The following is a 288,358-nucleotide window of genomic DNA, read 5'->3' as shown; positions in this document are numbered from 1 at the left end:
CAAGCTCCCGTTGAAGATGTTAACACCGAATTGCATTTTGACATGCACTCGGTTTACGGTGATAAATCTGAAAGATGCGTACTTCTGTCTTGATTTTGCCTCAAGAGAGATTGTTTCTTCGGTTTGCTTTCAAGGGTCAGGCATACCAGTACAAGGTCTTCCTTTTCGGGCTGTCCCTCTCACCTTAAAAGTCGCAGAGGCACTTTTTGCTGTTTGGGGCTTCAGGTCAACTAGGAAAAGAGCAAGCTCTCCCAGTGCAGAGCATCTCTTTTTTTGGGATGGAGTTGGACTCACTATGTCAGAGAAAATCTATCTGCGACACACAGGGAACTCTCTACATCGAGAAATAGCATGAGAGTAACTTGAAGAAACAACTGGACCGGTGTTCTGTTGATTTGTCCTACCTTGTCAGATTTTGCCACCTCCCATTTAAACAGTAGGTAGCTACAACAAAAAATGTTACCTATTAGATTGTGCTATTAGCATCATATTCATGTGGTTTGAAGCTTTATTAACATACACACCTACTCCTACCCTAAACCTACCCTTGAAACAATGCAAATATTAAAAACACTAAGCAAACCGAGAGACCTGCAGGGTTGGAGAAAAGAAAGAATGTTCCGGATGAGAGCACGGGCAAGACAAAGCAACAGAAATTGTTTCTCTCTGTCAGCCATTGCTGTTTGAGATTACCAATGCATGCCATGTTTGTGTCGTGAGCTTGAATGATAAAATAAAATAAAATAATATGAATTAAATTAAATTAAAAGAAAATAGGTTGTGTGTCTTGCCATGTAAGGTTGCATTATAGTGGGCTCTATTGTGTTTGGTATCTCTACCATAATTTACCATACTTTGATCACTTGTCTACTTTTGTAATTCTGACAGTGGCAACAATTACATGCAACCAAATAATCCATTAGTAATCGAATTGACGGTTCAATCGGACCGAAAAGCCTTCATGTAAACACCTTAATCGATCAGATTGAGCTCATTCTTAATTAAATTTCGATCGGATTGAAAGGGGTGCTTTATTCCTTTTATAATCCAATCAAGAGAACATGTAAACAAACGGGAAAGGTCTGTACATTTGCAAAGACGTAGAAATTACATAATGACGTATGACGGAACGAGCTGCGGTTGTTGTTAAAACTTGTGATACATACAGTGCACAGCATAAATGAGTACACCCCCTCTGAAACAACAAATTCAGCAATTACTCTTTACTTAGAAGACATGTTAGAGTTCTTTAGAGATATGTTCCAGGAAGTCTGTTAAGAAATTACCAAAGAAGCAAGAATGTTAAAATTATTCAGGAAAATAAGATTTTCTTATCAAAGTGATAAAATGTTGTGTTGCAAAAATGAGTACACCCTCCTGAAAGTTACTAAATAAAACTAAATATTTTTTTGAGTGTAAGTTTAAGGCAATTTTTGATCAACAGGTAAGTATGTTGAACCAAAACATTTAAAGAGAAGTAATTTCTTGACCATTAAAAATGTTATGTAGCCCACTTAATCATTCTCAGACTTGATGCTAAAAACAATTGAACTTGGGAGCTGTCAGGAGACTTCTTTCTTAGCACAAAAGAGGACAGTGGTACAAGAGGATTACAGAATCATTGTTTTAGGTGTGAAAATATAGCAAAAGTAACAGAAATTCAAAAGCAATGGTCTTGTGACAAGGCCACTGAAATAATCAGGCCTTCGGTTTTTTTGCTAGGCAAAGAGTAAGAGAAATTCCTAGTGATTGTCACTGTCACAGAGCCAGCAAAAGCTATGAAAAGAGTGAGTGTTTATCTCACAGAGTAAGATGCAGCCTGCAGAAGTGACATGCATGGTTGTTTTCCACACTGGAACTACCTACTGTAGCCAAAGCACAATAAAGTCAATTAGCCTTTTCCAAGGACCATATTTACAAAATATAGACTTCTGGGAATCCATACTCTGGTATCATGAGACCAAGACAATAATTTAGGATCTAAAAGCATCTAAAATGTTCTGGTGTTGCTAGAGGAGGAGTATAGTGAAAAGTGCCTGGTACTCACAGTGAAGTTCAGTGATAGTAAAGCTCTTATATAAGGATGTATGAGTGCTCAAGGTGTGAAAGAGAGTTATGCTTTATCAATGCTGTCATGAATTCACACACCACTGTGTGATGTAATACAAAAACTTGAAACAGAAGATGCTACCGTCTCCTCATTCCCTGCGTTGTTGGGTATTTTTTCAATATGACAATGACGATATGCATTCTCCCAAGGTGAAAACCCTTCTCTGGACATGTATTTAACATGTATTTAACCCACTCTTAAGCACCTGTGGGGATTCTGTAGAGACGCGTTGAGCAACACTCCCCATTAAAGATCAGGGCAAGTACTAGAATATTATACATTTGTTGAATGAAATCTAGGGTGTACTAATTTCTGCAATCTTTCATTTAAACACAATCCATAGTATTCACGTGTCGTCACACGCTTATAGGAACGCCCACCTGGAGGGCAAGACAAGGCTCTCCTCCATTGCCCGCTAGTCATTTTTACCAGGTTTGTAGTCAGTATTAATGCGGTAAGACAGTGATATTAAAATACCAAATTCAATATACACCTTATTGATGTTGCATACTTTGTACAGGAAAGCAGACGAACACAGAATATTAGTGCAACACGAGGTTTCTCGTTAGGTGTTTTCCCCATCGAAACCCATTATAAAGAAAACGCGTTGCGTTCATATTCTTGCCTCATCATCGCCTGTATATAGTACGCATCATCAAAAAGGTGTAAACTGAATTTGATCTTTTAATATCCCTGTTTTAGTACATTACAGCACTTTAAGGGTGGGTTGCACTAAGGATTCTTTAGCCTGTTTTCAGTTCACCTCCGTCTGCTGCTTGATCAGCTCTATACGGCTTTACTGCGTAATTTATCTGTGTTTAAAATGAAGTGGTGCAATGACTCGATTTAAAATAAAACCCATATCAACAAATCCTTTAAACTTTGCTTAATTTATTCCTTATTGGTGCAACTCACCCTATAGTGTTTTTCACGTTAAGCGTTTTAAAAACGTGCTGTATATGGATCATAAGTGCCCAAAACGTGCATCTTGTTCACATATTTTTGTTTTAAGATGGAAATTTGACAGGCTTGTGCTGCAGTTCTATGGCGGTTTTGCCCTCCAAGGCTCCGTGACAGTCACGTGACTGAAAACTATGGATTGGCTGATTTACTTATTTTACGGATATTAATGACATATATTTCTCTGGTTTTATTAAGTATATGTTTAATACATTTCAATTTTGCCATCTTTCCAAGAATTGTATTAGTGATCATTACGAAAATACATATTTTGTTTTTGTTCAGAGAGGGTGTACTCATTTATGCTGTGCACTGTAAATGTGCACATCAACCTGATCACTTTATTTATCAATCATACTTTTGGATTTATCAATTGGAATGAATTCATTCCGATTGAAACAAAAAGTGTGCATATAAACATTGCCAGTGATTGTGTATTGTGCCTTGAGCCTTCCTTCACAGTCATTATGCTACACCACATCATCTTCCACATTTTGGAAATAACTGGCCTAACTCTGGAAATATCAGTAGTGTACAATATGTACTGTATTTTTTTTTTTTCAAGCAACATCCAAATCAATTAGCCTGTTGTGAAATAAATAGTTCTGTCACATTTTAGCTGTGTAGTGTTGGACAGGTTAGACAAGTTAATAGGTTTGATTGTTAAATGCATTAAGCAAAGAAAAAGTACAAGAAAGTGTGGAAATAAGCAGTTTCATAAATACTCCCACAACTCTGAATGGCCACTTATGTAAAGCCTACGTTCACTATGCACTATTCAATCATCTGCATTTGAGACTGAGGGTTATTCTCGAGGAAAGATACAGACAGATGGCTCAGTCTGTGAGTATGGTTGGAGGCACGGTGTAGGCAGCCTGACTTCACCCTCTATCCAGATGCTTGTTTAACATCACTCTCTCTCTGTCTGCAGTCTGTGATTTAGATTGATCAGAACAGTATTGTTTGTCAGTCACCACAGGACTCTTTACAGCCGGAAGGCGTGCAATGCTGTCTCTATAGTGTTGAGTGGTACTGCAGCCCTTTGTTTAGTTACAAGTTAGTGTTAATGTCCTTGTTGAAAAATTATATTGCATTGTTTGGTGACATTAAATGTCTATAATTTCATATATCATTAAGGTTTTTTGTGTTGTCAGAAATGGCAGTGAGGTTTTTAGTCATCCAGATTTTGTTCTCTAAAAATTGCACAAATGGTTGATGCATCAGCGGTATAGCTGTGAAATAATGATTCATATTAATGCATATTAGGACACAGCTGTACCAGTTTTGCAGGAATTTATCATAGAAACAAAAAATACTGTAGGCACATAGTCATAAAGCAGACACAAAAAATATGATGGTATAAATGTTATCTAGCCATTCTGTGGTTTTGGGCTCATTTGTCCATGTCGAAGATCATATTGTGTGTATACAAGTCATTCACTACAGCACGCCCATTCTTACAGCAAGAAAGAAAAATAAAGAGAGGTGAGGTTAAAGGTGGAAGTATGTCTGGCCGGTGCTCACACTAAGGTGTTTATCTGATCTTGAGATTCTGGAATGGGTGAACCACTTTATTTGTTCCTCTCATTTCTGCCAACTCCAGCTGTCATGCTGTGGGACAAAGAGGGGTAAGCAGGGGACAACGGAGGGAGGAGTGCAGCTGAAACCAAAGATAAACCGAAGACCCCTCCGCAGCCTTGTCATCTGCATTTGACGGGACCCCACCCCCAGTTCCTCCAGCCCACAGACACACACACAAATACGGCCACTTACACCTCACAGGCACATGTTGTATAGCTCTTACACACTCTCCCTCTCTGAGTGCTTGCATTGCTTTCCCTTTCTCTGTCTCACACACACACACACACACACACACACACAAACACTCAAACACTCCCCCCCACCCCTCTTTTCCTTCTCTCCATTCTCTTCGTTAGACTTGGTAATCCCTCTCTGCTCGCTGCAGCTGTTGCCCTCCTCAACCTTACAATAGTCCCCGAAAATTTAGATTTTTTTATTTTTATTTAGAACAAAATAAGTTCCTCTTTTTGCAATCACTACATGGGCTCAATATCTCTGATCATAAAGTGTTATATTAATATATATATATATATATATATATATATATATATATATATATATATATATATATATATATATATATATATATATATATATATATATATATATATATATATATATATATATATATATATATATATATATATATATATATATATATAAAATATATATATATATATATATATATATAGTTATATATATATTGTTATGGTATAATTGTAATACAATTATGTTCAAAGTATTTTATTTCTGATGTTTATTATAATACCCTGCTGAGCAAATCAAATTCGACTGGAATAAATTATTTCATGTTGAAGAGGAAGGAAAACCTCTTCTGACAAGACAGGGTACATGTATGTGCACATGCCAAATATTATCTAGTGTCTTAGTATTGAGAAATGCATGTGTGCGTTAAAAAATGTAATTATTTAATATTCAAGACACTGTTTGAATTCTAATTGGTTTATATTCTTTGAAGTCAGTGCTAAAACGGCGGGTCGATACACGCAGTGGTCAGTGAAGCGTCCTTTGCTGTCTGGCTCGTACAGTCTGTAGTTGGCGGTAGGCGTTGCAACATTAGTTCGTTTTAATTGCGATATAACGGGTTAAAGACGTGGGAGAAAGCTTAGGGAAAATCCAAGCGCGAGCAATTCAGCAGGCACAGAAATCCCGAATAGTTGAACAAATGAGTGACAAGCTCTCCGTCCTTTCAAGCTGGCCCTCTACCCCGCGCGCGCTGATTAGCGCCCCTCGAGCTGTGGGCAACATGTGGAGGCATCGCTATAGCAACCAGTGGATGTGACATGTGCTACAGACAGCGACTCGAGCCTCGCTGAATATAAGGAGGGGCTCCGTGAAAAAAAAAACCCTGGCTTTTCAGTCGCACATGATCATTCAAAGGACAAGACAACCCACTGCAGCTTCGTATTAGTCTTTAGGAAATGTGGCGGGCGATTTGGCTCTCCTTTTTCTCCCGCTCCCGTCTTTCTCTTTCAAACTCTTTCATTTTTTTTTCTCCGCTTCTGTTTAAAAAACACCGTGAACAGCGACGGTCTTTTGTTGAGGTGGACTCGAACGGGGAGGTGAAAAACTTTTCTTAGCTAGCGGGATTGCAAAAGGAAGCTGCAGTCGCCAAGTCGGACATCTGATGTAGAGAGAGGCGGAATAGGATCTGGAAAAGCATCCATCGCGCGCTGTCAGAAAATGGAACTAGGTAACTATCTATCTGGACTTGCACTTGTCTGTATGTTTGATGCACGTGTATAATGGTCGGATAAATGCATGTAACGAGGCTTTGAACGCGCCATTAAGCGTCACCTAAAACTTATTGCGCATCCGGATGCAGCTGGACTGATAATGAGAGTGACACGGTCCTGCAAAGACTTGGTACGTGGCGGTGCTACAGAATCACACATTTCATTTTAACGCTTCTGCTGATAGAAGCGCGTGCATAGTGTGCAATTTTATGGCCAAGATGGTTTGCAGATCGTTATGTAATTGATATAGGTCGTGAGTCAATATAGAGTGGTGCTGTGCAAATGGTACAGAGTACAAACAGAAGCAACATTCTGTTGATTTTTTTTAGAGGGAGGAAGCTGCGTTTAGCTGGTCGTTTGTGGGAAATCAATCGCATTGAAAGCGGTGTGTTTAGTCTGCATGGGTCTTCGCAAGTTGCATATGACTCGGAGCCAGAAATAAATAAGAAGAAGAAAGAAGCGGTAGATTGGTTGATAAATAAATAATAAGAAGAAATCACAATTCGGGATTATTTATATGGACTAATAATTGTTTTATTTAGCCTATCTCTGATCATTGCATTTTAATAAATGCTCCATAAACGTGCTAAAGAACGAAATGAGTCCTGTGGGGCAACAATGTTTTATATTCTTTAATGGCAAATTAATAGAATTAATCACTAATTCATTCTATGCTTAGGCTATTCCCTATATTCATCTTTAATGTTTGGTATTTTTAACATAAAAATTAAACACTAATCTCTAATTTACATGGAAAGTTAACTTAAGTGAAATGGTTTCTGAAATATAAGATGTTATTAAAATCATAATGCGTTACATATATTCCCTGATTAAAAAAATATTTTTGGATTTTTCCAATAGAATTCCACGTGTATTTATGGGAATGCAATTTAGAATATCTTCTTATAAATGGTGAAACAGAAATATTTTTCTCACTTAATACAAATTATGGTCTAGGTTTTAGTCTAGGTTTGAAAAAAAAAAAGTAAATACACAAAATTATATATCCTATAGAACTAGCATTTCAAAACACAATGACTGTAAAACTGCTTTTCATTTTTCCAATATCGTGTGCATGATGTATATGTTCTTTTTTAAAATAGGTTTTTAGTTTAGTCAATTTATTTATTTTCATCGTATTTTAAAGATATAGACATGGATTGGAGTGGATGAATGATTTTAAGGTTGAGTGATGATTGTGTGTAAAAGTGAAAGGATATCTGGGCGGCCCTTGTCTCAACCTTTCACCCGTCAGTGTCCTCCACCCAACCCTTCCCTCAATGATTTAAATCAGCCAGAGCATCCCAAAATCCAGCTCCCTTTTCCCTCAAATATATAAATCCTTCTGTGTATATTTTCCTCTTGAGAGCAAAAAAAGAGAGAGTGGAAAAACTTTTTGTAAAAATCCATACGTATAGATTGCTTAAAAGAAGTTACATTTCTGTGGGTAAAATTTGTCTGGCCGTGCATTGGGCAGTGGTCTTTGTGTTAGGTGTTAATTTTTTTAGAACAGTAGTCCTGGATTAAAGTGTTATATTATATTGACTGATTCACTGCTTTACAAATGTCAATTTTATCGCTTAATATAAAGAGAAACGTTAAGATTAAAATGTTGTCAGTTTGGCAAAGTTTCAGTCAAGAGATTGATTAGCTGAATCTGTGGATAAGCAATATCTGATGACCCTGGAAACACCCATTAATTCAGGAACACATCTCACCCAGTAACATTTTTCTTCTTTTTGTTTGCTACAGTAGGCTATGTCTTGCTTTCTCTTTTTTGTATTTGTATTTGTTTTTGGTTTATCAGTTATATTATATACTATATTATATAATTATATAATTTTCAACTCTAACCGTTTTTTCTCATATCTCTCATTTAGATTAAAAATGAAAAAGTTCATTACTTTTTTATTTATACTTTTTTATTGTAAATATTTCAATGAAATATTTTTCACTGAAACAAATTTATGAGAGACTTAATAGATTTACATGCCTAGAATTCCTTGTATTTTTAGTTCAGACGAGGATTTGAGGACCTTAGTACTTTTTTTTGAGAGAGAGAGAGCTTGATTTGAACCTGTCTTTCTTTTTTTAGTAGACTGTGAATCAGAAATTTGCAAGTCCAATTTTATTCCCTACAGAAGAACAAAACCATAAAAGCATAAAGGATTCTGTCTCTCCCTCCCTTTCTTTCTCCCCCCACCCCCCTGTCTATTTTCTTCCTCATTTTATTTTTCTCCTCTGCTTTTACATAAAGTGCATATTTGCAGGTTTTCTATGAGACTAGATGTGTTGCAGGAAGAGAAAGGATTTGACACATTATTTCAGTTGAAATAATCAGTAGATTTTTCTTCAAAAGAGATTTCCACATTACAACATACCATGTCGAGTCTGCATTGCATTTTTTCAGTTATGCTGTCCTCATAATAAGAGAAGTTATGTCTTAGCCAGGTTATCATTTTTCTAATAATTCCTCAATGACACTGAATTTTTTTGTTTTTCAGTTATATTGATTAATTGTACGTGTACCAACATAATATATTTAGACCATGCAACATTTTTGCGAAGCAACTACTTTGTACAAGAAATATTTGTTGCCAACCTTGCTTTGGCATAGGGGATTTATACTTATGTGATATATGATATATAAAAAACTACTGCACAAATATACTATAGGATTCATTTTGGTAGTCGTCCTTAATTTCATTTACACTGTAACCTGTATTTAACTTGGGAGTAGACTACCTCAGGACAACATTTTTGGTTTTTCTTTTGTATTTTCTCTCCTTTTTTGATCCATTTTCCAGTCCCTTGCTCAACTGCCTAATGCATGTATTCTATTTAGTTATAATTAATTGCGGACATTATTTAGCCAAGCACAATTTTCTTTTCAGAGTCAGCTTTTCATGTTAGAGATCTTTTCATGTAATTCGATTGAGAGCGCTAAGCCTATAGAGGGATGGAGGGAAGGAGAGAGGGGGTATTCTATTCCAGTTGAATGCGCCCTCCTCTCTACACACTCTCCATGCAATGTTTGATGGGTGGAAAGCAAACCATTTCTGCACCAACAAAAGCTCACAATCACAAAAAGTAGAAACTAATCCTTGGAAACTACTAAACCTCACATTTAGTTGCTATTATTTTCAGCAATGTGTAGCCAGTGTATGGGGGATTTCAGCATGTGATTAAATGGAGTGGCATATGTAATTAGAGCTTGATTTAAATATTTTGTGCTTCATGAATTTGCATTCTCTTATATGCTTTAAGAAAAAATAAAACAGCATTAACAAATATGAAGTAGATTATCAGTATTCAGAAAACAGAAAATAGTCGTAGTTTCTAAAATACTGATCAGAAAAATCAATCATGGGATGGCAGCTCGCATGGCTTATAGTTCTGTGATCAGTCGGTTGGTATGATAGCACTGAATGCGAATAGAGGCAGATTAAAAAAAAAAATCTGAACCCCATTCTAAAGGCCTCAGTCTATTCAGTCTCACAAGGCATTTGGAAACAATACGCCGCCAATCCCCCAGCAGCTTAGCCCCGGCTGTCAGCCCTCCCCCCGAGGGGCTAACAAGCCTGACAACCCCCTCTACAGTGGAACGTTAGTGGGGCTCGGACCTTTTAGGTACTCCCCCTCGGCTTAGCCCCTCTCCCATTTTATTAACTTGGAGGTCTGAGCCAATTCCCCCATCCCGGCCAAACCCAAGACTTGGAGGCTAATTAGCAACAAGCTGGTACAGTGAGGGCCGACCCTAATTGCTCTGTGATGGCATGCTTCAACCTGCCAAAGCAAGAGTGGAGCAGGCCTTCACTTTCCAAGTGTCGGCTTGAGGTGTTTGAATGTCAAAGTGTATAACAAGTAATAATTAAAAGCAATAAGCGTCTTGCAGCCTAATTTAAAGTACCATATCAAAACACCAATCGGACATTGTTATCCTGTGATCACAGTTGAGTGATATAGAACACTCATACAGTAAAAACAGTAATATTGTGAAATATCATCACAATTTAAAGTTAAGTTTTCTATTTTAATTTTAAAATGTAATTTATTCCTGTGATGGCAAAGCTGAATCCTCAGTCTTCAATATCACATGATCCTTGATAAATCATTCTAATATGCTGATTTGGTACTCAAGAAACATTTCTTCTTATTATTGTTGAAAACAGTTGCAATGCTTAATATTTATGTGTGTGTGTGTGTGTGTGTGTGTGTGTGTGTGTGTGTGTGTGTGTGTGTGTGTGTGTGTGTGTGTGTGTGTGTGTGTGTGTGTGTGTGTGTGTGTGTGTGTGTGTGTGTGTGTGTGTGTGTGTGTGTGTGTGTGTGTGTGTGTGTGTGTGTGTGTGTGTGTGTGTGTGTGTGTGTGTGTGTGTGTGTGTATATATATATATATATATATATTAGTTTTCAATCCACAATGCTTATCAGGCTTTCTCTTTCTTGTCTGTTCTAATTTCAGAGGGGCAAACTGAACCACATCCCCCTGGTCAAACACAGTCAAGTGGAGCCAGGCAACTTTTTGATTCTGGTGGTGGTCTCCATGGTTTTTATTGTCATGGTGTTGGGGATGTCGGGTACTCTGTACTGCTTGCGCCACCGCTCCCACCATAAGCTGAAGGAGAAGCTCGCTGGTTTGGGAAATGACACAGGCCACGATGCCACGGCAGCCTATCAGGTAGGAGCAGGCCAATTATTTTCCAGCAAATCGTGTTTTCTCTGACATTCATCAATACATATTAACATGAATAAGCTTTCCTGTTTTTAAGATACACTGAACAAGTTGTCCTCGACCAAGCTTATTTCCGCCTCCAATCCAGCAAGCCCACCCTTCCAGAGTAACACTGTCCATATTTGCCATCATCACCAGGTGTAATGAAGGTTTCGAAATTATTGTAGCTCATTAACAAAACGGCAGTGGAATTCATTTAAAGCTTCTTTTCCTTAATTATGACCCATTGGAGCAGGCGCAGATGTCCTTGCACGACAGTGGTGTTTAATATGAATCCTAATTGAGGCAGAGCCCTTTTTAGCAGGGAAATGAGTTTGTTGTCTGACCTTTCTTTCACGGCTCCTGGAGGGAGGGCTTGCGGTGAAGGCTTATTGATTTTGTGTTGGGCTCAGCTGTACTCATTGAGACTGGATCGCAGGGTGCAAGCGCTTGGCTTCCTCCCCCGCCTTCAATATTTAATAAACCTCTCACACTTTGTCGAGAGGTCCCTTCCTTAAACGTCGGCCCTATCAGTGTGGCAAAATAATCGGCATTTCTCAATATTATTATTATGCAGTCACACATTAAATCCTGACACCTTTGCAATGTTTTCATTTCAGCTTTTAATTACTTTGTATTGATTTTAATTTGTGTGTAATGTTGTTGCGTCGTAGTAAATTGCGAGTGTGCTCGGCCCTTTAGATCTGGCAGGTTTTTTTTTTTTTTAAGCAAATAAGATTAAAGGCGTAGACATGGCTCGTACTGTGTAGTTGTAAGGGATTTCCCAACTGCTGTAGCTGGAATGAATGTAGTCTTGTGCACAGGGACTCTTACAGTGAAACATGCAATTAGAATCAGTTCTGCCGCAATGATTCTGTAGCAGATCAAAGCACACACACACACACACACACCACCATCACCACTGCCACCCACCTACTCACACACACTCTTACAGTTTTATTCTTATTTCTTCATCAAACACTTGCATATTCACACTTGTTTGTTCTCCCTGTTAATGCCTTATTATTCAATAAGTTTATTGTTGTTAAACCTTTAATCTCTATCTTGCCTACCATTAATGCCAAAATGTGGATGTGTTATGAGAAACTCTAGTTTCCAGTGCTTTTAGTGTTTTTTAAATACAGTTCGTGGTCCTCTTTATATCCCTCACATTCTAACCATACTTATAAAATCCAACATTCACAAGGAATTTTTCATTAAAGAAAGTAGTTTTACTCTTCATAAAGGATTTACACTTTGTTAATTTTCTTTTGTCGACATTAAATGTTATGGTTACTTACATTAACAGCTTTAGGTAAAGTAATTTTTTTATTTACTTTTTAGTATATATATTTATAAGGTCAAGTCATACAGTTGTTTGCTTTAACTGTACCTTGATGGAGGGAATGCTCATCCCAACCCTCCCTGAACATATACCTGTCATACCTACCTTCAAGAAACATCTAAAAACACATCTCCTTAATGGGCACTAGTTAATGCACTTTTAACCGTTCTTGCACTTTTCTCTATCTACGTTTTTTTTTTAATTATTTTTCTGGAGGGGGGGGGGGGGGGTTCTTTTGCTAATTGTTTTGTAGTTATATTCTTCTCTTTTGTAAATCACTTTGTATAAATATGGTTGCTAAATTATTAAATGCAAATGTAATTAATTTTGCTAATTAGTGGTTCACTGATTAAGAGGCAAATGAATGCATTGATTTGAGCTGTCTGAAATTAACATGATTTATCAGGAAGTGGGCACTGTTTTAACAGTTGTGACATGTTTTTGCGGTTTTACAGGTGCTCCTAAAGGCAGTGCCTGTAAAAGGATCAGATATTAATGTTAAGGGTGAACTCCATCCTCTAGTCTGTGGCTTTTTTAGAGCTTTGTGGCCTCTGTTTAGCCCACCACCTTCCCTCCTGGTTTCTCTCACTGGGGAGCTCCATTAGTGAGACGCACTAAACTTCCACCTTCAACCCCCACATTCCCTCACTGACCCTCCTGTCAGTCTTTTTTTCTTTCTTTTTTTAACTGTTGGACATTTGATGGGCCCATATTGTTGTGACTAGCAACTGCATCAGAAAGTAATTGTCTGTGCCTGTTTAACCTTTGAGTAAATAAAATGGAAGTAAAGCAAGGAGGGAAAAGTAGAAATAATCACAATGAGCAGAAGGGGGTTCACTCAATAAAATTGGAGCTTTTTGAATGATATTAAAATCACTTTAAACTGTTACAAAAAACAGTTGTTGTTTTATACAAAAACCTATATGGTAATTGCCTGAAAATGCCTGAAAGCTTTCTTGTAAATCGTTTTAACCATTGTAAGGTGCTTGTAGTCAAAATGTGGTTTGTAGTTTTTATGGTGTTGTAAGCTATGTTAGTCATTACACAAACTTCACTTAGACCACCCCCTTCCCCTTTTAAAATCCCTCCCCCCACAGATCAATCCTGATTTCACCTAACCGAATACATAAAATCAATGACAGTCTTCTGATTGACTAAACAATAGCGTCCCACAACCAAATTCATTCTTTCTATTAACAAACATTATATCTCTTCTATTTCAGTGATATATGTAATGTAGTACAGACATTTTCTGCACACTCTTTCATAAATAATTGCTTGCAGCAATTATATGTTGAGCCAGGTTAGAAGGGATATAATGACACATCTGTGAGAGAAATCAGCTTTTACACTGAAACCTTCATCTGATATCCTCATAGAGTCCCTGATCTTTGGGAAGAATCTGCTTTTTTGTTTGATTTCTATGATGTGACAAATTGTAAATAATAGCTTGGAGTTATAATTCCAGAATCAAGCGAGCGACTGAAGTTTAGCTATTAAGGGCAAAGGGGAAGGCCTGTGAAAATAGCAGTAAATGCAATGTTTGCTGGTTGGTTGGCAAATGCAGTGGCTATATCCTGAGACAGAGAATGCAAGCTTGATTTTCAATTCAGTTTTACTGGTTTTGTAAATAGTTTGCTAATTTGTTGCTTTTTATAGCAATTTATTAATTATATATATATATATATATATATATATATATATATATATATATATATATATATACTAGGTGGATGGCTTGTCACATATTGTAAGCAAATATCATGCAAGATTATGGTTTATATATATATATATATATATATATATATATATATATATATGTAAATGTTTTCTATTAGAAAATTAAACCTTATCAATAAACCTTGTGTTTAAATATGGCTGCTAGTAATTATTTGCTCCATTGGTGGATTGGTGAGTTTATGCAGTTTATAGATTTCATCTTGTAGAGCAGACAGTGACGTAATATGTTGTTGGCTGTATCTTGAACCCACTCTGAGATGCAAAATGGAGATAAATGAAATTAGAGTTTATTTGATCCAGAATCCTGATGCAGTATCAGTGCGTTTTTGTATGATTTTCAGTGTGTTTTCATTTGTATGATATAAATAACCAGTATAATATTCTAATCATAATAACCAGTGATTTGTAGTTTGTGTGATAGATCATTTTACTCTTTAGAAGAACTTTATGAGTTGTGAACTTTATGTCTTCACAGATAAGACTAATGTTTGTCCACTTTCTCGATAGGATCTCTGTCGCCAGCGCATGGCGTTGCAGACATCAGAGCGTGGAGAGCGATCAGAGGTGTTCCACCCATCGCACACGTCACGCATTAACAGCGTGTCCTCACAGTTCAGTGACGGACCGATGCAGAGTCCCTCCGCCCGCAGCAGCACATCCTCCTGGAGTGAAGAGCCTACCCAAACCAACATGGACATCTCCACTGGACACATGATACTGGTAAACAGTTTAATAAATGCATGTGAAAACCAGACAGTTATTTAAACAAGAGATTAAACACAATACCTTATACTCTTAACACTCTTCTTACAGAGCCTGTCTTTCCAGTCATAGTCAGGATGAACATATATACACTATATATATATATATATATATAGATATAGATATAGATATATAGATATAGATATATATAACCAAACATGTGCCTCTCCTTCTGTCTCTCTTGTTTTTCCTTTACCTTTGTCTCGCATCAGTCACATATTTTAGACTTTTGGGTTTGTTTTGGCTCTGAAAGGAACTGCAGGGCACTATGGTCTCTGGCTTTTCTGACACAATGGATTGTTTTAATTTCGTCCCAACTTTTGTTTTATTCATCTGAGCACAGCTTCGACAGGAAAGACTGATAGGTGCCTGGTAGCGTTGTGTTCATTACCGAGCAGAGAATCTATCATACATCCAACAGTGGAGCAAAAGACAGCCACTGAGTTGATTGATTTAGCGCATTGTGTTTTGCTGTAATGGATGGCCCATATTGAGATGAAGTTTTTCCTTTAAACAGCTAATAAAACCATGTCCGTTGTTAGGGAGAGATGCATTTGCTAAAGTGTACACCTACAAAGCTATTGTTCAAACATTCAGAAGTTTTCAAAGTGCTGTGGTAATTATTTAATTGATTCTTTATTTAATTATTTAAATTCACTCTGAACAGTGCAAAAATGCTTAAATGCAGTGGTCGACTGATATAACGCAGATGTTTGGCGTTTTTTAATTATCGCCATAAGCCAATATGTTTTTCTGTTTGGCATTTAAGGGTCGGAAGTGCGTCTTTTATTGTGACAGGGCCGAGAACACCCGCGCCTGAGCGCAGACCAAACGGCAACCTTCTTGTCTCTCTCTTGAATCCAACACGGAAGTGACTTAAACTGAAATTGATTGCCTGGCCGCTAGAGACCGGCTTCAAAAGGACCCCCCATATTAAAATGCCCAAATTTATGGCAGAAAAAAATATGTTTACAGCCTGGTACAAAAAGTGGTTTTGTTCTATATAGCTAACTCATCCGTTTAAATTATATTAAGCCTTAAAGTTCTGCATAATTAAGGGCGTGGCCACTTGAGTGACAGGTGGATTGCCGCAACTGTCACTACCATCAAGCTAGGCGGGCGTGGTTTCAGCAACCAGGCACCTCAGCTCCTCCCACGTCCCGCCTCTTTGCCCATTTTCGGTTATCCGGGAATGATGCGCTGCCAAGATGGCGACGGCCGGCTCCACCCACTTTGGGCTTCAAAAATGCTCTTCAGAAACTAACGGGTGATGTCATGGACACTACGTCCATTGTGTTATACAGTCTATGGCACAGACACGTGGGAACTAACATCCTCAGTCTTTGTTCTTTTCGTTTGTAATAATCTATTAGACAGAAATGTGAAACAAAGAAAGTAAATGGTACATGAAAAAACTACTCTTTCTCGAGTTTGTTTGCCCATATAATCTTTAAGCTATTAAGTTTAAACATATTGCTGTCCGCAGTGGAGGGGCTCGAGGAAACCAGCTTCAACTTGAGCTTAGATATACCCCTTAATAGTAATAGAAAGGCAAACTCCATAATGTTTTCTCATATATAATTGGCAATCAGCAAATATGCATTTATATAATTTAAGCAAGTCTCTGCATATCTAGTAGATATTTAATATTTAGTGATTGCTTCCTTTTTAGTCATGTATTTAAATATTTCTTTATTTTTTCAAAAATTTTTTTAATTTAGTAAATATTATTTTAAAAAATACATATTTAACTGCAGCATGTGTTATTTACCATCTTTATTTAATTAAATGGTATGCTTATATATGAACTTTATATCGACGATCAGCCACCCCGCTCTCTAAGATATCGTCATCAACCATGAAAAAAATCCATATTTGTCAATGTGCTACAGAAAATCTCAAAATCACACTCTGTCTCTAAGCAGTGACTGCAGTACCAGCTAGTGCAATGTATCAGAGGTTACCGCTTGTACACTATCCATCTCTCAATGGGTGCAATCAAAGACGGGTTATGAAATAATAACTATTCTGATAGCATAATCTCTCAGTATGTCAGGTTGCTATAAGGCATCTTTTTCATCCCTCCTCAGGTAAGAGCAAAGCTAGAGAATGCATTCTCCATAGCCCAGCCTCATATGGCGCTGCTCAGCAATATAATGGCCCCCTGTTCTGCCATCATATTTTGATTGACAATCCCACTGCTTTGTTTTGTTGTTGTTGTTTTGTTTTGTTTTTTTTTGGGGGGGGGGGTATATTTTTTCAATATATGCTGTGTATTTGATTTTCCATCTACTAGCATGCTGTACGATAAGGTCTATTCGATCTATAAAACTGCTTTTTGTCTTGCACAGTCTTTACATAATTATCATCACATGAAAATGTTAATTATTTATCTCCAAAATATGTTAATTAATTATTTAAATACATTATTACAGATGTTATTTCTGTACAAAAAATGGGTACATGTTTTTGTATGCATACAATGTGAGGCTCAAATTAAATTTTTTAAGAATCTGAGATTTAGCCCAGATATCTGACCTTTTTATTATATATAGCTGCTGCAGGATCATGAAAAACCAATTCAGAACCCTGGACAGCGCCACAGTTCACTGCTGTGTCTCCACTGCACTGTGTGTTTATTACTCAAACGTGCAACATGGGCATAGTGAAAGATGATGGGGGAGAGATACACAGGCTTTGTCTATTTTTTAGGAGGTAGAGCAACAAATATTTGATATGCTCAGTATATGAGGTGTGTGTGTGATCTGGCATATGTGGTTTATGAGGACACAAATGTATATTATGACATATGTATTGCAACGTAAAGGTGGTTTGTGAGGACATTCCCTGTGTCTTTGTAAACCAAATGGCTTAAAAATAATAAACGTAATAAAGGGTGTTTTCTGTGATGTGTAGGTGAACTACTTGTGCCAGTTTGTGTGTGTGTGTGTGTGTGTGTGTGTGTGTGTGTGTGTGTGTGTGTGTGTGTGTGTGTGTGTGTGTGTGTGTGTGTGTGTGTGTGTGTGTGTGTGTGTGTGTGTGTGTGTGTGTGTGTGTGTGTGTGTGTGTGTGTGTGTGTGTTTGTGTGAATTTAAAAGCTACTAATAACCTGCAGTATTTAGTGCTTATTTGACATTGCTTAAAGAATAGATGGAGTGGGGGGATTTTCAGTGTGAACGGAGAGAAAATGGTCTGCTGTCTGTCAGGGAGAAGTACCTCAGTGATTAAATGGTTGGCTAGTTGCCAAATCCCTCTGTCTCTGATTAAATCATGCATCATCTTGCTAATAGAGGTGGTATTAGAGAAGGCAAATAGAGAGAGTTACTGTTACATGTGGTCACAGAAACACACACACATAGGGCAGATGCTGCATCAACCATCTGTGACATAAGAAAAACTAAGGGGGAAAATTTTAAAACTTTTGTCTAGAAGGTCCTCATAACAGCCATATGTGGCCACTAACAGTTGCCGTTTGTCTGCTCACGGCACTCAGGCAGAACTGGGGAAGTAAACTAATTGCTGGGTAATTTGTTTCTCTTGTGATATGTTGCTTGAAGGATGAGAACATTTTGAGTGCAGCTGCCTGTCATGGTTTATGCTGGTAATATGGCAGTGGTTTTGTGGAAATGTGCTTTGGTATTAAGTTGCTAGATGCCAATAGAGATCATGACTTAGGGCGGTTCACACAGAACACGTTTTTCCATAGTTTCAATGTAAGCATGCGCTACATGGACGTGTATGACCGTTAAACTTGCGTCTTTTATGGCGTCTCGTGCATAACACAGTGTTCTAAAAATGTGGTGCTTAAGTTAAAATTAGTTCAACTTTAAAAAAACACATCTCGAGACATTGCGTTTTTTTCCCCCATTCCACTGCCCCGTCTCGTGTTTTTCAAAGCAAACGAGCCATTAGTATGTTTATTGTGTGGGGGATTTTTAATTATTTATTTTATTATGTCCATGTATATCCTGTAAGTTTCAGAACTCAAAACTTTCTTGTTAGTCCAAAAACAGCTTTTATTGAAATCAAGCTCAGAAAATTACTCGTTTTAGATTTTGTCACATCATGAATTAATAGTGTGATGAAAAACCCCCTCTGCAAAAGAAAATCAACGTCTAAGGCCTTGTCCACACGTACACGGCTATTTTTATAAACTACATTTTTCCTCCTCCGTTTAAAAAAAAAAGGGTCCACATGAAAATGCAAAAACACGCTATAAAGAGCATGCCAAACCAACAGGTGAAAAATATACACCTAACCGTAAAGACATGTTGGCCAATCAGAAGCCTGGAAAAAAGGTTATTGCCGGTTCCGGTTCTGACGTAACCAAAATCTCCGCTTTCACTGTCCACACGACAACACTGCAATCAGAGTTTTTCACCCTGGCAGGAATTTTCAAAAAAGTTCAGTTTCAGTGACCGGATACTGCGATTTCGTGTGTACGAACGTCCAAACCGCATAGAAAAAGCCGCATAGCTCATTTCTGTGTTTGTGTGGACAGGGCCTAATTCTACATCATTGCTTCTTTAGCCCCGCCCACTGATTTGTGCATGTCATGTAGTAGTAATTACGAGACAGAGGCAAACACAGCATTACTCCAGCAACAGAACGATAGAGATGCCTCTGAAGATTAGAAGTCTTTTGAAGTGCCAAGTTGTGGAAAAACAGTCATTGCATTGCCTTCCTTGTGATCCTAACATTAAGAAAGTCTGTATGAACTTTATTTGAACAACGTTTCAGTCAGATTGCGTCAGAAAGACAGTTTGTCCGCTTAATTTTACTGCGGATTCATTTAACTAGACTCGACACCGGCTTTTCAGAGAGACTGAAAATAAAAGATGATGCAGTGGTCGACTACATTGGATCCGACATTAATGTCGCACCACACGAGCGTGAAGAACAGGGTTGTTAGCACATGCCACTATTTCTTTGTCTGTTTACAGATTGTTTGATGTGCTGAGTATTTATACTGTAGCACCACAGTCAAACTGAATACTTGTGATAGTTGTGATTTGCTGTTCTTTCCTTTTCTTCTGCATTTATTGGGTTAATGTGTTGGATTATCGGATACGGAAGAAAGTACGTAGAGAATGCTTATTGTAAACAATTGTTATTGTTTTGATCTAAGAAATCTGCTGTAATGCTGAATAAAAGCTTTAGTGAGCGACATCTGTTTTTTAATCAGTAAGACATACATTACACTACATTTAATTTTGATGCAAATGACAATAAATATGTTTTTTACTTTAACGAAAAAGATAAACGATGAATAGCCCATAAGAAAGACAATGCGACAAACAGTGGTACATTCATTCATAATTTCATAAACACCGCAAGTTATTCTTTTGTCAACTATAACTGGTGACAACTAAGACTTATAAAGCATATGTAATACTCATAAATGTTTCACATTGTTGGCAAACGTTTCAACTATGTAACAAACTATGTTTTTTTTTTTAGTATGCAAAACTGTTACCCAATCATAGCTGTGGGTGTTTACTTCCATGTCTTGACATTAAAACTGATCGAAAGAGAGGGTCGTAAACAACAAATGTAATGCTAACTGCTTATTACTTCTAAATTAGAATGTTTTTGATTTAAAAATCTTGGTAACATTATAAGTGGACCCATTATAAAATAAAAAAAATCATTCATGACCCCTTTAAATTGATCAAATGTGACAGTAAAGAGTTGTAACAAAAGATTTTAATAATAGTCAGTTAAATAAATGCTGTGCTTTTGATCTTTCTATTACTCAAAGAATCCTATCACAAACATATTAAGCAGCACAACTGTTTTTAACATTAATAATAAGAAGAAATGTTTCTTGAGCGCAAAAGCATATTAGAATGATTTCTGAAAGATAATGTGACAGGAGTAATAGATACAGAAAATTCAGCTTTGTCATCAAAGGAATAAATTAGACTTTAGAAATATAAAGGAATATATGAAAATATAATACAGTTATTAAATTGTAATAATATACTGTTATTTAATAAATGTATACTGTTATTGATCATAATATTACACGTTTTTACTCTATTTGTTCAAATATGTTAAGTAAAAATATTGATGTATTTGACGGTTTTTGATCAAATACATGCAGCTTAGGCAAGCATAAGAGACTTCTCTCAAAAACATTAAAAATCTGATGTTTGTTGTGGACAATCTGAGTAATACTCTAAAATGATAGCAATGGTATTTAGACAAAATGGAAAGCCTTCTGACACTTAGACTTTCTTGGCCACTGGCCACATTTTTCTCCTCTTTGAGTTAATCTTATTACAGTGGCATTTAATCAAAGTCTTCTTTCCTTCAATAAATCATGAATTCCATATGAACCATAATGTCTTCTATTAAGCGACTTGTCACATGGTTCATCATCTCTTAAAACAAGGTCTCTCACTCACTCACTCACTCACTCACTCACTCACTCACTCACTCACTCACTCACACACTCACACACACACACACACACACACACACACACACACACACACACACACACACACACACACACACACACACACACACACACACACACACACACACACACACACACACACACACACACACACACACAAGACATTGAAATTCTTTGAATTATACATGTAAACATTTATTTTAAATTGTACTTTTGGCATGCAGGAACATTTCAGTGTGTGTCAGAGCCATGTGAAATTACGAATTGCTGTCTGTGTATGAGGCCAAGAGGATTCTTGACATTAGGTTATGAGTGTGTAATTTGTTTTCACACAATAAACTCATAAACACACATTCACATGCCCACATGCACAAGGTAAACCCCTTCTTGTTGGTTAACAATGGGAGGCCAGAAATAAGCAGCCAAAAAACAAGACACCAACCGCCAAACAACACTTACGCTCTTACACTCTGGCCAGCAACACAGTCCTCTGAGCTCTCTCTCTCTCTCTCTCTGTCTCTCCACTCCCTTTTGTCTCAGTTGAATTCAATTTGGGCTTCTTGGGAAGGCGGCTTAAGCACAGACAATCTTATCAGCATTTGTGCAAGCAGTGAAAAGGAGTGATTGAAGCAGGCTGAAGAGGCACTGGCGTGCCCAGGCCTTTCAGGAGTCTTAATTGCATGTGTGATTGTCAGGACAAGCCCCCTCCCTGCAACCCCCCTTTCTCTACCTCTCTCTCTCCTCCTTTGTGGTGCATGTTTAGGATTACTGTCTACGATTCCCGTGCTGAGCGGGTTTGAGCTCTTGTCTGTCTGAAGGTGGATAGGTGAGTGATTGTATTGTTGGGAAGAAAGAAAGCACAGAAAGCGATAGGTTGGCCTTGGAGGTAAAGCTGGATTATAGCAGACGAATGAAAACTTGCTATGGAGCTTTTTTACTCGCCGGATTTAGGGGAGGGAAGGAGACTTAATTCAAAAAAACGTTTACACGGGAAGGCAAATGGGACATGAAACGCATAAGCACGAGAAATATGGTTCATGCTCTTGTTTGCGTTGTATAAACAACAAATGTAATGCTGACTTTAACTGAAATCCTCAGATTTATATGTGCGTCATGCTTTTATATGTTGTCTGGGCTGGAATGCTTATTATTTTTCATTGAGTTATGCATGTTACAGGAAATATTTACCATGTCATCAAAAGGACCCTATGAGCAACTTATGTGTTTGTGTCTTGTGCAGTCGTATATGGAGGATCACCTGCAGAATAAGGATCGTTTGGATAAGGAGTGGGAGGCTCTCTGTAGTTACCAGGCTGAGCCAGCAGCATGTGCGGTGGGTCAGGAGGAACAGAATGTCCATCGCAACCGCCCACACGGCGTCCTTGTGTGTGAGTGCTTCGCAAATTGTATCAGCCTCGAGTGAATTTATATTTGTTTTGCTTGTGCACTATGCCGTAGAACAGCAGCACAGCCTGTCACAGGCTATTGTGTTCTGTTTTGATCAATTAAGAAAGTCAAGGGCCTCTTCTAATCGTACTTTTTTGTTGTTTTGCTTATAAAAAATAAGTGCATTCTTTGCTAAAGAAATAAGCACCTGGTTAAGTGTGTTATGTTATGTTATAAAGATGTTGATGCTCTAGTAGTTGCATCACAACAATCTGTCTCCCTGAATACTGCAGATGATCACTCCAGAGTCATCCTGAAGACTGAGAATAACCAATCCAGATCTGATTACATCAATGCAAGTCCTATTGTAAGTAGCCGGTTTCATTCATTTTTTTACATATTTTACACATCATATCCATTAATGGAAGTAAAACCCCTTTTACAGGTAGTTTGTGTGACTGAAGCACAGGCTCTTTTAGCAACACAGTATTAATGTCCATTTGTGCCAATTGCTTGGACTATGCCAGGTCCGTTTCATCTTTCGTTTGAGGGTTGCTGTTATATTTTATTTATTTGCTCATAGATATTTTCCCCCTTTCACCTCCTCGTCTCTCCGCTGTCAATCAACAGTGACCGTTCTCAGACTGTTAAATATGCTCTTTTATTTATATGTAGAAGCGCAGACACAGAGAGACTGAGAAAACACAAAGGAAAAAATACTCACTACTCGAGTAGGTTTAAATAGTCAGTAATTCATTTCTAGAACAAAAAAAAAACATGGCAGGCATTATGAGTCAAAAGGATGTAGGCTTGTCTATCAATGTGAGCCTTTTTTGTGCATAATATAATACACAGACCACACGAATGCTCTAAAACCAAACACTGTGTGATTTCTTTGTCATCATCACAGACACAATAATTTTTGTTTTGGCCCCTTAATCAGTACATACACATAATGTTAATCAGTGTAATACGTGTGCAGCAACATCACACTGAGAAAGTCAAACTGAGTCATTTTTACATGCTGTTATTTTTGGACTCCAACTTGTCAAAAGAAGAAACAAAAGGCACAAGCAAGTCAGCCCTCCCTCCCCGAGGGTTTCGCACTGCAGTCGGGGTTGGGTGCACTGATCCGCTGGTGCGGAGACAAATGCATGGAGGCGCGGTAATTAAAGCGCAGCAGGGATTTGGCAATGTGCGTTTCAAAAACTGTGATAATTATGTCTGTCAATGTTTGTAGCTTCTTTCTCATTAGCCGCAAGAAAGAAAAAGGCCTCAAAGTAAATCATTCGTGATATTTTTTCACAACCTCCTCACACCAACACCCTCTCCTCCGGTTTTGGTGACTTTTTGGGGTTGAGTTGTGCTCTGGCACTCCAATTCTCTCTCTTTCAAATACATACACGAAAAAAGGTACAGATAAAGCTGATATTATTGCATCTTTCACATAAATGGGCAAACATTTAGTAACATTGAGTAAATTAAAGCAGGAATATTTTTTTGACTCCTAATAATTTTGATTTGCCATATATCAAGGAAATGTATCCTGTAAACACTTTTCTATAATATCATCTTATGCTCAAATCTTCCACTTTAACTGATATTTCTCCCGTATAGAGCATCACAAGATGCTGAATTTACTGATGGAAAAAATCTCAGATCTTTTAAAGTAATTAGACTTTAAGAGCAAGATCATCTCTCTGAGTGTGAAATGACAAATCGACTATAATAACACCCCTTTATAGAGAGCGGGTAGTCAAAAATCAGTTTCATATAGACTGTCGGCATTAGCCAGCTTGTGTATATATAATTGTTCTACCCTTAAATTGCTCTTGCCAACAATTAAGGTTGTGCAAAGCAATTATATCCATTTTCTGCCATGCTAATGGGTGTGCGTGTCATTCACTGTAACCATGGGGTTTGGATCTGTCTCTCTCATGCAGTGGTGTTTGATCTTTTTGTGAAGCTATAGAGAAATTAGTGCAGAAGTACTGAACCATGCAATTACTTTAGCAAAAGTTTTGAAAGGCTTTGTGATCGGCTTTTGTGCTTTAAAGACATACATACTCCCAAACTCACTCACAAAGACAGACATACGTGCTATCAAGCACACACTCGCACAGACGGCTGTAGCATTTGATCAGTGTGGAACAATTCTCATCAAATCAGAGCATTTTGGACATGAAAATGGCCTTTTTAAATTATATAAGCTTGAAACTTCAAGGTCACACACACACACACACACACATGAAAGAGCAGCAGCAACTCAGGAAGTGTTTGGAGCTTGTGTGCTACAGTCTCGTCCACTCTCTAACCCTTCCTTCATTTAATAAGCTCAGGTCTGACACCCCTAACAAGACTGCATACCTTACCTCCTTACAGCAAATACGCTTTTGTTGCAGCTCAAAATGGGCACATTCCAACCTGATGACAGCTTTCCCTTCTTTTTGTAAAGAGACATTTCAGATCAGGAGGATGTTCTCCTGTAATGCATCCAGACAATAATACCTTTCTCTAATATGAGTGTGGACAGGATGTGTTGCAGTCAGTATATATATATATATATATTATTATTATTTTTTGCCTCGCTTTTTCTTTTAGACTTGAATCATGAATTGTGGTTTCCGTTGATGTTCTTTGATAATAGTGGGATGTGTGTACTACTAATGGTCAGAGTGGAAGAGTGGATGCTATACTTCAGACAAATTGTGAATTGTGGTCATCACAGCTTGTCGACATGGATTATTAAATAAGAATTGATCGATAGCATGCCCCATTCTGACCATTCTCCTGTACCGCATAAATCAGTAATCAAGGTTTACATGTACCCCAGAATATTTGTGCTCTTTGGTGAGTTTGTATTGATCAGTATTGAAGTTGAATTTTTTTTACTTTAATAATGTTAATGATAATGCTTAATGAAATCCAGTATAATATTAAAAAATATCATTTTTAAATAATATTAAATATTAAAGTCATGTGAACAGAATCAAATGTCAATTTGCTTCATGTTGTAGCCTTTAAATGGATTGGTTTTATGTGAGTCAAAACATGTGACTGAATTTTACCAGATTTTACCATCAAAACTATAATCAAGAGATGTATGGGTAGAGCCACTTTTAACAGTGAACAAATTCTGGTTTGTGTCATGGAAGAGGTACTTGGGTCTTGGGAAAAAGGTTGAGGATCACTGGCATAATTTGACAGTTTGCAAACCTATTAGATTAAATAAGTTAAAAGAGGTTTACTGCAGTTTGAAATCTACTTTTGCTTGTTATGGTTTTGCTGCTGATTAGCTGAAGTGCTGTAGAAGATCTTGCCTGTCATTATTTAATTGTGGCTAGTGCATTATGAATGTCATAGTCTATATCCATATCAAGTTTTTCTTTTCTTTTCTTTTTTCTCCCATCATTAGCCTTTTTTCCGTTGGGACAGCTTTCACTCAGACAGACACACAATTACACGCAGACACCCTCCTCCAGCCACTGAGCCTCTCATCAATAAATGCGTTTGATTAGAGAGATGCCTTGCTTTACTCCCAGAGCCGGCTTTAATCAGAGGTATTAAAGAATGCACATGCTCAGAGAGGACATGCAGGGGGGAGAGAGGAAGAAGAGGTGACTGGAGATCATAGAACGATATAGAAATGGAAGCGAGAGTGGATGTGGAGTAGATAAAAATGAGAACGAGAAAGATAGGGAGAGAGGGGTCGGGAGAGGGGAGGTGGTCGTGAGAGAGACGACTCTGCTCTCATTAGTGACAGGCCTCTGTGCCTTCTCTTTATTTGATTTGCTTTTCCTTTTCCTTTTTTACTCTCTCAAGCTTTTTAACTCCAAACAGAAATTGTGGACATTCTGTTTCTCTTGGCAGGAAGTTTGTTTACCCCTTCCAAAAAGATCGCAGGGGGCCGAAGAAATGTTCAGAAAGCAAATAAATAAGATAAATGAAACAGTGCAGTTTACATTGAGGATTCGTGTCAGAGGAGAGCTCCATCCTTCCAACATGAACATATCACTTATGTCTTTCTGGGTAACACTTGATGGTCATTAGTTAACATTAGTTAACTACATTAGTTAACATTAACTAATAATGAACTGCACTTATAAAGCATTTATTAATCTTTGTTAATGTTAATTTCAACATTTACTAATGCATTATTAAAATCTTGTTAACATTAGTTAGTGCACTGTGAACTAACATGAACAAACCATGAACAGCTGGATTTATATGAACTAACGTTAACAAAGATGAATAAATACAGTAACAAATGTACTGCTCGTGGTTAGTTCATGTTAGTAAATACATTAACTAATGTTAACTAATGACCATTATTCTAAAGTGTTACCTCTTTCTGTAGAATAGATATCCTTTAAATGTCTATTAACAAACTGCTATGTGTATAATTTTCAAAATTATTTGAAAATGATAATTTCATGGATATTTATTGAATATTTACTGTGACTTTTCACCTTTAAGATGGACCATGACCCCCGAAACCCAGCCTATATTAGCTCTCAAGGTCCTCTTCCCTCCACTGTGGCAGACTTCTGGCAGGTAAGATACTCTATCTTGTCCACATCTATCCCATATGGATAAACATAAGTGCACAAATTAAAATGTGGGTCTACTCTATTAGGTTAATGTTTCATGATTTAAAAACACTATTCCTTCACACCTTTTTACCATATTAGCAAGAATTACTTTTGCTTTCATATCGGAATTAATATCTATCTGTAAAAGTAAAAAACTCACAATATAATGTGAAAGCATCTGTGCACCGTATGGACTCTTGAATAAAAAAAGTCGAACCTATTTTTATAATGTTAAGGTTAGAAACCTTAATTAAGGGGGTCAAAGGTCCCATAAGGTTTGGGATTCCTCACTGGTAAAAGTGTCAGTGCTGAAAAGTTTTTCTTCGACACGTATGCTATGAATGAGAAAGTCACTCAGTATAATCGTTGTGATATTAGAATTGACATTAACTAGGGATGGGCATTTCAAGCAAAAATAATATTCGATGAGCGCTGGAATTATTTGATTATTTTTCAAAAATCGCAAACTCCTCCCCCCGCATTCACGCATGTATTGGCTACACATATAAACAGAGAGAGAGAGGGAGAGAGAGACCATTCCTGCTCTCAATCTGTATGATAACAAACTGTCTCATTCATTAGGGAATAGGCTATATTAACTCAAGCCATATAATTATTGTAACATGCTTAAACATATGACTGTTATTTGACATTTGAGCACTGAGGTACCGAACCCGAGAACCCACAACCTGAGTTCGGTTGCACTCGAACTGTGCCGCGATTCGTGTGAATGTGAAAGCAACACTCGGGTGCGCACTTGCTCAGGAAGAAAAGTAACCAGCGCATGCGTTTTAGCCATTTACAATGTTATTAGTTCAATAACATACATGTAAGGATGATAGTGTTGAGGATTTACTTTAGATGAGAGCGAGCCTGCAGTGTATTTGCGTATAGTTAGTGCAATCAGGGCAGCAAATGAATGGCAATTCACTGTCTCCTCAAAAGAGTCTGTTTGCAAGCAGCAAAAGCCGCCTTCAAGTGACACACATACCGTAAACCCACGTGTAGTTTACTCAGCTGCGCATAATAGCACCAAATTAATAAAAAAATATATATATATATTGACCCGCGTTCTGTTTTCTATCATGCCCGTGCACGTTTGTGATGACATAAGATGAACGCAAAAACACCAGGGTTCAAGTCGAGTGTGAAACCTGACCAACCCTGCGGAGACGCATGGGAGAATCACGCTCGGACCGCTGCAAACGTGCCAGTATAAAACACCCTGAGAGTTAATTGACAGCTTTTAGGTGTGTTATTGGCAGCGCCACCCTCTGGTTATATGAACACCACCACATCAGCACCGAAAACATGGGGATTTTTTTAGACGATAATCGCACAACCTATTCGATACTCTATAATTAAATCAACTAATCGAATATTCGAAAATCGTGACTCATCCCTACTTTGAACATGTTTTCTTTTTGATTCCTCTTTGTGCTTTTTTTTTTAAGGTTAGATAAGCAGTTGGTTTTAAAAACAAACCTGAATCTACATTTGAATAATTGACTCTGGTAATGTGTTGATGTCACTTGACCCTCGATAATCACAAAGCTGTGTTTACTAACAGATGTGGGTGTGCTCTAATTAATGTTATTGGTTGTTTGAATTTGTCATTTAGTCAATTACTGGCAGAAAATGAATGATCTAAATTGATTTAATTTAATTCAGATGAATTATAGACAGTCAGGCCAGTCTGAATGCAAAAAAAACATTAAAAGTTCCATTTAAATTAAACTGAGTGCATTAATCCCTTTCAATTAATGTAGTGATGTCATCGTCTCAGTGTTCCTTCTCATTAATGACAAGGTGATTCATACCAAACAGAGCTTTTAAAGGTTTGCAGAGTTTTAAGTTTTCTCTTTAAGAAAGGGCACAAGTTCATACAAATATCTCATTATAGCCTATACATACAGTGTTCAAAGTTCTGAAGTCATTCATTGAAAATCTGTGAGTATACACCCAAACAAAAACTGATTATTAAAGAGATTAATATAAAAAATGTAGTTAAACAAAACTGTACTTTACCTATTGACCTTTTAGGTAATTTTAGTACTTCTCTGTAGCCATTCATTTCCACTCTTAAAGACAAGCAGTGATGATCCATAATACTGACCCCCTTTAGGTCCACATGTTACAACATAATGCTTGAATGTCAGAATTGGAGATTTGTGCTGTCCACATGCCAAATGTCAAAAGAAAAAGTTGTTTTACCTTTGCATAATATTGTTAAAAGTTTCAAACTTGTTTTCCGTTATCGCTTTGTGCAATTTTTACTCAAAACTCTGACCAAGAATATAGCTCTCAGTTCTGTTCACTGCAGAGGAGGTTTCAGAAACTTGTTTGTTGGTTTTGTTTGACCTTTTCTGCATATTGCACTGCAAAGCTTAAACTCAACAATATTTGATCACCTGGTCTGGAGCATTAGTACAAGCTCCTTCAATGACCTTCTAATACATTCTGTATTACAGAATCAAGCGTTGTGATCTTTGTATATGAGCTCATTGATCAGAATGACTTAAACTATACAACATGTTTTTTTAAAATGCTGAATAACATTTATCTTTTAAAGGGTACATAACACACACCAGATTTCTACCAATCTCATGTTAATCTTGAGTACTTACAGAGTAGTATTGCATCCTTCATGTTTCAAAAGAGTCTTTAGTTTTATCAGATTTATAAGACAGATACGCTGTACGGATTCTTTCCAAAAAAAAGCGGAGCTCGTGGAGGCGTGCAGTGGGCGGAGCTAAAGAGTAACGAGCACACAAACACACACAATGCATCATCGTATTATCCCTGGATATCTTTGATTTACTATACGTTTGTGTTGTTTACATTATATGCGCTTACGCACTGATTGCCAATAAAACAGACATTTGATGCAGTTTTACTTACCGCCTGCATTTCTGACTCATGACAGGGATCTGTTATCGCTGGCACTGCTCCAACTTTCAGTTTCAAACATTCGTCACCGAAATGCCAGGACCAAACTAACACTTGCACAACTCCGTTGCTGCTCCGGAAAAACAAACTGCTTACTGTTCCCTTAACGCTGGGTTCTGAACAAGGTTATCTTTCTCTCACAACCAAAAACACACTTCTTTAGTGACAAAACAAAAATTATTTAAAAACAAAATGACAGTGCTGCTGATGGCTTCCGAAAACTGAATGAAGCTCGATGATGGGCGCATTCTTGCTCTCGCTCTGGTTGATGTGCATACACGCTCATCTGGGAAAAGTGCCCATACAAGGAATTCTGCCCTTTATGGCGTAATACAGGGCCACACTCAAAAAAACAGTCATATGTCCAACTAATTTCTTGAAATTTTGCCCATGTTTAGCATGAGAATCCAACTCACAGTGTAAATGAGTCATAATGCATGAAATAGAATTAGACATCCCCTTTAACATTGTGTACAGTGAAAATGCATCTAAACACATTTCTGTATTCCTTTAGGCGAATAGTTGTACCATAAATTCTGGTTAGATGAAACGTTTGAAACAAAATTAAAACTATTAAATACTACATTCAGTGAAAGCTGATTTGTATTGCCATCATTCTCTCATCAGATAATCATGACTTTAAGACATTTTATTTTTCATCAATTCCATCTCCAGTGTTTTGTGAGATTAAAAATGATAACATATTCATAATAATAACTTTATATTGCTTTTTGAACCACTTTTTACATGGAGTAATGTCTCTACATTCCTCTGATAATGACTCTGTGGGGACGTGTGGCACATGAGTTTGATTATTTTATGAACAGGATCATTGTATTTTATTGCTCCCATAAAAGTCAGTGTTTTCCCTCATTTTCCTAATGGCCGCAGTGGGCCTTTCCGTGATTGAAGGATACAGTAAAAGTGTGATTAGGGGAAATGGAGCAAGGCTGAGGAGGTTCAGTATACAAGGGAAAGGGGAGATTGGGAGATAAAGGGCAAAAGAGGTTGGCTGGAAGACTGAACTAAACCTCAATTACAGTGACGAGTGGGGTTGGGTTATTAAGACCAAATACAAGGTTCTGTCATGAAACTAGATGGTGCAGACTGCTTGCAATCACATCATTCCCTATAGGGCACAGCTGATTGGTTTCTGCTGTATCAGTAGCCAATACGCTCTTGTGCTCAACCTTCAAATAGTTGTTTAGCATTTGCCTTAGCAGTGCAGCGTGCTTTCAGAAATCTGCAGAGCCCAGACCAAATATACCAACACCTTCCCTGTCTTTATTGTAACATTGCTTTTGCATTTTCTGCTCTTATGTGTAGATGGTCTGGGAGAGTGGCTGTGTGGTGATTGTCATGCTGACACCTCTTGCTGAAAACGGCATCAAACAGTGTAATCAGTATTGGCCTGATGAAGGGTCGGACCTCTACCACATATATGAGGTAAAACTACTGTGGAAATTTATTTTTTATTATGATTATTTATTATTTCAGGTTTTAATACCTAAATTCAGATTTTGAAACTTGACAGCCTCAAATGTTTATTACATCACAGATGTCCTTATATTTGGACTAATTTATGTTTAGTCTTTAAAAATGCTTTACGGCTGGTCTCCTTATATTCTTGAAGGTAAATCTGGTCTCTGAGCATATCTGGTGTGATGATTTCCTGGTGCGCAGTTTCTACCTGAAGAACGTCCAGACTAATGAGAGCCGCACAGTCACTCAGTTCCACTTCTTGTCCTGGATGGACCAGAATGTTCCAGAGTCTGCTAGAACCTTGCTGGACTTCCGCAGGTATGTGTCCAGCTATTATAGGGTGTTAATGCCAGAATATCTACCTACTGGTTTTCGTTAAATGTTTTGACTAAAATACTTATGTTCCTCATTAGTTTTTGTTTATTGACCTTCTGCCTAGGGCTGGGCGATATGGCTGAAAACTGTATCACGATATATGTGTTTCATATCGGTCGATATCGATAATTATTTATATTTTTATGACCTATTTAAAATAAGGAGCAGGAGAAAAATATTTTACATTTAAAAAAAATTATTTTAAACGTAACCTTCCTCTGATTATAATCCCCTCAGTTATAAAGGCAGAAATGTCAACACAACCATGGAAAACACTCAAATAATTTAAATATAAACACAAGTCTAAAATCACAATGAACACTTAAAAATTAAGGGCGCTATTTGAGGGGACAGCCATTTGTAGTGGTGTCCAAAACGATAGTGGATGTTATTGAGTGCACTCATTCTATCCCACATTGCACCGCAATAACGAGTGTACAGCCGATGTACACACAGCGGCTGTCCGAATTCGCTCATTGTTTTCATTCACTCCTTCACGTGAACTGTATTAGTGGGCTAAAGTAGGGGAAAGTGATTGAGGGTTTAGGGGGCGATTTCGGATTCAGCCAAAGTCAAGAATAGCACAACGACGAGCGTGTCGAGTATAAACACGTCCCCAAACGAACGAGGTGCGCGCGCGCTGTCAGCGGATGCGAGCGCTGCGAAGCCAGAAGAAAGTATAAACAAGGCTGGTAAAACAAGTTTGTGGTATTACCAGTCTTGGTAGGGATGACTGTCTTGCATAATTTGCAGACGACATTGGTCTGACTACGGTCAGACTAATAAAATCCAAAAAACTGCCATACTGGTGAGCTGACTTGTTTTCCTGTTTTATCAACAATTTCCTCGCTCGCTGCAGCACTCATTTTCCACTTGTCACTCCACGCCGGTTCTGTTACTGAAGAATCCAACACGAGACAACGATATGGCACAACCAAAAGGAGATACAGTTACATGATTGGCTGTTAGCCTGTCACTCCCTACGTTGCTTGGTTACCAGAGAGCGAGTGATTTGTTCATGCAACTAAACTTGCTTCGCAACCTCTGGTTTCTTCCGATGAGGGGAAGAAAAAAAAATCGAACGTTTTATCGAACGCATTTTTTATTGATATCGATTACGTGTCTATCGCGATACATATCGTTATCGTTTTATCGCCCAGCCCTACTTCTGCCTATGTTAGTAAATAGAGAGTATGCTTTTGAAGGAGAACATTTTTTTTATACCAGATCCCTATATGCAGGGCCTCAAACTAACTTTTTGCCACACCTGCCAATGGCCTGTGACTTAAGAAAATGTACCGGCAATACATATTTTTTACCAGCCATGAAACATAAGATTCATTCTTATTAAAGTTAAGCTCAGTCAAGAGCAGTGAGGGATTTTTCTGTGTCTTTTGTTGTTTGATTAACATTAAAAACACAGACAGCTGCAGGAATATTAAGCTACTGTCACTTTAAGAGATAATGCATGGATCTAATAAACTGATACACATGCGTTTTTTTTCTCAACTATTTACGTTCACTTAATTCATAACTGATCATGCTTACGAGGATACTTGACAAGACAGACATATTGACATAATTTAGTTTAAATATCTCTTCAAATGCGAGAAGGCCTTGAAAGAGAGCTCAATGCAGTATTCGCACGCTTTAGACGGCGTGCGAGTGACGAATTGAGTTCCCTTTCGTGTCTTCTTGCGCTTGAATATTTAAATGGGCAATGCTCAAACTTTCGTGTTCACATTTGTTCACGTTCATGTTCTCACGACACTGCATTGTTAGAATTCATAAAAATGTTACCAGCAACTGGTGATTGACCATGTTTCATACACTCGCCAACAGTGTTTTAATCACATTTGGCACTTGGCGAGTGTTCATTTTAGGCCCTGCCTATATGTGTATATGGCTATCATAGTAGCAAACGCATCACAATCCCTCTACAGCACTGTCTTTTAAATCAAACACTCCAATTAAATGTGAAATGTTCAGCAATAAAACACTAGTGAAAGGAAAGCCAATGGCAGCATAAGACTCCCTCATTTTTCACCTGCTGTGAGCTCTCTGAAGAAATGCAATAGGCCTCTGGAGTAAAACCTTAAAGAACTTTAACAACCCCGGCATACAGTAGGTGGATGTATACCTGCAATAGGTTGATCCATTTTGGTCTTCCAGTTTCATTGTTCATACTCAAGCAGAGTTAACAAAGAGTTCTACTTTTCACCATAGAACGTTTGCCACCTTTACAGATACAGGGAGCAGATTTCAAATATCTCTCCAAATAGCTACTAAACGCATTGTTTGCTTTGGAAAAATGTCTTATTCTTTTAAATAGGTAATTCTTAATTCACCTGCCTATCTTATGAGATTGAAATGTATGTGCTGACATTTCTAAAGCATCAGATTTGGAGTGCTGATTCTGTTTTTTGAATCAAGGGAAGAGTGTTGAATCATATGCACAAAACGTTTAGATCTGAAATGCTGATATTGGATCTTGTGCCGCGATAAATAAGATTTTATATGAATAGGGTGGGTCTGATCCTCAATCAGCAGTCTTACTGAAGATTACCGTATGATCCTTGGTTCTGAATTAGCACTCCTATTCTGAGACCCATCTTGAAAAGTGTTCTGAATATTCTTTTCACTTTAGGAATATTCTACCAAAGTTTAAATGGCACCTTGAGCATTGAGGCTTTGGTGAGATGGTTTTAACCCTGGTGCTTCTGCTTGACTTGCTCTGGTTTCTGAAGCCATTCTGAATATCTCCCCAGTCTTGGCTCATACACTGCCATGACTCACACAGAATCTGTCAAACGCTCCTCACTCACCTCTTGTTTTTTCGTTGGCCAGCTAATTAGCGGTTGCCAGTGTCATTTTTGTGATGTTGCAGCTAGTTATATGAGCCCAGTTGCATAGTCACAAAAGTGATCATTGGAAACTGTATCTCCTCTTCCAGGCCCTTGATTTTTCCTTGTCTCCCCACCTGCATCTCTCACTCACCAGATCTCCCTGTTTCTCGCACTCACCCACCCTTTCTCTCTGCCCCTCTATCTTACACAAAAACACACTCTGCTGTCCTAGTGCCCCTAACGCATGACGGTCCCCTCTGCACTCTTTCAGATCTGTGCCATCTCAAACAAAACTGCTCAAAGACTCACCTTGTGTTACACATTTCTTGTGTAGGGAGCATCACACTTTGTTTTATATAAATGTATGGATCTACAATTCAGTTCATTTTTTTAGAAATGTATTTTGCACTATTTTTATTAAAACCCATTGTGATTTTTCCCACTTCATACTTTCATTTGGATGGTTTAATGCAACAAATATTTCATATCTGTATTGGTAAAAGAAAGAAAAAAAACTTTAGGCATCCTTCTGATGCTACTGGAATGTTTTTTTGTTTTTATGTATTTGATTTTAGCCGAGAATGTCACATCAGCGTGGGTCAGATTGCCATTCTTACACTTTTAATTTAAACCATGTAAAATGTTGTAGCTCCTTTTAAAGTTAACGTTAATAAATTCTGTGTTAGAAACTCTCCAAAGCCAATTTTTCTTGCATTTGGCTCTTGGCCAGTTTTTATTTTGGACCCGGTTTTCTTTAAATATCATTATATAAATGTGTGCAGCCTGTGTTTTAGAATTGAAAATAGTCTCATGTGCATTTAGATCTGACCTTAAAAGGTTCACCTTTTTTAGTGTCTTTTGAGAAATCAACCTTGAATTATACACAAAGCAGGGATTTTTTTTTTCTCTTTTTGGATGAGATAAACAATATGAGTTAACGCATTGGGTTTCTATGGCAACGGCACCTATGTGCCTTAAAATCCTGCAAGGCCTTATGGTTTCGGAGGCATTATAATTGTGCAAGGTTAATGTGTTTTGGATTGTGACACCCAACCACACACCATTTCTTAATGGCTTGTCACAATCTGGAGGATTTAAAAACCTCCCTATTTGTTTTAATTGTTTATCATGGACTTTTTTGTTTATTAATGATTTTGATAGACTTGTATAAGAAGGTCCTATTTATTTTCTGGTTGAAAGTAACATGCTTATATTAAGCAATGTCATATGTTTATATATGCCTGTATTTATAGCAATTTCTGAAATGGCAAATTAATATGTCCCTAATTTTGCACTTTTTAATAAAATATTAATGGCCTCTTTTTTCTGTCATTGCAGAAAGGTTAACAAGTGCTACCGGGGCAGATCTTGTCCGATAATTGTTCATTGCAGGCAAGTACCACAATAATATAAAAATGCATTTATAAGCTAGTTGCACCAGTCTAAAAAACTAAGGTGTGTGTGTGTGTGTGTGTGTGTGTGTGTGTGTGTGTGTGTGTGTGTGTGTGTGTGTGTGTGTGTGTGTGTGTGTGTGTGTGTGTGTGTGTGTGTGTGTGTGTGTGTGTGTGTGTGTGTGTGTGTGTGTGTGTGTGTGTGTGTGTGTGTGTGTGTGTGTGTGTGTGTGTGTGTGTGTGTGTGTGTGTGTGTGTGTGTGTGTGTTTCTATCTGAATGCACACTCATGACTCATGGGGACTTAAATTGAGGTCCCCATGAGGAAACGAGCTTATAAATCACTCAGAATTAGGTTTTGTTTTGTTGTGTGTGTGTGTTATTCTTAATGTTAAATTATTGCTTTTTTGCCTTTCTATAAGATGCAAAAGTGAGAGCAGTAATCAGTCCAGTCTGAATCTGAAGTATCTCTCAGGCTCTGGTAGAAATGATCCACGTAAAATAAATGAAGTATTCAGTGAATGGTGTCTGTATGACTGATGGCAAATTTGATGCCCTTTACCATCATTGTGAACTAGAAGAATATGAGAGTCTGTGTAAACTAAAATATTGGTCAAATGATCTTTAACCTCAGGGGTTAATGGCCAACATGGTGTGTGTTTTGGGGAAGACAGGCTTCACAGCTGTCATGCATATTTGAATAATTCAGAATGATATCAGGGGAGAGGGGAGAGTCTCCCTAAATAGTTCTCTCTCATTTCCCAAACCCCTCACTTCAATGTGTTTTTGGTGTGTGTGCTTAAATCTGAGCAGCCTCAGAAAGTGGCATACAAACACATTCATTCAGTTCAGTAATGCACACATGCTATTCAGCTGCATGTCTTGATAAGTAACCTTGATTTCAAATCAAAATGCAGTTTACCATCCAACTGAGCCTGAGTTTGGCTGGTTCTTGCAATTTAGTAGATTGCGTAAAAGAGAAAAACAAGTTTAAATGCTTTTACAAGTCACTTCAAATTCCCAATGTGTTCAGTTTTTGCTCTTAAAAGAGCTGTGGTGTGTTATTTAATTATTATTTTTATTTTTTTGCAAATGCAGTTTAGTTCTGCAAAGAACAGGAAAACAAGACTTTGACAGAATTATTGTGAATGCTGAAGGATGATGCAACAGCCAACAATGCGGCTGAAACACAACAAAGAAACAAACGCTTTGTTTTCATTTTGGCAGGCACACACTGTAATGCTCATTCAGACATGTCTGTTCTTTTCTCAGAAGTGATAACGAGTTTCTGTCTTCATTTGCAGCGATGGCGGTGGAAGGAGTGGTACCTACATCCTGATTGACATGGTTCTAAATAAAATGACCAAAGGTAAGAGCGCACGGCATGATGAGGAGGTGCTGTCATAACATTGTCATAATGTTGTGTTGAATGCAGTGAAGGTCTCGCTGTGCATTAGGGGATGATTACGGCCTTTAATGAAGGCCAATGATCTCAAAAGGCTAATGTGAGTAATAGTGTGTGAAAACGTGAAGGACTGAGAAAAGCGTAGTTTTTGCGGCTTGTGTCATACCGCATATCTCCTGTAAGCAACTGCGAAGGTTTCAGCTTCACATGCTATGATTGACTTTTTCACATGCAAATATTAAACGTTCAGTGCTGCATAGAGTTTAACTAGTCATGTGAATCCAGCCACGGAGACAGGAGGTGCCTTCATAACCTGTCCGAATCATTTCTTCCTGACCCCATCTGGTGAGGTCACCCATGCATTTGCTTCCCCCTATCCTTCTCTATTCTGGTCACCGGTCCATCCCTACTTCTGACCCGACCATGGTCCGTAGCTTTTTCCATAATGGGGGATCAAAGGGCAGATGCAAGGGAGAGAGTCGCCGCATTTGTGCCTCTTTCCCATGCTGTCAGGGACCCGGAGCCTCAGCCCTCAGCGGCCCCCTCCGTCTTCCTTTTGTCTGCTCTCTGGGAAGCAGGAGGGGCTCACAGGTTGCCCACTTTCCAGTGTTCACTTGTGTGATCAAAGCCCTAGAAAGTCCTGAACAACAGAAATCTCCTTCTTCCATTCCCCTTTTCTCTCTCCTGTTCTTCATGTCTTCCTCCTCTCTCTCTCTCTCTCTCGCTCCCTTTTTTTCCTCAAACACCCCGCCGTATTTTTCATTCGCTTTTCTTCATCTCTAGGAATGAATTGTAAATTAGTGAAGAATGCTGTTTTAATTCCAAAGGCTTTTCTTGTTAGATGCCCCCTCCTTTGCTCGCTCTCTGTCTTTCCCCCTAAACTTCGGAATCTTGCACTTCTTAAGACATGAAAGTGTTGGAGCACTTTTGAGGCTGGAACCCCAGCTGCACTCGCTCCCTTTCAGAAAGCATCTATAAGGATTCCCGCTTTTCTCTCTTTCGCCCTCAAACTCTCTCTCTTTCTCTCTCTCTCTCTCTCTCTCTCTCTCTCTATCAATCTGTGCAGAAAGGAGGGGGTAGTCTTTCGTTTCTTTTTGAAGAATGAATGAATGAGAAATAAGGCCTTGTTAGACCTCTCCTGCTCTCCTCTCATTTATGAGGAGAAACAACAATGGACCTGTAGAAAAAGTCATTCAAGCTTAAGGTGAAAGAGAGATTTCTCCTAATCAGCCTTTTCACTCTTCCCGCCATGTGAAAATTTTCATATTCACTTTACAGTTTTGGTTCAATCAGTGGTGCCGTTGTAAATTTGTATGGACAAGAGCAACAGCTCCACATGAGTGCTTTACCTCATGTAAACTGTGTGCAGGTTCAGTATCTGTGTTTTCATGAGCTCTACTGCTATTAAAACCACAGTCTCAGAATCTCCTAATGTACAGTAAGGGATTTATGTGCGTTACAAGAAAAATGCTTTGCAGGCCTTGGTTAAATCTGCTGAATATAAACAAAGCATTAAAGACTAGAAACAGGAAATATTGTCAGGTGACCAACAAATCTAAATGAAATGGTTTTATACAAATAAAAAATATGTTATATGACTGCATCAATCTGACTTAACTCCATTTTTAGACATGACACTATCATCCACACCAGCAGACGATATTGTTCTGTTTATTCTAAGCACGCTGCAGTTTTGTCGTCTACCTCTTTAAATGCTTAAGCTCTTTAAAGTTGGGTGGATATTTATTGGCTGTCAATGTTTTTACCATTCATCAGCTGGAAAAAAAACATGTAACACTTTACAATAAGGTTCATTTTAGTTAACATGAACTAATAATAAACTGCACTTATAAAGCATTTATTTTTATTTGTTCATTTCAACATTTACTAATACTTTATTAAAGTCTTGTTAACATTAGTTAATGCACTGTGAACTAACATGAACAAACCATGAACAGCTGGATATTTATTAAAGTAACGTTAACAAAGATCAACAAATACAGTAACAAATGTATTGCTCATGGTCAGTTAATACATTATGTAACCTCTGTAAAGTGTTAACAAAAAACATTTTGAAAGTGATTCCAACAATATTATTTCTCTGTGCTGTTATCATTATAGTTGTGGTGTGGACTCATGCTAAATCTTTTATATTTCAAACTTTTTCTAGAACTGTATCATTATCATTATTGTCCTTGGTGTGAATGGGTCTTTACTCTTTTTATGCTGTATAGATGTATAGACTTTTATCACTAGTAGTACTGTATTTATTGTTGAAAAAGTTCTTATGCTGTTCTGGAATAAACCGTGAGGTTCTGCTAGATCATTTCCATTTCTTTATTGTGAGCTAAGAACAAGGTAGAGACACAGTTTAGACACCGTTTAGCTTTGTCCAACACTATAAGGAGAATGTAATTGCTCAACAGAATGTAGAGCAAAATGAGCGCTGGAGAGAGTGGAAGATGATCTGTGATTACATGCAGTACTTTGAACTCATGTTATGTGGCTCTGTTGCAGGTGCTAAGGAGATTGATATTGCTGCTACCCTGGAGCACCTGAGAGACCAGAGATCAGGCATGGTACAGACCAAGGTAAGACAGCATGTAAAACTCTCCGCTTACAGAACAGCATAGAGGTGCGAGATGATGGACGTTAGGTGTTAGATGTTGTACTTAAACTAGAATCAAATAAAATTATTGAAATATATTTACATATAACATATTATATATATATATATATTTTTTTTAAAATAATAATAAATTATTATTTCAAATAAAAATATTTCTGTGAGAAAATTAAAGTGTATTTTAAAATCTAAATAGTACTGCTTTAATTTTTTCTCATGGATATTTCTGTCCAAGGCAGATTGGATGTCTCTTTCATATAACAATAATTCAATATTAATGGCAATACTATTATTCAATTTAATATAATGATAACTTCATCATCAGAGAGGAAAGTTCAGTCGGTTGCCCTTTAAGTGCATTTTCACCTGCACATATCGTCCCGAGACGTCCTGTACAATACGACCCTAACCACACTGCTACAATTAACATCGATTTGTATTCTAAAACCGCATAGTCAATAAAGCACCAAAAGCCAGGCTCAGAAAATTAACTTGTAATTGATCACTTCTTCCATGACAAACGCGTCCTTTTGATGCTGCAAACAACAGCGTTTTGAACATCAGCCAGCAGGGCCTAGAATGTCTCACACAGTCTATGATTTTTAACATATATTTATGTGTCAGTCATTGTGTTCAGAGATAGCAAGATGAGCAAATGGCAGCACCTCCGAGCCATACTGAATTACGAAAGATAAAGCCCTTACTATCATACCTGCTTAGCCACTGTAAACTATATATCTAAACTAGATATTGAGCCTCCATGGATTGTGGTGAAAAAGATAGCATTCAGTTTGCAAATCTATTTAGAGGATACTGAAAATGATGAAAGTGGTATTATATAAGTTGTAAATATTAGTAGTATATTCGCTTCCTGTCTGTTAGGTTATTTTTATTCATTTTTTCATGTATTCAGGTTAGTGAATATATATTTTTGGAGCAATCAACCTACTTTACAGAATAATCAGCTACTTTACTGTTTTTTTATTTTATTTAGTTTTTTTGTTCATTTATCATGATATGAAAGCCAGAGCTGTTCCCCAGCAGACAGTCAATTTTGATGGATTTCTAAAGTAACTGCAAGTTAACTAAATGTACCAACAACCATGAGAGTGTACAAGATGTTTTAAAATAGTAATGATTGGATGATAATTAAAAAAAAAACTTCTGCATTTTTTAAGCAAGTCTGCATCCTTATCAGTTGCTATAGTCACACTGTAGATATTCTGTGACTGTATATTTTTGTAATGCCTGACACTAATGTTCTAATCTTCATGTTTGTTTGAAAATCTTTATTAAAAAGAGCAAAAATGATACATTCATTTTTTAATTACTTACTTTAAGCCTAACATAACAGATTTCAAGTTTTCAAGTTCTGTTGCTTGTCAAATCTGCTCATTCCTGGACTGTACAGTACAGTAATTGTGTTTTACTGTACTAGCCTGCTCAGTCAATACTTCATCTCGTTGTTGCACTAAAAGACAACATATGTCCAAAGGATGCCCCCTCGCCCTCCACTTTTAGAACACTCTCAAAGCAGGTACTCGTGTGTGAAATTGGTCTGCCTCCTAAAATCCGTTCTCCCCTCTCCATTCCTGGCTCAGAATAGGAATGTTGTGTGCATTAGCAGCTACATGAGTTCTCCAGCTTTTGTTTTCCTGGGAAGAGAAGCTCATAAACAGCTTGACTGATCAGATAAATATCCACAGCAATACCTCATCATGTCTGGAGAACATTGAGGCATTAATGTGACACCATCTAGTGGCAAGATGGTCACATTTACACTTTCCTGTGCACTTCATTTTCATTCCAAATCACCTTGTATATGACAGCTAATGATATTTGTGAAAATAATCAAATCTTTCTCATGTATTTATGGTCATTTGCATGCATTAGGTGGTATATGTCTCCAGCAGAAGATGCTACAAAGCGAAATAATAAAAAAGTATATTTATTTATGTTGTTTAGCTTTTTACCTTTGCTTTACACTGTTTTTAGAGACTTTTTGTCGGTTCAAAATACTGAAAAGTGCCTGTAAATGTTAATTCAAGAGGGATTTTTATCCGTTTCTTGTTTTGTGAAGCTTTGCATCTAACTTAACGCCCACTTCAGCTTGGTTTATTCCATGGCCTGCGGGGGGAGGCTTCAGTTTCAAACGGTAGATTTGAGGGTCGCTCTTCAGACAATGATCGATGTTCACAGGGTGGCCCTCAGGGAAGAGACAGACTTTGAGTCATAGTTTGAGCAGAACACACCGAGTTCTGCACATTCTCTGCAGTTTTAACACAAATCTACACAAGGAAAATGCACACATTGGTGTTCTTCATCTTCTTCTGACGGTCCTTTTTTTATTATTATTGTTATATTCTCTTAGGTATCCTTTATTCTGCAAAATATGTCACTGGCATCCATTGTGCTTAGTGTAAAATGCTGGTGTTTTTCGAGTACTTAGCTTCCACTTTCTTTCCTTCTGTCTTCAGGAACAGTTTGAGTTTGCATTGACTGCTGTAGCAGAAGAGGTGAACGCCATCCTGAAAGCTCTGCCTCAGTGAAGAAACTTTCACAAGCACTTCCAACCTGTCTTCTTCCTCTCTTCTCTGTGTAACCTGGACGATTATGAAAATTGACACAATCTCGAGCTCTATCCAGATTCAGACGCATTGTATTGCATAAGACATTTCTTTGTACTAAGTGTGTGTAACATTCTATAGCATTGAAATAATTGTTTAGAACGATATTCAACTAGCCAACTAGGCATGCAATCATAGATTGTATTTGCTGCTCGAATTGATGTTTACATATCCACTAGTTGTGCATATGAAATATCTGAAATATAAGTGTTGTGTGAAGCAGATGTGATCTTAGCGGTGTTGTACTACACTGTAATAGTCCACTGCAGTTATGTTCTTATACAGTGAGTTCATGTGACTACACTTTATAGTTATGGATGAGCAATACTAATGCGAAAATGAGAATACTACAGTATATTACAGTGCTACAGTCAACTTTTGTTGTGGTGATATATGTTTCTTGATCGACTAATAAACAGATTTTATTATATATATATAGATTAATTGATTATACATACAGAATGAACCATGTGATTAAATATGGTCTGCCAAAATGTAATTGTACATATTATTTTTGTGTGTGCGCGATATATAAAAGTAACATAATAAATCTCGAAATGCTCAAGCTTGAGTGATAATTGCATTCATGAATCATTTTGTGTATAATGGAGGGAGAAAAACGAGATGAGAGATATTGTACCAACCGTTTTCTTCACATGATATTGTCACTCCTGAATCTGCTCAGGAACGTTTCATTTGGAATATCTGGAGGTAAATGAGGAAAAAAAGGGCCGTTTTCTGTTTTACTCATCCTTGAACAACTACAGACTAATGTATACATAATACAAATGCTTTAGAAAGTTTTCGCCTAGATGCATACAGAAATATTCACACCTCTCTCTTCATTTCCTGTCTGCAGTGCTATTATTGACAGCACTTATGACGTCCATGTGCCTTCCTGCTATTTCTGTGTGTTGATTTGCATGCCATTTGCATATGTATCTGTCGCTTAACCTGCGTCTTATCAGTATGCAGCCAATCGGAATGTAAGGGGGGCATGCTAATCATCTTATGAATAACTATATGGTAACCATAATTGTGCATGTTTAATTGGTCGTCATCAGAGGGATACAAGTTTATTAGAAAAAAATTACGGATGGTAATTGCTTCCTGCAGCAACTAGAGCATTATGCAGGATTGTGATATGCTGTCGTCTCCCGTTCAGGGAATTCATATTTCCTGGTATCGTTCAGCACTGCTAACACGATTAATTATTGCGTTTGGCGACAACTAGTTTAACTTGAGCTGATTTTTTAATTAACTTAGTTTCACTATCATTTATTCTAAAATTCATCCATTGAAATTGTCCTTAATAATTTGCATTCTGATTATTCTCGTCTGTTCCAAGTTGCCTAAATCAGAGTGTCATTATCCATTTTCTTTTCTCTCTCACAGGAAGATATCTCATTTTTACTTCCACAATGCCTGTGTGTCAAAGAAAGGTATTACTATTATTACTATTAGTTCTAAATTATTCAATTTCATTACATTCACTGACACACTTGAACTGCAAATTAGGGCCTGTTTGCATGTTTTCCTTGAAATTGTCAGCTCAAGACCTCAAGTGACCAGAAACGGACAAAATTCTCCAAAACTTAGTTTGCAAGTCATGGGAGTAGATGTTATGTGCCACGAAAAATTCAAAGATTTCAAAGCTTCGTATCCTCAGAATTATATAATTTACATGAATGAATAAATAAAAATACAGATTCAAACTAAAAGATGAGCCTCGCTGATTATCACCAAATCGAGCAAGTAGCATCAGAAATGCTGTTTTAAGGGAAATATTCAGAGCGGAGAGATAAAAACACAAGTTAAATCAGTACATACGCATTCGACTGTTAGTGATCACAAATGACCTTGGGTGTTTCTGTAAGAGCTTTACTTCTACCTGCCACTGCATTAGAGGATAAAAAGGAAACTGGCTAGAAACTGCAGAAAGACCACAGAATGCCCACGTGCACTAACAGATAGAACCATTCAAATGACTAATCAGTTCTTATCTAAAGTACTATTGCAATCTGTAATGCAGGCTGCGACTTGTTAAATATGATTAAAGGCAGAGATACACTTGTGGCACGTACAGGACTCGAAGCAAAGTAAATGTTTTATTACAAATGTTTTTAATACCTTTTAATAATAGAATGCCTTTGTCATGTCTTGATTTGAGATCGTTTTGGGCTTGAATATGTTGTTTTCAGAAGTGACAATGTTCTTAGCAAGTAAATCACGATGTAATCTATCATTTAAAAGTGCAATTATTTACAGCAGCATCCATTGTTATGCCAACACGTTCTAAGGAAAATGTTAGGAAACAACATCATGCTGTTCCATGTATTTTTTATTAATACATAGAACTTATTGGTTCATGCTAGTTTATGTTCAATTATTACATAAACCACAGATTGTGATATGTTGCCCTCAGTTCTCCGTGCTTTGGTCATGTTTTGGACTTTTAGTTTGGAGTTTTGCTTGGTTCCTGACTAGTTGGTCTCTCCTCTAGTTAGCATTGTGTATTTAAACCCTGTGTGTGTTGTCGTCAGTTCTGTTCCTCGGTTTTTGTAGTTGTTATTAAATAGCACTCTGCTCCTGAATCCTGCTCTTCTCCGTCTCTTGAGGTCATCGCCGTTACAGATATTATGAATATGGTCAGTGCATCTCATGTGTAAGGGTTCCCACTATATTCTGATATCACTTACTGATGTGAAACTGAAGTGAGATTTCCCAGCTCAGAATGTTTCACTGTGAAAGGACTAAAAGTTACGATTAGAAGTCCTCAAGAGTATGACTCAATCAGAGCCATGTAGTGAAGCTCACTTAGAAACCCAATTATCTTTCTATATTATTCCCAAGTCCCCTCTGACAATCACTGGCCCAGTATCCCAGCTCTTTAAGAGGACCCTTTTCAATAGGAGATTCCCTTCAATAGTACTTCAAACTCAGTTCCAATCCAGCTCATAATCATGTCTTTGCACCCGTTACCCTCCTTAGAAATAGGCTGAGTCAAACCAAAAAAGGATGACAAAGAGAATCTCATGTTTAAGTGCAGTTTGGTGTATACAAGCTTGCTGTGGAAATGATTACATCACATAACAACATATATATAATAGCTATTTGGCAGTTTGTCCACCTAAGAGATATTCAAAGAGCCGTTCAATTGGGCCTGTCTGAAAAGCTAGGCTGTGATTTTCCTTTTTGCAGACTTTATTTCCAATAAATGTCTTTAGGCATATAGCACGAAAAACATGACATAGTTTGTTGGTCTTAAATCAGAAGGTCTTTAGATCTGGTAAGCACTTCTTGGTTTACCAGCAGCATTTCTGAAAACGGGCTGCTATTAAAAATACCTGTTGGATCAATAGGTGCCTGCACAGGTAGTCAGTTTTAGCCCTAAAAAACAATGGTGAACCCTGGTGCTGTTTGGCTTGGACGACTTCCAGCAGAGGCATGTGGGAAGTGATCCAGGTCTCCTTGAGATGGCTGACTGAAGCTGGGCTTGTTTTCTCCCATCTGAATGTGCAGGGCTGTAATGAGAGGGGAGCAGATTGCAGCAGTAGCGTCTCATGTCTGGCCAGGACCCCTGCTTGCTTTGATCTCCTATAAATCACACAAACAAGCTTTTTAAACATGGTGCTACAAGGCAGGGACTCTCACCATGTTCTCCACTGCAATGGACTTAGTGAATAGAGGAAACATGAATAGGAGTTTGCACACGCACACACACACACGCGCGTTCCCACTCACCCAATGCTTTCATATGCTGGAATATGGATTGAGCTCTTTCTGAAGCATCTTTCGTGCCCTCTCCAGACTCTTTTAGAGACAATGTAATACAAAACAAAAGAGGTTGGTTTTATAATGATTAAAATTAAAAAATAATAAAGTTAACAAAATGTATTACATAGCCAGGTTTATTAACACATACATAACATTTACATAATAACATTACATTCAATTAAAGTTATAAACAATTTTAAAAATCAACACTACCATTCAAAAGTTAAAAAGTTAAATTTTTTTGGACAGAAATTAATACTTTTATTCAGCAAGAATGCATTCAATTGATCAAAAGTGACAGTACAGACATTCTTTGGGCCCTATTTTAACGTTCAGAGCGCGTGGTCTGAAGCGCAGGTGCACTTAAGCCGTGTCCGAATTCACTTTTGCTAATTTAACGACGGAAAAAATGGTCGGCACGCCAGGCATGGTCCAAAAGGGTTGTACCTATTAATGAGTCATGGGTGTGTTTTGGGCGAACATGCAATAAACCAATCAGAGTCTTATCTCCCATTCCCTTTAAAAGCCAGTTGTGCTTGCACCAATTTAACCCAATGGCGGAATTCAGAAAGACCGAATGTTTCTCCAGAGAGGAAACCTTTTATTTTTAATATTTAAAAATGTCTGTGTGCTCCCTGTGTTTGACAATAAGCAGAGTGTATGCGTGTTGTGCACTCGCCTATAGGTGCATATTACTTACGCACCTTTTAAATAACACAAAAAATACTATTCACTTTAATGGTCAATAATGCAGTCATTTTCAGTTGCCTCAAAATAGCAATGCGCCAACAATGCACCTGAACATACCTGAACACACATCGTTTTCAGACCAGCACGCCCATGGGTGAACAGATGGGCGCGAGGGCATTTGCTTTTTAAACAATGTGGTGCTGGACGTGAAAATTATAACTGCGTCAGGCTGAAACTACCATAAAACACTTGCGTCGCGCATAGCGTCACATCACGCAGGGTGAATAATAGGGCCCATAATGTTACAGAAGATTTCTATTTCAAATAAATACTGTTCTTTTGAACTTTTTGAAGTCCTGAAAAATGTTATCTGTTTCCACAAAAAAAATAAGAAGAATCGTTAATATTGGAATGATTTCTGAAAGATCATGTGACACTGAATTTTAGCTTTGTCATCACAGGAATAAATTTCATCTTTTAAAATATATCAAATGTAATTTATATATTAATATTTTACAGTTTCACTGTTTTTCTGTATTTTTGCAGCCTTGGTGAGCACAAGAGACTGTAAAAATGTTTAAAGATAAAAAAAAAAAATGTACAGACCCCAAACTTTTGGACAGTAGAGCATATTGTGTAGGTAATATAACACTGAATTCAATATAACATGAATTCATGCATATGTACAGTATATACATTTGGTTACACCAGATGATTTAACACCCAAGGTTACTTCCTTGGTTAGATAAGGGAAATCTCACGATCTGAATAAGAATCTCCTCTCATTACACCTCATGCTCTCGCACGGTTATTAACCATGGAGGAAGCACAAGGAGGGGCTGACAACACAAACAAGGAGAGAAAAAACAGACTGACATTTCACAAGCTTTCATCCCTGTCCCATCGTGCATCAGGGGACACTTCTGGCATTTTGTCTCCTCTTTTTTCCCCGTTTCCATCAGTGTCGTCGACGGAGGTCAGCTCCGTGACCCCAATATTGCAAACTGTCACTCAGAGTAAGTGAGTTTATCAACACACATCTAATCGGCCAGCCTCTCCGCAGGGACTTTAACCATCTGCATACTGAGATTGGCTTTTCCCTCCCTTTCCTGCTCGGAGTCGAGGAGCCGTCGCCCCGTGCTCGCATAATTATCAACGATAAAGAGCGGCGCTAACAAGAATGTCATGGTATATTAGTGTCACAGACGCATTTAGACACCTAAAGGATATGGATTCTGTAGTTGAAAGTCAGAGGTCAACGATGATACGGAAGCACAAGAGGTTATTTACAATTCTGACACTTAAAGGTGCTGATTGTCATTTTTGGACTGTACTAAAGCATAAAAATGCCATAAACCCTAAGTTCACATGCTTGTTTCTGTGAAAAAACAGTTATTCTACTTCAAAATGTGAGTTCCGTGTCGGAATATCTGTTTTTGGTTTGGTTGGTTGGTGGAAAACAGCTTATTGCAGCCATGAATGCAAATAAATGAACTGGGTCAGATATCGCAGATTTTACCCAACCTGTCCAGAGACATATTACACGCAGATAAATCAACTCATAAACTTAAGCCTTGTGCACACCGGGACGATTATCGTTCGTGCTTATCGCCAGCATTTATCGAGACGTTTTTCGCCGCATCTTTGTGTTCATACCCAATCGATTTTCACTGGCGATGCACAGAGTGAACGTGCAAACTCACTCCCTGACAGTAGTTGCCGCTTTTAATTGAATTGCATAACTCACCATCGAATCCTATTTGATCTGCAATGCCTTTCCATAACAACCCCCTCTTATCGATGTGGTGTTTGTCATAAAGTTCTTTGCGTTCAGACACCAAAGAGACCAGCAGCTCTACATTAATCTTGCCTCGTTGCATCTTCTTCTTCGTCTACTTACTTCGTCTTCTTCTTAGGTATCAATTTGTGCTCGGCCAGACCGTTTTGTGCTTGAGGGCCACCAAGTAATTTTTTTACTGTAACTTCAGCAGCTCCAGGCATTGGAACAAAAGCGGCAATCTCATTTGTCAGCCAGTTTTTAACGTAGCGCGTCAAACCAAAAAAACTAACCCGAAGTGTTTTTTAAAAATGATGCTTTTGCGTCTGCCGTTTTGCGCGTCGGGGTGCACACTCACATTGGCGGCCTTTGTTTAGTCACAAGGCGTTAAACGTCGGTGATAAGTGTGCGTGATAATAGTGTGAACAACGTTTCCATAGTCAATTGCACTCATTCCTGTTGCGTCCTCAATCTGGCAACCCTGCATGTGGGTTGAGTCTGAGGAGGAGGGGCGGGGGAAACAACTCTCTCCAATATTTTGAATTTGGACTGCAGTACCCATTTCAACGACTAGCTGTTAATGTTACATACTGCACCTTTAACAAATGATCATATATGGTAGGATCTGTGACTTTGCAGAAAAGCCAAACAAGCAGCAGTAGATAAGCCTGAAGAACTAAAAACACAATCTGGCTCGAAAATCCTAAAAAAAAAAAGATGTAGAATCAGCAGAAACGTGCTGATGTGTAATTTAGGCAATTATGTTCCTGCTGCCTTTTTCCGCACGTGTCACTATTTGTTTCAATATGGGTCTGTATTCCAGATAATTGCTAGGTTTTACAATACACTGCTGACCTTATTCTCCCCCCTAGTGCTGCAAGTGAGCACTCATTTTTTTTTTTGTAAGCTTTTTTTGAGAGACCATGTGCTTCCACCGTGTACTGTAGGTGTATGTGCATGTGTTTCTGTGTTTGTGACATTGAAACAGCAGGCTCCATATTGTCCTTCATCTGTTTATGGTAATTATGGCTTTTATACCTTCTCAGCACAGGAGGCTAGTCAGCTCGATTCCATACGAAAGCTTCACATGCTTTAGGGGAACAGCTGCACTGGTTAAAAAAAAAACCTTTGTATCAAGCATGCGTGTGTTTTCCTTTTCTTATATAAAGGATGAAATATCATGCGCTTGTCACTGCAAAATCCTTCCCCATGTTCATTGTGCGAAAATTCAATAACGTGTTATTAAAAATGCTCGCAGCCATTGTAAAGACGACCCGCACGTTTAGACCGAGGTGGAGAGCTGATTACGCATTTTAATGAGACTGTGATTCACGGCAAGAAAAAGGTGAATAAAAGACTGAAAAACAAAATGTGTCACGCGGAACAATAAGCTGCAACAACTATATCTGCATTCTGACAAAGTTACATAAACACTGGAAAGTGCTGCTCAGACTCTGTGTGGTCAGACATGCCGTTCATTTCGGCTAAATGTGGAAGGCATGTCTGTGTGTAACTTTGCTCTTCATAAGTTCATATTGACAGCCAAAGTGGTCCAATAAGGGTCTCATCTTATTTCACATATGCTGTTACATAGGCACATCCTTCTCTCTTCATACTTCGGATGTTTTTCCATACTCCTACTCCTCCCCAATTTTCCTCTAGACCTCTCCAATCTGACTGTCCCCTTCTCCCTCCACCCGCTACATCCCTCTCCTTTCCTCTCTCAGTGCCTTGTCACTCATCAGTGGCTAATCTCTTAGGTTAGTGGAGGTCAGGTAAGATCAAGAGGCCAACTCCCTGCTGCTCCTGCTGAACAAATAACAGATAGTGAACTCTGAACCTCGCCTTTGCATAAGAATCAACATCATTTTTCTGCAGCTGGTTACCACAGCAACCAGGACTCTGCCAAACGCCTGCCCTAGGGTTTGAGACACCCCCCTTTTCACCCCCCCCCCCCCCCATTTTCTCACTCCCCTCTCATCTGCATCACAGATGAGTCCTCTCTCTACTCTGCACACAAAAAAAGAGAGAAAAAAATCATTCATCCATAATTCATTGTGTGTGTCCCACCCCCCCTTCCGGCACGACAGCCCATCCTAGTAACAGGAACCTAGCAACAGCAACAACTCTCCACTAGGCTTCCAGCCTATGGGGAACTTTCAAATCATCAAATTCAACCAATAAGGGGAGAGAGAAGAGGAGGGGAGGGAAGGGAAGGGGAGAATAGGGTTTTTCTAGACAACTGCAACACAGTCAGGGTGTGTTCCAATCGTCCAATAGTGGCCTGCGAAGTGAATTTCAAGTGGGATTCATCTTAAGTGAGTATAAATCACATAAGTGTCCATTACAATGAATGACCATGGGTTTCACAAAAGTTCAGAAGACAGCCATATATTTAACCGTGAACATGGGGTACTTTTTATCATTGGATCCTTGGAGTCTTTGGCCACTCAAACTCTCCTCCGTAGACACACATCCTCTTCCAGGCAGATTCATAACATATTTAGTTGATTTGGAACTTCATAATTGTTGCCCTGATGACGGAAATGGCAATTTTCAATGCTTTAGCTATTTTCTTACAGCCACTTTCCATTTTGCGAAGCTCAACAATCTTTTGCTGCACATCAGAACTATATTCTTTGGTTTTACTCATTGTGATGAATGATTAGGGAATTTGGCCTTTGTGTTTCCTCATATTTATACTCCTGTCATGGCTGGACAATTTTATATTCCTAGTCACCCTGGTGTGCTAAAAAGAAAAGTAAATATTAATAGGAATATACTTCAGTGATATTTTACTCAAACAATTCTTGGGGTGGCAATAATTTTGGCCAATGTGTATTTGTTTTTTTTTGTTCAATTTGCAATTTGCAAATTGTAACAAAACCAAAATGACAGCTTAAAATTGTATCTGATATAAGGGAGAGCGGGGCACAACCTGACGCTTTTTGACTCAGTTTGTGTGACTTCACTTGGGGTTCAGAGTATTTATTATTTTCTCACATTAATTCCCCACATGTCTAGTACAACATTTACATTTACATTTATGCATTTGGCAGACGCTTTTATCCAAAGCGACTTACATTGCATTCAAAGTACACATTTTACATTTTGTCAATTCTTGCTTTCCCTGGGAATCGAACCCATGACCTTGGCGTTGCTAGCGCCATGCTCTACTGTTTGAGCTATAGGAAAGCTATAGCTATAGTACAAATACTATAGCTATAGTACTATAGCTAATACTATAGCTAAAGAAAGCTATAGTACAAATATGTGGTTTTGTTTCATTAATACAGTGCATACTTTTTTCTTGATTTACCCCGAAAGAATGGAAGTGAAATGTGACAAAACGCCCCGTAAGTGGGGTATCGTCATGCTGGCATGTGTGGAAAATGTAAAACCATGTGTGTTACAACAACCCCGCGTTGATTTACCATATAAGCGCGCATTCTTTTAGGTTGTGCCCCGCGTTCCCCTATTCGCTGGAATACGCAAACTTTGTCAGAAAAGCCTAAACAGAACTGCGAAAACATCAGCGCAGTTACCGAGTCCATGTCATCTGGCATCCCATTCCCAGGCTATAAGAATTATTAATATTGTTTGTCGGTCTCTAGATTATGAAATAGCCTACCTGCTATTGCTAGTGCTGTTTTTATCTGTGCGAAACACACAACGTCTCTCGCGGAGATAATAATTAATTTCCACAGATGTGTAATTATTTAGATATTTATTAGCGAAATATAGAATATGTGGTAGATGTTAACATAATTCAAGGATTCTTAAACGAGTGGATCATGTTAAAAGCTGCATACGGTGGCCATGCTGGAGAATCTGAGTGTCAACAGTGAGTGAACAGCATTATGAACTTCACGAGACTAATGATAGATAACAGAGAGAAGATTACAATCAGTGCTTTTATTTCCAACATGCTCTCATTATTTTTATTTTTTTTATTTTTTTCAATTCATATAAAGTTAACTTACGTCTTTATTGGCACATAACTTGATGGATTAAGTGACTGCGCCAAGTTTAAACTAGCTACATAAGCATTAATGTAACATATCTTAGGCTATTTGTGCATAGCTATCTCACTTGTGCATTAATGGCTGTTATGTTAAATAAAGTTTATTAATTAAGAGAGGCAAGTTATTTTACCTTTGAACACCGTTGTTGACTCATTTCCCCTGCAGTGCTTTTATGGCGGTCTTGCGCGCAATTCTCAAAACGGTCACAATATAGCACCATTTATTGGTAAAACCGATACCTGATTACGGAAAAATGCTTAAATATCAGGGAAATATCGGGAACACGATATATCGGTCGATATCTAGTTCAAGACTGTGTAACTTTTGTCAAATTTGATCTATGGTGTTTTTGGCAACAAGCTGTCGAAAAACTGGGGCTAACCAAACAGTGTAGGCTAGTCATTATGTCCCTGTCACAACTCACAAGAGATCTTTTTCACCATGAAATGTGGAGCTTGCCTGAGGATTTTCCGGATTCAGTTTCAGTTGGCCATGTTCTCTCTATATGCAGCAAAATATATATGTAAGAAAATAAAATGTTAACATATAGCATGTCATTGTGGCTAGGACCAGGTTGTCTTTTTACACAGCATCAATTTTAGTGTTTTCAATCCTGGCAAGTTGTATTCTCTGGGTAGTATAATGTACAATAGAAAGCTGATTGTATATTAAATGAAATAAAACTAGCTGAAAGACTTGCAAGCAATATTATAAATCATTAATGGTAATTAACAAAACATTTATTATTAATGTGCTGTTCATAAGACTCTTGGAACCATTAAAAACAAAACAAAGCAATGAGTCACATTTTAATGTATTTTGATAATGCCATGAGTTCCTCAAATGCATGAAACTATAGGTTACTTGAAAGTTATTCATTGTCTGGACACGCATCAAGGATTTGAAGCGGTCAGCTATCTGCAGATTTACAAGAACAACTGTATGGGAAATATAGGAATGAGAAAAACAATGGAATCGGCACAGTCAACCACCAAAGAGCTTAAAAAACGTAAAATCACAAGTAAATATTGTTCCAGCATGCTGAAACTAAAGGCCAATTTATACTTCTGCGTCGAGTGTACGCCGTAGTGTACGCCATAGGCTACGCGCGTAGCCGACGCCGTCGTGAGCATTTATACTTCTGCGCTGTTGTCTGCGTCAATGTGCAGTTACACATGCAGACGCTAGGAGGCAGTGTCGTCGGGCATGTTGGTGTAATCAATACAACAGCCGAAGAAGAAGCAGCTTGTTGTGTAGAATCTGTACATTCATGTCGGAATATCAGCAGCAGTGAGAGAGCGGCTTTTCTTGCAGCTTGAGTTGTTGTATCTAATAAAAATTAAGCATCTCTAGTTGATTAGTAAAGTTAAATAAGGCGATCTGGCGCTGGAATGTGTTTGTGAAATCATGCGGAGCTCGTGACTGCTGTTTTCAGCAGCGGTGGCTCGAGCAATCGATTGCTGTTGCGGAGACTTCATTCACGAAATATGCCCTAATGTGTCCCTGTTCTTGATATACAATTACTGATTAACATCTTTGGTTTTAATGAGAAAATAAATAAACTATACTCAGCGGATCTATGTATTTATTTACTACCATAAAGAATCGCTGGACTGCAAAATATTGTGTTATAGCAGACGTAAGGAACTATCATCCAATATCTGGACACACACACACACTCCTATCGCAGATTTTTTATTTATTTATTGACCTGAGGGAAGGGTTCTGGCAGACCAATCACAGCGCTTGCGGTCCGCGTAGAATTGACGCGTTGTTACATTTTTGGAGAGGTGCGCGTCAGGGTACGGCTTAGGGTACGGCGTATCCAACATCGTATGCGTAGGGTACGCCGTACCCTCTGCATGCACTCGACACAGAAGTATAAATTGGCCTTAAGGGTTTACAATACAATACTAATGGGCAGGTAGTTGTTGGCAAAACATACTTAACATACTATTGTCACATGGTGTTTTGGGTGTTGGTTCATGTTTTATGTTTTTAGTTTATCATGTTAACAGTTCCCCTCCTTGAACTGTCACCTTATCATGGTGGAGGGGTTTGAGTACCCGAATGATTCTAGGAGCTATGTTGTCTGGGGCTAAATGCCCCTGGTAGGGTCTCACAAGGCAAACAGGGCCTTGGTGACGGGCCAGACTAAGAGCAGTTCACAACCCCATATGTTAAAAATAAAAACAAGGACCGAGACGTCGCCCAGCATGGCGCAGCCGGGGCCCCACCCTAGAGCCAGGCCCAGGGTTAGGGCTCGTATGCGTGTGCCTGGTGGCCGGGCCTCCCCCCATCGGGCCCGGTCGGGCTCAGCCCGAACGAGTGACGTGGGGCCGCCCTCCTGTGGGTTCACCACCTGCAGGAGGGATCATAAGGGGCCGGTGCATAGTGGATCGGGCGACAGTCGAGGGCGAGGCCCCCGACGACCTGATCTCTGGACTCGGAAACTGGCTTTAGGGACGTGGAATGTCACCTCGCTGGCAGGGAAGGAGCCTGAACTTGTGCGGGAGGTCGAGAGGTACCGACTAGAGTTAGTCAGGCTCACCTCCACGCACAGCTTGGGCTCTGGAACCACACTTCTTAAGGGAGGCTGGACTCTCTACCACTCTGGAGTTGCCCATAGTGAAAGGCGGCGGGCTGGAGTGGGTTTGCTAATAGCTCCCCAGCTCAGCCGCCATGTGTTGGAGTTCACCCCGGTAAACGAGAGGGTTGCTTCCCTGCGCCTTCGAGTCAGGGATAGGTCTCTCACTGTCGTGAGCCTACAGGCCGAGTACGAGTACCCGGCCCTCTTGGAGTCTCTGGGAGGGGTGCTGGAAAGTGCTCTGACTGGAGACTCCGTCATTCTACTGGAGGACTTCAACACCCACGTGGGTGGTGACAGTGACACCTGGAGGAGCGTGATTGGGAGGAACGGCCCCCCTGATCTGAACCCGAGCGGTGTTCTGTTATTGGATTTCTGTGCTAGCCACGGCTTGTCCATAACGAACACCATGTTCAAGCATAAGGGTGTCCATCAGTGCACATGGCAGCAGGACACCCTAGACCGGAGGTCGATGATCGACTTTGTGATCGTTTCATCTGACCTCCGGCCGTATGTCTTGGACACTCAGGTGAAGAGAGGGGCGGAGCTGTCAACTGATCACCACCTGGTGGTGAGTTGGATCCGATGGCGGGGGAGAAAGCTGGACAGACTCGGCAGACCCATACGTACTGTGAGGGTCTGTTGGGAGCGATTGGCTGAGCCCCCTGTCAGAGAGATCTTCAACTCCCATCTCCGGTGAAGCTTCGACTGGATCCTGAGGGAGTCTGGAGATATTGAGTCCGAGTGGACCATGTTCTCCACCTCCATTGTTGACGTGGCCGGTCGGAGCTGTGGCCGTAAGGTTTCCGGTGCCTGTCAAGGCGGCAATCCCCGAACCCGGTGGTGGACACCGGAAGTAAGGGATGCCGTCAAGCTGAAGAAGGAGTCCTATCGGGCCTGGCTGGCTTGTGGGACTCCTGATGCAGCTGACAGGTACCGGGAGGCCAAGCAGACTTCAGCCGGGGTAGTTGTGGAGGCAAAAAATCGGGCCTGGGAGGAGTTCAGTAAGGCCATGGAGAAAGATTATCGGTTGGCCTCAAAGAGATTCTGGCAAACCGTTCGACGCCTCAGGAGGGGGAAGCAGTGCCCTACCAATGCTGTTTACAGTGAAGATGGGCAGCTGTTGACCTCAACTGAGGATATCGTCGGGCGGTGGAAGGAATACTTCGAGGATCTTCTCAATCCCACTGACACGTCTTCCATTGAGGAAGCAGTGGCTGAGGGCTCGGAGGTGGACTCGTCCATCACCCGGGCTGAAGTCATGGAGGTAGTTAAAAAGCTCCTCGGTGGCAAGGCACCGGGGGTGGATGAGATCCGCCCTGAGTACCTCAAGTCTGGATGTGGGACTGTCTTGGCTGACATGCCTCTGCAGCATCGCGTGGTGGTTGGGGACAGTACCTCTCGACTGGCAGACTGGGGGGTCCCTCTTTTCAAAAAAAGGGGACCGGAGAGTGTGTTCCAACTACAGGGGGATCACACTTCTCAGCCTCCCCGGGAAAGTCTATGCCAGGGTACTGGAGAGGAGAATTCGGCCGATAATGGAACCTCGGATTCAGGAGGGACAGTATGGTTTTCGTCCCGGCCGTGGAACACTGGACCAGCTCTATACCCTTTCCAGGGTTCATGGGAGTTTGCCCAAGCAGTCCTCATGTGTTTTGTGGATTTGGAGAAGGCATTCGACTGGGTTCCTTGTGGCGTCCTGTGGAGGGTGCTCTGGGAGTATGGGGTCCGGGGTCCTGCTTAGGGCTGTTCGGTCCCTGTATGACCAGAGCAGGAGCTTGGTCCGCATTGCCGGCAGTAAGTCAGACCTGTTCCCGGTGCATTTTGGACTCCGGCAGGGCTGCCCTTTGTCACCGGTTCTGTTCATAATTTTTATGGACAGAATTTCTAGGCGTAGCCAAGGACCGGAGAGTGTCCGGTTTGGGGACTACGCGATTTCGTCGCTGCTTTTTGCGGATGATGTTGTCGTGTTGGCCTCCTCAGACCAGGACCTTCAGCGTGGACTGGGACGGTTTGCAGCCGATTGTGAAGCGGCTGCGATGAGAATCAGCTCCCTCAAGTCCGAGGCCATGGTTCTCAGTCGGAAAAGGGTGGCTTGCCCTCTTCAGGTTGGTGGAGAGTTCCTGCCTCAAGTGGAGGAGTTTAGGTATCTTGGGGTCTTGTTCACGAGTGAGGGAAGGATGGAACGGGAGATTGACAGACGGATCGGTGCAGCTTCTGCAGTAATGCAGTCGATGTACCGGTCTGTCGTGGTGAAGAAGGAGGTGAGCTGTAAGGCGAAGCTCTCGATTTACCGGTCAATCTACATTCCTACTCTCACCCATGGTCATGAGCTGTTGGTCACGACCGAAAGGACAAGATCCCGGATACAGGCGGCCGAAATGAGTTTTCTCCGCAGGGTGGCTGGGCGAGAGATAGGGTGAGAAGCTCGGTCACTCGGGAGGAGCTCAGAGTAGAGCTGTTGCTCCTCCACATCGAGAGGAGTTAGCTGAGGTGGCTCGGGCATCTATTTCGGATGCCTCCTGGACGCCTTCCCAGGGAGGTGTTCTGGGCACATCCCACCGGGAGGAGGCCCCGGGGAAGATCTAGGACACGCTGGAGGGATTATGTCTCCCGGCTGGCCTGGGAACGCCTTGGGGTTCCCCCGGAAGATCTGAAGGAAGTGGCTAGGGAGATGGGAAGTCTGAGCGTCTCTGCTTAGACTGTTGCCCCTGCGACCTGGCCCCGGATAAGTGGAAGATGAAGGATGGATGGATGGATGTTCACTGTTGTGTTTCTGAGTGTGTCATGTTCTGTCATGCACTTCCTGGTCTTGTCATGTGATTTCCATGCCCTCATGTCTTTGTGTCATGCCATTGGTTCAACGTCTCCTCAGTGTTCACAGGTGTCCCTTGTCTTATCATTAGTCTCAGTGTATTTAAGCCATCATGTTTGCCATGTGTCTTTGTCTGATATTGATGTTGTAACCTGCTGTCGGTTGAGTCCTATGTTTAGCAACGTCACGCCAAGTATTTGTTTTGCCAAGCCATGTCCTTGTTCCATGTTTTCAATTTTGATTTATGTTAAGATTTAAGGCGAGACACGGCAGGTAAAAACATCGTTTTTTCATGCAGTGGTCAATTTTGAGATTTTGGGCCAGTTTGCTCCCTTAACATGTAAGCTTTCATGTCAAAATAAAAAAATGTCAACATTACACATTAAGGTGGTTATTTCATTATATTTTGTCACCGTGCGCCTTTAGATTTCTACCCGAAATCATCAAACGTTATTCTAGCGCGATCTCTCGTGCCGTCTCCATTCACAGAAACATGTCATGCTTGGTATCATTATAAAGCTCTCAGTCTCACACACAGCACTGTCTAATCCAAATATGGACATTTCCTTTGTAAAACTAACCAACCGCGAAAGTTTGCAGCCAAAAACCACATCTGATTGGTCGATGTAAATTTCTCACGCGCTGCAGATTGCTTGTGTATTCTCCACCTGAGAGAAAGTGCAGACAACGCTGAAATCGGCTCATAAACGCTCACAGAAAAGACCAAGTAGCAACAGCTAGTAAAAAGAAAGTAAACAACAACAGATTAGACTACGAAACCCCGTCAGAATTAGATTCAAATAGTTATAGATGGACCAATACAACAAACAGGGACAGTTCATCTGCAGTTTTTGTGACTGGCGTTTGTTAAGGTAGTTCTCTTAAGGTAGTTCTCTAATAGCTATTGCTATTAATAATTTATTCATTTATCAATTTCCACGTGTTTTAAATATTATACTCTACTGATATTAATTAACTGAATATATATTTTGTTTGTAGGTTGGGGGTTTTATAGAAATGTATGCAGTTGTAGAGTATAAAACTTTAAAGGCTGTTTTCTCAAAATGAGTTTTTTCTCACACTCAGAGTCAGATATATCCACTTCAGTAGCACCTACAAGCACCAACTTTTCCAGTCTTATACGGAACTATATTCTGAAGGCTTTTACAGAGGGATTTGTTGATATATCATTCCTATCCTGAGTTATAGGTCCTTTAACTCCAAAAAACATGGCGAAAATTGATTTTTTAAGGCTATTGTCAGTATTCTCTAATTTACTAAAGCACAAAATAAGATATCCAGAATCCCCTCTGTAAAAGCCCTCTCATCTAACATGTCAACAAATAGAACCAAGAATTTTAAACATGGTCCTTTCCATTTTCCAGATTTTGTTTTTGGAAAAGTATGTAAATGAGCGTATATTTAAGTATATAAGGCCTCATTTGCATATTAAAACATTAATTTACACAAAACGTGTAATACATTTTTTTCTTATGTTTATGCCAGTAATAAACTGGAGAAGTTTCACAGTAATATCTTGTAATTAAAAAAAATTCCCTATTCACCTGTAGTGTCTCGCCTTAAGGTAATAAAAACTGCACTTGGGTTCTTCAACGTGCCTCCAGTGGGACTTAAATGTTACAACTATGTACTTACCTCAAAAAATAAGTATGTACTTATTATGTTTAAATTGCATTGCAAAACACTTTGGCTGCTACTGAGGTGGGATACAAGTAAGGTTAGGCACAGGTGTGGTGGTATGGGTAGGTTTAAGGGTGGTTTAAGGTCTAAGGGAAGGGTCATCAATGTAATTACTGAAATTAATTACAGCTGTAATTATATGCAGGTACTTTTAAAATAAGTACATTGTAAAAAAAAAAAAAAAAAAAACTTTGAATGTACACAATAAGTGCATTGTATCAAATAATTATTTTAAATGTTAGTTCATAGTAGTTAAAGACCCCTAATATAAAGTGGGACCTATTTTAACAAAAGAACAGACATGACAAATTGTGTAAATATATTATTGTTGTTGTTTATTATTGTTGTTGTTGTTGTTGTTGTTGTTGTTGTCAATAATGTCAGATTTACTAATCCCTACATGAAATGTGAATTTTACATGTTGGTTGTCCTTTAGCTATAGTTCAGCTGCTCTGTTCTTAGTTCCTATGGGCCAAATACACAGCTGAATACGGTTGTCACTCCGCTTAACTGAGTTCTTTACACAGATAGCTCAGTAATTCACAGTAGGGAACCACATTCTACAACTGAGTTTACCCCCTGAAAAGTCAGTGTAGTGACAGCACCATTTGTATAAAACCTGCATTGGTATGTGTACAGAATTGATTTGAACTGAACAGTTGCTGGTGCTGTGATGTGAATATTTTAGACCTCATTCTCGTTGGTAGTTTATGGTGGCTATGAGAATTCTAAGCTTTGCTATGGTTCTCATGTTAATTATCGCAATTCCTTGAGTGACTATTGTTCCATACAATAATTGACTCTATGCATGATCACAAAATTAAATCTTGAGGAAGTGTCACACAACAGGACAAAGCAATATTGATACGATCCACCTTTATGCTTAAAGAGTTAGTCCACCCAAAATTTTAATTTTCACAAAAGATTTTGGGTGAACTAAAACTTTAAGGTATTAAAAGCTTTTAGAACTCATTACTAGAATGCTATGTTTTAATATAATATACTGAAATGTTATGCTTATTATAATTAATAATATATACAATATACTCTATTATAATATAATTAGCTGTGATCAACAAATTAGAAATATAACTAAAAGAGTTTACAACTACCACTGTTTGCTATGGGAGAATATACCGGAAGTGTGCATAACACTGACATTTTGGTGGAAATACGTTGGCAGTAAGCATACATATAGAGTCCATCATGCATTTAAATTCAGTTGTCAATCATAAACCTTGTGTGTGCATGTGGTTCTTTGCTCATGATCATTGTTCTACTTTAGAAAAGTACAATATCAAGTAATCATACTATAAAATAGTAACATTTTTGCATAGAATCAGTTGCATAGCATCAATTTTGTATAATTGTTTTCTCAAAGAAATTCAAAGGAAATCTATGACATACTGTAGAAATACTGTAGGAAAAAAACTCCTGTCAACTTAGAACTTTCTGGTCTTCGGACCAGATCTTTCACTTCTAATAGTGTAACACACAACAGAGGACCACAATCCTGCATGTTTACATTTACATGTACGCATTTGGCAGACGCTTTTATCCAAAGTGACTTACAGTGCACTTATTGCAGGGACAATCCCCGTTGAGCAACATGGAGTAAAGTGCCTTGCTCAAGGACACACTGGTGGTGGCGACTGAAAACATTTAAAACCCTTTTAGGTTACACTTTATTTTGATGGTTCACTTTAGACATTCTGCTTAAATCTATAAGTAACTTTGCAACTACATGTCAACTAACTCTCATTAGACGGCTCCGATCTTTCGAATATTGCAATTTAATAATTGTTTAATCAATACGTCACCCTCAATAAACCCGTCTCCGGCCTGATGGCTCAGATCTTTCGAATATTTCAATTTAATAATTGGTTAATCGATACGTCATCCTCAATAAACCCGTCTCCGGCGTATTGCGTCCGATATCGAATATTCCGATCAAATATGACCCTTGACCTTTAAAGTTGCCAGAATAATAATCATACGCTGTTTGTTAATTGGCCAGAGGAGAACTGGCACCCGACTGAGCCTAGTTTTTCCCAAGGTTTATTTTTCTCCATTAGGCTACCTGATGGGGTTTTGGTTTCCTTGCCACTGTCGCCTTTGGCTTGGCTTGCTCAGTTGGGGACGCTACATTTTCAACTAAATAGCCAAATAAATCTAACAAGTAAACTAAATTAACCACATAAACTAAATTACTGATCTAATGCCCACATTGTCACTGTATGATAACTGAAATGAGCTAGATGACATCGCCGTTTTCTCGGGCGCAGCTGAATGGCAGAATAAAATTGTTGCATTATTTTCCTGTTTAACACTGTGAAGCTGCTTTGAAATAGTTCTGAATATAGATCTGCATTGTAAAAAGCGCTATATAAATAAAGTTGGCTTGACTTGACTTGACTATTAGTAGTCTGACTGTTAGGTTAGGATAAGGTGTTAGGGTTAGGGTTAGAATAAGTTGTCATGTATTGCAAAGTTATTTGTAGTTAGTAGAATGTCTAAAGTGGGCCATCAAAACAAAGTGTTACCTCATTTTATCTTTTAAGATAGCATTTAACCTTCAAAATATTTAATGACCCTGAAGCATACAGTATATGTTTTTGAGAAATGTTCAGTCACAGATCAGACTTCCCATAACAGTGTATCACTCTAGCTGTTCCTCCATACCGTGAATTGAGCTGTGGCCACGGCAGGCCATTTCCCCTTGGATACATAAAACAGCAAGCTAATTACTATGCTAAACCCATTCATAAATCATGTCTGCTCATATTGAACTAAAGCCACATGAGATGCTGTGTCAACTTTTTCTTTAGCACAAGTGTGTTAACTATGAGACATGCAAAAACAAATTAATGCAATGCTTGTTATTAAGGATCAGTAAATAAAAGCACAAGCCCATATAACACTAGCTATTTATGGAGTTTTTATAGGGCCTTTATCTCATGAGTTGACTTAATGGTTTAAAGAAGTTGAACATTATAATGTGGTAATTTGGGTACAATCTTAACATCCCAAAGGTCCCAATGAGCACAGTAGCCTCCATCATCTGTAAATGGATGAAGTTTGGAGCCACCAGGACTCTTCCTAGAGCTGGCCGCCCGGCCAAACTGAGCGATCGGGGGAGAAGGGCCTTAGTCAGGGAGGTGACCAAGAACCCAATAGTCATTCTGACAGAGCTCCAGCGTTTCTCTGTGGAGTGAGGAGAACCTTCCAGAAGATCTACCATCTCTGCAGCACTCCACCAATCAGGCCTGTATGGTAGAGTGGGCAGACGGAAGCCACTCCTTAGTAAAAGTCACATAACAGCCTGCCTGGAGTATGCCAAAAGGCACATGAAGGACTCTCAGACCATGAGAGACAAAATTATCTGGTCTGATGAAACAAATATTGAACTCTTTGGCCTGAATGGCAAGCGTCATGTCTGGAGGAACCCAGGCACCACTCATCACCTGGCCAATACCATCCCTACAGTAAAGAAAAGTGGTGGCAGCATCATGCTGTGGGGATGTTCTTCAGCAGCTGGAACTGGGAGACTAGTCCGGATTGAGGGAAAAATGAAAACAGCAATGTACAGAGACATCCTTGATGAGAGCGCTCTGGACTTCAGACTGGGGCAAAGGTTCATCTTCCAACAGGACAACGGCCCTAAGCACAGCAAAGATAACAAAGGAGTGCACTCTTTAAAAAATCTGTTAAAATAGGACACAATGTACTGTATTCATTTAACAGAATTTTCTGAATTTATTTTTTTACAGATGTTTTACCTGTATTTAGAATTCTGAACTTCAGGTAATGAGGTAATGAGGTACCAGTACTTTTTCCGTTATTGTACGGATTTTTTTTTTACAGTGTGGCTACGGGACTACTCTGTGAATATCTTTGATTGGCCCAGCCAGAGGCCAGACTTGAACCTGATTAAACTGCCCAAAAATAGGTGTGCCAAGCTTGTAGCATCATACTCAAAAAGACTTCAAAAGGTTCTTCAACAAAGTATTGAGCAAAGGCTGTGAATACTTATGTACATGTGATTTTTTGAAATGTTGACATTTTTATACATTTGTAACATATTTCAAACAAACTTCTTTCACGTTGTCATTATGGGGTATTGTTTATAGAATTTTGAGGAAAATAATGAATGTAATCCATGTTGGAATAAGGCTGTAACAACAAAATGTGGAAAAAGTGAAGCGCTGTGAATACTTTCCGGATGCACTGTATGTGTGTGTGGTTAGTACATATTGTCTGTCTTATTGGTTGTTAATTTGTTAAAGAAAAATGTGTGCATCCAGTGAAATCTTTAAGAAATAATATTTGGGCAGGTAAAAGGAAGCATCTGGACACTGGCCTTAGTGTGGTCCAGACCTGTTACAGTGTGATTAAGCTATACAGAGACAGATACAGTTGGTTATAAAAGTGGTTTCACACGGAAAACATCATGTGTGTCTCTATGCTAAAGAGATGTCTGAAGATGGTTGAAACCAATTGGGGCTATAATGTAGAAGCATATTGTCCTCAGGCAGAGAGAGAGGAAAGGTAGGGAGTAAAGAGATGTAAGGGAAAGAAAAGAGAAAAGACTCCGGAGGACAGGAGGAGATGGAAGGAAAGAGAAGTAAGAGAGAAAGATCTCACCGGAGAGCTGTGTGTTAGAGCATTGTTTACCTGAGCTGGGTCGATGAGTGGGAGGTGAGGGGGCAGACTACTCTCTGTATCTGTCTTTCCCTCATTCTCCATCTCACAAAGACAGTGTTTTTTTTAAACATTGTAAGCCTACGGCAGTGATTGCTATCCGCTGACCAGACTGTCTTAGTCATTGCCCATTTTACAACAGGAGATCATTCTAAATCAGTTTTCAAATTATGCCAAATGCCTGTTGGTGCACTTTAAGAGGAGGACAATTTTTGTCTATAGTGTACATATTTGCGAAAACTTTTTATTCTCACATTTTTATTCTCATGCTGAACTGTGGTCCTAAATGCTGCAATTGATCGATCAGAATCATGATTTTAAGAGGGATGATTCTTAAGATGATTTTGAAATGATAGTCATGTGAGGCTGTGTTATTGACACCAAGAATTCAGAGTCTAGAGAAAATGTTCTTTCTTGGAGAAGCTGTAAAACATGAAACCACAGGAGTGTCAGTGATGAATTCATTAAATAAACACTATAAAAAGGAAGGTATACCAATGGTAGGTATGCTGTGAACAAATGTATGGTTCTAGTTCCTGAATTTTAATTTAAGGAAGCAAACAGGATGCAAAATTGTAATTTGATTTATTTACATACATTTTAACTATAAAAACAAGGCAAACTTTATATGTTGGTTTGGAACAGCTTTAGATAGACAGACAGACAGATAATCATTCTAAACACCACTTTTAATGTCTATTCCTTTGCTGTATACTGACAAACATCTCCACCTAGTGTTGCTCCAAACATAGACCTCTCAAACACAACCATCATTTACTACAGACAAGCTAACTGTGATTGCAAAACCACTGTTAGCAGTGCCAGGAGTATGAAACCTTTGATAAGGTAAGTTGTATCAGAGCTCTTTTTGAATAAACTTTTGGTTGTTATATATAGTTTTGTTGGCCCTAAATTTGATTTGCCACTGTTTGGTTGACAAATCTTAGGAATTAAAAATCAGAGATGACAACCCCTCCTGCAAAGGTCCATGCATGGCATATTTATAAAACACATTTGATTTCTCTCAGTCTGTAAGAACCACCTGAATCTAGTGTTCCTTCCCATCAGGATCTATATTAATCTGAGTTGAGACAGCTTGCAAATTGAAAGCAATGGAAGGTGAGCCACTGATATATCTGGTGCTGTGCTCTCTAATTGAGCCCTGTGAGACTTCAGTCAACCAAACAAGACCCAAATTACTCTACAGGTCATGTGCACATACTTTGCCATGAATAATACTGTACTCCACAAGACGCTTTAATACTTTGGCAATTATAAGTCTTCTGTAATACACAAAATGACGATTTGTGTGTGTGCGTAAATTAGTGATCATATATTTACAGAACATACAAAAATGTGCAACTTTAAGCTTTATTTGTGTATGTTAAAAAATAGAAATAACCAGACAACCAGATATAAGCATTTTTTTTTTTGTCAATATTACAAAGTAAAACCATCACAGCTGTAAGTAAACAGCAAGCCAATTTCTAGTATAGTTAAAATGTTTTGTGTTGAGTGTTTTCCCCCCAAAACACAATTTATTAGCTATTGCTGTACAGCATGAACAGACATTCATGGCTTTCAAAATAACAGCACTTGATTAAAACTGCCTCAGTTCACACCAATACCAATTAACAGCATAAATATGTATCAACAAATAATACATATTCATTAGGCATCAGCAAAATGTACTACAGTATAACACATCAGAGTAGAAGCTTTTTAATATGTATTAGTAAAATGTGCCTATGTAGCTCTTCATCTTTTTAATTCATTTTTATTTCCCTTTTTAATAAAGGAACTATGATTTTGCACAGATTTGGGTCTCTGTTTCTTATCGAAAAACAAAACGAAACACACATGCAGTAGTCAGAGTAAAATTAAAGCCATGCTCCCAGTTCTGGAAGGACATATCACATCTGGAGTATTTTCTGAAATATTCATTCAGTGCTTAAGACTGGATCAAAAGGCAGATGGGAGAAAACGTGTTCTATCACATTGGTAAATGAATAATTTAAAATCCTTTCCCCCTCTTTTTCTCCCTTGTCTTTCTCACTTTGCTATCTCAGTACCCTAGTCCAACCTGTTCTAACTTCTCTCATCATCCTGAGTCTTTTTGTCTCTTCCATGGTTACGCTTTCAAGCATCTCTTTACATATCATGTCAATCCTGAGTTTGTACTCCATCATTTAATACAAAATGCATAATTCACCAGCAAACACAGAAAATGTAAAGTGCCTCGCTTTTATGTTTATAATGAATTATTTTCGTCATCAAAAATATATCAAAGTGCTGAAAACAGACTTGCAAGTAACATACTTTTACAGAAAAATGAAGAGATCTGTTTAATGTTTAAAACATGAATAAGTGTATTTCAGTTGGGTTTAATTATCCAATGAGTGATGTGTTTAGGATCCTTCTTGAACTGCCTGTTTTCAACACCACATCAATGGAGGGGGATTTCCTACAATATGCTTAAAAACCATGAATAAATTAAGTACAAAAGTGAGTGTGATTGCTTTTTATACCTCAGATCAGGATAATGAAAGATTGTTTGCATCATATGCATGGTGATGGATGTGGGAAAATCATGAGTTGGTGAAATGCAACTTGGCTTGTTCCAAATTTGGCGCATTGTTACAAGAAGCAGATGTGACTACGGCTTTTATAGTGGGTCATACGGACTTTGACAACACTACGTGAATGCAACGTCAAAGCAGAAGATCTAGAAAGAAACTTTCTATGCGTGCTACTTAAAAAGAATCATTTTAATAATTTGTGTAACAGTAATAGGCATGTCTTTATATCCCCTCATTTTTTATAAAATGACCAGTAAAGACGACACAAATAATATACTGTATATTGTAAAAATGGTTAGAACCACACCCCAATCCGGGGAGCCAGTCTTGGCATTCGCTTCTTTTTGGTGTCGGACTCCTTCAGCAATAGTTTCTTTCTCCTGGTGTCAAAAAACCCTATAAAAATGAAAGTGATTTACTATGAGGATATTTGAGGAGCTTTCGTTAATTCCACAAAACAACAATACAAAATAACCAAAACAATAAGGCTAATATTTGAAAACATCCTTCTAATTGTTTAATAGACGATATCTGTGGCTCTAGAAAACAGAAGGGAAGAATTCAATTACTTTAAATCAATAACTGGAACATCTGTGTAACCTTGAAATTCTTTTCCAGATACTGTTGAGAGCTTGAAGCAGTCAAAAGCAAGATATATTGGCTAAAAAAAGTTGCTTGCTGAAATAAATTTCATAAGTAGATGCCGCCTCCACCACACTGATAAACTCGTTGATGCAACCTTGAAAAATACAAAACTGAATATCTTTATGAATCAACACTGCATGAAACTGCTCTGCTCCTCTGATCTTGGCCTCTACCCTACAGGCACAGTATCCAGCTGGGACACAAACCTTTAGCAAGTCCCAGATTCTGCAGGCCTCTATCCTCCTCCTCCTCCTCCTCTGAAGGGTTCTGCGCCACATTTCGGAGGTAACGGTTGTGTGGGGCAGTGCTAGAGAGTGCATTCTGTCTGCGGCTTTCCTCCAATGCATTGTCATCAGAAATACCTGTGAGCAAGACCAGACACAACTCAGATGAATTTACATTAAATGTTGATTGGCTATGTTTTTTATTTTTATTATTATTATTATTTCACTTTTGTAGATTTGTACATGCTTCAAATGTATCCTCTAATATAATACAGTATTTAGAATATAGACTGGCCACATTTTTGAATGTTTTCATGTACAATAGTAGTTGCACAAATATAATGCATACACTATATTGCCAAAAGTATTGGGACACCCCTCGAAATCATTGAATTCAGGTGTTCCAGTCACTTCCATGGCCACAGGTGTATAAAATCAAGCACCTAGGCATGCAGACGCTTCAATAAACATTTGTGAAAGAATGGGTCCCTCTCAGGAGCTCAGTGAATTCAAGCATGGTAACGTGATAGGTTACCACCTGTGCAACAGCAACTCAGCCAGTGGTAGGACACATAAAATCACAGGCGGGGTCAGCGCATGCTGAGGAGCACAGTGCGCAGAAGTCGCCAACTTTCTGCAGAGTCAATAGCTACAAACCTCCAAACTTTGTGTGGCCTTCAGATTAGCTCAAGAACCGTCATGGGTTTCCATGGCCGAGCAGCTGCATCCAAGCCAAGTGCAATGCACAGCGTCGGATGCAGTGGTGTAAACACTGATCTATATAAATGATCAGTGGGTGTAAAGCACACCGCAACTGGACCTTAGAGCAGTGGAGACGTGTTCTCTGGAGTGACGAATCACGCTTCTCTGTCTGGGGTTTTGGACAATTCCATGCTCCCAACTTTGTGGGAACAGTTTGGGGATGGCCCCTCCTGTTCCAACATGACTGCGCACCACTGCACAAATCAAGGTTCATAAAGTCATGGATGAGCGAGTTTGGTGTGGAGGAACTTGACTGGCCAGCACAGGGTCCTGACCTCAACCTGATAGAAAACCTTTGGAATGAATTAGAGTGGAGACTGCGAGCCAGGCCTTCTTGTCCAACATCAGTGCTTGACCTCACAAATGCTCTTCTAGAAAAATGGTCAAAAATTCCTATAAACACACTCCTAAACCTTGTGGAATGCCTTCCCAGAAGAGTTGAACCTGTTGTAGCTGCAAAGGGTGGCCCCCCTACTGATTAAGAATGGGATGTCTTTAAAGTTCATGTGCATGTAAAGGCAGGCGTCCCCAAAATTTTGGCAACATAGTATATAAAATGCATTTCAGTGCATTTTTTGTCCCAAATGACATGCTATACACTATTCACTTTTACTATGTCTTAATTTTTTTTAAAATAAGGTTATTTTGTAATCCAACATCAGAGTCTAATAGCCTGCCCCCCACCATATGAGGAAAGCTGCGACTGTTGAGTGCATGAAGTGTATGAGGTTCCATACTTTTTACACTTTTTTTCAGTTAAAAAAATTCGCTTCTTCTTATTGGAATTTTCAGACTGAACCCTATTTATACTACAAAATGGCATTGAACAGTGCATTAATACGCGAACTGGGACACACCTAATATTAAGTCATTAGGATTACAATAATTTTTCTCTCAGTAAAGTTGCCAAAGACCATTCAAGCCATCGAAAGTCATAGTACTTCAAGTACTATACTGAAAATGTGTTACAGAGTTTTACTCAGGAAAAAATATGGACCCACTTTATATTAGGTGACCTTAACTACTATGTACTAACATTTTAATTAATCATTTGATACAATGCACTTATTGTGTACATGTTTTTACATTGTACTTACATTTTTAAAAATTACCTGCATGTAATTACATCTGTAATTAATTTCTGTAGTTACATTTGTAATTACACAGTTGACACTTCCCTTACAACTAACCCTACCCTTAAACTTACCCATTCCACCACACCTGTCCCCAACTTTACCCCTATTCCCACCTCAATATCAGCAAAAGTGTTTTGCAATAAAATTTGAACACAGTAAGCACATTGTACTTATTTTTTGATGTAAGTACATAGTACTTAAGGCCACCTAATATAAAGTGGGGCCAAAAATATTATACTGAGATCAATAAGGATCAATATGTGGTTTATAAGCAGTTGTAGGAGTTCTGTGGCTGGTTAATAGTAGCTTACAAACAAACCCAAACAGAAGGAAGCTTGGTGTTGCGTTCTCTGAAATACAGTTTTTATGTTTTATGTATCTCTGGGCAGTTATTTATTTCTCTAAAATCTGACATCATGCGATATGCTTCAGGGCATCAATTCTTTCTCATAGTTTTCTGTATTGTTTATGAGCAAAAGTAGACATAGGGCTTAAACTCAAATAGAAAAACATAATTTTTTATATGACATTGACATCAGTGTAACAACACAAAACAAGACAAAACTATTCAGTGTCTACTCCATCATAATTTGTGATGATAATATTCAATACACAATCAATCATTTAGTCAACCTTCATGAATTATGTTAATTTAATCACTGCAACTACTGTACTGCATAAAACAGACGAATGATATGGAACATTAGCAGTTGATAATAAATACATTGGGTTTAATGTTTCATTCATTTGAAAAATCTGTCAGTGCTCACCTAGAGCCGTAAAACAAACATGATTAAGTTGGTTATTATTGAATTCCTGAGATGTCCAAAAAGCATACAAATCAGAAATAATACTTGTTTCGGAAAGGCACAATCAGTTTTATCTAAATCAAATTATGTATTAGTCATAATGAATACATCTCATCCCTAAACCTACCCATTTGTGTGTTATATGATATAAAACACAGGATATAATAGGCAGATACAACTCCATGCACAATTTATTCAAAAAGTACAAATATTCCAAGTGTTTCAAGGCCAAATTATTGATTTGTGTGAAGAAAATCCCCAAACGCGATCAGCATCTCCATCCGCCGAAGATTATGCACACATTCAAATTTTAAAAAATTGCTGCCCGAAGAAACATTACAGGTTTGTTCGACTAGATGCAGCGATGCGCAGACCGACCGGCAGCTGACTTAAAGCAGTGCATGCCGGTTAGAAATTTGGTCCGACGCCACGTGACTGTGACTTATGTCAACAAAGTGCTGTGAGAGCGATTCGAGAGCAGCCGGCTGGTTCATTCTGCACAGCTTCTCCCTCTTTTACTGTCTATGGCTTCTGTGGCTGCCCGAGCTCTGATGACGACACAGCTGTTCCACGATTGGCTGGATTCACCACATGACAGCGATGACGTGTTTTTCGTGTTTATTCCAATGGTTTATTCTAAAACCTTCAGTTCCACTAATGCTCACAAATCAGTTTTTTATAACGGAAAAAACTCTTCATGTAGTCGCAATATTATATTGTCATGTTTTCAAAATAAACCTGATAAAAAATGTAAACCCTACTTCATTGATAATGTAGGCTTATATGTGGAACTTTATTCTTGTACAAACAGACGCTGTATTAAGCAGTACATAAATGTACCTACTTTTATTGAGTAGCTCATCCAATAACAGAAAGTGATTTACACCTATAATGTTTTGCGGGCAATCAACTCTGGTTGTGGATTAAATTGAGACTATGGCAAATTAAGACAAAATATATTATGATAATATAAATGGCATAGGCATACTGCCAGTTAGTGTAGTGGGTTGATGCATGATATGTTTGGGCATGAGAGGTTGCGGGTTCGCACAATCATTTCAAAATTATTTAAAATATCCACAGTTAGATTTTGTTTGCAATCTGTATGGCCAGAAATGATGTAGTATTGTGAGTTGTTTCCACTGTCATAAGGAAAAAATCCATCAGAATGCGCCGGCACCTTCGGCGGATAGAGGGTTAAAGAAAACGTAGCCTGTTTAGTTTCATAGTTAAGCTATGTTTAAATAGCCTATGATATTATTATTTTATATGTCATATGTTGATTATGAAAAGTGATACAGGCAGCGGAAGAGCCTATTTTACGCTGAGCTAGCTTCTGCTTTTCAAACATGGAAGTGTGACAAAGGAACGTCTCGGTTACGTATGTAACCCTCATTCCCTGAGGAGGGAACGGAGACGTAACGTTAGTGACTAACGAATGGGGGTCCCAATATAATCACGCCACTCGGCTGTCTTCCAGTGCCCTGCGTAAGTGCGAGTGCCCTGTCGTAGTACGGACGAAGGACTCCCACTTATCACAGAAATACCAAGGTACCAGGAGTCACACGTGGAGGTTCCATAGATCGGGACGCGGGTGCCATAGGGTGCCCCGTCTCTGAGAGAGGAGGTCCTGTCTCAGCGGAATAGGCCAGGGAGGGGCTGTCGCAAGGAGTAAGAGTTCGGGGAACCAGGTCCGGCCGTGCCAATACGGGGCGACCAAAAGGACCTGCTCCTTGTCCTCCCTGATCTTGCACAAAAGCTGTGCGAGAAGGCTCACTGGGGGGAAAGCATATTTGCGCAGGCCCCATGGCCAGCTGTGCACCAGTGCATCCATGCCGAGCGTGCCCTCGTCAGGGAATAGAACAGGCTGCAGTGGGAAGAGTCATGGGAGGCAAACAGATCTATCTGTGCGTCGCCGAACTGTTCCCAAATCAGCTGGACCGTCTGGGGATGGAGTCTCCATTCTCCCGGAAGAGGCTGAGACCGTGAGAGCTCGTCGGCTGCACGGTTCAGTTCTCCCGGAATATGGACAGCACGCAGATGCCATATGCCCCAGGAGCCTCTGAAATAGTTTCAGTGGAACCGCACTCTTTCTCTCGATTTGACGGAGGCAAGTCAGCTGTGACTGCGCGCGCTCGCTCGAAAGCTGCGCGTACATGGCGACCGAGTCGATGTCCATACAGAGAAAAGAGATCCTCTGCACTGGGCAGAGTTTGCTCTTCTCCCAGTTGACCCGAAGGCCCATACGGGCTAAGTGATGGAGCACTAAATCTCTGTGTTCGCACACCTGCGCTTGAGAGTGGCCCAGTATGAGCCAGTCGTCGAGGTAGTTCAGGATGCGAACCCCGTGCTGCCTGAGTGGCGCAAGGGCTGCCTCGACAATCTTCATGAAGACGCGAGGGGACAGAGATAGCCCGAATGGGAGGACCGCGTACTGATATGCCCGCCCCTCGAAAGCAAACCGTAGGAACTGTCTGTGTCAAGGAGGGATGGAGACATGGGCGTCCTTCAGGTCGATTGCTGCAAACCAATCGGCTGGACGAACGCATTCGAAAAGGCGTTTCGCTGTCAACATCCTGAACGGAAGTCTGAACGGAAGTCATCCTGAAACTGAAGGGATCGGTTCAGGACGCGCAGGTCCAGGATTGGTCGTAACCCACCGGTTTTCTTGGGAACAATGAAGTAGGGGCTTTAGAAGCCGGACTTCATTTCGGCTGGAGGGACAGGCTCGATCGCACCCTTCGCCAGCAGGGTGGTAACCTCCGCACACATGACAGGGGCATTGGCCCCAACCATGGTGTGGCGGACTCCCCGAAAGCGGGGAGGAGCCTGCGCGAACTGAATCGCATAGCCGAGCCTGATGGTCCTCGCGACCCAGCGGGACAGTCCCGGAAGCTGAAGCCAGGCTCCCAGGAACTGCACCAGCGGGGTCATTCGGACCACAGACGTACCCAGGATGGGGCAGCGAGGCAGCGTTACCAGCCCGGATGGGTGAGGCGTAGCGTCAGGTGTGGGGGCACGGTTAACGGCTGCGTCCTGTCAGAGGAGACCAGGGAAGGACGCACGTTCCACTGGGGTCTGCTCTGAGAGGAGGCTGGCGACAGAGAGGGATGCGAGTGGCGGGACCTGGGGGTGGCGCACACTGTCATCGCCGGTCACTGGCTGCTCAGGGATGGGGGTGTCAGTTCTTTCTTTAACCACATTAGGGTGCTGCTGACCCGGGGGCCAGCAGCGGAACAAAAGATTCTCCCCCGGCCCTTCACCGGGGGAAGGAGTGCTGCCATCTCCTGGAAAGAACTGCCCATCCCTGAGCTGTCCGCGTCAGGAGCGCTGCTTAGCCTGACGTTTTTTCGTGGGCTGCGGGGCTGGAGTGGACTTGGACGCCTTCCTGCGGTTTACTTCTGGGCGGCTGAGAACTGTTGGGCGAAGCTCTCAACCGCACCGCCAAATAGCCCATCCTGTGATATGGGAGCGTCGAGGAACCGGGTCCGCTCGCCGTCACGCATATCAGCCAGGTTGAGCCAAAGGTGTCTCTTCTGGACCACAGCTGTGGACATCACCTGCCCCAGGGAGCGTGCGGCCACCTTCGTCGCCCGGAGAGCGAGGTCGGTGGCGGCACTCAACTCATCTCTGAGTCCTGGGTCAGCTCCGCCCTCGTGCATGTCACACAGCAACTTGGCCTGGTAGGCCTGAAGAGTTGTAGGATCTGTAGGATTTCGCCGCCAGAGATGACGTGAATCTACAGGCCTTGGAGGGGTGCTTTGGGTTGCCGTGCCAGGTCGAAACACTCTGAGGACACAGTTGCAACGCAACAGAGCGTTCGACTGGGGGGACCCCAGTGTACCCTTTGGCCGCCGCCCCATCGAGGGCGGAGAAGGTGGAGGAGGTTGCCGAACGGTCACGGGAAGACAACTTGTTCTTCCACGACCGCCCGACCTCCTCATGCACTTCCGGGAACAAAGGAATTGGAGGGGTGGCAGGACGGGTGTCCTGACGTGCTGCCCCCAAAAACCAATCGTCCAGCCTTGAGCACTCAGGTCGGGGCGGAGGGTTCCACTCCAACCCGAGACTCTCGGCTGTCCGGGAAAGCATGGCTGTCCATTCTGGGTCCCGAGGGCGGCAGCACAGCCGAATCATCATCCTCAGATGACTCCAGCCCACCTTGCGATGCGGCGATCGACATCTCTTCATCTTCCGCGGCGCCAAACGAGACAAATTGGGACAGCAGGAGCCGGCCCCGATGTACTCGCCTGAACACACGGCGGGTGCGGTGCATGAGAGGGGGGTGTGGGCCGAGGCATGACCGTCACCCACATCGTCACCCTCAGATCACCCTGGCCACCAGCCAAAGTGCCGCCTCTCGTGGAGACCGTAGATTGGGGTGTGGCAGAGGGGACTCTCGCTCTGGCATCCGCACGGAGTTCACGGAGTCTTGACCGTAACACCGAGATGGCCATGTTCCCACAGTGGGAACATGAGTCATCCACGAGTGCTGCCTGAGCGTGCTGAAACCCCAAACACGTCAAACAGCAATCGTGCCCATCAGAAGGCGGAAGAGACCGACCACACCCAGAAGTACACGGGCGAGACATCCTGAAAAGTGCCACGCGCAAGCTCTTTTTGTGAGAGGAAACCTCGCAGTCGATGCCGAAGCGCCCAGGGAAACACACACCAGCTGGATACAGATCACTGCACAGATCAGCAGGCAGGAAGTATGCGATCACTGGAACGCGCCGTCACACCAACACCGACTGGAAGGCTGCTCGTATCGAAGAAGCTGACAGAGTCTTAGAAGGCTTTTGAGGAGTGAAGAGGTAGGTACTCTTGGCTCCGAAGCAAAAACATAATGCGATATTGTCCACGTACTTCCTTATATACCCACGCGGTGGGGCGGAGTTACGTATGCAAATTCCGCATGCCCATGGCATTGGCACTGCCATTGGCCGTTTTCTAAGATCTCGAAGATGATAGGCTTCTAAGCGAAACCCCCATTCATTAGTCACTAACGTTACATTGTAGTGACTGAATGAAAGGGAACATATGTTATATGAATTCTGCAATGTTTATAAAGGCATATTTTGTACACATCACTTTTAAAGATTAGCATCCATGAATATCCTTTAATTCAAAATCAAAAAACAAATCCAATCATTAGTTCTTGCTGTTGCATACCTAAGATATCAGTTCAACCATGAAGTTTGGACAATATTTTATCTGCTTTTTCTTTCAACTTATTAAAAATGCCATTTAGCAAGGAGTAACACTGGTAACACTATCTGAAACAGATGTTTTTAGCTGTGTAATTATTTAATTCATCATGATCCTCAGTAACTTAAGGTTATATTCACCAGACTTTATAATTACTATTGTAGGCTAAGTGTTGTCCCCAAGGATACTAATAACAGTCTTACACATTTATATCACTCTTAACCTGCCTTTTACAGACACTCCACAAATACAAAAGTGAGAAAACTGTAAAAAAAAAAAAAAAAAAAAAAAAAAAAAAAAAAGAACAAAAGAGTTCAAACGGCTCCTAAAGCTCTTTGCCTGACACCCACAACCCCCTTCTCCCCATAATCGAGATGCATTCATTCATATTTCATGTGGAACGCGTTTATTGTGATTAGTCATGTAAATAGATTGAGATTTCTTTATTCTTTTCGCGTGTTAATTTACATTTATATTGAATTAGCGTACGGAATAGGGGCTCGGAAGAGAGAAAAGAGAGGCTGATTATGTGTGCAGATTATGGGCACATCTCGTGGCTATTGTGTTGTGTAATTAAAGGGGAGAGAGGAGAAGAAAAGGGACAGATGCTGCTTCTCAAACTACCAAACCTTTTTTCATCTCCGGAAAAGGCCTGCGTCTGCTGCAACACACTCCTCCACCTACCAACAATCCCCCAAAGAAAAGATGAAAAATAGAATACATTTAGAAGACAAGCCACACACTTTTACCACATCTCTTGTTGTTTGGCGGACCCTTGTATTTGTGCTTGGGGAAGGGGATCACTGTGACCCGGATCACAACAGCGGCTGCGGTGACACTGGGAAATGTCATTGTTTGTAGTATATGGATCTTATAAAAGCTTTTAGAATCAACAAGTGAATTAGTTTAAGTAATAACACTCCAAACTGTATGTGACCCGTGCTGGCAAAATGAGTCGCAATGAGCAAATTTTCAAAAATGATGATCTATTTTAAAACCTTCAAAATTATGTGATTTGTTGAAATCAAACAAAAAATGACTGAGCTATACCTGTTTGAATAGATCCAGCAAAGTCAATTTTAAGAATTGAGTGAAAGTTTTCTGAAGGTACCAAAACAAAATCCCCTAGCAACCATACCTTAAAATCTTTTGTATTTACACCAAATTTGGCACACATCAAGTCAAAACCAAATATCTAGGAAAAATAGATCACGCCTCTTTTTTCCCCCATGATACCATTATTGAATTATTAACATTAATAAAACAGCCTAAACCTAGGCTGAGCCTAAGAGGCCTTAAAGGCCTGTACACACCGGGACGAATATTGCGCGCGCTTATCGCCAGCGTTTTTAGCGTGCCAGCGTTTTAAAGCGTGCCTCGTCAAAATAAAAAAACGAACCCGAGGCGTTTTTTTTTTATGACGCTTTTACGCCTGACGCTTTGTGCGTCGCTGTGCACACTCACATTGGCGCCCTTTGTTTAGTCACAAGGCGTTAAACTAAGGCGATAAACGTGCGCGAAAATCGTCCCGGTGTGAACAGGCCTTAAGCCTAATAAGACAGCCTAAAGGCCTGTTCACACCGGGACGATTTTTGCGCGTGTTTATTGCCGACGTTTCCGCAGGCGTAAAAGCGTAATTTAAAAAAAAACCGCCTCGGGTTGTTTTTTTTTTTATTTTGGCGCGGCGCGTTAAAAACTGCCCGACCAATGAGATCAGCGCTTTTGTTCACGTGCCTGGAGCTGCTGAAGTCACAGTAAAACACGACTTGGTGGCGCTCAAGCACAAAACGGTCTTGCTGAGCACACATTGATACGACAAAGAAGTAGTAAGTAGACAAAGAAGAAGATGAGCTGCTAATTCTGCTTGCCAGTTAGCAAAAAGTGTGTGAATGTTTTTGGCCATAGACATAATATATCTATGGTTTTGGCAAGCACGTAAATACTGTCTCTCTTCTTCTTCTGTGTGACAAGCAAATGTCAGAAGCGTAAAGTGTCGCAGCACCACCTTGTGTACCGGGAGCGCTATCTACTGAATGTGCATGTTCACTCGCCAGTGAAAAGTACTCGTATTTTACAATATAGTCAGCAAGATGGCCAGCTAATTTCCTATTGACATAAAATGTAATATAGGCCTACTGCTAAATACAACATGAGATGTAGAATCTTCCAACAAGCATGTGAGGGCAGCAAAAGACCTCCTCCAAACTAGTGCTAATCAAAACCAATAGAAATTTGCTCATGTATCTCTAACCTGAGCCTTTGGCAAGAAAAAGCTCAGTAGAGGGGAAAATGGCAAAAGAGAGTGACACATGAAATGAAAGATGAAGGAAGTGATATAGAAAAGAGAATGTGACAGTGAGAAAAGAATATGAGGCCAAAATGTCAGCACAAATTGTAATGAGTATGGTCAAACAGAGATTCAAAAGCAGTCTTAAAGTTGGTGTGAATGATTTGATGTGTTATTACTGCGGGGTCACCATAAAAAATGGCAGTCTATTACCAAAGGTACATGTCCACACAAACATGCGCATTCAAGCAAATCAAGGCACAGTGTCTAAATCCCAGTCAGGGACTGTACGTGGAAAATAAGTGTCCCATTCACTAGCTCTCAGTGGAGTAAAAACCCTTGGCGTTAAGTTTTCTCTTGCTCGTCGAGCTTTGAATAACAAACAGTGTTTATTCTTCCATGAAAGGCAGCGGGAGAGATCATATCTAGCTTTTTAAATATGGAGGGGAAATAAAAAAGGAAATAGAGAGGCTTTCACAAGCCTGGTGTATTCAAGTAGGAGGGGGATTTAAGGTGGTGTTTTTATTGTCTGAAAGCATCCTTGCTTTCAGATCAGTATATTATGGTGGTTACTGGTTATTCCTGTGGTAAGACAGGAAAAGTTCTAATCCATATCATTTAAATACTCTGTGGTGAATTCAATATTTTTGGTGGGAAACAATTAAAAAACTGCAGTAAATGAAAGCTTTTAATACCAATTAAACAAAGATATTTTTTTTCTTTGTTCAAATCCTATTTTTTTTTTTCTTTTATTACATGGTTTGTTTCAAAGAAGATGTGCTTTGTTGTTTGGGCTGCAAATGGCATAAACTGCCATGTGTTGGGGTTTGTTAAATTAACCTATTAAGTCTAAAATAATCAGTTAATTTCTTAAATGTTCACGCAGTATTTTTGTTTCGTACTGACTGACAGAATCCTGTCAGCACATTTCTAGGCCATTTCAATGGATTTGGAATTTTGCCAGCATTTTGGCAAGTTTTTATTTTCAATTGATGGTCTTTTGTCGGTAACACTCTGTGCCTCTAGGTACTGGTACTGGTGGCTGGTGTTTCCGCACTTATAAGTTAGTGGGTTTTATGTGTGCGTCTACTAATGATAGTTTCGACACCGGCCCCCCAGGTTATCGAGAATTGTCCCTATGGTTGTCAGGTTGTTTGTTTAATGGCTCTCTCTCAGGAAATGTGTTCACTGCAAGAGAAGGGAGCAAAAAAAAAGAGTTTAGAAAACCGTTTTTTTATTCAACATTTTAATGCTCCAAAGAAGGACGGTAGTTTCCGTCAACATGGAACATGGAATCAGAGAGGTATTTGTCTCTGGACATCGTTTCAGATCACAGAACATATAAATCTTCTGGAACTATGTGCAGTGTTCATGATTTTTTAAAGGTATTTCTTGCCAGTCACCTCAACAGTGTTTCATTTGAACCTACCAGGGTGGCGCGAAATTCCGCCTGACTGAAGGCGCCTCATATTTCGGGAACAAGCAACCAGACAGCAGATGCTCTATCCAGAGATCAATTACCTCCAGGAAAATTGAGGCTTCATTCAGTAGTTGTGCAGGAGATCTGAGTAGAGGTGGACCACTCACTGTCTCACAAAGACAGAACAGGATCTCTCTGTGCAAGCACAGGATGCTACTCATGGCACCAGAATGGCCAGCCAGACTGTGGTTTCTTTTGTTACTGAGACGTCTGACAGGTAATCCTTGGAGGCTTCCTCCCAGGAAGGACCTCCTCTCCCAGTTGGAGGGCAGAAGTCTGGCACCCGGATGCAGCTCATCTACAGCTTTGGGTCTGGTCACTGGGCTAAACCTTTCACTAGAGCATTGTGATCCTGCATTTATGACATTATATGTATGTCTCTGCTTTTTTGTTGGCTGTTGCTTCTGCAAATCAAGTCTGAGAGTGTGCTCACTATCGGTTAGCAAATTCTGCTTGCTTTAGTTGTCAGATGTCAGATGTTGTCAGACGTCCTGAGTTAAATGAGTTCATGCCTGTTTTGTGTTTTGTGGAGACGAACGTTCAATTCCAGTTATTCCAGACCAGTTATTTGTCTGCTATGGTAGTGTGAAGAAAGCTGCTTCTGTGTGGAAGCAGAGGATGTCTAACTGGATAGTGGAGATAATTATACTGGCTTACAAGGCAGCAGGGAATCCATTGCCCTGGGGTCTAACTTGTCGTTCCACTATAGGGCCATCTCTTTTTCATGGGCTGCCTTTAGAGGAGTCTCATTGACAGACATCTGTTGCTATCTGTGCATTTTTGCCAGGTTTTATAAGGTCAATGTTGCTGCTCATCATTCTGCGAGTCAAGAGCGGTCTTAATGTTTATCATCAGATAGGTGGCATCCCTCATGCCTGTGTTGGTATTTGTCATCCAGTATTTGCCTCTAGGCAAAACATTACCGAGTGCACCTTTTAAGTGACATGAAAAACAAACAAAAAAATGGATGGCAGTCACTGAGAAATTAGACTTGGATTTTTGCTGTAAAGTTTAGCACTCTTCCATCCATTCTGTCTAACACAAGAATCATTTACACAGCCAGGAAAGCGAGCTCCACCATCTTTAAATGAGACCACAGTCACTTGCCACTGTTCTGACATTCTGATAGCATCACAGCAGGCACTAAGAGAAAACCAGAGCTAGCCTTATGTTTTCCTCTTCTATCACTCCTATCTTTACCATCTTTCATAAACATTGGGAGGACAGCAGTAAAACACGAGGGAAAACATTCTTTGTCCGGCTTTGAATGCTTTTAGCTTCCTGTTTCACAGATGTGGATCATTTTGATCAAAATTGGATAATTCATCCAAGAAAGAGGAAATGAGCATCTATTTTTGTCTACATAGATTGGTCTGTCTATAGCCTGTATTTGTGGCCTGCTTTTATTTGAACTACAGTATGCCAATTTTATACATCTATATCTATCTATATACATCTACACTCACCTAAAGGATTATTAGGAACACCTGTTCAATTTCTCATTAATGCAATTATCTAATCAACCAATCACATGGCAGTTGCTTCAATGCATTTAGGGGTGTGGTCCTGGTCAAGACAATCTCCTGAACTCCAAACTGAATGTCAGAATGGGAAAGAAAGGTGATTTAAGCAATTTTGAGCGTGGCATGGTTGCTGGTGCCAGACGGGCCGGTCTGAGTATTTCACAATCTGCTCAGTTACTGGGATTTTCACGCACAACCATTTCTAGGGTAAAAAAAAGGGAAAAACATCCATTATGCGGCAGTCCTGCGGGCAAAAATGCCTTGTTGATGCTAGAGGTCAGAGGAGAATGGGCCGACTGATTCAAGCTGATAGAAGAGCAACTTTGACTGAAATAATCACTCGTTACAACCGAGGTATGCAGCAAAGCATTTGTGAAGCCACAACACGCACAACCTTGAGGCGGATGGGCTACAACAGCAGAAGACCCCACCGGGTACCACTCATCTCCACTACAAATAGGAAAAAGAGGCTACAATTTGCACAAGTTCACCAAAATTGGACAGTTGAAGACTAGAAAAATGTTGCCTGGTCTGATGAGTCTCGATTTCTGTTGAGACATTCAGATGGTAGAGTCAGAATTTGGCGTAAACAGAATGAGAACATGGATCCATCATGTCTTGTTACCACTGTGCAGGCTGGTGGTGGTGGTGTAATGTGGTGGGGGGGATGTTTTCTTGGCACACTTTAGGCCCCTTAGGTGCCAATTGGGCATCGTTTAAATGCCACGGCCTACCTGAGCATTGTTTCTGACCATGTCCATCCCTTTATGACCACTACCCATCTTCTGATGGCTACTTCCAGCAGGATAATGCACCATGTCACAAAGCTCGAATCATTTCAAATTGGTTTCTTGAACATGACAATGAGTTCACTGTACTAAAATGGCCCCCACAGTAACCAGATCTCAACCCAATAGAGCATCTTTGGGATATGGTGGAACGGGAGCTTCGTGCCCTGGATGTGCATCGCACAAATCTCCATCAACTGCAAGATGCTATCCTATCAATATGGGCCAACATTTCTAAAGAATGCTTTCAGCACCTTGTTGAATCAATGCCACGTAGAATTAAGGCAGTTCTGAAGGCGAAAGGGGGTCAAACACGGTATTAGTATGGTGTTCCTAATAATCCTTTAGGTGAGTGTATATACACATACATACACACTGACACACACACTATATGGACAAAACTATTGGGACACCTGGCCATAACAATAACAGGTACTGTTATGACATTGCATTCTAAATACAGGTACATAGACATTAATACAGAGTTGGTCCAGCTACAACAGCAACCACTCTTCTGGGAAGGCTTTCCACAAGCGTTGGGAGTTTTTGCCCATTCATCCAGTAGAGCATTTGTGAGGTCAGGCACTGATGTTGGACAAGAGGGCCTGGCTCGCAGTCTCTGCTCAAATTCATCCCAAAGGTGTTCGATGGGGTTGAGGTCAGGACTCTGTGCAGACCAGTCAAGTTCTCCACATCAAACTCATCCAACCTTGCCTTGCTTTGTGCACTGGGGCACAGTTATGATGGAATAGAAAAGGGCCTTCCCCAAACTGAAAGCATAGCATTGTGCAAAATGTTTTGGTAGGCTGAAGCATTAGGATTTCCTTTCGCTGGAAGTAAGGGGCCTAGCCAACCCCTGAAAAACAGCCCCAGACCATTATCCCTCCTCCACCAAACTTTACAGTTGGCACAATGCAGTCAGGCAGGTAATATCATCCTGGCATCTGCCAAACCCAGACTCAGCCATCAGGCTGCCAAACAGAATACTGCTCCAGAGTCCAGTGTTTTACATCACTCAATGCGGCACTTAGCATTATGATGCTCTGTGTTCTTCTTTTTTTTACGCTACTTTACATGGTCTTCCGCATCATGGCTGAGTTGCTGCTGTTCCTAAATGCTTCCACTTTCCAATTATGCAACGTACAGTTGACCGTGGAATATCTAGCAGGGTTGAAATTTCATGAACTGACTTATTGCAAAGGTGGCATCCTATTACAGTACTGTGTGTGTGTGTGTGTGTGTGTGTGTGTGTGTGTGTGTGTGTGTGTGTGTGTGTGTGTGTGTGTGTGTGTGTGTGTGTGTGTGTGTGTGTGTGTGTGTGTGTGTGTGTGTGTGTGTGTGTGTGTGTGTGTGTGTGTGTGTGTGTGTGTGTGTGTGTGTGGTGTGTGTGGTGTGTGTGTGTGTGTGTGTGTGTGTGTTCTTGAATATATGGTTTATGATGACACAAATAAACCCGTATAAACCCGATGTTTATGATGACTCAATAAACCCGTCTCCAGCATGTTGCCCCCGGTCCCTCGAATATTCTGATCTATTATGACCTCCGAGCTGTAAAACTGCCAGAATAATAATAATAATACGCTGTTTGTTAATTGGCCAGAGGAGAACTGGCACCCCGACTGAGCCTGGTTTCTCCCAAGGTTTATTTTTCTCCATTAGGTCACCTAATGGGGTTTTGGTTTCCTTGCCACTGTTGCCTCTGGCTTGGCGTGCTCAGTTGGGGACACTAAATTTTTCAACTAAACATCGAAATACATCTAAATAATAAACTAAATTAACCATTTAAACTAAATTACTGATCAAATTATTGATCTAAAGCCCACACTGTCACTGTATGATACTTGAAATTTTTCCAGAATGGCTATACAGCTGAATAAAATTATGCTGCATTATTTTCCTGTTTAACACTGTAAAGCTGCTTTGAAACAATCTACATTGTTAAAAGCGCTATATAAATAAAGTTGACTTGACTTGACTTGACAAATGTGTATAATACATGGGTATTACCACTTCCTTTGTCCTTGTGAACCAAATGGCTTAAAAAAACTAAACTGAGTACATACCAAAATAAAGTTGTGTGTGATGGGTTTAGGGGTAGGGTTAGTGTAGGGGGATATAATGTATATACGGTTTGTATAAAAACCATTGCATCTATGGAGAATCCCTGTAAACCACATATTCAAGTGTGTTTGTGTGTTTCATATGCTGATTACTTACAAATGTAGTTAGCTACAGATTGCATATTACATGATAAAAATTGTAGTTGTAACGTAATCTATTACATTGAACATTTTAGGTAATGTATTCTGACTATTTTTAGATTACTTTTGACCAAACTCGTTTATCACAGTCTATCATTGATTAATTTGAAAACGACAAGCTTTTACCATATTGATATAAAAAATACAATGAGAAAAAAATATCTATTCCATTTTTTTGTTATCTACAACATGAAGGGCATTACAAATTACATTATGTCAGGGTTTCCCTGACTAGGGTTTGTAAAGGAACTGCAAGGGAGGTAGTGAGTTCATGAAAAGCTAACAATGAATTAAATCATAAAAATGTCTAAATAAATAAATAAAAACAAATCAATAAAACAATACTAAAAAGAATAAATACTTTATTTAACCTGCATGTCATGTGAACATTAATTGAAATCAGAGAAATATATGAATGTTGTTTAATTATTTACTTAATTATTAAATGTATTGGGTCAAAAGAGCATTATATGTAAATATTAATGTGTTTGAAAGACAAAAACCTTCCAAAGACATAGTAATGCATGGTTGAATGACTCTTCAATTCATTCATTTGAATGACTTCAAACGTATTCTTCAGGAGTGGATTAGATATATGCAATGCTAAGAAAATACTCTTTAACTGTGAAATGATTTCTGTGAATTCAGTGGTCAAGTACCGTGTTGCCTCTCCTTTTCCACGTAATTACAGCCACTTGACTAGCCACTTGTGTAATTCCACAAATCTAGAGGACTTTCTAAACATACAGTATAAGCGATAGGCTTTTTCTTTAGGAAGGAAAATTAAAAAGATAAAAAAGAATTGGGGAGAATCAATAAATTATCAATTTCCTAAAATTGTGTGTAATCAATACTAATCTAAATGTAGTCTGATTATGAGTATTTTATGTAACATGTAAATGCAACATAATGTAGTTCATTTTTGGAATCTGATTATGTAAACCAGATTACAAATAATCAGTTACTACCCAGCAGCCAGCACTGCATACCACTGATATAAATGTTCTCTATATAGATCCGTGGTCTACACACACACTCTCTCACACACAGGTTTGTTTTGCTATCTAAGTGAGGACATACCATAGGCATATCCCTCTACACCTAAACCTACCCATTTCAGGAAACATTCTGCATTTTTACGTTTAATAAAACATTGTTAGCTATTTTAAAAATGAGGACATATTAAATGTCCTCGTATTGCATGTTTACATCATAATACCAGTGTAATACCCATGTAATTATACAAATTTGTGTCCTCATAAATCACAAAACACACACACACACACACACACACACACACACACATACACACACACACACACACACACACACACAGTTGAATCTTTCCCACCCTGTTATAAAAAGACATTCTGCACATCAAAGACGTTATGATGTCATATCACTGAAGAAATGGCGCCCTCTAGTGCTGTACTGTTATTACTGAATAGACCAGAAGACCAGACCAGATGGACTAGACCAGGGATCCTCAAATCTGGCCCACGAGATCCACTTTCCTGCAGAGTTTAGCTCTGACCCTAATCAAACACACCTGAACATGCTAATCAATGTCTTCAGGATCATTAGAAAATCACAGGTAGATGAGTTTGATCAGGGTTGCAGCTAAACTCTGCAGCGCATTGGCCCTCCAGGGCAACATTTAAGGAACCCTGGATTAGACCATCAAGATCCACATTCCAGCAGTTTAGCTCAAACCCCGATTAAACTCTCCTGTCTGTAATTTTATAGTTATCCTGAATAGCTTGTACAGGTGTGTTTGATTAGGGTTAGAGCTCAATCTTGCAGGAAAGAAGATCCTGAAAGTGAACTATTGGGGGCAATACTCAAATGGATGCTTTCTCGTGTCCTCACTCCTCCGTCCTTCTGTCCGTGACCCGGAAACCGATCGAACTTAGCCATCTTGAAGGACATCTCAATTGTCTAATAACTGATGCGAGGAGTGAGGAAGCTTCCTGTGGAGTCATAGCAAGACCCGAGGAAAGGAAACGAGGATGCACAAATTAAGCACTCCTGGATTAGACACTACATTTGCCTTTCAGTGGATCTGTGTGTTAAAAATTACACCATCCCCAAAAAATAAATAATTAGAAAATCTATTTTGCTTACTTTTACTAAAGGACAAGACAAGACTGAGAAATGGGGTACTTCTCAATTCTTATTTGTGCATCCTCGTTTCCTTTCCTAGCTTCCTTTCTCGTGTAGCTCCACCCCTCCAGGATGCGAGGGAAGGAGGATGGAGGAATGCTCACTCCCTTTAGAATCACTTCAAAGCGTCGTGAATTAATGATATAATAATATTGTAATAATTTCAACCACATTTGTCCGTATTTGTTTACATATTACCAGTTATTAATAACAATAAATTATTCCCAGTCATTAAATGCTTTTTATTTGTTGTATTACAGTTTGTTTAATTTTCTTGTGCTTTGATATAATTCTGCAACTGTCCTACTACGGTTGTTGTAATTTGACAAACATTTGTGTCTTGTACATGTAAATGATAATAATAATAATAATTAATAAATTGTGGCAAGATGTGAAGGGGGAGGAGAATTTATACGTGCGTCACGTTTAGTCGATAAAACACTTCAGCAAAGGATACACCTGTGTAACCTAGCTCATGGCTGTTTCTCAATATGTGTTCTTGTCTGTACTTGTGTTCTCGTGGACTTGTGAAACATCATCAGTCGCTGCCCAAGTACTGTTCCAATTCAAACTTCACATCCAGCCAAGTACAGTTCAAATCCCCGGATGTGTCCTTGATCTGCGTCTTTTATCAATATCTGTCCGTTTCTCAATGCCAAGTACGCAAACTTCTGACTTGCGTCCTTGGTAGTCCAGACTTGCCAAGTTCTCCCAAGGACGGGAGGACACAAGTCTGGTACTCTGCTAATGGAACAGCAGCGTTCTTGATAGAGTCACTCAGCTCGCTCTCACTCCTGTATGTATATTTTAGGCTACAATAAAACAAAATATATGTCATAAAACACCCCTCTGTCTCTTTTCATTTTGATTAAAAAAATATTAAACATATTACAGTATATTATAAAATATTAAACATATTATAGCATATTATATTATAACATATTTGGAGCCTGTCTCTAGCGGCCAGTCAATGAATTGCAGTTTAAGTCACTTTCGTATAGACCCTTTCACATTTCCAGGTTTCTCCGAAGCAGAAGTCGTCATAGTTGAGTTAACTTTTATAGCGGTTAATGCGGTGAAAACATATTTTTTTGTGTCCCTATTTGCTCAAATTGCAAAAGAAAAACTCCACAATAGTGATTTCACTACTTTCAAAAAGAGGGAAAAAATAGAGTGAGATTGATAACGGCAGTGAAAAAAGAGAAATATGTTAATTTTACCGTCACTCCCATAGACGCTGTATTAGAAACACCCTCACAGCAGCGTTAACTTGTTTTTTGTAATTTGCTGCAAAAGTAATATAATACAAAGTATTAGTGTTATAAATGTATATAAATAAATACAAATTAAATACAAAAAACTTTTGCAGGATTTACGATATTGATGACCATTAAAACGCATCATCAGTCTGTGAAAAGGGTCCAAGAGAAACATCTCGGTTACATATGTTACCATGGTTCCCTGAGTAGGGAATGAGACGCTGCGAACCGTCGCTATGGGAACACCTTCGGTGTGACGAATGTCTGAAGCCCTTATACCAGCACAGCAATTTGATTGGCCAGTGACGTTTAGCACCGCCCCGAGAATACGTCACGTATGCTTCATATCAGCGTGCTAGGAGTCATTTCATCAGATTTTTAGGACAAAGGAAGCTACTACTCAAAGATAGGGGAATGGCCGGAGTCGCAGCGCCTCGTTCCCTACTCAGGCAACCAAGGTTGCATACATAACCGAGACGTTCCCTTTCATAGGTTCACTCAACGCTGCGAACCGTTGCTATGGGAGCGATATACCATAAAGCCTTCACATCCCTAAGAGTAGCTGGGAGACCATGGAAAGTGTCCGCTCAAGCAGATAAAACCTGGGAGCCAGGAGCCATCTTAAGGTCCAGACTGTAAAACTTAACAGGTGTTAGGAGAGGACCGGCCTGTCGCAACTCAAATATCCTCCAAAGAAGAGCCCTTAAAGAGAGCCTGAGAAGATGCCATTCCTCTGGTTGAATGAGCGAGTAACACCGAGAGGCGAAGTGAAGCCACGCACCTCATAGGGCGCAGAAATAGCCTCAAATCACCCAATTTACTTAGTGACGGCAGCTCATTTGTTTTTACTGCCAAAACACACAAATAATTGATCCGATCTACGCCGCTGGGATGTACGGGCGACATAGACCTTCAACGCATGCACCGGGCAAAGACAAGGGGATCGCACATTGCTCCCAACCTCTGTGACAGGATGGGGGAAAAAGCCTCCAAAACGACTTGCTGGGAATGAAAGGGGGTCGAAGCGACCATAGAAATATAACCTGGCCTTGGTCGCAGCACGAGTCTGTTACCAGTCCAAGAACAAAGTCCATACAAGAAGGACTAATAGACAGGGCATGCAGGTCCCCTATCCTCTTCAGAGAGGACAAAGCCATCAGAAGAACGGTTTTAAGGGTCAGAAACTTTTCTGCCACCAACTCCAATGGCTCAAAAGGATCACCTGTTAGACCCTCCAGGACGACAGAAAGATCCCATTAGGGAATTCGTGCAGGGCGGAAAGTAGGGGTGGGAGAAAAGGTTGATGCATCGATGCATCACGATTCGTTATCCAACGATTCAGAATCAATTCTGTATTCAATTCAAACGGCCACTTCACCACTATGTGCGCGCGCAGTCACCGGCCAAACAGAAAAACCCATTGATAGGCGAACGTTCGTATGCTGGTGAATTGGCTTCGTTTAAGATCAAACAGACAAACTATGACCTGCTCAGGGGCGTCGGACCCGTGGGGACACTTTTCCCGCTCAGAGTGTTTAACACCTGCACGTTTTATGCAGTTTTTCCGCAGTTTTGCAAAAAGGCCTTACAGCAGTCGCTCCTCCGTTTCTCTGGCCGCTCTGTGTCTGCGCTCGCTGCGGCTGCCTCCCCATTTCAAAAATGTATTTTTCTTATTACATGCAAAGTTTTTAATTTCAAAAGCATTTCTAAATTAAGTTCATATTTCCAACAAACTAAATTCTGAGCCAAAATAACGAAGTGGTGCTCAAGTAGGCTATAAGGCGCTTTCCTTGCCATTAATGCTTAATAACACTCCTATGTCTCCGATGCGGTGGCCGGGACATAAACCTACCAACATCCGTGGCATAATTTTTGGAATGACTTATCGAATATTGCTGAACTTCTGCACAATGTTTCAAACGAATGGAAAATTCTGAACAAAGACTTCGTTTTGGTGAGTGATTTGTTAAATGTCTCTAACATGACTGTTGCAGCTCGGCAAGTTCTCATGTGAGATGTTATGCGCGCACACTGAATTTGGCTTCTCAGCGAGCGCTTAAGTTGTTTTTCTTCTGCATTAGCCTGTTTTAAAGATTTTTTTGTGGCTCTAACCAAAGTAAACGTTTTTTGCTTTAAAGACATTTTTTATTAAAATGTTCTAAAGAAACTGAAAAATTGTCACACTTAGTTGTAAATTGAGAACTGTTTATTCTTAATGATTGTTCTTTGCAATTGTATGGCTTACTATGTTTCATTAGAGCTTGTTAATCTTGAATATAACTTTGTTAATAAAATAAAAGTATTGAAAGAAATCTTCATAATCATTTTTAATATGGAAATACTGTCAAACAGATATTTTAACTGAAAACAAAATTTTGGTTAAAATGTAAAGTTCATGTATTTGCACAGCATGATAATTAGTTACAAAAATATATGTTAAGAATCGTTTTGGGAATCGGATCGTTACTCCTAGAATCGGAATCAGATCGAATCGTTAAGTGCCTTAAGATTACCACCCCTAGCGGAAAGGCCTAAGCCTGCTTGTCCCTTGCAGAAACCAAGAAACCAGGGGATGACGTCCAACAGAAGCACCCTCCATCTGTGCTCGGCAGAGATAGCTGCCACATAGATCTTCAGAGTGGCTGGGGACGAAAAACGACTGTGTAAGAACTCCAGTACTGAACCAATAGGGCAACTAACTGGGTCTAGATTATATAATGTACACTAAGAGATGAACAGCTTCCACTTGAAGGCATAAAGATGCCTTGAGGAGGGGGTTAAGAATAGTATCTGCAATCTCCTCGGAGAGACCAGAACGTCTTAACGCACCCTGCTCAGGGGCCATACCCACAACTTCCATAAGTCCGGACGAGGATGCCAGATCATTCCCTGAGGTCTGGTCTGAGGGGAACCTCCTACGGAGGGCCGACTAACAGACTAACCAAGTCTGAAAACCAGATCTGAGTGGGCAAGTGAGGGGCCACCAACAACAGGCGTCTCACCCTGTCCAATCGCACTGAGCAGCACTGCTGGTAGCAAGGGAATCAGTGGAAAGCTAAAGAGACTGGTCCTGGGCCATGTATGGGACAGAGCATCTATCCCCAGAGGGGACGGTGATGACAGGGAAAACCAGAGTGGGCAATGTGTAGTTATGCTCGAAGCAAATACATCTATCTCCGCTCGACCAAACCTCTGCCATATGAGGTCTACCACCTGAGGATGCAACCTCCAGGCCCCGGGATCCAAGCCATGCCTCGAGAGCAGGTCCGCCCCGAGGTTCAAATGGCCTGGACTTTGAACTGCTCTGATTGACAGAAAACTGGTCTGCGCCCAGAGAAGCACACGCTTCACCAGCCTGTACAGGGTGAGAGAGCGTAAACCTCCTTGATGATTTAGGTGTGATATTACTGTCATGTTGTCCGTCCTGACTAACACATGACATCCCCTCAGATGGGGTAAAAACCGTTTGAGTGCCAGAAACACTACTAGCAACTCCAAGCGATTTATATGCCAACCACGATGCACTTCGCTTCATACCCCATCGTAAATTGTATTGTGACGATAGCATGCCCCTAGCTGAACTCACTTGCAGAGCAGCGGGCGCTTCATCCATCGGTGCAGAGCACGAAAGCCTCTGCGTGTGACCAGGACTTTGCAAAAGGGGTGGCAATGGGGAGAGATACCTAGACCACCACTGAAATGGTCTCATGTGGAGCAGGCCTAACTGAACCATTGGACGCTGCTGCCATAAGGCCCATCAATCTGAGGGAAAGACCAACGTGGACCAGACAGCCTGTCTTGAAATGGCTCAGACAGTCTTGTAGTGACGGTGCGTGTGCAGGAGACAACATTGCCCGCATCACGCCAGAATTTAGATCCACACCCAGAAAAGATGTCCGCTGGCTTGGCAGCAAAACACTCTTCTGATGGTTTATGTATAAACCTAGACTCCTCAAATGGCAAAGAACTAAGTCTCCATGAGCTACTGTCAATTCCTGGGATTGGGCTAATATCAGCCAATCGTCCAGGTAATTCAATATCCGAACGCCCTGGAGCCGCAATGGGGCCAGAGCAGCGTCCATACATTTTGTGAAAGTCAGAGGAGCTAAGGCTAGTCTGAATGGAAGGACACAGTACTGGTAAGCTTTGCCCTCGAAAGCAAACGATCTGGATGTGGAAATATGCATCCTTTAGATCAATGGTTACAAACCAATCTCTGGTTCGAACCTGAGACAGAATGGACTTCAACATTAGCATTTTGAATTTGCTCACTCTGAGCGTAAGATTTAAGCGAAGCAAGTCCAGAATCGGACGCAGTCCACCATACTTTTTGGGCACCACAAAATAATGGCTTCAAAATAAGAAGCCTGCCTCTGCCTGAGCGGGGGTTTCCCTTCTATAGCCCTCTTCTCCAAGAGAGACACAATTTCTTGTCTCAAAGCCAGAGCTTCCCAAGGATGCACCGTCGTGGGAAGAACACCGTTGGAAAGAGGTGGGCCTTTGCAGAATTGGATGGTGTAGCCGTGGTGAATAGTACATTACACCCATTGTGAGACCTCGGTCAGGCGTTGCCAGGTGGCCCAGTACTCCGATAGGGGCAGTCTGCTTGAGCAGTTTTTGGCACCTGTTGAAATGTGGGCACCAATGTATTTTCTGATTGCAGAAAGCCTCTGGCACAAGAGTGGCGGAGGCGTCTGATACAGGGAACCTTTCTTTAAAAAAAGACAATTTCAAAGTTGAGACTTTGTTTCATATCAAAAGTAACTTGCTCTGTCCTGTCTGTCGGCGTGTTGTCAGTGTCCTCTTTGCTCCGCGATGTATTTTCTCTACGTGAGAACCTGTGTGGTGTGAGAGCGGCATGGCTTGTCGGACACACTGTAGCAACAGTAACTAAAGGAGGCTGGTCTTTGCGAACGGTCAGTTGCCGTTCGAACTCCCTGGACCTACGCAGGATGAGTTGGTGAAACACGGTGGACTGTTTTGCTGCTCAAAATTTCTCGACCACCGCAGTCACAGAATCTCCAAATAGGCCGTCATTGGAAATGGGGGCATCTAATAAGAAGGATTTCTCTTTTTCTTTGATGTCAGTAAGATTAAGCCATAGGTGGCGCTCTACTGACACCATCCCCGCCATGGACCTGCCTACTGCGCGGGCGGTATGCTTGGTAGCTCTCAGCGCCAAGTCAGTTGCCCGCCTGAGCTCTTTAACGGCCTCAGGAGTCATACCTTCTCCCTTATCTAACTCTTTCAGGAAGTCGGCTTGGTAGGCCTGAAGCACAGCCATAGAGTGTAGCGTAGCTGCTGCTTGCCCAGCTGCCATGTAGGATTTCCAACCAAAGAGGACGTAATCCTGCACGGTTTGAAAGGCAGCAGGGGGCGTGACTTCCAGGATGGAGCTGAAGTCAGCGCTAGATGGGCCGCGGGAGTCTCTTCGATGGCTGGCATCATCGTGTAACTATGATCCGCCATTTTAGAAATAGTAGCGAAATCCGCGCCCGCGGGATTAGTGATGCACGCCAAAAATGGCTGCTTCCAAGACTTCGAAACCTCGTGGTGGAGGTCTTGGAAGAAGGGAAGAGGCCTACGGGACTGGGCTGGACCGCGACTCATAAACGAAAGAAAATCTATTGACAGCTCGCTGTCCCATTCCACCCCGAGCTTATCTTCAGCGCGGATGACTACTTCCAGTAGCTCGCTGTACGATGGGGAAGCTAGTTTCTCCTGTCCACTCGGGGGGAGAGAACTACACATATCGCCCATGAGCCCTTCAGAATCAGAAGCCGCTGTAGATAAAACGTCATCATTGAAAAGGCCACAGCCAAACGAAATCGTGTCACAAGCTTCTGGGGTAGGCCGCATTTCGTCATGAACGAAAAGAACTGGGTCGGATGGGAGAGGGAAGGAAAGGGATCATAATTTGTCTGCTCACTGTCCATGCGCTCCGACTCGGCGGCTGCAGAAACGGAGAGGCGGGGATTAGACGGGCGCCCATTAATAAAGGCGGCGAGCCTCTAGCGTAGCACTTTCAGACGCAGGCTATCGCAGTGTTGACGGTCAGATAGGCCGTTAAGCGCGGCCTGGGCATGATTAATGCCTAAACATAGCACTCACCTGTTGTGAGTGTCTCCTCCTGCAATGAACCTGCCACACGGGTCGATGCATCTCCTGTAGCTCATTGTGTCCGCTTAGAGGAGTGAAAACTGCTCTGCAAAAGCGGTAGCTAAGAACACCAGAAGCTTTCCAATGGGCACAGAAAGATCAGCTTCCTGAAGGAATGAAATCTGATGAGATGACGCCTAGCTCGCGGATAAGCATATGTGACGTATTCTGAAGGTGGTGCTAAGCATCACTAGCCAATCAATTGGATGGTATAAGAGCTTCAGACATTCGTTACGCCGAAGGCGGTTCCCAAAGTGACGTTTCGCAGCGTTGAGTGAACCTATGAAAGGGAACGAGGAGGGATATTGAGAAGCACCCCAGGTCATAGGATGGAGGACGGAGGAGCGGGGAAACGAGAAGGGAAATAGAGAAGCACCCATGGAAATAGAAGGACCTGGCTAGCAATCTGCAAATCGGGGCGGGGCTGAACCTGGAACCAACCCCGCCCCACCCCACACTTACTCTGATTGCCACATTCATCTTTCATAGGCATTGCATGATAGACAATGTGTACGTAATTAGTGTAGGTGCACATGGATTGTTGAGCAAATGTCATCAATCCAGTTACAAAACTGTAAAAGAGAGGTGTCTAATGCCACACAAATAAGATAGATCTTAAATATGTTGAGCTCAGTCTAGAGCACACTTAATCTGAGAATCTGGGACAAATTCAGGTGTTTTTTGCACATCAGGTTCACCCGCCCCGATCTGCAGGCTGCAGCCAGGTGTACTTAGATGGAAAAGGATGATAGTGTAACATGTAGATAACAGGGGGCGCCAGTGGACCACAAACAAATAACTCAGCACAGCTTTCACATTATCATCATCTGCTTTCTGTCTGACAGTGCTCTCACAGAAATCCGTTCAAAGGTTTGGAGTCAGTAAGATGTTTTGTTTGTTTGTTTTTGAAAGAAATTACTATTTTTATTTAGTAAGGATGCAATTGATCAAAAGAGAGTAAAACTTTTACATTGTTACATAAGATTTGTACTCAAAGAAATGCTGTTCTTTTGAACTTTAACATCATTGAAGAATCCTAAAAAAAAAAGTTAAGCAGTACAACTGTTTTCAACATCGATAATAATAATAAATGTTTCTTGAGCAGCAAATCAGCATATTAAAAGGATTTCTGAACTGAAGGATCACGTAGCACTAAAGATCGGAGTAATAACTGCTGAATGTTCAGCTTTAGCTACCATCACAGGAATAAATTACATTTTAAAACATTCAAATAGAATATAGAATAGAAACAGTTATTGTAATATTTCACAATAGTGCTGTTTTACTGTACTTTTGATTAAATAAATAAATGCAGCATTAAACATAAAAACGGTTAAAAAAAATATTTTAGAAAAAATATTTTCATTTTAATTTCTGTTTTTGAGTATAATTCTACAGAGATAGATTACATTAAAATACAAAGGAAAGGAAGATAGCATTTGCTCATGTTCAACATAACAGTTTTTTCCGACTTACCTTAATGAGTGTATAAAAATCTAAATGTTTGAGTCTGTCTCACATGTTGGGTTTCCATGTTTTATGTGGACATTCCATGGACAATGATTTTTAAATGTACATTTTACATTGGGGGATATTTTTTAAAGCAGTTTTAACCATGGGGACAGAAATTTTGTAGCGAATACCTGGACCAGTTGTGAATACCTAGAAGTTGTTTTTCTTGATATTTCATTACGGTATATTAGTAAGGATATTCGGCCCTCACAATTATGCTGAACTGTAATATGTCAGAAGTATTATTTTTTAACTATTAACCTAGTCAACAAAATAATGAGGCTTGGTCAAGAGCAGACTAAAACGTCATAGTTATGGATATATCAAAGCGTAAATCAATTGTATTTCTGTTTCTCCATAGATCTCATACTGTAATGCCCTGCACTGTATGTATGAGCTACTCATAAAGTGAGTCTAGTTCTAAAGACAATCCTAACGTCTAGAAAAAGAGTTCTTGTTATCAATTCATTATTAGTTTTACTATGATAGTTAGCTTCTGCATTCACAATTGAGAGGATTATTGAGGTTATTCACATAAATATATAAGGCACAAGGTTTGGATGAGCATGATGTTTTGAGCTGTTTGCGGCTGTTAAAGGGTGCACTGCGGAAGCAATTTATATTATTTACAAATATTTGTAGTTAATCAAAGATGAAATCTTGTATTTGTGTTCATAAATTTACAAGTAACAGAAGAAACCAAATAAAAACCAGTGAAGTACAGCATGCGCACATGCATGTGTGGATATTTTAGAGGCTAGTAGTAACAATAAGTTGCAATGTTTTACTCCTTTTAATTTTGTGAGTGCTGGAATGAGACATACATCCGCCAAGCAAAATGACACACACCTACATACAAATGAGAGATTTGTGTTTCTTGAAGCCGCCACCACCACCACCACCAAAAAAAAAAAAAACTGCGAGTGCAACATTCCAAACAGGTGAAGGTGAGATTTATTGAACCTGAAACTTTGTCCATCTTTGCTTTTTTTTTCTTACAAAGAACACAATTTCCAATATATAAAGTCACACAATATACATATTCTCAATAATGGAAAGGTCTCAGGTTATGCAACAGTTAGTTGTGAAGCAAAATAAGAAAAGCAATTTCTCAACAGCCTAATATCATCTACAAATGGTAGCTAATAACATTGGTTAGATCGTATTAAATATTTTAGAGTGGAGAGGTTAAGACATTTGAACAGTTGAATGGCTCTACAGCAGAAAGCAGATACATCCTGTTACGCTCCAGTTTCAATCAGGCAATAAGCACTTATGGATGAAAAAACAGCCATCAGCTGACAGAAAGGAATGAATTGTGCTCTTTCAAACTGAGGTCTCCAGGTTGAGAGGAATAAATGGTCCCCAAGAGAAAAAAAAAAAAAAAAGAATGCCTACGTTGGAATGAATGTTCACCCTGTTTATATCTGCAATTCACCGCAAGTAAGGTAACAGCATCACATCGCTTGGATGCATCACATGTGACCTACTCTTGGTTTGCTGACTAGTGGAGAGCAGATGCTTTGGTAGCCATCAGCCTGGTTGCGAGGGTTGGTTATCTTTAGGAATGTTTGGGTTTAAACTTTTTGAATGTTCATCTGCGGAGTTCAGAGATCATTGGTTGTCCAGTCGTAGAAGCTGCTCCTTACCGTTGACTGTGAGAGATTTGAGCTGACCGTCCTCCTCTACCTCCACTCTCTCTTGACCGTTCTCTACAATACTGTAATGACACAAAAATGAGCTGTACAGTGAGATTACATTAAAAGTGAGATTATAATTACCATATCTAAGGCTAAGGCAATACTTTGAGCACTTTGCATAGATATGTAGTCACTGAATAACTTCATTCAAAAGCGTACAGCATAACATGCTTGACGTTATGAATCGCTATTAGAGGATATTACAGAATTTTCTTTGGTACCGTTTGGTGGTGATCCTCCTTCCGTTGATGAATTTGGTGGATGTGGAGACAGAGCGGAAGTTTCCCATTCCACCTCCACCTCCACCACCAAATGAAGAGGAGGAAAATGAGTTGAAACCACCACCACCACCACCCATTGGGCCGAACGGGGTGAATCCTACAGAAATGATGATGATGATGATGATGATGTCAATCTTACCCAAAAGTACTTGTTGTACAGTAATTAGTGATTTTTCACTGGCTACACACAGATTAACATACCTGTGTTAAACCCAGAAAAGGCAGGAACAAATGGAGAAAATCCAGGAAAGAATGAACCTGTTGTCCTGCTCCTGCTCACACCTCTATGACGGCGCCCACCAAAGAAATCGTCAAAGGGGTCATCAGCTAAATAAGAAAAAGTGCTTAGTGAAAAGCGATGTCATGACTGTAAATGTGATAGATATATTTAAGAATAAAGTGGTTCCAGATTAACAATTAATCGAGAAATACTAAACAACAGACATGCTTGACATATCACAGAGCACAGAACCATTTACCAACAGCACAATATTGTATTACAGAACCTCTTTACAGCATCTAACTGGGGACACGGTGAGGAAAATCACTTCTGAATTCTGCACTTCAAAACAGGACAAAAAAAACTAAGTAAAGAAAATGAATTCTTGATGATTTATTGATGGAACGGGAATGTAGTAGTTCTTAACCAGGGGGACGAGGCTGACAGGAGGCCTCAGCAAACAGTGCGACTTACCATTCTTTTTAAAAGAAATAATATATGCATTTCCTCCCTCAAAAACTACTGAAGAGTCTTGAATCATAATACACATCATGGTTAAATTAATAAATCAATACTCCCAGTTTCTATTAACAAAAAGGTTTGAAAACAAGAAGTCTCATCATAGATTTGGAGTCAAAAAGGTTGAGAACCCTTGGCTAAAAAAAAAAGGTTGCCAGTTTGAGCCATCTAGGTTTCAAAATACCATTTAATCGGCCAACTCTGGCCTTTTGCCAATCAGAGTGAGGAAACTGCATTTAAAGGGAACCAGTTTTACATGTCATGGAAAACCAGACTGCCCTTGCCCTTTTAAATAAAAATTGCTTGTACAAAATCTTCATAACTGTGGCATGAGAACAAGGAGCATTTTGACTTGAGAGTTTATAATGAAATTCAAATTAGACAATTTGTTTAAAGAAATTTGTGAATATACGGTAGCTGTCAAACAAGTAGTAAATTATTCTATCCCATGTGACAGGGAGAATCTACCAGAAGTAACCTGCAGACGCGTACATTGCTCAAGGGCACATCAGTGATGATGTCATGATCCTTTCACGCAGAGCTCGAACCCACACATTTTCGGTTTCCAGCTTTGAATAAACTGCAGCTTTTATTTTCTTACCCGTTCATTGGAATACTAGGTTGTTGGGGTCTACAAAGGTCTATTTTTATTCCTTTTCATAAATGTTGGGACCAGTGTTGCAATGTAGAGAGAATGTAGGCAAGCTGAAACATGCCTAGATCAATGTTTCTCTATTTTCAGACACTCAGCACCTTCACGTTAACTTTTCCCCATCTCCTTCAAGCAGTTTGATTTGGCAGGCAGAACCAAGCCTGATATCTTCCCCAACACATGCACACACACACAGTTATTCTAACCCACCCCCAACTTTGTCATGGCTACATAAACACAAGTAAACACCATTGACCTTCCATCATCAAAGATAGTGTTCCTGAAACATTCACACCCGCATCGATTTGATTCATATAGAAATAATCCTTAGAAATTTTGCTCACAGATAAACACACATCTGAACACATTGTTAAACGCAACTTGTTCCCACTCTCTGTAGCGGCCTACAGCTATAAGCATTCCCTTTCGCTTGCTGCTCTTTTATTCGGAAGCTATTTCTGAAAACATTCCTAGTGGATGATGCACTCTCTCTTCTCGTCCCACTGGTCTGAGCGCCCTCGCCATATTTAGAGTGCCTGTATGTTTTACACACATGCCGTTGAGCCATTTGTTCCCAGAAGTAGAGTCAGTGGGCACGGGGTAGCACTTTAGTATTTAACGGACAACTGAAGTGTGTGATCTATGATCAGACCAACAACACAACACCTATATCAGCAGTTATTCCTATATAATGATAAGAACTTCGACACAATCATTTTCAAGCTTATGGTATAGTTCACCCCAAAATGAAAATTCTGTTATTGTTTATTTGCCCTCATGTCATTCCAAACCCACGTTATTTTATCTGTGGAAAAAAGTATAACATTTTCACACACATACACATATATGTGCGTAGTCTGTAATTAACTGTTGTATAGAAAAAGCGCAATTATTTGCCGTCAAAATTTAGATTATTTGTTGTGTCACAGCAAAAAAAAAAGGCATAAAAAGGTATGAAATGACATTCAAGTACAAATATATTTTATGTATAAAAAAAAAGGTATAAAAAAAGCTTTTTAATAAAGTGAGAAAAATTATTCCCATAATACACACCCAAGTTAAGAGCACATTTGTGAGAATATTTTTAGTGAACAATATAATTATGGTAGATTAACAGAAAGCTAATCGACTAATGAACCCAAGCTCCGATAAGTTCATGCAAAACCTAATTACCTAATTATAACGCAAACCACGTCATTACTGTCACAGAGACACTGAGAGATTAAATGACCTTCATTACCTCTCTTTGGGAATTTTGTTCTAATTTTTCATTGACAATAACCTCTTTATTCTGAAATTATGCAGGTTAAATGTGGTTGAGCTATTAAAAACTGAAATAGAAAAATAACATTTTTCTCTATTTTTATATTCCACCTTAATTTATATTGATTTAATGAAGCGAAATATAAAGCATGCACCTACCAAAGAAACCTGCAAATGGATCTCGTCCTCCAAAGAATTCCCTGAAGACATCTTCTGGATTACGGAATGTGAATCCACCCATGAAATCCTCGTTATAATGGCCACCTTTCCCAACAAGGAATAATTGCAGGAAAACCATATTTTCAAAAACAGGTAAAAATGTGAATCAATAGCATCTAAATAAGGAATATATTTTACCTCTATTAGATAGGCCTTCTTTACCATATCTATCATACTGTCCCCGTTTGTTTTCTGTATGAAAGAAAAATGCTGCTTTTAGTTTCACACAAAACAGACACAGATCAATATGTTTTATAATAATTGCACACTCCTCTCACCACACCTTCACAACATCAGAGCCAGTAAAGAGTGTTGATCTGTGCCAAAGCTATGGTTTATCAAATAATGTTGATGATTGTTACTACAAGCAAGAATCTATGGTTAGGCAAACATTTATATACACATGGACAACAAATGCAAACTCCTCACAATGTACTTGAGGTGTCTTAAATCTATAAATAATGCAACATATGCAGCCTTCACACACCCATGTAAATACACACCCTAAATATTACCTTTTGCCTTGCAAAAGACAGACTGTTGCCATTTCCAAGCTTTCTGAAGCCAATTTTAGGTTGTTCTAAAACTGGTGTGACAATCCATACCATACACATTTAAATTCTTTTTTTCTACAGGGCTTAAATGGGAATTCAATAATATAAAATAAAATGGTCAACGGCAAGATACACACACACACACAAAAAAAAAAAAAAACAGATGTGCAAGGACGTGCAAGAACAACCACTCAAGGGAAGACAAATGAAACTGTCCGTTTTCAAACAGTTCAGAAATGTTGGCTTGTAGAGTCAAGATTTAATCCAGGGCACTGTGACTCTCCAGTTTTGTTCCAAATTCCTTCCTATTGTGAAGATGTGTGCCATACAACATTTTTAAAACATTCATAAATCAAACATTTCAACTACTGACTACCTTATTTGACTATACCAGCTCATTCTGGCTACAGCTATGCTGTTTTTTATCAGGGCATTCATTCCACAACAATTTGTTATTGTCTTAAGTCAGCTATTCATGTTAGTGAATTAAAACATCAACTCTCGAATAAAAATAACAGGGCATCATATTTGAAAAAATAAATAAATAAATGGTAGCACCATTTTCACAGTCCTTGTTATACGTTACATGTAGCTACTGTAGTAATAACAGTATATTATGCCTAATTACATGCAACTAACCCTTAATCCTAACCCTAGCAAATAAATTGTAATTCTTAAAAGAGTAAGAAAAAGTAAAAAAAAGTGTAGCCAAAAATATAAATAGCAAATACCATCTGACAGGACTTCGTATGCTTCTGAGATCGCTTTAAACTTGATCTCTGCCTCTTCTTGTATGTCTGGGTTTTTGTCTGGATGCCACTTTAGTGCTTGTTTTCTGTACCTGTAAAACACACACACACTCATTAAAACAAGTTTTGTTAACAGTTAAAAAGGCAACATAAAAGACAGTGCTTCATTCTTTGTATATCTAAAATTACGACAACATTCCTTAGGTTTTATTTAATGACCCTGTACTTTTAAAAGTTTATGACATAGTAGACATACCCAGTTTAAGGTACAGTGTCAACTAATATATATAGTATATACATAAGGAATCGGGCATAACATTATGACCAGTGAAATGAATAACACTGATTATCTCTTCATCACGGCACCTGTTAGTGGGTGGGATATATTAGGCAGCAAGTGAACATTTTGTCCTCAAAGTTGATGTGTTAGAATCAAGAAAAATGGGCAAGCGAAAGGATTTGAGCGAGTTTGGCAAGGGCCAAATTATGATGGCTAGACAACTGGGTCAGAGGATCTCCAAAATGCAGCTCTTGTGGGGTGTTCCCGGTCTGCAGTGGTCAGTATCTATCAAAAGTGGTCCAAGGAAGGAACAGTGGTGAACCGGTGACAGGGTCAAGGGCGGCCAAGGCTCACTGATGGACGTGGGGAGCAAAGGCTGACCCATGTGGTCCGATCAAACAGACATGCTACTGTAGCTCAAATTGCTCAAGTTGTTAATGCTGGTTCTGATAGAAAGGTGTCACAATACACAGTGCATCACAGTGTACATCGCATATGTATGTATGCATGCATGTATGTGTATGTGTTTATATTACATTACATTACATATTAGGACCCACTTTACATTAGGTGGCCTTAACTACTATGTACAAACATTTTAAATAATAATTTGATACAATGCACTTATTGTGTACATACATGTATTTACATTGTACTTAAATTTAAAAAAAAAAGAAATACCTGCATGTAATTACGTCTGTAATTAATTTCTCTAGTTACATTTGTAATTACACAGTTGACACTTCCCTTACACCTAACCCTACCCTTAAACTTACCCATTCCACCATACCTGTCCCAAAATGTTTTGATGTAGTACTTAAGGCCACCTAATATAAAGTGGGGCCATATATTATATTACATTATATTATATTATATATTTTAGTTATAGTGCTGGGTAATCAAATAATCACATCCAAAATAAAAGTTTGTGTGTTTACATAAATATATGTGTGTGTACTGTGTATAATTATGTACATATAAATACACACACACGCATGTATATATTTGATATAAGAAAAATTTTATTTATATATAAGAAACATATATATATATGTATATATATATATATATATATATATATATATATGCTAGCACATAACTGCATTACAAAGTCACGCACCACTTAACCACCTTCAATACAGGTCATGCTGCACAATACGACTTTGGTAGGTGTGACAACAGGTCAGCATCTCTGCACACTAAGCCTGAGTCAGCGATACACAACCAACCAGAAGCACACAGCAGGATCAATGGCCTAAACCAAACACTCCATACACCAGGGGATTTGTCCTTTGCACATCTTTTAATAGTGTTTGCCCTCCGTAGCTCTGTGCTTTAGAAATTCCCCTCATAACTATCAGCAAATTCAGTGACCTACAGAATCAGGATTCAATAGACATTCGCTTACCTAAAAAACAAAGACTAAACGCCCTTTCTAGGGAGGTAGTAGAGGAATAAGGCATGGGGCATAAGGACACAACATGTCTGAATACCACTGAATGCTGTACGCTCCTCATCTATACATATACTCCATTCCCTTTCTCTGTCAATTTAAATTTTAAATTTAAAGTATATTTACGGACATGACGTTTTGTGTATAATGCTTTAGCAGTATATAAACAAAGTAATGAGAAGAGAAAGAAATATACAATATAACAACAATAATAAAAAGATATGAACAAAATAAGATGGAAATAATTTATATACATTTAAAATATGACAAGTCATAAATATCGACAATGACAATATTATCAAGACGATGATTGATTCGTTTTGCCATTAATGTATTAAAATATATTATTATTATTTTAAGGCTAGTATTATTATTAAATGAATATTACGACCTACAAATAATTTTCCTTACGTACGAGGATAGGGGATTCAATAAAAATGTTTTTAAAAACTAGGCTACTACAAAACTACATCCCATATAAAAATTGCAAGGTAATCTATTCACACATTTTCAAGAGCTTGTTATAAAAGATGCATCATTCTAATAGGCTACAGTTGTTGTTTAACCCTTGTATGGTGTTCGGGTCTGTTGGACCCGTTTTCATTTTTTATCAAAAGAAAAATTATATGTTTAATATTTTTTTCAAACTGAGACTCATTGGCCTTGGCTTATTTTCTGTGAGGAATATATCATAACACATTTTCAATGACCACACACTGTATTTTTCCCCACTGTCATTAATGTAGGCTATAGTCCAAAAGAAAAATATTAAGCAAGTAAATTAAGATAGTTGCGACACAAAAGCTCGGATAGTTTTGTTTCACTTTCAAGGAAAAGGAGAGCGCGTTTACATGCATGTTCTTAAACATAAACCGACCGATTTTTGCCCCTTACCAAGATTTCTCCCGGCATTAATTATTTTTTTATTTTTTTATGTTTTATTTAACATCACACACACCAGACATACCCTAATACTCGGGGTCATACACAAATGATTGGGCTATGTCTTTACCTCACTACCTGAAAATAACCTGATTTATTAATAAACACTTCACCTTTTCTCGCAAAATAGAAAAATATTATCAAAACTAAGTAATTAAATAAATTGAGTAAAGAAATAAGCAAATAAATAAACAAGTTAATGATCAAATAAGTAAGCCCCGCCCTTACGATAGTATCATGTATCGCCGATCTCAGGCTGACGATAGGACGAAATGAAAATGGAGCCCAACACTAATATGTGCATAGATGGTCTTTGATTAATATAAAAAAATAAGATGAAAATATAATAATAATTATAATAACAACAACAGGTTTCTGAGGGTGTGCAGCTGAAAAATAATTATATCGTAATTGATGGGTAACTGTTTTCCCTTAATAACATCTGCATTTGATCAGTTTCTGAAGAATTATAAAAGAACTATAAAAACTGAGGTTAAAGTTTGTATATACCACAGTGTGTCTCAACCTCACCAGTGTCACAGAGAGCACAAACTCTGTCTTCTTTTGGCAGTCATGTCTGTGTCTGCCTTTTTCTATTGCCAAACTGTATCTGTGCTATTATCATGGAGTGCTGATTTTTATTTACTGAGAACATTAGAAGCGATGGATTGAGATAAACACACATTAATAACAACAAGCAGCAAAGAGAGAGGTCTCACATGGATGGTATCAACTAACCCCTGTGTTGCACAGTCACTGTTATCATTAGTGCACTACTATGTCCTGTATACAAAAATAGATGGACATGACAGGACACAGAGTACTTACGCTTTCTTTATATCGTCATGGGATGCATTTTTCGTGACACCCAGGATCTCGTAATAATCCCCCATGGCTCAGGTTTTGGTTTTCCACTCCACTGGATGACAAATTTTCAGCAGTGGCCCTGGAAAGAGAGAGAGAGAGATCTAGTTGAAGACGAAATAAAAGAGGGGACAACAAACAGAGGGTGTGTTTTGGTAGCTATGTGGGTGTGTGGCTACTGTGAGGGACAACCTCAAACAAACCAACTCGTGGTTGAACATTACATATTGTACACAAAACATTTATGTGGAACCGACTGATTCATGACTGTATTTGTTATTCACTCTTGCCTCCCGTATAAAATTTGTTTCCTTTGGGAATTATATCCTAATCTACATGGCCATACACCAGCTTACTCTGGTTTAAGCCTAATAAGATAAGAACATAGTAAATATATTATATAAGTAAAAGCATTTTACAGATGTTCTTACACCATTTACCGTATATAACCCATTTATAACACCTAAAACCTACAAGCCATTTTTTAAACCAATTTGAGTCATCTCAAATTTAAACTTCTTATGAAGAACAAAATGTCAACGGCTTTCAAACAACCAGGGGCATAATACCCAGTTCCAATAGCTTTCCAGCTGGACCTCATTGGCGTTATTTATATCTGCAGTGTCCTTCAGGACCGGTCCAGAGGTGACCATGGCACAGCATTGGCTTTCCTGTGCATTGTCCAAGTAAAGGCTGGAACACACTACACGACTTTTAACAACTGAACAGATTTTAAAACACTAGGCATCCTACACTTGCAGACTTGTAAATGGTCAGAAAAACTGGCCATCATACACTAAACAACTGAGAATCACACACTAACAGACTGTAAAGTTGTTTCAAACACAAACTCACACAGAACCATCCACCTCGTTGCCAAGAGATGCATGACAAATTAAAACAATAATGTGTGTTCTAAAATAGGCTCAAAATATCAAACATGCATGATATCCTATGACTGGATTAAATCATAGTATGAAACAGGGACGTCGCTAGTGGGGGTGAAAGGTGGTGATAATTATAGGGGCCCCACTAAATCAAATAGTTATGCTACAGTATATATTCCCCTATACTCTTATGAATCAGTATTTACTGTATATTACAGTGTCAGCTTTTATGCCTGAGAGTTTAATGAAAACCACAAAAACATGCAATTTATTACAATCAAAAGTCCCACCCCAGGTAGTGAACAGAAACAATCAGAATTGTGGCTGCTCCGATTACAAATCAAGTAAAGTTACAGTGGAAGTGAGACTGGCTGAAAAAAATTGGGGGGGGGGGGGGGGGGAGAAATCTGAGTACCACCCAGAAAACACAGAAAGAATTTAAGAAACAAATAATAACGTTCTAGGAACGTTCTTTTTAGGTTTTATTTTTGCCATAAAATAATGTTCACAGAACATTGCAGGGTATTTTTTTAATAACCTAAAAATAACTTATACAGAACGTTCCCTAATGGTTATTTTTAGGTTATTATTTAATAACCATGTAAAATAACCTTCCAATTAAAACGTTGCATGTTTTTATGTAATGACAAATACAGAGCTCTGATATTAGTTTAATACAGCATTTATGTTGAAGTGAGATCAACATTTTATAAATGATCAGATAAATCCAACTTTATAAATATTAAGCTAGGGTTAAGTATAGTGTGAAAAGGACAGAAATCATACATTTGTGGGTTGGTTTATCTTCATTTAACTGCGCACATACAGAACAGAACAGAGGGACAGGAAAAGCTCAGATTTCATCAAAAAGACCTTCATTTGTGTCTCGAAGATGAACGAAAGTCTTACGGGTTTGGAACGACATGAGGGTGAGTAATTGATGACAGAATTTTCATTTTTGGGTGAACTAACCCTTTACTATGTACAACAAATATAACCTAGTCAATTTTTTTTTTCATTCATTTCCCTTTAATTAAATGTGAGATACAATCTTGAAAAACATTTTTTTAAATTAATTAGTCCATCGCTCACTGGTACAGCTAAAATGGCTAAATGAGGGTTACCAAAATTGATGCAGCCACAGAAAAGCACAACATGATTTGTAGACCCTTTTCACAGACTGTGATGACGTAATCCTCATCGATATCGTAAACGTTTTTTTGTTTTTTTTTAAATGTATGTACATTTATAACACTAATACTTTGTATTATATTACTTTTGCATCAAATTACAAAAAACAAGTTAACGCTGCTGTGAGGGTGTTTCTAATACAGCGTCTATGGGAGTGACGGTAAAATTAACACATTTCTCCCTTTTCACTGCCGTTATCAATCTCACAATATTTTCCCTCTTTTTGAAAGTTGTGAAATCACTATTGTGGCGTTTTTCTTTTGCTATTTGAGCAAATTGGGACATACAAATATATTTAATATATACTCTCATTCACCGCTATAAAAGTTAACCCAACTATGACGACTTCTGCTTCTGAGAAACCTGGAAATGTGAATCTATAGCCAATATTTTAACTTTGGAACTTAACAACATAAAGATTATATCATGCCTGCAGCCAGGCCACCCCAGCATCCTAATATTTCACAACAATGTTTGGCAATGCTTAGTAAGTAAGATCTACTAGCAGTAGTTTTGATATAGACTATATATATTCAGCTTGCAGCAGTTCTCAGCTCAGCACATACACTGCTACAGCGGTTCTCGAGTCAGGAACGGGTTGCAGGCAGCAATTCTCGAATCACCAGTACAGAATCGAGAACTTCTTTCGGACACGTTCATTACTGATACTGAGCATGGATGATAAATGGACTGCATTTATATAGCGCTTTCAACAGACCCATGGCCATCCAAAGAGCTTTACATATTGCCTCACATTCACCCATTCATACACCGACGGCGGTGTCACTGTCAGCCATGCAAGGCGCCATCCAGCTCGTCGGGAGCAGCTGGGGTTTGGTGTCTTGCTCATGGACACCTCGACACTTGGTCAGGTGGAACCGGGGATTGAACCACCAACCTTCTGGTTTGTAGGCAACCTACATGAACCACTGCCCTCGGACAACTGATGCTGTGCTGATTATATGAGTACGGGTGAACCGAGGACTTGTGTAAATTTGTTGTGTCAATGTAGGTTTATTTAATCTGTGTAAAACATCCGCGTTTGCACGACAATGCAATTGAGTGCTTTTGCAAAACGTAAATGTAAGAACTTATCCAAGATGATGATGACGATAATTATTATTATACTAAGTTATGATTACAACCGGGATGATAGAATTGACGTCATTACGTGAGGATGTAAAAGAACCAGTGAACCAGTTTTTTGAACCGGTTCAATGAAACGAACTGTCTGAAAGAACCGGTTCGCAGAAAAGAACCGAGCTTCCCATCACTAGCTGCTAACACAAGCTCTTGAAGCTCCGTCCTCTTCTAGAAAGGGGGCTGGGAGCAGCAGCTCATTTGCATTTAAAGGGACACACACAAAAGGCGCATTTTTGCTCACCATCAAAAAGTGACAATTTTAACAAATTTTTAAACATTTAAAAATTATCTGTGGGGTATTTTGAGTTAAAACTACACATCCACACTCTGATGACACCAGAGACTTATTTTACATCTTGTAAAAAGGGGAATAATAAGACTGCTTTAATAGTATTTCTGTGCTGATGTTATCCCAGGAATTCTGTGGAATGGTTTTAAATACGACTAACTGTGTTAAAGCAGCGGAGAGTTTTTAGCTAAAAGCATAAGCAAATTAGATTTTTCTTTTACTAAGAGTGAAAGATATGTAGAACTTTATGAACTTTGACTGATGGTCCACTTTCAGCTGGCACAAATGCTCCTAATACTCACAAACACACCCACTAATTCACATCCTCTCTTCACCCACTTTTGCATCATTAAGTGCTTTTCTTTCAAACCACACCTTCTGCCCAACAGCCAACATTCCTGACTCATGCTACAGTCAATCTTTTCCACCTTTTTGAGACAGGAATTTACTTTTAAGCAACAGTCCCCTCTTCTTCACAGTCATCTTTCCTCTGCCATATCTTTCCTCCAAAATCTGTTCCACATTCCTTTGCTACTTGTCATGAAACAGCAGTCAGGGCAAGCTCACAAATGTGTGAACAGATGTGAAATGGCTGCTGAATTCTCTGAAGCTTGTTTTCTGGCTTCTCATAGTGGCACTAAGAGGAGGCTGTCAGCTCAGCTCAAAGCAGCTCACTTGACTGCAATAACTCAAGCCAAACTTGCTCCAAATATGACCACAGCTCAGTCAGTTTTTGTTAGTGAAAACTGGTTTGGTGGTTTAAAAGGCTACATTAGACTTACATGTGAAAGGCAAAGCGTTACACAACATAGGCCTAAGTCAGTATGATAGAATCGAGATGTGTGTTTACAGGACGTATCGATGTACAGCGTCGATGAAGGATCAGTTCAACAAACTGAATAGCTGGATATGTTGAACAGGTGTTGTCAATATAATTACAAGACAATTTGTCCATGTGGTCATTTATTATCTCTTTTTTTTCTTTCTATGAGAATTTAGGAAAGAGAGATTATGTGACTTGTCAATGTGGCTAACAGAGGAGCCATTGCTATATAGGACAATGAAAATCATTATTTGGCAAGGGTGTGTGACAGACTGAGATATCAGCTTGATGCTTCAGTGTTCGAGGCTTATGGCTAACTGAACCAAGTTTCTGACTGTTACAATAAGAAAAGACAACTTAAGAAAAGAAATTAAGTTTATCTTTCGATCTTTGAACAAGTACAGCAACATTACACCAAAGACTCTAGAGTAACTTGTTTGTCCATTTATAAATAGGCTAACAACATAAATAGGTCTGAAGTTATATGTACTTCCTGTAAAATTCTTTACATTTGATCATTCTAGAAGAACAATAAAATCTGTAATAGACTATAACTGCATGGACTAAACCAATGCATTTATGATAATGATGATATACAAGAAATAAATGTTGTCGGTCAGTCACAAAACGAACAACCTAATTTTGATATTATATTTTTTTTAGCTAAAATAACTGGAAGTGGCTGACCAGAAGCAAAAAATAAAAATAAAAACACTGAGGCTGTTCTTACGTTAAAATCAAGGTGGATAGAGTTACAGAGTGAGATGTAGACTGGTACCTCCTCAAAAACTACACTGCTGAGCACCTTTAATATCATTCATCACTGGGATAGATTGACAAAGCCCAGAGAATTAAAGGGGGATTTGGTTGGTCTCCTTGATGATGAAGGATGTCACATTTGTTACAAACTTTGTCAAACTGGCTTCTTATGCTACTAACATTATCCATTTCATCCCTGGGGCAGGTGAAAAGATTTGATCAACTTGTTGATCAAAAGAAATGATGCACTTTCAAAATTAAAGTGAAGCCAAGCCATTAACAGATACCACTTGGCCTACTCTCTATTCTAGTGAAATGCAAGACTTATGCGGTCAACTGGGATCTCATAAATAAAAATGAGACAAAGAAATATTAACCATGCCATGCCTAAATATGAAAATGTCAGACCAAAACCTTAAACTACAACTAACCAAATCATCAACAATGCATTTAATTTAAAGCAGCGCATCAACATGTATTTATCTCAATATAATAAGAATGCTAGTGTCACTTCCACATCCATTGTATATCAGATGTAAATGGATGCTTAAGAAAGAGAAACACTGATCCTTCCAACTTTTGCTAAACACAGGTGTCGCATTGCCATGTATGAGTCAATCTTCAACTCCTTTTCTAGATTTTTCCCTGTCCTGATGTTGTTCTACAAGAAAAAAAGTTGCTGCCTTAAATTAAGTACAATCAACGTGCATGCTTAAGTCCATTCAACTTAAATTGCTTTAAACTGACTTAAAATTAGTTGAATCTTGTATAACTTATCAAAATAAGTTCAGCAACTTTCAACTTTTTTGATGAGTTAAAGCAATGTAAAAATGTATGTTGATATAGCTTGTTGATCAAAACATTTTTTTACAGTGTAGTAAGAGCAACGTGGTCTCTTAAAGTTTACGCATGAACTCTGAACACTATCAGAACTAATCTTGGAAGTAAGCTCGAGCACGTCGCAGATTCATATCACAGCAGCGTGTTTAAATTACAGGTGTGAGAAGACACGGAATGTGCTGGAAAGTGAAAGAATGTTCCGCTGAGTAACCGTGTCACACGTCAGTTTACACACATAAAAGAAACTATTTGACATTTACATGGAACACTGATGGCCGTCCCATCCTATTTTTATTGTTAGCTACTCGAGTGGGCGAAATGAAAACAGTAGCCTACATAAAAAAAACTGCCTTAAAACAAAACAGAACAATACTTAAACCATTAATATTAAAATATACTGACGTTACTGACGTAATTTCATCGTTTAAAATGACATCTGAAATCTGATCAATTCATATAAAAACTTTTAGAGGTTAAGCGAAATATGCGGCTGCTGAGTGAGCCAAAAAAATTGTAGGTTATAGCCTATTAACATATTCATTTCTATCAACCATTTTCAATAAAAACTGATAATATTGCTCCCCAACACATTTTTTGGATATAAAAAGGCGCTCCAGTGATCAGCGAAGACTGTCCGTGTCTCAAATCCTATGGAGCTCCCTACATTTGGGCATCACAGGCGCGAAACGAGTCAGCGAACTCAAAACCCAATGACGCTGTCTAGGTAGGCAGGCAGCTCTCTTGCTTTTGCCACACGAACCGAATATGTTTTTCATCTCGTTTTCATAGCAAAGCGGGGAAAAAACATCAACATATCTCAACGTTAAACTCACAAACCTTATGTGCCCTTACCCCAGTTGCTTTATTTGGACCTCCGCCCGATGTGTATCCCAATGATGAGGTCGAGTTTCTGTATTTGAAATACTATTCCTGCAGGGATTATTCTGTTTGGTCCGAAGTCTGTCCGTCTATTAAATAGTCTCAGGTGATCGGAGTAACTTCCCTGTATCAAAGACAGAGATGAGCAGCTGCAGTCGTAGCTATGTGTGAATCTGTATCACTGATATTGGGCTGACACTAATGTTCTCTAACAATTCGCCGACCTCTATAAAGAGACATGATTCTAGTGCAATTTCGTCACTTCCTGTTACCCAAACAGCTGAAGGAGATTGCTCAAGGAGTGTGTGATGTGTCAGGTAGCATAATATGTTTTTTTAATATGGAGACTTCTTGAGGAAAAGGGTTCATTTTCATAACTCAACGCGCTACGATATCCACAACATTTGCGGAATGTTTAATCTTCTTGAGCAGATCATGCATTATCTATCCTATAGATGGGCAACAAATATTTACATAATTCACTCATAAAAACAAATCTCGTTGCAAAACATATATCTAAATATCAAGCCGAGGACAGAGTTTCAACAGAAGGTGTCCTGTGGAATAGTGAAAGTGCAGCTTCCACATTCTAAGGTGGAGTGAAGGGTGAGGTCAGGAGAGGTTTGACCTGTGACTGGCTGCGCCTAGACATAACTCAATGTTTAATGATCTAGATTCTAGAACAAATCCAAATGAGCTTTAGTAATAACTATGCAAATTATTTAGTGACTACAACACATAACCCACTGACAAAACATAGCCTGTGTTTATTTATTTATTTTCTTTTAGCATTCAACCAAATCATTACATGTTAGATATGATGTGATGCATGCATTGGATTCAGGTTGGGTTGGATTCGGATGTTGCCTGTCCCCCTGCTGCTGCCTGTGAAGGTAGGATTCTGGACTGGAGGTTGAAGACTGCATGAGATGGTGACTATACCATGGAATTACTTTTTTATGTTTTCCACTCAAAGATAGCCACATTGTTAATACAAAAAAAAAATATATATATATATATATATAATTCACCATATTGTGCTAATTTTCTTTAGGGAAGGAATGTGCCAAAAAGCTTGGGATGGAACCTTCAACTTGTTGATCCAAACATTCTGGCAGGGAGCATGTATGAGATCGAGAATTATTCTCGACCCCATGTTGATATTACACATGTTAAAGGGATAGTCCATAAAAAAATTCAAAAAATCTGTTCTGACATTCTTTTTTTTCTGCAGAACAACAAAAGAAGATATTTTGAGTGTATGTTAGTAACCAAACAGTTCCCACTGGCTATTTTATGTATAAAATACAATGGAATTAATGGTCTATTTAGGCTACAATGGAAGTCAATGGTGACCGAAACTGTTTGGTTGTCATCATTCTTCAAAATATAGGTTTGGAACAACATGAGGGTAGTAAAAGATGGCACACTGTACTTTTTGGGGGTGGACTATCCCTTTAAGAGAGCATTACGCTGTTTCATCCAAACGTCAAAAGCAGTAAATAATTAGAAGAAAAGACTAAAACATCCTGTAAGGCTGTTTATTTTGTTGTATTTATTAACTTATTAAACTGGTATGAGTAAAGTGTGTGGTGTTTACAGACTGTAGGACAGTAGGTGACCGTGTGATGCTGTAGGCTATTTCTAAGTATGGCCAGCAGAGGGTGAAAATTCCTTTCATTGATCAATCATTCGGTTTGCATTTAACCACGCTAATTAGGCCTACATAGTGCACTATTAAACTATCCTACACAGTGAGATAATACCAATGATTCAATTAGACTTTTTATCTTGTAATAACAGAGGTCATGTAAATTCTATGTTTCAAAACTGATACTCCATAACTTATTTCTAGTTGTTTCAGAAAACCTCCACAGGGAGGCACCCTTGGTTTTCCAATGACTGTTCATCTTTATACGCGGTAGTTACTTTTTTGGATACATTAGAGAAACAAACCAATGGAAAGATTAAGTATTTCTAAATAGCATTTGTTATTGTAATTATTCTCAATAATAATGATGATGGTGATAATAAAAAAGCGCTTCTGAATTACTGGGTAATCATGCTGTCAATTCTTTCAAATAGGCTACTGTGGCTAGCAGTATTTCTTTCTTTTTTTAGCAAGCAAAACGGACAACAGGTTAATATTGAATAAATCCAGGTTACTTATTTTTTATAATTATGTATATTTAATCATGTATATTAACTTAAAATCTGTTCAGATTTGGGGCAAATCATCTTATGTAGTAGCCTAGTCAAGTGATTTTTTTCTCACGCAAGTTTTGCATTTGCATGCCATGTTGCATGATGTGCACTGACAAAGTGAATTATCTTTATCTTTATATAGCCTATAATTATTTTAAGCATTAAAAATGTTTTTAAAGTTTTGTACGACTTTATTCGTTTCTTTAACACGACGGATGACAATGTAGTCTACATTGGAATCTTTTCCTGAAAAAAGCAATCAGACCCCTTTAAACGTAAAGGTTTTTTTTTTTAACAATAAAAAAAAAACATTAATTGTTCTTAATGAATTCACTGAAATGAAATCGTTCAGCTTTCACATTCTGGTGTGAAATGACTTGACCCTAAGTGCAATAATAACATTTCTAAAAGCTATATAAAATACCTTTAGAATATCTTTGCACGTGGGTGTGATTGATGGCCAGAGGCATTAAGTTTGCGAGCTATAATCCATTATAAGGTAATAGGCCCAAATAAATCTCCCCATAATTAAGGCCAATCCTTCATAGCTATAAGACAAGTTAGTTTTTTAAGACCCAATTACCCCCATCTGAGATTGCTGCTAAAATGCTGTGAAATTTGGTCAGAGAGGGAGGAGTCTAGAGACTTATTCCAGTGAGGAGGGTGAGACTGAAGCTGGGAGAATATATGGAGATGATCCAAGGTGGAATAAAAAGTTCCCCCTGCTCTCCGGCCATCACTTCTCTCATTGCAGGGCCCTAATAGATTTATGTCAAACGCACACACCCTTAATTTATTTTATACGGATAATGCATCCGTGGTCTCGAATAGCCTCTTTTCTTGTTCCATCACTGGATGTTTCTTTAATTATATGTCAAAGGCCATAAAACTCCAAATGAAATTCTACATCCCAGTTTTTCTTAAATATTATGTTTTAACAAAAGACGCTAATATATCCAGGGCAAATAAAAACTCAAAACATTTAATCATTGCCAAACACTCTATGATACATAGATTGAACACCTGTCTTTGTCATTCAAAAAAAAATCATTCAGGGCACATACACTTAAATGTCGGTAAACATACAAACAACTTTGCTTGTCCTTGCTCATCATGAACAAGACAAAAACTCTAAACATCAGTGTCTGTAAACGATTAGATATTCAGCACCTGTATGCCGTCATATTACTCATTTGCTTTAACAGATTTTGGGGAAACAGGTTATTACTGACAAGGTGAGGAGAGAATTTAAAAGTCTTGTACAAATGCTGCGTGAACATTAAAAGATGTAGACATTTACATATAGCCATCAACATCAGCTCTCCACCAACCAACACACCGCCATGCTGAACCCAGCAAGTAGCAGCAAAAAAGCAATCTGACAGCACATACTTCAATCCTCTTCAGTTTACTAAATAGTTCTTTGCTACAGCAGAAGTTGGAGTAGTGTCCAGTACACAGGCTTAGGCAGGGCACACTTTTCCTTCATTCATCAATTTGTCTGACCTAAAAAAAAAAAAAAAACTCCCCTTGAACCACTAATCTAAAACTTGAGTGTCCTCAACGTTTCGGTTTTAATTTTATTGCACAATGCATCATTCTCCATTGCTTTAATACCAAGGCCAATGTGTGGAATACATAAATACACAATTGGTGTTTTGTTTTTTGTTAAATGCAACGGACACACAATAAACATTGAGGACTGAAATGCAGCTGGCCATTATTGTCATTTAAAACTGAATGTTTCTTTCCAATTGTACTCCATTCTAAAGGTAAACCTCAATCAGCCAAATTTAAGTCATCATTACTATGATGCAAACAAGTTGACTACACACCTTTGCTACTGTTTTACCACCCCTGTTAACCTCACACATCCTGCCATGACTCTAATCTATTCAATTCTTTTGTTGGTGGCACATTAGCCAAAACAAAAAAAAAGTTTCCCTCCTTAGTATCCCTACTGTACTGAAGAAGTTTCAGGCATGCTGTTACATTGGAGAAGCGTATGTTTTAGCTTGTTCTGGAGTCAGAGAGGCTAACGCATGCATCTTTACTGGTAGACGCTCAGTATGTGCTGCATACTTGTGACAATAGAGCAGTTTAAAAACTGTAAAATGGAATTGTCTTAAAACATCCACTTCGATGCAAGCAATGCAAAACCAAGGAAAATCTACAAGTAAATTTTGTGCTGCCATTTTATTCCCTCAGTATCTCCGACATTCTGATGCTCCTGTTCAATGTTAGTGCTTTTGATCAATGGACGCCTTTCCTGATGCTGCTTTGAAATTATAAATGCATTATTTACAAGTTTACTCTTTTTGAAGTAAAAATAAAACTGAGAATATATTTGTCCGTGCCGCAACTTCAAACTGTCCTTCTGCATTTGTTTGTTTTTTTATGTCCCAACACCTGCAAATCACATGTCTGTTCATTCTGATAATTTCCTATCTGGTCACCATGACAAAAGTTGCAGCTTCCTGTCTGGGTTTCAAGGCCATCGAGGGGTTGACGTATTCTTCAGCTGAGCTCAAAGCCAGCAGAGGATTCAATAGCATAGAGCAACTTGTTCCTCATTTGCTGAGAGTCACAAAACTCTGGCAGCTTGAGAAGGTTCATGCAAGTGCTAGCGGTAGGGAGACGCTCCAGGTCAGCACCTCCGTTATGGATGCAAAAGGCTGGGTACAGCTCCTAGAGACAAAGAGAAAGCGGAAAATCTCATGAATATCTATGAAAACCAAAAGCACTGCTCATTAAACACTTTAGAAGAAAAAATGATCTGGAGGAGACCTAAAAGCGTTTCGTTTTTCAGTGACAAAATCATATTTTTGTCAAGTTGCAGATGTGAGATTGCCTAAATAAATCTGATAGCACAGAAACGTCTTTCTACCAAGTTTTGTGGGTTGCATGCAAGTGATATGAGTTCACTAATTCACACTTATGAGCCAGTTCTTTTAATGAATGACATTCACCAATTTTCAAACAGCTTTGCATTGTTACAATATCGGTAGTGTAAGTGAATGAACAATCTGTACTCTTTTTACATGTTACCTGCACAGATATATCCTTGTTTATTTGGCAGCAAAACTTTTGATCGTTCCAGGGCTTTTGTGAAAACTACAGATCGTATTTTTGTAGTCCAGTGAGTGTTGAAGTTTTCCTATCTTTTTTCACCACAGCGCTTTTCTTGGTTATCTCTAATCATGTAGCACTGATTTAAAAAAAAAAAAAAAAAGGTCTTTCTATTCATTGCATAGTTAGCCAACTTTTATTAAAACCTCATCTTGCCAGCAAATTACCCTTTTACATCTGACTCACTTACTGAACTGCAAGTTATCTTTTAGTGCTAACCGTCTTGAAATGAAGCAAGTTTTGTATACTTAAGTTTAGCCAAATGTAGTGTAGGGTTGTAAAAACAATGTAACACTGTGTCTACACTGGTCGAACAGTAGTCAACAACAGCTTGAGGCTGCCAACACTGAACGCGTTAAAAGTTCTGAATCCATTTGTACTGTTGTCAGAAATAAAACATCAGTTTACTGTCAGTGTCTCGTCACGCTGCGCCGCATGCCCGCATCCAGTGTAGACAGTATCACTGATTAAAAAAAATACTTTAACAGGTAGCATCTTTGCAGATAAACGCAAAAAACAACAGCCTGATATCACAGCAACAACTAAACAGAACGTTTCAGATCTATAAAAGGTTACTGAAAGAACAACAAGATAGGCTTAATGAAAAAATTCTCCGCGTGGCTGCGAGGCTCAACCCCAAAATGAACCTGATTAAACCTGCTTTAAGGGGCCAATTTTTCTAACAATTAAGGTATTAAAGTATCGTTGCTTATCGAGAAAGTGTCACGATGAGAGCCATCATTTTGAAAAAAGGGTATCCATCATGTTTTTTAAATAGCTCGCCGTGACAGGGCTATTTCTCCCCTAATGAATTCTGGGATGTTTAACGGCACCTAATTAAGGCTGAGCTGGCTGAAGAGGCAGACGAGGTGGGAGGCCATCTCCCCTTGATCTGTCTCTCTTCGTCTTTTTCCTCTTACTCCTCCTTTCCATCCTTTCCTCAGAGCGTTTGCACCAAAGTCAAATTCATTAAACAGCCCCACTTTAATTTTGGCAGTAGCACATATCTGTGGAATTGCTCAGAAGCCATGATTTCCCCCACCCAAATTCATACAGGCTAAAGTAATCTGCTCTAAACTGATGACAGATATTAAAATATCTAATAAAGTCAATGAAATGACAATTACTGTCCTTGGTTAGTCTAAGGCAGGCATAAAAACACATTTAATGATTTCTCTGTTCTCCAGATTCTGCTCAGTATAAGCAGCACAACACACCAAGAAAAAGACTTGCATTCGTGAGATTGAGACAATACTGAAGCTCTGTATTTTATTTACTGTCAGATGCTATTCTCTCATCCTCATTTTCTGGCCTTTGACTACACTCTAGATACATTCAACATCAAGCAAGAGCCATTTAAAGTTCAACAGGGCATTTTATCAGTCAGATGGATGTCACACACCCAGTGGCACATGGAAAAGCTTCAAATAAAATTACAATGCTAGGTGTCACAACCTCTCTAGCACAAATAGAGGCCAAGATAAGGCCTATCCTGAGGGCTGTTATAATGTGAAAATGATTTGTTACAATGAGCCTGTTTGCTCATACACCCTTGTGTAAATTAATGACGATATACTGCGACAAAACATATTTTTTTCACTTCATTATTTCTCCGTTAAGGCAGCACACCTTGCAGGGAGTAGACGTCTTTGTGGTGGGGATCCTGATAACTTTATTGAATAAAAATATAGAAATTGGGACAAAATCATAAGCAGGTGTGAGTTGGCATGAACTTCAGCTGAACTCCATATGTGATAACAGAGGTGCAAGTCATATCGATGCAGCTCAGACACGGGGTTGGGTTATGTCTGTACATTTCACTTTTCCAGTGAACCCATCTAAGGCCCCTTACAATCTTAGATAAAACATTAACTCATCTTTAAAGAATTCAAACAACCCAAAGTTAATAAAAATAATATTTTTAGAGGGTTTGTCATGTCACTGACCTTGAAGCCTAAGAGCGGAGGTCGTGAGCAGCTTGTCACAAACTTGAGCAGCTTGCGTTTCTCCTCATCACTGAAGCTCTCCACCACATCCCAGAAAATGTTGATCACTGGATGATTTGCTGTATAACCACCTGAGTAATGCAGCAACAGTTAAGAAAAACAAAACAAAATATAATGCATAATAAACAATAAATATAAGTCTTGCAAAACTAAAACTTTCTGAATTATTAGATAATACTGGATCTCAGATATGAGCTTTAGTGCAAAACATGGTTAAACAAATCTGAAACCTTTTTAGTACATCCTGTTTAAGTAGAGGAAAAGTCAAAGCATCTGAGTTAACACTTAAAGTTGGAATAGTACACTACACAAAATCTGAATTTGAAGTTAAAGTGCCCCTATTATGTTTTTTTGAATATTCTCTTTCATGCAGTGTGTAATATAGCGGTTTGTGAATGAAAACGTTGTGCAAAGTTGTAAAGTCGATAAATAAAGTTATTGTCTTCTAAAAGAAAGAATCGACTCAGAGTCAGAACCGTCTTGGAACGAGTTGTCTGTTATTCGAATCCCACCGAGTTACAGTTCTACTTTCCTAAATAAGACATTTGCATAATGCCCGGCTATGTTGTACGTTGTCCGCCCGCGAACAACTTGACCAGCCCTTCAGCATGTATCACTGAGAAACGTCCTGCTCATGTCATCCTTGCGATGGAGGTTTGGGTTGAATAACTAGTTCTTCCAATGTTTCATCATCGGACTCGCTTGGATTGATATGGTAAACTCAATGTCATCGTTACTGTCTTTACAGTGTGTACAATCGCTGAGGACTGAGGAAGCCTCAGCTGAAGTTAAGTTATGGTAATGGACGTTTAGCTTCCAAAACACTCGCTGTATGCGGTAGATCAATCACAACAGAATGGGCCATCTGGCCAATCAGAGCAGAGCAGGCTCACTTTAGCAGGAGGAATTTAGAGAGACTGATTCATCCGACGAGTCATTTGAGGATCATTGAAAAATGTTGTGATGTGATGTGATGTGATGAGAAAATGAAAGTGTTTTTTGACCTTTGATGCATGTAAACCTGTTGTAGGAGACCTTCAAAACAAAATTAGGAACCTTTAAAATAGCATAATAGGGGCACTTTAATAAACTACAAATTCACACTTGACCTGTGCGTGTTTTGGCTATCCATTAAAAATAAATAAAAATAAATGTAACAGCAACCTGACATTTCTGGAAGAAAAGTAAGAAAGGCTAGTAAATCAAGCTAAACCTAAAATAAAAAACGAAGAGAGTGATAAAAAAGTCTGATGGGTGTGCTTGTAGTACCTGAGTAGTTAGTAAATTTCTTCAGGTCGTCCAGACAGATGGGCACGTGTGCACCAGAAATCAGTACCTGAAAATGACCACAAATAAGAGTTTAAAGTTGGGGTGAAGAAAAGACAGAGAGTTTTTAATATCATCTGGTGATAATATCTGTTGATCTTATTATTATTAATGCTTTCTGACACATAACCGATTGGTTTGTGTCTAGACACGTGCCCTTTCCCACATTTTTAGCATAAATCTAAGTATGTGTGTGTATGTGTGTGTGTGTGCTACCTGAATTTCCTGCTGATCAAACATTCGCAGCCACTCCAGGTTGACAACGTTGGCCAGGCCCTGTCGAAAGGCCAGGCAGTGTGCTCGGATCTGTTTGTTCAGACGGTAATCGGCCACTAAATGGATGTAGGCTATCCTGTTGGCTGTGGTTACCGGGATGTCCTTTCCCCCTGGTTTGAGCTCAACCACCTGGAAAATACACAAATAGATGGAAGTGTGACAGGCACTGTCTTCCCTGGGTTCAGTGATGATTTAATTCCATGTTGAAAGTGAAACAGTACAGCTGCAGAGGAAAGTGTTGAAGGCAATTGAGGAACATAATGGAAATGAGTGCACATGCACACCCTTTACCTAATGAAGGGGAAAGTAAATAAAACTTTACTTTTACTTTACCTTGGTTATAAAAGTGATCCATTTTTTTTTCATTCAAGCAAAATAAAAGTTTATCAGTAACAATTATAATTTGGTCCTAAACTAGCTAGTTGCTATTTAGGCTACCACCCTGTTCCCCATCTTGTCATAACTTTATTTAATTTAATTTATATTTTTTATATTATGCATACAGTTTGTCTTTTTAATTAAATTGTTATTTAATAATTGTTACTAACACCTTTCATTAACCATTTGTTAAAAGAGAAAAAAAATCTGAATTTTTAATTAAATGTGAAGAGTACTCACAATTTCCCTCAATACACCTCAGGCTGAGGTGGTTTTCATAGGTTTGGAAGTGAGGAGTGGCACTACTAGATATCATGCTGAGTGATTAGTTCTTGCTACACAGTATTATGCTACACAGTTTTCTCCCAGCAGGTATGTTTGAGCTGGTCAACAGAGAAGTTATTTTAGAAAGATCTAGACAGAGACGTGCTTTATCTCCATCAGCCAAGACTAACAACAGTTAGATCAATCATTAACAATGCCAGAGAACGAGAGATGGAGAGAGGAGACACAAAAGACAAACAAAAGAGCACAAAAGGGGGGAAAAAAGACATGTTGTTCACCTGTGCCTCCCCAAGATCATTGTTGACCACAGTGAAGTTAAGGCCGAGGTCTTCCACGTCACCTTCATAGCTCTTGAGGAAAAGCAGGTTTCTGTACATCTCTGGGTCTAGAGAGGCCAGATGGTGGATGTCCACTTCTGCACTGGTGCCTAAAATTTTGGACAGGAAGAAACTGGCAAAAGGCAATTCCACTAGCATGTTTTCATACAGCGCCTAGGAGACAAAAGAGAGAGAGAGAGAAATATATTTAACTAAATATGACCTCCAGGACTGTTAAACACTGTGTAATGTGCAGCCAGCTAAAATGAGCTAAGTGGCAAAATTGTGAGAATATCTTCATCCTGTAGGCTAATCTTCCCCAAAAACTACAACACTTTATTTTGAAGAAGCTCAAACTTTAAAAACATCAACTGTATCCTTAACTTGTTTTTCCATTAGGAAGCACAAAGATGGCGAGTCATAAAAGCTAAAGTACTCCAACAGTCCTAAAAAGACCATATCTGAGGACATTAAAATATACAGGCCTTGAATAAATGATTGCACTAAAATCCCTCAACCACATAAGCTAAATGGATTATAAATTTCCCAAATCTCCATAATGCATGCATCTAAAACACACACGCAGGCTGTAAATCAGAGCATTTTCTAAACACAGGTTAATCGTGCAACTTCAAACATGGGGCATTTTTTATGCAAAATAATCCACTTAGCAACATTCTTCCCATGAGCCCTGTTGTGGGAACATATGTGCTGCGCCCTCCTGAAACCTATCAATAACGTCGCTCCCGGGAAGAAGCCGCAATAAGGATATGGAGGCACAACGCAGACTATTTTTCAAACCTTCAAGTTATTTATGGGTGTTTATTGCCAGAAATTGTGCCAAAATGACTTGGGATAAAAAGGATTAATGAATGGCCAGGCCTTTTAATATAAGTGAGTGCAGTGGCAACGCAATTAATGCAAATTGTGGCACCATCAGGAGAGTAAACGCCAACAACTTAGCAGCTGCCTTCTGTTTCTGCCAAATAAATTTATAAATTTACAGCATTAAGAATCAATAAAAAATTTAACACACTTGCCATCAATCAGGAGTTCTGACCTTCTCTTTCCTCTCCGTTGCCCTTTGAAGAGGGACAGTTAAGCACTGCTTGTTGAACTGCAGAACAAGTGGTGTGTGTGTGCGTGTGTGTGTGTGTGTGACTGTGACTCAGTTCGTATTTGAGGGCATGTGTAGCTACACAAGGGTTAGTCTTCAATTAAATGGTCGTAGCATGCCTCAATATTTAAATAATTAGCCTTTATTTTCCAAGTATCCACTTCCAATATTGTGAAAACACCATTTTCATCTACATCATGATCTATAATGCACCCGGCAATTGAAGATTTTATTTGTCACATACACAGTCATATACAGAATATAACTTGCAGTGAAATGTAAACCTGGTTAGTTTCTTAGACTGAACCTAATAATGCAAATAATTATGAAAAAAGAATTGTATGTTGAATGGAACTGGGAGTACTATATTTCTTAAATGGTAGGCGAAAGTATAAATCAAATGAATCAAAAGCTTAAAATCATAATATTTAATGAATAAGCAAAGTGATGTGTCGACCCTTGTAAATGACTAGGGCTCCAATTCCTTGTAAATCACCGGTTAGAGCAGGACCACACAAAATCTGCATTTGCAATGCTGTCTAAACTCTATTAAACCTGCTGACATAAATATGGGCTGCAAAGCTAACAGTATAGGGCTCAACACGATTTTTTACAGCTGGTCCGGTCAGGCAAGAAGTTTAGATTTAATGTAATATATGACCCCACCACAAATAACAACAACAGAACAACTACTACTAACAGGTTTGGACAAAACCTTTGACCAAAGCTAGCTAGATAACATTACCATGGTGACAATCGGCAGAATAAAAAAAAATTGCAAAGTATCACAGTGAAATTGACACGTTTTTTTTGTGTTTGTGTGTGTGTGTGTGTGTGTGTGTGTGTGTGTGTGTGTGTGTGTGTGTGTGTGTGTGTGTGTGTGTGTGTGTGTGTGTGTGTGTGTCTTCGGTGGACCCCACCAGAGTTACAGTGACGCAATTGTAATCTATACAGATCAGCTTTATAACAGCACTAAACAAATATCAATATCCCACTCAGTCTGCCATTCCTTCACATATTTATGGAGAGAGAAGGAGGGTTAATTGAAAGTCAAATTCAAATTAATCTCGTCACCTTAATTGCTTTGCCCATTACTAAGGAGTGGGGGCAATTGAATGGAATAAGATCAAGAAAGTGGGAGGGTGGGGCCAGCCATTCCTCAGGGAAGGAGCTCAGTTATGTCCCTTCTATCGTACAAGGTGTGTGTATGTGTGTGTGTGTGTGTGTTCATTATAGCTCTCTAATAAGTGGCCTGGATTGCCTCTTCACAAGTAGTGTTGATGCCCGTGACTGTAAAACAGATCAAAACTCTATTACCAGCGGCACGGATCCGGTTATTTATGGCGCTAGCTGATTTAGCGTCCATGGCCAAATGCGATGGCTACACAAACAGAGACGGGAAATCATGGGCTAATGGAGTAGCCTAATTGAGCAGCGAGCTTCTTGGCATGAGGTAATTCATCTACCCTTCCCCCAGTTAATGTGCTTTGTGATAAACAATCCTGGGCATATGCATTAATGAAACTTTAAAAACATTAGCGGCTAATAAATACCAGCTAGCAGGCATACAAAAGAGATGGCCAAAACAATAGCGTCAATAAATTGTGACTCAAGGTGTAGCCATTCTAGGAAAACACTGGGCAAAATTAGGATAATCAAAGAGTTATCATTAGGGGTTTTACTGTAAAATATTTTCCACTTAATATGAACCATTTTAACCATTAAGAAATTAGCATGCACTTCTTATATCAAATGATTTCCATCCTGCTTCTTACAAAAACGATGTACTGCTAGTGTATATACAGATGCCTTCAATGCTAGGAAACAGTAAACTGTCATTTCTGTAGCTAAATTAAAGTTCCTATAAACTACTTTGAGGCCTCATACAATTAGACAAAGTAATGTAACTATGAGCAAACTATTTAATTTACATGCAACCATACATTTCTAGTTTTTTTTTTGGAAGTTTATTAAAGGTAATTTACAAAATTCACTTTCAAAAATAAAAACCTAGACAAAGGAAAATTATTTGGATCAAAAGGCCACATATAAACTTGACTTTAAACTCCAGTGACCTCGTAAATCAAACGCATAGGATTTAACTAAGCTACTCAGCCTGAGACCACTGATTGAACCTGACCTTTGACCTTCAACATTGATTCAAATGACCCTATTTGTGTTTGAAAGTGTATGTGAGTGAAAGACAAATTAGACAACTAAGAAAAAAAATTAAAAAGACAAGCCACTGCAAGTGTTATTAAATTATTAACTTGCAGTGAAATGTGTTAACTAAATCGTGAACAGGTGTAGCAGGTAATTAAACTGATTTCGTAATGCTCTTTGGTCTCTGTGTCACTGCACTGAAATAAAGAATGTTATAGTCCAATGCAATACATCACGTGATCCTTGCGAAAGCGGTCTTACCTTTCCCAGTATCCTGCCAAGGAAGTAGTAATGACGGGTGAAGGATTCTCCCACAAGCATCTCTGCAGTGGGGCTTGGATAGAGAAGCCCTTCATTAGTTGTCCTGAAGAAGCCTTGGTTAGGATTAAAGCCCGACTTCAACAGTTCATTCAAGAACTCTCTAAATATTCCCCCTCCATCAATGCCAGCTTCATCTAGCCCATGAGCATTTAGCAGATGAACTCTGATCCTCTTCTTGAGATCAGGTTCTGAAATAGAAATAAACAAATGTATTTAGAATGTTCCACATGCACCACAAGAAAGAAATGTTATCCAGGACATTATCCATTATGTTTACAGACATTTCCCTTAACAAACAAAATGCAATGCAATGCATAATTCAAAATATCTGTGAAAAATCAATACAGAAAATGAATTCATATTAACAATACATTTGCCAAAAAAGATTTAAAAATAAAACAAACACTAAAATTTGACCAAATGTTCTGTCATCTAGAAATATCTGGTTCCACACAACTAACCGGACTTCTCAGGTGAGTTCTTACACTCAAGACGCCTCGCCCTAAATCATCAAAACAGCTTTTGTTGATAGCTGCTATAAATTATTGTATCTAATTCCTTTAATGTCTCTTCCCAGTGTCTATGAACATCAATTCTGTGTGCTAATCACTTTTTATTACAAGAGCTTTCAGCATATTTGAAGGAGTAGGTTTGCCTTGTTTACCATTCTCAGGGGATAATTTGTCATATGCATCTTCATAGATGTAGTTCCGCCGAATAGTGACATTAACGCCATCCAAAAAAGGGCCCTCTCCTTGCACCTCCCGCTTGTCCGCATAGATCAACTTCTGGAAAATCTAAAAAAAAAAAAAAAAAAGAAAAGAATGAAAGTAGTTGAGCCGATTAAAGTCACTTAACAGATTCAAATTTGAGCATATATTACTTTTGATGTTTCTTATCTAAAGCACAAAAACACATGAAAGAGTTTGTAAAACATAATGCCATCAAATTAATAATTACAGCTTTCAACCTTCTCTTTAATTCACAGATCACTGAATGTTTAGACCAGTGCTGAGCATGAAACGGACTCCATATTATACCAGTAATGGCTGTCTTACCTTCACTCTCTCCTCAAAGGGCACAACAAATGGTAGTTCAGTGAGGATAGCCAAATGTCTCTCCTCCGATACAGACAATGGTGGAGGCTCCAGTCCAACTGTGATGGGGACAAAAAAAATTGTTAAACTTTTATTCTTCAAGTTATCTCTGAATATCTCCTTATTTTTCCTGTTTCCCTTTGTATACTTGTCACTTCTTGTCCTCCCTCTAAATTGCGCAATTAATAAAAAGGGCAAAAAAAACTAAACATCTAAAAATACAATGAAATTATACAACCCCCAATACTGTGTTTTTCACCTATAGGAATCTAACCAATAATTTATTAATCTGCTGTTCAATTTACATTGACAAAAAAAAGATACAAAACTGATAAGCAATTTACTCTATAAGCACAGAATTCCTCATCCAAACAAATATACTACTACCAGTCAAACCAAGAATTCTTCCTCACCTTCCGCACCAAATTAGCATATTAGAAATTACATTTTAAAATACACTAAAATAGATAAGGTGTTCTAAATTAGGGCTGCTCGGTTGTTATGGCAAAAATCGTAATAATTCAATATAAATTTTTGATCAATTAAATGGGTGGGGCCTTGATAAGCATAAGAGACTTGTTTCAAGAACATAAACAATATAATTAACCCCAAACTTTTGAACGGTAGTGTATATCCACATATTTTCCATTCACAACAAGGTCAAACGATGTGCAGTAAATTATTAGAGAGATAATTAACCTGCACAAGACAATGATGTCTGTTGCAAAAGACCTACTTAATTTGCATCTGTACACTTGCACAACCTTGAGTGAGGTCTCCTTCCAGCCTTGCTGAATGCGATATTTACAGAGCATCCCATTAAAGATCACTCAATCCCCCTCTGTCTTTCCTGCCACACACTTTTAATTAACTCAGCAGCGATTTGCCCATCCACCTGTCCTCTCCCTCCATTACAGGGACGTTTGTTTTGTATTATACAAACGTTTTGACCAAGGGGGAAAAAAAACTGCCATAGCAGCAGATGAGAAGTGCCATTCATCTAATACGTTGCTTGCATGGTGGAACGATCCTACTCAATTAGTCAGTCCTTTCTCTCTCTCCACAAACCAGCCATCAAGGGGCCATCTTGGTGGAGAAATATGGCGCTGCATGGTCAATACAGGAGCCATTCGTCACTACCTTCACTAGTCCATTTAGGGAAATGAAAAAGGTCCAGACAAAAAGGCAGCCAGATGTGTCCAGCCTTAGGCTAATTGAATTTTTAAGCACATATGCTCCAGGGTGGCATGGAAAAGATCAGACACACTGGTACTAGTAAGCGTTAAGACCCTCTTGAGTGTTCTTGCTTTGGAATGAAATTGCTTGACAGAAGCCATGTCATTATTACTACATGTTTTTGTTTGTGTTCCACTACATTTCAATCTAGATATGGTTGTTCTCCATATGTACAAGTCTTACCATCTAACGTGGACTGAAGCGGTCCGATACGTCCCATTCTCCTAGTCCTCCACACATGTCGTGCAGAGGGCACATAGAGCTGAGTCACCTACACACAAACAATATACAAAGCAAGTCAGTTCACAACAAGCTATTAGTGAGTCTACACATATGCATATTTAAACTTATTTATTTAGATCCATGTATTTTTGTTTATATAAGGGACGTGCCCAAAGCCATATATTTTATTTAGAAAGGCATGGAAAATAACTTCTTAACTAATTAAAGAATAATAGAAAAAAAACTTGTGCTTGCTAGATAACAGAGCGAGGTGATAGCCTAATATTTTAGAAAAATATTAAAATTACAACGCAATATTAAGTGTGTAAAGTGAATGTGTAAACTCTGAGCACAGCACCATCAGTCGCGTTGCAGTTTCTGTATGTTGTGTCTCTCAGAAATCAGAGCTTTATAAGAGAAACAAACTGCATTATACACATTGTCTACCATTTCAAATATCTATTAAAATATACATAATGTTTTTTCTGTCTTACTGGAGCTGGCAAGCAGACATCATGTGACGTAACACTGTCTACACCGGGTGCACTGCAACAGCATGAGGCTATCTGTACTGGACACGTCAAAGAAATAGAACGTTTGTGTCTGTGACTCGTCCCTACACTGCGCGGCATACGGTGTAGACACTAGTATCACTGATTATAGTGGGTTCTATTTGTTTTTGTAGTTTCTGACCAATAGGACCGATTTTTTTTATTAACAAACACACTGTACTAAATAACTTTTTCCTTTTATTTAACATTAAGTATTATTTTTTTGTATTATTAAATAATATTTTTATCAATGTTGTATTTAATTATTAAAAGATTTTGGAAAAATAAAAAAAAATATTTCATGAATCATACTTGCAAGGCATACTTGCTATATGCAAATGATGAAGGGAACAAGGTTACATTTAAAACCGGCTTTTTGTATGGTTTAGACAAACTCTCAGTTTATGTCCCACCCACATTTGGCTTCATCCAAATACAGATACAAATAATTTTGCCATTGCTACATATAAAAATATTGGCTTTGCTCTGCACCCATAAATTAAATAATTTAAATAATTACACTTTCATAATAAATTGTATTTATTCTTTAAAAATGCAAACACTTGCAATTCATTAGCGAAATCTAACTAGTCAGCTCTCACTGGGTCTTTAATGATTATCAATCAAAAACATTGCAGTCACGTCATTCTTGGATTGATCAGACAGCAAAACTAGTAATTATGTTTATTAGGTTTTAATCATTGATTACATTTCTTAAATTAATTTTACCTTGTCTGCCCTGATGTTGACCTCTTCAGACAGCCAATGACCCGATGGACAGAATGGTCTTCGAATATCTCGGGCTTTGAGCATTTTCACAAGGTTGGTAATCACCTAACATATTTCAAAAATAATGTTTAGCACAATGTTCATTCACAATCAGAACAGTGGAAGTAAGAAAAAAAAAAGGCTGATATATGAAAACAAAACACAAAACAACTAATGTAAATTCTGAAAGCATTTTAAAATATTAAGCTTCTAAAAACATGATGTAGTCATTAACAGTTCAGCATCTGCCCCATGTGTTTGTCCTATTTCTTTAATAAATATAATTAGGATAACATATCTTATATAATAGTGCAACCAAAAGGGAAGCAGGCTGCACTACCCAAGTATGTATTTTGTTGACATCAGGACACAAATATACACACACTCACTTGTGCAAAAAAAAAAAAAACCTGCACTACAATTCACCAAACGTGTCTTTTCTAAGTCTTCATTCTCTTTAAACACTTCATCTGAACTCACTTATCTACAGTTCTGTTTAATACTCATTTTCTCCGATTACAGAGTCAAACAAACGTCTGGCAGGCCATTTCTAGAGAATGCCTATCAATATCTGACCAAGGAATGTTAACGCCAGAGAGTCTGTAATAACGGCAAGTGCAAACTCTGTTACTGGTGGGTTTGTGGGGCAGGGGGTCCGAAGGCTCTTCCTGTCTAAGTGGAATGAATAAGCATTGGTTAATTAGCCCATCGGGTTAAGTGCAGGCCTTAATGGGTCTCTCCAAAACTCCTGCGGTGACATCTCTCTCCAAACAGGGCCAAGAAGAAAGTTCCATTAGCAATATTAATACAAGCTTAGTTGATCATTTTCATTCAATTAACTTCTTTCAATTAAATAGATAGCTCGACAATAGGAGTGATAAAACATCCAGAGGGACGGCCCATGGCTGGAGGCAAACATTAGTGTGTGAGGGGTCAACAGCGTTAGAGCTGACTGTAAATTGCACATTCAATTTGGGAAATGCGTTTCTCCTGCTTGTACTTCTTTAATGGGTCGTTTTAGCTGACAGGAGGCGTTTTCCGCCATCTTTTGTGGAAATCTTTCAGAGCTTATTGTTTGGGTTCCACTGGTCGAGTCAGTACAGCACACAAAAGGCTGTCTTTAAAAGTGCTTTTCTCAGAACAAGAGGCTTGCTGGAATAGTACAGAAAATTCTGTAGAGTGTGTTTGATTAGGGTTGGAGCAAAACCGTGCAGGACAGTGGCACTCCAGGACTGATGTTGCCTATCCCTGACTTAGGATCTGTTTCTAGTTTTTCATTTCAGAGTGCACCTGTTTGTATTCTGGGATTCCGCTCATAGTGGCCATCCATCAATATGGATTGACAATTTAGCTCCACAGACTAGCTGTTGTTACACATACGCATAAATGTATATTAGTCTGGATTGCCGCTCAAAATGATAAATTACATTATTTATCAACTGTGCCCACCCACAGAACTAGACAATGCTTTTTTTGTAACGCATTTCCAAATATTAATTATAATATAATACTGCTAGGTTCATTGGTCCACTAGGTTGAATTATTTTCTCTCCATACGCAAACTGCTGCAGAGTTTGTTTTCAATTAGGCAAAGACACCCTCGTTCAGGTGTTCTCCGAATGATTATTATAGTGCAGATGTGAGCGTGATTACTCTGTTCATGTATGCCTAAGCAAATACAACTGAGGGAGAAAATACACCAGGTTCCGAAAACAAATGCTCCAAACGAACCAGGTGTGAAAATTAGGGGTGTAACAATATATCGTGTCACAATATATCGCGATACAAAAATGCAACATGTGTCGTGGATAGTGACAATATGTATTGTGTATAGTTCTCCCAAATTAAAAAGTTTTAGTGTCAGTATTACATTTAACTACTATATATAATGTTGAATATAATGTTTAATAATGCAATGGGGGAATATTTGTGGGTCCTGATAATACCAAATGTCTTATGTTACCAGTAAAAAGTGGCCTACGTTATTTTAAATATCTAGTCAGTGACAGAGTGCAAACATATTTAATTCTGTATTTTCAGCTTCAGAATCATGAATATTTTTATTCTGGTGTCACCATTGTCCTGTGCATTGGGTTACCGGCACCAAGTCTAAGCCTGTTCATTTCCACCCCCAATGTAATACTAAATTTAGCATTTTAATCAACAGTAAATATTTTGTAAACCTTTTAACATATGTCTTGGAATATCGCAATATCCTCATATCATGAGTTCAGTATCATGATATGTATCGGATTGTGACATGAGAGTATCGTTACACCCCTCGTGAAAATGCCTGAAAAGTGAAAATGCCTAAAAACTGGAAAAGTTTTTATTTTAAACTTTTCTCCAAATTACGTGAACAGGATTAGATAGCAGTAATCGTAGTTTGGAGAAATGTGTAAGATCAGTAGAAGAAAAAAATCGTAATGATGTCATTCATTCAAGGGGAAAATCTTTTTATTTAATTTTTAAATTATTTTATGATACTGGAGACACATATGTACTGAGATGTAATGTATAATCATATAAAAGACTTTCATTTTGAACTATCAGTGTTGAAAAAGCTCTACAAACCTATAGAAAAGATGTGTAGTTAAATGAAAAGACAAAAGTAGGTCAATGAGCTGTCAAAAGCACAAACATAAATAATGAGGAAAAAGCTGAAACTTGACATGTGGATGGAAGTAAGAACATGATGGAAGAAGACGAGGAAGAGGATGATGGAGGTAGACAGAGTCAAGACAGCTGACTAATATCCTAATGCCGTTATTCAGCTCACTTAGTCTTGGCAAACAACCTATTAATTTCCCGAGTGAGTGGTCTTCCTGCCTGGCTGATCAGCACTGATGGCCATAACAGATGCTAAGACTATTCGCCTCATTAATTGTCAACTCATCTAATTAGGTCATCAAAGACGTTGTTAGGACTGCTAATACAGCGCCCGGTTAAAAGTAACGCCCATCATCCTCTGGAGATATTATCAGCGCTAATGAATGTTGAATAAGTACTAGTGAGAATCTTCTCAGTACTGGTTAAGTTTAATTCCTTTCAACTACAACACCTAATGGAAGTGAATTCTGCATTAACATCAGCTAGGTAATAAGAGAGTATTAGATATAGAGGAAATCACCTTAAAGAGCTGGACCCATCGTTTCTGCTGAGCTTGAATGCGCTGCTGTACTTGGCTGTTGGTTTTCACCCCGACACTACGGAACGCTGCTACATACTCCTCTTTGTGCTCCGTCTTAGTCTCTGGATAGGCAAGCTTAATGATTCCCAGACACGCGTCCCGCAAACACCGAGACAATGTCACCAACTCTACCAGAGAGAAGGGCATCATCGACGACTGGCTCTGACCTGCGCGAGCAATGAGAAACATTCATTGTGTAACATTCCATTTAAAAAATATTAACAATGTTAACAAGCTCACAATAAAAAGAAGGCGCAAAGAACAAAATGACCTGATGTGTTTAAATGTATTTTATGAAATACTTCAATATATTTCTGGACAGTTATTAGTACATTTCTGCAGAATAGGTGTTATTACCATCTACTGAGCTGCCAAAAAACTCGCTGTCATGCACAGAGATGAGTGAATGACTGAAAAGTGAACTGAAGAGATAGAAGAGAGGGATGATCCTGTTGGAGTCCTCCGGAGACATTGGAGAACCTCGGGACATCACCTGCAACAAGGGGACCATAGAGCTACACAAAAGAGAAAGAATGAAGAAAAATGGATTCATTATTATATATTATATTCAAGAAATAGACATTGGAAAAGAACAATGTGGAAGACTCACCCTGTGATCATTTTAGTCTTCATAGAGGTGATTAAACACCAGAGGTGTCTAAGAAAGCGAGCATTGAAGGCTAAACTGTACAAAAGCCTAAAAAAAGGACAAAAAGACAGAATAAAGATTTTTAGTCAAAGTACACCAACTAAGATACCACTAAACATTATGTAGCCTAGGCAATACACACACACACACACACACACACACACACACACACACACACACACACACACACACACACACAATACCAGTATTAAACAATTCATCAACACTTTAGTCAACAGGAACTATGCTCATCTCTAAATGTTCAAATAACCATATCTCCTGCCCATAAAACCTGAACTTCCCAAATTTCCAGCAGGACTCATAAAGTAGAAAAAAATATAAACAACCCAGTGAGCTGGAATTTCTAGTCTTTGTATGTGACCACAGGAAAGATTAAATGAGCCATTAAGCTTTATTTAGGTGAGGCTCCTTCCATTAGTAAACTAGCAGTCTGCTTCAGGGTCGTAAACAGACCAGTGGTTCCTGTGGGGGCTCCATTTAAGTTAATGACGGCAAGAGAGACAATGTAGCACGACCACAATTGCCTGACTGTAGAAGCAGTGCTGCCATCACAAATTAGACACTGTGCTTAGGCCACCCAAATCATTAAACCTAACAGCCGTCACACCAGGGTGTGAGAAATCGCTCTGGTGGTTATTGCATGCTTGTTTTGTGTCAAGGGGTGAAAGAATAAATAAAGCGTAATTGGAAGTAATTAAGGGAGAAAATAAGATTAAAGTTGGGGTAAGGTTAGGTAAGAATGTGTACATGCACCTTACACATACACACACACACACACACACACACACACACACACACACACAAAGCACTAGTCTCCAATATGATTTATGTCAGGTGGCACTTCTACAATAAAATACCAAAACAATTGCAGAACTTTCACTGAGAAATGGATGTAACCCTTAGACAAGCTGACACCCTTGTGACTTAAAGAGTATCCACCAATAATGGTAGACCAAAGGTTTAAAAAAAGTGAAACTGACACACAAAACAAAATGCTATCCGGTCTTTTTCTCAATATAATAATTAAATATATCAGTTTATGAAAAATTAAATCAAGAACCAAATACAGTTTATGAAGTTATCTCAGCATCACAGGTTCTTGGGAAAGTGCAGAATTTTTTATTTTTTTTTGCTTACAGGCTTCAGAAATTGCACTGTAAAAAAAACAAATACTGTAATTTTAACTGTAAAAGACTGTAAATACCTGTTAATGGGTTAACAGCAATTCCATGAACAGGAACACAGCACGCTATTTACACTAACACAGTTTTGATACTATAATGACCTTGTTTAGTATAAAATACAGCCATACTCTTCACTTTAAAATATGATCATGTTTAAAAGGCAACCAAGTTTGCACGCTCACTGGGTGCTTCTTTAAAGATTGTAAATCAGGGCCAGCTGTTATACCTCTTGTAAAACTATCCCATCCACTCCTGCAGGAATTAATCTTCCTAGGCCAGCTAATTATTTTGTACAGATATCCGATAATGATAAAGTAGTGAAGGCAGGATTTATGATAAAAGCCTTCTCTTCTGAGCGGAGCTGTAAAATATAAAAATACCACCAAAAAATATTCAGGAAAAAAAAAAAGGATGAGTAAAGAATATGAAAGAAACCATAATGGGAATAAGTGGTTTATGTCACCATGTATGAAAAAATTCAGAACAGGCAAACCTTGTTAAAGATGTCAGAGGTGTATGATTATAGAGGAAGTCTACAGTGTCATACAGAAACTTGAGTTTTGAGTAAAATGAGGATGCTTTATATAGGATGCATTTTTTTCATATATTTCTGGTTACTCTATATTGCCATAGAGTAAAAAAGTTAATTTTACTTTGACAATCATGTGCAAAATGACTAAAATGTGCATTAAACACCATAAACATGAAATCTATTTATCCAGACAATATTCTTAGTTCCAATGTTGAGAACATAAAAGGTATAGGGTACAGCTTAAACCACTGCTAGAACCGATTTAGCAAGATTAAACACACGGCATGTGTGGAAATTCTGATTAGCTGATTGACATTGAACCAGACGTTCGTCTTTCATACCACCTCTCTCCATCACTTCTGCTGAAATCCTGTTCTCATTTTGTCAACATAGCAGAACCAGAAGTAGATAAAGCAAAGGTAATTGAGAGGAGAGCTCATTAAACTAATTGATGATTGACAGCAACTAAAACTGCCCTGGTAATAGAAAAAACACCGCAAGATGAGACTTAACCATCTGACTGCTTCATTAGAGATTTTACGGTTTTCTGTTTTAAAAAGCAGCAGACAACCAGAAGCAAAGATAAATGCTCACTGACTTGAGGACAGTTTGATGTTTGGGAATCTTTTATATACTCGTATAAAAGTGCATCCCAATCCTATCCGACTGCGATCTATATCACTTTCTTGACTGCATCTCTTTTTATCAAATAAAAAAGTGGTACATCATGATTCAATTACCTTGCAATGAGAGAGTGATAGAGCACAAGTGTGCACTGTGCAGTAAATCTGGTTATATAAGTAATCCTTAATGTTGTGTTTCATAAAATGCTGGTTCATTCATTTTCTGGATGGGTTGCTTGCACGTGTGTGTGTGTGTGTGTGTGTGTGTGTGTGTGTGTGTGTGTGTGCGTTCTGACCTGACTCTGGGCACCATCATACGGTGCTGCACCATCAACGTGTGACAGATGGAGGCCATCATGGTGAAGATGTCTTCACTTGCCGAGTCTCTCCACACTAATGTTAGCAGAGCATTAGTCTGCTGCTTAGTGTCCAACTTCTGTACACATTCCTCTGTTATGTAATACACAGAAATCCAACTGCCATCCTTTTGAGAGAAAAAAAAAAAAAAAGATTATATTGACCCATTTTAACTCAAAATCATATGCTGCTCTCTGAATATTTTATTTTGTGCAAAGATGAGAGATAATGTGTGTACCTGCGCAGCAGGAAACTGTACATTCATTTCTTCCTCATCTTCTGAATCACTGTTGATGTCAGCTCTCCTGTTGCACTCCGTCACTGGCAACAATGGCAACAGAGACTGTAGAGCATTTAAGTACAACAGCAACCCTTCCTCTGAGAGTGAACCTATACAATTGAAACAGACAAAATACTCAAACCTGATTCCCTTAATATACTCTCAAAAATATATAAAAGAGAATTGCAAATTGATTCCTAAAGGGGTCACCTTGTGTGCACACGTTACACTAGTCATACGGTGCAGTTTTATCTTTCTTACACGCACTACTTACCCAGTCCTGATTCTCCAACTGATAGCACAAAGTAAAAGAGCCAAGGAGCCTGAGCTCTGGCCTGGGCAGAAGAGGCTACAGTGGCCTGGAGAGACCAAAGGAAGTTCTGAAATGGGAAAGCTAGTTTTGGGTCTGCCAAAGCTGGCACGAAGAAATGATAGATTTGTTCAGTGAAAGGCGCTGAGATGAACTCCTCAGTGAAGGCTGAAAAAACAAACTGCCTGTGAATGAGAAGAGAGAAATGGTTGTGAATGTAATACTAACACGAACTGTAACTGTAGCTGTATCATATTTCAGCCTGTGGTAAGTGCATCCTTTAACTTTCATATAAATTTTTTCTAAATATCACAATATAGATCCACTTCAATAATAACACATTTACACACACACTTTTGGCCATTTGTGTATCTATGAGACAACAAGACCCTCAATCCTCTTTCAAAAAGTGTCAATGTTAATCAAAAGGTGATACATAACTGGAAACAACATCTGGCTGTTTTGTCTAGATACGTGCCTCTGTGTATGTGTGTGTATATGAGAGAGAGAGAGAGAGAGAGAGAGCAAAAGAGAGAGGACAAACACAGGACTGTATGCACAAGCTTATACTCTCGCGCTCTTGTCGTTCTTCAGAGAGAAAAGAAAAGAAAATGAAAACAGCACTGTTCGCCACTCAGAGTGTTAGAATGGAGGGTAAATGTTGGGTAAATATTACATGTTGAGTCAATGAGTCTGTCTGGATTTTACTACTCTCTGTAAACACAGCAGTGAGGGAATTACTGTCCATTGGTTTTCTGGAAGGATAAAGCTAATAAGGGCAACCTTTTACTGGGTGGGATCCGTGCACCACACATACACCAAAACAAAGACATTCCTCTAACAGCTTAAATCGAATGCTCTCCAAAGCATATAGTGTAAAAGGCTGTGAATAATTTGAAATAGTTCGATTTCTTTCCAGTATAAACCTATGTGAGTGTATACCTGGTATCTGGGGGGCAGGAACTGTATGTAAAGTGCAGAGGCTTGAGCGTGTGTTCCAGCAGTGTTTGTGCCAGCGGAATGGAAGGGGCGTCACTATATTCTAGACTCGATGGCAACTTGTGATTCACTAAAACATACATAGATCTGTAGTATCCTAAAAGACAGAAAGAAAATGAAAAAAATATGATTAAAGCAGATAATAGACGCAACCTTAGCTAAATTAAAAAGAGAATTGTGTACAGTCTCTAACTGAATATACTAATCGACTGCCTCAAAGCATGAAGATGACCAATCAAACATAGGGTAAAACTCTGTACCTTTCTGTACCATATAGTGCAAAATTTGCTCAATAAGTGCAGTGACATAGTTTTCATCCTGTAGAAAGGGCAAGTAGGTTTTCTCAGATGAAAACACCTCCAGCATCCGCATCGGGACTGTCAAATTCAGACTATCTTCACATGCTTGCAATAACCTTTAGACACACAGAGAACATGCTTAGCGACCAACCAACAAGCAGATCTAAAGATTTACATGTTACTATGAGAGACATATTTATTTTAGGGATGCTACTACAGAAAACAGTATCTGGGGAACATCTATTTTTGTACCTGCAACAGTGTCCCAGTATCCTCTTGATCTGAAACAGGCAGCTCTGTCTTTCTGGCCCTGTCAGCAGCTTGATGAACTGAGCATGGTGCTTTACCAAACTCTGACACATCCAGATCTATAACAGTTAAGACATTAACATCCTGTTTTTTCTTCTTCACATTAAAAAGACAATTTAAAAAAAAAAAAACTGCATTGACCCTCATATGACAATTAGGGCAGGGCGATTTGTAAAATATATTTTATCGATAATCAACTTAAAAAATATTGCAATATCTGATTATATCGTCTAAAAAAATGGAAGCCCAAAAAAGCGCATCCATCCATCATGAAAGTAATCCATACGGCTCTGAAGCGAAGTGATGCGTTTTTGTTAGAAAAATAAATAAATAAATATATATATATATATACATATATAAAACATTATAAACTGCAATCACTAGCTTCCGGTACCAGCCATATGTGAGTCGAGTTCCAGCAGAAGAGTGTACTGTGATTCGACCCATGATGTATAAAGCAAAACAAAACACCGGTCAAGAAATTGAAGTCTAAAATGAGAATTTTTAAAGAGAAATGCCAGAGAAGCTTTAGTTTGTTGCCCAGCCCTATTTGTTTAAACCGCAAGAGCCATCTACTCTCACCTAAGCTTACGCAAAGTCTACGTCAGAACTCGACTCTCTCGTAAACACATGGACAGGCGTTAAAGGAAGCTAGTGATTACAGTTTATAAAGTTATAATTGTGGATATTTTTCTTACAAAAATGCATCGCTTCACTTCAGTAGGCCTTTATTAACCCCATGGAGCCATATTTATTACTTTCATGATGGATAGATGCGCTTTTTTGCCTTAAAAAAAACGGCACCATTCACTCCCATTATACTTTTTTTTGTAATTATGTACACCATTTAAATTAATATTCAGAAACAAGTGCAGTTAAAAGGTACCATTTTAATTTTCTGATTAACTTTTATTAGACTGCAGACCAAAATAAAATAGGCCTACTTGATAATATTTTTAAAATGGGAGATATCACAGCTACTTATGAATTCATAGGATATAGTTTCATTTTTTGAAAAATAACATCAAATAAAGATGTGTAATCGAGAAAAAATATTTTAAAATAACATATCAAAATTACACAAGTAAGGATGTTTGATACACAGACACACACTGCCATTAGAGCAGTCAGCATTGAACAACGGGCAAATAAAATTCAGATTAGGCTAATTAAAGTTCAGTGAGTGATTTTCTTTTTCTTTTGTTCTTTGATTAATATTAACGGTGGCAGCTGGTATAGCCTTAGGCTGCTGTCAATGCATGTACCCAATAGGCCTATACTCTTCTCAACCGTTTACGTTACGTACACTAAAGACAAAATCGACTGTGTTCATGGGAATATTTTGTCATTATGTGTGTATTTGTCTGTGCACCAAATAAGAGGCGGCTCACAGAGCGCGCTTTGGATGTAGCTTAAAGCTACACTATGTAACTTTTCCGTCCAATAGAGGTCACCTGTTCAAAACAAAGGCGTAGTTTGATGACGCCACGTTTGAGCGCAGAATCTTGGGACATATGGTCTTCACCTCACAGCCAGTGGAAAACAGTCAGGATAGGACTCGGGCAGAAATCATGTTCATGTATGCGATTATTAAAGGGGTGGTAAAACACATTCTTTTGAAGGCTTGACTGTGTTTGTGGGGTGCACTGTAACATGTGTTCATGCTTCGTTTAAAAAAAAATTGCCTTATTTTTCATATATTTGACCTTTATTCTACACTGCTCTGTCCCTCCTTGTAAAACGGTCTGATGCTTTCCGGGTTGTATGAAGCCAGTCCCTCAAAAATACGCGATGGGCTCAGATTGGTTAGCTGGCCCAGTGTGTTGTGATTCGCTAAACGCCTAGTGCACGTTTGTCGGAAACGTCACGCCCCTTACCTTTATCGGAGGCTGTGCTTTGGTCAGTGTTAGAAACAACGGCGTCAATAAAACCATACCAATCTGAGCCCGAATCAGACCCAGAACATTTGAGTGAAGATGATCGAGCAGAACCTGTTCAGTCCTCAAGAGTAAAGACTGCGGATCTATAATGATCGCTACTGAATGGCACTTTAACTTTTGTATTTTTAGAACGATTATAGCCAAATATCTGTCACAAGAACTAACCCAAAACAAACACTAAGCACTGGCTTAAACTAGTAAGTTAGCCAAATCACACACAGAACCATGTTTAGCATGCCTGTAGATAAACAATACATAAAAGCTCTAATCAAAGAATCATTTACACTAATGCCAGGTTCGCTGTTGAGATTTTAACGTTAGTGTGTGTAACGATAGGTGTTCGTCGGATAACGTTAAGTATGAATGAGCATTTAACAGACTGGTTTGCAGAACAGCGTTGTCATCTGTTTACTTCCTTGCTACAACCTATTACAGGAAAACACATCGATGAAAAATAAATCAGACTTACAGGTTGTGGCCCGTGAACAGCTTCTGTTTGTAAATCCAGCTTTCAGGACAAGCCGTTGTGCATATCCTGTATTGAACTCGCGAAGTTTGTGGAAGTTTGTGTTGTCCTCCGTGAAATGTGCAGCGCGCGCGTCATGCATCCACGCACCGGCAGTGTTTTTTTTCACGCAGCTGACGTTGTGCAAATCTGGCATTGAAATCGCGAAGACGGTGGATGTTCTCCTCCGTGGATGTGCTGCAGGAGCCCTGCGCGTGCCTGATTCCCCGCTGACTCAAACACACGTGCATATAACATGTTTTATTTTAAACGCTCTGCAACGCACCCCCGTCCCTATGAAGGCTGAACAGAGCAAGTACCCCAGACCTGCAATCCGGATGAAAATAACAGCGTTTCCTTGGCATCGCGGCAACAACACTCCAGCTTACTATACCACAACAGCGCCGCGATACAAAATGGCCTCACCCCCCCTTATTTCATATTCCCCGGAGGAGGGGTTTATGTAAATATTGGGCCTGGTGATGTCAGCAAAACCTGGGTGAATGTGTAGTAGTCCCTAGCGGCCGTTTGCTGTAGTCCTTAGAAACTGATTTCTTTAAAAGCAAATATCTCCCTTTGCTTTAAACTTTGAACGTTGTAACTTTGCAGATGTTGTTTATGCTCAAGCAGCAACATTACACGTTAGCTAAAGTTAGAATAGTGAAATCGTGGTTTACCACCCCTTTAACATTACTGTAGTGAAGCAGAGCAGGACCGAGTGTTGTGGAGCTGAGCAAGGCTGCAGGAGTGATTGAAGAGCGGGTCTGTTATTATGGCATAGTCGCCGGCGGGACTTTTATTATGACACGGTTGCCGGCGCCACTTCCTCTTTTCCAGTCATGAGTGAGGTAACGCAACTCTGTTTATCGTATTAGATATATCTAAGTGTGTTGAAAAGGAAGTTATGACGTTCGCTCGGCGGCTGCTATGACACTTGTTCACACTGCTGTGAGAGTAAAGTGTTTCACTGAATAAAACCGGAAACCGAGGGTGACGCAGATATGACGCAATCGACAGGCGACTCCCTCACACGCATATATCATCCCGGGTTCCTCGGTTAAAATAGCAATTTCTCACGATTTACACATAGTTGGAAACATTTGGGATATTCTAAGTACTCAACTGAACAAAATATATAACACTGGCCTAGTGGTTTCTGGATATTTTACTGCAAAATTCCTACATAGTTCACCTTTAAAGAAGGGTATCAAGAATTTGAATCTTTTTTTATTAGCCCACTAAATACTAGCCTTTCGAAAATATTTAATTCATGCTATTGCATGTGAATAAATGTGTGTACGATAACTATGGAGCTATGTGAAATATTTTTGTCATTTTTTCCCGATATCGTTGATGATCGTGTGGAAACGAACTGTTATAATCGCCATCGTGCTACTTGCAAGACATCGTTGATAATACGATAATATCATATGCCCAGCCCTAATGACAATAAAAGCTTTTTTAAACAGGCAATGCAGATAATATCTGTGGTCCTTACCATTCTGTGTCTGTCTTCACTTTGTCTGTAAAAAAAGAGAAGCTGGCGAACAAGTTGGCCGAGTATGGCACTGTCTGTAAGTTGAGGGCCAGAGCCTGACTGGCACTGACACACACAGTGGTCAAAGTAGCCCCTTTGAATGGCATACTATGTGAAAAAGAGAGAAAATTCAGGAATTTAACAATCTGTCTATCAACTACAAGAAAGGGTTCAAAGAAACCCTACCAAACTTGTAGAGTTTAAAGTGATTCCACATACTTGCTGTTTCCTGTCTTGGTATCCCCTTATGTATGACTGAATGATGATTGCATTTTTTAGCCTTTTCCTCTCATCCTGTGGGAAATACAAAGAACAGTAAAAACATATATGAATACCATAATCTTCTATTTGTTCATAACTGCAAGATTCACATTCTTACATCTGGCTCTATTGTGAAAATAGATACAGCTACACAGATACACATCATGGGAATTTTGTGATACAACAAAAAATATTTGGACACTCAAAACAGACTTGTAAATGTATGAATGTCCTTTCATTAGGTAACAAAAGTCAAACCAAGCTTTTCTAAGAACCAGCATAACTTTTGGGTCCTATTTTCACAATAAAATGTTCACTCTTTAAACATCTGTAAAATACCATAATTGATGATGCTCACCTCTCTTTTCCTTCTTTCTTCTTGTGTTCGATGAAGAAGTGATGCTTTTTCCTCCTGAACAAAACAAATGTGTTATATATATATATATATACACATACATACATACATATATATATATACATACATACATATATATATAGATCCAATATCAACATGGAACAACAATTACAAGATTAATTTGCACTAGTTTAGAATTAGCAAACAAATATTTACAAATATACAATATGGTCAGTTTCCAAGTAATAATCACTGTAGACAAATGTTAAATTAGTGATGTATATCACATGGAAAACTTACTTTTCTGCTGGCACCCCCAAGGGACACCTTGGGTGTTCTCCTGAAATCTCCCTCAAAACTGAACATGGTTACACTTTTCCCATCGAGCAGCAATCAATACAAGTATCCTGTGTGCAGTGCCTGTGCCTGCAAGAGAAAACAAAAAGATGATGAGACTGGAGTCAAGTCAATGAATTAATCATAAAGGAAACATTATCTCATAACAGAATTTATGTTTGCTTGTAACAATAAACACAGGTAAAGATACTGCTTAAATATATACTACTGTGAAATAAAGCAGGTTGTTATGATTAAGATATTTAAAGAAACTGTATCCTTCTGATAGATAACTGAAGAGGTACAGAAGATTACAGTGGGCGTGAATGGAAATTGTCGTTCTAGCAACAACTAATCTGGCACTTCAGCAGGTGTGGTGATTAGCACTAAATAGAGCTGTATAACAAGAGTGTATCTCCAACCACAAATGTAAAAACATGACCTTTATGTCATGCTTTATGTACACATTAACCAGTCAGGAAAAGTACGTTTAATTCATACAAATATCTGTGTGTACAACAATTGCCCTGGCATGCACCCTCATCTGAGCGAGACATGTTCTAGAAAGGGGTTGTGCTTCATACGGAGACAAATACATTTGTTATGACTCAAGCCAGGCTAGTTAGCTTGCTAACATACAGAACCAGTAAATAATCACTATACCAGAAGTTCATCATCATTTACGAACGTGTTCTTCGAAGTTTTAAGTATAAATGAGCATTTCGCACTGTGAAAGACACAGAGTTCTGGTTATTTTCTTCGGTCAGATCCACTGAACTTCTCTGTTAGCCTCTTGGCTAAAGGTTCTTTGACTAGCTAGCTAATGACTCAGCAGCAAGTCAATTGTCTTTCACCTCGAAAATTCACACTTTCTCAGTAATTTTCACGTATAACTGCATGTTATCTGGGGTCTGTCACCAATTAACAAGAATTAAAACAGTAATTTGGAAACATCAATGCTGTGCTCTGCTCTGTTAGTTCAGCTTGACATAAACTTCAGTCATATGTCGCTCTGGTCGCTTCTAGAGTCATCGAGTGATTTCAGTGAGGTTTTACAGCTTTTTCTACTGATGAGTCGTATTAATAGATGAAATGCGAATTGTTTACCTGGTTTTACTGAATGATCAGCCAAACCATACAGTTCAGCGACTGGAAATCAAAGAAAACAAAACCGAAATCGTAGCTCTTGCTCTACTAAACAAACACAACACAGAGAACAGCCCGCCCACTCAGTAATACGGTGAAATGTGATTGGACGACACAACACTTGCTACCAAACGATTGGTTAAAAACGATGTCAATAACGTGAAAAATGTCACAATTACTTCCTGGATGAATCCCAGCAATAAAAGGAAACCAGTTGCGGACGTTGAGAGAGTGAAAGGGATCTAATATCCTGGACGTTGTTCTGGATCATATTCATCTTAGATCTTCTTAAAAAGGGATTTAAAAAATTGCTTTCTTACCGGTTTGTTTATAAGTGGTGTAAATAATGAATTGGCAAACATTTAGCAAAACAAAAAGCAACCTATCTACATAAAGTTTTGAAACATTAGAAGCATGTTCCCCCAATAGAATGGAAGTCAATATTATTCAGAATATATTCTGTTCCACAGAAGAAGAAAAAAATTCATACAGTTTTGGAATGAGTGTGAGTAGCCTAAATGATGACAGAATTTCAATTTTAGGGAGAACTATCCCTTTAACTCCGAAGCCAACTTACTTTTCAAACAAATACTCATCAGCACTTCACACACATCTTCCTAAATATTGTAGGTCTCACACTCATTGCTTGGCATCTGATTCTTGTTGGACAGCAGTAGCAAGACAGGAAACCACTCAGTTTCTCATATATGTTATAGAGGGATTTATGAGTTATTGATTGATCATATCCTGCCTTTTAGACCTGAAAAGGGTATAACGAGCCACTACAGCAAGTCTTCTGGAGCTGCTTCAGAATACAAAATGGGGGTCTCATCATCTCAAAAGGTCTCTAATTTTGAAAGATGTCAAAAAAGGGTCACATTTACGTCAACTCCCTGAGTTATATGCCTCCATAACTCTTTGGTTAATTGCTAAATTCTTCAAGTCCTCTCAGGACTTGTATTCTTAAGTAAAACGTGTCTTTAAGCTATATATATATATATATATATATATATATATATATATATATATATATATATATATATATATATATATATATATATATATACACACACATACATGCCTGCATTAACACACACACATCATTTGATCCAAAAAAGCATTTTAGGTTTTGCAAAGAACCACATAATGAACAGTTATTTAGTGTAAAGAACATAAACATAAAGACAATAAATTTTTTTTGTTTTGTTTTTTTGCTAAATGAAAAGGTTTCATGGATGTTGAAGATTCTTCATGGAACCATAGATGCCAATAAAGAGCCTTTATGTTTAAAAGTTTCTCACATGGCCTACATTTTGAAATATTCAACAGTTGTTCAATATTTAACAGTTCATTAAATAATGAATACAGAATCACACAGCCTTTACATTAGTCTTACACCATGTGCTTACGCGTACATCAAGTTACATGTATACAAGATTCTACTTTTAAACCCAGAATAGGCTGTAAAAAATATTTAAAATAAATGTTGGTTAGAAATAATTAAGTTATACAAACTCTGATCACATGTTTAAAAAGCAAATTTTAGTAGCCTACACATGTCAAATTGTTACAAAACAATTAAAAATTCACTTAATCCTTAAATTTGTCCAGCTATGTGCTTTTCATTTGAAGTCAGGTTACAGTCATTATTTAAATTATAAAAACCCTTACAAAAACAAGTCTTACATTCTGATGATCATTCATCAGTCAGTGAGTAAAATCTAAAAGCTGATCTTGAGAAACATTAATAAGAAACAGGCAACTGTTTTCATTGACTAAAAGCTGTTTAGCTCTTTGGTTGATAAATTGAAACATGCTATAGGGCCAAATGCACCTCACTCCTCCTATTTTCTGAAAAAGTAATGAAAAAGAGACGAAGTAAGAGAAAAATTGACACCCTCCAATTAATTTGTGGTGGCCAAATGTGCTTTTTCTTTAGGGTGCAGCTGCGGTCAGCTGAAGTCAGGTTTAGAAGACTGTTACAATAAGTAATAAATAGCCTAAGGCAACATTGTAACTTGTATTATTAGACCTATTGTTTTTAAATAATGTTAGCCTAAATGTGCAGATTTAAATAATTAATTGTTGGTAGATATATTTAAATATATTGTTTGGGGAGCATGTCTTTAAATAGCCATTGGTGTTGTTACCTTGTGGACTAAATATTAAATAACATTCGTTAGAAAAGAGACATTGCTTTTAAAATAGTTACTCGGTTCTGAGCTTGTTTCGTGGGGCACTCGTTTTAATAAACAGCGAGGTCTTTGCTGTGCTTATGTCAGGTATGAATTCATTTGAATTAGCCTGACATCTGGTGACATCGTCAATCACGGGCTCGTGTCACGGAGCGAGGGGACTCGTGGGTCGTCTCGTTTTTAAGCACATTTGAAATTACACCACTGACTGAATTGTGTGTATTCATCACATTAGTGTAGTCTACCAGTATGCTCGCTTAAGTGACACCTGGCTTTCGGGCTGGTTTGTTTGGTCCAGTGAATCAAGATATAATCAGGCTTATCAAAGCAAACTGACGAAAAACGCTTATTTCGATAGCCAGGAAGGATTTGGTAGTATATGCAGTAGGCTACGTTTAAAATTAATTATCTTCATGTTCAGTGGTGAGGAAATTCATGCATATAGCCTAAGCGCCGAAATCGGATTTCCTTAGATGATTTTTGATACTTGGAGTCTGAGACCATTCATTGTAAGTAACCATTCTCTATAATTAAATTGATAAAAAAAGATTATGAGTCCTAAATGTGTTTAAAAGCAGTGTTATAGCTACATTTCATCACACTGTCCATTTGTGCCATTATGATCGAAAATATTTATTGCAATAAAAGAGACAGCGGAGGTCCCGTTAAATTGGCTTTTCATAATGAACACATTTACCACGGATAATTAATATATAAACTATTTCGATTTGTCATCGTGATATGTGTTCCACTTAATTGTGAAAGTAATTACCGAGCAAATGAACAGCTTTGAGGAGAGTCCCTGATTTCAGGCCCTTATTCTATCTCAGGGTGCAATAATAATTTTACTCTCCCCTGATGTGATGAAAAAGAGCCATAAATCTCTCTGATCGCTGCAGGTCCATGGCTTCATATTTCACTGCTGCTTTAATAGAAATATTCATGCGATCCCTTAATGAAATTAAAACTGATGGGAAGCAGACAAAGGAAGCAAGACACAAGAACGTTTGAACGTTTAAAGACACAAGCATATATTTGATTGGGAAGAATGTTGCAGACTAGGATAAACTAAAATAAAATAAAAAATAGGATTGTTGCGTTGTAGATCACGTAAAAATATTTTCCCCGTAGTCCAGCATCGTCTAAATATGACTGGGTTATACAGTGTGCATTGTAATGGTAGCCTAGTTGTTACCCATATTGTTAGCAATTACACGTGAGGTGATTCCTATTATTTCAGAAATGCTCGGTAAGTTTATCATTACAGCACCCTGTTATCCTTATCCTTTTGGCCTGTGACTTGTTGATTTCCCCCGAGCAAATACACGCTTGCGAGCGACCAGTCTCGAGAGAGCGGTTAGCTGATGAATTGAGGAAAACTAATCCGCTTTATTGGTAGACAGGTTAAGGGCAACAGAGTGTCAATAATTCTCTCTCTGACCTCTTTCTCCATTAGCTTAAAGAGGCTTATAAGAAGAACAGACCCCACAACAGGACACAGATCTTCTACATCCCAATCCCATGTGCCGCAGCTGCTTGAAGAAATATAGCTAATTTAGATTTTAATAGTGCAAAACTATCAACTATCGTTTAATAGTGGCCCTATCATTTTTTCATGAGTAGGCCTATGTCAATATTTTTTTCCTTTAGATTTTCTCAAAATAACAAAGGTCTGATTTGCCAATGTTTAGAATAATAGCCTATATACACTCTAAAAAAAAAAGGTTCTATATGGCACCAAAAATGGTTCTTGGTCAAGGTTCCCCTATGATTACGAGCCAAGAACCATTTTTGGTGCCATAAAGAACCTTTTTTTTTTTTTTAGAGTGTAGGTGTAGTAGCTATATAAGAAGTTATCTGTACATGATAAATGTTACTATAATCTCCTGTTTCACAGTTTTACTTATTTGGTAGTAGTTATACGTAACCTACACCACGTTAGCTCGTTGTTATGGATGCAAAGTTGCTAAATATGCCAACATCGACAGTATAACAGAATAATTTAACTGTTAATCACGTAGCCTAATTAAGATTTTTTAGAGCAAAAATAAAGTCTCTACTTGTCACGCGGAAAAGTTGTCACAAGGTTTTGAGTCAAAAGTCTAAACTTGTTTCAGTAGGCCTATAAAATTATCTTATATTTAAAATAATTGTGTGAATTTTACCTTCCAAAGTAAACTAATAAATTCATATTTCTGCTGTTTGGTGAACAAATGATCACAATAATGTCAATGTCAATCATATTCAAGGTCGATATAAAATGAAAGGTTGAACTGTGTTCTCTGGACAAAGGTATTTTTCATAGGCTATATGTATGTCAAGTGGGGGGGAAATTGTGACACGTGTTTTAAATATTATAATATAGGCTAATTTAATAAATAGGCCTAGGCTGTATATTAGCTAATCATTCATTACATTATTAAATGTATAATTTGTTAAATATTAAATGTTTGTTGCTTAAGACAATGCTCCGATCGTTGTTGTTACATTTTTCAATATTGTTTTATGTTTCATCATTGTTTTACTGATTCAATCTTTGCTGCAAAAATATTCACTGGAGTAGCCAAGGTTGGTGTGAGGACAGTCTTCCCACAAATTTGTCCTCTTAATGATTCAGATTTCAAAATATATTTATAGGCTATATCAAATGCATATAGGTTATATGCCACTTTGTTATTAATTCATATTATTCATTAAAAATAATTAGAACGCCCATAATTTTACGTGCATATGCCTATCCAGTAGCTCTTGGTTGGTTGTCATTCTCTTTTTCAAACAAATAGTCGTTATCTTAACAAGGATACTATAGTTTGACTAAATTATCTGCATCCGAATTAACAGGATACCAGTTTTAGCCATTTAATTAGCCATATTCGTTAATACTTAAGCTTATGCATCGAAAAAACATGTATCGTGACGATAACATTTCATCCTTTTTTAAGGGATGCAATGAAATATTTCTGTCAGGCGAGAATTTGATAGAATTAATCATTGCTTTTTAATGCTTTCTTAAACAGTTCAGTTTTTCTTCAATTCTGGACTTAATTAGTAGGCTACAACGGATAGAAAACGTAGGCTAGCCTACACAGTATTTGTGTATTGTGTGTTATCTATGCTGCAGATTTTTTCACTTCTGTTTCCCACACCCTTAACTTTCACCGATACGAGAAAATTCTTATCTTTAGAGGACTATTGAATTTCTACTATAGCCTACTAAGCGCACTGTGAACACGGTGAAATCACCGTCCAATCGGATATCCACAAGGATGACGTGAATGACCAATCCACACCCTTTCGGGCAGCAGTTGACAAGTGGACTTCTGGCTTGCACACCTTGGCCAAGATCATAACTTTAAGGAGAGGAACGGTGACACTCGTGACAGCCTTGTAAAGTTGCGAGCGACGCGTGAATCTGTTTGCGAGGTGGGCCAGATGGAGAAATCTAAAAACTTTCGAATCGACGCGCTTCTAGCTGTCGATCCACCAAAAGTGCAGACCTCGCCGCTGGCGCTGGTCACCTCCCTGCCCACGTCTTCCATATCATCCTCCTCCGAAAGTGTCCAGGCGTCAGAGTTGAACACGAACTCCGAGGCACTTCGGACCGAGACTCCATCGCCCCCCAGGATATCGTCTTGCGGCTTGATTCCCAAGCCGGGTTTCTTGAACTCTCCACACTCGGGCATGGTCGGACTACACCCTCAGAGCACCGGGATTCCTCCTCAAGCTCTCTACGGTCATCCAATGTACACATATTCAGCAGCAGCGCTCGGACAGCACCCGGCGCTCTCGTACTCGTATCCGCATGGGTCGCATCATCATCATCCCAATGACCCCCTCAAACTCACCGCCAGCTCCTTTCAGCTCGATCACTGGCTCAGGGTCTCAACCGCGGGAATGATGTTGCCCAAAATGGCAGATTTCAGTGGTGAGTTACATTGGAAATGCATGTATAAATAAATAAATACATTTTATTATTATTATTATTATTAGCATGTTATTTATTATTCACATTTGTTTGAATGGAGTGCTTTATAGGCCTACGTATTAGCCTTATTTGGACCATATTTTGAGTCCACAGAATAACGCTCTTTATTTTCAACAAGTCTTCTAAAAGACTATTATAAAAATAATAATTTAAGATTTTTGTCCCAACCCTTGAGACTTTATTCAGAGCAACGGATCACAGTAGCCCGATATAACAAGCGCGTGCTGGGTCAGTAAAGCTGTTCTTTGACTGAGACTGAACGAGCACTCTTTCAAAGAGGGGCTAAAATGGACAGATAATGGACAGAGGGAAAGTGGCGGACGAGTGTGAAAACCACAGCCTGCCAACTGTGTACACTGCAGACACTGTCTCTCTGTTCCGCTGCTCGTCTGCAGATTTTCTCAAACCTCTCCCAAACAAATCAGACAGGGTGGAAATGTTACCAGATGTACTGACAATGCCGTGGTACATAGAGGCTATGTGTGATTGGGAATTGCACTGGGGCTTTTAAGAATGAGAGCTTTTGACATTTCTTGCCGTCCCATTGTATAAATTAAATGGTGTGTTAAAAATCCACTTTGAGTGTAGTGCACTAATGCTGTAGTAGGCTAATGGACTAACACTGTTGCTGGGACTAAATTTTATATATATATATATATATATATATATATATATATATATATATATATATATATATATATATATATATATATATATATATATATAGCATGTTCATCAAATACACTTCTGGTTTTATGCTTTTTTTAATAATACGAAAATGTATGTTGATGTCTTGATTTTGCATTCGTTTTGTACATTTGTATTCGTATGGTAGTTTTCTTTAAAAACAAAACTGTATATCTTTGCAGAACTCAACATGTAGCCTATCTGTTTTGGTTCTATAAGTGGAATCATTCTCTCTCTTTTTTTAAATATATGCCTACAACACAGTGTAAACAACAAAATTATTTTATTTCTGCTGTAGCCTAGCTATTAGGCTACGAAGTAAACATATGATGAAATAGGATAAATATGTTAAATTGTATACATTTTGTCATTCTGTAGGCCAGGCGCAGTCAAACTTACTCGGGAAGTGCAGAAGACCAAGAACCGCGTTCACAAGCCAGCAGCTCCTTGAACTTGAGCATCAGTTTAAGCTGAACAAATATCTGTCGAGACCAAAACGCTTTGAAGTGGCCACATCTTTAATGCTAACAGAGACACAGGTAAACCATCGGATTTTTAACGCATCGCTTGTATATATATATATATATATATATATATATATATATATATATATATATATACTTTTGTAGCCTAATTTAAAATTGGCTAAATTAATTTGTTGAAAGGATTTTTTAATAATAATACTACAATAATTGAATACAGCTGATTATCATCAATAACGTCGAATAATTCCAAATTCCAATAGCTACTGAAGTGTTTGTGAATGAGAAATGTCATGTTTTTTATTTCCAGGTGAAAATCTGGTTTCAGAACAGGCGAATGAAATGGAAGCGCAGTAAAAAGGCTAAAGAGCAAGCCGCACAGGAGGCCGAGAAGCAAAAAGGTAAAGGAAACCAGGACAAAATGGACGGACTAGAGAAGGACTACCAGAAGGCAGATTCAGTGAAAAGTAACAGAATACGGGACTTTAGAGACAGTGACGACGAAGAAGGAGATAATTACATGCTGAATTCATCTGATTGTTCCTCAGAGGATGAACGAACCAATGCCAGCGATATAAGTCCACAACCATGAGACTTTTTATTTTTTTACAAAAACACCCATAACAGCGAAGTATGTATATGTGATATGCATGTTATCATCAGTCATTATGGAAATGCTGAGGTGGACGTCCACATGAGCTGTTTGTATAGGCCTACACTTACAAACATTGACTGGATACGGCTACTTCTCCTGGAGGTAGCCTGATGTAGCCTGTGGCTGCAGAGCATGTGGGAAAATCGCATCTCATCAAGCAAAATAGATGAGTAGCCGATCACTATCAATAATTAGCATCAATATGATCCGATAACCACTGCGTATTAATTTCTGAATTCAAGTGGGATAAAAAAAAGAAAAGAAAATCTACAGCCAGAACCATATGTGATCTGTTTATTTTTTATAAAATGTATTTATAACAAAATCGCTTTTAAAATGCATGTAGGCTAAATTATTGTTTAGGCTTATCAGTTATGCTATGTGAATAAAATTATTTTTTTTGTGTAATTCGGAGGGCCTTTTATTTTTTTTTTGCAATGTTGAACTCGTATATATTCCATTACAAGTGTGAAGGAAAAACCCTCAGCAAGGCTGGATGTGAAGCGGTCTCTGTTGTCAGTGGCATGGTCGGGTCATGGGAATCGCTGTTTATAGAGCTCTCATATCCGTGCAAATGTGCGAGTAAGCATACTCGAATACTGCGAAACATTTCTCACCTCTGCAGCAATGGGCACCCAATAATGAACCTTTGAGACAAAGCCCATCCATCATCAGAGCACATCACAGGGGCTATTTTAGGTGTCCTTTATTTATGTTAGACTTTAAGTGAAGTGAAATTAGACTGACCTTAAAAAAAATCCGCTGATTTTAGACACTTCATGTTATATCTATCCGGAAGTCGGTTTCTGTCATGTTCACAGAGTAATGTTGAAAATTAGCCTGGCGCTTGTGGCCTACTTGGGAAGGACATGAAATGAAAATGATAAAGAAAGAGAGTATGTTGGATTACTCTACCGCACGACTCTTTTAATGGTCTTTTCGGCAATCTAATTGAGGTCTATTTCGCATAAGTGCATTTCCTCCTTTATTAATAACGACATGCTTTATTGGGCAATAAACCCAGAGATCCAAATGGTCTTTGCCAAGGAGCTTCTTCGAATCAATTAGAGGACATTTAAATATAATCACTATCCACTCCTATCAGCAGGGCCATGAGAACTATATTCGGACACTGAATGGGATCTGAAATCTGCATCTTGTTTTTCATTTACTAAGCCACTTTTAGCCACATTATCAGTGGTAATATAAGGTGAGAATGGTGAGTCTATTCCCTGCAATAGACTCCCCTTTCATAAAAATTAAAAAACAGCATTTACCATAATGTGACTGCAATGCATAGCAGAATAGTCAAGCGAGAGGGCAACATTTTACAACAGAAACAGGAAATTCAGAGGGGTGAATTAAGAAAAGTTAAAATGGGGTTCAGTTTAATGCAGATATAAAACATTATGTTGGTTATGATCATGTAGCCTATATTAATACATAAATGTATAATGTTATCCAAAATAATGGGCAACAATAAGCAATGATTTAATCAAAAACAGAATTAATTAGGCCAGAATTAACAGGTAGCAGTCATTTTGATACATTTAACTAACGCCTAATTTACCCTATTTGTAAGTTTACCCAGCTGCATAAGTAGGCCTACAAAGAACTCAACCTTATCAGTGCCACTACCACCCTTTAACTATCGGGAAAGAAAACCACAACAAGTGAACGGGGTTGGACAGTTAGGCCTACACTCTTAAAAATAAAGGTTCTTAAAAGGTTCTTTGGCAGGGTGTATGGTTCAATGAAGAACCTTTAATATCCAAAGAACCTTTCCATTGCACAAAAGGTTCTTTGTAGCACATAAAGGTTCTTTAGACTATAAAATGGTTAGAAAAAAATGGTTCTTTAAAAGAATCTTTCACAAAACGGTTCTTCAGGGAACCAAAAATGGTTCTTCAATGGCATCACCTTGAAAACCCCTTTTTGGTTCTTTCTGGCACCTTTATTTTTAAGGGTGTACATGAGACGGTTAAAGGCGAGACAAAACATGCAGGATAAATACATTACTAAGCACGAGTGGATAATAAGCCACATAATATAAATTAAAATGATGTGCTATCATTTGTCAGCAGGGGCCATGTTCCTGCACATGTATGAATCTCCCATGGTCCTTCGTACAGAAACATGTAACATCCTCACAACCAGTATTCTAACTGTGGTGTTATCAGTTCAAAGGCAACTTTGCTTCCTATTGCCAGTTCAAACTAGGGTCAGTATCAACCTTCCTATGGTCTCACACAGACAGACAATAGCACACACTATTTACAGTCACCTGTGTGTATCTTAGTGGGCTGGACCCCCATTATACACTTCTCCTCACATATGGTGACAATGTTGTCTTTGTCAAAGGGTGGAAAAGCAGGCCACCTGTAAGTAACCCTCCCTTTTCCAGCTCTAAACCTGTGAGAGAGAAAAAACAGCCAGACTGATGTGTCATCATTACAGGTTCTCCATTGACAGTCTGTTTGATCTGACACCAAGGTATGTGATAATGTTTAATTAATCAAATATAATTGAACACTTAGCTCTTTTGTTGTAGAGCTGCAAGGGTGATGTTTCCTCTGGCTCTGCCTGACCCCAGATGATGAAAACTAGAACAGTTGCTCAACCTCTGATCACTCTATGCTGTGGATTGATTGTCAATGTTGCTAATGAATTAACCATGGGCATCAAATCTAACGGTAACCCTCTGCTAAGTTATGCTAGTCAGGCACGTCCAGAGCACTGCTCCAAACAACTGCATGAACCCATATTTCAAATGAGAAAAGAGCATGCGTGTGCTATTTCTAAATGAAGTTAATATTGTTTACATGGAGTAAGAAATTAATCTCTTAAAGGGTTACTTCACCCAAAAATGAAAATAATGTCATTTATTACTCACCCTCATGCCGTTCACTCTCAAGATCCATTAATGTACTAAAAACATATTTAAATCAGTTCATGTGAGTATAGTGGTTCAATATTAATATTATAAAGCGACAAGAATATTTTTCGTGCGTCAAAAAACTTAATAACGACTTATATAGTGATAACCAATTCAAAACACTGCTTCATCATGAAGCTTCGGGGCGGAAACGAATCACCGAGTCGAATCATGATTTGGATCGCGTGTCAAACCGCCAAACTACAGAAATCACGTGACTTTGGCGCTCCGAGCCGCTGAATCGACTCCCTGATTCGTTTCCGCTCCGAAGCTTCATGAAGCAGTGTTTTGAAATCGTTTTTTTGGCGCACGAAAAATATTCTCGTCGCTTTATAACATTAATATTGAACCACTGTACTCACATGGACTGATTTAAATATGTTTTTAGTAAAATAATGAATCTTGAGAGTGTAAATTATATTGATGCCTGCAGGTCTCACTGAGCCTTCTGATATCAACAAAATTATCTTCATTTCTGTTCCGATGATGAACGGAGGTCTTACGGGTGTGGAACGGCATGAGGGTGAGTAATACATTACATTATTTTCATTTTTGGGTGAACTGACCCTTTAGGAGTCACAGGCTGAATTTGTTAACATAACACAGTTATTGAACACTGGACGTTTTTGTGCATTGGAAATTAAGCATTAGAGGAATTAAAGTTATTCTCTTTTTCTGCTTGGGACATGACTCTGGCTTAAAAAAAACATTAATATAAAAAAGGCCATTGTGATTTTCTAACAACTTTAACAGTCAAATTTCTGTCACATAAACTTGGTATCTTTTTCATTTTTTTTACTTTTCTATTATTCTATTATCTACTGTTCTAGTTTTCAGATGTAAGAAAATTTTTCCTTTTCAATTAAACAAACATTAAAGAAAGCCTGACTTACTGTTAAAAGAGATATAATAAAACCAAACATGAATCACACAACTGTTATATTCTTCTTTCTCTTACTCAAATCAATACAACACTTTGAGATCTGTTCTGGTCAATGTGCAGTAATACATGTAATTAAAAAACATATATTTAAAAAAAAAAGTTTTTATTTTTCTACAGAATGCCATTAATAGAAAATGCTTTAGTATGTCAGTGATCTGCATGTTTCCTAAAGTCTTCATACAGGTTTACATATTGCCCTGCGTAGAAATTTTCACTTTTAGAGTCTAATGTATTATGCACGCATTTCTGTGCTCTATAGCTTGATTTTGGCGTCCCGGGCCTCCATGGCTTTGGTGGCAACCTCGGCTCTGTCCATGAGTACTTTTGCTTGCTCAGATGGTTCTTGTGACTGAATGTTCCGAAGCAGAAAGTGACTGATGAAAAGTTTCAAGCCTTCCCGAAGCATTCCTAGTTTGGGAATTCCAGAGATCCTGGGACACAATGGTAGACAGATATTGACACACTAGGCCACACACAAGTCATTTTAAATGAACTCAGGATGTCCCAAACATCTGGTCTTTTTACTCATTTTACTGAAATTGTTTAAAAACCTTGCACTCACAAATAAATATTTAAACATTAATGTAAGAATTGTTATAGCTAATTAAGTTAATTTCTCTTTTGAAGTTCATTTATACTGCCATTATGAAAAACGCCTCTGAAAAAACACTAATGTTTAAATAGCAATGTCAGACTTTTGCCTTTGATTATAACAAAATATAGATTTATGCCTTAAATAAATTAGAAGCTCACAATCTATTGAACATTATGAACACTTATCTACATGAGTAATATACATTTTTTGTAGACAAATAATACTCACCTGCCAAATATATTCACAAGATCTTCTGGCTCGGTTTCTTTAAGGAGTTTCGAGAGAATCTGCTTCAGGAATTTGACTTTGGGCTTATCTAGCTCCCCAAACTCAATAGCCTTTTAAAAACACAATCAGACCATCAGAAAAATAAGCCATTCTTTAACTAATATGCAAGTGATTCACAAAGAGGACGAAGGACATTACACATAGTATATACTGTATACTACAAATTTATACACAAATCATACATGCATTCTAGAATGGTTTCTTGGAGAGAAGTGAACTTTACCAAATATTACCTTGAGAATAGAAAGGGAGAGACTCTTCCTGTGTACAAGATGAGTGACCATCTGGACCAGGTTACTGAAAGACCTGCTGGAAAGGGTTGCCAGTTCTTTGAACTTATCCCATAGACTAAACTGAAAGGTCATCTAAAGAACAGAAGAAAGGCCGAGAGGGTTTACATTTACAAAATGGATGTTGTTTAATTGTAAAATTGACCTATAGTAAACAGCTACAATAATGCAGTGAAACAGTGACACCTAGTGAAAAAAAGCACACTCCTAACACAGAGAATCACTGCTGCTCCACTCTACCTGGAAACGCCGGTCATGTGAGCAAAGTTTCTCTGCCAGAACTGCATAGAATCTATTGAACATTTTCTCCTGTAGGCAACAGTCCATTAGAACATGAACAATTTCCCGCTCTTGCTGGTTTTTCAATCCTAACCTGAGAGAGAGAAAAGAATCCACTCTCTTAATTGGGTAGCCTAATTCTTGGCTTATTTCTGTAAAATATTACAAATATAGTACATCATGTTTGAAATACACAGGAAGAAAACAGGCGGGTCTCTTAGCAAGTTATTTAAAGACAGCTTTGTGTGTGGCATCATCACATACCAAGAATATAATTTCAGAAGATCTGTTAACATTCTTGTTCTCTTTTTAACCTAACATAAAAGAAATGTTGTCTTGCGAATAAAGCAGATCTGTTCTTTTGTAAAGATACTTTTTAAAAATAATTGTATACAATTCTTTTTCATAAGTATCCGGTCTGCAAGTAAATAAAAAGTGCATTTCATATCAGTACTGGCATTACATGACACTTTGATCAAAACAAGACTTGCAAGTGTCCCAAAAGGGCAACATGGCTTATGTCATTGAAAATCAATGTGAAGAAACAGAAACTATGCTGACAAACCTTAAAAGTTTCTCAAAGGCATCCAAATAGTCTTCACTTGACATAAGTACACAGAAAATGTTCCTCCTGATGTCAGTGTTCATTCTTTGTTTGCGTGCAAGCTCCAAAATCTTTGCGCTGTGCTGCAATTTCATGAAGACAAATAATCCATTTCAAATGACAATTTATGCATGGACCTTGACTCTCAAAGCCAATTTATACTCAAAAGTGCCAGATTCTATGAACAGAAATAACTACATTTGGTAACCCTTTCTTACAATAAGGTTTAATTTGTTAAAATTTCTTCTCTACATGCATTAACATAAACTAAAAATGAACAATACTTCTACAGAAATAATGAATCTTTAATTATTAAATAATTTTAATCTCAACACCTACTACTACTACATACATAATATATATATATATATATATATATATATATATATATATATATATATATATATATATATATATATATATATATATATATATTTATATATATATAAAGTTGTATCTGTTAACATTAGTTAATGCACTGTAAACCAACATGAACATTTAAACTATAACAAATGTTTTAAAAATGTATTGCTCATTGTTAGTTGTTGTTAACAAATGACACCTTATTGTAAAGTGTTACCCTATATGTTTATACATTTCAAACATTTGTAAATAATAAGCAAAAAAAAAACATCCCCTTACTTGTTCCCCTTTGGTGGATGTGATGGTTGTCTTGTTCCCTTCAATCATAGGTGCTCCACTCCAGGAAGATCCCACAATCCACCAGCGGCCAACGCACTCAGCTTCCAGAAGATTGTCTAGTGAGACTCTCAACTTCATATCACTGCCACTGGCACTGCTGTGAATCTATTAAGAGGGTTGTGTTAGTGTATGAGCACTCTGAAACAAAGTAACTGGCTACAATTACATTTCTGTGAAAATACTGTACAAAACTCAGATCAATGTGTGACCACACCAATGTATGGGGTTAGTCTGACCCCTAGTGGACACAGCGAGAAGTTAATTTGGTACCAATGATACCAAACGTTTTTCAATTAAAGGATTAGTTCAATTTAAAATTAAAATTACCCCATGATTTACTCACCCTCAAGCCATCCTAGGTGTATATGACTTTCTTCTTTCTGACGAACACAATCAGAGTTATATTAATAAATATCCTGACGCTTCCAAGCTTTATAATGGAAGTGAAAGGGGCCCACGAGATTGAAGCTCAAAAAAGTGCATCCATCCATCATAAACGTACTCCACACTGCTCCAGTGGGTTAATAAAGGCCTTCTGAAGCGAATCAATGGAGTTTTGTAGGAAAAATATCCATATTTGAAATTTTATAAAGTAAAATATCTAGCTTCCACCATTTTACTTTATAAAGTTTTAAATATGGATATTTTTCTTACAAAACTCAATTGATTCGCTTCATAAGGCCTTTATTAACCCACTGGAGTAGTGTGGAGTACGTTTATGATGGATGGATGCACTTTTTTGAGCTTCAAACTTGTGAGCCCCGTTAACTGCCATTATAAAGCTGGGAAGCATCAGGATATTTATTAATATAACTCTGATTGTGTTCATTAGAATTAAGAAAGTCATATAGACAAAGGATGGCTTGAAGGTGAGTAAATCATGGGGTAATTTTAATTTTAAATTGAACTAATCCTTTAAGCCTCAAATTAATTTAGGGCTGATATCATTATAATGTGAACATTAACTAGTTATCCGCTTTAAGCACTTTTGCATCGCAAGTCTACCTTGTAAATCTACCAATGTAAGTAACATATCAGTGATGCAAAGTAACATCAGTCATTTTCTCACCAAAGTCCTCTGCAGTTTCCTTAATTTCTCCAAAGGTTCAGGGTCATAACCCGGAATCTTCCTCATGTCATTGTTCTTCAGTGCCAGCATAGTCTCCAACATAAACCGAATCTGACAAGCAAACCAACATAACAAACGTCTACATATGAGAACCTGACTTCAAGACCTAATTTGTGATTTATCTCAATTGTCTGCATTTGTAAGCCGCTTTGGATAAAAGAGTCATTTACATTTAATGATTAAATGTAAATATAACATGATAATTTCTAAGCACCAGAAGACAGCTTCTTTACAGGACAAATGAGTCTTACCCTTGTTTGGTCCCGAAAACGCTCTCCTTCTGCACTGGCTTTCTGCTGAGCCTCAGAGATCAGCTCCTTAAGAGCTAGCGGATCATCCTTTCTCAGAGCAAACCCAACGTTCTTCAGCACCAGCAGAACTAGTTCTATATCCTTTGAGCTGAAACGAGTGACCAGCTTCTTCAGAATGTCAAACACTAGGAGAGCATGAACCACATGGAAGTTGTATAGGTGGCCAATTATGGACAGCAAGTTGTCACATTCTTTGTCTGTAGCATCAAGTTGACTGTATGTTTTATCAAACTGACGGACTACAGTCTCTAGAAAATGAGCTCCAACCTCAGAGAAAACAAGAGAGAAAGTAATGAATTAGCTGATGTAAAGCAAATCCACAAACTATGAAAGAAATTCTTATAACAGTATGCCACTGAAAAGAAAACAGTAGTGAGCAGGGGCAGATTTGACCAATAAACAAGGTAAGCGGCCACTTAGGGCCCCATAAAAAAAAACACAGAAGTATATATAAATTATATATAACCTATTTATTTCCTATCATATTTTGTTTGGCCAGGATATCACCATTAAATTTTAACATTATTATTACATCTGCACGAATACAGGCCCCCCCCCCCCTATCATGGATAAGAGTGGACCATTCTACTAATCATCTATTAGTGCAATACGTGCGAGAAGAAAGTTTAGAGCTATAGCAAGCCCAAGCTTTGCTTATGAAAATATTAAAAAACATTTCTAGCTCCAACTAATTTTAAAATGTCATTGATATTACCCGAGCAGTTGAATTAAATACAGTAGAAAAACCTGCTTATTCAAGGACGTGCATTTATTGCATGCAGGAATAATGTCAAGGAATAAAGCAAGAACATGTCTAAAATGCATGAGCACAGTTCAGTTGAATTTCTTTGTTCTGCTGAACACAGAAGATATTTTGAAGAATGTCGCTAACCAAACAGTTGATGAACCCCATTGACTTGAAAATACTATGCAAATCAATGGGGCCCATCAACTGTTTGGTTACCCATGTTCTTCAAAACATCTTCTTTTGTGTTCAGCAGAAGAAAGAAATTCATACAAGTTTGGAAGAACTTGAGGGTGAGTAAATGATGAAAGAATTTTCATTTTTGGGTGAACCATCCCAAGACTTAAGATTTACAGTTTATTTATAAATGTGTTACATATATTATTAGTTGCTTTATTAGTGAGTTTCTGTGCATATTAGTTACGCTAAGTTGTTCCCATCTCACATAAACTTTGGGGTAAACTCTTCAGTGCTTGGAGGGCTACAAAAGTAAAAGGGAGCCTAGTTGATGTGTTAGCGCTCCATACATGGAATTGCTTAGGGCCCCTGGTAGGGGGTGTGGACTATATTGCCATGATGACAAGTGTATGAATCTGTAAAATGAAGTAAAGTAAATAGATACCTCTAGGCCAACACTATGGTGGAGGACGCTGACAAGTAGGATGTGCTCCATAAGAAGCCTGTAAGAGAGAGTGTTAGTGTTAATAATAATCATTTACAGGTATTTGTGTATTGTTTTATGGTCATATTTAATTTGAGTGTTTAAGGACAGGTTTTTTAAGGGTGGTTGCTAGGGAGATGCTAGTGTGTTCTGGGTGGTCGCAATGGTGTTGCTAGGGTGTTTTGGGTGATTGACAGGTAGTTGCTATGTGGTTGCTAGGATGTTGCTGGATGGTTTCCAGGGTCTTCTGGGTGTTCGCTTGGACATAGATTTTTTAGGAAAATCATCAGTTAGAAAAGATATAGCACAGTAAATGCTGGAATAAGCTACACAACTTTTAAAATCATACAGGCATCATACACTTGCCGACTTTTCTAAATGGTTATAGAGAAAAACTAGGCAGCATCATACATTAAAAGACTGAGGATCACACACTATCAGACTTTCACGTTGTTCAGAACACAACAAACTCACATAGAAACACGTGCCTCGTTTCTAGGAGACGCATGAAAACAATGTGTTTTAAAATCAGCTCAAAATATCAAACATGTTTGATATCCTCCAACTGGATGGAGTCACAATAGCCTGGATGCCAGCCGAACTTAGCCCCGCCCACAACATTTGAGGTCGGGAAGTTCGGTCTGGACTTGATCCGTTGTGGAGCAACTATGCTCGAACCAGAGCTGTTCGGACCAATCAAATTGTCAGGGCAGGCTTTATACGATGATGGACAGAGGATCAACAGTAGCGCAATCATCCACGTCACCAAAGAGCGCTTGGGTTGAATTCGTTCTAATCCTAAACGGAGAACTTGTTCGTATATGCGTTCACCTTTACTATTTCTCTCAAAAATGATGATCGTGTTGGTAAGTACTCCGTGTATCCTTAAATAATTTTTTACAACACCGGCAAAGATCGTTTACACTCATCTTCTTCTACTTCTTCCAGCGTGCGTGTGTGCAGTTGAGTTCTGTTGACAACTATGCGTCGCTCCGTTGCTCTGATTGGTTGTAGGTCTATCCAATTGAGTGCAGAGGCATTTTCTTTCCTGGTTCGATTGAAACACGCCTCGCCTCATAATCACAGCCCAATGGAGCAGTATCAGACTCATATTCAGTATCTAGACGTCAGGCTAGAGTCACAGTATGAAGCTAAAAATGTCAGAGTCTGTGCCCATCATAGGATACGCATTTGTCTACAAAATCTGTCAACTTGGATTACTCAAAATCTTAAGACTGGCTCTGACTTTCAGCAACTAGCATTGATGCGTCTAGACTGCAAATTGGGGCAAAAAAAAATCAGGGAAAAAGTCATGTAGTAGATTTCAGCTTTTTAATCGGAACAGTATGAAGATCTGACCCCTGACCCTGGTGGATGTAGCTTGAAAGCACTGGCTTTTTAGTCTCAGAAGAAGAATATTATATGTCAGTCCTTCCAGAAAAATGCGTTTTTTTTTTGTGATTGTTGCGGGCAAAAATCCTTGATTATGCGGCACGTTTTCTTAAAAAATGCGATCAAAAATGCGGGATATTTATGCAATTTTATGCGATAAAATTGTGGGAACTTGCAAAAACTGCGGTTTGATGAGAAAGAGAAAAAAAGCACTACATCACAGAAAGTGCTGGAATATTTAAGTTCTCATCTTGTTTTATTGAAGACCTTAATAATGGCTAAAATTTACAAAACATTTAGTCAATTAAGTTCTGTAGCTTTACAAAAGGAATATGCTACAACTTCTGAAAAAATTAATAAATAACTTCCTGTTTTACAGATGTCGCTATACAAAACAGACATTTGAGTGCTTCCAATGCACAAAGTGCAATCTCTTAAAGGGTTAGTTCACCTAAAAATGAAAATTCTGTCATTAATGACTTCCCTTTATGTTGTTGGACACAAATTAAGATATTTTAGTTGAATTCCGATGGCTCAGAAAGGCCTCCATTGGCACAATGTACACTCTCAAGACCCATAAAAGGTAGCCTACTAAAGACGTCGTTACAAAGTCCATCTCACTACAGTGGTTCTACAATAACTTTATGAAGCGACGATAATAGTTATTGTGTGCAAAAAAAACTAAATAACGACTTATATAGTGATGACTGATTTCAAAACACAGCATCATGATGCTATGAATCATCGAGTCGATTCATGATTCGGATCGCGTGTCAAACTGCTGAAATACGTGACTTTGGCGATCCAACCCGCTGAATCGACTCATTGATTCATAACGCTTCAAACCGCTGAATCAACTCATTGATTCATAATGCTTCAAACCGCTGAATCGACTCATTGATTCATAACGCTTCAAAGCTTCATGATGCTGTGTTTTGAAATCAGTCAGCACACAGGGAAACTGCTTTGCTCTTTTGCTGTTATTTTTGTTGGCCAATGGGAGTTTGTGCTTCATCATGGTTTCACCGGTATCTATGGTTTCTCCACGGGGTTTGAAGCTTTTCGATGACGTTCGCGTCGGGTAATCACGTCACTTCAAAACGTTCCCATGGCAATAGGCGGAAATGGCGGCTCTTGTGTGAAGTAAACGAAAAATTTTCTACTTTCTGCTAATATATATGACTTTTTTTGCAACGAAAATGCGGGGATTATGAAATCATGATAGCCGCGCATATTTTGCACGCGGAAATAGGCAATTTATGCGGCGAAAGTGCGGCGTATTTGAAAAAATGCGGCCCCCGCATGAATATGCGGACTTTGGCTGATTATGCGTTAAATCACGCGATCGCATAATCGCGTTTTTCTGGAGGGACTGATATGTTTAAATACAACATCAGTATGTGGGCTTTCTCAAGTCAACATTTTTTAATTAAAGGGTTAGTTCACTCAAAAATGAAAATTCTGTCATTAATTACTTACCCTCATGTCGTTCGACACCCGTAAGACCTCCGTTCGTCTTCGGAACACAAATGAAGATATTTTAGTTGAAATCTGATGCCTCTGAAAGGCCTCCATTGGCACAATGCACGGTTCACTCTCAAGACCCTTAAAAGGTACTAAAGACGTCGTTACAAAGTCCATCACACTACAGTGGTTCTACAATAACTTTATGAATCGGCGAGAATAGTTTTTGTGCGCAAAAAAACCCTAAATAACGACTTATATAGTGATGACGATTTCAAAACAAGGCATCATGAAGCTTTGAAGCGTTATGAATCAGTGAGTCGAATCAGCAGTTTGGATCGCCAAATTTCAGCAGTTTGGGGGTTTGACACGCGATCCGAATCATGTTTCGACACACTGATTCATAACGCTTCGAAGCTTCATGAGGCCGTGTTTTGAAATCGTCATCACTATATAAGTCGTTATTTAGGGTTTTTTTGCGCACAAAAACTATTCTCGTCACTCCATAAAGTTATTGTAGAACCACTGTAGTGAGATGGACTTTGTAACGACGTCTTTAGTACCTTTTAAGGGTCTTGAGAGTGAACCGTGCATTGTGCCAATGGAGGCCTTTCAGAGCCATCAGATTTCAACTAAAATATCTTCATTTGTGTTACGAAGATCAACGGAGGTCTTACGGTTGTCGAACGACATGAGGGTAAGTAATTAATGACAGAATTTTCATTTTTGGGTGAACTAACCCTTTAAACACTACAAAAAAAATGATGAAAGACTGGGTTAAAAAATGAAGTATAACTTAAGGTAACCTTTCAGGCATGAGAGCAGGTGTGACGCAGGCAGCCAGCAGAAGGTCCGTGAGTGTATCGTTCATGTCCTTCCTGCTGGTGCTCATGTACAGCTCTTCCAACTGACTGCTGATGGATGCCATGTTGGGCTGACTCAATCTGCCAAGAACAGGGCAGATTATCAAACAACTGATCAACAACACATTGGCTGAATTTCACCTGGTTCGCCAAAGACGGTATACTTTTTTTTTTTTTTTAAACGAAGCCTCTTCAAATTGTGCTTTTATGTAGGGTATGCCTTCCACGGCACCATACCTGTTTATCAGACCTTTCACACTGCGCTTCAGTTTCTCCAGCTCGGCTTTGCGTTTGCTGTCCATGGCTTCTCGTAGGTGAGGTGGAACATACTTGCCCACTGTGGCAGGATTCTATAAAAAGAGGGAACCACAAATATCAGCTTCAAAACATACTGAGTTTTATAATTTATTAATTTTGTTTTCTGTTTATTACTTGTGAAACTGCTTTAAAACAATCTGTATTGTATAAACCTCTATAAATAAACAAATGTGACAAGACTGAATTTAGACCTAGACAGCAATAATAAAAAACCATATCCAGATTTACAATGACATACTGGTTCCTGGCTTTCAGGCCTTTTTTGTTCAGATTCATGATCATTTTCCTCTGACGCATCGGTGTGATCTTCCTCTTCTTCATCACCTTCCACATAATCTTCTATCTGTGTGTCGTCTTCTTCTACGTTCTCCTCTTCTTCCATATGGGCATCATCCTCTCCATCTCCTTCCTCTTCATCAGCATCATCTTCATCCTCACTGTCATCTTTGTTACTATCATCTGTCATTTGCCCGTCGCTGTCCTCTTCCAAATCATCAAAGTTATCCTTCGCTTTGTCCAAGTCCATTTCTTCATCACTCTCATACAGTCCTGTCGCAGATGCCCCAGGCTCAAGAATTCCTAAAATATAATCGAGCCCATCGTTGGCAAATGACTGAGGCAGAGTCTTTTTGTTCTTTCTTTTATTCAGTCCGAGGCGTTTTTCTAATTTTTTTATTTCCTTGTCCTCTTCGATATTGGCCTCAATTAGAGACCGCTTTCTGCTCTCGTGCAGATTAGATTTCGTTCTCTGCTTTGGCAGATGCTCGGAGAAGTGGACTTTCCTTTTAGTCGTCTCTTCTACACCATCTTTAATACTGATAATGTCTTTATTTGTCTCCTGCTGTTTGTGAGCGGCATTTTTAAGATTTCCAATCGGCTTCACAGCTGTTTTCTGTGTATTTTCCTCATTGGCAGTGGGAGTGTTTTGCGCAGGTTCCTCGCCGGGCTTCGGAAGTGGTTGACCCATGTAGTGACTTTTCATCTTGGCTTTCTTTAACTTACGTTTCTCTTTGCGCAGCACTTTTCTATTTTTCCTCTTTACAAAGATTGCTCTCCGGTTGTTTTCATTTTCATCGAAGCCGCCTTTGCTCTTCACAAAGTCATTAACTGAGTCCATGAATTTCTGAAGTTTCTCCTTGTGCATTTGCCTTCCACCTTTCCCTTTCCCTTTGCTCTTGCGCTGCGCCTTTGCCTTCATTTTCTAAGTGAACTATATCTGACGGTGCATATAATCTTTATTTATTGTAAATAGTTTCGTGTTTACATGCGGAAAATCGCTATATATCGCATAAGAGAGTTGTCGGAAAGATAACACATGCAGATGCAGGAGGCAGCCATTGATGTTGTTTCTTCTTCGTTAGACGATCACGATATTACTGTAGAGAAAAGCAATTTCAGTGGCTTTACCGCCATCTACCGAGTTGGAGCGTACGTGACAGTATGGCAAGCCGTCTTAACTTTTATCATTCAATTGTATTTTTGATATGTGAAATTGGAATTTCAATTAAGAAATCAATTGAGCCTATGGTGACATTTCACTAGTGAAAATACAATTACAGATATCAATAATTATAGTTTTTACTAGTTTCAATTTATTTCTTGATATCAAGAATTTGATTTCTGCGAGTGATGACGTCATTGTTGATATCAAGAATAAACATTTTTACTAGTGGAAAGTAATTCCTGATATCAAAGATTGCCATTGTTACTAGTAGAATTCTAATTCCTGATATTAAGAATTAGCATTTTAACTAGTGAAAATGTAATTGTTGATATCAAGAATTAATATCCTGGGAATGAATAAAAGTCAAGCCGGCTTGCCATAGGTGACGGTGTGTGTTTTCATCTCGGATAGGAGTAGCCTAATCCCAAGACATTTGTTTAGAGCCCGATATAGGCTACTAATATTTCATACATACAACAGCAGCAATTACTCTAATTTTGAAAAACAAATTATTACTATTATTATTATGGTATTATTGTAGTTGTTGTTGTCATTATTCTCATTAGGCTACACTTACGGTGTACCTGTTACAATGTAATTATACATTTAAGTACTAAGTACATATAGGATTAGTGTTACAATTAGGGTTTAGTTTAGTTGCATGTATTTATTATGCATAATACTGTTATTACTAAGTACATCTAACATGTAACAAGGACACTATAAAATAAAGTGCTACCAATTATTATTTTATTATTACTATGTTTGACCTTCTGATGGACTGGGAGCCTGTCTGGGATATGCCCCTGCACTCTTGTGACCCTAGGAGAAACGGTATAGAAAATAGATGAATGATGGATGCATGGATGGACTGTTATTGGTAGTGCAGGCAATAGGGCTACTGTAAAGGATACAGGTCTTTAGTGCTAATTTGTGTAACTTTGTTTGATTATGTGTTTGGCCAAGTGAGAAAAAACAATGTTTTTAAAAAAGTTATTTACATGTAGTAACAGTTCTATTTAGAACCGTATCGTCCTGAAGAACCCTTTATATGCTGAAATGGTTCTTTGTGTTAGAGTTTAGGGTTCTTAATTCCGCCTTTTTGTTTTCCATGTAACTGTCAAAGCCACCTCATTACTGATATTCTGGAGCTCAGCTATACAACTACACAGATTGTCAACACACTCTCAACAGGTAAATTATTTCTTTCTTAAAAGTTCTATAAATGTTCTATAAAAAAATAAAAATGTAAATGGTTTCTTACCAATCATGTCTTTCTCTCTTTTTAGTTTAACAGAACATGTAAGTGTGAGCAGCTCTGTTCGGTTAAGGATACTCATCTTCCCTTCTCAACTAAGTAACAAAGATATTTAATTTATGATTCTATTGTTAGATTATTTAAAAAAAATATTATTATTATTACTTCATGCCTAAAATACCAAGTCACAAAAAAACGTTAAAGCTATCCCATGACATCATATCACGTTTTCCTTTTAACAATTGGTAAAGGGCTCACATGCTGTTTATTTTTTTGTGTGCTAATTTTGGCCTTCATAAGCATAACTGTTTTCACAAAATCAAAACTAAACTCAATTGTGTATTTCAGATGCTGTCATGTACCATAACCTCATAATCTGCAGAGAGAAACTGCCACTCAGAATACACACACATAATGAAGGACATAAAGACATCATGGATGATTGTGAAGATATTTCACTGGAACTTGGTCTTCATAACATCTAGGCCTATATCATGTTCAATGTCAATTGTTATTTATTAATGTATTCAGATAACAGCTGTTGTTAGAGCACTGTCAATTTTTGCTAAAAAAAATAAAAAATATTATTTGTCAAATATGTCAATAAAAACATAAAAGTACTTAATTGACACAACATGCTGTTATTTATTTATTTTTATTGTATTTTGTAAAACCCAAATAGAGGCAACAAGACCAGGCAGATAGAGGAATAAAATATAAATAAATAATATATAAACAGAATATTAATAATATGAAGATGCTAATATACTAATATTAATGAAAATAAGCTATTATTAAAAAGGTTATTTATAACACCATTAAGGTGCTATGTGTAACACTTTTTTAAAGCATGGATCCGTGTGGAACCTAATACAAAGGTTTCTGCTATTGTTACAAGCCGAAGAACCCTAATTTGGTACTGTTTAGAACCATTTTTCTTAAGAGTTTACTCTCACGCTGAACAAATGCTGAAATATGTAATTCTTTCAAATAGTTCTAGTCTGTCCTCGGTGACAGCTGTGCACCTGTGTGCATACGCCTTCCTGTCCTGTGGTGTGTCGCTGAATAATGACGCAACATAATTTGACTTTGTTTTGATCGTTTATTTGGCGCTGAGACGCCTCTACTGTCAGTCAGTCAGTCAGTCAAGCAGTCCTTGGGGCGGTCTGGTTATCCTACAGATGCGCTTTCTCTTACAGCGAATGGACTCGATACAAAAATGCGTTGCTAATGAATGTGTTTCTGCAATATGAAGAATGGAAGAAGACGATGTGACGATCAGAGAGCAGAATTTCCACAGCCAAGTGCGCGAGTACATCGTGAGTACAGAGACTGATGAAGAGTACAGCACACTGACCGTGTTTGTTGCTCTTTATCGCATTTAGCCACCATTGCGTATATTTCTTGAATTGAAAATATAAATTGGTTTACTATAATTGAAACTTGTGATAGTTTCTCTGTAGAAAATGTGCTTTATTTGAGTGAGGTTCATTAGGCTAGTTAGCTAGCCTGTTAGCTTGTCGTTAGCTACAATATTGAGCTCATTGACCTCTTTCACTGTGGCATTGTATTCCATTTTATTTTCAAACTAAGCCAAAAGCTGTGGTTAAGTTATTCGTTGTTGTCTGTTATGGTATATATGCACGGTGCTCTGTGAATGCTTTGTTTTTGTGACATACATTAACGTTACTGAATTTCTAGGATTAGAACAGACGTAACGTTTACTGACCATTTTGTGGTGGTTAGTTTGACCTGCTGATTAATCCTAACGGTTCGGCACTGACAGCTTGTTTACTGTGGTTGGTGTACACATAAGCTTTGCATATTTGCAGTATTTATTTTGGGTGCCAGGATGTAACGTGTCTCTCCTTCCATCGTAAGCAAACCTGTTCTCATGATCTGTAAGTGATTAAATATCACGAAATAATCTGTCTGTGCAAACTGGCATGCCTGACTGAACAAATTTCGCAGCCTTTGCTTGTAAGCACAGCCAGAAAACTGTAGTGACCGTGATTCCAGCTGCTATCTCTGCCTTACAAATGCAAAACTGTTGAATTGAATGATTTAGGAGTCAACGTTGTTCTTGTTCCACAGTTTAAAACAGGAGGCAAGTTATTCTTTAGCAAGTGAAGCAATAAAATACACATAAGATAAGAAATTAAGTTTGTCTCACTGTTGCAGTTTTGACTCGTACTTTCCTATTTTTCAGTATATTTTGTATACTGACCTTGAAATTTTACCTCTAACTTTAAATGGGAAAATGTAGTAGCATGTGCAGTGTAATTAAGAGAGTAATTTTGCTTAAAGGTGTGTAGAAGTGAGATAACTTATCAGCTGCAATGCAGACTGTGTTGTCGCCTCGTGTCGGCTGCATCTCTGCCAAAAAGCTACGCTTGAACACAACAAAAGGACTAAAGGCAACTGTCAACTAGCGTGTGTGTGTAAGTAAATACCGGTCTATATCAGCAGGTATCAATAGTCTATTTTTGTCATTCAAAAAGGGAAACCGAAACTAGGACTGCAGATATACAAACTGATATAAATCGCGCTGATCACTTTCTTCATTACAGTCGGCTCATGTTATTATGAAAATATTTGTGCATTCGAATGCTCCAGTAAGATGATGTAAAATTAACAGCCTGTCTATACCGTCTTGACTTCTTTGCTCTCTTTCATCACTTTCACTTTTATTCTTGCGCACTGACTCGTTCGCTGATTCGCTTCCACAAATTCAGTGGTTCAAATTCGACAGAAAATTCAACAGTTCACATCGGGGAACTGCAGGAATAGCAGTAGATTACCGAGCATAATTTCCATCGGCTGTCAGTCGACCTCACCAGCAGGTGGTGCAAGAGGCTGTTGACGAAGATAGGCTAACGATTGCATCATAACAACGCGACTCTCTGTCGCACAGTAGAGAAATTACACAGGAGGAGAAGCTCGCAGGCAATCTTTTACTGTCTATGAGGCAATTTATTAAAATAAATAAATACTATGCAAAATGACAAAATAATTAATCAGAATACTTACCAAAAGTTGCTCCTGCTCACGCTCTCCGTCTCTGCAAGATTCGGTGATTCAGATTTCACTTTGCACAACTACTAGAAGACTTGCAACTGTCAGACAGGTTGCTCACGTCACATCTACGTCGTCAAGCTCAGTCTAACGCCGGCTTCACACCGCACACGCAAGCAGTGCGTTGGCAGGGCAGGAGCAGTGCGTATGAAGAGCAGGAGCCGCGCATGCCCGTTGTGCATTCACACTGGCAGCGTTTGTCTCGCGCAGCTGAACTGCGGCTCGTGTATTGCAAATACAGACAAATATTGTCCATTATGTCACATTTTCCGGTGTTCTCCTCCGACCCCTGTCTGTCTCGTGCTTTGATTTATGATGGGCAGCATATATCTGCTGCAAATGCAACCGTGTTCCCCTCTGTCTCATACACACATGCATATAACATGTTGTATACAAGTAGTTCACATGATAAATGTAAAATTAAAGTGAAGATATGCTTCTAGTTTTAATCATTTAAACAGGCTTTTGAAGTTTGGGCAAAAACTTCTGGCAGTGTTGTGTTTTCGTGTAGGCCTATTTTATTTTATTTTTTATAAACAGCTCTGGATGTCATATGGTGATCGTGAAACACACGGGACACTTCACTACATGATTTCATGGTGAAATTTGTTATTTTCCATGTTAATCAGGTCAGTTTTGATCAAGAACAATCCACTGTGGCTTTAATTCAGCGTGAGCAGCGGCAAAAATAGACTCTGCGCCAAAACGATCGCAGCACTGCTGCTTCTGCTCTGCTCCTGCTACGCGCTGCTGCGCCGCCTATGCGTGCGGTGTGAATGCTTTAATCTGTTAACATGGGCGCCGAAAAAAATACGCGCTGCATGCCCTGCTAACGCGTGCAGTGTGAAACCGGCCTGGGGCTGCGCAGTACGCTCAGCCATCAGGAAGTGAGTGCTTCTGACTTTACTTTCCTCCGTGGAAGTCTATGGGGTCGCTGTGTCCATTTCTTTTACTGTCTATGACGAAGACCAGAGCAAGAGAGTGTCATTCATTCATTACATGGATTGACAGAAATGGAGCAAGTGATGCGCTTTTTTTGATGATGATCAGGGCCAGTATATAAATGGAAAAGCTGATAAAGACACAAAAGCTGTGACATTTAAGTCTTCATGATTAATTTTGTACATATAAGCAGCTTTCTCTACCGTGAACGAGATAATGTTATTCCCTGATGCTGACATACAGATCAAACATTACATCTGAGGTTGACATATATTTCTCTCGGTTGTTTAGTTTCCTTAAAGGGATAGATCACCCAAAAATGAAAATTAGCCCATAATTTACTCACCCCCAAGTCATCCGAGGTGCATATGACGTTCTTCTTTCAGACTTGAGGGTGAGTAAATTATGGGTTAATTTTCATTTTTGGGTGAACTATCCCTTTAACTTTATATCGCAGCGTTGTGCTGCGGTACTGAGGGTTCCCTCAATGTCATACTCCAGGACTCCCCTGCCGTCAGGAAGCTTAGCTTAATACAGTGATATAAAAGACCAAACTCGCACCTCATTGAGGATGTAGGCCAGGGGTCGGCATTAAATTTGGCATTAAAAAAAAAAAATGCCCAGAACATAGTCAAGAGATAATTTAAGACATTAATTGATGAAAAATGCAACTAGAATTGCCTGTTGACATACTGTTACAGTGTCTTTTGTAACTGGTAGTGAGCTGTTACTCTTCAAAAAATGTTGATAAATTAATAAAGCAGTAGTGACACGTAACCTAAGTATCTCCATTCACCAACTTGCAACACAGACCTAAAACACACATATGTGGGAGATGCGGAATGGATAAAAATAACTAAAAGAGACAAAGCATGGCACCTTTTTTTTGCTGGTTGTCTTGTCAATATTTTTGATAAAAAGGAAGCTGAATTTGAGTCGTTATTGTTCACGTGTTGGTGCTGAGGCCCCACATTATAAGCAAACGTTTCAATGGTTCACTGTTCGTTTTATCATACCACACATTTCATGACGGCTATTTTAGAGGCATATCTAGCAATCCATTCCACAGACTCTTTTGAATGTCTTTCAGAACTTTTCAAAAAAATAAAAAATTAATTCATTCTGCATTGGAGTTGAACGCTCTAACATGGAAGCTAAAGGCTACGACCTCTAGCGTTAGTCACTGATACATTCTCTTCACAGCAGTGAGATTTACCTGCACTGCTCTCACTAGCTGGCCTCCGTTACACTATCATGACAGATCTATTTCAGCACCAGCCGCTATCAAAATAATCTGGCTGCGGGCGCGCCAGTTGCCGACCACTGAATTGTAGGTTATACTATAGGCTACTACAGGCAAGCAGGTGAATTCAGAATGTGAGCATAACACAAAGTTTGACGCTAAGCGTCTCCCAGTGATATACTGGCATAAACTTGGCTTGACAATGACATTGGACGATAGTCACACATTTAGGGACCGTCTCTAAAGTTACACGACATGCATATACACGTAGGGTTGGGTTGGGCATCGCTTTGATTTGAACGATTCTGATTCCGATTCCGATTCTTAGTTTCGATTACGGTTCTTTTCGATTCTCTATTCCGATTCTTTGAGGGGTGGAGTCACAACATGTCACAGGCTCATTTCACAGAGGAAAATTGCATTTTGATTCAATAATGAGTTTTAGTTTTGGGACTTTCTCCGCTGGCATTTTCACTTGCTTTGCTGCAAAGCTGAATGGAGTTTCACACCGAGTCCCGGTTAAACAATAGCATTAACAGCAGTCATATTAGGACTGCTACTAGCGTGAGCAATTTGCGTATAGCTACATTTATCTACGAGGGGGAAAAATAATTTCAGTAATATTGTTGTTCACCACAATTCGCAATTTGGTCAAGGGCTTTATTACACTTCAATCACCTGATTATGACGAGGTGGGATAATGTTAGTTCACCCTGAAATGAAAATAAAGCCATCTTTTACTCACGCAGCTGTTGTTCAAATGCGCGTGTTCCTGTGTGTGTGCGCACTCCAAGCCGCAGTAGCCTCGTGCAATATTGTCATGACAACCGGTACACAATATTCACTTAAGGAGGTTATATTATTAGTATTATTTCTTATTATATACGTTTTAGAAAAGACGAGAATCGCGTTTTTTTCTATTGAGCTTGATTTCTCAAAATGGTGTGTGTGTGTGTGTGTGTGTGTGTGTGTGTGTGTGCTTATCCTGGGTGCAATGACAACAGTGCGAGTTATTATAGTAGGCATGAGCGCTGATGGCTCATAGTGTACACAGAGGAGCGCGCTCAGAATAACGGCCGAGCTCAGTGTTTTGACTGAATAATACGGTTTCCTTATCGCAAAACCTTATAGTGTGCCCCCTGAACACTTTCCATATGGCGCGCGTCTCCCTGTATCGTTGCGTGATACATTTGTTTATTTTTTGTGATGTTTTAGCTGATCGCCATTCACTGCCATAATAGGAAGGAGCGCGTGCAGGAACAGTATTTTAAATGTCATAGGACATAGGGCACTGGGACAACATCAGGGTAAGTAAAAGAAGGCTTTATTTTCATTTTAGGGTGAACTATCCCTTTAATAACGTTGGTTAGCGCAGGGTTGCCCGAGGAGGACAGACCTGCGCAGCATTTTAAACACGCTACACTCGTTAATTTATACACCACATATTTGTAGTGCATCCTCCCGTGCAAGAAATAAGTTTGTCATATGTGTTGCACTGTGCCGACCCAGGCTTTTTTTTTTTAAAAAGTGAAATAAAGCCACACTTTTGAGCGCCGCTTACCGTGCTCCATGGCTGCAACAGAACAAACGGGCGTGGCAAGCACTTCCGAAAACTTGCGCGTTTGGAACCGATGATCGGAATCGAAAACAAAATTTCTAAACGATTCCAATGGCATCGTTATTTTTTAAACGGTTCCAAGTTGGAACCGGTTCTCGATGCCCAACCCTATATACACGTTTCTAATTTCTTTAATTTAAATTTTTTTAAAAGGTGTGCATCATGCCTGACACCTACACGAACACTTTACAGTTGGTTATATGACTGTATGTCATTCTCTTCAAATGCTAGTGAAGTTAGAAAAGTATACACATGTCATATGTAACTTTAGAGACGGTCCCTAAATCTACTGGTATGTGCTTACATCTACAAAAGTAACCAAGAAGACTTAAATGTAAAGTAAACACTGCTTTTGTCTCTTTATCAGCTTTTCCATATGTATACTGGCCCTGATAATCATCACAAATGCATATCGCATTAGTTATAATTAACTAATAGGCATTAGTTAAATTAGGAGATTTAAATCACTTTTATAAATGTGCCTTAGAAAAAAAACATTACGGGTGTGCATCTCAAGACAAAACAATGGCACTATTTTTAGATATATCAGTGCAAGTTTCTTTTGGTTAAAACAACTCAAACATGCATTTCAGTAAGCCTTGTCTGTGAAAACGGGGGTTTAAGTTTGAATATGAAGTCTTTGTATTAACAGGCCAGATCCTTAACCCTGTTGTAGGTTTATTTTTATGGTGGAGCATAGTTGGATGTATGTAATGCAGATCTCTGTTAGTGATCTGTAGTTCTGTGAGGCTACAAGCAAGGTGTAATATGAGTAAAAGTTCAAGCTTAACCAGCATGTCTACATGCAGATCCATCAGTGTCTCTTAAAATACACCCAAGTGTCCTGGACACTCTGCTGATTGATAAAACAGAGGTAATTGGGCTTTTACTGCTTAGAAATATTTTTTGATACAGGCAAGACTTATACAGTATTGAATAATGCTGGGAATTAGAACTGCATGAATCTGGATAAATTTAGAATCACAATTTATTTTATATATAATTAATGAAATGAAATTAAATTAATTTAATATATACTAGCAACTAGTAAGAAGGTCATTACAAGGAAATGGCTCAAGGAAGATCCTCCATCTGTACATGAAGGGCAATACATTTGAAAATGATGTGTACAATATGGAAACTGAGCTTTTAGTTAGGGCTGAACGATACATCGAATTTTCATCGTCATCGCGATATGAACTCGATATGAATATTATGACACGAGTGAAGCACAAAGTTTTATTTACAAAATAAATAATAGGTTCGCAGTTAAATGTTACATCACAGCCATGGAAACATATGGATTCATGCCGATCGAGGCTTTATGTGGTGAGCCAAATTTAAGTTTGCTTGCGTTTTGCTATCTGGTCACACGATTTTCCCCGAATTTAACAATAGGCTTACTCCATTTTATTCTACTGGACATGGAATCTCTTATTTATTTTCCCAAATCCTCATTTACGTCTCTGACAGGGGATTAAACATTTCTTCCTTGTTTGATTTATTTAGGAGTAGGCTATTCGCATCATTTACTGTGGTAAAGTAGAAAAGGGAGGACAGATACATTTTACTTCAAACTTTACTTTATTTAACACAGTTTGTGCTTGCTATTAGACCTGGTCAGGTTTTTGTGTAGCCTATACTTGGTTTTGTGAGATTTTGTAATCGCATTTTTAGTTTCGCTTTCTCTCACAGCGCATAATCAAACAAAGCCTAAGTTCTTGACCCTGTGGAAGAATTTCGTTCTTCACATTTTACTACAAGTAGCCTATCAGTTTTGGAACATCAGAAGAAAACATGAAGATATTAGAAAACGATGCTTCTTTCCTGCTCAAGGCATATGACGAACGTCTGTGGGGAAATATAAACTATTTTTTTCTTTAACTAATATGTAACTTATATTATTTATATTTCGATTATTTACAGATATGTATTTATTTAAATGTTTTACAGGCTGTAGTAGGCTATGTTGTTTCACTGACGGAAGTAGGCCTACTAAAATAAACACGCATGTTTGAGCCTTATATTTTGTATTTTCAAAATGTAGGCTATTTAATTGAGATTGAGGTATATATATATATATATATATATATATATATATATATATATATATATATCTCAATCTCAATATATATTTTATATATATATATATATATATATATATATATATATATATATATATATATATATATATATATATATATATATATATATATATATATATAATAAATATTGATATATATATATATATATATATATATATATATATATACCTCAATCTCAATTAAATAGCCTACATTTTGAAAATAAAAAATATAAACGAATAATATATTTAACGAATATATAACGAATTTATATATTGGCCTAGGCGTGTATCCGCCACTGCACAGTTGCACTGCCGTTCTCCATTCTCTTTTTTTTTTCTTTAATATGAAATGCTGTTTGAATACATGTATTCCGTTACTGCCAAAACTGAACATGACCTATTAAAGCACTAAGACATCGGAACAGTAGGCTATAGCTATATTCACATTTGAATATTTATCGCAAGTCATATCGTCATCGCAATATTAAACAATGTTATCGCACATCGCAGCTTTTCCTCATATCGTGCAGCCCTACTTTTAGTTAAGACAAATAGCCTACTAATAGAATTTCATCACATTGGGGAAAGTGGTTGAAAAGAGATGAAAAGATTGGTTACCTAAGACTAGGGCTGAAACTAACTATTATTTTGATAATCGATTACTTGACCGATAATTTTTTTATTAATCGGATACAAAATATTTATTATTAAAACACACTATTTTTTTATTGGTAAAGCACACTATTCCACATCCTGTATTCCATCCAATGCTGTCCTTCAGACAAATGTGTCAGCTGAGTGCTATGGACACATACATAGTGAATATATCTACCATTACATAATGTAACCTTAGTTTTTCATTGAATAAAACAAACAAAAATAATAAGAATAAATAAATAAATAGCAGGGTTATTGTAGTTATTCAATGGTAACCACAAATTAACCATTGTTTAGCTTCAAATCCATAGTTTAACTATATGGTATTTGTGTGGTATACAAATGGTAATCTATCCTGCATAATTTCCATAAGGGTATGTTTGTGCTATACATTATGTGCAAAAAAAGTTACTAAGCAAATCCCTACATTAAAATGATATTCAAGAAAAGAAAAAGCACAACTCTGTCTTAGTAGATATAAGAGGAATGTTCTGCAGGAACACACACACTATGGACAAAGGAACCTGTTACTGTCATTTCTTTATAATGTAGAAACTTCTTACATTTATATTCAATTACACGCAGTTATCTCTTTACAGTTACTACTCTCATAAAATACTTGAATTACATGTTGACTTTTAAAACTAAATTTAGCGCCTAAAGCAGATATTTCAGTTAAATCAATGTTTTTGCGCTGAATATTAAAGGTGCACTATGTACATTTTTTTCAATAAAACCAAAAACGACTAGGCCAGTGTTATATATTTTATTCAGTTGAGTACTTACAATATCCCAAATGTTTCTAACTATTTGTAAATCGTGAGAAATTGCTATTTTAACCAAGGAGCCGGGATGTGTGAGGAAGTCGCTTGTCAATTGCGTGATATCTGCGTTACCCTCGGTTTCCGTTTTTATTTTGCAGAAAAGCTTTACTCTTACTGCAGTGTGCAACGAGTGTCATAGCAGCCCCCGAGCGAACACACAGAGTAACATCATAACTTAATTTTCAACACACTCGGATGTATCTAATATGATAAACAGAGCTGCATAAAAATTACATAGTGCACCTTTAATTGTCTCCCTCTCTAAAGTCTGTTTGACGCACATGCATGCGCCCGCCGCACCGCCACTCGTTCAGTGAAATTACACAGACTGTCAGGACGAGCTTTCATGCAAAATGGAAATACCCGCTTGAATTAGTAACATTTACAGATGAGGAAATATCCACTTTTCTCTTTATGGATCAGTGGATATAACCTGTATGCAAACGCACACAGGTATGTTAAACGCTAATGCATTCGCTTAAAGCTTAAAATAAAAAAAAATCATGTTTTGGGCAGTTGGATCACTTACCTTTCCTGCATCAGCTCACTCTGTTTCCACTCCACTATTTCTAGATGTACATTTTGTCCATAAAAATGCGTTATTCAGTGCTGTAATTTGGCACAACTGGTGGAAGCTTTGCGTACAGAGAGCAGACCCGACCCGATGATTTTCATTATCAATTTTATCAATTAGTTGTTGCAGCCCTGCCTAAGACCCACCCCCATGCCAAGTATAGCCTAACTTATTGTACATGTACTGTGTTGGAAGTGTAACCCTTAACATAACTTTGTACTGCAGAATTTGATTAAATCATGTGATAATGAATGTAATATCAGTTACTTACAATATTAGTGTATGTGCTCGAGTTTACATACTGTATATGTGTACACAAGAATATGTTCTTATGTAAGGATGAGTTTGTACATAATTGTAAGTATATGTTTTTTTCTATATTTGTTTGGGGGAAAAAAGTTTAATAGATATAGCTGAATCATTTAAGAATAAGATTGTGTGGGTGTTTGAATCAATATTGTGATCTTTTAACGATTAATTGTGTAGCTCTATTGGGAATCAATGGATTTCTGGACATACAGCACATAAAATCTTACTTTGGGTATTTTCTAGACCAATCAATTTTAGTTGTCAGAAGATGCTCTGTCTTTAGGTACTTCTACCTTTTAGTTAAATGGGCCTTGAATGAAAAGTTTACAATGTAAAAACCCTTGCAGAACATCAGTGTTTGGAAACTCCTTCATCTCCTTCATCTTTTTCTAGGTCTGCTTCCTCCTGTTTGCAGTACTGTACATTGTGTCGTACGGTGTCATCTCACGCTACAAGAGGAAAAGCGGTAAGTATATGACTAATCAAACTGTTGCACCATACACATGCAATTGTATTTATAATATCTACCATTTTAGAGTTTAGCAGAAAAAATATTAATTAATACAGCTTTTCACTTTTGAGATATTCTATAGGATGTTATAGATAAGTTTTCCATTGAGATGCACCGATTGCAATTTTCTTGACTGATTCTGATTTTAAGTGTGACCAGCCAATATCGATTTTTGACAATTCTGATTTTCTTTCAAAGAACTATAATCAGTTCAGTTCAGTTTATTTATAGAGCACATTTAAAAACAGCCTCAGGCCGACCAAAGTGTTGTACACATAAAAACATAGCAAATAGTAACTAGAAACAGATAGAATTGACAAAAAAAACAAAAAAAAACAGTCCAAGATAGAATAATTCTTATGCGCTAAAAGCAACAGAAAATAAATACGTTTTAAGACATGACTTGAACTCTGACAGAGAGGAAGTCGATCTGATATACAGTGGAAGCCTGTTCCACAGTGTGGGTCCTGCCACTTCAAAAGCTCTGTTGCCCCTTGATTTTAACCGTGTTCTATGTAAGTTTTGTTTCAGATCTAAGACTTCTAGTTGGTGAATATAAATGAAGGAGGCGCCAAATCATGTAAAGATTTATATACTAATAATAAAATTTGATATTCAATTCTGTAATTTATCGGAAGCCAATGGAGGGATCTCAAAAGGGGGGTGGCTTGATCAAATTTACTCTTTCCCTTCAGGAATTTAGCCGCGGCATTTTGAACAACCTGCAGGCACGATGTCTGGGATTTTGATATACCAAAATAAAGTGAGTTGCAGTAGTCCATGGGCGAGGTGATAAGAGCATGGATCGCAGTCTCCAACGAGCGCTTGGGAAGATAGGATTACATTTTTGCCAGGGAGCGAAGATAGAAAAAGCTAGATCCAATGACACTACTAATTTGTTTATCAAATTTGAGGGAACTATCTAATATCACACCTAAATTCTGTACTTGGGAAGAGCTAGATAAATCTAGAGAACTAAGGTCAAGATTATGTTTTAGCCTGGTTTCTGAAGGGTCAAAAACAACAATTTCTGTTCAAAAATAGGAATTTCTTGGCAAGCCAAGCTTTAACCTCCTCAAGACATGCTTTCAAACTGTCTAGAGCACACCTATTTTTCCTAGACAAAGGCATGTAGATCTGAGAAATGAGACATTGTGTTTCTTAAAGATAGAACAGAGAGGAAGAAGATAAAGAGAGAATAGGACAGGAGCATATATCAACAGCATATACAAACAAAAATCTACTTTTCTGCAATGAAAATTTTTTATTTTCATTAAAAAACAAGTAAAAAGACAGTAATTAGATAAGAACAATTAAACAAATTTCAAACAATAGCACAAATAAATGCAATAGAATAAAGAGATATAATAAACACAAATTATTAATTTGTTTACAATATTAGGGCCCTATGAAGTGTTTTTTTTGTGTTTGTTTTTTTAACAGAAATTCTGTGTTGTGTATTTTAGTTTTTCTGGTAATCAAATTAAGGCATAAACATTAATTTATTTTTAATCAAATGAAATTTAAATAAACCCTTCCATTTTTTGGCAAACAAAGTGCTGCACAACAGATTATTGCTGTTAAAATTAAAACATTGAAGAAAAATTTCGATTTTATTCCTTTAAAAATAAAGTTTTAATAATGATCGTTGAAATTATTATTATTTGTAGTAATATTACACTAAGACGTATATTATACTGTATAATAGTAATACAATAGTACGTAGTACTATACTATAGTAATATATTTCTGTCACAAGTTAAACTGAACTTTTATTTTGGCGGTTTGCTGTGAAGATCTTGAGTTTCTGTGTGTTTATGATATGACAATATTTTTTCTCAAATCATATGGTAAAATGCTCATGAGGTGACTCTCAGAGTGGTTTGGAGATAAAGTTCATGTGTTCATGTCGTAATGTAGTAATACCGCGACCGTCACACGTGCTTTGGGTGTGTTATCGTCTGAGCCTGCGCCATTCATTCACACAGGCTGCATCCGAAACCTGGAAAATGCTGCCTTCGGAGGACACATTTCAAGATAGGAAGGCATGAAGGCACGTCCGAATCTAATGTTAGCTTCACTTCCTGTCTCATGAGAGCCCTTCATCTGATCGAGTTTTGAAGGCAGCATATGTATCTTTCGCTGCCTTTGATATCCCACAATCCTATGTGTTCCAGTCTGTGACAGTTGAGCTAGAAAAAAAAGATGGCGTCCAAAAGTTGTGTTTGCTGGTCAGTTTGTGTGTAAATGTATATTTTTGACTGACATTTTCCACTTCTGATTTATAGAAGTCTGTCCGAAATCAGTTTCATGAGGTGCCTTCATGCACAAACGCTGCCTTACAAATCATAGTCTGATAAGGCAGCGAGGCAACAAGTCAGCTGTCTAGGTTTTTGGATATTTCCTACAGAGATACACAAATTAAAATAGTCTTGCGGTTTAATATTCACAGACATTAATCCATATTGCGATGTGATTTTAAGTTTACTGACCTACTTTGGATTTATTCAACCAAAATGTGACAAATTTCATGACATTCCTCGTTATACAGAAAATTACGGTTTTATTACTGGATTCCGTCTGTGTTTTTCGACTTTTATATAGATCAGTGGTTAGCACGCTTTTGATGTGAGCTTAAAACCTGCGGGGATTAGTAAAATTTTGTTCAGACTACAGGCACTATTTAACCGGAGCAAAGTAGACGAATAGACGAGTGAGTCAGTCATGTGGAAAATCAGCCAATTCCGATCCCTGACCGGTCGATCGGTGCATCTCTAGTTTTCCAATCATATGATTGACTCTCACAGGTTGATAAATTCCTTCGAGTTCTTCAGATTTAATCAAATTCCCAGCTGACAAAATAACAATTTGATTGCTTGCTGCACACTTTTAAGGGGTTTACTCCTTTTACTCCACAATGCAACACCTTATTGTAAAGTTTTGAGGTATGCACATTCCCTTGAGCATCATCCAACTTAATAACTCAAGGAGCTGCCACCTCCAACCTGTCCGACACAAATGGTTATGAGGACAATTTTAGTTCTTGAGCAGGTCACATTTAAAAGTGGCATACGTAACGTCAGCAAACTCCTGTGGAGAGCATCGATCACATAAAAAACAAAAAAAATCTTAATCCTTGTGTCTTAATAAAAGAACAGATGAGCTGAGATGCTTTTTTGAAGCATGACTGTAGAGGTAGATGACCCCAGGCCTCATATACAGATGATGACATAAGAACCCGGAAGACTAATTATTGGAAGGAACCAGCGCCAAATTAGACTTTCGGGTTCTGACATCATACCTACACCACTCTGATTTTGTTACATGCTTTCTGTCTTTTTTCTCCATCTCTCTCACCTTTTTTTTTTCTTGATGCCATTTTTCAATCCGTTTCCCTCCCCGTTACTCTCTAACCTGCTTTGATTCTTGACAGCCTCCATCTGGCCGATTCATCGTAAAGGTTTATTCACATGTTTGTGATTTATGATTAACCAGTTTTCATGTAGCTTTCAGTTAAATGAAGAGACATCATGCTTTAGACTTATTAAACCATCTGTCACGTCCCTTTGTCCTCTGTAGCTAGAGCTATTTGTCGCAAGTTCACAGTAAAGGACTTAACACTAGATTTAAAAAACAGCTGGCTGACACTTTTTCATGGATAAAGATTGTCAGACATCATTGCACTAAAGCACTAGTAGAGGAACATAACCTTTATCAAAAATAAAGCATTTGTGTCTGGTTTATTGGTTGATTTTTATGTTCTCTTATGCCTGTCAGATGACCAAGAAGATGAGGATGCAGTTGTCAACAGAATATCGTAAGTATAATAATATTAAGAGCCATTCTTTATGGTGTGCTAAAAGGATCCTGCTATATTAATATCAATGAAACTTTAGTTTAACATTTTCTTATTAGATGTTCCTTTGTACCGTGAGTCGTAGACACGTGTTTTCATCATGTAACACCACATTATTATGCCATGATCTTAAATGTAAAGATAAAACTGATGAAAATTGTTAATTTAATTAACATAATGCATAAATAGCATGCTTTTACTAACTTTTTACTTTGTTTCCCCTTTTCTATTTATTTGTATTCCCTATCCTTCCTTTCCCTTCATTTCCCTTTCCTTTCCCTTTCCCTTCCTCCCTCCTTCCCTCAGTATGTACCTGTGTACATTCACATTGGCAGTGTCTGGAGGGGCTGTCCTCCTCTTACCATTTTCTATAATCGGTAATGAGATCCTGCTGTCCCTTCCAAAAAACTACTACATACAATGGCTCAATGGATCACTCATTCATGGCAAGTAACTTTTTAACTGTATTTTTACATGTCACTTTAGTTTACATAATTATACACATTACATGCCTACATAAGGTTGTACCCTATTCGTCTGTCATGCATTTAGTGACTTTCACAGACTTTTGTGGGAATTAAATGTTACTTTTGTGCTGCTAAAGGTCTAATTTGTTCTACTTAAAACGCAACTTAAAAGTTAAATGTCTGTTACATAGAAAAAGTTTAGCAAAATGACTTAATTTACTGGAAAATATATACAATATCATTTTGGTGTTGAAAACAAAAATGAAGACAAAAGTCCATACTCCTCCCTTTTATAATCATTTAATAATTTAAATATTTTTCTCCTTAGTTTCAGCCTTGGCCACAAGGTGGTGTCATATGTCTGTTATTTTTGCAGATGGTTTCTCTCTGCAGCTTTTTGGTTTTTACATTTGAGGTTTTTGAAAAAAGTACACATTTAAATTATTGAACATTTTTAATTTTCTTCATTGGCTTTGGTGGGAAAAATCTGTGGGATGGATTTAACAATGGCATACAGTGTTAAACCACACTAACTAAAAGCACAAACAAATTCGACATAATATTTACTGAACAAGGGATGGGGGATGTTTTCCAAATGCTGTTTTGATTAACAGCTGAATTGATTTCTCTTTGTTCAGGCCTGTGGAACCTGGTGTCACTCTTCTCAAATCTCTGTCTGTTTGTGCTGATGCCTTTTGCCTATTTCTTCCTGGAGTCCGAGGGCTTTGCTGGTTCGAAAAAGGTATGCGTTCATGTGTGTTTGTGTGTGTGTGTGTTCTGCAAGCTTGAGGCTTTGTGTTTATAGAAAATGGCCAAGGACACATAAGAGACTAAAGATATTTGTACACATTTGTACATACCAGTACTCCCAGCACACCCAAGTTTGTGCACTTACTCCCCCTTTACTTACCCAAACACACACACGGTTTTATGTGTGACCATTCTAATTTCAGCCTCTCCCCCACCCTAAAAAAGATAAAAGTTCAAAAGCTGAGCAGTCTTATTTCTCCAGCTCATTCAACCTTATGTTATTAGTCACTCAAAAAGGGGTGTCATCGGTGCTCATAGAGGCCATAAACCAGCAAACGCACACCATCACAATAGAGCGTGCAGATAAAAATGAAAGGGTGGGAGGGAATGCATCACGTTGCCCTCTGTCTTACTCTCATCACAGTTTGAAGTCGCTCCTGGTTTATGTCCCTTCTGGCAAAGCTACATAAAGATTAGTTGCTACTGTAGTTTATGAGGGCTACACTCATTTGTACGGGAGCAAGGCGTACTGCTTCATTTTGTCTCGTTTGCACCATGACTGTTTCTGGCCATTGATCAACCAGAAACACAGGAGAAAGGGAAGCACTGCTTTATGTTGGCCTACACGTCTCGGAATGACCAGTGGAGCATATGTGTGTGCGTGCGTGTAGCAAAAAGAGAGGAAATGATCAGAAACTGCCGCTTGTATGAAAGCCCCCTGCTGATACAGGGAAGGGTTAAGTCGTCAACCGCAGAAGCCCATAAAAGCAAGATTTCATGTTTTCTTTTTAAGTATAAAGTCAAATGGCCTGCTTGTGCCAGTCTCCATGTTAGATGGTTAAACGGGGACGTATATATGGCAAATTACATTCAGTCACTGGAGGAAATGAAACTGGGTAGTTTGTTAAAAGCTTGTGTGAGCTGTAGCTGGTGCGTTTTACGGGCCAGTGTTTGTATTAGTACTTCATCAAATGTAATAAACAAAACCAACAATATCTGTGGGGAAGAAAAGTGTGTGCCTGGACTACTTCTTTTTTTTCCCCTCTATATCCACTTTCTCTGTGTATTTAACTGCCGGTCAAAAGTTTGAAATGATTACTATTTATTTATTTATTTATTTAGAGTGTCTATTTACACCAAGTGCAAATAGCGTGCCAAAGGGTCGCATTTTGCGACAAAAATTTGAGAGTGTGCGACTGAATGTAAAATTCAGTCGCACACTCTCAAATTTTAGTCGCAAAATGCGACTTGTAAATTTGCCTGCTGTCGGTACTGAAGAAATTAAGAAAATACACTTACTATTTATAATTGATAGACGTTATATCTGGCAAATTCTATCTTTGCCAGCCGTTTCTATACGAGATAATATTGAACCATTTGTCCGTGATGCATTTTTGCTATTCGCAATCCAGAAGAGAGAGAGCGAGCGAGCTCTCTCACGTGGAGCTACAGCGAACACAACACCAGTCAGCTTAATGAGTGACGATGGCCAAGAGAACTACACATAAGTTTAGTCTGCTTAAACTTTAGGGATGTGCTCTGATATTAATCTAATTTTATTTTCGATTTCCGCTTCCAAGAATTATAAAAAGAAGATATGAGGTGTTCCGTCGAGCGTGACATCCTGTCATTTCTCCCTAAACCTAAACTTAACGTCAGAATCAGTGATTGTGTAAACTGCAGTCTCTACTGTTGCTAAACTGCGGGATGTGTTTGATAATAAAGAGCTATTAAATGCACAATAATCCGCGCAAGAGACGCTGTTTCCAACTTCAAGGCGGCTTATGTGTGTGTGCTGTGAAATGGACCGACTTGCACTTTATATTTTAAGCTTCGTGTGCGCGTCTAAACCATCAAATACACAACAAATAGCCTGTGTCAAAATGACCGGATTGGAGAGTAGTTTCTTTAACAGTTCTTATCTTAAATGGCCGTAAATAGTTTGGAGAAATAGGAGAATATGATATTATTAGTTCTGCATTCGGTCTTAAAGGGGCAGCGTCTAATAATCCTGCTGACGATTGAGCCATTAATTCGAATCAAACAAAAGACAAAGAGAAAAGAGAATCTAATTAATCGCACATCAGATTTGGCTGAGAAATGACTCCCAAAAGATAAAGTCATTATTGTGTAAAAAATCAAATAGACATTACAAAAAGTAGCTTCTGAAAGAAATATGTTTGGGGAACTATACATTTAATGTTTGTTTTTATTAATATGGAAATAAAATACTCTAAATAAGAAACTGCCAGTAGATGGCGGTAATTGTCTAATTGAGTTCATTCATTCATTCAAACGGCTGATTCATTCATTCATTCAAATAGCTGATTCATTCAAGACAGGAGTGAAGTTAAGTTCTCTTTATGAAAATGGTAAATGTAAATGGTTCTCTTTATGGTCCATTGGATCATTGGTTCACCCGATTCGTTCAAAACACGGATTCAGAATTGAAACGTCACTGTGTTCTGAGTCGGAGACGAACAGGTCTGCTTTTCTTTATATTTTCATCGGAAAAACTGATCAAAACAGACAAATATTGTGTCTAAAGCAACACAATATTAACTTAATTTTTTTTATGAAACTTATATAAGACCAGTATCGCATTTGCACTCGTGCTATTCTGGTCAGTAAATCATAACTTGTGTGATGTTGCTCATACTGTATATCATGATGCAAGTGTGAGGGCGTTTTCACACTGGCAGTTTAGTTCGAAAAAGGGGACAGTCCACATGAAAAATTGGTAATGTGAAAGCGGTCATGTGGACCTGGGTGAGCTGAGCTCAGTGGTACTGAATTCGAGACTGCCTGAAGGAGGTGGTCTGAGTTCGGTTGAATAACTTGCGCTCTACTGTGCCGCGATTCATGTGAATGTGAACGCAACACGGACTCAGGTGCGCAAGAAAAGTAACCTGTGCATGCGTTTTTTTATCAGATGACGATGTATTTAGTTCAATAAAAACACATATAAGGCATGATAGTGTTGATGATTTGCCTTGTATACGAGCAAGAGGGAGCCTGCAGTGTATTCACGCGTAGCACCAGTGGGAACAATCTCGCTTTGACGCGGACCACAACAAATGTGCCCAGTGTAGAAATGCCCTTTAGACTAAAACGGGCATTTTTGCTGTATACCTTGAATTTTAGGGACATTCTAACTGCATTCTATAGGCTTCATCACACAGTGAGTTGTTGGCCTGCATCATATTCTTCATCAATTAACTGTATGAAATGTAAGATGACCTAAGTAGGTCTGGGGCGGGGCAAGTGCGTTAAATGCCTTAATAATTTTAACGTGTTATTTTTTTACTGTAGCGAATTAATCTAATTAACACGTTAAATCGACAGCCCTAGTGTAAATATAATAAATCACTATTTTCACTTAGTATGATATTTCACTTAGTAAACAGCATCTACAGCAATTTGCACTTTGTAAATATTATAAATACTATTTGTAAATTTCATCTATCGCTTAACAAATTTACATTTTCACTTAGTGTAAATATCATCTATCTATTAGTGTAAATTGCATCTTAGTGCAGATAGCCGCTGCCTTATTTATTTAATAAAAAAATTATGCTTTTTGAAGAAGTCTATTCTGCTCACCAAGGCTTAAAGGATTAGTTCAATTTTAAATAAACTTTTGCTGATAATTTACTCACCCCCATGTCATCCAAGATGTCCATGTCTTTTTTTCTGCAGTCGAAAAGAAATTTAGATTTTTAATGAAAACATTCCAGGATTTTTCTCCATATAATGGACTTCAATGGGCTCCAAATGGTTTCAGTACAGCTTCAAAGGGCTTTAAACGATACCAAACGATACCAGACGATGAATAAAGGTCTTCTCTAGCGAAACGATCAGTTTCTGCGAGAAACCGAGCAGTATTTATGCTATTAGTTTACCTCTTAACTGACAAACGTTACCATCTCTGAGCTCCGCCATAACTTCTGCTGAGTGAGGTCAAAATACGAATGTGGTCATAGATATATCGATCATAGATGCCTCATTCTATGCGTTAATGAGGCATCTACGTATACATCTATGACAATGCTCGCATTTTGACCTCACTTAGCGGAAGTTATGGCGGAGCTCAGAGTTGATCACGTTCGTCTGATAAGAGGTAAAATAATAGCATAAATACTGCTCGGTTTCTCGCAGAAACGTATCGTTTCGCTAGATAAGACCCTTATTCATCGTCTGGTATCATTTAAAGCCCTTTGAAGCTGTACTGAAACTGTAATTTGGACCTTGAACCGTTTGGAGCCCATTGAAGTCCATTATATGGAGAAAAATCCTGGAATGTTTTCATCAAAAACCTTAATTTCTTTTTGACTGCAGAAAGAAAGACATGGACGTCTTGGATGACATGGGGGTGAGTAAATTATAAGCAAAAGTTTATTTAAAAGTGAACTAATCCTTTAATTTATTTGGTCATAAATATAGTAAAAACATTAATATTGTGAAATATTACAATTTAAAATAACTTGTATTGTTATAACTTTAAAATAACTGTTTCAATATGAATATATTTTAAAAAGAAATGTATTTCTGTGATGCAAAGCTGAATTTTCAGCAGCCATTATTCCAGTCTTTAGTGTCACATGATCCTTCAGAAAAATCTAATATGCTGATTGGGTGCTCAATTATTATACATTTTTATTAGTGCTCGGATAGACTATTTTTTTATTTGTAACTCTTTCCCCGCCAGCATTAAAAAAAAAAAAAAAAGTTGCTAGCCACCGCCAGGGTTTTTGATCATTTTCACAAAAATGTAATAGCCCATAGAATTTTTTGTTGTATGAATATCTGCATGCAATATATCAAAAGAAAGAGAAGACCATCTGCTTTTAAACAAAAAATGGCATTCTTTTTTATCAACACTTAAATATTGGTTAGTAGTAGCGCCCCCTAGCATATAACAGTGAAAACACAGAAAATTCTGTTTGGCGGGGAAAGAGTTATTAGTATTTCACAATATTAATTTCTATTGTATTTTCGATCAAATTAATACGGCCTTGGTGAGCATAACAGACTTTTTCAAAAACATTAAAAAAAAATCTTGTATATATAAAATATCTGGCAAAAGCTTTATGCCTGGTACACATTCTACGATTTTGGCCTGTCCCAGGCGAAAGATGACCAATCGTTCCAATTTCTGTGGTTGTTGTTTCTAAACCGTTTTTACGTTCTTGCGACCAAAGATAGCCTACGATAATTTTCTGATAGTCTCAGAAATTTAGCATTATCATCTCACTGTGTGATTGCTGCTACAACCTACTGTGGACTAGCTAATCAAAATGCAACATTAAATGGCGCCTTGATCAACGCGACATGGCGCTGAAACTTAAAACTACTTACCTCAAGCTCCATCTGCAAAATTGGGTTGCCAAGTTGGCCTCTTTTCCCTAGCCATGACTGTGTCCATATTCTCTTCTTTCGCTTCGTCCTCTTTTTCAGCGCACATAAAAGCCACATTTGCCAAAGTGCGATTCATCTTGCTCTGTTTGTTTACCACTAGCGTATGCTGATGTTTTATTCTTCTATACTATCTTGTGTCGTAGCCTACGATTCAATAAGTGTCATCATCGTACAGTCTACATGCATGTTGTACCCGAGTTTATTAGATTCATGTTGTACAGTGTGATTTGTAATGATCTTATAGGATTGCCAAAATCGTCTGTAGCAGGCATCATAAAGTTGCTTTGGATGGAAAGATGCATAGCCTAGGCCTGCAGTTCTGATCTTGTCCAACAGGTGGCAGGATTAGAATTTCAGTAAGCCTGAACCTCATGCCTCAGTCAGTATCGCATAAAAAAATAAACCTATGAGTAGGTACTTGTGACCTCCTAACTCAATACGATGCACCTGGGGATAGGACTAATAAAATATATTGGTTATCACTATGCCAAAGCAAGGCTCTTAACTTAACTGACTTAACATAATGATCGTGTGTGTGTGTGTGTGTGTGTGTGTGTGTGTGTGTGTGTGTATGTGTGTGTGTGGACTGGTAATCCCTACGTTATGGGGACAAAATGTCCCCACAAAGATGGCAATATCCGAAATCCTCGTCCTTGTGGGGACATTTGCTGGTCCCCATGAGGAAAACATTGTATAAATCAGACTAAGTGATGTTTTTTGAAAATGTAAAAATGCAGAATGTCTCCTGTGATGGGTAGGTTTAGGGGCAGGGGCAGTGTAGGGGGATAGAATATACAGTATGTACGGTATAAAAACCATTACGCCTATGGAAAGTCCCCATAAAACATGAAAACCCAATGTGTGTGTGTGTGTGTGTGTGTGTGTGTGTGTGTGTGTGTGTGTGTGTGTGTGTGTGTGTGTGTGTGTGTGTGTGTGTGTGTGTGTGTGTGTGTGTGTGTGTGTGTGTGTGTGTGTGTGTGTGTGTGTGTGTGTGTGTGTGTGTGTGTGTGTGTGAGTGACAGTCTCTTCCTTTGTAGTCTGTCCACAATAGGACTGATATTTATTTTTGAGATGTGATTCTCGCTCCCAGGCTTTGCTTGCTAAGGCCATGACACTGTGTATTTACTCTGCCTGCGCCCCATTCTATACCCGTTTCTATGACAACATATGAGTTTCTCTATTTTGACGGGAAAAGGCGCAACACTGGATTGGATAATATCCTCCATAGTCAAGCCTTAGAAAGCGTGAATGTTTGCATGTATTGAGATGTTTCTTGTGAGGTTTACTTGAATGCAAATGAATGTGTGTTGACTGTTCACTACCATCAGCACTGTTTGTGCTCTATTGCACTGGGTGCCTTGACGTGGATTTTAGTGTGTTTTAGTACTTTTAACAACACATTTGAAAAATGATTGCCTGTTTCCCTTTTCCATTTATTTCTGAATCATTTCTGATTTTCTTGGCTTTTAACATCTTGCTGTTTGTGCTCTTGACAAACCCCAGATTAGTTCAGAAGCCGTTCTCAAAGGTCTTATTTGTTAGACACCTCATGCTAACAAGAAAAAGATGGTGACTGTAGGAAGAGGGATAAAAAGAAAATAAAACACACCCACAAACTTCAAAAGTACTGAAGTGCCTTCCTCAAGTCATATATCCTGTTTTCTCGTCATTTTGACGGGCTTCTAATGTATTAGTCAGATTGGCACATCAATGGCCAGTGTGTGTGTGTCTGTGTGTGTGTGTGTGTGTGTTGATATACAGTGATTCATGTCCCCCTGCGTGTTCTGCGCTCTGTTTTGTGTCTCTGACACTGCTCACGGTGTAGCAGGCTTAAAGAGAAGGTAATGACTACTGTTCATGCTAAGCCTTTATTGATGAGAGTTAATAGTTCATGGAGGGGAAATCGTAATCGACAGGGAAAACACTGCATGTTTGTGAACGTATCTGTTGTTCGGTCTGTTTTGCATGGTCAGATCAGTTTTAAGAATTTTGTCTAACTTTTGTAGAGGTTTTTTTCTTCTTTGTGAAATCTCTCTCTGTCTGTCTTCTTGAGCTTGACACGCAGTCATGCACTAATCTTTGAGAACATTTAAAATGAAGCCTTTTTTATATTCCATTTATGCTTGTTACACAGACAGTCATTTTGAGAATGAGGGAGAGAGAGAGCAGTTTGTGACCCTGACGCTGACTGAGGGTGTGTAAGGTCAGGGAGAGCCCTCTTAGGTGACTCAGACCAACAAAACATGCATAAATGCAAACATTCGTTTTTCCATCTATTTATATCTCTCCCCTTGTCTCTCTCTCTCTCTCTCTCTCTCTCTCTCACTAACACACACACACATTTCTTGGAAGTCAACCTGGTATTAGCAGCGGTCCGAATAGAGTATACTGCAGTGTGTGTGTATGTGAAAAAGTGAAATTGTGTGTGTGTGTGTGTGTGTGTGTGTGTGTGTGTGTGTGTGTGTGTGTGTGTGTGTGTGTGTGTGTGTGTGTGTGTGTGTGTGTGTGTGTGTGTGTGTGTGTGTGTGTGTGTGTGTGTGTGTGTGTGTGTGTGTGTGTGTGTGTGTGTGTGTGTGTGTGTGTGTGTGTGTGTGTGTATGTGTGTGAAAGGACTAGATGCTGAATATTTTAGAGTTACTATATTAGGCAGTGCTCACATTTAGATGGGCAAGAGTAGAAGAGCTCAACCCTTCTCTGCCACATCTCGCTCTCCTTCTTAGAGACCAGAATGGTTGCGCCTCACTTTTAAAACTCTTTTCTTGCCTATATTTGTTTTCTTGCTTTCTAAATACATTCAGAGGGCTTCACTAGTAACTAAGCTATTTGAATAACCATGTGACATCACCTTACATTTTGTTGTGTTTTTTTTTTGTTGTGGATTTTCTGTGTAAATTATTGGCACTGTTTTTTTTGTGACGCATTCATTCACTGTCAAATATGAAAGGTTCAAAATCCATTGAGGGGAGTCTAATACGAGGCAGATGTTGTTCATCAGGAAGTCACTTGGAGGTGCTCTAGATTCTCTTAATGTCAAGAAAAGCTGTGAACTGCTGCACATACACAAAGTGCCTTCAGGACAGAGACTGAGACAGGCTTGTATGAAGGATGCAGGAAATGTAGACGCTTGAAAATGTATGGAAGGGCCAGTTGGGTTTAAGGTGAAGGGAAAGGGAAATAATCTCAATGGGTTCAGTCAGATGTGTAATTGCTGGATTAAATGACTAATGTTGCACGTGCTTGCAGATAGGGCTGCACGATAATGGCTAAACTGATGATGACGATTATTTTGCTCAAATTATAATTGCGATATCAGTAAAAAGGGGTAATGGCACATGGACTTCATTTATCCAACTATAATAGCTTCCTCACACAGGAAATCAATAAAAAAAAAAACAATAATTAAAATGTTCTTAATGCATTACCAAACTGGTAAACGTGAAAAAGTGAAATTCCTAGTATTTATTCCAATAATTCCAAATTATTTAATTTTGAAATCTGTATTTTAGCACTGAGGTTGCACGGACGGCATTTATGGTCAATCATGTTTGAATTTATTACTGTTCGTCACAGAGAAGGTTCACTTGCAGATTTAGTAGCAGCAAATTGCACAGGTGGCCTCGTGAAGGAACGCAGACTTGGCTGTATTACACTTTCATTTAAACAGAATTTCACAATGGACATTGCTAAACTCCAACATACATGTTTGTCAGTGTTGACAAATCGTCAGTGCTTTTTTGCAGCACAGAGAGAGCGTGTGTGCATGGTTGCCAGATTGAAATAAGTAAAGTAAAACACTAGCCAGAAAATCCCAATTTGGGGGATTTGTTCTCTTGACGACCTGGCAGCCTCAAGCAGGAAAGATAGTGGAGGCGTGTTACCAATGCAAGATAACAGAAATGTCTAAATAAAAATAAATAAATAAATAACATTTAAGGAAAATCAGCGGGGCAAATATCGCAATGAATATTGTTTGTTAATTGAGAGAAGTAGAACACATTTTATTGCAATTTAAAATACGATTAATCGTGCAGCCCTACTTGTTGTTTTGTTATTGTTGTTACCATGATACTTTTTTTTTATGATTCTTTAAAAACAAAGTTAAATTTTTTTTTATTTTTGTAAATAAAAAATAACAGTCTTTACATTGATTAAAAAGTCACAATAAAGACAATGTAATGTATCATTGCTAAATAAAAGTTTGCTTTACAATAAGGTCACATTAATGTTAACTAATATTATCTAACAATATACAATACTTGTATTACAGCATTTATTTGTCAATAAAAATACAACTGTTTATTGCTAGCTCATGTCCATATTAACAGATGCAACTTTTGATTTTAATAATTTATTAGTACATTTAGAAATTAACATAAACTAAGATGAATAAATGCTTTAGAAGTGTTTATCATTCATATATTAGTTCATATTAATTAATGGAGTTAACTAATGTTAAAAAATGGAACCTAATTGAGTTTAAACCTAAAAAGTTTTGTTTAAAAAAATCTTATTGACCCCAAACATTTGCTCTGTAGTTTATGTGCGTGTTTTCTGCTCAGTGAAAGATTGGACTCATCACATTCACCAACAACATCAATATCAATATCAATATCTAGGTTCTGAGGAAACAAAGCAAATCAAGAGTGGAGTTAAATGCCACACATCAGGTACTTACTGACCCAGAAAAAAACTCCTAATAGTTTCCAGATGAGCTTCTGGAGTTAATCTCAGACAGTAGTAGCCACCTTTTTCATTTTAGCTGCAAACTCTGACCGGACATGGTAATAACAGTTAATATAAGTGTGCGTGTCAGTGAATGAGGGAGGAAGGTCATTCGTTTCTCTGTGTGTCTTGTGACCTATTGTTGTGTGTGCGTTTGTGTTGGGAAGGGGGCTTGACATTTAGTCAGTGTTATAGGGAAGTCCCGGGGCTTCCACAGCTAAATTTCCAATTAGAGCCTCATTTACACCTGCTGATCTGTGTGTGTGTGTGTGTGTGTGTGTGTGTTTCTGAATCACTCTTGGCTACAGCCATAAGTAAACTAAAACATTAAAGAGGGTGTTTGTTGGTTTCAGGGCATAAGGGCTCGAGTGCTGGAGACATTTGTCATGCTCTTTCTGCTGGGTCTACTCATCCTGGGCATTGTATGGGTGGCATCTGCTCTCATCGACAATGATGCGGCCAGTATGGAATCGCTCTACGGTATCTCTTTTAAACCTCCTCCTGCTGCTGTGGATGCATGTATGCAATGTAATCAGATATGTATTGATCTGTGGTTTACTGTGCCCATCTTGTTCTCTTGTTCTAGATTTATGGGAGTTTTATTTGCCGTACCTCTACTCCTGCATCTCTCTGATGGGTGGCCTATTGCTGCTTAGTAAGTTCACAGGAAACCAAGCTGTCAGTGGACAATGCACAATTGCTTCCGCATTTAGCCCTTATTGGCCACCATAACTTCCAGTGCAGACCAGTGCATATAGACATTGTGAGCAAATCTGGACAGTGACAAGTCAGTGTTTGTAGAGTGAATGTAGATAATTAGTTTTTCTTTGAAAGTTTGACATTTGAATGTTTTGAGTTTAACATAATTATAATTTGCTGTGACCGACAGTTATTCGAAATATGACAGAAAGACTTTGCTACAGTTTGCTAAGGGAGAACATTATACCGGAAGAGTTTGTAAATATGCAGGCAGTTGATGTGCATAGAGTTCATTAGGGCAGGGTGATTATTTTAAATATTTATGACATATTCATGATTTTGCTGCCAATATAAAATTTAAGCAACACTCACTGTGAACGAGACGATTGATTTTTACATTCATGTGGCATTTAAAACCTTTTAGTAAATATCTAGGTAAATGTTTTATTCCTATGTATTGTTGTATTGGTGAATAATATATAATGATTAAATAATTTTGTTCATTTAGTGAAAACTAGTGTGGAAAATATAACCTAATAAGGTTTCAGAGCTAAAAGGTGCATATTAAAATGTCAAAATGGCATACAAAGCTGAAAATGATCAAGACATGATCTCCCATGCTGTCACTCAAAATACCCTTTTCACTTGTTTCACCCACTGTTACAGCAGTTACATAAACATGAGCCCTTTAGTTCAAAGGGTGCATTTATACTCTTGCCTTAGAAAAGCATAAATGAGCGTGTGTGTGGTTTAAACCAGCTTCTTGTCTCATCTCATCAGTGTGTACTCCAGTGGGAATGTCACGCATGTTCACAGTGATGGGCCAGTTACTAGTCAAACCCACAGTAAGTACAATTACACTGTATGTGTGTGTATTTAAATATCCACTCTATCATTCTCCCTCACACCCTCTCCCTCTCTTTTTCTGTGTAGATTTTAGAGGATCTGGATGAGCAGATTTATTGTATACAGCTGCAGGAAGAGGCCCTGGAGCGTAGACTCAATGGTGAGCGTGTTTGTTTTTTGTATGGTGGTCAAATGCATTGTATAATCTCTTTGTAATCAAGGTTTAGTACCTGTTTGGGGTTTTATTTCTGTATGAACTGAATGACAGCGGATTATTTGCATCTGTATCTCCTTTCATTTATTCTGCTACAAATCTGCCAATGTTTTGGTGAGGTTGCAGGAAAAGCAGACCATTAATTGAGTGCTATTTTACTTTTTTGACAAAGCATCAATTCACCACAGTAATAAATGGTGGTGTGCAAAAGCCTTATAACAACTATAATTACTACTAGTCATAAATAGACAGTTTTATAAAGAGTGACTTACAATCAACCACAACCTGAGGATAAATGCATTACTAAAAACACAATGGTCATGTTTCATGGCTCAGCCTGTCCAGTTTAGGCTGAGCCACTATGCCACATCATGACACCCAGATAATATACCATATTATTCCTTATACATTTATAATCCTTATACTAATATTCATATTAATCCTTAAACATATTGCTCTACAATTTTAGTTTAAAAGAAAAGAGGATTCAATTAAATAAAAAATATAGCTATCTCCCTTTGTTGACCCGCTTCTGTTCTAATAGAATTATGTCCCTGCTTACCTTCAACTCCCTCCCATTCCCCCTCTTGTATTTGAGAAATCAACAAAACTTTTTTTTTTTTTACTATTAGTATCATGTAACCTAAACAACTAAAAACAAACAATGAATAAGTTGCAATGTGGAATTAATTGTGCAGGGCTTTCACTGTTGGGTTGAGTACCAGCCTGAGTCGGATAAATCCTCTTTTTCGTGTGTGTGAGTGACTGAGTGAAGAACGACGCACAGTGCTTACGTCGAATGTGTTTAAGTGAATACTCACCAGGCACCAGGTGGGCATAATTACATTTTCTATATCTACTATGCTCGTCCGTGTTCCACTCCGAGTGCGCACAGAAAGCATCCTGTCATTCAGTTCTCTTCCGCAGCTTCATGTGCTTTTAATATTTATTTTTTACATCAAGCACATGCCGCTCTGCATCCATCTTCATCCATGTTTCGTTATTAATAACTTAAAACCGTATCGTCCACTGAAAGCTGCACAGATTATCATAAATACAACACATTTATAAGACATAAAATATCTCTGTGGCAAAAGCGAAAGTACCCGGTGAAATGTTTCGAAGTGTCTCTTGGCACAGCAGAGCACCAGTTTCCAGTACTTTTTTTTATATAGCCTACTTTTACATTTTCACTGCTGTTCTAAACATTTTTGCGCCATTACCACAAACAAGCTACAGAGCTGCTTGAATCTGAGAGTGCAGGAGCTCAAGGATTGCTGTCATGACACTCGCAAACCGCACTGAACACGCACTTTGGCCGGTACAACTTGAAATGTATTCTTAACTTGTCTTTTCATTAACCTCGGTAGGTACAACAAGGGAATTGTAATTGGCTGCTATTTCTGCAGAAAGTGTCTATTGTTGTGTCGACTTTTTTTTGTTTTATCGATCATTTATTGGTAAAGGATGCAGGACCTGGCGAGCCGCATGATTTTTGTCAAAGAGCCAGGTGTAGCTACCGAGCCATAGGTTCCCGGCTGCTGCCCTACACAAACATCCACACAATGCAGGAAGTGTTTAGGCTTAAAGCCAAACTAGACTTTAGCTTCAACTCAAGCACGCAACAGAGTGTACAGATGCCAGTCAACATAGACCATGTGCTTTTTCTATTGAATTCACGGAGGTAAGCTAGATCATCTTAACTGATAGTACCCAGTTGGCCAAATCCCATGGATGAATTTCAATAGCCTCTCATTTGGTTGTTTGGTTCTGTAGTGTTAGCACCAAAGGCAGATTTGCTTTGAACACCTGATAAAATAATTGTAATCTGTTTTAACGATTTTTGCTTTTTTGTGATTTTGTTGTTTGATGTGAAGCGCAGTGGCAGTCAATGTGATCGGGTGACAAAAGGCCACTAGGGATGCGGAATGCAATTTTGGCAAAGCTTAAGAACTCTGCCTTATAGGAAGATCTCGCTCAGGCGTTAAGGAGAGGACGAATTTTACCTTATCAGGAATTTAAGGAATTTTCGTTCTTTTCTTCTTTTGCACCGTAAATAAAAACCTGAGGTGAGGTTGAGGGGAAGAGAGTTCAAGAGGAAACTGTCTACTTTGCTTTACTCTCTTATCTGTGATCTATCTAATAACAATTACCCAACTGACTGTAACTTCATTTAGATACTGCATGCCTGCACACGCTCTTGCAGACCTTTGATATGGGCTAATTGATAAGCGTGTTAGTTATTCCATTGATCCAGTAATCTGCATCTGATTCGATGAGTTTCAATGTCCTTAAATTGAGGCCATTAATACAGATAACTCCATTCGGTGTCTATGTGGTCTATTTTGAAGTATTATTTTGAATGCATTCATGTAGTTGTGTGTGTATATATTGCTATGTGTGAATGTCATGTTGTGTATGCATTAACGCACTTGTGTTTATGCACTGTGAGGGAATCTGTGGCTGTGTGTTTAGGTGCATTTGTCTGAGTGTATGCTTTCATATTAGCCTTGTTGCAGGCATTTGTTTGTCTTCTGTCTTGGCTCTGGCTATGCTTTTCTCTGTTGCCCAGATGCGCAGTGGCAGGGTGACCTTGCAAAAACTCTCTTCGGTACCGGATGGCTCTCTGCTTTGCATAATTACCACTGACGTAATGCAGAACCGGCTGAAGTTTCTTTAGAAAACAATGACATCATCTCCTTTTCCTTTTGCTAGCATCCCTCTACTGAGTTGCTGCTGAGCAGCACCTTTATCACCTTAATTGAAGGGCTATAAGCAAGAATTTATTCAAGTGTTTCCTACTCTTCTTGAAATGAGGGCCGCAGCATTTTGGAAATGATTGACTAATGCTGATTTCAACAAACTATTGTAATTATTATTCCATAAAACACGTTTGCCAATAAAGGACTCACAGATGTCTTACCGTTGTTTCTCTCACTTTTTGCTCACCTCATATTAGCCCTTTAGGGCAATTGTGAGCCATGTTTGGCAGAGCAATCCATTCCTTATCAGCTAGTAATGACATTTCCGATTTCATTGTTTCGGTTTGAGGGTACAGATTTTCCCTAAAAATCACTGGTATGGACAAGTACACGATTGGGAACACACCTGCTGTGTTATTTTTTTCTTTTAATAGATATCTTTATGAACCTGAACCTCTACCAGACAGGGTGTGGTACAATCATCATAATAATATTCACGTTTTGATCAAAGTGATTGACTTCTCAGCCCCATGTCGGTGTAAAGATGAAAGATTGTGTTTTTATTGCACGCCAGTAACGGTGTAACACTGAACTAATTGCTGCTGATCTGCCAGTGTGTGTGTCCCCCGAGGCGGTGCAAACCAATCCTTTGCTTTGAGGAGCAAACGAACCACTGAAACAGGCACAAAAAAAAACACCCGAATCAAACGGATAAATGAGAGCTAAATGAGACAGAAGTCTGTGGTTTTCCTGGAGAACCCCTTTCTGGTTTTGCCCTCTCACTCTCACCTTCTGACACACACAGTCAGTGTTTTGAAGAAACCTCAGTCCCCTCTTCCGTCAGAACCAGTTGCAGCATGCACACGTCTGGCCTAGACCCAATATATATTTCAGTTTTGACGCTAATACAGCATTTGCGTAAAGCCGGATGCATAGGCCATCGACACATTCGCACTAGAATCTTTGACCAGTGTCTGTGCTATTTCTCTCCAGAAGTTATGACCAATAAAAATGTAGATTAAAAAAGTGACCCAAAAGTATCAAACACATTACTTTCCATAAAAGATAATGATTTATGTAATTAATCACTTTTTTTAACGCATTAAATTACTTTTCAAAGCATTGTTTTCCAGCACTGTTAACCACATTTGAGATTGCAGTTGTGTGGTGCTCATGAGATTTAGTTAATTGTTGCAGTTGTTGATAGTGGCAGAATAGAACATTTCATAGAAATGTTCCAATATACAATAATGCTGAACTGTGGAGACAAACCTCCTGCAGGGCATTGAGCTTGGTCTCACTTCCTGGGTCTTCAGATGTTGAACTGCAGATATTGGATCTCCACTCCATGAATGTTTTTTTTTTTTTTTTTTTTAAGTAAATGTCTTTTTTTTTCTTCTTTTTTTGGCAAATCGTGTGATATATTAAGTATGTACTTGAGTAAGGGTAAAGATAACGTTCAAACAACTGATTTATGTTCACATCACTGATATTTCCTTGCAGTTTGATTATTTTTACAGTAGCTATTAATAAGCCAAGATAAACATAAAGAAAGTATTTTTCTTTCAAAAGTATATTGTTTCAATACCCTTTCTCTTCCGCTCTTTCTGTCTTTGTCTGTCACTCAGGTACGATGTCAAACTCTTATTTCCATGGAAACTCTCAGCACCATCTCTACAAAGAGCTGGACAACATTCGCAATCAGAGGAACAAACTCGGTGAGAGATGTTTTAAACAACGTTTAATTAAACTAAATTGAACCATGATCAAGAACTGTCAGATTCAAATATGTGTAGGCTGCAATATCCACTCATAATAATGTTGAATTGCAAAGTGTGTGCATATTTGAATGTGAACAGTCATTTGGAGTGGGGCCAGATAGGGTATGGCTGTATCATTTTCGACGTCAGCCTGTGTTTTGGGGTATTATAAATGATTCCAGAGAGACAAGCAGTTGGAAGGAGAGGAGGCCACAAAGGCACTTAGGATATTGCAGTGTGATGCAAACTTTATTGTGGCTGTCTCTCCAAGTGCGGTCATTAATTTAGAGGCAGCATGGTGCATATGCAGGGAACCCTGCCAACCTCAGTGCCAGAGCAGGATCAGAGCGAGAGATGTTGAGAAGGAGAGAGTAGAGGACAGAGCGGCACAGGAGTGACAGACACTGAGATAGAGAGAAGATACTCTAATCTAGACCCACTTCATGAGTGGAGCAGGAGAAGCCTTAATGTGTGAGGTTTTCCATCACTGTTCTGAACTATAATGAAACCTTCGAACTACGGACATATATGCAGGACTGGCCATCTGGAGCACCGGGCGTTTTCCCAGTGGGCCGCTGGACAATGTGGGCCGGCTTGTTGCTATGTAAATGTATATGAGGAATGAATTGTAGTAAAATTACGGAGCCTATATCCTTCTATCAGCCCAGACGCACGGCCCACTTGAGGCAAAACTCTAATCTATTTAGCCTGATCAGTCTCAGTGGTCTAAAAGTGCTCGTCAATGTCAAAATGTTTGAGATATCCAATCAAATCGAAGGGGGCAGGATTTATTGTCCACAGAAACGAGCAGCACTTGAATGCGAGCCAAGGTAAGATAAACAGCAGAACATGACGAGTCAATACAGGAATATTTCTCAACTGCTAACGATGTAAAAAATGTTAAACAACGGACATTCATTTCCAGGGATGCAAACTACTGCTGACCTTTTACTGCTGAATTTCTCAGATTTGAATGCCTTTTACGTTATTCGTCACACAATGCACAAAGAAACATTAATTTAGCAGTTTTCAGCAAATCAGAGGGAACGTTTGTGTATCTGACTCAGGCTTTCTTTAGTAATTTCACAATCATTTGAAAATGATTCATGAAACTCAAAATATATTTCTCAAACGTAGGCCTACACTACATGGTAAAACTGGTAACTTTCATATTCTAGTAGCCTATGTCCCATGTAGGAAAGTGTCATATACTAAAATAAATATATAATTTGCTAGTTGGTTCACATGCATTATTTTACACACTGGCAATCAAAAGTTTGAAATAACTAAGACTTTTTAAAAATGTTTTTGAAAGAAGGCTGAATTTTAAGAAATATGAACACAATTTCCAATAGCTAGTTTTCTATGTGAATATATTGTAAAATGTAATTTATTTCTGTGATCAAAGCTGACTTTTCAGCATCATTACTCCACACTTCAGTGTCACATGATCCTTCAGAAATCATTTTAATATAAATTAATTGTATTTTTCATATAATTTTTAAACTCTTTTCCACAAGCTCTATTCCATAAAATGACAGATGTCAAGGACACATACTATAGCCACTAGAAAGGCACTATAAAACAGTCCACATTCTGCACTATATTCTAAGTCTTCTAGACCATAGCATTGTATATGGACTGATTTTATGGTAGGTATATTAAACTTCAGTGTTTGGAAAAGAGAATTCTATTCGCCATGTGCACCAGGAAAGACAAATTATAACTTAAAGAAGTATGCCAATCATTCATTATAAGCATTTCAATAAAAAAATGATATAATTAATACATTTTTCTGTGTAAATAGCATCTATATGTTAGTAAGTGGTGTTTAAAATTGCTCCGTGCATAATGAGCTGGTGGGTTTATGGTGAGGTATGTTGCAGACCGGGTGTGATGGGCCGCTTTGTGCCAGAAAGTCCAGGGCCACTTTTTTGCCTGAGTCCGCCCCTGCTTATATGTAGCCTTAATTCAGTATACCTAATTCAATAACACCGAAATAACTGGTAGCTGTTATTTCAACACACTAATGAAATACAAAGCAATAGATTATCATAGTAGTTACAGTCCTGTATTTAAGACCTTAATAGGGTCACATTTACAAACATTTCAGTTAATTAATGTAGTAACAACCAAACTCTCACACCCGTAAATTTTCAGGACTCCAAACCGCATTCTCGAAAAACCTGCACTGTGTGAACTGACAGGTGTCCTGACATTTCATCCTACCTGTCAGATTGTCCTACCAGGCTGTGCATGCACATAACAATTATTTAATATTTATTAAAACAATATTTTCATTGTTTTAAGGGTAGGCTTAGGGTAAGGGTATTTATGGATGTTAATAAAGTCTCAAACCACAAGAATATGATGCTGGTAGCACAATCTGACAGTTAGCATTTTATGCTGTCGAATTGTGCTACCTACTATTTTAATGGGAGATAGCAAAAATCTGACACAGTAGGACAAATCGACAAAACACCGGACTGAACAACTAGTTGTCTGTCAAGTCATACATTGCAAGAGCACCATTCTGCGCTGCACAAATGTGTGTCTACCGGGAGTTTTCTTGTGTCTGCACGGTCATTTACAGTGGCAGAGATATGAGCTGTGTGTCATCTGAAGGTTTTAGATCCAGTCACTGTTTCTCCACCGGAGTTGTTCCCGTCGGTTTTGTGTTCTACACGTAGCTCAAATGCTCCGTTCTCCACACAGAAATAAAAACTGCTGTTGGTTAATGAAGATTTGATTGATGATCTCGTGGCTCGATTGGACTCTTGTTGCGTCAAAAGTGATGAGACTTTTCAGTTTTATTCTCTGTCACTATGGTTACTGATAAGAGAATGCAGGCTTGACACTCGTTACACGTTCATACAGACAGTATTCGAGACGCCACTGTAAGTTTCATTTGTTAAATTTAGTTAATGCCCTTGGTATCATGAACTAAAATGAACTCTACTTTTACAGCATTTATTAATACATAGACTGTAGGGTATTTTAACATTTTCTTTTAAGTTATTTTATGTATAAATGTAGTTTTATGTAATATTAATAAATTCGTTTTATGAATGTATTATGAACAAATATGAATCGGGCTAGTAAATTGCTAGTTTGTGACACTAATGCAATAATTGACGTTAATACATTGAAACTTATTGTGAAGTTCTACACTTATGAATAGTGTCCTTACTTTATATCTTTGTTAATTGAAAGAAAATGTATTAAAATCTGTGAATTGTCCCGTCGATTTTAGGCAATATAGGGTGTGGCCTGTGTCCCACCCACCACCTTACAGGACACACCCTAGTCCTAACTCAAGGTGCTGACTTGGGGTGAACAGCCCTCTCTTCCAAAATAGCCAGCAAGTCCCGCCCAGAGTGCTGCACCAGAGCTAGGAGCCAATACGACAAAAAGGCCAATTCATCACAGATTTCGTATTTTCAAATAATTATATCTGGGTATTAGTTTTGCTTTGTCATTTGAACGTGTATTTGACATTGTTTCATTACAAATGTAACTATATTTCCGATATTAGCATCTTTAAAAAAAAAAAAAATTGTCCCATCGATTTTTGGCAATATAGGGTGTGGCCTGTGTCCCACCCACCACCTTACAGGACACACCCTAGTCCTAACTCAAGGTGCTGACTTGGGGTGAACAGCCATCTCTCCCAAAAACGGCAGTAAGTCCCGCCCAGAGTGCTGCACCAGAGCTAGGAGCCAATACGACAAAAAAGCCAATTCATCACAGATATTCTGCATTAAACACTGTTCACCTTACTATAGTTGCTCTTTATCTCAGTGTTTAATAGTTTTTTTTCTGTTAGACACTGAATTGAAACGTTGCAATTTTCTGAAAGTTAGTTCACATTAAACTGATGCACAGTCAGTCAGACCGTGTTCACACTATGTTCACTAGAATTGTTTCTCTCATCCCTCCGTCATAGAAAGGAGAAAGAAGGCCTCAGCCTGGGAAAAGAACCTCCTTTACCCCATAGTGATGCTGATCCTTCTTGCTGGAACGGTACGTGTTTATTTAGACTTTGCAGGGTTGAACCTCAAAGCATGTGACTTGAGGATGCAGTTTATTTTTCATAAGTTGGTTTTATGTTTCTTTCTGCTGTTTATAATGCTTATTCTTGTTTTTATCTGTGCTGCTTGCAGGCGATTTCTGTTCTCCTGGTTGCTCTGAACATTGTGTACCTGCTTGTTGACGAGACGGCTATGCCAAAGGGTTCTACGGTAAGAAAAATGCAAGTCAACAAACTTGCAAAGAAAACCAATACTCAGCTTTTCTGGATTTTTCCCTTCACTTGTTGCCTCCCCTCACTACTGTTGTGTCCTGCTAAAATCATGCTTTGCGTCAACACAAATTGAATTCCAGATATGCTCAGGTGTGTGCTGGAGAAGAAAAGGCCGGTCGAGATGTGTATCATGTCGCTGCTGTTTGATGCTCTTTATCAGAGTTGAGCTCCCGTCCGCTCTGCTTGATGTCAATTCAAAAGCACTCACGCACTGTACGTGTGTGAAACTCTTCACACAGACCTCAGTTGTCTTAACTGGGTGTTTTTAGTACTCGGCCGAAGTCCTTTCAGCCAAACTGCTGCAATGAAACCATCATTTAACCTTTGTGAACAGTGTCAGTTTTCTCTTTTGACAAGGTAATTACAAGCTACGGCTGGTTAAATTTGGGTCCAAGTCAGTTTACCATTCATTTGAGCTTGGACAGGTAAATACTTAAAACAGGTCCATGGGAACCGTTACGTCATTTCCTGTTAAAAAAAAAAAAAAAAAGAACAGCGCTTTTTTCCTTCCCTCCATACAATGATGTTTGTATCTCACCTTACTTCACCACTCCCACCTGCTGTCCTTGCTTTGCACATTTTTCTTTTTCTTCCCACAACAAAGAGAAGGCAGATCCCTTTTCAGGCCACGGTTTGATAGTGTTGAGCGGCTTTATGAGAGTGCCCGCTTCACATTCTAATTATTTTATTAGTGTCGATATTTGCCTTGGCATGATGCTTGACTGAAAATCCCCCAAATTACACTTGTCACAGTGTTCAGAGACGAAGGGCCCTCTTGACAGGCTGGTTAATGGTTTATGCGTTTGATGAGCTGGACTGGTGCCATGCTTAAGATCTCATGTAACCACGACAACCCAGCAGCGGTGTCTGTACGTCTGTTTGATGGTTTTTACGTCGGGTTGGGATGTGGTGGGGGGTGGGCCAGCATTCCGCAACATTCTTAAGAGAGATTGATGCGAGTTAAGGTAACTAGGTTAGCGCAGAGATCGTCAGATAAGGCAGGGTGTCGTAAATGTGGCTATGAGGTAAGGAGATCTAATGCAATGGCACTGCTTGCATTAAGCTGTCTGATGCACTGTTGCTAATGACTGCAATAAAAGTCTTATTGCTGTCACTCCCCATGGATTCAGAATTATTGTCGATGCTAAAAACAGCCTCATTAATGTCCGTTTCTCATCCGAACTCATATCTCACATGTCATACGGAGCAGAAGGAGTGATGGAATGAGAAACCAAATGAGCGGGAAAGCAAGAGATATATCATATGTCTCTTTTTGACCTCTGAAACTCTGACAAGAGTCAACACATGACATTTAGCCCCTAACCTGTCAGTAAACACCTTACTAAAAAAAGAGAGAGAGAAAAAAAACAACAAAAAACTAATCATGGATTATACTTTTTTTCATTCTCTTATTATCCTACATCAGAGGTAGCTGAGGCACATCAAAACATGTAGTGTAGTTAGAACACACCTGATGGAAGGTAAACACACAGATCTCCTTAAACTTACTCAATCACAGGTGTTAAGCAGTGCCAACAAACACCTGACAAGGCTCTGAACAAAAAAGGAGATTTGAGATACCTGTCCTGTTCAATAATATCAGTCAGTTTATGGTTAAGTTAAATGACAGTCAAGGATGGATGTGGAGTGAAACTGTATGTGTGTATATATATGTGTATATATAACATTACATTGACTTGCATTAACCTAGACATTAACCTAACCTAGCTGTTATTACAAAAATTGTTGTTCATTGCTAGGTTATTAAACCATGCAGTTAATGCATTTACTAATATTTACAAAATTAAACGAATTGTAAAGTGCAACGCTTTACAATAAGTTTAATTATATATACATACATACTACATACTAGAACTGCACAATTCTGGTAAATTGAGAATCCAAATGTTTTGTTTAATAAAGATCATAATTCTCCCACGATTCTGAATGGACAACTAAACAAAATAACATTTACTAGAGGTTCTGACAACATGTTTATTGCTGCAGTCTATTGTGAAAATATTGAAATAATTTGAATGAATTTTGAAAAAGAAAATTGGTTTGAATAAATGATTAAATGACTCAATCAGCATTTTTTTTTACAAATCTCTTGAATGAATGATTCAATGACAAATACATTTTTAACAGTCAATGTAATTAGCAATGTAATATATACAATATTTATTTGAAGTGTTGAGTTACTTTCAAATGGTGATTTTACTTTATTTTGATCACTACTGTGGACGTCAGTGTTTATATCTGAACTATAAACTTTTATCCCGGTACTTATGTGATTTATTTATTTAACCAGGAAGGTCCCATTGAGATGCAATTTTCTTCTACCAGGGAGACCTAGGGGGGTTGAAAAGAAGTCAATTTGTGATGTTGTTTCATACCTATAGCCTACATGACAACTGCTCGCTCTGGCTCAGCGGCAGCGCCAAGCAGATTTGAATGTTCGTTATGATCGTACTTGTCAAAGATTTAATAGACATATAGGCAAATCGTTGTCATTTAGAAATAAGATTGTGTTATTTGAATCGAAATTGTGATCTTTCAATGATTAATTGCAGCTCTACTACATAATATATAAATACACACACAATATTATAATTCTTAGTTCTCATAGTTCCTCTGAAACACTCTCAGTGGTGTTTATGCTATTATGGAGTCAGAATGGGTTGTGGTTTTATGTTGGATCAGTGATCACATTACCTATTTTGGTCTCAGTTCACATTAACTACAAGCGAACTTTCTTGGATGATTCAGTAAAGTGAGTGTTTGATGATATTTTACAAAGTGAGCTTCTCTGGTTTTTCAATCACATGTAAACTTTCTTCAGTCCTGACATGAGTATCAACAAGCAAGATTGACATTATAGAATCTGGTTCAGATTCTATCTAATCCAGTTAGAAAGATCATCATAAATATTTGTTATATGCTCTGTTGATTTTGAATTGGTCTACTGTCAAATGCACATCAGTAGAATGAGACTGATGATTGATTTTTAGTTAAGTTTATTTTTTTTACTTGTCAAGCCCAGACTAAGATTGTTTCTACATTGATAAATTATGTCAAATAAATGTTGGCTTTTATTGTAATAATTCCAATCCAAACCTTTAGATCACGTCAATGACTTCAAAAGATATTAAAGGCCTGAGATTGAAAAACTTTGTTTGCCAGCGCATTTGTTTTGGTTTCTTTTTTTTTCCACATTTTTCTCCTAATTTTTGGCAGCCATTCATTCAATGCAGCCTCTTACTGTAAGAGCACCACTGCCTTTTTCTTTCTTTTTTTTCTTTTTTTTTTTGTTTGAACACCTGCTCGCATATTATGCGTGTGTGAGCAGCGGTGAATTTAAAAAGATTTCTTTCATCTGCTTCCATTCATTTCTTCGCCAATTTCACTCCGTCTGTCCTCATTGGTGAGAGGGGAAACTTCACTAATCTGAGCTTTATACGTTTTATTTCTTCATAATAGGGTTCACTCAGAACAGCTCCAAATATTTGTGCCGCTTTTTTCTGCCCACACTGCCTGAAGCACTGAGGTGTCAACACAGTAGTCTTATTTAGATTACACCGCTTCAGTTGTAACAGGAGCCTTTGCGTTGGGCATGTCGCTAAAACACGTCCACTACATGCAGTTACTCCATGTAAGAGTAACTGCATGAGTCCAGAACCTAAACCGGCGCTTATGAGAGACATACAAAACATGATCATGTTCTGAAACCAAATTTTATATGGGGAAATTAAGTTTATGAAAATAACCTTTGACAGTAACTTTCACTCTTTGTTTTGGTAGGAGAGAAATATTGGCAATGCCTCTTTATCCACGTTTGGAGTCGCCCAGGCGGTTATTGAAATCATTCTCATGTTGTATCCTTTGCTGTGTGTGATTCTCAAATGCTGCATAAGCTCCAGTCTAGTGTTTGATCACAGATTTTGTGTGTTTATTGAAGGCACTCAAAGTTGTTTGCTTATGATTGTTGTGAGTGTGTTCTAGAGTGAAATGCTTGTAAAGGGTTTGACGAGAAACTACTGTGTTAGTCTTAACTCCCGAGCAGTTATCTGATGGTCTCGTCTGTGGTTGGCTTCTACAGTCTTCGCATCTTTCAAGAGCTCACTCCCAGAAAGGACGACACTACCATGACAACGGTAGGATCTGCAACACTGCTTCAGTTTTATGGCCTGTTGACACTTAGTTAGAAATGTCACACAAGTATAAAATATTCACAAACAGTTCATTGTTCATGTCGGTTCATGTCATTCTCTAAAAAAAAAAGTTTAGATACCTGAATATATTGTTCAGCATCTGAATAAAAAAATTACCTAACCTCACAATTTTTCCATTATAATATTTTGTATTTTCTGTGAAGAATTTAAACTATTTGTAACACTTTATCTTACAGTGTCCTCATTACATATGTTGCATGTAATACTGTAGTAAAATTATGCATAATTAAATGCCGAACCCTAAGTAAATGTTGATAATTAATAATACCCATGTGCTTAAATGTATAATTACACTATAACAAAGACAACTTAAAAGAAGGTGTAACCTTAAAATGTGTATTATTAAATATTATTTTGCTGAAAAATTGGTCATGGTGCATTTGGTCTTCTTTTTTTTTCAAAGCCATCGGCTATGGAATCTTTTGTAATTTTATATTTAATTTGGAATGATGGATGGAAATGTTTCTTAGTCTTGTTTTTTTTTTTTCTTGTAGATCATTGGATGCTGTGTGTCTATTCTAGTGCTGAGCTCAGCCTTGCCTGTCATGTCCCGAACACTTGGTAAGGTCCTCCTGGCATGAATGTATACACTATCCTTCATAAGCATCTGTGTATTTCTTGGGGTTACCATTTGATGTGTGTTTGTTTTTGGAGACTACAATTTTTATACATTTTTCCAGCTTGCAACTTACACATACCTGCAAACTCATTTCCACTGTTAAGATTTAACAAGTTGCATTCCAGCAGGATTTGCCATAGAGATTTTACACAAGAATGGAGCGAGAAAAAGGACAGACAAACAGCCATCACAATAGCTGCAATAAACAACATGGCAAGCTACAGAGACAGCTGTTCAAATAGTGTGTGTGTGTGTGTGTGTGTGTGTGTGTGTGTGTGTGTGTGTGTGTCTGTGTCTGTGTGTGTGAGAGAGTACAGTGACTCATTGGGAGCTTCAGAAAAATATCAACATTTCTGCTGTGCTGCATTGAATAGATGAAAGGAGAGGTTGCACAAAGTAGGTTTGTTTTTTGACCAAAGAATTTTAGCAAGTTTGTTCAAATAGAGTCTTAAACAGACAAATGAAAACACATTTACTATCAAATAGACTCCAAAACATCATGCATGTGGAAAGATGGAAGTCCTTCAGAAATACCTGTGTGTGGGGGTGTGTGTGTTTTGGCTGTACTTGTAAGGTCCAAAATGTCCATACTATTAAAAAATGTCTTCACTAATATAGTGAAAGCTGTTGTTAAAAAGACTTCTAAATTGGCCAAATGTTTATATTTAAGAAAATTACATTAACCTGATTTAAAACAATGGATGTCTGTGAGATGTCCTCACTAATATAGTGAAACAAACGTGTGTGTGTTCATGTTTTGTTTTTGTTTTTATCCCGGTGGGATAAAATTTAGGTCCCTGTGAGGAAACAAGGTTATAAATCATACAGAATGAGCTTTTTTTTTTTTTTTTTTTTAAATCTATGGAGAGTCCCTACAAATATTGTGTGTGTGTGTGTGTGTGTGTGTGTGTGTGTGTGTGTGTGTGTGTGTGTGTGTGTGTGTGTGTGTGTGTGTGTGTGTGTGTGTGTGTGTGTGTGTGTGTGTGTGTGTGTGTGTGTGTGTGTGTGTGTGTGTGTGTGTGTGTGTGTGTGTGTGTGTGTGTGTGTGTGTGTGTGTGTGTGTGTGTGTGTGTGTGTGTGTGTGTGTGTGTGTGTGTGTGTGTGTGTGTGTGTGTGTGTGTGTGTGTGTGTGTGTGTGTGTGTGTGTGTGTGTGTGTGTGTGTGTGTGTGTGTGTGTGTGTGTGTGTGTGTGTGTAAGCAGCCTGTTGAAAATGTGGGAAAGGCAAACTGACTTGTGACACTGATTTTTACACAGACATTAAACAACGGTCACCCTAACACTGTCTTTTTTAACATCTAGATATTTAACTCTTGATAAAAAAAAAAAGGAGTAGGTTTCATTATGTCATTACAAGGGTCTCCTAAAAAAGGAGGCCTTTGCTAAATAAATCATTTACACATGAGCGAGAGTGCAGTTCACCTAAATAGCACCTATGCCATTGTTTTACTAGAGGTTATAGACTAGGGATGCACTGAAATTAAAATTCTTTGCCAAAATGAAAAAAATGAAAAAATTCAGGATGAATGTAGCTGAAAAAAAATATATATAATAAATTAATAATTTCTGCCGATTCTGTCATTTCAGTCAAATGCAGGCTATTTTCGCAGTGTATAAAACATACAATACGCTCCAAATGATTACTCATATATGTAAATATGCTACATTAATGTCAAGACAAGACGAGCTGGCTGTTTTGGGGTAAAAACTAATAAAACCACACCTGCCTCAGCAGTAGTTCTCCCCGACACCATGTTTAAAGTTTATGACACGCCCAGCTCTGGAATTTGGGCATCAAAATTATTTCCGAACTTCTCAGTGGTAAACACTACATCAGAGGGCGTTCATGTGCAATTTTTACCTAGGAAACTCGTATTTACGATAATTCCGATAACACGTGAAGGCAGCATTAGCAAAATGCCCTTCTCTAGAGTTATTTTTCTAGCTATCTATTTAATGGACTAATAGCTTTGTTGAGGTGAATATAACGTTAAGTGACATTGTAAAGCCTACAAGCTGTTTTATAGACATTTTTCCTCAATTGAAACACTGATTGAGCGATTTACATGAGACGGGATTCATTTTCAGGGTTTTTTTTTTTCATGACATTTACTTTGAAATTTTGTAATAAAATCAACAGAATTTTAAAGTTGAGACTTTGCTTCATATTAAAAAGTAAAAAAGCACACAGCTAACATGTTTAAGTGTTGTAGCTTATCCACATTGTGTGCACAAAACAGACGCTGAACAGAGTCAAAACGTGCCATTGGAGAAGCACTTATTAAATGTCGGACACTGATTACAGGCCTCCAAAACCGTTTCGGCTGAATTTTTGGTAGCCGAAATGTTGGTGCATCCCTATTATAAACCTTGTTTTATATGATGGACAACAGGTATTATTATATTGGATGCAATTAATTTAATTCAGGATAATAGTGTGAATGTGACTGCATCCAAATATCAGGTATTCATAAAAGAGAACTTTTGAGAATAAGTTTACTAAAACAGCTAACCAACATATCTATTTCCAAGTGCTTATTCAAATAATTGGATGCATCTAATTTTAAATGCGTTTCTCTTTACAGTAGCCTTTAGATATGCAGTTTAAAGTAGATAAATTGGTCATTACCCTCATTAACTGGTCATTAAGTATGGAAAAGCCCTTTTAATGAAATTACATTTATTTGATTACATTACAAAATACTTGGCAGTTATTTTTCCCTCCTTTTAGGAAAAACCTAAAAGCGATTTATCAAGGGGGAAATCCTAAGGAAGGGGAAAAAAATTCCCCTTTTACAATTTGTCAGCAGGTTGTAGGTTTGTAAGTATACCGTTGAGCTTTGGCAGTAATTGGTGGATGCTGGATTTACAAAATGTTTTTTAAGCTGGTTGGTCAGTCTGAAAACTAAGTTTAAAGCACATCCAACTTAGAATACATATGTTTGCCCAGGGATGAACTTGACTTTAAACTTATGCATTTTCTGATGATGCTTTAGATTTTGAATGTGAAACATTGAAGTTGTTTTAAGTTGTCCTCAGGAGTCAGCCTGTTATACGCAATGTTTTATTTAGAGGTAGTCCAGAAAAGGTTGAGTTATAATGGTATTTATAGGAGCACCCAAAAGCAGGAGAGAGGAGAAAAAAAGAATCATGCCCAATAGGAAAAGCCATGATGCATTAAGTCGGGGGGGGGGGGAGAGGGAGGCAGATTGTTCTCTGAAATATGAAGCTCTTATTAAAGGCAAGTCATTTGTAGACAAACAAATTAAACAATCATTCATATGTATTCAGACAAACTTTTGGGGGGAAATAGAATGAATTTGTTTGGAAATTAGAAAATGTAAACATTCAAGAATATAAGAACAAAATCATGTCTTTTCATGAGCTTAAATAATTATTCAAATTCATACTGCACAAATGCACGTCGTTTGAATGTGCACATGCACCCTGTGGCTATGGATCATTTAGTCATATAAAACAGCTGAGTTTAACTTGTCCGTTTTGTTTCAGAAAGAATGTGTTCTTCTCGATCAGTTTTGTGTGATGGACAATAAAAAAAACTTCATTCTAACTGAAATATGTCAGCAGATGGTAAATGGCGGACTTATCTTAGGTGTTGTTATCTGATTAAGATGGAGCTGTAGTCCTTTAAGTGTCTTTCAGAATTGCCTCCTTTTTATCACGTCTTCATCATGAGCCCTCACCTGCTCTTTCAATCCTTTCTTTCCAACCATACATCTCCCCCTTTCTTCAATCCTTGTATTCATGCTCGAGACATTGACAGTGAGTTTAAAACGCCAAATCCTTTTAAGAATCTCCCACCCAAATAAACAACCATGGCACATGTATTTCATCATGAGTTTACGTTCTCATTTCACTGATGTCTTTTGTTTGATAATCTGTTAAAATAATTTGAGAATTGTGGGTTGTAAAAAAGAGAATGATTGTAAAAGGGCTTTTGTTGATTTATAAGAAAGAGGTGGTATAGTAGAGTAAGAAAATAGAGAATCTGAGAACCATTTTTTCTGTCTCACATAGACTTCCTGTGTATTACCTCCTTGCAGGAATAACAAGGTTTGATCTCCTGGGTGATTTCGGACGATTTAATTGGCTAGGAAATTTTTACATCGTACTTTCTTACAATCTTCTGTTTGCTGTGGTAACCACATTGTGTCTGGTCCGAAAATTCACGTCTGCCGTGCGAGAGGAACTCCTCAAAGCCCTCGGTAATGTATTCTGCCTGACTCCGTTCTATTAGGACTTCTTTCATCTTCGTTTATCCTCCAAATTTCTTTCTGCTCTACATTTTCCTCATTCCTGTTCTCTTTTGTTGTACTCATGTCTCTGTCTGTATGTATTCAGAGCAATCCACTGATGATAATTATACTGATCGACGATGCATACTGTAGTTTGTTAATTTTGAAATTCTTATTTCTTTGGTTTCAGGTCTGGATAAATTGAATCTGTCAAACAGTACGACGGATACAGAGTCAGGGAAACATACTGTCAACGGTCATCAGAAAACTCTGTGAGAGAAAAATCAAGACATTCTCACACAAACACATGTATGTGTATAGAGTTGGCTTTTTTATTTTAAGAGTATAGTGATATACAGTGAGAGAGCATCAAAAACAAAAACTAGAAAAAGGATAATAGAAAAAAGATATTAATGTGAGATGCTTCTAGGGTCAGTTGAAGTGTTTAGAATATGTCCATCACCTCGTCTGAGCAGTCTATCTACTATACAGTTGTACATGCCACTAAAACTCACTACAGAATGCTTCCAGCTGAAACCAATGTGAGATTCACATTTGGTTATCAATGTTTGTTGTTCAGCTTGTAAATGCTTTAATTTCAAGTGAGACATTTTTAGTTTCTTGCTGACCTGCACATGTAAAAGGCCTCTTGACTGCACCCTTCAATGGAGGATTATTATTATTACTATCTATATTTTATCTTTGATTAGCAAAAATATTAAGCTGTTTGCCAAGCTGATTGAATTTCATGTGCAATGAAGCGTGCATTATTTTCATTTAGGGCATATCATTTTCCTCCTGAATTTTTGTATTCTAGATTTTGTGCCCTTGCTGATCAGTATTTTGTAAAGTTAAATAGAACTTGTTATATGAAACCGGTTTAGGCCACAAGAGCAGTTCACATAAAAACAGCACATGCATGAAATATAAACATTTTTGATATTGACTGGAGAGACACCATTATTACATGTAATCTTAGGGCTAATATTCAACTATATTCCCTTAAAAATGGCAGAGCTTTACAATTTGGCACTCGGATTTATATACATTTATATAGTTTCAAATGTTTTAATACCAAATTGACTGGTTCTAATTAAAATGACGCTCATTACAAAATCAGTTCATGATAATATTCAGGACTTTTGACTGTCCATATCTTGCTTTTAATTTGCTTGCTTGACATGTAAAGTTAGTTAAAACGTGTTATTCTGTGTCTGCCATTGAATATGTTTACATTTAATTATGCATACATGATCAATTATTATTTATAAGATGATCAATTCTAAACGAGGGAGCATTATGATTTTAGTTTCCTCATGCTGTACTGTGACAATTCAGGTTTGTTGGATGTGACGGAATTAAGTAATGGGAATTGACAAGGAAACTCCCCAAACATGTGCCTTACTCAAACTGTTGGCATATTCTGGGTCGTATTGGAGTGTTACTACTACCAGTGGAGGAGCCTACCTGCCAAATTTCTATTTGCACTGCAACTGCTCTTGTTTCCATCGGTAGGCATAGTTCAGAGGTGGACATTATGGGTTCGAGTCACTACCAACAACCAGCTTAATATGTTATTGTGTTTACTTGAATTGGTTGCGGCAGATTGTGTTTCGGAATGTTTCGACCTGCCAGTCAATCTTGGTAATATCACCTCAATGATTTACCACGTTTAATGGATTGTAGTGTACCTTAGTCTAGAATTAGCGAGTCATAGTAGTAAAAATGCACCAAATATTTGGAAGAAGGTGAGGCACAATCTTGGGATTAAGCTTCCTGTTCCTGTTCTTAAATCTGCTGCTACTTCCTCCACAACCTTTGATACTTTGCTATGCTATATGTACTACACAAACTGATATGGGCTTTTTTCCCCTTAGTGGGCGAGCATGTGACCAGTAACATACGTCATTTGAACATTGTTATCGCTGCAGAGCTTGTTTGCCTTATTCCAGCATTACCAGCAAAACAGCCTTCAAACATCCAGTCTGTACTGAAGCTGCTTTGCTTTTTGCAAATGGCAGATTATTATATCCATGAATTTAAATGTTTTCGCACTCGCTCTCCTGCTGGATTTTAGGCCAGCTTAGCCTGTACGGTCTACTGAATTACTGGCATACGCAGATTAGAGGTGACACTCTTACGTAATGTAGGATCTTGTATATAAAGGCTGTGAAACAGGACTGCAGAGCCACGCCAGTCTGTTACATGCCTAATAAAGTTTGTGCGCTGAAATTAATGTGAAGTCCGAGCTGTGGTAGGAAGCAGCACAATTTATCGAAGGGTCTCCTTTGTAGCTATAAAATACAGTGTCATAAAAAAAGTTTTCTTTGTTTTGATTTGAACTTTGTTGAAATGTTACTGATCACACATTTATTGTACAATATGTTCTGTATAGTTTCCAAACATTTCCATTCTGAAGACAAAACCAACAGGCTAAAAAGAACATGTAGAAAACTGTTTGGCCATTCCTGTCATTTCTCTCTTAAGGCTCACTCTTCATTGTTTGTCTCTTTAACTATGGCAAGCCTCATATTAATGTAAATTATGTATTTACATGTATATACAGTATATTTCCTCTTTTTATTTTTGTAGAATGTAGATATGAAACAGGCTCTCGAGGCTCATTCATACTATGCTTTTTGTGGAAAAGGTCCGAAAATTAGTCATTCAGAATTTGTTTATTGTAAAAAAAAAAACACAAAACAAAACAAAAAAAAATCACCTCTGATGCCTTAAACAGGCTTTTTTTTTTTTTTTTTTCGTTTTTGTCTCCTGTTGTCTGGTAAGAGTGAGACAGACTGTTAGTGTGTGTACCTTTTTATTGACTAATTCACTGTGAATCCCTCTTGTGATTGTCAAATAACATGGCATACCAAAACGACAGGGTGCGTCTTTTAACTTGAGCTGGCCAAAGAATCTGTCAGGGCACTGATATGGAATATTAATGTTTGGACAGGAAACATTTGAAGAAATAGATTGGATTTCGTGTCTGCAAAGTTGGAGGATTCACATGAGGGACACTGAATTCAAAGCCTGTGAAAAGGTCATTTAAAATTGACACCTCAGTGGGTTATGTGGTTCAATATGATGCGTTGTTTTGGTATTTTTATTGTCATGGATTTAGCAAAGTGTCATGTAAAATACCTTTTCTTCCTGTTGATTTGCACAAAGAATATTTTGTAAGAAAATATCTGGGAAATAAGTGTATTATGTCAATAATTGTGTCATTGAAGTAAGCTTTTTAATGTTTTTTTTTTTTTTTTTGTCTCTGTGTATGTGTTTGTTTGTATCACTTTTGTCTGCACAAAGTTTGTAATGCCAGAGCATCTTGTGTCATTAATAACTATCAATACTGTATGTGGACAAAATGCTGAATTCTACTTTTTGGTTTTAATTTAATTGGCTTTTTGAGGGATGTTGCTGTGCCAGGCTTCACACCTGGTCCAGCACAAGGACTGGGGTGTCAGTTGGAGTGTGTTGGGTTTCTCAAAATAGAGGCATTTGCAGTGATTTACTTGAATTAACTGTGAAAGAAAAAGAAGCCTATTCCTTCCATATTCAGTTTTTCTGCTTTAGTTGTTCATCTCTCTTTCCAGTCCTTCCATCTTCTGTACAACATTGTTCTTACAAGAGCTACAAAACTAGACTATGTCAAGGATGCTGTGATATTTTCATATCATCCGTCTGTTAACTCTGACAGACAGCATTTGACTACTAGACAGTGGCCTGTCTACACACTGAAACAACTTGTTTGTTCGTCAAGGGTTAAATGTCTACAGTGTGCAATGTCTGGTCTCAATTGATTTCTCATCTGCAGCTCTAAGGGAAAGATTAATTCTGTTTCAGTTTTTGTCTGTTGCTTCTTTTACATGTGTTAATGTATTTTCAGATTTTTTTTTTTTTTTCTCCTTTTAGGGTTGAATTGCATATTTTTGTGAAGCAAAATGTTCAGATTCTCTTTAGGTTACTTTGTATTTCATTTCAGTTTACAATAAAGATTGTGGTTTTGACAACAACAAAAAAACGTCTGGACCGGATGATGTAGAACCACAAATTCAGACTTGAAAGTTTAATTGGTCTCATTAAGTAAATACACTGGAACATCAGGACTATGTAATAAATAGTGAGCTTCAATTCGAAACAAGCATTTTAGCGTAGTGTGACCGGCAGAGAGGACATTTGGGTTTCACCTCCTGGCAAAACTGCTCAAAGGCATGCAGACAGGGTTTGTGGAAGAGATGGGAACAGGACAACAACAGCACATTTCTGTCTTCCCTTGGTGAGCCATTGTCTGAGCACAAGCGGTTCAGGCAGATGGGGCAGTCCTGAACGCCTCGCTGGACCGCCTATTGGAACCAGGAAAAAGAATAATTTGTAGTGTCAATTTTTAGGTGATTAAAAAAAGTAATTTCAGTACCAGGAAAGAGCTTCCCAGTGGAAACCATTATCAGTGAGTAATCAGACTAAGTATGTGAGAACAAACAGTAATGCTGCCTGCTAATGATTTAAGTGAGAATTACACTGATAATTCTTAAAATGCATATATACCCATCCAGTTGCTTTCAATAAGGTGCTAAAATGTCAACGACATCATATATCATACAGTATCCATTTGCAAATTTAACCAATGGTCTAATAGGATCAAGCATTAATTGTGCACTACTCATAAAATGTGGTGTCAGGGACAATTCTTGACGTTTAAGAGACTATAACCATTCAAAATGCACAATGATTTATGCTGGTAAGACACCACTATGACACTGACACCAGCAATCATAGGTGCAACTGAATTGGTTGCTATTCAGATACAAAGATGGGCCTTTGTCCATTTACCTATTTGGTAACACTTTAAAATACGGGTGCACTAATATGCAATAATTCATGCTTAACTAATTCACAGATAATCATGAGTTAATGTGTGACTCATGAAGAACTAAACCATTTATTAATGATTACTGCATCAGCAACTAATGAACATTCTGTATGATTAATACATTAAGCAATCATTAAATTCTTATTAGGTACATTTGTCATATTGGATTAATTCCCTAATAACATATATTAACTAATAATGTAAATTAATGTTAATTACCACAATGGGTCAAAGCCATGCATTTCAACTTCCAGTTGTCTGCTTTAATTAATCATTAGCTTACGATTTGCAAAGGTATCATTATGTTATGACTTTACTTGTTGAGGCATGTGACTATTAACTAATTGTTAAGTAATATGTCACTGTGGTTTTGGCTTTTGAATGAATTTTGAATCAGTCGAAAAGAAGTCGAAATGCATGGCTTTGACCCATTGCGGTAATTAACATATTAATCATATAGAATGTTCACTAGTTGCTGATGCAGTAATCATTAATAAATGGTTTAGTCATACATTAACTCATGATTATCTGTGCATTAGCAAAATCCAATCTGTGCTCAATTATTAACAATTACAATTGGTACTCAATTATTATTCATGGTTATTATTATTTTCAATGTTGAAAATGTTTTTTTCAGCTTAACATTTTAAATGGAAGTGTATCACGGTTTCCAAATTAATTAAAGTGCCCCTATTATGTTTTTTTGAATATTCCCTTTCATGCAGTGTGTAATATACAGTAGCTGTTTGTGAATGAAAACGTTCTGCAAAGTTCTACATCACTAGAAAATACATTTGCATAATGCCACCTATGTTGTATGTTGTCCGTCTGAAAACAACTTGACCCGCCCTCAAATGTCATTTTACTGACGACTGCTTCTCAAACCTCGGAGTTCACAAAATGCTTGCTCTTGAAAGATGGGTCAGTACCCATGTTTCAGCTAACCGGCAAAAGGCTGATTTATACTTCTGATTTAAACTACACAATGGTGGATTAGAACCCAGAACATCTGGCACACTTAACAATAACTCTACCACTAGACCATCAAGAGCTCACACACATTCACAGCAGATCTATTTATTCACTAACATAAAGAATCTCTGGACTACAAAATATTGTGTTATATAGCAGATGTAAGGATGAAACTATCATCCCATCCCATTTCTGGATACATACACACACACACACACACTCTCCTATCGCAGAAGTATAAGTATAAATTGGGCTTTACTTACATTATTACTGTCTTACTGAAATACTTCTGATAATCAGCTGTGGGACACAATTACCTAAAACTGTCTATTAATGCAGATCGTTCTTACTACTTTGAGTAAAGATAGAGGATGGAGCAAGATTTGTTTTACAAACGTTTGTTACATCAGTCATTCACGTTAGTGCTCGGCTAACATATGTGCTGTTATTGATACAGTTCCTCCATGTGGACTGCAATAAATTAGAAATATACACATGGGTTTGTTGATGTACAGTAGATACACTTGTTAATGCTGATGGTAAGGAATTACAGTTGCAAAATATCATAATGCACCTCAAACTGAGTAGCCTATCACTGAGAAATGTCCTGTTCAAGTCGTCTTTGCAATGGAGGTTCGGGTTGAATAACTAGTTCTTCCAATGTTTCATCATTGATATGGACTGATATGGTAAAATCGACCCCATTGTTACTGTCTTTACAGTGTGTACAATCTGAGCTTTAGAAAGCCTCTGGAGCTGAAGTTTATGGTAATGGACGTTTTGTTTCCGAGGTGTGCTGTATGCCGTAGCGTAGACCAATCACAACAGACTGGGTCATCTGGCCAATCAGAGCAGAGCAGGCTCTTGGAAAGGAGTTAGAGAAACTGGGATTTAGAGGATTCATCCGATGAGTCATTTGACTCAAAAAATGTGGTGATGTGCAATGTACAGGTGCTGGTCATATAATTCGAATATCATCAAAAAGTAGATTTATTTCACTAATTCCATTCAAAAAGTGAAACTTGTATATTATATTCATTCATTACACACAGACTGATATATTTCAAATGTTTATTTCTTTTAATTTTGATGATTATAACTGACAACTAAGGAAAATCCCAAATTCAGTATCTCAGAAAATTAGAATATTGTGAAAAGGTTCAATATTGAAGACACCTGGTGCCACACTCTAATCAGCTAATTAACTCAAATGGCCTTTAAATGGTCTCTCAGTCTAGTTCTGTAGGCTACACAATCATGGGGAAGACTGCTGACTTGACAGTTGTCCAAAAGACGCAAGACACAAAAGGTCATTGCAAAAGACCGCTGTTCACTGTTCACAGAGCTCTGTGTCAGAGCACATTAATAGAGAGGCGAAGGGAAGGAAAATATGTGGTAGAAAAAAGTGTACAAGCAATAGGGATAACCACACCCTGGAGAGGATTGTGAAACAAAACCCATTCAAAAATGTGGGGGAGATTCACAAAGAGTGGACTGCAGCTGGAGTCAGTGCTTCAAGAACCACTACGCACAGACGTATGCAAGACATGGCTTTCAGCTGTTGCATTCCTTGTGTCAAGCCACTCTTGAACAACAGAAAGCGTCAGAAGCGTCTCGCCTGGGCTAAAGACAAAAAGGACTGGACTGCTGCTGAGTGGTCCAAAGTTATGTTCTCTGATTAAACTAAATTTTGCATTTCCGTTGGAAATCAGGGTCCCAGAGTCTGGAGGAAGAGAGGAGAGGCACACAATCCATGTTGCTTGAGGTCCAGTGTAAAGATTCCACAGTCAGTGATGGTTTGGGGTGCCATGTCATCTGCTGGTGTTGGTCCACTGTGTTTTCTGAGGTCCAAGGTCAACGCAGCCGTATACCAGGAAGTTTTAGAGCACTTCATGCTTCCTGCTGCTGACCAACTTTATGGAGATGCAGATTTCATTTTCCAACAGGACTTGGCACCTGCACACAGTGCCAAAGCAACCAGTACCTGGTTTAAGGACCATGGTATTTCTGTTCTTAATTGGCCAGCAAACTCGCCTGACCTTAACCCCATAGAAAATCTATGGGGTATTGTGAAGAGGAAGATGCGATATGCCAGACCCAACAATGCAGAAGAGCTGAAGGCCACTATCAGAGCAACCTGGGCTCTCATAACACCTGAGCAGTGCCACAGACTGATCGACTCCATGCCACGCCGCATTGCTGCAGTAATTCAGGCAAAAGGAGCCCCAACTAAGTATTGAGTGCTGTACATGCTCATACTTTTCAGTTGGCCAAGATTTCTAAAAATCCTTTCTTTGTATTGGTCTTAAGTAATATTCTAATTTTCTGAGAAACTGAATTTGGGATTAGTTGTCAGTTATAATCATCAAAATTAAAAGAAATAAACATTTGAAATATATCAGTCTGTGTGTAATGAAAGAATATAATATACAAGTTTCACTTTTTGAATGGAGTTAGTGAAATAAATCTACTTTTTGATGATATTCTAATTATATAACCAGCACCGGTATATGAGAAAATTAAAGTGTTTTTTTACCTTTAATGCATGTAAACCTGTTGTAGGAGACCTCCAAAACAAAATTAGGAAACTTTAAAAAAGCATGATGGTGCACTTTAAGCAGCACAGCTGTTTTCAACATTGATAATAATAATGTTTCTTGAACAGCCAATGAAAATGATTTCTGAGGGATCATGTGACACTGAAGACTGGAGTAATGATGCTGAAAATTCAGCTTTATCATATAGGAATGAGTTACATTTTAAAATATATTGAAATAGAAAAAGTTCACAGTATTACTGTTTTACTGTATTTTTGAAATGCAGCCTTGGTGAGCTGAAAGAAACTTCTTTCGACAGCATAAAAAAAATGACCGGTAATGTTAATTTGTACATAATCATATCATACATCAACTAATTGTTTCTATTATTCTTTTATTAGAAAGCATTTGCTTTCTAGGCCTCTGAAATGCTGATGTTCCATGTCACAGTCATGAACAGACACATGCCTTGTTCCGTGCAAGTGTTTTCCTGTTACATTATCAGGGGAAAATGATTAGCAGATTTATGGCCGCTGTGTGCAGCTCGTATCACAGTTGAAATTCAGTTGAGTCTAACAGAAGGTAGGTGTGCAGCCATAATCATTAACTGACTGTCAGCTTCCTTTATTCAGCGAAGGCCAATTGCTTCGCACAAGACGTTTATAATTGTTCGCTCTGTTTGTCTGGGTGGGAATGGGTTGGTTCTGACTTGAACTCTGCTAACTCTAGGTTTGAGTCTCAAGTTATCTGCCTGACCTCTCATCCAGAAGATAAAAAATGTTTCCTTTTTTAGTGGATCACCGCCATTGGCTGCCTCAACGCAATAACAATGAGGCCCACTGAAATGCCAAATCTTTTCTTCAGCTCGCAGGTAATGAAAGGCTAGGCATGCATTATCCACACAGCTTGTGTTTTTTAGTAAACACAGTGGATTATTTCCACTCATTCATTAGCAAGGTAAACAATCATCTCGTGGAGGGTTTGATACTGTTGAATTGGAACATCTGTGCTGCCAGTGCTGCTAAAGCGCTCTGGAACAGGTGGCGGCATGTCGGGCTAAGGGCAGGACCGAGGAGCGACTGCAGAGAGGGATTAGAGGCATTGATGAGCTGCTCTTTTATAAAGGTACACTGGTATTTCAGTCTCCGTCTGTATGTGTAGGTGAAGGAGCAGCGGCATTATCACAAACCTTCTCTTGAGCTTCCAGCCAGTCTTTGTCCTCCATTTCAGAAACACTCCTGTACTTGTTGTCGAAGCGGCGCAGGATGTCGTGGCTCATGGCCACCGAGCGATCGATATCGTTCAGGAACGCTTCCACGTCTATGCTGCATGACTTCACCAAGCTGTCGTTCATCTCCTGAAACTGATTAAGGAAATAAATGACGTGAAAATGGGTCTCAGTCAGACTTGACCAGGCAAACTGATGTTCCATCAAAACATAAATCAATTCCGAATCTTACACTGACGATGAAAGGATGTTAACAGCCAGATCAATAACAATACGAATGAATGTATAAAGGAAACTTTTTGGACAATCCCAGAAACTGACCTGCAAGATTAAGCATGCACAGGTACACACACACACACACACACACACACATCCTGTGGCGGCTATTGCACCGAATGACATCAGTGGTTTCTTTATAGCTGTATTTGATCAGTAATTAAACAGACATTAAGCGTTCCACAGAGTTCAAACGTAGACCTTCCTAAAGAAGGACAAACAACACTTGGCAATGTGAACTCTGCCTCCTCACATTCAGGAAAAAGAGAGGGCAGGTACAATCAATCTTAATGTCACCGATTTAACTTTCTAATATGTTGACTTAGTGAGGTACCTGAGGGGAAAAAAGAGCGACTAGTTGATTGAAAACCTATCTAAAAGCAAAGTGATAAGCATACTACATTCTTTCTCTCTTTTGTTCCATATTGTTTAGCTGGTTAACTGCTTCTTGGTGTGCCAAAGGTCCAGATAAACACAGACAAGCACTACAACACATTTAACTCATTCGTAAGTTACATGTTAATATATCCACATAGTATTTTGTTATATCTTGGTACTAGCAACACCAAGATTGTGGGTCCTAGGAACACAAACAAATGATCAAATGTATAACTTGAAAACACTAAGTTTATGTAATAATAATAAAAGCTTTAATTGTATAACACCTGCCGTACAAGAAATGCAGCTCAAAGTCCTTTACGATATTACAAAAATTACAATAAGCACCAAGTACTTCACATGAAAAACAAGTAAAAAATACCTTAATGAATATATCATAAGATAAAAGGTGATACCAACTATATATAATGATAATAAAAGCTCAAATTAGTATGCATAAAATGCATACAAATGGAAATGAAAACCAGGTAACAATAAAATACAACATAATACATAGAGCAATCACAACTGAACAGTCCCTAGGAGCAGACAAATGTAAAAAAGAGTCAACCCACAAAGGAAAACAATACTGTCACAGGGGTCATAATAATACTCTGTTCTTCAAAGCCGTTTCAGAATATTGGTTGTATTGCTAGGAGTCTGTGATACTTGCTGTCAGTTCCAGAAACGTAACCAAGACTTGACAGTTGCTGCCTCACTAGATGGCAACCTTTGCTTTCCCTGGGCTGTGGGATAATGAGGGGCTGCGAGAATAGACGTCTGTGTCAGTGAGGTCCCTGACCAACAGCTTCTAACCACTTTCACCTGCTATCAGTATCCTGCACTCTGAAGGGTCAATGGGTGCATGAAACCGCCATGGAAAATAACAGAAAAGGCTTCTCTTTTTTTAAGCAAACTGTTCTAATCTCACAAGTCTAGTACAAAAATAATTTGCGAGAATTATTTTCATTTGGCATAATAATCATTAAAAAATGACTAAATTACCAGACAAAAAAGAAAAGTGGCAGAAAAGTTCAAAATATTGTAAATATGAACAATACAATAATCTAAGTAATAAACTTAAAAAACCCTATTGTATAGAAGAAAATATCTTAATTAATGTTACCTTTTTTTCAAAGAATCTTCGTCTTAACTGTTGGTCTGTCGGAGGCACGCGTTTCCTTATATTGCTGTACCATTTGCGAACAAAGTAGCCACGCCAGAAAGCCTGTATTCTTTTTTTTTTTTTAAATAAGAAAAACAAGACTGTTACAAGATTATTTAAGAGACCTGGGAGCTATTTAGATGTAGATTGTCAATCCTCATGAACTTCTACATCTTTACCTGAGAGCACACTTTTCTCGATAGAGCTGAGCACCGTCATAGATCACCCTCGTCTCATACTGCTCTTTCCTGCACATCGGGCAGCTCTTCCTGCCTGAGAACTTCTCAAAAGACTTTAGACACACCTGAAATTAGTGGCACAAATAGACTAAATCACTAACTCAGAGTGATTCCCATAAGGTGTTATTAAAGCCTCCATGCAAATCCATGATGTTGCAAGGATCTGTGGTGACTTACTTTGTGAAATACATGGGAACAGGAGAGTAGGACCTATACAAACATCACAAAAAAAATCATTAAACATTCTGTCCTGACTATTTTTAGGAGCGACTATAAAATTATCTAGTATACTGTTTTCCCAAATGTAGCATGTGTGGTTCGCTGGTAAATCTAGCCAATATATATTAAACACTACACTGCCATGAAACAGTGTAGAGGGCTGAAAAAAGAGTTCTTAATAAAATACTGCATGATAATGAACTGAACAAGGTGGCAAGTGTGTTTATGAACAGAAGATGTGTTATTCTGGAATGGTAAGCCACCAGAAACACCAGCTGAGAGTGTGTGTGTGTGTGTGTGTGTGTGTGTGTGTGTGTGTGTGTGTGTGTGTGTGTGTGTGTGTGTGTGTGTGTGTGTGTGTGTGTGTGTGTGTGTGTGTGTGTGTGTGTGTATACAATATATCCACATTTCACTATATACAGGGTTTAATATGGAGTTAGCCCCCCCTTTGCAGCTATAACAGCGTCTCCACTCTAATTCATCCCAAAGGTGTTCTATTGGGTTGAGGTCAGGACTCTGTGCAGGCCAGTAAAGTTCCTCCACAGTAAACTCGCTCATCCATGACTTTATGGACCTTGCTTTGTTCACTGGTGCGCAGTCATGTTGGAACAGGAAGGGTCCATCCCCAAACTGTTCCCACTAAGTTGGGAGCATGAAATTGTCCAAAATGTTTTGGTATGCTGAAGCATTAAGAGTTCCTTTCACTGGAACGAAGGGGCCAAGCCAACCCCTGAAAAACAACCACACACCATAATCCCCCCTCCACCAAACTTTACACTTGGCACAGTGCAGTCAGGTAAGTACCGTTCTCCTGGCAACCGCCAAACCCAGACTCGTCCATCGAATTTCCAGACAGAGAAGCGTGATTCATCACTCCAGAGAACACGTCTCCACTGCTCTAGAGTCCAGTGACGGTGTGCTTTACACCACTGTATCTGACGCTTTGCATTGCACTTGGTGATGTAAGGCTTAGATGCAGCTGCTCGGCCATGGAAACCCTTTCCATGAAGCTCTCTACACACTGTTGTTGAGCTGTGAAGGCCAGACGAAGTTTGGAGGTCTGTAGCTATTGACTCTGCAGAAAGTTGGCGACTTCTGCGCACTGTGCACCTCAGCATGCGCTGACCCTGCTCTGTGATTTCACATGGCCTACCACTTCATGGCTGAGTTACTGTTGTTCCCCATTGCTTCCACTTTGTTATTATACCACTATAATAACATTTCAAGAATGGACTTGAACCACGCTTGAATTCACTGAGCTCCTGAGAACGACCCATTCTTTCACAAATGTTTGTAGAAGCGTCTGCATGCCTAGGTGCTTGATTTTATACACCTGTGGCCATGGAATTGGTTGCCACCTGTGCAATAATTCCATTCGTGAAATTTCCTCACTACTAAATATTCCACAGTCAACAGTTAGTGGTATTATAACAAAGTGGAAGCAATTGGGAACAACAGCAACTCAGCCACAAAGTGGTAGGCCACGTAAAATCACAAAAATTCTTTCTGCAGAGTCAATAGCTACAGACCTTCAAACTTCATGTGGCCTTCAGATTAGCTCTCGAACAGTGCGTAGAGAGCTCCATGGAAAGGGTTTCCATGGCCGAGCAGCTGCATCCAAGCCTTACATCATCAAGTGCAATGCAAAGCGTCAGATACAGTGGTGTAAAGCACGCAGCCACTGGACTCTAGAGCAGTGGAGACGTGTTCTCTGGAGTGATGAATCATGCTTCTCTGTCTGGCAATCCAATGGACGAGTCTGGGTTTGGCGGTTGCCAGGAGAACAGTACTTGCCTGACTGCATTGTGCCAAGTGTAAAGTTTGGTGGAGGGGGGATTATAGTGTGGGGTTGTTTTTCAGGGGTTGGGCTTGGCCCCTTAGTTCCAGTGAAAGGAACTCTTAATGCTTAATGCAGGCCTTCTCGTCCAACATCAGTTCCTGACCTCACAAATGTGCTTCTAGAAGAATGGTCAAAGATTCCCATAAACACTCCTAAACCTTGTGGAAAGTCTTCCCAGAAGAGTTAAAGCTGTTGTAGCCGCAAAGGGTGGGCCAACTCCATATTAAACCCTATGGATTAAGAATGGGATGTCATTAAAGTTCATGTGCATGTAAAGGCAGGCGTCCCAAAACTTTTGGCAATATAGTGTGTATATATACATATATATATATATACACACTATATTGCCAAAAGTTTGGGGGCGCCTGCCTTTACATGCACATGAACTTTAATGACATCCCATTCTTAATCCATAGGGTTTAAAATGGATTAAGATATATATAAATAAATATATATATATATATATACACAGTCTTTTATGATCCTCAAGCCTGCATTTATTTGATCAAAAATACAGGTCACACGATCCAATTTTACTATCACTTGGTATTAAGTAACTGTCTGATCAACGACTTCAGTGCAGGTTAAATAGTTACGGCAGTAGGTGGAGGAGAGGGACTGACTTCGTTCGAGAGTGAGTTATTAGACTATTCATTAAAAAAACGCTGACTCATTCTGAAACAAAGCAAGGTTGCAAACCAGAAAATTATAAGCAAATAATTTATAAGCAAAGTGCCTCTGAATCTGACACTTCTTCACTTCATAGAGATCAATCCATTGTCCAGCGCTGTACCAGTCATGGGAAATCCCCTTAAAGTAATAGTTTACCCTAAAATGAAAATTCTTCATCCTTTACTCTCCCTTAACATGTTCAAAACTGACATTCTTTAAAATGTCTTCTTTTGTGTTCAGCAGAAGAAAGAAACTCATACATGTTTTAGAACAAGCTAAGGGAGAGTAAATGATGACAGAATTTTCATTTTAGGGTGAACTATCCCTTTAACCATTGAAAGGATACTATGACAAAGATACTTTCCTCGTTCAACCTGATTTTTTCCCCATAAATGATTGACCTGAAGAATGAAAGCTGTATCATATATTTGGAAATATATGAGCATTATCACGTTCATAGCCATGCGAAATCTCTCTTTATCTATATCAGATGGGCTGCAGCGTTAATTTTGCGTGAAAAGATTTTTTCTTTTTTTTAATTAAACACTAATTTCATATACATTGTCATTCAATAATTCAAACACTTTCATGTTCTTCATACATATTTATTTTCAAGGGGTTTCCAGGACTTACACTTCAAGCACTTTATGCACCTTGTACGAACCCTGATGTTAACAAATATAATAGTTAAGAATTATATATTTTATATATTAATATTTCTCAAATCATCTTGTATTATGTGATCAATAATATTTTGGACATGCATAACTTACAACGTAAGCTGACCTGCTTAAGACTCCTCTCACCATATTGTATCTTTTTATCCCTACAATAGAATTGTTTGTGCCAATGATAATTGTTTTGAGGATTACATAATTCCTCAAATTAATATATTTAATATGAACAACATAAAATAAATATAAAATAATATTCTAATATATAATATGAAATATATATTATATTACTAAATATTATTGCTTCCTTATTAAAATGTTCTACTTTGGTCATGTCTTTTCGGTCACATCTTAGTGAAATGTGAAACGTTTTATTAAACGCTGAGATCTAATTAACCCACACATATAGACATGCTCAAACTAATATTTACATGTGACTAAGGCAACTTTGTTGTCTCTGAACATCTGGTCTTTTTCCCAGCATTCTTAAGGAGATTGGCAACTTAAAAGGGAATCGGGAAGCTGTAAATGGCTGGTTGACCTCTCACACTGACCTAACTGACTGCTACTTCATTCACAAAACAGCTAAGGTACAAGTCATTATGGTATTTTTTTAGTTACAAGACCCTAAAAGGGGAATTTGTGTACATGTGTATGTGTAGGAAAAAAAGAGGCATCTACTGACTGACAGAACATACTGCAGGAATTCCTTGATTCAGGATAAGAAAGAAGACGACATACAGTTGAGGAGAGACGGAGAAGGTTAAGTCCTCTCAGGAACAATCAAGACTGCTCATTTATTTCCTACAATTGCAATACATTACAATTCTGCATAAAACAGAGAAATATGTTTTGCTGCCTTGAGGTCTTTTAGAACATTCCCTTGTCTTCATATTCAAAGTGTTCCTTAAAAGGGTAGTTCCCACAGAAATTAAAATTCATTTAATCACCCTCATGTTGTTCCAAACCTGTATGACTTTCTTTCTTCTAGAATACAAAAGAAGATATTTTGAATTAAGGGTGTCATGCACTTAATTTTTTGAAGGGTCACCAGTGACAATTCTGGCACTTCTTTCGAAGGCTGTGAATCGTGAAAGTGTAGTTTTGTACGGGCCGTGTTAAATCCTGATATAATATACATTTTTAAAATGGGCCAAGCAAAATTGCAACTAAATTCTACTGCCAGTGAGTTCCCTGCAAGACAACATACATTATTAACACCTTTACTGTTACTGTTCCACAATATTAACGCTAAACTGCATCTTATCTCTGCATTTGGAAGCACGTTTTGTGAATCAGGGTTTGTTCTCTCTCTGTAATCTTTAACACACTGCACCTGCGACACAGATTCCCTAGAGTGTGAGTTCAGCCAAAAGTCATTCTCAAAAAAGGCTGACATTTAAATGAATATGTAATAACACATAAATATTGCAATGATGTATAATCTCATTAAATGCTCAAATTATTTGGTTGTATTGTGCTGACATATTAAGATTGGGTCAAATTTTCTTTGGATTCCACCACTAATCACATAGGCTAAATGGCATATTTTTGGCTTCAAAATGTACCAAAAGGTGAACGATTTAATTTTGTACCTGGGACTTAACAATCAAATGATTCCACTTGGCTCAAATCTAAGGTGGCATGTGAATGGGCATGAATGGGCCTCTGAGGGCAGTTACCTGTGGTTGCAGACGAAACTCCTCCCTGCATATCACACAGGGCTGGGTTGAGTCTCCCTCCTGGATGGACCTGGTTTTGACCTCTGCCCACTCCTCTGCTGTTAGTCTTCTTGAGGGGGCTGCCACCAGACCCATCCTCTGGGCTGCATCATCATCAACAACTGCATATTAGCCACTGTGAGCTTTCGACTCAATTTCAGCATGAAGCACCATGATCGCAGCTTACCAAGAGTCAGAGGTGGAGGGGCATGATCCAGCACATACTCTCTCTCCTCTTGTCCTTGTGTCTGCTCAGGATATCTGACTCTCTGCCTTGTGTTGTGGTTTTTGTGCCTCCTACTAACATGTGCAGCCCCACAGCCAGCGGGAGAAGAAGTGTCTGATACGGGAAGGTTATACGCAATGTTTTGAATAGGAGCGCTTCTTGTGATATGGTCCTGTAGTGCTACAGCTGCTAGAGTCAGTCTCCTGCTCTCTGCTTTACCCTAAGGAACATGGAGCTGTCAAACTCAGTTAAGAAGACCGATAATAAATATCAGTCCATTTCACACATTTAAGAGCCTTTTGAATTACACAGTAGACTCCTTGACCAAAAAAAAAAAATCAGGATGACCATTAAAAAATAAACATGAATCTTTATAGACCAGTATAAACTAGTTTTACCGACACTTTACAATTATTACACTTATATATATATGTGTGTGTGTGTGTGTGTGTGTGTGTGTGTGTGTGTGTGTGTGTGTGTGTGTGTGTGTGTGTGTGTGTGTGTGTGTGTGTGTGTGTGTGTGTGTGTGTGTGTGTGTGTGTGTGTGTGTGTGTGTGTGTGTGTGTGTGTGTGTGTGTATGTGTGTGTGTGGACTGGTAATCCCTACGTTATGGGGACAAAATGTCCCCACAAAGATGGCAATATCCGAAATCCTCGTCCTTGTGGGGACATTTGCTGGTCCCCATGAGGAAAACATTGTATAAATCAGACTAAGTGATGTTTTTTGAAAATGTAAAAATGCAGAATGTTTCCTGTGATGGGTAGGTTTAGGGGCAGGGGCAGTGTAGGGGGATAGAATATACAGTTTATACAGTATAAAAACCATTACGCCTATGGGAAGTCCCCATTAAACATGAAAACCCAACGTGTGAAACAGCGTGTGAAAAGGACTGATATTTATTATCTGTATTTTGCCTTTGACAAGAGATCATAAATATGACAAACATTCTCAAAACTGTGCCCACATGAGTGAAGATGACCAGTGACTTCACATGAGTGAAGTAAGTTAGACCAGTGAGATGAATGGCAATGCTAATGGTATTTTAGAGTAGACCTATCTGTCTTTTTTTACTTGGTTTTCCTATAGACCCTAACCCTAATGGCCATGAAGCATTACCAACTTCTGAGACAACTTCTAATCCAGTGCTTTCATTCCAGTTCAAACAAACCTTTAAACTTAAACTGTGTGCTCAAGAGCTGCAAGAGCTGAAGTCTGTGATATTTATATGGAGAGTCTGGGAATTTGAGACTGTGTCTTACAGCAAGTTCCTATTTTATGACAAGATTGCATGTTGTTAAATTGAACATTGCATCATATACGAGTGATTTATGAGTACCATAACAATGGTAGATTATATTGATATGATGATAATGATTACATGATTAGATGAGCGGGACTAAGTTAAATTCGTAAAGCAGAAAAGATTTTAGTCACCAGCCTCATAAAAATGTCACGGGTGTTAACTACATTTCAAGCCCCTATTAAGCAGTTTACATTACAGCGTCGATTTATCTTACACCTGTTTCTCACAGAGATATGAACACAGAGATTAGAGTTTGTAAAGAGTTTACTAGAACTTGCGAATGTGTCGTTGATATGGCGGACAATTGTTTACCATGGCAACTGATACAATTGACTGAATCAGAACAGTAACCATAACAGCTAGCAAGAGCTCGTCGCCTAGCGGGGAAAATAAGGCAAACGTTCGCCTAAATTATGAAGCGCAAAATAAGCAGCGACGCATTTTGATAACCTTACAAGTCACCCTCTCATACTAGCTTAACAACACAGAGAGGATCCTCGAAAAGAGTGAAGAAAAAAGCACCTCACCCGTGGCATTGCTGTCCACAGAAACACTGTTTACTTGGTCGCTATGCGACGAAGTTCCATTCTACGCAGTGTGACGTTCCCACGAACTCATCTAATTTTCCTGATTGTCAATATACCTGATTATGATGAACTGAATAGTGGAAATACTTTTAAAATGGAACAATACGCTTTTAAATACATGTACCATCTGAGGTCTGAAAATAATAATGTTCATTTTTCAAATGCACTCATTTATAGTTAATTGGCTAAAGAAAATTTAAAAACAAACAACCATGTCTAGTTTATGGTGTTTGTTAAAAGCATTAGCCTATAGAGAAGAACAGCAGAACATTTATTATTTTGTTAGCCCATCTTCAACCTAAGCACACGCTCATGTCCCAACATTTTTTATCATAATAATAAAATAAAATAAAATAAAAAAGTTAGCCTTAAAAAACTGTGTAATTTCAACAATTTTACACAGGGGGGAAAAACTTAATATAGGCCTAAGCTGGCCTGAGTGATTTTTTTTCTGTGATCAGATTTGTCCATGATTTATTTATTTATTTATTTAGGCTATTGATTTATTTACTTATTTATTTATTAAGTCAGAACGTTTCTTGACAGGTGACTGCGTGATTGAGATGACGAATTAAATCAGCTGCAGGGTTTGCACTGGTTTGGAGGGGAAAACATACATGGCCAATTGTATATTGTATAATGTATAAAGCATATAGGCTTATCTTGAATGTAAGTTGCTTTGAATAACTTGTGTTACACTTTTTCTGTCCTTATTTTTTATTTTTATTTTAAGAAGGACTACACATTACTTTACCATGGTTAAAAGGGTTTGCTTGTTCAGAGATACAAATAATAACTTTAAATGATTAAGGTCAATTGGTAAAACACATCTCATCGAGTTGTCGTCAAATGCTGAATTCCTCAAAGCTTCTTTGTTCATACCTGAACCATGAGCTCAGGTGTCTCGAAGAGGTCATTCTGGGATGTTAAAAAATAACTTCAGAGGAAAAACACACACACACGATGCTTCACCCGTGAACATAATGTAATATTGCAAAATTACATTTTATAATTTGGAAAGTCCAATAAATTGCAAACACAAGGTGCAAACTATATGTTCAACACCCATTACATTAAAAAAAGTGTGGACATCTTTAAAAAGAACATTGGCCTTCTCTCTTGTTGTGACAGAGGAAAACCATTATGCTTTTTTCCCATAGACTCATGTGTTCTTGAGATTAGTGCAAGAAAAGTGCATTCTATGGCCTTTAATGTACGGAGCAATTTATTTGTGAGGAATTTAGTGTGTTCAATCAAAAACCTGTCTTCCCCAATCCCCATGATTTGAGGCCTATCATTTGTGTTTTTAAAGCTGCAGTCCATAACTTTTTGCACTCTAGCGGTTAATAAACAGAACTGCATGCGTCTTGCGGAAGAACATTGCAGCCGGGGCTACTTCTCTCTGTTTATGTCTATGGCGAGTCATGCAGGGACTGTGCTCCTCCGCAGCGGTTCCTACCAGACCGGTCTGAAATAGTCCCAATATAAACACTAAACTATAATTTTTGTAAATCTCTCCATAAAAGCTGCTTTCTTCCAACTGTCATTTGATCTTATTATGTGCTTTCATTATCAGCATTTGTTTTCTTCCTCTCTATAGATGCCAGTTTAAAGAGCTTTTTTATTTAACTTTCTTCGATGTGAACCATTTTACCTGTTATGAGGTAGGCTATTTAAAAAAAAGTTGTTCTATGTGCCGATGACCTAAGAAACAAGGACTGTGGGCTCTGTTGGTGTGATGTTTAGAATGCAAACCTTTGCTGAACTTCTGTGCAAACTTTGCAAGGCACAGACAGCTTGAAAAGCGAGAAGTAATCCATCAATTTATCTCTGCTTAAAGGAACACGCCGACTTTTTGGGACTTTAGCTTATTCACCGTATCCCCCAGAGTTAGATAAGTCCAAACATACCATTCTCATCTCTGTGTGTGCCTTAACTCTTTCTGACGCACCCACCGCTAGTCTAGCTTAGCACAAAGACTGGAGGTAAACGGCTCCAGCTAGCCTACTGCTCAATAAGTTTCAAAATAGCTACAGCGCCTGAAAATAGACTAACTCCCGTCAACATAACCAACGTGTCAACATGCTTTCACAGAGAGCGTGCTGGGGACTATTTTCAGGCATCCATGGTACGGCAGCAAAGTTCCATGATCATTACGCAGGAATGAGAGTATAGTTCCTAGCCATGTTGGTCTAGAAAATCACAACTTTTCATTTTCCGTCTGTCTTAGTACATGATGTAACTATACACATCACAACATGTAAATAGGAAAATATTGCCGTTATTTTGTCACTTATTGAGCAGTAGGCTAGCTGGAGCCGTTTACCTCCAGTCTTTGTGCTAAGCTAGGCTAGCAGTGAGTGCGTCCGAAAGAGTTATGGCACACACGGATATGAGAATGGTATGTATGGACTTCTCTAACTCTGAGGGATGCGGTGAATAAGCTTAAGTCCCAAAAAGTCGGTGTGTTCCTTTAAAGAGAAGGGGCATGCATAATCTGAATATGAATATGTTCACGTCAAAGTGGGGAAAGATAATTAAGGAGAGAGCTTGTTTTTAAAGCTTGAGAGAAATAGTGCAATATGTGTTACTGAATAATTTGAAACAACAATGGAGAAATTCCCCAAGGATTGTTGGTCCTTTGTCCTTAGAAGCATTGGTAAAGAACAGAATGTGCAGCTTTCCAATCAAGTCAGGTAATGTTAGGCTATTTGCCTGATGGCTTTCAAAATTCTCAGACACACAGCACAAAAGCCTGTTCAAAGCTCTTGTTTGAATGACTTACTAGTTGAGATGAATGAATGAATAATATTTTACTTGATCCATAGCTGACAGTTCAAATGATTTCTTGTGCTTCCTTCTTTTAGAACCTTAATATAATGTCACTCTTATATAATACAACATGCATCATCAACCAACTGAGATGGGAGCTAATCAAAAGGTTGAGACGTTAATGTTATTGCGTTATTTTTGTGTCACTGAAGTAAATATATGAAAAAAGAAAACAGTTTTGTGGAGACGGAAGGCGAAATAGTTAGAACATGTCCACTGAAAATGAAATACAAATCACTGTGTGCTTTTGCGTCTTTTTATTTCATTTGCTAAGTGCTACATTACCTCATGCTTTGGACCTCACAAAGGATTTCCCATAAATCTCCTGGCGGCTGAGAGTAATCGATCAGGCGGTTTGATTAACCTGTCTGAAGGGTCCTCCCACAGTACTACAGGTCTTTGCTGGATCTGCGGATTGCTTGTTGGAAATGCTCATTGTCAGTTAGACTGGCTGAGCTCAGACTGCAGAGGATAAATTCTGGGAACGACCTGTGCTGAAGGAACGTCTCTGCGCTCATGTTGCACACAAACGAACAAACTACGGGTGACATAAATTTGGTGATGGCGTGTGGATCAATAGCGCTGCAAGTGATGCTTTTACTATTTGTCTCTTTGGTCACATGTTACTTCCTGCCCATCAACATACCTCGTCCACTTATACGATATATAATAATAAGTCTGGATGCTTTGCACTCGCTCTCGTAGTCTGTAAGGACTTGCTCTGTGTGCCAAGTGGATTTCACTTGAATGTCGCAGTGGTGCCCAGCAATCTGCAACACACTTGCGAAGCCATCTCGTCCCCATAATGGCCAATAATTGAGCAGAATCCATCACAGGGGCCGAAAATAGACTGCCATAATGGCCATAAATTGTAGCCCAGGAGAGATTAACACACAGAGCTGTGCCGACCCTGCTGTGCCTGAGAGTCTCCTGTACCTCCAGAGACAAGCCTGCCTCATTCTCCTCTCTGTCACCTGCTGATTTCATACGTAGGGTCAGCGATTAAAATTATAGCTCCTAAAGCATGAGGCCTTGTGCTCTTGGTGGGTGGATGTGTGGGAAGAGCTGTGCTAATGTCCACAGTATACTGAAGTTTGCAGTGATAGCTCACCTGTGCGGCATGCGCGTTTTAATTCTGTTGAGAACACATTGCAATGGAAAGAGGAAGCTCAGACAGTCATCTGAATAGCCTCAGGCTCAGGATTGCTTACTTTGACCCCCTAACTGTTAAAAGCATAAATGATAAATCTTTATAGAAAATTAGTGTTTTCACTGAGTGAATTTATTGTCGTTATCATTAATGTTGCACCCCCTCACATATACATACACAAACATCCAGAGAGAGGGTAATTAACTCATCTCATTTAAAGCCCAAAGACTTCCTCACAAGTCCCACATTAATCATGGCTTATTTCATGTGATTGAGTGAATGAATGACTGAATGATGGAGGCTGACGTTCGCCTTGGGTTGGTGGAATGTGTTTGTGGTGAAATGTCGTAAATGCAAAAGTACTCTGAGCAAGGAATATAAATATGTCCCTAACCGCTCACTAGAATTATCACATAATTGGGGGCTTTCCACGTCTACCGTAGGGCAACACCCTTCCAACTCCCTGCGCTATGCCCCGAGTTTGAGTTTGGTTTGGTTAGTTTTTATTTGTGGCTTCCGAACATTATCTCTCAATGCGAAACAGTCGATTTGAGTGCAGACAACAAAGTTCTGTTCATTTCACGCAACATTGGCTTGAGGTTTGATAAAGTTCTCCACATAATGTAATATTATATAATCATGTTTTGGTTATTCCATATGTAAATCACCATTCGCTTCTGATTAATAACTGGTCCGAGAATCTTAATCGTCATTATTTCAAAAACATGATGACCATGATAATTTCAGCTTGTTTCAAATGCTATTGTGACTTTTGACTTCTATCACAAACAGTTCTTTCCATTTGTTTGTTTTGTTCAATGTTCTCTCACACTCCATATCCAAATGATTGAATAGATAAGCACAGTTCTTGAGGAAGAAAAAAGCCTAAATGACACATGTTGCCTCACTGTTCAGCAGGCGAGTCATTCAGCACGCCTTTGATACTTCAAAGCATGTTGAGGTTGTGCCAAAGGAGAGGACTACTTTAGTCTTGTGTTGTAATTTCAGACAGTGATGACAGATAAACTATCAGTGCATATTTACTTGTTTTTCACCCTACCAAAGATACAGTGCAGAGAACCACTTTTCCTTTTATTGCTCATATTGACATACACTTCTACTGTTTTCTGTACCCTCAGTCTCTCAGTCAATATGATTACAATGATGCCCAAAGTATGTTTTATTTAGGTACTTCATATCATATTTTCTCATATTTCCACGGTAAACATCATTCGTATTATAAATGTACTGTCTAAATGTTGATTTTTCTAGCCTTTGAATGCTTAAAATATTTTCCTGAGCAGGTCCTCTGGAAATCACATTCTCTTTCAAATTCTGTGCTTCTAAATGTGGTGACATGTGAGCGACACTCGATAATAGCGTTTCGATATGGAGCGTTGAAACATCCTTCATCCATACCACAACATCTGAAGCATCTATTTGACATTGGCTTTGACAGGGAAAAGTTTAAAGTTTGATATGCTCTGTTGCAGATCGTTAATGCTGAGAAAACAAAACGTCTTGCCTTGAATTGCAGTGATGTACATTCACACTAAAGAGGTGGGAAGCTTTACACTAGAGAAAAAATGAATATGTCAGCCGAAACATAATGTCATATTATGAGTTAAAATGTTGTAATCTGTTTGGCATACTCATCATATAGACCAAGTCAGTGAAATATGAAAAATCACCACATATACTACAATGATCAGCTTGATGGCATGCACATCATTTAAAAAAAGATGGATGTGTTTTGACTTCTTGTTTAAACAAATCTGCACATGATGTGGATTATCTTATTATTAAAATCAGTTAAAATGGACAGGTCTCAGGCAGATATGGGGCTGTATTCACAAAACATTATAGCATTATATCTTATAGCACTAAGAGTTCTCCTAAATAGCAGTAAAAGTTCTTAGTTAAAGGGTTAGTTAACTTTATTTATAATTTAATATTTATCATTTGTCGCTTCTCACTTGAATTCTGCAATCTCTTGAGCTGAAGACATGTAAGAGGCTGGCAATTAGCTATTAGGCCTACTTGTTTAATTACTGACACTTAGTCTACTTTTAAAATGTTTTATTTGAATATGGCAAAACAATTATTTTAAAATCTCAATTTGAATATGGCAACATTCTTATTTTAAAACCTTTAGGCTATTTGAATATGGCAACATGATGCCTCATTCTACAACATTTCTATGATTAAATGATTGACAGAGACTTGCAGCCAATCACTGTGGTCAGAGTTAGGAAGCGTGATGACATCATCCATAGCAACGAGGTTGTTGAATCATGATTCGGATCGCGTGTCAAACCGCCAAACTGCTGAAATCACGTGACTTTGGCGCTCCGAACCGCTGATTCGCTTCATGCAGGAGTGTTTTGAAATCGGCTATTACTACATAAGTCGTTATTTCGTTTTTTTTGGCGCACCAAAAATATTCTAGTCGCTTTATAATATTAATATTGAACCAATGTACTCACATGAACGGATTTAAATATGTGTTTAGTACATTAATGGATCTTGAGAGAGGAAATGTGATTGCTGGCTATGGATGCCTCACTGAGCCATCGGATTTCAACAAACAAAGCTTAATTTGTGTCCCGAAGATGAATGGAGCTCTTACGGGTGTGGAACGGCATGAGGGTGAGTAATAAATGACATTATTTTCATTTTTGGGTGAACTAATCCTTTAAGAGTTTTCTCTTATCACCTATTCCTAAAGCTGCTAAGACCAACTTTTACTAAGGAATAGAGAGAGTCTTAAAGGGATAGTTCACCCAAAAACGAAAATTTGATGTTTTTCTGCTTACCCCTAAGGCATCCAAGAATGTAGGTTTCTTTGTTTCTTCAGTTGAACACAAATGAAGATTTTTAACTCCAACCGTTGCTGTGTATCACTCATATAATGCTTGTCAATGGGGTCTAATTCTATTAGACCAAAAAAAAAAACATGGACAGACAACTTCAAATTAAACCCAGCGGCCCGTGACGACACATTGATGACACGAAACGATACCTCATTTGAACGATCCACGCCATGATCCATGCAGGCACTAATGAGGTATCTATGTATATATGATATAACATATACAATATAATATATATATATATAATATATCTATGACCCGGCCAGAATTTTGACCTCACACCCGGGATGTGCAGTCTGCAGAGCTGAAGCGTTCGTCTGATATGAGGTGATATATTTGCATAAAAACCGCTTGGTTTCTCTCAGAAACCGATCGTTTCGTGTCTTAAGACATCAATGTGTCGTCACGGGCCGCTGGGTTTAATTTGAAGTTGTCTGTCCATGTTTTTTTTTTTGGTCTAATAGAATTAGACCCCATTGACAAGCATTATATGAGTGATACACAGCAACGGTTGGAGTTAAAAATCTTCATTTGTGTTCTACTGAAGAAACGAAGACACCTTAGGGGTAAGCAGAAAAACATCAAATTTTTGTTTTTGGGTGAACTATCCCTTTAAGCTAAGAACAGGGCAGGGTTGACCTTGTTACTATGGATGATGTCATCTCGCTTCCTGACTATGACCACAGTGATTGGCTGATAGGGGAGGGGTCTCTGTCAATCATTTAATCATAGAAAATTGTAGAATAAGGTATCATGCTACCATATTCAAATAAAGATTCAAAAGTAGACTAAGTGTCACTAATGAAACGAGTAGGCCTATATGTTAATTGTCAGCCTCTTACATGTCTTCATCTCGAGAGATTGCAGAATTCAAGCGAGAAGCGACAAATTATGTTTTATAAATAAAGTTCTGGAGGAGTACTAATAATCAGCTCAAGTACGTTATACACAGCCGACTCACCTTACCTCGACAGCTTTCTGCATCCCTCCGCCACCCCAACTCCTCATTCTTGGCCCAGCCGAGATAATAAATAAAAATTTTTTTTTGGCATTTTTGCATTTTTATTATGATAGGTCAGTGAGTAGACAGGAAACGAAGTGGAAGAGAGAAAGGGGAGAAAGGTCCGCAACAGCCATTAGGATTGTTTGTGATTTCTACTCCTAACGTTTCACAGATTTAGGAGCTAGTTTTAGCCAAGCGGCAACCTCCCGCAGTTTCTCTTGAAGCCAATACGGAAGTAACATATACTGCAATTCAGGCTCCAGAAGGGAGCAGAATCTCATTAAGTCCCATGTTAAAATGCCCTACTTTACAAAAAAAAAAAAAAAAAACATGTTTACAGCCTGGTACAAATTGTGGTTTTGGTCTATACGGCTAATTTTACCCTTCATGACAACTGTGAGGGGGGTGAATTTTTTTATAACTCATTCGTCTACATTATATAAAGCCTTAAAGTTCTGCATAATTAAGGACGTGGTCACTTTGAGTGACAGGTGGATAGCCATTTATCTGCTGTCTGTTAGTCATCGCATCACTTAAGCTCCGCCCACGTCCCGCCTCTATGCCCATTTTCTGTTATCTGGGAGTGACGCACTGCCTAGATGGCAACGGCCAGCTCGTCCCTACTTTGCACTTCAAAACTGCACATCAGAATCCTATGGGTGACGTCACGGACACTATGTCCATATTTTTTTTAGTGCTAAAATGCTTTGTGAAATACTCTTAGAGCAAAAATGAAGGAGTCCTAAAATTAGGACTGACACGCCCATTATTTTTAAGAGTTTCTCCTAAATCGTCAAGTTAGGAGCTACTTTTAGCCTTAAGTTGTTTTGTGAATACTGCCCCAGATCCTCAGCCACACCACACTTTTTTTTAGCTCAGTCAGGCATTCCTTGTTTTAACAATGAAAAAAAATCTATTAGCCTATTTATTGATTCATGTGTCCATGAAAGGTGTTATGATCTTACAATGGAAAAGTACTAAGATTGTCTGTGGATAATGAATAATCTTGAATAATCAGGCAGGCATAGGTCTTCTTTTCAAGTCACACTCAAATGTTACACAACGGTCAAGAGGTTATGAACCTAGACATTTCAATGAGATTTCCTCTGTGGCATGTTAACATGGCACTTTTTTGTAATGACTGGTTGATAGCCTCAGGAGGTGACAGCCCGTTGGCTGCTAGCCTGACCCTGCCATCCGTGCTGAAGTAAATATCTCATCACTTTACAACCCCTCAGCGGTATCTCTTCGACAGCATGAACATGGAAGACATGAAGAAAATCAAAAATTTTCCATATGTCTAAATTCATAGTTCATTGCTCATACTTTTGCTCAAGTTCCTCTCCCCAGCATCTAAGTCATGAACTCTATGATGGCTCATATTTTTCTTAATCCTGGCATGCTTTTGTTTTATTGTTTTAGAGCATAATTTTTTTTAGGCCAATAATAGTATATATTCCCAAAATGTAATAATTGATCATATTTACAACGGAACTGAATCAATACTGAACTGACTTGATGAGACAAGTTTCTTTTTAAGAGCTCTGTTTGTATAATTGAATCATTATTTTCCTGCTGATCACTGTAAAGCTGCTTTGAAACAATCTGTATTGTATAAAACACTATAAAAATAAAGGTGATTTGACTTAACCAAGAAGTCTTGGTATCTGCCTAACATTCAGAGAAAAGGCCTATTAGCCTTTTTATAAGATGGCTTGCATTTAGGTAATCTCTTTTCTGCATTCTACTAATATACTTACTTGACTTTCTGCTCTCCAAATGTAAAAAGGTGCATTACGAACATTATTGGCAGGGGGAAGAAAAATGCCTTGGGCCTTGACAGCTTTGATTGGCTGATAGTTTTGTCTCACATTACAGTGTTGAACCATCGGGCCCATCCACGTGTCAGGGAAGGGAAATGGAAGATCAAGGGCAGAGGAGAGTGGCGTGTTTACATTTTTCTCTGATGTTCCTCTCTCCACATCTCTCATCCAGCTCTGTGAATCAATAAAGGATGGATAAAGTGGAGGAGGAGATCCAGTTCATGTAACCTTTCCGCGGGGTGAACAAGCTTTGTGAGCTTTATCACGTCAGCTTGTGGATTTTTCTCATGTTGGGGAATCACAATGAATAGCTTATCTCAATTTGGAAATAAAGAAAAACCTAGATACTTCCTCTCTTGTGATATTTTGAGCATTATCATATTATTTGATACTGGCTCATGCTGAAGGTATACCGATTACGTAGCCTAAAATTTGAACAGCCTTCTATCTGTAGGCTACCATTTTGACTTCTTTGCTCGCTGTTTTGCTCTTATGCTGTGTATAGACCATTCACTAAGCTGGACAGCCAATCAGAGTTCTCTCTCACACCGACGGCCTGACACCGATTCTACATGTTGAATCGGCCCAAAAAAACAAACAGAGATAGTGTCCGACTAGAGCCAACGGTACACACAGATTTAAAAAAAGTCGGCCGACATCGGGCCATTTTTGAGCGTCGGCCGACTTTTTTTAAATCTGTGTGTACCGTTGGCTCTAGTCGGACACTATCTCTGTTTGTTTTTTGGGGCCGATTCAACATGTAGAATCGGTGTCAGGCCGTCAGGCAGTTTTCGTTTCGTTGGTCCTCGTCGGCTATAGCGCTTGTCGATCAGTCGGGCCATCTGATCGTTCTGATTGGCTGTTCTGCTAGCGAACCAGTGTACGAGAAAAAAAAAGTTAGCTTCTGTGGTGAGCGAGATAGTGGCCCTGTCCCAAATGGCACCCTAAGCCCTCACGGTCTTCCTCTGAGTCCGCACTTTCACGACGTAATGCCGCTTTGACTGCTGGGAAGAAGTCCGCTGCGTAGCTCGCACCAGTGCGGGCTCGGCAGAAGTGCGCATCGAGGGCGTATATCGACCTCAAAGGGGGCGCTCGCGAGCACCCTTCTGAGACCTAAAATGACAATTGGGACACTCTGCGGTCTCGTGGACTTAACGGGCACGCGCACGCAGCGGCCATTGTAAGTCCACAAGACCGAAAGTGCACATGAAGTGTGCCATTTGGGACAGGGCCTATGAGGTGCTTTGTTTATATAGGGTATACAGGGTAGCTCTTTTCCGGTTTCCCGCTTTGAATAACAAAAACAGACTACTGCCACCTATTTACTCTTATGCAGGCGCAGAACGGACGTGCTACTTGGCCGTCGGATGTAGAGCGTCTGCTTGGTGTGTCAGGGCAACTTTGGACCCAGATGCTGCCGATGTGAGCCAACTCTGCAGTCTGCTTTCGTCGCTACTAGTTGGTCGGCGTCGGTTTGGTGTGTTCCTTGCTTAATACAGCACTTACTGTCAAACGTAAGCTATCTTGTTGCTGTGTAAACTTGGGCACAGTTCGTTGTGAGCTGTAGGCCTATGTTAACAGACTCATTTGAGTCATTTGTTCGGCAAACGGACTACACTTGTTTCGCTGTATGTTTTTGATTCACTGAAATGATCCGGCTCAAGATTCATTCGGGAGTCGGACTACTGGTCGCGCTGAAAGATTCATTAGGGATTTTGCAGCAGCGAATGGTAGCAGGTCAGTTTATGTTCAAGCGAAGTTGTATGTAGAAGAGGAAAACTCGGAATTCTAGATGATACATGAGTTGCCAAATTGTGCTGTTGGAAGGGGCATGTCTATTTGACACATGGCAGAAGCACTGATTTAAAATGTAGGCAATATAATATATTTAAAATAGAGATAAGTAAGCAAAGCAAATCTGTGGCGAATGTTTTAAAGAAAATAACTCAACGTTTGCTTTAACCAAAAGATTTAGATGGAGTAGCTTATGTATAAATGTAAGTGATAGAAAGGAATATTTTTTTGTATCATTTTGAATTCAGATGTATAGTTATTTGGGTTTTTTTGTTCACGATATAGGCTAATTCTTTTTTTTAGGGTCTGTGTTATGTTTCCGACTTGAATGCATGACATGTCGTAATAACGAACACATGACTCTGAGGTACGAGTTTCCCAGGTGCACTTGAAGGCAGCATTAGTACAGTGTTAGGGTTATGGTGTTATGTATGCGCAAGAACCGCTCATGGAACCAACACCATATTTTTTGGAAAGGAACCCCTCAGACATTGACATTTTGGACTCAGTGTAAAATGTCCTCCATTGCAAATCTCCTCTCATGCTGATTTTTACATCAAAAGGAGGGGATGAGGTAAGGGTGAAACCTAAAAGCTAGACTCAGACACATCAAGCTTTGCGTGCCCTTTAATGCTTAATTATACCTGTTAGGGTGATGAGAGACTTATCCCACAAGCCTCATGATTAATAAACAAGCCATCAAGGACCCAACAAGTTCCTGCTCATCACCTTGACACATACATTCAGTAAGAGGGTACATATCAAAGCCCATGCTGTACATCTCGCATAGACACACACAAAACCGTTAAATTGGCCCACACCAGACCAGCTTTGTCTACTCTCTGACCTGTATCCTTTTGTCTCTCTTTTGTACACCTGTTTGAGTGACAGACGATGAGAACGTGGCGACGGTTGTAGCTCGGATGGGGTGAGTGACAGCCTCAGTCATGCTTTCATCTTTCAGCATTTCACTTCTGCTTTGTAGCAGACCAGCCAGGGTAAGGGTTGCGTTTGGCCCGTTTAGTAAATAGACACACCTCTCTGGGGAAAAAAAAGATGGCTCAGGATGGAGTTACTAACTTCTAGAGCTGAAAAACATACAAGAGTGACCTCAGGCCGAGGTCATGTAAAGATTCCTCCTTTGATAGTCTTACATGTACAAAAAAATTCAATACAGGACTTCACGTGTACATGTCCTGTATACAAAGATCAAACGCAAGTCTCATCTGCCACAGTAATCTGTGATAAGCAGCAAGTTTATACATGTTTAAATGAGAATCTGGAACTAAACTTGAAGGTGTTAAGGAAACTTAAATGTTGAGATATTAGTTTTCATGTCTGTATGATAACATTATTCAGCTGTAAAGACTTACTTTACCTACTGGTTAATGTTTTTGGGATCCAATTGAACAAGGATTATTGATCAGTTCAAGCCAATATTCCTTCATCTTTCCTACAGGTGAATGATTTTTTTTTCTGGCTAACAATAGACAAACACTGTGGCTGCAGTAAACATTCATAAACAGTAAACATCCCTAATCATCTGTTTTTCAAATAATTATTATCGCCATCATAATTCCTGATAAAGAGGAATAATCGACAGTGATGTACTGAATATTTTTAGCTGTGAGGGTCTGTGATTATTAGTATTTAATTATGCTCAGATAAGATTTTTTTTTGTGTAAGTTTAATGTGTTAATGAGATAATGTTTTTGTAGCATCCAATACCAATTTACTCTGCAGAGCTATGAACTGTGAAATAGCTATTTTGGGAAAGTATAGAAATGTCTTACCCTTGAGGGATGAGGAAAACTTTTCTCATTTACTTTTTTACTACTTTGAGAAATAATTGGATAGAACTTCCTACATAGGCTGACTTACTAACACTGGTATTTCATTGGTCGCCTCTGTCTAGACAGCCTCACACCACTTCTTGAGCTATATAATCAGTCTGGAGGTCTTGGAAGCTGAAATTGGTTCTGTCCATCAGCTTGCGTGTTGCAGAAATTGACCTGCCTCTTGCCTCCGTGTTTCATCTCAGACTATAGCCTGCAACAAAAAAGGGCAAAATGTCTTTCCGCATGGCACAATATCATTCTATTAGTCTCTTGCACTCCATATGAAAGTGAAAAAGGTCTTATGGACCCCGCACTAGTTGTAAATTGAACTAGGAAGCCTTTTACTTTTGCTATGAAATGGATTTTAGTTCACTAATAACTTGTTGACAGAAGAAGGAAACAACATTTTCCCTCAAGGTGAAACTGAATGAATACTTCAGTCACAAGTTTCATTTCTTATAATAAAATGGATAGTTGCAGTTCAGGTGTCGGATTAGTTAATACAGCTTTCCAGGGCAAATTAGCGTGAGCGCAATCCTATAAAATCGTTCTGTGCGTGATCTACAGGCGACGTGCAAATTAAACAACAGACGCATCTGGATCATTTCAATAATGACCAACACAATCTACCAAGAGCAGCGCAAATTAGCATCTGGTTTAAGACATGCTTTTTTGGGGCGGTAAATAATGACACACATGCCAGTAAATTGACGAGCACAAACCTTAGTAAATCACCTTGCATGGTTGATTTAAATACTATCCTCGCATAAATTTTGCGTCTGAAAGGGAAACTCCTACAAATGCATATGCAATAAGGTCAGCGGCAAAAATAACCCTGTCCACGCCTTTTCAGCGCTAATTTTTCACTGCGTGTCTGTAAAACACTTGTTCACTACTTGTTCACTCTGCAGCATCCATAGCGGAACATGTTTTTGTTGCACTTCAGTGTTATCTTGTAGCAGAAGGGTATACATTTAATGAATTTGCTTAATAAAATAATTTTGTGTATGAAAAATCTTGCACATTAAAACCATTGTTTTTTTTTGTAGTAACTGTTAATTAATAAGTCAGTTGTCGCTATTTGTGATATAGCACAGTCTCTCATGCCTTAAATACAGCATATAGTTTATAGTTTGCATCATTGTTATGTTGCATTCCTCAGTTCTATTAAAGACTACTGCTCTGTTATTTGTATGAAAGAAAGCTCACTAAACTTTTGTCTGTTTGACCTTTCTTGACACCCCTCTATCTCTCTGCTCTCAGAAAGACAGCTGTTCCTGTCTTGGAGTGTTTGGACACTGCTAATGAGGGGATGCTTTGTGGTGTCCCTCTGTCCAGAATGGTCTCTTTAGTTGTCTCTCTGTCTAGCGGTAGGTCTAGACCTTTCTTTGACCAGCTTCTCATCAGAAGCAGAATCCCCATTAAGGACGGACTGTTGTCAGTTGAATGAGAATAGAGCATAGTATGTGTGTGTTTGAGTGTGTGGATCAGGGAAACGGCAAAGTCTTTTCCACTGTGCTCTTGCTCGGGATATAAAGCACATCGTTGTAATTGCAAAGGATTCCAGCGTTGAGCGTCTGTGGCCACTCTAAGCCCATCTCTGTAGATGCATGCGCTGTGCAGATTATGTCAGCTTGCTGTCCACAGGACTCTCACTCTATTCAGTGAGACCCCGAGGAGCTGTCAATGCAACAGAACTATTGTGTCTTGCCCTACTCAGGGAAGAGGGAAACTCAGCAAACACTATAGCAATTACAATGTATATACCATTGTGAAATTTCACTCAAATGGTTATGGAGAGAGGGAAGTTTTAATGTAAAAAATCAAGCAAACTGGACTCAAAGAATAGAAGGTAAATAGGAATTATTCATGCAGGGCATGCTATTATATATCATTTTAAAGGATTGGTTCACTTCAGAATTAAAATTTCCTGATCATTTACTCACCCCCATGTCATCCTAGATGTTCATATCTTTCTTTCTTCCGTCAAAAAGAAATTAAGGTTTTTGGATTTTCCATACAGTGCACCTCAACGGGGTCCAACAGGTTGAAGGTCCAAATTGCCATTTCAATGCAGCTTTGAAGAGCTCAGCGGAATAAGGCTCTCATCTAGCGAAAATATAGTTTTTTTTCTAAAAAAAAAATAATAATAATTTATATACTTTTTAACTACAAATGCTCGTCTTTTAGATGTTCATGATGGATCTTTGAAGTGAACATATAGTGTGTATAATTGAATGAAATGGTAAGGTGAGAGATAACAAATTATATTGAAGTCTTATAAGAGTTAGACTAAATATTTGAATTCCTAAAAGATGTCAGTTTATTTTAATTGCTACTTGCACTTTATTGATGATAAATGATTTTTCCCAGCCTCAAGGGATGAACACTTGACTCAGATCATATGCAAACACCTGCAGATGGTTGCATAAATGCTAATTGCTGTGCTCAACTGCAAATCTAGTGCTGTCTTTTTAAGTGAAATGATACCTATAGGTAGATTGTACAGGTCAATGCAAGTACGAGCTGTTGTCTCAACCTATTTAACTGTTTTGACTATCAGCCAAACACAGACTCCGTTGACATTTGAGGAGGCCACATTTAATTCTGGACAAACCGCCCAGCGCGTGTACGGAAATTGAATGAGATCGTTTCAAATTAATTTGCCTGTCCTCATGCATTAGGGAGTCTATATAATGAGACATTAGTCCAAATTGTTTTGCCGTTGCATTTGTCACTGAAGATTAAAGCAATATTGCATGAGTAGTGTACAAACGTCTGAGACAAACTCCCAGCAGCGCTTCAGTTTGACAGACCTCGCAACCTGCAGCATATCATTGTAAGAGAGATGCTGATAGACTAGTGACAAAATTAAAGGAAGGAGGAGTGTGGCTTGTTGGTAGCTAGAGAAGTGTGGTCGGAAAAGAAATGATAATACCTTATCATTGATTTTACTAATGATGAGTGCCCCCAGTGCAACAATAGTAATTTTGCCATAAAACTGTCAGCAGTTCATCAATCTCTGGAGGCCTTTCCTCCCTCAGAGCAAGATTTATTAAATGCTTACAGTCATGAGCCTGGACTTGCCTCGTCTGTCTGTAGCATACAACAGAGCTAGCCTTTGAGATGTCGAAGTCCTCTCGCTCACACTGTTACGTGGAAGTCGCTTTCTCTCTCTAGCCTTCATCTCTCTGTACATGTTTCCATGGTACAGAAGCCCTCTTGATTTTCTGTGAAGAACAAATCCTTCACAAGAGGATATCCTTTAGTTCAGCCTCACTATCATGGTTTACAATTTCAACCCTTCTGATTGTTTTTCCTTTCTTTTTGTGCTGGTGTGTTTTGTCTGTGTTCTTCAGGCAGTCGTGTGCAGCCAAGACATGCACTTTAAATGCCTGAGGACTGAGGCCTGTCTGCCAACAATAGGAATTTCCCTGGTTTACACAGGATAGATTAAGCTCATACCTTTCCCAAGAGCACATTATGGTTCTATTTAAACCGTTTTGTGCATGTAATTCTACGCTTCACAGGTATGAATACCAGAGCTCATGGTATATTGATTAGCTGGATATGTTCAAGTTCTCATCATGTTTGAGAATAAAGTGCAGTCTCTACTATCTGAACATGAACACCAAATGAACATGAACATGTTCAGCTGACAGGTTTGGAATTGCTAAGACTGTTCTTAGACATAAAGAGACATAAATAAACATGGCTGAAAACTTGGCATCAGGTCTCATGTTATATAATGTTATACTTTTAAACAATGAGAACGTCAGCCGTATTCATTATTGCGACCTCACATTACACTGCCATGACTTTCAAAAATCCCTGTTACATATTAGATACAAGTGAATTTCCACATATGCCATTTCTGATGTGGCTTGTGTTTTGAACCTGGGTATCTGTATACAAAGTAATCGGCACAAACTCAAAGATGAGTTAATTAAATTAAAGATTTAATTAACAGCTTGGAGATGAACTTGTAAGATCCATCCGCTGCAGGCGGTGTGAGCGATCAGTGTCTGCAGATAGTTTAGAGATAAACGGACGCATCATGTTTAGATGTTAATCGAGGGGAAGCTGAGGGTTCCACCCACATGACACCTCAATCATCCTAACCATTTATTACACATCCTAACCCTTTAGTAAACATCATAAAAAGCCACTTTAAAGATGATGAGAGAAATCCGAATTTTGCTTAATATTTATAATGATGTGATTAAATTATTGTTTTTGCTGTCAGAGCTTGCTCCTGCTGCTCTTCCATTGCTCCTTTGAAGTCAGTTTTAAGTTGTGTTTCATGTGGTCATGGAGTCTGCTCGTATTGCTTTCCAAACGGCACACAGTCTTACTTAAATACACACTGAGCACTGTAATTTTTTTACAAGTGAAGGTGCAATTTGCTGTAAATGCAGTATCAGTGTTTCAAAACCCATAGAGGGCCATTGCATTTAAGAGGCAAACTCCTAATATTTAGGAGAGGGGAAAATGAATGAAAAGTTAAAATGCACCTAAACAAGAGTTGCATCATATAATTAAAAGTCAAAATCATATAGCTTTTGAAAGTGAATTGCTACACCTGTTGAGGCTGCTTTAGTCATTTTCAGACTTACACACACTTGTTTCTAGATCAATGCATCTAGAATATTCCTTAGAACTAACAAAATGCATGTTAAATGAAAGGATCACTTGAGAAATAGTTCACTCAAAAATTAAAATGCTGTCCTCTTTTACTCACCGTCATGTTGTTCTAAACCTTTATGAATTACGTTCTTTTGTGGAACTGCTAGGTCCAAACGACACTGGACTGCAACAATGGACCATCATGGTATCAGAGGTGTCAAGTAACGAAGTACAAATACTTGTATTGAAATTTTGAGTATCTATACTTTACTGGAGTAATTATTTTTCAGCCTACTTTTTACTTCTACTCCTTACATTTTCAAGCAATTATCTGTACTTTCTACTCCTTATATTTTAAAAATAGCCTCGTTACTCCTATTCCATTTCGGCATGTTTTCATTCCGGCTTGTCATAAAATAAAAATAAACTATCCAGATAAATCGCGCCATACGGACAGAGTGAATTTGATTGTGGTTGGATGAGAAGGATAAACACAAACCATTCCGACACCCTATTGGGTTGTAGGCTATCAATCACGCCTGCACCTGCACAAATCACACACACCATGTTGCCAGATAGGGCGGGTTCTCGCCGAAGAGCACGTACTTTCAGCCAATCAGCGATCAGCAGGCAGACGTGCTCAGCCTCATTCATGACTTTAGCCGGGTTTTTAGCGCGATGACTCGTAGCTGTATATTCCAGTGAATCAGTGATCGCTATGCCAGTGGCATAAATACACAGTAAGTTGTATCTACAGTAAAGAGTGGGAGAGTGACTCAACTCTCAAACGTGAATTACACCTGTGACTCGAAGACTCTTTATAAATATAACCGTGACTCCTGTCATCATCATACACACACTTAGGACATCTGCAACTAGCAACACCGACAGCTGCTGAAAGATGTTAAAATCAACGACTAATCCGTTTTGACTGTGCTAAATGTGCATGTGCCATGTACTTCACGAAAGACATACTGTAGTTTTGTCAAAGCAAAGTGCAACACAAGGGTAAGCGCATTGTTGTTATGTATTTGTTGACGGATTATTGTACAGTATAAATGAATTACGCATTTTGGCAGTGGTGTGTGCATTAACGTGTGAAATGCCTGTTAATTACATAGCTTTTTCCAATCTCTATATTGGGCACTTTTTGCACGTAAATTGGCTTCTTACTGTTGACATTGAAAATCTTGTGTTTTTCTAAGGGATTGCGGTTTTGACAGTTTCTAGCTGGACATAGTCATATTTGAACCGTTTTACTGGGATTTTTTTTTTTTTATCATCAATGTTATGCTTTAAGGAGATAAAATGGTAACTTAGCCTACTTATCAACATTGATTGGTATGGCAATACAATAATATCACATTATTTTGGCAGTTAAAGTTTGGGGTTTTTTTCTTGGAGTGACTAGTTGCCTATAAGTATTGTAAGAGGTGCAAACTTGTTATCAATAACCAGGCATGTTATCAATAACCTTTTTTTTTTTTTTTTTTTAAATATAAATGTACATTTGGTGAGGTTTTTGGGCTGGAAATTGTTGACCCAATCTGGCCACACTGATCACACATTCAAAAAATGGTTATTGATGACATGCCTCTGAATTTTGACTTTTTGCACCTTTACAATATTTATAGGCAACTAGTCATCAAATCTTCCACTCCATGAAACACGTTAATGCTCAGTAGTACACAATATGGTTCTTTAATGTATTTGCATTGTCTTAAAATGCGTTGATTTTCAATGGGAATATATGCGGCTGAAACGCGTAGCCAAGTGCATCTAAAAATGTTCAACATTAACTTTTTAATATAACATTATAGTCATCCATCCTTACTATCCTATAGTCATTATGGCCTTCAGAAAAATGTTTTTTTGGGGAGGTGGGGTATGCACTGTGGCGCGGCCTAATCTTTTGTCCTTAAAGGGATACTTCACCCTAAAATGAAAATTCTGTCATCATTTACTCACCCTCAAGTTGTTCCAAACCTGTATGAGTTTTTGTTCTGAAGATATTTTGAAGAATGTTTGTAACCAAGCAGATAGAGCAACCATTGACTGCCATAGTAGGGGGAAAATGCTATGGCAGTCAATGGTTGCATATAATCTGCTTGTTACAAAAATTCTTCAATCTTCAGAACAAAGAAACTCATACAGGTTTGGAACAATTTGAGTAAATTATGACAGAATTTTCATTTTTGGGTGAACTACCCCTTTAATGGCATTTTTTCCCCTTACATTACTTTTACTTTTATACTTTAAGTAGTTTTGAAACCAGTTACTTTTACACTTTTACTTGAGTAAAAAGCTTGAGTTGATACTTCAACTTCTACAGAAGTCTTTTTAAACCCCAGTATCTATACTTCTACCTGAGTAATGAATGCGAATACTTTTGACACCTCTGCATGGTATAGACTAAAAAGTGAGACATTTTTCAAAGACATGATAGTGGTGACAGATATCTCAGGTTAACTTCTTGTGTATTCCTATAATGCTTGATAATTCTTTCTTTAATTTCTTTAATTCACTGATTAGGTCACAACAAGTTGTAAAATTGAGAATTATATTCTCCATGCAAGGTGCACAGGATATATGGTGAATATACTCTACGAAATGCTTTTTTGAGCATTATGCAGCTTTATTTCATAAGCACACTCAACCACATTTTGTCTTAATGCATTTTATCTTAATGTCCATTGTAAAACTCTGTCAAAAATAGTCTAAAAAGTGTCAGGAAAAAACACTGGTACCATTTAATCAAATTATATGTGCTGTGTAAACTATGTTTAACGTAGTTTGGCCATGAAGTTGCTTCAGAGCTGCTCCATGATGTGAATATATGGCTATTGAGGTGACACAGATGATACATAAATCACTTTTCAAAGCTGGTTCTTTTCCAGCAGTTCACAGGAGGCGAACAATGTGTGTCTTTCAGTATCAGGGCACAGCTGGTCTGATGCTGCATATTAAGTATTATAAACAAGCGTTGCACCTATTTTATTTGGGAGATTATCATCTTCTAGGCTTATTAGAAGGACATTTCCCATAATATTCTGAAGATGAGTTTACGCATGAATCCCCATGACTTTGCATTTTGTTATAGACTAGGTCTTGTATTGTGATACTATGCCATTGAGTAACTTTTGTCTCATATTACCCACATTGCTACAAAGATTGTCAGAATCACCAGACAAGAATTCCCTTCCACCACAAACTGAAAAACATAAAGGTGTGATCATGAAGGTAGTACAATTTTGCTGGACGTTTTGGATTATGTTACTTGTTTCCCTGCTAATAAATAATGATTCATGTAATGTTTTATTCAGTTTCTTATGCAACTGGTGACTAGATAAAATATTGTTTATTGAAATCAAGTTTTCAAGCATGCACACATATAATGTACATTTGTGCTGCTGACAATACTGTCTTAATAATTGTATTGTATCTTTACAATGACATTTTTGGTAAACAGAGCTGCCATGTCTTCATGAAGTTATCTGTCACTCAAGAGAAAAAAAATCATTTGTTCTCGCCATTTACTGAGGACAATCCCCTTCACCTAAGTTGTTTTTCTTTTGCAGTTTGAGAATATTTTTACAAGCTTCTCCATCCTAAAAGGACAAGACCCAACATAGAGAGGTGGTGAGACATGCTTCAGATAACTGAGTCAAAATGTCATGCGGTTACAGAACTATGTGTGGAAATCTTGTCAGGATACTCAGGCAGATGATGTGTTTCGTACTCTTGGGATTGGGCATGAACACAATTAGAACAGCAAATAATTATGTGTGACAATATTTTAAAGTGTAGTCCCTGATTATAGTCTCTAAATGCTCTCTGATGTCAGAGGGTTCCACAACATTTTTCTGCAGTAAGTTCAGTAATATCTAAAACATATCATCTTCCGCAATAATGACAAAAGTACATGCCAAAACATATTAGTAATACATAAAGTAATCAAGAACAATTTTGCATAATTTTTGTATTCAAAATGTGTCTGCTTGTTGAGCCAAAACAACTTCAATATTACATTCAGTATTCCAATATCTTGATACTAATATATTTTCCATATTTGAAATGTATTAAAATCTCATGGAGAAGTTAGCAATTTGTTCTGAGATCTATTTGTTGTAGCTTTACATTACCTGAACATAATAAAAAAAGTTACTCAGCATCTTAGTCTCTAAATTTACACAGACCAGCAGGCCTGTTTTACCTCAGAGTCCCCTTAACCCTCCCTCTCCATCCAGTTCTTCATCCTTCCTATTTTTAGAGAGTGTATCTTTTCCTGATGAAATACAGTAAAATGCACTCAGGGCCACATGTCTGCCTCCCTCTGCTGCGCTCATACACAGTGCATATTTTTAAAGTTCTTCACTGCTGACTGGCTCGCTGACCTTCCTTCATTTTATATAATGCATGAAATATTAATTCCAAAAATAAATATAGGCTTTTCTACCAAGTTTCACCATGGTCTGAGCAAATTAGCTTTTTAGATGTTTAATATCAATGTTGAAGCTGAGGATTTTTCTCTTCTTTTTTTTTTTTCATTTTACTTTCAATCTACTTCATGTTGCACCATAGTCGTCATTAGAGAGAGAGACTACATATTATTTGGAGAAGTGACTGTGCACAGCATTGTTTTTTATACTCACAATGGCTCAAAAATACAGTCAAAAACTGTCAAATAATATATTTTTTAAAAATGTAATTGATTCCGTCGGCACCAATAGCCCAGTGGTTAGCGTGCCGACATATAACGCAACTGCGTCTCCGGCGACCCGAGTTCGACTCCCAGCTCGAGGTCCTTTGCCGATCCCGTTCCCGCCTCTCTCCACCCCATGCTTTCCTGTCAAAAATCTCTACTATCCTATCCAATAAAAGGCATAAAATAAAATGTAATTGTTTCCTGTAATGTCAAAGCTGAATTTTCAGCTTCAATATTCATTCTAATATGATGATGTGCTACTCAAGAAACATTTCTTATTAGGATTGAGTAAAAAGTTCAACAGGACAGCAATTATTTGAAATTGTCTTTACTTTTACATTTTATTCAATTCAACGCATGCTTGCTGAAAAAAGTATTTTCTTATGAATTTTATAGTCTTAATTTCTTAATTAATCTTTATTTCAATGTTGTGCACAGTCATCGCAAATATATTGTAGAATATATGTTAAAGAACCACTGCTTCCCACCACCATTGCCCTATATATGTATTTTTGAAAACTTGTCCATTAATTTGTGTACAAAACTATTGACTCTCTCTTGATCTCAATCTTACCCTTCTTTCTCCTTAAAACATTTTCTCTGAAGCCTTTTCCCCCAGATTTCCCATAGAATGCTAGCATGTTTGTAGTTAGTAAATATGCTGTGCAGCGAGTAAAAGGAACGCAATGCAGAGTTAGGGTTATGGTTAGGGTCATGGGTGAATGGAAGAGGTCTCCATTTTTGGCCTGTAATTTATTATGATGAATAATCATGCATCACTTACACATGATAAAGCGTACATTGGATCTTAAATAAAGAGACAATAAAATAGTTTAAGAACAGATATCCATATATAAGATATGATTAAACCTAAGTCAGAATTCAGAATGAAACCCAAAAGTTTTCTTGTCTTCTTTTCTTGGGTCCAGTAAATTGAATAGGCTTTGAACTAATTCTCAAACTGTAGTCCCTTTATATTGTTATGAATGTGTCCACACACAAAATTCTTTAGCTGGACTATTCTGTGAAAACTATTTGTTCTAACCAGCATTAGTTTGCTCAGCACAATTTGTCATGCATGCGCTGTTTTGACATTTCCCACACATTACTTAACTTGATGGTGAACCTCTTTTTAACTATTTCAGAGAGGAGGAAATCGTTTTTTGGGGGTTTTTTGCCTTACATGATACATGTTGATAAGGAATAGGACGTCCCTCCTCCAGGTCATTGGAGTAACACCACAGCAAAACTATCCCACTTGATGTGGCAGGATGTGCAGGTAACAACAGCAAATAAGTGTTTCAATAGCAATTATTAACTGGAAGTGAGGTATGTGAGCGTGTGTGCGTCCGGGGCAGTTCTTGGGCTTTAGAGTGTGGGTGTGCTCCGAGAAGAGCAGCCACTCAAAGCTTTTCATTAGTTTTGCCTTGTTTCTCCTCTTTCCCTCTCGAGTGTGTAATGTGTGTTGGGACACAATGGGAGGATCTGCAGAATTGTGGTGAGAGGCTGTAGTCTGTGTTTGCTGGCGCTGTGAAGAGCCTCTTCACCAGGCTTTGGCCACAAAGGCCTTTGGGATGCGCCCATGGCTTACTTTGTTCACGGGAAGCATTTCACACGCACCCAGGGCAACAGACAGGCAGGGCTGAGGCCTCAACACTCGGCAGAGTTATTGAAAAGATTTTGTGCTTTTTTTTTGTCCACCTATCCCCCCTCCCCACCACACCTCCTTTTTACCACAAATCCTTTCTCATCCTTGTCGTTCAAATACTACTGTTGGGCAAACAGGACACTCTTTTTTTTCCTCTTTTTCTTGATCACACCCTTCCATAATATCCGACTTTAATTGTAATCACCTCACTTTTGACAATGAACATTGTTTCTGTTTATTTAAAAAAGTGATGCTACAGTATTTTGCTGGATTTATTTTATTAGAAATCATATGCATTGTTTATTAGGTTATGACCATAGACCTTTGTATTCGAATTGGCAATAATTCCCCCTGGGAGCTTATAGAGCTCTTACATCCGTAAATCACACATTTGCTGTAGGTCAACTTGCGTGACTATCTACAATATGTATGTCATGTTTGAAAAATGTATGCACACATAAGAGAGAGAAATAACATTTCGTATTCCTAACAATCTTTTATCCCAGTGAACAAAATAATGCAGTTTTGCTGACATGCCTAGAAACCTCCATCTCCACAGCCGCTTAAGTGTCACATGAAAAAATTATGTGTCAGGGTTGGGGCCTGATAAAATATTGATGGTGGTCAGTGGCCCAGAGCTACTGTATAGTGTAAATTTCTGCTCTGGATGAAAGGAGGTGGTGATTGGCCTCATCCAGACTCAGTGAGCATTTATGAGAGCATTTACTTTATTTGTGTAATGTCTATCAAATCTTCAAGTTAGGTATCACAGTGCTTGTGTTTCATTGCTTTAAGAACTCCAATACTAAGATTGTGAACCACTAGTCTTACATTGGTAAAAAAGTCTTGACGGAAAAAAACATTAAAAGAACAACTGCTATAAAAAATGATGTGATAAATATATCATATAATTTTTTAAGATCCAACATGTGCTTGGAATAGTTGAAAAAATGTACAACATGAAATATCAGAGTGAGATTAAATAATTGGGATGAACTGTATTTGTGCTCCAAGAGACACTTAATTTTGTGTTATAGGCCAAGATCAATCAAGTCTTTCTCTGAGAACATCGTTTACATAAAGCAAAATGGCTACAAAACTAAATGAATGAATGGTTGAATTATGACTAACGCAAATCAATCACATTAGGCCAAGCTTGGTGTGAATGTGTGAAACTTAGTTTTGTCAGACCCAGCAGGCATGTTTGACTAGGACGAAGTTGCATCTCTGTCTATTTTCATGGGTTATGAAGATGAAATGAATAAAACATGGCTTCGTCTTTGGAGCACTTTGCTAAGATGTTGTATCACTGAAAACACCAGCACTCTGTCAGATCAGATTGAGAACAGTGCAGTGACACACCTCTGCTGAGGAGATGATAAAATGTACAAACTGTATAAGGAGAGCAAGAGCATCTGTGCCCATCTCTCTTTATCCCGACTTCCTCCATATAGCGCACACAAACACACTTCCTCTTAATTATGTTTTTTCACATTCATCCGTTAGAGTTCGTTTTCACAGCAACACAAATTCCGACATCTGCTATGTGTGATTTATGATGAGTTGGATATATAGCAATACGACTACAAGGATAAATGTCTCTTTGTGTGTCTGCTCAGACACTTCACCTGAAACATGACGAGCATTTGGAATAATGTCCTATTGGGATTCTTTTCAGATGTTAATTCATCATATGAACATGGCAAAGTGTCTTTTGAGGTCTTAAGATCTGCTTTGTCAATTATTGCTTGTGTCTGTGAGACCAAAGGGGAGTTAATTATTATTTGCCAATGCAGTCTGAGGAGTCCAATCCTTTTATGACTGGTTTCTTGAGCTGGAGACGAGGGAGTGCTCCCAATCACTGATGCCCATCTAGCCATTAGAAGAGATTCCCATTCCTACTGTCATCTTTAAATTGCAGTACACATGCTTCCTCACACTGTAGTTGAGAAGAAGAGGGATAGTTATGGTTAATGCAAATTGGTATGTGTGATTCTAGTCTTTGATTATTTTCACAGCAAACAGAGACATGAGATGAAATGCTATTTCCCTGATAACTTCACATCAGACTATAGTGTGACAGGATTTTTCCCACCTTGTGCTTTGACTTGCAAATGTTGCTTGGAAGTTATTAGTGATAAACAATGCATGAGTGAAAAATACAAATAACTAGAATTTTTTAATAAAATAATAAAATTAATAATTAGTGCTGTCAAATCGATTAATCGCAAATAATCGCATCCAAAATAAAAGTTTGTGTTTATATAATATACAGTGGGGAAAAGAAGTATTCGATACACTGCCGATTTTGCAGGTTTTCCTACTTACAAAGCATGTAGAGGTCTGTAATTTTTATCATAGGTACACTTCAACTGTGAGAGACGGTATCCTAAAACAAAAATCCAGAAAATCACATTGTATGATTTTTAAGGAATTATTTTGCATTTTATTGCATGACATAAGTATTTGATCACCTACCAACCAGTAAGAATTCCGGCTCTCAGACCTGTTAGTTTTTCTGTAAGAAGCCCTCCTGTTCTCCACTCTTTACCTGTATTAACTGCACCTGTTTGAACTCGTTACCTGTATAAAAGACACCTGTCCACACACTCAATCAAACAAACAGACTCCAACCTCTCCACAATGGCCAAGACCAGAGAGCTGTGTAAGGACATCAGGGATAAAATTGTAGCCCTGCACAAGGCTGGGATGGGATACGGACAATAGGCAAGCAGCTTGGTGAGAAGGCAACAACTGTTGGTGCAATTATTAGAAAATGGAAGAAGTTCAAGATGACGATCAATCTCCCTCTGTCTGGGGCACCATCCAAGATCTCACCTCGTGGGGCATCAATGATCATGAGGAAGGTGAGGGATCAGCCCAGAACTACACGGCAGGACCTGGTCAATGACCTGAAGAGAGCTGGGACCACAGTCTCAAAGAAAACCATTAGTAACACACTAAACCGTCATGGATTAAAATCCTGCAGCTAGTGCAAGGTCCCCCTGCTCAAGCCAGCGCATGTCCAGGCCCGTCTGAAGTTTGCCAATGACCATCTGGATGATCCAGAGGAGGAATGGGAGAAGGTCATGTGGTCTGAGGAGACAAAAATAGAGCTTTTGGTCTAAACTCCACTCGCCGTGTTTGGAGGAAGAAGAAGGATGAGTACAACCCCAAGAACACCATCCCAACCGTGAAGCATGGAGGTGGAAACATCATTCTTTGGGGATGCTTTTCTGCAAAGGGGACAGGACGACTGCACCGTATTGAGGGGAGGATGGATGGGGCCATGTATCGCGAGAACTTGGCCAACAACCTCCTTCCCTCAGTAAGAGCATTGAAGATGGGTCGTGGCTGGGTCTTCCAGCATGAAAACGACCCGAAACACACAGCCAGGGCAACTAAGGACTGGCTCGTAAGAAGCATCTCAAGGTCCTGGAGTGACCTAGCCAGTCTCCAGACCTGAACCCAATAGAAAATCTTTGGAGGGAGCTGAAAGTCCGTATTGCCCAGCGACAGCCCCGAATCCTGAAGGATCTGGAGAAGGTCTGTATGGAGGAGTGGGCCAAAATCCCTGCTGCAGTGTGTGCAAACCTGGTCAAGAACTACAGGAAACGTATGATCTCTGTAATTGCAAACAAAGGTTTCTGTACCAAATATTAAGTTCTGCTTTTCTGATGTATCAAATACTTATGTCATGCAATAAAATGCAAAATAATTACTTAAAAATCATTCAATGTGATTTTCTGGATTTTTGTGCACAGCACACTAGGGATGGGCGATATGGACTTAAAAATTTATCCCGATATTTTCTAGTATTTATTGCGATAACGATATCAATGACGATACATGTAGTATCATTCCCCATGTTTAAATTTTTTAATAATTTTTTTATGTAAAATTCCACACCAGCCTTTTCAGGAATTGAAAAGTTGCAGATATAATTGTCTTCTGTAAAAGTGCAGGAAATGTTTAAATAGTGCAACTGTGCTAAAAAACGTCACACAATACAAACAAAAATAATTTTTAAATCAATGAAAAGTTTTACATGTAAACCGATTCTGTATTTATTCATACATGGTGCAAACAGTGGTAAAAATAGCAGAAACAGCAAAAGTAATTATCCCAAAAATGTCTTCAGATTACAAAAAAGTTGAAAATAATGATTTAATGATAGAACTTCAGTAATTTGAGTTGATAATATAATAATACCACGAATTATTCTACTAATAAAAATAAACTGCACTAAGGAATAATGAGCTTCTGGGTTCATGAATATTAATCACGTTGTCAGCGTTCATTCCAACTGATTGGCTGAAATCAAAACAGGCACAGTAATAGGTGCGCGCCAGCCAATGAGATTCCCGTTTGTGCATTCCTTTCTTCCTGTTCACGAAAGGCTGAATAATTCCAAATAAACGCCATTACTTTACAGGAAAATGCAACAAAGGATATTGTTTACATGTAGCACGTCAATTCTGTTTGGTATAAGACTCTCTCGCTCTCTCTTTGAGTGTGTGTGAAACACTGAGCGCTCTCAGTCGCGCGCCTCACACTAGTGTTTAATGTGCGTCATATACACTGCGCATTCATTGAGATTAACTGAAATAGTGTGCTTTACCGATCGATTGAGACAGAGCGAATCTCTTAAGCGCTCAGTCCAAGTGCTCAGCGAGTGAAAATACATCTGTATGGTTCAGATTGCCCTCAGGTAGCCCCTCGTTTAGCTATGAACTCTTCCGCAGCTTCCACCATAGTTGTTTTCGTTCTGCACGTGAGATGCGGATTCAGTGCCGCAGCTCCTATCAAGCACTGCGCGTAGAGCACCAAGTGCTGAGGGGGCACCACAAGAAATTCTCTCTTCAACCCCCGTTCAGCTATACAGAGTGACGAACGCAGCCACCGCGGCCATCATAAAGTAATAACGTTTAGGGCATCAAGAGACGGCCAGCGGTGGCACGGTGCGGATGGGTCGCGCCTTCAAAGGCTTTATCGTTATTATCGCGGGAAGGCAAATTCTTATCGTGGGGAGAATTTTTACCGGTATATCGCAAACGATAAGATATCGCCCATCCCTACAGCACACTCACAGTTGAAGAGTACCTATGATAAAAATTACAGACTTCTACATGCTTTGTAAGTGGGCAAACCTGCACAATCGGCAGTGTATCAAATACTTGTTCTCCCCACTGATATGTGTGTGCTGTGTATAATTATTATGTATATAACTACACACACAAGCATGTATATATTTATATATAAAATATTAATATTTATATATAATCTAAATTTTATATATATATATATATATATATATATATATATATATATATATATATATATATATATATATATATATATATATATATATATATATATATATATATATATATAAATGCAACTATTTCTTAAATATATACATGAATATATATATTATATAAACACAAACTTTTATTTTGGATGCAATTATTTGTGATTTAATCGATTTGATTAATTATATAAAAAATTATATAATATTTATATAAAAATAATACTTTCTGAAACTGAAGTTTGAACAGATCCATTTAACAGTGTACAGTTAATAAATTTGTTATATTAATTACAGGAGAGAAAAGCATTAGTTGTTACTTTTTACACCAGTGAAAACAGTCCTATCAACAGACATTGATCTTTTGTGACACAATGCTCCTATGGCATGTAAAATGTAGTTATTGTGTTAATATGTGATATAAATCATAAACCCAATAATTGTTATAAAGATCACTATTTCTGATCACATGCTTTGAATTGACCTGTAAAGTTTTGTTGCTATTTATTTATTACGTTGTAATTAGCTTATAACCCACATTTCTTCATAAACTCTAATGATTTGAGATGACTTGACTCAAATCAGACACACTTTTGAAAGGATGCTTGTAATAATAAAGCAGGCTGATCTATAGGCTTCTATACACTTCTAATTTTAAACTTAGAATAAAATGCGTTTCACTATCTGAGGATTCCTGAAATTCCTTAAATCTCTTATATTTCAAACTTTCACATGGGCAAAAGCAAAGCTTTTAATCTGTATGGAAACCATTTAAAAAAATAGTTTGACTGCCAAAAATGCTGTGGATTAATGGAAAATGTAATGAAATTAAGTGGAGTGATTTATTGCCATGCAGTACAGAGATTTACCATAGGAGGGGTGTTAATCCTCATGCTAACTTTTTAAAAGCTTGCTCCTGTTTGTGCTTGTACTGCGTATCAAAGCTGCAGCAAATGACTCAGCTCTGGAGTCATTTTATTCTCCAATAATCATTTTTGTCATTTAAAGGCATATTCATTATTTTTAAATTATTAATTATAATAATAATTTTTATTTTTATTTTGCCCCCTTAAGTGGACACTTTTTTGTTTTGAATCCAGCTGATTCTCCCTAGCTTTTGATTTTTGTCAGCATGAAACGGAAGTTGTTATTGTAAAGTAAACCTGAGTGAAATGGCTGCTCGAAGAAGAAAAAAAGTAGGGCGGGTCTTGATTTAGTCCATCGTGAATTGATTGGATTATTGTATCATCATGGTTTGCTACTGCTGTGATCTCATGTGAGTGACAGGATGTCCCACCCTCGCGCCAGTAAACATGTCAGAGAAGAGATGGAGGGGAAGACATTTCGATTAAAGATTATGAACGCACATGAATTAAAAAAAATAATGAGGTACACAGATTTATAATGATTACTGCAATATTCCTTTAAAAAATAATTCTCATTTCACGGTGACATAACTAAAGAGTTTTCAGTGATTGACAGCAATGGAAATCTTTCTCAATTGTTACACTGTTTTAATGTAAATATCAGTAAGTTAGTCATGTTCTCACTATATTTGTCTTTCAATTATTGTTTTACAAGTCCATGGTTGTCTTTAATGAAACTGCCATTGACAGACATTGATAGTTTGAATGAAATCTAACTGAAGCAATTGTAAAGATTGCCTCTCATAAATTGCTACAACAGAATACGCAGTATGGTTACTCTTTCGATATTATATTTTAACAAAGCATAAACTGTAAACGATTACATAGTTTAGTGTTCGTTAAATACTTGTCAGGTTTTATTGTGCCTATTTTAGAACAATTTGGCTTATTAAATGCAACATCCTGTTGCTGTAAAATACTCATGTCAGTATTACATGGTTCCACAGCATGTGTACACCAACATATTACAAAATATGCACAGTATTTGGTACATAAATGCAACTAAATATCCCTTGTTGTTGTTCAAATAAATGACTAGTGGCTATAGGGGGTGTTGTTTCCCCTCTTTCCACAGATGTTGTCTATTGACTGAGGACTCCAGAAAATAAATAATGTGTGAATATAGATCTTAAGAATGGAGGACACATTCACAGAAAACTCTTAATCTTTGACTGCCATTCTGAGGATTTGTGGGGATTTCACAAATACGTTCAATCCTGTTACTGCAGCTTTAGGGTGTAATGAAGACACTGATTAGTCCAAACATATTAATAAGGATGTTAAGAAGCCCGTTGCTCTGCTGGTAGCAGATCTAGATAACATGGAGATGATATCAGGCTGTCAGGACAATGAATGAGCGAGCATGCCCTCATTGTCCCCAGTGGTCATGTCACATTGCACTCATAGCTGGATTACTGGCTGACTTAAACAGCTTAGAGTTTCTTTTCTACATGCACAGCAGTCCGAGTGCTGTGCTTCATCTTAGCTGGGGAAAAGTGAAAGCCTTCACACGGTGCTAGTCTACGTGGTCTCTCAAGGTTTTCTGTGCGTGTAGCTGGCCTTTGACAGAAAACAATCAGTCTCTGCGATTTCAATGCATGTGTTGCCATGGAAATGTCTCTGAAGCTCATTCACTGATGTGCTTAGCTGATTTATGTTCAACTCAGTGTCACAGTCAGCAGCTAACATATTGGTGCTCATATCACATTCAGAAGCGCTCTTGGTAATTTAACAAGGGTGTGATCACACTTGACACTGATGATTATTGTAAAAGCACAGATGCATGTCTGATATAGCATCATAAAAAACACATAAATCTACATAATAACAATAATTATAATTTTGTTATTATTATTGTACCTTTAATATATATTTTTCAAAATTTGTGTAGCCCTGTTTGTGTTCTGCAGGTGCACATCCTTTGAATTGAATAATGGAAAATCGCATGGAATATGGCTCTATATATATATAATGATTCTTTTGTCAGCAGACTCAGTGTAAGTATTCAGACTGAATAAGGCTAAGAGGTGTTAGTGTGTCCGCTAATACTCTGATTTTTGTAATTGTGACACTCACAGTCTGCACGGCTCTGAGCTCACCATGGAATCTGGGCCTTAATGGCTTAGCATTCCCAGCCACACAAGAGTTTTCTTCAGCCCCCAAGTATGCGTCACAAAAGACTAAGTATAAAGAATACAAATATGTCATCGTTTTCAGGCGTTTTAGCTGTCTCCTACTGTGCCTTACTTAATCTCAAATTCAGAACGAGTTTGAAATGGAGGTATGTAATGAAGACTTGAGGATAAGTACTGTGTATGTCTTGGACATGTGTCGAATGAAGAGCGTGGAGATCAGAGAGCACAACAACAGCAATAAGGCAAATCAAGTCCAGCATTTAGTTTAGTCAAGGATGTAGACTCAAGTAATTTATGATATTTATTGACCCATAATATTGGCTTTAAAAGAACTCAACCTCAGAGACCACTGAATGCCAAGTGTTAAATTAATTCATATGTTCCCCTTTGTTGTGGCTTGACAAAAGCGGCTGAGTTTCTAACTCACTCTCAGAGCTGATGACAGATGAGTCTTTCGGCAGTGTTTGCCCAGGTGTCAGTCCCTCTAACCCACTCAGCCAAGGGTGCGTCTCACTTTTTAACCTACTGCTCTCATCGTCCTTGTTGGCCTTTATCCGCGCAATATCTTTCTCACACAAAAAGCACCCAACAGGTCGATTCAGACAAGCCATCAAAAAAAGGCAACCTCATTGGTTTCGCAAAGTTTCGGAAGTCGCCACCATTATCAGCGTTCTTTTTTGTTTTGCAATGTATGCACTAGCTTTCCAAACAGAATCCATCTCAGGGTTGGGAGATTAGAGCTGAATAGATATGAAATATGTATATGTATCTGATCACAAAAGCACTAGGCGAACCCTTTGTCACAGCTGTGGCAGTCAGGGCCCTGGACCCATTTCCTGTTTATGTGCAGTGCGCATGCTTTAACTAGCCCAGCTAAGCATTCTGTTCACTCCAAAACCCATTTATCAACACAGCCGAATTCACCCTGCGCAAAAGTTTTACGTTTTATGGCCAAAGAATAAAGTGCATAATTACTCGGATGGTTTAAAAAGGTATGACCTGGGGCACTTGGCAAGGAGACGTTTACTATGCTTCGCACTGTGTCTTATTAAAGACCATTTATCTTTGTATAGAAGTAGTGAATGGCTTTAACATTTTGTGCTCGTTTAAAAGTCCACCATGCATTGAAATTAGTCTGCTAATAAGCAGGATATTTTGTTGGCAGCAGGCCGAGAATGGGAAGGCCTATAGCAAATTTTAGGACTTGTCAATCAGCACATGTTGTTTAGTCTGGGGTTTGAGGAGGTGTGGCGGAGGCATGTGGTTTTGAGACTAGCTCCTCCCACATTCATGCTGCTCTATAATTGTGCAGTAAGTTATGGTTAATCTTACATCACTGCAGTCCAGCCCAGAAAAATCCAAGTTTATCTCAAAGATGTGAAGGGGAAAGATTTAAGGGTATTTCAAATAATTTGTTAGATTGTAATAAGGATATCAACGTAATGCAGAGAGTAATTGAATATCATGTTGGTTATAATGTTGATTTTATATATTTCTTTATCAGCTACACTGCCATTCAAAATGTTTGAAAGAAGTCTTTTAAGCTCACTCAGGCGCTGCATTCATTTGATCAAAAATACAGTAAAATACTATTTAAATATATATTCAGTTTCTTCAATGTCACATGATCCTTGACTGATATTTTTGTGGAAACCGTGATACATTTTTTTAAAGATAGATAGAAATAATAGAAAGTTCAATAGTTCAAAAGAACACCAGTCATTTCAAATAGAAATATTTTGCAACATTGTCACATTTGCATCCTTGCTGAATATATAAACAAAAACTTAATCAAAATAAAATCTTACATCTCAATCACAACCCACCCTAGCACCCATCCCTCTGTACAAATTGCCCATTCAAAAAAAGTAGCTTGGATTAAAGCAAATACACACACATGCACAGACACATACTAATACGCAAATATACTTATATATGCAGTTTCATTCTCGTGAAACAAAATACAGTAATGGCCACTGCCTCATATATCCTTTGGAATACTTTTACGACCGTATACATAATCAAATTGCTTGCTTTGGGCCAAAACAAATGGGACGACCCTCTAATTGTATATTCTATTTTTTATTTGAATAAAAATGTTCATTTCGAGATGTTCACATGATCAAAGATACACTTAAACATCTGCTTCTCTCGCATCCAGAAATCATGTGTTCCCTAAATTAAAAAAAGGCTAAAAGAGATTTGAATTGATAAGTTATATTTCATGATGTGAATGTGGTAAGAAATGTGTTTTCTCTTTGTGTCAGACTAAACTCTGAAAGAGATTAGAATGCCAGCTCATTAGTTAAGGAATTGGGTCTGTTTAACGTTTGTTTTTCTAAGCGTCTCCAACATAACAGGGAGCTCATGGCCATCAGCACCTCTGCCCAGGTAAAAGCACTTCCTCTTTCAGTCTCTGCCTCTTGCTATTTGCTCAACCTGATCCTGAGAAAAAAGGAGAGCATCGTCGCACCAATGAAAAGAGCCAGACATGAAAGAGGTACAGAAATGAATTGAATGCTGTGTGGTTGATGTTTTTTTTCCTCTTTTCTCCTTCCTCTCTGCTGCCCTTACTTACATTGTGAGGCCCTGTCGCTCTATCTCTCTTGCTCCCTCTCTTTCTCTCTCTCGCTCACTTGCTCACTCTATTTCCCTTGCTGAAAGACTGGCGTGGGTGATTCATCACTGTGCCCTGTCAAAAGCCTTTTCCACAACATGATGAGAACAATGTGCCTGTGATTGGGATTGAGAGGCACAGATTGAGAGATAGAAGCAGGCCTCTGCGCTTCTCCACTCAGCTCCCTCAAGATAGGGCTTCACCCCTGAGACCATTTGAAAGAGTTTTGCACCCTGAGAAAGAGTTCATGCAAACTCTGAATAACACAGGTGACTGTGCCATGCTATGCTTGGACATGTAGCACAGAGACAATAGCCCTGACCATTCGTTTGGCCTTGACAATGCCAACAAGTCCTAACAGATTTGTCCATATCGTTCTTTTCTCCCTTCTCCCTTCTCCTTCTTGTTCCTTTACGTCATCCTCTTCTTGTTCTTCTCTCGTTTTTCTCCCTTTCTTTCTCTGCCTCTCTCTGATCTCTTTCTTTTCCTTTCGCCTTACTTTGCCTCAGTATTATCTTTTGTCCACAAGGCAGTCCATGTGAGAGTTGAACAAATATCATCACAGATCTTATTTAATTCATGGTCACAGGCAGCCATTATGCTGTCATCAATAGCATTATCACAGCCCATTACCATGCCAGACGAGTTTGTGAGCCAATCCCTGTCCTCTTTCTGCCCTCCAACACCAATAAGATCATAATCATAGGGCATATTCCGCTTCCCTATCACAATACTTGCCATATAATGGCCAGTGATTACTGATATCTGTCCCACTGAATATGAACCATATCCACCTACAGTAGGTGCATCAGTTATCATGGACTAAACTGCTTACAGTGGTAGGCTGCAAACAATGTTATTGCTCTCGGTAAAAATAGTAACAAGTAGACTGTGACGTTAGGTGATATTGTTTTCATACAACACAGTTTGATAAACAAGAATTACAATATACAATATTTGCAGTTCATTTGTCTATTTTTACTAAACAAAATTAATTTCACTCAAAGCCATGTTTTGAACAAAGTGGGTGATTAAATGATTCAATGACTCATTCTAAACACTTGTTTAGTAGGAATTAGCTTTTGTAAATTAATTAGTTGAGTTAATGTTTCAGTGACTCATTTGAATGAATGAGCGTTTTAAGCTTACTTATAGTGCCCTTTATCGGGTGTCAGCCATTTTGTAGTGGTGTCCGAATTCTGAGTGAACAGCTTAATTTCCTACATTCTTTCACTCCTTTATAAAGATTATTATCTGATTTCAAGCGTAAATCGGATGTAAACTCGCTGAAGCACTATTTCCCAAAATGGGGGGTTGGGGGCTGTTTGGTGAGCGAGTTTGAGCTATCTATTTCACTCTGGTTGTAGTTGTTACCTTTTTTATTAATCATTACTTGATTCAAACATTAAAATATAGAGAGACAATATTATATAGATTTCAAAATTCAATTATATAAATAAGGTACAATATTGTTTAATATTATTTCTTTATTATTTAGGCATTAACTCAATTTAATGTTTTACTAATTTGTGGCATTGTTGTTAAAGGGTTAGTTCACCCAAGAATGAAAATAATGTAATTTATTACTCACCCTCATGTCACTTATTACTCGTTACCTCATACACTGAACGCGCCGAAGCTTCATGAAGCAGTGTTTTGAAATCGGCCATCACTATACAAGTCATTATTTCATTTTTTTATATATTTTTTTTAATATTAATATTGAACCACTGTACTCACATGAACTGATTTAAATATGTTTTTAGTGGATCTTGAGAGAGGAAATGTCATTTCTGGCTATGCAGGCCTCATTGAGCCATCGGATTTCAACAAAAATATCTTAATTTGTGTTCCGAGGATGAACTTGTCTTACGGGTGTGGAACGGCATGAGGGTGAGTAATAAATTACATTATTTTCATTTTTGGGTGAACTAACCCTTTAACTCACAACACTGTAAGAGATGATCATTTAGTGGATGATTTAAAAATATTCGTTAATCACCTGTAGGTGGCGTATTCATTTGAATGTAATCATAACGGTCGCCTAAGGGCGCTCTGTGACCATTATCATCTCTGAGCACAAAACGCTTCTCGGGAGGGTTTCTAGAACTAAAAATACTTTACTAAAAATATGAATACATAAAATGATGTACACTTGTTAATGTTTTTATTATTGTTGGCAGTTTTTTTATAGTATTTAATGATTATGAACACAAATTTAATATGACAAACCATATTAATATTTATTGTATTAATATACAGTCAGTGATAGACATATATACATAGATTGATGGAGGGCATTGCCGCAACTGTCATAGTGACAACAGCCAATCACATTACTTTTATGGTGTTGCATAAACGCAATAGACCCTTTTCACATTTCCGGGTTTCTCAGAGCGGAAGTCGTCATAGTTGGGTTAAATATTATAGCTGTGAATGAGAGAATACATTAAATATTTTTTTTGTTTGCCCATTTGCTCACATAGCAAAAGAAAAACGCCACAGTAGTGATTTCACAACTTTCAAAAAGAGGGAAAAAATAGAGTGAGATTGATAACGGCAGTGAAAAGAGAGAAATATGTTAATTTTTAACATCACTCCCATAGACGCTATTACTAAACACCCTCACAGCAGCGGTAACTTTTTTATTGTAATTTGTTGCAAAAGCAATAATATACAAAGTATTAGTGTTATAAATGTACATATATATTTTAAAAAATTAAAATACAAAAAACGTTGCAGGATTTACGATATTGATGACCGTTAAAACGCTGTCCCTGCCAGTCAGCTGTTCCAGGGCCCCGAGCAGATCGATTCTATCAAAAAAATTATGAATCTGGCAGACTTTATCTGTTTCTAATGCAGAAAAGCTAGTTCATGCATTCATGACCTCTAGACTGGATTACTGTAATGCAATACTAGGTGGTTGTCCTGCATCCTCAGTAAACAAGCTACAATTAGACCAAAATGCAGCTGCTAGATTTATTACCAGGTCAAGAAAATATGTTTATACAATTGTATCATCTCTACACTGATTACCTATTAAGTTCTGTGTCAATTGCAAAGTATTGCTACTGACCTATAAGGGCCTAAATGGTCCAGCTCCTGCGTATTTAACCAACCTTCTATCACCACATCATGCTCATTAAGGTCACAAAACTTTGGACCAAACTTTGGAGGTAGTATCTAGGATACCTAAGTCCGCTAAAGGAGAGCGCTTTCACATTTGGCTCCTAAACTCTGGAATAGCCTTCTTGATGATGTTCGAGGCTCAGTCTCACTCTCCCAGTTTAAATCTAGATTAAAGACACATCTCTTTAGCCAAGCATTCACATAATACACCTTATAACCTTGTACTCCAGTTATATCAGATCAAATGCACATTCTTATCTTTTGGTTTAAATGTTATTAACAGCAGCTATGATAATTATTTTCCATTTGCTTTTCTGTCTCTATCTTAGATTACGCCAGCTCCAGTTTGAATCCAGCCTCTTACAAAGAGTTCAGATGACCCAACAAGTAAAAAAGTGAAGTAAGGGATTACTCCTTTTTTTATTACAGTTTAATTACAATTATTGGTGTAATGACATTACTCACCACTGAACAATTCTAAATAAAACAACAGTGAATTTAAAACCTAAATTTAATGTTAAAATGTGTGTTTTTTTTAAAACCTGATCTCCTTAATTCTTGACCTTGAACTGACCAAATAATTTATTTATGCAGTTTTCTATTATTTATTTGAAAGTATTTAAAGAGCAATTTCATAGCTATTCTTATATTGGTTACTTGTGACATTTCTGGTGTCTATTCATGGTCTCTGTGACATGCTACGTTGCCACATCCATGTTCGACCAATCAGATTGGTGTGTTTAGACAAATGCTTCAGACATCATTTTAAATAAGACAATATAACCATTGAAATAAAGATAAAGACAACTAAAAATCAAGATATTTATTATTTTCGTAGAAAAATAAATTCTTAGAAATTGATCAGCAACTGGGCAGGGGGGTGGGGCTTTGAGATCCACTGAACTAGGTAAATACTCTCTTATCTTCACAAACAGGTTTGTATGATAGCGATTATACGGTGATAGAAAAAAAACGAGGGAGAAAAACATACACAAAACATGCGAGCAAACACAAAGTTTCTCAGGTGAACGCAAAACTTTTGCAAAAGTTGCTAAATAAAATGCAAAATCATAAAATTATACATTTTCCTTCTATCTCGGTTTTTTTTCATCACCATACCCACTTCTGTGCTCCGTAGTTTGACTATTGGTGAGGAAGTATAACTTTGACTCTCTGACAAAATTGTCACAATATTAGTTAGCAGTGAAGAAATAAGTCCCAAGAAAGAGCACAATATCTATATTTTGTAGATTTGGCTGGCATGATTGGCTAATTGTTTTTATAGTTTGTATTTTAAGAACATGTGAGTGTTTTGGGCCGGGGGAAATTATTTTCTATGTCCGCTGGGCATTTTCCTTTTCTCACCATAAGCAAAATTTGTTTCAAAGATACAGGTATTTAATACTGATCCCAAATTTGCATTCGAGCTAAACACATATTTTTTCTTGATTTATTACAGCACCCTTTTTTTTACTGCTGGGAAACTGGATCAAAGGTAAATAGACAGAGATGCACTTTCTTGCAGCAAAATTAATTAAGGGTTTGGCCCCTCTTTCCTCTCATCAATTTCTATAATGTAATTGGTGTAGACAGCAATGGAAAGAGTTTGTAGGAAAGGGTCTGCATGAGGGTACGGAGGAACAAAGGGTTACAAGTTCATTTATATCAGGTAAATGTGTAGTACTTAGCAGTATGCCTCCATGCAATTTTTTTTTGTTCAGGAATATCAGTGCAGTCCTGGCAGGACTTGTTCCCAAAATGAATGTGTTGACTGAATTATTATAATCATTTGGCATGATCACATAATGAGTATGAAAGTGAGATACAATGACTCTGCATTTCTGCCCACCTTCATCTTGAAGATTTAGTGCTCTGAGGACACGAGTCGAATCAATCTTGTTTTCAGATGTGTAATAATTAGCTCCTCTCTGGAGTGGATCCTCAGTAGGACCAAAGGGTGACGTCATTTATGGCTCAGTCGCTGTCTCTCTTTCTCTCTGCCTTTTCTTCATTTCTCAGCTGCTTTTCCTTTATGCTTCACTTTTAAAGCTGAACAGAGGATGGAGGATATTAAAAAAATGGATGTTAAATCATAAAACTGTCAGACAGGACTTGGGTGGGTGTAATTGCTTCTTATAAGTCTGTCACCCAGAACTAACAGAGTCCCTTCAATACTAGACAGCAGCCTCTCTACTCATTATTCAACCTTCTGCTCAGCTGATAATTAAGTGAATATCGCTGTAAAACTGGAAACGTAATACAAAATTAGCATCCAATTAAGAAGCCTATAAAAATTGGAATATGTCATTTGATAGATGAACATTAACGGCTGAATCTTGTCTGTTCCATCATTGCTTTAATCACATTAAGATGAGCTATGTGATCTAAAGGATATTTTAATAAAAAATCTAAAAGATGTATTTTCATGCCAACATCAAAACATAATCATCTTAAATACACCTTAAGTGTCGAAAAAATGGTCAGTCATTGTTTTTAGTCTTTTATTGTGTATGATTACAATTGTCTTAGGCTTTCAAAGAAGGGAAAAGGATCTCATTTATGATATGTGAAAGAACTTATAACTTGGGTCTTTGGATGAAACTGTATCCTGCTGCATCACCTTAGAATGAGTTCAATTAATTGTAGAGCAAGTTAAAATGCACTTCCTGTGTTCAAAGCCTTGTATAAAAACTGTAGACTGGGTAATCTCCACTAAACTTCACAGCTCCACACTGGCCCAACAAACAGTGTTTAGAAAGCCACAAGAAAGTGAATCTAGCTACTCTCTGCAGCAGTCCTGTAATTCTGTCAGGTTCCTTCGTATAGAGACGGCTGCTGAAATCACATCAAATAGAGATTAAAGCAGGAGAGTGCAGAGGAGGAGCTGCTGACTGGCCAGAGATCTCACACACTCTGAACCGCTATTAAAAGTAGTGGCGTGGATGAAGTGTAATTTGGAAAAAAAAAATGTTTTGTTTAGGAAGTATGAGGTAATTGCAGGTTTTTTCCATTTTGTTTTTCAGTAATATTCTGGTTTTATCATTGATCAAAAGTAAAATCTACTTTAATTGAAAACCAAAGAGCGAAAATTATTGATAGATATTGAATATATAATGTATAATATATAAAATATGCCAAGACCCATGATCATTTGTATGTAATTTATCGGCTTAAATTGATTTGGCTATTTTTTTATCAGACCAATAAAGTATGTTAAGGTCACTTACATGCCTATATATACATACACACTACTAACAAAAGTTTGTGGTCTGTAAAATATTTTAAGCAATTGATACTTTTACAGTTTTTTAAGAGGCCCACTTAGCGGAACCATTCACTCATATACTCACTCATTTATATATAATACTCATATATATTCATTATAGTCACTCTCAAATACACTCATATAATCTTCAGACCAAGTCTACAAAACTGCAAGCACATTATATGCTTTACACTCTTTTTGCAAAATGCTAAAGACAGTTCTCTGCATTAGACACATTATTCAAAACTAACAGCTCTTGTAAGTCATTTAGAAAACAATTTCTCCCAATGATCATGTGTAAAAACACTTATAAATAATTGATTATTTTTACCCTCCTGTATTCCTGTTTATAGTGTAAATATACATAATTTGATCACTTTTTTGATCACATTTTGACCCTTGCATTTCTGTTTATTTTGTAAATATATACTGAATATGCATACAAGTCAAGTCACCTTTATTTCTGTAGCACTTTACACAATACAGGTTGTTTTAAAGCAGCTTCACAATAGTAACAAATTCAAATTCTGCTGCAAAGCAGCTCTATCAAGCCAATAGTGTCATTATACAGCTCAGTCAGTTCAGTGTTGATTCAGTTCAGTTCAATTACTGTAAAGGTTTTCAATTGTGCATACATACTGACATTGAACATGCAAAAGGCACAAGTTAGTAGTGTTTTACGCTTATGAGTGTAGTTTGGCGTGTATGTGGCTAATCATTTAATGGTTTGTATGGAGTTACTACGTAAAACACCATTTTTAGAAGAGTTAAAATAGTTTTGAATGAAAGGTTTGCTTTTGCAAGAGATGTGTGACTTTTTGCCAGCACCAAATCAGCACATTTGAATGATTTCTAAAGGATCATGTGACATTGAAGACTTGAGTAATGAAGCCAAAAATTCAGTTTAAAGGGTTAGTTCACCCAAAAATGAAAATTCTGTCATTAATTACTTACCCTCATGTCGTTCGACACCCGTAAGACCTCCGTTCGTCTTCGGAACAGAAATGAAGATATTTTAGTTGAAATCTGATGGCTCTGAAAGGCCTCCATTGGCACAATGGCACTTTACACTCTCAAGACCCTTAAAAGGTACTAAAGATGTCGTTACAAAGTCCATCTCACTACAGTGGTTCTACAATAACTTTATGAGTCGGCGAGAATAGTTTTTGTGCGCAAAAAAACCCTAAATAACGACTTATATAGTGATGACGATTTCAAAACACGGCCTCATGAAGCTTCGAAGCGTTATGAATCAGTGAGTCGAATCAGCAGTTTGGATCGCCAAATTTCAGCAGTTTTGCGGTTTGACACGCGATCCGAATCATGATTCGACTATATAAGTCGTTATTTAGGGTTTTTTTGCGCACAAAAACTATTCTCGCCGATTTATAAAGTTATTTTACAACCACTGTAGTGAGATGGACTTTGTAACGACGTCTTTAGTACCTTTTAAGGGTCTTGAGAGTGAACCGTGCATTGTGCCAATGGAGGCCTTTCAGAGCCATCAGATTTCAACTAAAATATCTTCATTTCTGTTCCGAAGACGAACGGAGGTCTTACGGGTGTCGAACGACATGAGGGTAATAATTAATGACAGAATTTTCACTTTTGGGTGAACTAACCCTTTAAACATCACATGAATAAATTACATTTCAAAATATACCAAAATTGAATTCCCTGTCTGAAAATACAGGCACTGAGAGATGTGTCTTCATCTCAGCTGACATTGTAAAAGTCTGTGCTGCAACAGCACAACTGCTTAAGCTTCACACAGACACAAGAGCGATCTTGGCTCTGAACTACAGTTATCAGGAGCATTTCTATCGCACTGTGTCTAAAGACTGATTGACTTTATATGGCTCAGGCAGAGATGGAGAGAGAGAGAGAGAGAGAGAGAGAGAGAGAGAGAGAGAGAGAGAGAGTGTGTGTGTGTGTGTGTGTGTGTGTGTGTGTGTGTGTCACTTCCAGTGCCCTAGAGTGAGTGTGTGATGTGTGAGAAGACAGGTTGGAGTCAGGGAATGCAAGATGAAGTGTGGTATTTCTGAGAATGCCAACACCTGCGTCAGTCTTCTCTCTGAGCTGTTAGCTCTGCCCCTGTGCTGCCCTGGCACCTCTGAGCCCCTGCCCTCTCATTCACTCAAACACATAGTCAATCACTCATAACACACCTCAGACACACACACACACACACACACACACACAACACTACATGATCTTAAACGCATTAGGTTAAAAAAAGACAAACACTGCATACAGGCAGGGGGACAGACATAGGCTGCATCTGAAAGCTTAGCTGACTTGTTGCCTTGCTGCCCTATCAAGGCAAGGACTTTGCAGGCAGCATTTGTCAAGTCAAGTCAACTTAATTTATATAGCGCTTTTTACAATGCAGATCGTTTCAAAGCAGCTTCAGTGTTTAACAGGAAAATAATGCAACAGAATTTGATTCGGCTGTACAGCCACTCTGGAGAAAACAGTGATGTCATCCAGCTGTATATATATAGTGTTAATGTGGGCAAATCAGTAATTTAGTTGATATAGTTATTTTAGTTGAGTAATTCAATTTATTTGGATATTTAGTTGAAAATTTAGTGTCCTCAACTGAGCAAGCCAAGCCAAATTTGTGCATGAAAGTACCCCACAAAACTGATTTTGGACATTTCTTTGGTAGCATGAGGGTTTTATGATCTACAACAAAACAGAGAGCTTTGGCGATTAATTCAGTGAATATTTATTTAATGCAATTTTTTATCTCTAGAAAGGTGAATTAAAAATGTGCTTTTACTCACAAACTGACCACAAACAAAACTTCTAAGACACCATTTTATTTTTTATTTTTTATCTCAACTGTCATTGTGGATTGTGGGATATCATATACAGAAAAGGACACATTTGCTGCCTTTAAAATCGATCAGATGAAGGTATCTCAGACTGTAGGATGTGACATGATCATTGGATTCTGACGTGCCTTGTTGCCTTCCTACCTCTGTATGCTGCCTCCATAGCTTTTGGACTCAGCGAGAGAGAGAGAGAGAGAGAGAGAGAGAGAGAGAGAGAGAAGTAAAAAATATCACCAAAACAGCTTAACATTTTTTACTGGGTGCTAATGGGCTTTTTGGACAATGTGGAATTCCCTCTTATCCGGAACTGCTATGGTCATAATAAACTGGATCTTTAAGACCAAGAGACTTTTTGTGATGTGTGAGGTTACTATGAGGATGATACCTTTTTTGTGCAAAACTATTTACAGTTATTATATTGAACAGTGAACAGTGGCCGTTGTCTCTTGATTCACATGCATTTCACTCCAACACATTCCAGCTAACAAACACAAATATCACTGTTATGAGCTTCTTTGCAATGCAATGTTCTGTGAGCGTGCAAATAAGTGCTGGTCATGTTAGACAGAGATTTTAATATTCGGAGGCAATTTTAATCTTTACTTTTAATAAGATTTCCACCTTCTTGTGTCTGTAGCCTATAATTAGAAAGTCTGGCTGGCTAGATTGACAGAACGTTTTGTCCCAGAAGAGAGCTGGTGCACAGTAGATGTTCTAAATTACACACACACAAGACATGTTTCATCTAACAAATTGGTTTCTTTTTTATCTTTTGTCTTTTGTTCTTTTTGAATTTGAATACCGACCTGACGTCATTGTCTCATCCTTTTAAAGCTTGCAGAGGACTATATATTTCACACAAACAGAGGGAGAGAGGGACAGATGGTGTGGTGCAGAGGAAGTCTTGTGTCTGAGACATTTTCATGTCCTTTCACCTTCTCTATTATCTGTGTATGTCACATTTTAGGCACAAATGTACTTAAAGGCATAGTAAAAATAAAAAAAATTCTGTCACTATTTACTCACCCTCATGTCGTTCCAAAACCTGTATAACTTTATTTCTTATGCACAATCAAAAAGATCTATTAAAAGAACGTTTCAGCTTGGAGCCCAGAACTTTAAAAGTAGTGTGATCACTTTGTTTGATTGATATTTAAGCATTTTTTCACTCTCAAATCAAATCAAGACAAACCTCAAACATCATGACATTTGGTCCTGTGTCATGCGAGAACCAGTAGTTGACGTTTAGGCTTTGTGTTGCAATGCTGGATGTTTTCTGAATGTGCGTTTATCTGTGTTTTGATTTGACAAACTGATTCATTCAAATGTGTCATTTTAGAGGACTTACAATGTACCGAATGAACATAAATAGTTGTATGAATTAATTTCACATTACCTTAAAGGGGTCATGAATTGAGAAATAAAATTTTCTGTGCAACGTTCTATAAAAATATCTTGCAAGTTTCAGAACTCAAAACTTCCTTGTCAGTCCAAAAAACAGCTTTTATTGAAACCAAGCTCAGAAAATGACACATCTAATTCTACATCATTGCCTCTTTAGCCCTGCCCACAGATTCCTGTCATGTAGAGTTTAGATTCTCTGCCCGAGCCCGGACCCAAACTTTTCCCTCCACTATCCTTGGGCCGGGCCCTTTATCAAGCATTTGTGTTTTTTTAATCATTACTTTATTAGCCTAATTGGGTGGGCAGAAAGGAATGCCATAATCAGAAATAATATATATGTATTTTTAGCAAAGTAACTAATACTACAACTAAGAAACAAATGTGTACAAAGTTGCACAAGTAAGGATTAGTCTAAAAATGCATGTTAAACTCGCAGCACATGCAGTGATGAAGCGCAGCTGAACAGAATCACTGAAACACCAGTCATAAGCTGCTCAGGTAAACAGTGCGCTTTGCTTAAATATTTATTTTCGTTTCGAATTGTTTAGTTTAAAAGTAGACATTTCAAGCTTTCTATACATGTATTTCTCATGTCTGTGAGGCAAGTAGCCTGCTGAGTTTCTGTTTATTTATGAGACATATTCAAGAGCAATCGTGAACGCTCCGGCGCCTTCATGTCACGGTTATTGTCTGCTATAGTCTATTTGCTTCTTATTTATTAAATCAGGCAATTCTTGGCTGATGAAACATAAATTAAAATTAAGATACAATTTATACAAAACGAAATTCACTTTAAAGAAAGACTTTCTACAAAACAAAACTTAATGGTCAAAATCATTTCTGATCCACTCGCATCTTTGCACTTTTCATAATCAGATGAAATGTAAAAATACCATTATAATATTTAAAGATAAATATTAAACAAAATACATTGTTTAATGGCTACAACAAGTATAGTAGGCTACATTACAGATAAATGTCATGTCTGAGTGGGATTTGAGTGAGCGTCATTTTACAGGTGAGCAGATCATGAGTGGAGCGTGCCTGCACAGAGCGGATTATTGAGCTGAGCGTCACAGCAGTCTGCATCACTCATTACAGGCTCGTTCTCTTCAGAACGCCCACGTATTAAAAAATGGTCGGGTTTAAAATCGGGCTCTGGCTCATAATTACAGTTAATGTGTCGGGCCGGGCTCGGACACAACATGCACAGGCTCGGGTAGGGTCGGGCTAGATTTTTTTGAGCCCAATCTAAGCTCTAATGTCATGTAGAATAAATTACAAGACAGAGGAAAATGTGATGCTAAAATTCAGAAAGTCTAGATTAACTTTATTTTAACGAAGTTCCAATCAGATCGCATCAGTAAGACACTGTTTGTTCACTTAATTTTAAACAAGACTCAAGACAAGATTCATTTTTAAACAAGACTCAGTTCGACACTGGCTTTTCAGAGAGACTGAAAATAAAAGATAATCCGACAGTAATGTCGCAAATGTAACAAATTCCACTGGTGGCAAGTTTTAAGGTGAACCCAAGTGTAATTTATTCCAAAACAAAACATGAACAGATGCAAAATAAACAAAGACCTGACTTGACTAAAGTACTCACCAGTTGTTACAGGGAACACACATGCAAGAACAATGACCGACACCTTAACAACTGAAGCACAGAGGTTTAAATACACAAGGGCAAACAAGCTTAACAAGACACACCTGGGGAGACTAATCTACATGAAAAACTAAAAAAAATGGCACAAGACAGGAAATAACAAAAGTCCTCACAAGACAGGGAAACACAGGCTGGGAACATGGCAGAGCCCCCCACTTAAGAAGCGGATTCCAGACGCTCCACATGAAACAAGAGTCCAGGAGGGTGGTGGAGCAGAGTCCGAACAGGGGAGGGATGGAGGGCCAGGCCTGTGGAGTGGAAGAGGGCCTGGAGATTGAGGCAGAGCAGGCAGCCAGGGCAGAGCAGGGCACCAAGGGGGTGCAGGTAGTTCCAGAAGCCATGGAGGCGCAGGCAGTTCAAGGGACCATGGTGGCGCAGGAAGTTCAAGGGACCATGGCGGCGCAGACATCTCAGGAAGCTATGGAGGCGCAGGCAGCTCAGGGGACCATGGTGGCGCAGGAAGTTCAAGGGACCATGGCGGCGCAGACATCTCAGGAAGCTATGGAGGCGCAGGCAGCTCAGGGGACCATGGTGGCGCAGGCAGCTCAGGAAGCCATGGTGGCGCAGGCAGCTCAGGGGACCATGGCGGCGCAGGCAGCTCAGGAAGCCATGGTGGCGCAGGCAGCTCAGGGGACCATGGCGGCGCAGGCAGCTCAGGAAGCCATGGCGGCGCAGGCAGCTCAGGAAGCCATGGCGGCGCAGGCAGCTCAGGGGACCATGGCGGTGCAGGCAGCTCAGGGGACCATGGTGGCGCAGGCAGCTCAGGAAGCCATGGTGGCGCAGGCAGCTCAGGGGACCATGGCGGCGCAGGCAGCTCAGGAAGCCATGGCGGCGCAGGCAGCTCAGGAAGCCATGGCGGCGCAGGCAGCTCAGGGGACCATGGCGGTGCAGGCAGCTCAGGAAGCCATGGCGGCGCAGGCAGCTCAGGGGACCATGGCGGCTCAGGCAGCTCAGCAAGCCATGGCGGCTCAGGCAGCTCAGGAAGCCATGGTGGCGCAGGCAGCTCAGGAAGCCATGGCGGCTCAGGCAGCTCAGGAAGCTATGGAGGCGCAGGCAGCTCAGGGGACCATGGTGGCGCAGGCAGCTCAGGAAGCCATGGTGGCGCAGGCAGCTCAGGAAGCCATGGCGGCGCAGGCAGCACAGGGGACCATGGTGGCGCAGGCAGCTTAGGAAGCCATGGTGGCGCAGGCAGCACAGGGGACCATGGCGGCTCAGGCAGCTCAGGAAGCCATGGTGGCACAGGCAGCTCAGGAAGCCATGGTGGCGCAGGCAGCTCAGGAAGCCATGGCGGCTCAGGCAGCTCAGGGGACCATGGCGGCGCAAGCAGCTCAGGAAGCCATGGCGGCGCAGGCAGCTCAGGGGACCATGGCGGCGCAGGCAGCTCAGGAAGCCATGGCGGCGCAGGCAGCTCAGGAAGCCATGGTGGCGCAGGCAGCTCAGGAAGCCATGGCGGCGCAGGCAGCTCAGGGGGCCATGGCGGCGCAGGCAGCTCAGGAAGCCATGGCGGCTCAGGCAGCTCAGGGGACCATGGCAGCGCAGGCAGCTCAGGAAGCCATGGGGGCTCAGGCAGCTCAGGGGACCATGGCGGCGCAGGCAGCTCAGGAAGCCATGGCGGCTCAGACAGCTCAGGAAGCCATGGTGGCGCAGGCAGCTCAGGAAGCCATGGCGGCTCAGGCAGCTCAGAGGACCATGGCGGCGCAAGCAGCTCAGGAAGCCATGGCGGCGCAGGCAGCTCAGGGGACCATGGCGGCGCAGGCAGCTCAGGAAGCCATGGCGGCGCAGGCAGCTCAGGAAGCCATGGCGGCGCAGGCAGCTCAGGGGACCATGGCGGCGCAGGCAGCTCAGGAAGCCATGGTGGCGCAGGCAGCTCAGGGGACCATGGCGGCGCAGGCAGCTCAGGAAGCCATGGCGGCTCAGGCAGCTCAGGGGACCATGGCGGCGCAGGCAGCTCAGGAAGCCATGGCGGCGCAGGCAGCTCAGGGGACCATGGCGGCGCAGGCAGCTCAGGAAGCCATGGCGGCGCAGGCAGCTCAGGAAGCCATGGTGGCGCAGGCAGCTCAGGAAGCCATGGCGGCGCAGGCAGCTCAGGGGGCCATGGCGGCGCAGGCAGCTCAGGAAGCCATGGCGGCTCAGGCAGCTCAGGGGACCATGGCAGCGCAGGCAGCTCAGGAAGCCATGGGGGCTCAGGCAGCTCAGGGGACCATGGCGGCGCAGGCAGCTCAGGAAGCCATGGCGGCTCAGACAGCTCAGGAAGCCATGGTGGCGCAGGCAGCTCAGGAAGCCATGGCGGCTCAGGCAGCTCAGGAAGCCATGGTGGCGCAGGCAGCTCAGGAAGCCATGGCGGCTCAGACAGCTCAGGAAGCCATGGCGGCGCAGGCAGCTCAGGAAGCCATGGCGGCGCAGGCAGCTCAGGAAGCCATGGCGGCGCAGGCAGCTCAGGGGACCATGGCGGCGCAGGCAGCTCAGGAAGCCATGGTGGCGCAGGCAGCTCAGGAAGCCATGGCGGCGCAGGCAGCTCAGGAAGCCATGGCGGCGCAGGCAGCTCAGGGGACCATGGCGGCGCAGGCAGCTCAGGAAGCCATGGCGGCGCAGGCAGCTCAGGAAGCCATGGCGGCGCAGGCAGCTCAGGGGACCATGGCGGCGCAGGCAGCTCAGGAAGCCATGGTGGCGCAGGCAGCTCAGGGGACCATGGCGGCGCAGGCAGCTCAGGAAGCCATGGTGGCGCAGGCAGCTCAGGGGACCATGGCGGCGCAGGCAGCTCAGCAAGCCATGGCGGCTCAGGCAGCTCAGGAAGCCATGGCGGCTCAGGCAGCTCAGGAAGCCATGGCGGCGCAGGCAGCTCAGGAAGCCATGGCGGCGCAGGCAGCTCAGGGGACCATGGCGGCGCAGGCAGCTCAGGAAGCCATGGCGGCGCAGGCAGCTCAGGAAGCCATGGCGGCGCAGGCAGCTCAGGGGACCATGGCGGCGCAGGCAGCTCAGGAAGCCATGGCGGCGCAGGCAGCTCAGGAAGCCATGGCGGCGCCGGAAGCTCAGGAGAATAGCAGGGCGGCGACCGGAAGCAGGGCAGCGACGGCCGCTCAGGTATGGCCTCCGTTCATATTGGAGGTTGGTCGTTCTGTAACAAATTCCACTGATGGCAAGTTTGAAGGTAAACCTAAGTGCTTGGCTTGACTTGACTTGACTTGACGTGTTGTTACAGGAAATACATGCAAGAACGACAACCGACACCTAACAACTGAAGCACAGTGGTTTAAATACACGGGAAAACGAGCTTAACAAGTTAACAAGACACCTGGGGAGACTAATCAACATGAAAAACTACAAAGAACTACAAAACATGGCACAAGATAGGAAATAACAAAAGTCCTCACAAGACAGGGAAACACAGGCTGGGATCATGACAACAGACAAGCTTGAGGTTTTTACCATATGTCACTATTGCTTTGTCTGTTACAGATTGTTGTAAGTGTAGTGCCGCAGTCAAACTGAATACTTGAGTCCTAGTTGTGATTTGCTGTTCTTTCCCTTGCTTCGATATTTATGGGGTAAATGCATTTGGATTATCAGATACGAAAGAAAGCACAGTACAGAACGCTGCTTTTGTTATTGTTTTGATTGAAGCCATTTGCTGTAATCCTCAATAATAGTTTCAGTGAGTGACATCTTCTATTTTGTCATAAGTGCTATAGAAATGCAATGCGTTTCTTTTTATTTAAAGGGGAAGTTGATTATGATTTTACTTTTTACTTTAGTTAGTGTGAAATGTTGCTGTTTGAGCATAAACAACATCTGCAAAGGAACGATGCTCAAAGTTCAAAGCAAAGGGAGAAGAAATCTCTTTTGAAGGACTACAACAAATGGCTGGTAGGGACTACAACAAGTTTATTCACGGGTTAGTGACATCACTAACCCTAAGATTTACATAAACCCTGTCCCTGGGAGCACGCAACGAAATGGGTGAGGCCATGTTGGGCTTAGAGAAGAGAAAGAGTTGTTGTAGTAGAGCACATTTGGGAGTCTGCTCAAGCTGTCGCATCCGTCTTTTCACATTTATTGCAATACAGTACGTGAAAACATAAGAATGGAGAACATTTCATTGGTTAATCTTAATTTTTAAGTGCATTTATTATGATTTTCCTTATTATCTGAAACAATATCTGGTACCATTTAGGTCCTTACATGCTCTTAGCAATTTAACATCTCCTTTCTTTCGAGTTCCTTTAGTTAAAAGAGAAACTGGTAAGAAGGCCTTTTGCTTTAAGGCTCCATCAGATTGGAATAATTTGCCAGCTGCTCTTCGTTCTATAACGACACTACAACTGTACAAATCCTCATTATACTTCTATTTAAATACGTCTTGTACTTGCTATTGATGTGCCATATTATAAATGTTATTAATATCATTATCTTCATGTTTGGTTTTTCCTACTACAGATGAATGTCTATCTTGTATATGTATCAGAAGTATTTATATGTTGTATTAATGTATACCAAATAACTTGTATGAATTAGGTGAAATCTTACAAGGACAGTGACTTAATGTTTATCTAATGTTAAAGAGATTATGTTACCATTAAAAAGTGAGGATTCTAAGGGAACAGGGTTGGGGATGTGTTAAGCAGGACAATTGTTAGTCATTTATTGGGTATGTGTTTTTGTTATGTGTTTGTTGTATAATGTGGGATGTATTATGATGTTGTACATGTAACAGCTATCTTTGTGCCTCAGGACCCCCTCGAAAAAGAGATGGATCATCTCAAGGGGCTATCCTTAAATAAATAAATAAATAAGTTATAACCATAATTAAACTAGACTATACCTGTTCTATCTTCATGCAGCATATATTCTCTGGCTCTGTAGGCATCTTACAACAGTTCCCACACGATTGCGATTTATAGATTATCATGACAGAATAAGCTACATTACATTTACATTTATGCATTTGGCAGACGCTTTTATCCAAAGCGACTTACATTGCATTCAAGGTACACATTTTTTACATTTTTGTCAATTCTTGCTTTCCCTGGGAATCGAACCCATGACCTTGGCGTTGCTAGCGCCATGCTCTACTGTTTGAGCTATAGGAAAGCTAATCGATGACTTGAAGATGGTTAACTCCACATCAGTTTCACATATCCATCAACTGACCTTTCAGAAACGTCCTGTTGCATTCTACATGTTGTCACTACTTCCTGAGTCTCTCCATCATTTTCCGATTCCGATTTGAACATAAAAGGGTGAACAGTTCCTTTTCAGTGTGTAACACGAGCTCTTGAAGCTCCGCCCTCTTCTTGAAAGGGGGCCAGGGGCAGCAGGCCATTTGCATTTAAAGAGATACACAAAAACGGCGCGTTTTTGCTCACCCTCAAAAATCTTTTGGGTATTTTGAGCTAAAACTTCATATACACAATCTGGGGACATCAGAGTCTTATTTTACATCTTGTAAAAAGGGGCATTAAAGGACCCCTTTTTTAATGTATCGATGAATAGCCTTTAAGAACAACAATGCAACAAATTAATTCATAATTCCGTTTACACAAAACACCGTAAGTCAATCTAGTTTGTCAACTATAACTGTGGTAACTCCAAGTACTTATGCTTTATAGGCCTATATCTTGGTTTCGGCAAATAAAGTTTATGCAATATCCATAAATGTTTCAACTATGTAAGTTTTCAAAACAATTCCACACATGTAATGGCTGGGATGTTGAACATTTTTTGAATATGCAAAACTGTTACCCAATCATAGCAGTGGGTGTTTACTTCCAAGTCTTGAATACAGCATGCCTATCAAAATGGAGTGATTGAAAGAAAGGGTCAAAAACTTTTTTGATGTAAACATCTTGATAACATTATAAGTGGACCTCAGAAAGTTTTGGATGAACCATCCCTTAATTGTGTAGCATTTACTGTTAAAACGCCTTTTTTTATCAGGTTTTAGCAGAGAGAGCATTTCTGTCTCCATTTATCCACCCATTTCAAGTCACAGTTATGTCTTGCAACTCTACTGAACTGTTGCTTTCTCTCTCATTGTTCCTGGTCTTCCAGAGGTCACTGTCGTAGCGCTTTCAGTGCCTCCTGACTTCTGTTTTCTTCAAAATCGTTCTTATTTTCTATGAGTATCTCCTCCATCTATCATCCTCCCGTCTCACTCTCTCCTTCTATCTCTCATGTGTATGAAGGGCAGGAGTGTAGTCTCTATATATAGAGCAGGCTGGTTTATTTACCTGCTGCCCTTGCTAACGTGTCCTTGCTAAATGAAGGCGAGTAGGCCTATCAC

At 38.6% G+C, this 288,358-nt stretch overlaps 7 protein-coding genes across 11 annotated transcripts in view; 3 read left to right on the top strand and 4 right to left on the bottom strand.

Moving 5' to 3' along the window:
- ptprn2 (protein tyrosine phosphatase receptor type N2) overlaps positions 1-43,649 on the top strand; it is a 231,987-nt gene extending 188,338 nt beyond the window's left edge. The window contains exons 13-23 of the mRNA XM_079801137.1: positions 10,871-11,086; positions 14,712-14,924; positions 22,631-22,778; positions 23,070-23,143; positions 27,253-27,330; positions 31,644-31,763; positions 31,951-32,117; positions 36,359-36,412; positions 37,715-37,779; positions 40,333-40,406; positions 42,919-43,649. Of these exons, the coding sequence (XP_079657263.1) occupies positions 10,871-11,086; positions 14,712-14,924; positions 22,631-22,778; positions 23,070-23,143; positions 27,253-27,330; positions 31,644-31,763; positions 31,951-32,117; positions 36,359-36,412; positions 37,715-37,779; positions 40,333-40,406; positions 42,919-42,990 (1,281 nt within the window). The 3' untranslated portion in view covers positions 42,991-43,649. The remainder of the gene's footprint in view (positions 1-10,870; positions 11,087-14,711; positions 14,925-22,630; positions 22,779-23,069; positions 23,144-27,252; positions 27,331-31,643; positions 31,764-31,950; positions 32,118-36,358; positions 36,413-37,714; positions 37,780-40,332; positions 40,407-42,918) is intronic.
- A 22,060-nt stretch (positions 43,650-65,709) lies between these two features.
- On the bottom strand, positions 65,710-112,725 carry dnajb6b (DnaJ heat shock protein family (Hsp40) member B6b). 4 transcript variants are annotated; one of them, XM_079839925.1, is made up of 11 exons: positions 112,417-112,725; positions 105,597-105,714; positions 102,076-102,185; positions 100,929-100,982; positions 100,731-100,835; positions 98,119-98,244; positions 97,858-98,014; positions 97,586-97,656; positions 77,134-77,184; positions 68,572-68,727; positions 65,710-68,116 (listed from the first exon to the last, which is right to left on the bottom strand). In XM_079839925.1, the coding sequence occupies exons 2-11, from the start codon at positions 105,659-105,661 to the stop codon at positions 68,016-68,018; spliced, it is 996 nt and encodes a 331-aa protein (XP_079696051.1). In that variant the 5' UTR covers positions 105,662-105,714; positions 112,417-112,725; the 3' UTR covers positions 65,710-68,015. The 4 variants fall into 4 exon arrangements, with proteins under 4 accessions (XP_079696051.1, XP_079696052.1, XP_079696053.1 ...); XM_079839926.1 differs by having other exon boundaries at positions 112,402-112,694; XM_079839927.1 differs by lacking the exon at positions 77,134-77,184.
- A 2,845-nt stretch (positions 112,726-115,570) lies between these two features.
- On the bottom strand, positions 115,571-144,766 carry ube3c (ubiquitin protein ligase E3C). The gene is made up of 24 exons (XM_079811001.1): positions 144,635-144,766; positions 143,492-143,617; positions 143,195-143,248; positions 142,795-142,869; positions 142,537-142,683; positions 138,537-138,652; positions 138,246-138,400; positions 137,929-138,082; positions 136,951-137,171; positions 136,635-136,786; positions 136,336-136,523; positions 133,641-133,727; positions 133,388-133,545; positions 132,971-133,197; positions 129,802-129,906; positions 128,483-128,570; positions 127,025-127,122; positions 126,631-126,763; positions 125,907-126,154; positions 122,327-122,539; positions 121,326-121,514; positions 121,053-121,119; positions 119,724-119,854; positions 115,571-117,336 (listed from the first exon to the last, which is right to left on the bottom strand). Exons 2-24 carry the CDS (start codon positions 143,555-143,557, stop codon positions 117,166-117,168), a joined length of 3,243 nt encoding a protein of 1,080 aa, XP_079667127.1. The 5' UTR covers positions 143,558-143,617; positions 144,635-144,766; the 3' UTR covers positions 115,571-117,165.
- A 5,534-nt stretch (positions 144,767-150,300) lies between these two features.
- Positions 150,301-152,614, top strand: mnx1 (motor neuron and pancreas homeobox 1; the record flags this gene model as incomplete). The annotated part of the gene is made up of 3 exons (XM_079843023.1): positions 150,301-150,793; positions 151,919-152,079; positions 152,333-152,614. 3 exons carry the CDS (start codon positions 150,301-150,303, stop codon positions 152,612-152,614), a joined length of 936 nt encoding a protein of 311 aa, XP_079699149.1.
- Positions 152,615-156,505: 3,891 nt separating this feature from the next.
- Positions 156,506-167,574, bottom strand: nom1 (nucleolar protein with MIF4G domain 1). Its single transcript, XM_079840272.1, has 12 exons — positions 166,435-167,574; positions 166,116-166,228; positions 165,822-165,959; positions 162,121-162,178; positions 160,694-161,020; positions 160,383-160,493; positions 159,254-159,418; positions 158,573-158,694; positions 157,969-158,101; positions 157,672-157,803; positions 157,379-157,488; positions 156,506-156,986 (listed from the first exon to the last, which is right to left on the bottom strand). The coding sequence occupies exons 1-12, from the start codon at positions 167,392-167,394 to the stop codon at positions 156,809-156,811; spliced, it is 2,547 nt and encodes an 848-aa protein (XP_079696398.1). The 5' UTR covers positions 167,395-167,574; the 3' UTR covers positions 156,506-156,808.
- Positions 167,575-169,999: 2,425 nt separating this feature from the next.
- lmbr1 (limb development membrane protein 1) lies at positions 170,000-219,590 on the top strand. Of its 2 annotated transcripts, XM_079810796.1 has the most exons (17): positions 170,000-170,217; positions 180,620-180,692; positions 184,515-184,554; positions 184,900-185,039; positions 185,699-185,802; positions 196,304-196,430; positions 196,537-196,605; positions 197,430-197,494; positions 197,583-197,655; positions 202,040-202,129; positions 206,118-206,194; positions 206,335-206,412; positions 210,276-210,349; positions 210,538-210,628; positions 211,201-211,267; positions 215,388-215,549; positions 215,770-219,590. In XM_079810796.1, the coding sequence occupies exons 1-17, from the start codon at positions 170,155-170,157 to the stop codon at positions 215,853-215,855; spliced, it is 1,479 nt and encodes a 492-aa protein (XP_079666922.1). In that variant the 5' UTR covers positions 170,000-170,154; the 3' UTR covers positions 215,856-219,590. The 2 variants fall into 2 exon arrangements, with proteins under 2 accessions (XP_079666922.1, XP_079666923.1); XM_079810797.1 differs by lacking the exon at positions 215,770-219,590 and having other exon boundaries at positions 215,362-215,406.
- A 119-nt stretch (positions 219,591-219,709) lies between these two features.
- Positions 219,710-270,479, bottom strand: rnf32 (ring finger protein 32; the record flags this gene model as incomplete). Its single annotated transcript, XM_079803725.1, has 8 exons — positions 219,710-219,925; positions 225,151-225,324; positions 226,970-227,078; positions 227,188-227,312; positions 227,425-227,457; positions 232,335-232,477; positions 232,561-232,819; positions 270,273-270,479. The coding sequence occupies 8 exons, from the start codon at positions 270,477-270,479 to the stop codon at positions 219,710-219,712; spliced, it is 1,266 nt and encodes a 421-aa protein (XP_079659851.1).
- Positions 270,480-288,358: the final 17,879 nt, after the last annotated feature.

Source organism: Gobio gobio (genome assembly GCF_949357685.1).
Source record: "Gobio gobio genome assembly, chromosome: 2".
Lineage (NCBI taxonomy): Eukaryota > Metazoa > Chordata > Actinopteri > Cypriniformes > Gobionidae > Gobio > Gobio gobio.
Note: the sequence above shows the minus strand (reverse complement) of the source record. Positions and strands in the feature narration are given on the sequence as shown.

Coding starts and splice junctions, on each gene's coding strand:
- ube3c (XM_079811001.1), bottom strand. CDS start 143,557: ATGTTCAGTTTTGAGGGAGATTTCAGGAGAACACCCAAGGTGTCCCTT. Junction 127,123..128,482: donor GCTTCAGTCCACGTTAGATG/GTAAGACTTGTA, acceptor TCCCCATCACAG/TTGGACTGGAGCCTCCACCA. Junction 119,855..121,052: donor GAAATTTACTAACTACTCAG/GTACTACAAGCA, acceptor TGCATTACTCAG/GTGGTTATACAGCAAATCAT.
- dnajb6b (XM_079839925.1), bottom strand. CDS start 105,661: ATGGGGGATTATTACGAGATCCTGGGTGTCACGAAAAATGCATCCCAT. Junction 97,657..97,857: donor AGGAGGATCACCACCAAACG/GTACCAAAGAAA, acceptor GTGTCATTACAG/TATTGTAGAGAACGGTCAAG. Junction 68,117..68,571: donor GAATCTGGGACTTGCTAAAG/GTTTGTGTCCCA, acceptor TCATTTTTATAG/GGTTTTTTGACACCAGGAGA.
- lmbr1 (XM_079810796.1), top strand. CDS start 170,155: ATGGAAGAAGACGATGTGACGATCAGAGAGCAGAATTTCCACAGCCAA. Junction 180,693..184,514: donor ACGCTACAAGAGGAAAAGCG/GTAAGTATATGA, acceptor TATGCCTGTCAG/ATGACCAAGAAGATGAGGAT. Junction 215,550..215,769: donor GGAACTCCTCAAAGCCCTCG/GTAATGTATTCT, acceptor CTTTGGTTTCAG/GTCTGGATAAATTGAATCTG.
- nom1 (XM_079840272.1), bottom strand. CDS start 167,394: ATGAAGGCAAAGGCGCAGCGCAAGAGCAAAGGGAAAGGGAAAGGTGGA. Junction 161,021..162,120: donor ACCATAGTGTTGGCCTAGAG/GTATCTATTTAC, acceptor GTTTTCTCTGAG/GTTGGAGCTCATTTTCTAGA. Junction 158,102..158,572: donor GCCTTTGAGAAACTTTTAAG/GTTTGTCAGCAT, acceptor TCTCTCTCTCAG/GTTAGGATTGAAAAACCAGC.